The sequence below is a fragment of the Capricornis sumatraensis genome, chromosome 1 (genome assembly GCF_032405125.1).
Source record: "Capricornis sumatraensis isolate serow.1 chromosome 1, serow.2, whole genome shotgun sequence".
Classification (NCBI taxonomy): Eukaryota; Metazoa; Chordata; class Mammalia; order Artiodactyla; family Bovidae; genus Capricornis; species Capricornis sumatraensis.
The window spans coordinates 186,513,098-186,769,245 of NC_091069.1; the positions used below are offsets into that span (position 1 = coordinate 186,513,098).

The following is a 256,148-nucleotide window of genomic DNA, read 5'->3' on the forward strand; positions in this document are numbered from 1 at the left end:
TTTGCTTTTTGGTATTTGTTATCAACTTTGTACCTTTAAGAACTCAATCTTCAGTACCTATTTTTACTTGGGAGAGAGATCACTGGCCTGATTGCTCTCTCCCCTGTTTGACTCTCCTTTTTCTCCACCAGGTCGCCTCTATCTCCCCCCTCCCCCTTTTCTTCTCTACCCAACTCGGTGAATTTCTTTGTGTGTTCCGGGCTGTGGAGAACACTTAGGGAACTGATTACTGGATGAATCTGTCTCTCTTCTTTTGATTCCCCCTTTTATCCTCCTGGCCACCTCTGTCTCCTTCCTCCCTCTTCTAGTCTCTGTGTAACTCCATGAACATCTCTGAGGGATCCAGACTGTGGAGAGCACATAGGGAAGTGATTACTGGCTAGCTTGCTCTCTCTCCTTTTGATTCCCCTCTACTCCTGATCACCTCTATCTCCCTCCTCCCTCTTCTCTTTTCCATGTAATTCTGTGTACCTCTCTGGGTGTCCCTCACTGTGGAGAAACTTTTCCTCATTAACCTAGATGTTTTATCATTGATGCTGTATAGATGGAGAAGTCTTGAGGCTACTGCAAGAATAAGACTGAAAACCAGAGGCAGGAGGCTTAGGTCCAAATCCTGAGAACACCAAGGAACTCCTGAATCCAGGGAACATTAATTGATAGGAGCTTATCAAATGCCTCCATGCTTCTGCTGCTGCTGCTAAGTTGCTTCAGTCATGTCTGACTCTGTGCGACCCCATAGATGGCAGCCCACCAGGCTCCCCTGTCCCTGGGATTCCATTTCCTTCTCCAATGCATGAAAGTGAAGTCGCTCAGTTGTGTCTGACTCTTAGCGACCCCATGGACTGCAGCCTACCAGTCTCCTCCATCCATGGGATTTTCCAGGCAAGAGTACTGGAGTGGGGTGCCATTGCCTCCATACCTACACTGAAACCAAGCACCACCCAAGGGCCAACAAGCTCCAGAGCAAGACATACCACACAAATTCTCCAGAAACACAGGAACATAACCCTGAGCCTCAATATACAGGCTGACCAAAGTCACACCAAACCCACTGACACCTCAGAAGTTATTACTGGATGCTTCATTGCACTCCAGAAAGAAGAAATCCAGCTCCACCCACCAGAACACAGACACAAGCTTCCCTAACCAGAAAACTTTGACAAGCCACCCATCCAACCCCACCCACAGCAAGGAACCCCCACAATAAAGAGGAACCACCAACTGCCAGAATACAGAAAGGCCACCACAAACACAGCAATATAAACAAGATGAAAAGGCAGAGAAATACCCAGCAGGTAAAAGAACAGGATAAATGCCCACCAAACCAAATAAAAGAGGAAGAGATAGGGAATCTACCTGATACAGAATTCTGAATAATGATAGTGAAAATGATGCAAAATCTTGAAAACAAATTGGAGTTACAGATAAATAGCCTGGAGACAAGGATCGAGAAGATGCAAGAAAGGTTTAACAAGGACCAGAAGAAATAAAAAAGAGTCAATATATAATGAATAATGCAATAAATGAGATCAAAAACACTCTGGAGGGAACCAACAGTAGAATAACAGAGGCAGAAGATAGGATAAGTGAGGTAGAAGATAGAATGGTAGAAATAAATGAAATAGAGATGAAAAAGAATGAAAACAAATGAGGACAACCTCAGAGACCTCTGGGACAATGTTAAACACCCCAACATTCGAATCATAGGAGTCCCAGAAGAAGAAGACGAAAAGAAAGACCATGAGAAAATACTTGAGGAGATAATAGTTGAAAACATCCCTAAAATGGGGAAGGAAATAATCACCCAAGTCCAAGAAACCCAGAGAGTCCCAAATAGGATAAACCCAAGGCAAAATACCCCAAGACACATATTAATCAAATTCACAAAGATCAAACACAAAGAACAAATATTATTAGCAGCAAGGGAAAAACAACAAATAACACACAAGGGGATTCCCATAAGGATAACAGCTGACCTTTCAATAGAAATTCTTCAGGCCAGAAGGGAATGGCAGGACATACTTCAAGTGATGAAAGAAAACAACCTACAGCCCAGATTACTGTACCCAGCAAGGATCTCATTCAAATATGAAGGAGAAATCAAAAGCTTTACAGACAAACAAAAGCTGAGAGAACTCAGCACCACCAAACCAGCTCTCCAACAAATGCTAAAGGATCTTCTCTAGACAGGAAACACAGAAAGGGTGTGTAAACTTGAACCTAAAACAATAAAGTAAATGGCAATGGGATCTTACTTATCAGTAATTACCTTAAATGTAAATGAGTTGAATGCCCTAACCAAAAGACAAAAACTGGCTGAATGGATACAAAAACAAGACCCCTATATATGTTGTCTACAAGAGACCTACCTCGAAACAAGGGACACATACAGATTGAAAGTGAAGGGCTAGAAAAAATATTCCATGCAAATAGAGACCAAAAGAAAGCAGGAGTAGCAATACTCATATCAGATAAAATAGACTTTAAAACAAAGGCTGTAAAAAGAGACAAAGAGAGACACTATGTAATGATCAAAGGATCAATCTAAGAAGAAGATATAACAATCATAAATATATATGCACCCAACATGGAGCACCACAATATGTAAGACAAATGCTAACAAGTATGAAAGGGGAAATTAACAATAATACAATAGTAGTGGGAGACTTTAATACCCACTCACACCTATGGATAGAACAACTAAGCAGAAAATTAACAAGGAAACACAAACTTTAAATGGTACAATAGACCAGTTAGATCTAATTGATATCTATAGGACATTTCACCCCCAAAAAATGAATTTCACCTTTTTCTCAAGTGCAAATGAAACCTTCTCCAGGATAGATCACATCCTGGGCCATAAATCTAGCCTTGGTAAATTCAAAAAAATTGAAATCATTCCAAGCATCTTTTCTGACCACAATGCAGTAAGATTAGATCTCAATTATAGGAGAAAAACTATTAAAAATCCCAACATATGGAGGCTGAACAACACGCTGCTGAATACCCAACAAATCACAGAAGAAAACAAAAAAAGAAATCAAAATATGTATAGAAACAAATGAAAATGAAAACACAACAACCCAAAACCTGTGGGACACTGTAAAAGCCGTACTAAGGGGAAGGTTCATAGCAATACAGGCTTATGGCAAGAAACAAGAAAAAAGTCAAATAAATAACCTAACTCTACACCTAAACCAACTTGAAAAGGAAGAAATTATGAACCCCAGGTTTAGTTAGAAGGAAAGAAATCTTAAAAATTAGGGCAGAAATAAATGCAAAAGAAACAAAAGAGACCATAGCAAAAATCAACAAAGCCAAAAGCTGGTTCTTTGAGAAGATAAATAAAATTGACAAACCATTAGCCAGACTCATCAAGAAACAAAGGGAGAAAAATCAAAATTAGAAATGAAAATGGAGAGATCACAACAGACAACACAGAAATACAAAGGATCATAAGAGACTACTATCAGCAACTATATGCAAATAAAATGGACAACTTGGAAGGAATGGAAAAATTCTTAGAAAAGTACAACTTTTCAAAATTGAACCAGGAAGAAATAGAAAATCTTAACAGACTCATCACAAGCATGGAAATTGAAACTGTAGTCAGAAATCTTCCAACAAACAAAAGCCCAGGACCAGATGGCTTCACAGCTGAATTCTACCAAAAATTTAGAGAAGAACTAATACCTATCCTACTCAAACTCTTCCAGAAAATTGCAGAGGAAGGTAAACTTCCAAACTCATTCTATGAGGCCGCCATCACTCTAATACCAAAACCTGACAAAGATGCCACAAAAAAAGAAAACTACAGGCCAATATCACTGATGAACATGGATGCAAAAATCCCTAACAAAATTCTAGCAAACAGAATCCAACAACATGTTTAAAAGATCATACATCATGACCAAGTGGGCTTTATCCCAGGGATGCAAGGATTCTTCAATATCCACAAATAAATCAATGTAATACACCACATTAACAAATTGAAAAATAAAAGCCATATGATTATCTCAGTAGATGCAGAGAAAGCCTTTGACAAAATTCAACATCCATTTACGATAAAGACCCTCCAGAAAGCAGGAATAGAAGGAACATACATCAACATAATAAAAGCTATATATGACAAACCCTCAGCAAACATCCTCAGTGGTGAAAAATTGAAAGCATTTCCCCTAAAGTCAGGAACAAGACACGGGTGCCCACTCTCACCACTACTATTGAACATAGTTTTGGAAGTTTTGGCCACAGCAGTCAGAGCAGAAAAAGAAATAAAAGGAATCCAGATTGGAAAAGAAGAAGTAAAACTCTCACTGTTTGCAGATGACATGATCCTCTACATAGAAAACCCTAAAGACTCCACCAGAAAATTATTAGAGCTAATCAATTAACATAGTAAAGTTGCAGGATATAAAATTAACACACAGAAATCCCTCGCATTCCTATACACTAACAATGAGAAAACAGAGAAATTAAGGAAACAACTCTCCATTCACCATTGCAACAAAAAGAATAAAATACTTAGGAATATATCTACCTAAAGAAACAAAAGACCTATATATAGAAAACTATAAAACACTGGTGAAAGAAATCAGAGAGGACACTAATAGATGGAGAAACATACCATGTTAATGGATCAGAAGAATCAATATAGTGAAAATGAGTGTACTACCTAAAGCAATCTATAGATTCAATGCAATCCCTATCAAGTTACCAATGGTATTATTCAGAGAACTAGAACAAATAATTTCACAATTTATATGGAAATACAAAAAACCTCAAATAGCCAAAGCAATCTTGAGAAAGAAGAATGGAGCTGGAGGAATCAATCTGCCTGACTTCAATCTCTACTACAAAGCCACAGCAATTAAGACAGTATAGTACTGGCACAAAGGCAGAAATACAGATCAATGGAACAAAATAGAAAGCCTAGAGATAAATCCATGCACCTATGGACACCTTATCTTTGACAAAGGAGGCAAGAATATACAATGGAGAAAAGACAATATCTTTAACAAGTAGTGCTGGGAAAACTGGTCAACCACTTGTAAAAGAATGAAACTAGAACACTTTCTAACACCATACACAAAAATAAACTCAAAATGGATTAAAGATCTAAACGTAAGACCAGAAACTATAAAACTCCTAGAGGAAAACATAGGCAAAACACTCTCCAACATAAATCACAGCAGGATCCTCTATAACCCACCTCCCAGAATATTGAAAATAAAAGCAAAAATAAACAAATGGGACCTAATCAAAATTAAAAGCTTCTTCACAGCAAAGGAAACTATAAGCAAGGTGAAAAGACAGCCTTCAGAATGGGAGAAATAATAGCAAATGAAGCAACGGACAAAGAATTAATCTCAAAAATATACAAGCAACTCCTGCAGCTCAATTCCAGAAAAATGAACGACCCAATCAAAAAATGGGCCTAAGAACTAAATAGACATTTCTCCAAAGAAGACATACGGATGGCTAACAGACACATGAAAAGATACTCAACATCACTCATTATCAGAGAAATGCAAATCAAAACCACAATGAGATATGATTTCACACCAGTCAGAATGGCTGTGATCCAAAAGTCTACAAGCAATAAATGCTGGAGAGGGTGTGGAGAAATGGGAACCCTCTTACACTGTTGGTGGGAATGCAAACTAGTACAGCCACTATGGAGAACAGTGTGGAGATTCCTTAAAAAAACTGGAAATAGAACTGCCATGTGACCCAGCCATCCCACTGCTGGGCATACACACCGAGGAAACCAGAATCGAAGGAGACACATGTACTCCAATGTTCATCACAGCACTGTTTATAATAGCCAGGACATGGAAGAAACCTAGATGTCCATCAGCAGATGAATGGATAAGAAAGCTGTGGTACATATACACAATGGAATATTATCAGCCATTAAAAAGAATACATTTGAATCAGTTCTAATGAGGTGGATGAAGCTGGAGCCTATTTATACAGAGTGAAGTAAGCCAGAAAGGAAAATACCAATACAGTATACTAATGCATATATATGGAATTTAGAAAGAAGGTAACAATAACCCTGTATGTGAGACAGCAAAAGAGACACAGATGTATTGAACAGTCTTTTGGACTCTGTGGGAGAAGGCAAGGGCAGGATGATATGGGAGAATGGCATTGAAACATGTAAAATATCATATGTGACATGAATCGCCAGTCCAGGTTTGATGCATGATACAGGGTGCTCGGGGCTGGTGCACTGGGATGACCCAGAGGGATGGGATGGGGAGGGAGGTGGGAGGGGGTTTCAGGATGGGGAACACATGTACACTCATGGCAGATTCAAGTTAATGTATGGCAAAACCAATACAATATTGTAAAATAAATAAATTAAAAAAATAAAAAATTAAAATAGAAGAATTCCTCTTCCCATGAAAAACTTATTTCCAGTCAATCCTGACCTGAGAAGGACTGGATGGCGGCATAAATGCACCAGGTGATGGGATGTCATGGGTGCAGGTAAGGCCTTTTCTTCTCTCCTGAAACTGATGCCATTACGCCAGCCCATAGGGATGAATTTTCTGGGTTAGGGTGTTTCTGCCCCAGTTAGAGTGGTAAGTGTTCCTGGGGTCATAATGCACTCCCCATATGTCACAGAACATTCCTCAAAGGCTGCCCCAAGTGTCACATGGGAAGTAGAAACCAAAGCCACACAGAGAGTGAGGAGCTGGGAATAGGTGAGGCGGCAGTCCCAGAGTACCCCTTCTCTGCCTCTTGCTTCTAGCTGTGGAGCCATTGCTGGTATGAGTAAAGCATACTGCCAGTGTGTGAAGCAGTCTATAAGAACAGACAGCTTGGAGTTGGGCTTCAAGGGTGCTATTGGTGGGTTGGGCATGGAGGTTGTAGGTGAGTACCTCTCTCTCTTTATTGGTCTTTCTCTTTGTGATTTGTGTTTTTCTTCTGCTTAAATGGATGATAAGGTAAGAAAAAGCCAGGTTCTCATTCTTCCTCCTGCATCCCTAACATACACACCTTAAAATAAGCAGCAGATACCAGAGTAGGACCCAAGGGAAAAGGGAACCTGTGGAAGTGGCAGAAGCTCCCCACAAGGTCCAAACAGAGAAGCCTGGTGCCACCCTAAAACCCAGCTCACCAGTTGAAAGGACCTAAAAGAGACTTAAGGCTACTGTAAATTTGGCAAGCACAGATCTCAGTTTCCAAACTAATTGAAATCTCTTTTTGTGTCGCTCCTCTTTTGAACTCCCATTCTCCTGAGGTTTGGGCAGAAATTTCTGTATCTAAACAACTTGGCTATCCCCTTGGGACACTGTTCCTTTAAGGGTTTAGACTTTTGGAAACCAAGGTGAGAACTTCCTTTCATTCTGCTTTCTGTCCTCCTGCAGCCCTTCCTTGAAGTATTGGATGAAAAACAGCTTTGTCATTTGAATCCAAGCAAGCGCAAAAGGAAAAAAACTAACCAGTTGCTATCTCACAGGTGATATCCTGCTGCGTAAGTAGTTCTTTTCCTGTAGAAGTGACAAGAGGCTAAGGCAGAGGAGCTCATGGGGGAGGGTTTGGGGGTTCAGGATTCCTGTTGTGTCTTCTTTGGAAACAAGAATTGACAATGAGCAGTTGTCCCCTTAACAAGAAAGGAGGGATAAAATTTTTGAACAATCATTTATTTTAAAATTTTACATAATCTTTGGATAATTCAGAAATAGCTTAGGACATGATTCAGAAGTTTCTGAGTTTGATGTCTCAACTCCAGGCCAACATCAATAGCTTTTTGATTGAGATGGAAAGATTTGAAGACTTCATGATAGAGAATGAACAGATAGCTACTGAATAAAACAGAACAGCTTAGAGACAGTGGCTTTCCTACAAGACACAGTCATAATTTTTAAATTGCCTGTCACAAATATAAAACATTTAATCAGACTAACGAGAGTATCCACATCTTATTTGCATTCTACCCGTTTCCAGGTTGAGAAAGCACAATTAAATTAACTTGATCTGTTAATAATAACACATAAAAGCTAAGCATCTACCCAGTGTAGTCTCAGTGTCCATACCAACATCTCTCTCCTGGCGATGGAATGCCATCTCCCTCTGCACTCCATGCTCATGATTCAGTGACTCCCAGGAATTCTTGGGCCCAGAGACGTGGAAAAGCCTGGGGTCACAGCGGCCAGTGGCCCAAGTGCTCTGCCTATCCATCCCAGAGAGGATCAGGCCTGAGGAGGGACACGTTCTGCACCCTCCACTCCCTCGGATGGTTGCCAGGGTGTTCCAAGCAGGGTAGGTATTATTGTCTCCCAATAGGACATTACGTTCCCTGAGGACAAAGCCCACTCTCTGGCCTGCTTCACAGCAGGATGCTGCCAGGTGTGGGCACAGGGCAGGATCTTAGTAAAGGAAGGAAGGAATCCAGCGTGCACTGAGCACCTGCCTTCTCCCGGGTAACCCTCATAGCACCTGTGAGGCAGGCTCACCACCCATTTTATAAGTGTGGAAAAAGGCTCAGAGAGGAGAATTTGCCCATGGTGGCATGGCAAGTAATAGGGGAGCATCACTTTGAAAACCCAGGGCTTCTCACTCCAGAGCTCTTTCTACTGCCTGCACAAGCCAGCAGTTTGACCATGAATGAGTACTCCAGCTCCACAACAACTGGTCTGGACCTCAACATTCAAGACTCATGAGCACATGGGACTAGCTCAGGAGTCCAGAAGCCTGGTCCAGTCTAGTATGGCTCCCCATCAGGGGAGGGGACTTAGCACAATGGTCCAGAGTGTGTGTGTGGATAGACCACAGGAGACAGACCTCTCCAGAGGCTTTGATGTTGCTCCCTTGCAGGCGGGGGTGGGGGCACAGCACTCTGATACACCTGGTGAGAATTAGTCATGATCTCCAAGGTTCTGACCTCTGAGAGCGACTCTTAAGTCCTAGGAAACCATGTTCCCAATCCCTGAGAGGCCTTTCACAAAAGGCCCATGAAGGTAAAAAAAAAAAAAGTCAGGAAATTTTAAAATGGAAAATGCTTGAAAGTAATCTGGGAGTGGGACGATTAAAGGGAAAAACAGGATGGCAGGAGGAGGTTTGGGGGTGGGCATCAAAAAGGAAGACTTGGATAGACTGTGCACACCCAGCTGGTAGGCTAGGCTAGGTTCAGGCCAGGCGAGCCTGGGGAAATCAGGGTTTTGGCATCTGGCTTGCCTGGTATCTGTATGGGGCTTCAGTTGATGCCTCAGACATGAGGAGGTTTCCTCAAAAAGTACCTTGAGCCTGTAAACTCAGGCAGATCTTAAATACAGGTAATAAAGGCAGATAGGAAAACACATCTCAGATGACTTAGACAAAATCTGCTTGACATGTTTCTTCTCTTCTAAAATCCACTTCACAGCCCCCAGCTCCGTGAAGCCCTCTATGACCCACTGACATGGGAAGAGTGTGGTCCCTCCTGGGTGCAAACAGCCACACAGCAAGCCCACAGCCACACAGCAAGCCCACACCCACAAGTCCCTGTGAATCAAGCACACTGAATCCATCTGGTCCCTCGCACTGATCTATATGCAACTTGAGGATGGAGCTGCTGCTACTACTGCTGCTAAGTCGCTTCAGTCGTGTCCGACTCGGTGTGACTCCATAGACGGCAGCCCACCAGGCTCCCCCATTCCTGGGATTCTCCAGGCAAGAACATTGGAGTGGGTTGCCATTTCCTTCTCCAATGCATGAATGTGAAAAGTGAAAGTGAAGTCGCTCAGTCGTGTCTGACTCTTCACGACCCCATGGACTGCAGCCTACCAGGTTCCTCCACCCATGGGATTTTCCAGGCAGGAGTACTGGAGTGGGGTGCCATCGCCTTCTCCGTGAGGATAAAGACTACCTTTTTTCCTGTTTCCCTGGTTCGCAATAACAACATCATTCTGGTGGGGAAAGCAGACCAGTTTTGGCAGCCCTGGTGGGAAAGGTGGATCTTGCATTTACCTAGGTTGGGGGTGGGAGGACCCTCTCTGGAGGGAATGCTAAACAGGTATACATGAGTGAGACAGGAGGCTCTGGGTTCACACACCCCCATGACAACAGGGCAGGCTGGGCTGGGGGCCCTGCCCTTGAGTTTCTGAAGTCCCAGGGCTCTTGCTGCCTGAAGTGTGGGCTGTGATTGTTCAGGCACACAGTCTTCCTTCCCAGGCCTGGGGTGGCCAGAAGACCAGCTGATGGGGAAGGGTAAGGGGGCCTGGCTGGGGAGCTTATGCTCCGCAGCGAATTGTCCGGAAGCCAGGCAGTGTAGCTTTTCCAAGCAGGTAGATGTCCTCATCTGTGCCGAGGTTGAGGTGCTTCACCATGTTCTTCTCAAAGAGGAGTGGGTGGTAGGCGCCCATTGTGCAGGCACTGTCGAAATACCTCTGATAGTAGTAGCACACATCAGTCTTGCGCTTGGATGGGAGGAACTCGTAAATATCCACTTGGTCACACAGTGACATCATAATGGCAATGCCTGGAGAGGAGAGCAGAGATGAGTCCTGAGCAACAATCCACCCTGGCTCCCCGGAGTTCTGCCCAGGGAGCCCCACAGCCACACCCTGAAAGCTGGAGAGGTATGTCTGGAATGTCTGTTCATGAGTGTGAGTTGCTCCGGTAAGCCCATCCAACAGGCTGCTCCTCAGGGTGCAGGGCTCACGAACCTTCGTATGCTCAGCACCCAGGTCAGAGCCCGGTGCCCAGCAGGTCCTCCCTAAACATTAATGAATTGAAGGGCTCCACCATCAGCCAATGAACTGATCACTGTCAAGAAGCTCTATGAAGAGAGAGGGCAAGGTGACTGAGGAGACAGAACCATTCCATGCAGATATTACTTTCTCTCATGTCTGTATCTTGGATGAGCCTCATAGCTGGTTATTTGGGAGGTGTTTCTTACACTAGTACCTGGTGAAACACTGCGGGGAAGGAAGGCTTCATGCCTCAGGTGGGAGGGGGACAGCTGTTACAGGAGCATGCGCTGGTCTGTATCGATGGGCTCAGTCAGAAGAGAGGAGCTGAGAGAGTGTGGTGGGTGGTGCACTCAGGGAGGGGTTCAGAACACAGAGATGCAGACCCAACAAGAGATGGGGGATGCCTCCCATCCCCCATGCCTGTCCCCACCTGGCTCAGTCATCTCCTGCAGGACACATCCTTCTCAGGGCCTCAGGTTCTCCACCTGTCCCAGGGGGGTGATCTACCCACTCTCCCTACCACACAGGCTGCTGTTCAGATGCAATAAGATCATAGCTCTAAGACTGCTCTTGTCAACCATCAATATAGGGAACTTTTATGATGAATAGTTCTTACAGCAAAATTGTAAACTGCTAGCAGGTGGGTATCTGGCAGAAAGTGCCTGTGGTCCAGCTGAACTCAGAGTGAGAGGCAGTGAGGGGCAGACAGGCCATGAGGGCAGCGAGCTGTGGAGTAAGTCCAACAAGAAAGCCTGCAGCCAGCGCTCAGGGCCCTCAGCACTCTGGCCCCGCCCCCCCCCCCAACACCAGCACCCACAACTCCATTTGTGACCCCCAAACCAAGTGCAGCTTCACCACTCAGACTTCTCTCAGGGCCACAGATAGGGAGGCCACTAGGTGAAATTCTGAATATTACTGATTCTTCCTTTTTCTTCAGATTCTAATACGGCTCAGGACAATAATGGCATTATTACTGATCCTTTATCTAAAATTTTAATATTTTGTCTATCATGAAATTTTTCACTGTGATTTTTTAAAAGACATTATTAAGATATCATTTGCTTCTGAATTTTGTGGCAGCTCCTTAAATTGCACATCTGAAGTAGGTGCCTGGCTGGCCTCACCCAAGTCCCAGCCCTGCTCCTCCTGCCTCATCTTTTCTGTGCTTCCCTTTTTACTCCATCTCCACTTGCCAAATCTCCCCTTTCCCAGGCCTGGTCCTGTTCTCCACAAAGTTCTCAGGCTGTCTTCCTAGAAGGGGTCCTCTCTCCTATGGCACCAAGCTGGTTACACTTTCCTGGCACAAACTGAATGTTGCCTCAGACACCTGACCAAATGCTCCCACTGGACACCCTGAAGTTAAGAAGATTCTATCGTATTGATCTTAGTTGGAATTTGCCTCAGCACAAAAATATAGCAAAAAACTAGCAACTGTTTGGCAAAGGAACAAATGAATGAGACCCCAGAAGAAAGCTACTCTATTGTAGAGACAAGCACCAGAGGTCTTTCTCAGACATGGACTCACCGAGCATCCCCGAGGATGGGGGATTTGGCTGGATCAGCTCTGAGGAGATTTCTTGAATGATGTCCCACAGCTCCCAAGGCATCTGGGGCTTGAGGATGTAAAAGGGCTGATCAGGATGCAGCTTACGATAGCTCTTGAAGTTATTGAAGAAACTGTAGTCGGGATTTCTGTACCACTGAAAAAGAAGGAAGAGGTCTCCTCAAGGAGAGCAATGGGCTGCTCTGCTGCCACCCCGACGTTCATCATCCTCTGAGGACTAGGGGAGGTAGGGAGGGACCACTCCTGGCAGACTCCTGAGAGACATCCCTTCATCAAGATAGACTCCATGCTTCTCCTCCATATCACAGCTCTCACTTGATAGCAGGGCACCCAGCCCATAGCCTGTGCTCACAGGGACATTTGATCTTGGTGACCACAGAACAGCTTCAGACCTCAGGATCACAGACTGGGAAAGATATCAGAGCTGAGAGGGGCTCTTGGCCCTATCTAACCCCACCTCTCTTTTTTTAAAGGGGTGAAAACTGGGACCCAGATTGCCACAGCTGTGGACTCATGGTCCTTGACCTGACCCAGGCAAATTTCAGTTCTAAGTGAGATCAGTGCAAAACTGTAAACTGAGGTAGGCAGAGGAGGGTGCCAGGGACCACCAGAGCCTGTCAGCTACCGGTGTGTCCAGCATGAGAATTGAGTCTACCAAGGAGAGTGCTCTCTGTCCCTCCTCCTCAAAGCCTTTCTCCTGTGGCCAGTGCAACCCATGCCAGGGAGAGGCCAGCTGACTTGCGTGACAAACAGTGAGAGGCCAGAGAAGCTAGAGCCCAGCAGGACTGAGGCTCTGTCTCCTGCCCTGAAGAGCTGACGTTGCAGATCTGGGCCCTCTGCTTAGCAAATCGAGTCCCAGGCAGTAACCCTACCCCCACCACCACATTCTGTTTTCCTCATCTGCAAAATGGGAATAACCATGCTTCTGCCTACTTCTTTCTGTTGCTATGAGAGTGAAATGAAAAGTGGAAACTGAAGTGTGGGACAAGTAATATTGTGTATAGGAGAGATAGTAGCAACTGTCTATGCCTGCTACTGCTCATCAGAAATAATTATTACATGAACACAATCCACCCCAGATGGTGGGAAATCCAGCCACTATTACTCCTGATACAGACCACAGTTGAGAGACAAATACATGGCAATGCAGGGTGGGCATGGAGAGCACTGGTATAGGACAGGAATCCTCCTGAACAACTAATCCAAAAGTGAGGTGCCCTGAAATGGAACCAGTCAGCCCTCAGGGTGGCTAGGTCAACCACAACTTTAAAAACCCAGTACGTCAGGGAAATGTATAGAAAACAGGTGACTCAATCCCAATTTCCCATGGACATCCACTTACCTTTGGGATATCTGAATGGTAAACAGATGGGTCCCACACAATTAGGATTCCTTCATTGTACAAACTGTCTTTGAGGAAGCCCGCTTCTGTGGTGACCAACTGCAGGAAGAAACACAGGCTGTCACCTGGACATTTACACGTGAGTGTTGGCTTGTAGTAGTACCTGACACATCACAAGTGCCACCTAGAGCCCAGTGAAGTGTCTAAGTTTTGGAGCAGCACTTGTGAGAAGACAGAGATGACAGCTGGAACTGTGTGGACCTTAAAGGACATGTTGTCATACCCCATCAGCCACATAGCAGAAAGGGTTCCACTCAGACTTTTGAGATTATTGGAGAAAGGGTACAGTGAACATGGCTTGGGGTAGAGTCCCCTGTGGTCATGCCTCATATGGAGGTCAGGGGGCTGAGGTTTAAAGTCAGAATCACATAAAACCAAAATGATCTCTGAAAAGCCCTTCAATCACCTATCAAGCCTGGCATGTAGTAGTTACTACAGAGCATGCTGGAGACAGACATGGGACATCTGAGAGTCCAATACAGGCCCTGGTTTGTGCCACATTGGACTGGATGGCAGAATCTGTGCTTGAGCACCAAAGTAGTTGGCCCATGTGGAGGGGCCATCAGTTCAGTTCAGTTCAGTTCAGTCGCTCAGTCATGTCCGACTCTTTGTGACCCCATGAATCGCAGCACGCCAGGCCTCCCTGTCCATCACCAACTCCTGGAGTTCACTCAGACTTATGTCCATCGAGTCAGTGATGCCATCCAGCCATCTCATCCTCTGTCATCCCCTTCTCCTCCTGCCCCCAATCCCTTCCAGCATCAGAGTCTTTTCCAATGAGTCAACTCTTCGCATGAGGTGGCCAAAGTACTAGAGGGGCCATGGCAGAATCCCCCCAGGCTGGGGGGAGGCTCACGTGTGCGTTGCTGAGGAACCAGCCAGCCCCTTTCCTCCCCACACTCTCTGGCTCCCCAGCTCTTGGGCTAGCCTGGGCAAAATGTGACTGTGATAAGGCTCCATAGGACATCCTTGCTGGATCAATTTTGCAAAACACATTAACAGCCTTCTTAAAAAGTATATTTATACACCTTGACTCAGTAATTTCACATTTTGCCTTTTATCCTAGGAGACTTTAAATTTGGGAAGAAATTATGCACAGAAATGTTAAAGTACTTATTAAAATAGGAGAAGTGTGGCAGCAGAAGGTGAAAGCTACTACACTTATTACAGAAAGACCCGGCTCAGTTCTTGGCTTTGCCACATGTCTGATGACTGCGAGCAAGTCAGGAGGTCACTTAGGTCCTCATGTCTCATCTGTGAGTGCAGGTAACACTGCCCTCCTATTTCAGGAGCTGTCCTGAGGATCCAGTGGGGGCACTACAGTGAGTGAGAAAGACCAAGGAGGGGCCTGAAGGCTTAGCAATGAAAGAAGTTGTGTCCCTCTTAAGGGACAAAGCTGATACGCAAGACCAGCTCTCAGCCACCTTAAAAAGCATGTGGGAGATACTGCCCAGGTTTAAAATGAGAGAAACAAATGGCAGAAATCAAATCAAGAACTGACTGGAATTGAAAGCAAGAATCACAACAGTAACCCCTCTCCACATCGATCGCTCACCATCATGAAGGCTGAGACCTGAACAGTGTCCCACTGTGGGAAGAAGGGTTGTCTCTATAACCAAGAGTGGCAGTCTGCTGTGAGCCTTTAAGATCATTCAGCTACCCCATCACTATACTTTCCCCCAGATGTACGAAGGTCCTGGGAGCCTTAAGAACATAATCCCATTTCTTCCGTGTATCTTTGAAAGAAGAAATATTGGTGGTGGGCCCATCCTGGCCAGAGACTGTGCAGTTGTACTGGGTGCTGAGGAGCCCAGGCAGTCACAGGGTGCCAGAGTGAGCATGGGCATGAGGTAACAGTGCTAAGGGACAGGTAAGGCTAGGCCAAGCCAAGGGACTGAGAAGGGAGAGGGAAGAGGAGCTGGACAGAAGGAACAACGTGCACACCCCCCAGATGTGAGACTACATGGCAGACTCCTAGGTATCACCCCATACCCATCCTCTCCTTCCTTGGAAACAATGTTTACCTCAGCACATGGCTATCTAAAATAAAGACTAGCCAAAATAAAAATTTCCTAGCCTAACAGCTAGGTGTGGCTGTGTGACAAAATGTTGGCCAATGGTGTGTAAGCAAGTGTGATTCCCAGAAACTGTTCTTAGAGGCAGGGTTATGACCCTCCTTGTTCCTTCCTCCTTCCTGCTGCAAACGGTGGGTGTAATAGCTGTAGCTTGAGCAGCCACCTTGGACCATGAAGTGGAAGTCACATGGTAGAACGGCAGATGCACGAGGTAGTAAAAGTCTGGGTTCCTGACTCTCTGGAACACTACACCAGCTCTAGACTTCTTTTACATGAGAAATATACTTCTATCTTGTTAAGCTAGTATTGAGAGGTGGGCAGAGTATTCTTGTCACTTGCTGACAAACCTAATTCTAGTTAGTAAAGTGAAGAGCTTGTTTAGGAATTGAAAGTTGTCCAGTGCGGCTTAGACACAAGGGGAGAGAGACCCTGAAGGGGTCAGAGAAATGTAGGTAAGTGCCACACAGGGGAGCTCAGGGTTTCCTCAGTAGATGGCAGGACCAATGAAGGCTCGTGAGAAGGATCCAAACAGACCAGTGTTCTGGACTAGAATTTTTACAGAAAAGGAAGCTCAGATAAAAGATGCTACTGTAGCATAAGTAAAAATGATAGGGAAATGAAAAAGTTACAACCATCAGATGTATGAATAATTCATGTGCAAATATGAATAATCAATAGTATCTGCCTAATAGGGTTGCTGCAAGGGTTCAATGACAATTGAACCTTGGACAACTGAACCACGTCTGTAGACTTGCAGACTAACTGGATGTTGAAAGTGAAGGAAGAAGAGGTCAAGGTGAGTCCTGGACCTCAGGCCACTTTCCTAAAATGAGAACATGGAAAGAACAGCAGCCAGTATGTGAGGATAGAATAGAGTTTTGAAGTTCAAAGACGAGGCAACTGGCCTGGAGTCCCACAGGCGAGAGGCCACAGGAACCAGAAATGGGACCCACATCTTCCAACATCAAGCACTGTCCTCTTTCTGTGGGAAACATGGTAACTCACAGCACAGGAATTTAGTGCTATAGTCCAAAGGCAGAGTGGGCATCCTGGCAGACAGGGCTTTGCAAGATAGACATAAGGGATAGGCAGACGGACACCCTCCCACTATCTTATACATGACTTCCAAGACTGAACTCTACAACTTCACTCCCTGTCCCCATCCCACTCCACACGCCCCCCCCCCCCACCAGAAACTGCTGGTAGACTGAAAGTGTCCTTTCTTAAGCTATGCTGCTTTCTATGTAGAGGACTGACACCAGGTGATTTATCCTTAACTCATGAGGATTAGTGATAACTGGGATTTTTAAAAAATGTTTCTCTCAAGCTGTCTTTTTAGTACACAAAGCCAGAGGCCAGGAGCAGTACTTCCTGCACCTTGTTACTCTCCCAGGGTCTGTGGTGTTACTGTCCTTGCAAATCCAAGAGAGATGCAGATGATAACTATGATGATAGCAGATGCTGCTTAAATGATGTTTATTCCAAGCCAGATACTTTTATATGTTAATTCATTTTTACAACAATCTTAGGTAGCAATTCTTAATATACCCATTTTATAAATAAGGGAGTAGACTCAGAGATGCTAAGTATTAGTAGTTTACCCAAACCATATGGCTAGTAACTCGGGGAGTCTGAATGGGATCCCTTTTGTCTGGTTCCAGATTCTACACTTCTAATCTACCTACTTCACTGCTAAGAAGATAGGGTGGAACACCTGTGGCAGAAAACGTCAAAGAAAGCACTTGATGAGGGTAGGAAAGTGTCATGATGGAGTGCCCTGGTGGTCAGTGGTTAAGAATCCACCTTGCAATGCAGGGGACCTGGGTTCCATCCCTGGTCAGGGAACTAAGATTCCACATGCTATAGGGAACCTAAGCTTGCATACCACAACTAAGACCCGACTCAGCTAAATAAATATTTTTTAAAAAAGAAAATGTGTCACGAGAATTTTGCTTCCTAAGTTTTCATGTGTCATACAGGAAAATCCGCAAAAGACTGAATCCAAACCCATGATTTTCAGAAGGGTAAACTGAGGTCTGAGACTTCCAGCTGAGTATAAGGCAGAACCAGGACCAGATTTCAGAGCCTAGGTCTTGGCAGACTTGTTTCTGTTCCCACAGGGCTGTATTCATAAACCACAAGATATTCAAATACACCAGCACACACTGAGGATCAGACTGATCTCAGTTCTCACTGTACACAGTGGGGAAATGGTCATTTACTTGAGCCACTTGAGACAAGTGAGAAAGTAATCTAGAAAATGAAGAAGAGCCGAAGGCAAATTCTTGCTTTATCTGGAGAGAAGGAAAAGAAAGTGACCAGGGCTGGGATCTGGTGGAAGGAAAGAGGAGGAGCCAGCAAGCACCCCTCAGCCTTAGAAGAACATAGCTCTGGATTTACCATATTAATTTTGGCACCCCTTTATATGAGAGTCAAAGATTTCCTCAAAAAAAAAAAAAAAAGGCTTAAAAGTGCTTGGGGAATTGGGAGACTACTTTGTGTCTAACTCGCTTGTGGTCTTAGGAGGATCATTGCCCTATCTGGGTCCCAGGTGCCTTATTTATAAGACATGACCATCCTGTAAGGCCCTGCCTGGGTGACTAGACATGTCTGGACAACATCTCAGTCCTTTGTCCAACTGCAGCACAAGGGACTTAAAAATAAAGCTCTTCTCAAATGCTCCTGTACTCACCCTCATGTAGTCTGACCTGAGTTCGGGGATCCCCAGGGCCTCATGATGAGGAGAGTAAGTCATTTCCAGAGCAACGGACCCCCCAAGGAGAAAGTGCCAGGGAAAGACTACACTGGGGAGATGGGTTATTGCTATTTAGAAACCCGTTTAAAGCAAGCTTTCTAGTCATAAAGTTAGAAATAGTCACTGCAGAAAGTTAAAAGAGACTACAAGAATGCACACGTGTGCACACACACACACACATCCATCTATCTATATACATATAGAAGAAAGTAATCATATGTAATTGCATTCTTCAGATATTCCCACTGTGAGTACGTGGGTCTTTTTTCTTACCAAATCTTTCTTTCCCTCTGTTACAAACTGAATTGTGTCCCTCCCAAATTCATATGTTGAAGCCCTAACCCCCATGTAATTATATTGGAGATAAGGCTTTGGGGAGATAATTAAGATTAAATAAGGTCCTAAAGATGGGGCCCTAATTTAATAAAACAATAAGACAGGGAAGAGATAGCAGAGATCTCTCTCTACCTTCAACTCACATGCACACATAGTGGCATAGAAGGTGGCCATCCTCAAGCCAGGAAGAGCCCTTGTCAGAAACCAACCTTGACATCACCTTGATCTAGTACTTCTGCCCCCGAGAACTGTGAGAAAATAAATCACTGTTGTTTCAGCCACACTATCTGTGGTGTTTTGTCATGGTGGGCCTAGGAAATTAATACACCTTCTGTGTGGGTGTGGGTGTAGATACTGATACATCTTAACTATAGAGTCTAGACTTAACAGTTAAACTCACACAACAGTCCAGTTTGATGTCTTTTCATTTACTCCTCACATTATTTCCAAGCCCCAAACAGGGCTTGAAAAGGAAGCTCTAAGAGATTATGTACCTGGCCCACAATCACAGAGCTCGGAAGGGATGGAGCTACAGTACAAAGCAAGGTCTGCCCAACGTCTCATTATACTAAGCAATCTTCTTTCAAAAATATTAAGGGATGATAAAGTTTGTATTCTAGCTGTTAGATTTGCAAATCTGCCACGGTTGCAAAGCTAGTTAATGCTCTAGGAAGACAAAAGGATCTTCAGGGTCTTGAGGAGATCTGAAAAATGATATGGAGTCTGTGAGTCTTAAGGGAAGACCTGACTTTGCAAACTGGATCTAGACAGGGAAGCGCTAAACAGAAGGGCACCACCAATTGAAACCTACCACAAACCCCAAATCCAAGGGTCCTGTCATTCAACCTGTAATCACAGGAGAAGTCATTCAAAGAACCATAAAGTGGTAGGGGAAATAAATGTTGGAAAGTACTTAAATGTTTGAGCAAAGGAGATTGATAGAATAAGCTGTGAAATTTACCCACAAAGGAGTACTATGCAGATGCAACAAAGAATGAGGAAGATTTCTGTGAACTGATATGGAGTGACTTCCAGAAAGCACAGGGAAAAAGCAGAGTATAGCAGAGCATATACAGTCCACTGCATTTTTGTATGGAATACAGGAATTAAAAAAAAAAAACATATATACATCTATCTGTCTTTATAGATACAAGAAATCACAAAACAGTAGTCAGTTATATACACAGGGTGGTAGTGAAATAGGGTGCAAGGAATTCAGTAGGAAGTAATGCTTTTCTGAGTACGCCTTTTTGGATAGTTTTGAATTCTAGAAGCATGTTAACATTCTGCATATTTTTTTAGAAGAAAAAGAAAAACCTAGAACTGAAACAAAATGAGTACAATTGAATTTCAAATGAATTCATAATCAAAGTGAAGAGAAACAGAAGAGCTAATCAAGGTAACTTGCTGCTGCTGCTGCTAAGTCACTTCAGTCGTGTCCAACTCTGTGTGACCCCATAGACGGCAGCCCACCAGGCTCCCCCGTCCCCAGGATTCTCCAGGCAAGAACACTGGAGTGGGTTGCCATTTCCTTCTCCAATGCATGAAAGTGAAAAGTGAAAGGGAAATCAAGGTAACTTAGGTACACATTATTTGGCCATAAACCCTTAATTTTGGGCAGGGTATGAAAGAGAACTGCAAACAAATCCTGAACTTAAAATAGGTTTGCTTTATATAGAGATATACAAAACAATTTTCAAATTACTCTAGATGTATTATAGATATAACCAAATAAATCAATGTGCTGATGTTGTTAGAAGGAGGATTCTCACTGTGGAAGAAGGGATGCAAATACATAATGGAAAGGCAAGTACCTTTATCTGAATAGACTGAGGTATCAACTAGAGTCTGTCATTTCTAAAACAGGCATATGTGCATGTATATGCCTGTGTCTATACGGATGTGTACATATACCTACAGGTATGCATATATATGGAGAAGGAAATGGCAACCCACTCCAGTGTTCTTGCCTGGAGAGTCCTGTGGACAGAGAAGCCTGTCCATAGGGTCGCACAGAATGGGACATGACTGAAGCGACTTGGCATGCATGCATGCATTGGAGAAGGAAATGCAACTCACTCCAGTATTCTTGCCTGGAGAATCCCAGGGACAGAGGAGCCTGCTGGGTTGCCATCTTTGGGGTCACACAGTCAGACACGACTGAAGTGACTTAGCAGCAGCAACAGCAGCATGCATATATATGGGCTTCCCTGGTGGCTCAGACAGCAAAGAATCCTCCTGCAATGGGGGAGACTTGGGTTCGATCCCCGAGGTCAGAAGATCTGCTGGAGAAGAGAACAGCTACCCCCTCCAGTACTCTGGCCTGGAGAATTCCATGGAGTGTATAATCCATAGGGTCACAGAGTCAGACATGACTGAGTGACTTTCACATGCAAATATATAAATGAACAAATACACATGTATGTGTATTGTGTGTGTATCAGCATATATTTCCTTTACCTACTGAAAGGGCCAAGAAGCAAAGATTACTTCATTAGGCATGAACATACCTAGTACCTAGATCTTAGTTTCTAATGTCAGTTTTCACTTTAAGGAATCAGAGCTCCTTCGGAAGAAATGGCATATCCCAGAACTAGGGTAGAATAGCATGGGGAAGCAAGACTTACCATGATGTCTCAGCACTCTTGCAAAAAGCCCTAGACTCCTGAGACTTTATAAATCATGATAAAATCTATAGCTAACTTGTCTAGTTAACTGCTCTTCTCTGACTCCAAACATAATGAAACTTTGCTTATCTCCTCGAGAAGCTAAATGGTTATAACTCAAGATTAATACAGAGATATTCTAAGAGATATTATGGAGTAGGAAGAAAGAGGCCTAGGAACCCAGAGAGAGCTGTAGATATGTTTATTTATATTCCAAAGGGCTGGAGTAAGAAGGGGACTCTCTTTAGGAGGAAAAGAGGACAGCTACATCCTGCCTTTTATAAGCAAGGGAAAAAAATAACTACTTTTTTGTTCCTTTCTTATGGGGTACTGGCTACTCATGTAGGATAATTGGCCTGGCTCTTACTGCATTGCCCTAGGAATAAAAACTAAGGCAGAGAGAGATTAATGCATTTATTATTTAAGGTAAGGGATTTAAATAAAGGGCTTTCCAGGTGGCCCAAGTGGTAAAGAATCTGCCTGCCAATGCAGGAGATGTAAGAGACGTGGGTTCAATTCTTAGGTTGGGAAGATCCCCTAGAGCTGGAAATGGCAACCTGCTCCAGTATTCTCACCTGGAAAACCCCATAGACAGAGAAGCCAGGCAGGCTACAGTCCATAGGGTCTCAGAGAAGTCAGATGCAACTGAGCACACACATTTAAATAAGAAATCCATCACTGATCTAGAACACTTTGTGTGTATGTTCAGGATAAAATTAATAAATATGAGATATTAAAAACCCAACAGATAGGTACTAATGAACTAGAACATCTTGTTATGCCAGAAAGTATAGGAGTATTTTAAAGACATGATGAGGGCATGCATGTCACAGAACAAGAACCAGTTTAAAGGAACTCCCACTAGGAGTTCCTTTGTCAAACCTGGGAAAAATTGAATACCTAGGTAGTTCGGAACTATAAAATGAATTATAAACCATTGAAAACATAGCAATCTGTGAGTTTTTACCAATAACAAATACAGAAAGAAAAGAAAGAAGGAAGGGAGGGAGGAAGGAAATAAATGGAGAATGAGAAGGGAATTCTGAGTGCTAACTAGATGACATGGAGGAGGGGGAGCTGGAATTAAAAGACCATCATTTTGCAACCGTCATAGTAAAGACTGGTTCAGGCAAGTGATCACTACATGTTAAATGTAGCAGGAAATTCTGATGCAGAGCAGAGTACTGGCATAGTATTAAAGTGTTCACTCATAGATTTCAAGGGAAAATGTAATTACACAGTGGTCTCATCAGACAACACCACATTTAGGTGCTCAAAATAAAAATCAACTGAAGGGCAGATGGATATGGATGCCTCCTGATATGATGTTCTAAGAGGGACACAATGTCATTTGTGCGGTTTTCCAGCAAAGAGTACAGAAACTGAATTTACTCTTGAGAAAGCATCAGATAAACTCTGAAAAAAAAAAAAATTAAAGGACTTAATTTTTTTTTTAAATGTCAGTGTCTTAAAAGGCAAAGGCTATGGAACGATTCCAGGTTGAGACTGAAGAGGCATGACAACTAGATGCAACTGGATTCTGTACTAGAAGAAAAATCATAAAAGACATCACTGGAGAAATCAACAAAACTGCAATGCAGCCAGATTAAAGTATGGTATCCATGTAAATGTATGAAGTTGATACCTATGTTCTGCTTACCTGAGACAATATTCTTATTCTTACGAAATACACATTAAACTATTTTCTTAGTTCAGGCCACTACAACAAATATACCACAGACAGAATGCCTTAAACAACAGACATTTATTTCTCACAGCTCTGAAAGCTGGGAAGTCCAAGATCAAGAGTACCAGTAAATTCAGTTTCCATGTGAGGGCCCACTTCCTGGCTTGCAGATGGTTGCCTTCTTCCTGTGTCCTCCCATAGCAGAGAGAGAGCAAGTTCTGGTATCTCTGTTTATGACACCAATCCCATCATGGAAGCCTCACCCTCAAGAACTTCCAAAAGAACTTCTTTATATCTTGAGGGCTTCAAGATATGAATTTGGGGGAGAAGCATTCAGTCCATACCATTCTACCCTTGGATCTCCTAAAATCATGTCCTTCTCACATGCAAGTACATTTAATTCCACTTCAACATCTTCCAAAGTTTTAACTCATTCCAGCATCCATCCTAAAGGCTGAAGTCCAAAGTTTTATCTAAATATTATCTAAACCAGAAAAAAAACAAATGATTCAACCTGAAGTAAAACCTTCTCCTGCTGTGAACCTGTGAAACTGGAATAAATTATGTGCTTCCAAAAAACAGTGGTAGAACAGGCATAGGATAGAGTCTCATTCCAAAAGGGAGAAATTGGAATGAATAAAGAAATGACAGGTTCCAAGAAGGTCCAAGCCTAGCAAAGTAAATACCGTTATAGCTTTAGGCTGGAGAATAATCCTCTTTGGTTTGATGCTATGCGTTACGGACATGGTGGGGCATCAGTCCCACCTGCGTGGCTCTTCTGGGTAGGGGTCACTCTACCAAGGCCCTGGGCAGCTGCCATCTGACCTACTGAGGTCAAGACCATCCCCTCTCCCCTTTGGAACCAAGGAAAGCAGCCCTGATGGTCTTTGAATCACCACTGGGACCCCTTGCCTTGAAGAATGGTATCTGTTTGCAGGCAAAGAGTTCTATAGTTTGGTCCCATAGAATCTAAATCTGACAGCCCGCCTTCAGCTTGTCTTCTTTAGTCCAAACTAGCAGTGTTTCTGCGAGGGTGGCTGATTAGGTCTGTGATTCACTCCCAAACTGACCTTTTAAATCAAATGCTTGTTGGGCCATCCCCTTAGTGTTTTTGTCAAAACAAGCTTTCTCATTTTTCGCTATATACAGATAGGCTGGGAATTTTCCAAACCTTAAGTTCTGTTTCCTTTTTGCTAAATAATTCCTTTTTCAATTCATTTCTCTCCTCTCATATTTTAATAAAAGCAGTCATGAGGAATCAAGCCACTCCTCCAACACATTCCCTAAGACAATTTCTAAAACTTGCCTCAGTTAGATATCCAGTTTCTTCACTCACAAGTTCTACCTTCCACAAACATTAGTCAGTCCGTCAGTCAGTCCAGTCACTCAGTCGTGTTAGACTCTTTGCGACCCCATGAACTGCAGCACGCCAGGCCTCCCTGTCCATCACCAACTCCCTGAGTCCACTCAAACCCATGTCCATTGAGTCGGTGATGCCATCCAGCCATCTCATCCTCTGTCGTCCCCTTCTCCTCCTGCCCCCAATCCCTCCCAGCATCAGAGTCTTTTCCAATGAGTTATCTCTTCGCATCAGGTGGCCAAAGTACTGGAGTACAGCTTTAGCATCATTCCTTCCAAAGAACACCCAGGACTGATCTCCTTTAGGATGGACTGGTTGGATCTCCTTGCAGTCCAAGGGACTCTCAAGAGTCTTCTCCAACACCACAGTTCAAAAGCATCAATTCTTCGGCGCTCAGCTTTCTTCACAGTCCAACTCTCACATCCATACATGACCACAGGAAAAACCATAGCCTTGACTAGACGGACCTTTGTCCTCATGTAAAATAGTGTTTGGTGACCACACCTCATAGGGTTATCATGAAGATTAAATATAAGACAGATATGGCCCTTAGATAATGGAGGTATCTGTAAGTGGCACTACCTCATATCACAAGATAAGCGATCTGGAAATGCCCTGGGTGACGTCCAGTCAGCGTATGTCCCACTGTGCATGGTTCTCTTTCCCAACCTGTACAAGTGTCTCTAAGGAAGCCACTGGGCCCAGCAGGGGCTCCGCTCAGTCTCACAAAACCTTTACACTTAGAGTCACAATTGAATTTATTTAAAGACTCACATTTAGCTATCTATAGCTTTCCTGTTGAATCTCATAATACCTGGCATATACCTGCCCGAATAGATCTACTTAAACTTCACAGTGTGACACCATTCTCTTATAAAAAGCCATCTTCTCAGTAAGGAACCACCTCTTTGTTTTCCGTGGCCTTGTCACAGGCCAGATGCACCTCTCTGCAGGGGAGGAGGCTGGGTGCTGAGCAAACAAACCCGGGCCCAGCTGCCATCCAGAGGAGCTCTCCCTCCAGGAAGAGAATGAGCTGCTCAGAGGCATGATTTACCATACCCACAGCTCGCAGCTATGCCCCCAGGAACTGTGGGGTACCAGGTGCAGACTGTGTGTGATGTGGGGACTCAGTTTGCTCAGAAGCAGACACGAAACAGCTGAGATAACCAACCTGGGCAAAAGGCAAAGGAGACTGACTGCCAGCTTCCTAGAAAAGCAAGATGAGAAAGGACAGAAGGGCATCAGTCACACATCAGTATCAGAAGGAGCGAGGTCACGCAGCTACCCGTGACCAGTGCTAAAGGAACAGCCTGGATGTCTAGTGCCACTTACAGCAGGACAGGAAGTAGGGTCAGCGTGTTTGAGGAGGACGGGAAAGGCTTTTGTTAAGAGTGGATAGGGCACCCTGGGAAGTCACCACCCCTTTCTCAGCCCTGGCAGACGGAGTGCAGCGATCCAGAAGTGCAGGACAAACACTGTACCTTAGAGGAAACCTACGCATGGTCTGCAGCATGCCCTTTTTATCAGATTCTGACGACAGAGGAGCTGTCTTACAGCTCTTAGTTAGTTGTAGCAAACTACAGACATGCTTATTCAACCCTGCCCAGTAGAATTTCAGTTAGATTCCCTCCTCTTCCTGTCTACCTCATGGGAAAAAAAGAAAAAAAAAAAAAAAATGAGGGTTTTTTTTTTTTCCTTCCTTTATTCAAATTTTGGTACTGTTTTGACTTTTTCTCTGAAGTGGTTATAACATGCGCCTGGTCCCCTCTTCATATGAATATAATGGACACGATCTCTATGAGAGTCACGAGTTTACTTTTTCCTGAGAATTATCCTTTAACTTTCTCCCTTCTGCTAGGCACCTCTGAAGCAACCTCAGGCTGGCTGGCATCCCTACTAGGAGCCAAGAAACCCACTAGCCTAGGAAATGAGAGGACACGGAGACTGCCCAGCAGACATGGGCAGGGCTCCCTCTGCGTTAGTGACCACAGCCACCCTTTTTTGAGCCCTCACTGCAGCACGTGGGCCTCTGAGTGACCTGCTCCACACTAAGCAGTCTCACTGGATCCTGCAAAGACCCTGAATGGTAACTATTTCCCCGTTACAAATAAGGGAACTGAGGCTCAGAAAGATAAAGCAACTTGCTCAAGTCACTCATGCAGGATGTGCTGAGGGAGAAATCGGATCAAGGTCTATCAAGGTAATTCTCAGGCACACTTACCTTGGCTTTATTCATTTTCTTTTATTGAGGCATAGTTGATAAACAATATTATATACTGTGTCAATCGCACCATAGCAACTATGTTTAAAGTTACTATGAAATGGTGGCTATATTCCCTGCACTATACAATATCTCCTTGTAGCTTTTTATTTTGTACTTAGTAGTTTCTACCTCTTAATCCCCTGTCCCACGTCCTTTTCCCCACTGGTACCCACTAGCTCTCCATATTATGAGTCTGTTGTTGTTGTTATATTCACTTGTTTTGTTTTTTAGATTCCACATATAAGCGATATCATACAGCATTTGTCTTTCTCTGTGTGACTTATTTCACTTAGCATAATATCCTCCAAGTCCATCCCCGTTGTTGCAAATGGCAAACTTTCATTCTTTTTTTATGGCTGTGTAATATTCAATTGTATATATACCACATCCTCTTAATTCATTTATTTGTCAATGGACATCTAGGTTGCTTCCATGTCTTGGCAGTTGTAAACCGTGCTGCAGTGAACATTGGGGTGCATGGATCTTCTCACAGCATTGTTCTGGTTTTCTTTGCATATATACCCAGGAGAGCAATTGCTAGAAATTAAAATTTCAGAATCTTTGAGGATTGAGGTTTAATTCATCACTAAACACCTAGAGGACTTCCCTGGTGGCTCAGCTGGTAAAGAATCCACCTGCAATGCGGGAGACCTGGGTTTGATACCTGGGTTGGGAAGATTCCCTGGAGAAAGGAATGGCTACCCACTCCAGTATTCTGGCCTGGAGAATTCCATGGACTGTATAGTCCATGAGGTTACAAAGAGTGGGACACGACTGAGCGACTTTCCAACACCTAGAAGAGATGCCCAAGAACAGGGTAGCCTTCCAAATCCAAGACAATTTTCAGGCCTCCTCCATGCTTCCTCACATGTAGCTGCCTGCTAACCTGTGGGTCATACCACCTATGAGCAAACACAACTGAATTTCTCTCTGAACCCATGCTCCCAACCTCAAAGTGGTCAGCATGCCTAGAGATCCTGCTCCATTCCTCTGGTTTACTCCATCCTTATTGACAATTTCAAACCTTCTTGGCTCAAGCCTCCTCTAAAACCTCTCTTCCCCTCACCTCCCTATAAAATGCCTCCTTTTCTCTGTATCCTAACTTTGCAGAGAAAACAGAAGCCTCTTTAGTCTTCCACTACAGACTGCCTCCAGCTACTCCCCCTCCCCAGTCCTTCTTCCTTTCTGACCTGCTCCTGCTGGGGTTAATCCTCCGCTAGGTTTTGGACCAACCACTCCTACCATTGACTTCATTGTCACCTCTTTTTAGTATATTCAATTTCTGGATCAAATTTTTTTTTCATCATTGGCTTAAATTTGTGTGTGTGTGTGATAAAATATATGTAACATAAGAAGAAAAGCTGTGACCAACCTAGACAGCATATTAAAAAGAAGAGATATTACTTTGCCAAAAAGGTCCATATAGTTAAAGCTATGGTTTTTCTAGTAGTCATGTATGGATGTGAGAATTGGACCATAAAGAATGCTGAGTGCCAACGAATTGATGCTTTTGAACTTTATTGTTGGAGAAGACTCGAGAGAAACTTGGACTGCAAGATCAAACCAGTCAATCCTAAAGGAAATCAACCCTGAATATTCATTGGAAGAACTGATGCTAAAGCTGAGATTCCAATAGTTGGCTACCTGATGTGAAGAACTGATTCATTGGAAAAGACCCTGATGCTAGGAAAGATTGAAGACAGGAGGAGAAGGGGATGAAAAAGGATGAGATGATTGGATGGTATCACCACTTGATGGGCATGTGTTTGAGCAAGCTCTGGAAGCTGGTGATGGACAGGGAAGCCTGGCATGCTGCAGTCCATGGAGTCACAAAAAGTTGGACATGACTGAATAACTGAACTGACTCTGATATACTCTTCTGAGCATTTTTGAGTGTACAGCTCAGTGGCGTTAAGTACATTCACACTGTTGTACAACCTGGGCTGTACCACCATCCATCTCTAGAATTTTTTCAGCTTCCCAAACTGGAACTCTATATCCATTAAACAACAATTCCTCTTTCCTGCCAGGCCCTGGCAACCACCATTCTACTCCAGGGACCACATGTATGTGGAAACATTCAGTCCTTTTGTGATCGTCTTTCCACTGATTTTTAAACATGCTCAATTCTCTCTAATCTAAAACATGAAAAGAACAAAAATGAGCCCTGGAAGCCTCAACTCTCTCTACAACTATCGCTCTATTTCTCTCTGCCCTTCAGAACCAGAATTCTTGAAGGAACTCTCCATTTTTGCCATCCTCCACCTATCTCACTTCTCATACTCCATAAAGCTGGCTTCTGGCTTTATCACTCTCCCTTCATCACCTAGCTATTGCTGAAGCCAACAGTGGCCTCCATTTCGCTAAGGAGAGAATGGTGCTTTTCAATCTTCATCAAGCAGAATCTAATGGCGCTGACCTCTTTCTTACTGCTCTCATTGCCCAAAGCTCCTGCATGGACTTTTCTTCTCTTTACACTCTCTCCAATGCTCTCATTCGGTCCCACTGTTTGTTGCCACATAGAAAGAGATGATTTACAAACCCTCATCTGTGTCCAAACCTTCCCACTGACCTCCAACCTCATGGGCTTCCCTGGGTGCTCAGAGGTTAAAAAAAGCGTCTGCCCGCAATGCAGGAGACCCCGGTTCGATCCCTGGGTTGGGAAGATCCCCTGGAGAAGGAAATGGCCACTCACTTCAGTATTCTTGCCTGGAGAATCCCATGGAGGAAGGAGCCTGGTAGACTACAGTCCATGGGGTCGCAAAGAGTCGGACACGACTGAGCGACTTCATCTGTGTCTGTGTCTGACCTCTCTTCACAGATACATAAAAGGCAGCTCAGATCAAGCATATCCAGAATATATATATTTTTTTTATCTCTGCCCCCGTCTCTGACCAAGCCCTTCACAACCCAAAACATCTCCAATGCTCTTTCCAGTCTCAGTGACTCTATCTGGCCAGTTACACAAGCCAGAAGCCCAGGTGCATCTGTGGCCTCCTCCCTTCACCTCTCACACTCAGCCCCACAGAGAACCTGTCATCTGCACACATGGAATAGCTCTCAAATCCATCATTTCTCACAGTCACTTGCATGTCCACTCTGGTACAACTGCCAGCATTTCTAGTCCACACGATTGCAAGAGCCTCTTAAATGTGTTCCACCATCCACTGGACCCACTGCATCTACGACAGCGATCACTGGACGCCAGGGATGTTTACCAAATGCAAGTGTGGGCGTGCATCAAAGAAGACAAGCACTGTGGCCAAGCTCCTGCTTATCTTCAGCCTCGTCCCCCTCTACATGTCCCCCACCCCACCCCCCGAGGCTCTCACCTCTTCCTGGGTCCTGGTGCCCCCCTGTCCCCTTCCACACAGGACCTTCCCCAGGCCACTGCCTCTTCCCACGCTTCTCACCATGACCCCTTACTCCTCCTGCACAGCAAAGACACCTCCTTGCTATTCCAGACTTCCCTATCTAGGGACAACTCCCCTTTCTGGGTTCTGGTGGCACTTTGACCCTTTTTGTTGTAGTTATCTGTTGTAACTTTACATTTGTCTGTATGACTAGTGGACTGTATCTGTAAGTTACATGAGAGCAGGGCTGAGTCTGATTCACTCACCAATGTACCCTCCACAGCCACTCAGTTCTGCACACGTAAATATCAGAGTAGACAACATTGACACATAAGTGCCAGCCACTGTGTGCTTTGTGTGGATCTTCTCACTCCTTCGTCACAACCCTGTGGAGACACTATCATTCTCCCCTCTTCAGAGAGGCCGGAGTAACGTATGCACGACTCTTTAGCTCGTAAAAGGCAGAGCTGGTTTCAATGGTAGACAGGCTACTTGCAGAGTCTCTGTACTGATGGCTGCACCCTACTCACCACCACCCATGTTTGTGGAAGGATGTATTTCTGCACAGAAGAAGTTTTACCTGGGAGTTTACCAGACGAATGGTGGTTTTCGTGCCCACGTCTTGTTGGAATTTGGCTGTGGGTGCCCCATTAAACCTCAGGACTGCATCGTGATCATCTGGAAACCACAAGGAAACAGCACGTCAGCAGTGATGACGGCGTGAACAGCAGCGCTATGAGGAGAGAGGGCAGGTCTGGAGGGAGCGAGGGCAGAAGGAAGAGGAGGGCAAGGGAATTAATGCTTCCCAATCTTTATGTCCTCATGGGACACAGGGGACAGTGACCATATTTGTATGGCACAGTCAGGTCAGGTTCACAGACAGAGATCACCAGCTGTCTGCCCACCCACTGCGAAGGCTAAAGAGGTCCGTACGTTGGTGTTCCTGAAACCCATTCAATGATGCACAGAGGCAACGTGGGCAGGGCCAGTGCATTCCCCAGTGAATCACTGTTCCAGTTACCAAAGGAGCAAACCAGACATTCTTTTGGTATTACTTGTAGGTCATACTTCTATACTTATCAGAAAATCAAAGATCTTACCATAAGCTTGGCTTAACCCACAAGGGCAGAGTATCCCCATGGCACCCTGAAAAGCTGTCTGGGCATAGCACACGACAGCTCCCTAAGTGTTCCCTTTAGGAATCCAAGCCCCTGGAGGGGTCACAAACCTGGGTGCTGGACGAGATGGAACGAGAAGTCATAGAGCTAAACTAAACCCCATATTTTCCTTTTTTTTTTTTAAAGCTGTTTGTAAGGAATAAAATCTTCAATCCAGCCAAGATCAAATAGATCATCTTTTTAAAAATCTGCTCACTCCCCAGCTCTCATTCTCTGTCCTTGTAGCTGTTCAAGCAGTGTTTGGAAGACTAGGAGAAGATTCTCTATCTGCAATGACCAATCTGATGCGGGAAGGAACTGATGACTTCTAAGATCCATTTTAACCTGGAGCCTCTGACCCTATGAGAGCTCCTTTCAAGCTTACGTGATCAAACAAGCTTCAGTGCACCACTGAAATCTGCACAGGATTTAGAGGTCAGTCCAAATCTCTGTTCAATTTCTTTCCATGAGGGAGTGATTTTGGATGATTCATGCACAAAGGTGGCATCAGGAGAAGAAGGGTAGGAGTGGATTTTGGCTCAACATAAGAGGGTCTAAAGGAGAATACCCACAGAATTAAGGGATGAAAGCCTCCCTCTTTTTATATCCCTACACCCCAGCAATCTAGATATCTCATTCACAAAAACAACTTTATCCTCAATCATAGGGAAAAAAATTTTTTTCAAAATGGTTTAAAAGTTACATTGGCATAAATATATATATATATATATATATATACACACACACACACACACAACTATGTGTAAAATAGATAGCTAGCTGTATAACACAGGGAATTCAGCCCAGTGCTCTATAACAATCTAGATGGGTGGGATGGGGGTTGGGGATGGGATGGAAGCTCAAGAGGAAGGAGATATATGTATTTAAAAAGCTGATTCACGTTCTTTTACAGCAGAAACCAATACAGCATTGTAAAGTAATTATCCTCCAATTAAAACTAAATTTTTAAAAAGTTACATAAAATGTTCTTAGTCTAGACATTATCAGATAACAAGACAGGCACAGAGAACCACAAATGGAGCAGCAAGTTTATCTTTAGATAACTCAGACTGCAATCAGTTTTGCTGAAATTAACCACTGGTTTCAAAAGTGACCAGCCGTAGCCATGCTAGAAATGCTGATGCATTAGAAACTTCAGTCCACTTTCCCATTTCACAGGTGAATAAATGATTAATCTGAGAGTCCCGGTAGAAAAGAATGGCAAGCTCAAAGGCAGTCATTGAGAATCAAATAAAAGGACTATTTACAGGGTTGTGGGTGGAGTTTAATGAGGTAGAAATCAAACAAGGAATGGGACATGCCCTGGGGTTGGATCCGGCAGGGAACCCCACCGCTACACTGCTGGCAGCAGGAGGCCACCCGGCGGGAACCTCAGAGGGAATCATCGCACAGCCTCTCTTTCTTCCTCTCCTCTACCTCCAGGCCTGGAAGGAAAAGGAAGCAAGCAGGACTCAGAGAACCTGACAGGGACTGAAACTTTTAGTCAAGGAAGAGAAGCAGTCTGCACTCACCCTAAAAGGGGAGATGGGACGGGGAAGGGGTGGGGGAGGAGACAGATACTCCGCCTCACTGTCCTTCTTCTTAGTCTCAGATTTGTGCCAGTGCGTCCACTATCTGTATGCTCAGTCATTCAGTCGTGTCCAGGTCTCTGCAGCCTCTTGGACTATTATAGCCCATGAGGCTCCTCTGTCCATGGGATTTCCCAGTCAAGAATACTGGAGTGTGTTGTTGTGCTCTTCTCCAGGGGATCTTCCCAACCCAGGGACTGAACCCACATCTCTTGTATCTCCTGCATTGCAGGCAGATTCTTTACCACTAGCACTACCTGGGAAACCCGCTTCCACTGTCTAGTTCCAAGTGAAAGCCCAAAGGGCAAGAACGCCCAGGTGACACAGTCTACATTTCCACTTCCCAGGAAAGGGTGGAGGGTGGGCTTGGAGCGGCAGATAGAGAACGTCCAGGACAGGAGGCTTGGGATAGGTGCCTGGCTGACCGTGAGAAAGGAGAATGTTTTTGTTCCTTCAATAAATACTGATTAAGCACCTACTCTCTGCCTGGCACTGGAGACAATGGTTGTGAGCAAGAAATCAAGGTCCTTCCTTGCCCTTAGAGACCTTGAAATCCACTGTAAAGAGAAAGGCAATAAATAAGCACAACAACCTACATTCAAGATAACTACAGATTGTGGTCAGTACTGTGGCACAAAATAGTAACCTATAATGGAAAAGAATCTGAAAAAAATATACATATATATGGGAAGGGTCCAGGAAAGCAAATTCCAGCCAGAGGACACAGCAGTGTCAAGACCCTAAGGAGGGTAAGGACTTAACTGGGAACAAATGACTGAGGGAAACGAAAAAAGATGCAGTGCAAGAGGCTGGAAGAAAGCAAATCATGCAGGCTGTGGTATGAAGGTATGAAGTTTGAATTTTATTCTAAGATTTTAAAAAAATCAAAGAAGAAAACTTTAAAACAGACCACTAAATTTAAGCTCAAAAAAAAAAGGGGGGGATTAGATTCTTATTTGCCAAACTGTCCTTTGCTATTGCTATTGAAGACTAAAAAACTTTCAGTCTCAAATAGGTCTTCAGGAAATCACCAGGAGAAAGCCACAGCTACTGGGCTCCCAGCAAATAAGTCTTGAAGGAGGAAGGCTGGAGAAAACAAGGGGATCCACTTCTCTTTAACTTAGAATTAGAACACAGAAAAAGATGCAAATTAGAAAAGGAAGAAACACACCACAATATGCACGTGACATACTACATGCTTAGAAAATGCAACAGAATCAGTTTGTCAGTAAATTCATAAATACATCAAAATCTACTGTGTCCAGGTATAATAACTCCAAATAGCTAGAAATTATGGTGAAAGAAATTTGATCACTACTTGGACCAAATTTTTTTTTATATATTCCAATGAGCTGAATGAATCATATAACCATGTATGGGAGACCATATTCTGATTCTGACTAGGAAAACTAGATATGACACAGATTGGGGTTGGCAAACTATGGCCCACAGTGCAAATCTGACCTGTCTCATCTTTGTAAATCAAGTTTTATTGGAACATAACCAGATACATTCATTTATTATTGTCTGTGGTTGATTTTCAGATAGTAAATAATCTGCCTGCAATGTAGAAGATACGGGTTCAATCCCTGGGTCAGGAAGATTCCCTGGAGAAGGGAATGGCAACATACTCCCATAATCTTGCCTGGAGAATCCCATGGATAGAGGAGCCTGGCCATCTACAGTCCATGGGGTCACAAAGAATCAGACATGACTGAGCAAATGAGCATGCATGCACGCCCGTGGTTGATTTTGCACTAAAATAGCGGTCATTTTAAGAGACACTGTATGTCTTCAAAACCAAAAATATTTGCTATCTGGCCCTTTATAGGGAAAGTTTGCTGAACCCTGATATAAACAATCATGCTGTCTGAGCTACTCAATATCCAAGGGTGTCTTCCCAGTCATCACTTTGCCCAGGAACTCCATCTGCCCAAAAATATACCCAAACTCTAACCCACTTTTGCCTTCCATCATGTGGTACACCTGCTTCACTTCAGCCTTTCCTACTGGTCCTTCTGATTTTTTCTTTTTTTTTGTTTGTCCCTATTATTTCCTTGTCCTTCAAGTGTAAACTTTGCTTTGGTTTTCTCATCGGTCTTCTTTTCTGGATTATAGCTATCACCTTGAAATAAATGACTCTTAATCTCCCACCCTTACACTTCCTGGAAGCAAATACCCAACTGCATAGATACCCACAAACACTTCAGACTTAGAACATCCAAAATGGAACCTGTCTTCCTCCAGAAGAATGCTCCCTGGTGATATAATATAGCCTGCTCCCAGGCCAGAGACCCTGGCTTCTACCACTCACTCAAGGTCATGTCTAATTAGAACCAAGTTCTGTCTCTTCGACCTCACCACGCCTCTCAAGTCAAGCCTTTTCTTCCCACCACCACCACTGCTCAACAGGCCTGGCACTTCTCACTGGATGTGGCAATAGTCCCTAACAGCAGAGAGATTAGATTGCAATCCCCTGAGACAAGGAGACTCAGAGATATATGAAACCTCTCTGAAACACACATGATCCAAACACTTGCTTGCTCAAAACCTCTAGGTCTCTCCATGGCTTAAAGAACCAAATTCAAAGTCCTTATTATGACAGTCAACTTCCTCTAAGAACTGAACCCTGACTACCCTTCTGACCTCATTTCTCAGCCCTCTTCACCCTGTGAGACCCTACCTCCCAGCCAAACAGGGTTATTTGTGATGCTTAAACATGCTCTGCACTTTTTTTTTTTTCCATGCAGCCTTTGCTTCTTACTTTTGTCTCAGAATGTTTTTCTCTTCTCTTCTAGGAGAGAAAATCAGGAAGAATATGAAGTGATTATTTTAACCTGACAAGGGATTCATTCATTATTATAAAATTACAATCACCATGGAGCACAAAAGAAGAGTTTAGGCTAAGTGTGGGGGCCTTGGAGTCAAACACCCCAGTTTCAAGTCCCTACTATCAACCAGCTGTGTAAGCTTTCTGAGTGTTAATACTTGGCTCATCAGTAAAACGGGGACAATAACTGTACCTACCTCGTGGGATTACCAGGAGGATTAAAACAGCAAGGCTTGTTACTCACACAGCCGGTGCACCATACGTGTTACTATTAGTGATAATATTTGTTAAGTGTGCTACTGCTTGAAATGAATATTCAAACAAATCTAAGATACTTTACATGTGTATGTATCAAAAACAATTAAAAATTACTATGCCCACTGTTGGCTGGTTTGTGGGACTGCCAGAGACACAACACATTGTTAACAGTTCCTCTGATAAACAGTTTTGTAATACACCAGAAAAAGAGCCCTAAAACATATGTCACGTTGGTCTTCTAGCCCCACTCCTGAGGGTATTTCCCCTTTGGAGGACGGTAGTAGTCACTTACGGAGAAGGCAATGGCAACCCACTCCAGTACTCTTGCCTGGAAAATCCCGCAGTCCATGGGGTTGCTAGGAGTCGGACACAACTGAGTGACTTCACTTTCACTTTTCACTTTCATGCATTGGAGAAGGAAATGGCAACCCGCTCCAGTGTTCTTGCCTGGAGAATCCCAGGGACAGGGGAGCCTGGCGGGCTGCCGTCTATGGGGTCGCACAGAGTTGGACACGACTGAAGTGACTTAGCAGCAGCAGCAGCAATAGTCACTTAAGTTATCTTCACAAAAAAAACTCATTAGCAGTACTACTTTTAAGAGCAAACAATTTGAAACTATTTGATATATTCAACAGTTGGAAATAAGCTGGACAAATTCCAGATGTGATGGGAAGGTTGTGGGACCGGCAAGCTCAGAGGCCTTTAAAAGAAGGCCTTTCCTCTCACTTTCCTCTTTGTATTCTAAGTTCCTACTTGGCACTGTTGATGAATCCATGAGGCAATAAAAGAATACATGAATTAATTTCTTAACGTATTTGTTAGACTAAATGCCCAAGGGAAATACCCAATAAAAGGCAGAACATTTGAAGTCTAGCACATGATTTTTGTTAGATCTCAGGATCAAAGTCCTTCCATGAAATCACATATTTGAAATGGTAACTGCAGTCTATAGAAAAAGATTATTTTAAAGTTTAAACACCTCCAGTGTTTCATGAAGTACATAAAAATAAAGATTATAGTTCCAATTCATGGAAGTATTAGGTTCTACCTGAAACTTCAACACAATTCCAGCCAGGCAGGCAATGGTGACTTGAAGAAGAGGATCAGCTAACATCTGGAATATTCTAAACATTACCATTAAAGAGAAAAATTGGGGAAGGAAGAAAGAAATCTAGTTCCATTATAGATGAAATGAAAACCAGTTACATTTAGCTTCTAGAGAACGAAGTCCAAAAGAAACCAAAAAAAGCAAAAGCAAAAGTTGGGGTGGGGTTGGTTATCTTGGCAGCTTTTATTCCTAAGTGCTGCCCATTTGGGGAAGTATAAAATATGATCTCATCACTTCTTTCTGCTCTAGAGAATCTAATTTGGGTCTACTTTTCTTCTTTTGAGAGCCTGTGCTCGGTTTCAGACCATTTTTCCTGGCAGTCATATGAAGGAAATAAAAAAGGAGACATATGACCTCACCTGCTCCAGTACCTTCCAGGGCCTGACAGAAGAGCTAGGCTTCCTGTGCTTTGCTTTCTTTAGCCTAATTCATTTCACAATCATGGAAAACACATTCTCTCAGAACAATCAAACTAAGGAACGTTAAGCAAACCCATAGCACTGTGCTATATATATGTTTACAAATCTGGATAAACTTTCTACTTTTTTAAGTTTATTTCTATTGAAATATAGTTTGTGTTTTTTTTTTATTAGAGGATAATTGCTTTACAATGTTGTGTTGGTCTCTGCCGTGCAACAGCACACATCAGTCATAATTATATATATATATATATATATATATATATATATATATATATATATATATATATCTCCCCTCCCTCTTGAGCCTCTGAAGTATAGCTGATTTAAGATGTTGCATCAGCTTCAGTTGTATTGCACAGTGACTCATATACATATACACACACACCATATACATATATATGCATGCTACATCACTTCAGTCATGTCCAACTCTGTGTGGCCCTATGGACCATAGCCCACCAGGCTCCTCTGTCCAAGGGATTCTCTAGGCAAGAATACTGAAGTAGGTTGCCATTTCCTCCTCCAGGGGATCTTCCCAAACCAGGGATCAAACCCCAGTCTCTTATTGCTCCTGTACTGGCAGGCAGGTTCTTTCCCCTCCTGAGAAGCCCATGAAATATATATATATAATTTTTTTCAGATTCTTTTCCCTCATAGTAAGTTATTATAAAATATTGAGAATAGTTCCCTATGTTATACAGCAGGTTCTTGTTGGTTTATCTCTTTCATATAGTGTATATGTTAACCCTAATTTGTCTATCTTAATGAACTATGAAAAATTTTGGGAAAAGCAAATTTATATATTCTCATCAGTGATTTTTAACCATTTTGGGGGTCACAGACCCCTTTGAGATACAATGGAAAGCTATGGACTCTATCTTTGGAACAACGCAAGCTGAATTATACAAATACACACGGTAAACACACATAAACAGCACACAGTTTTCATATGATTTTAGGGATTTGTGAACCTCCTGAAGTTGGTTCAGAATCCCCAGTTAATTCCTTTCAAAGAGGAAAAGCTAAAAATTAGTTAGGTCATTGAGGCCAAAAGAGATAATTAGTTCCTAATTAATCAGTAAATAATAGAATTTCAGCACCTGAAGATAAAGTAGAGATCTATGCTTTAAATATTTTTAAATGTTTATGCAGTGTTTTGCTTCTTGGTAGCAAAGGAACTTTCTTTTCAAATAAAATTTTCTGTAGGACACCAGTATTTAAGATGGATCAAAATAGAGCTATTCAAATTAATAAAGCTGCTGGAAGACTGGATCCCCATTCTCTTCACTGCCCGCTTGCCACCTCTGACCCGTGAAGCACATCTGAGAAACACCCACTGGGCTGCTCCACCAGTCCACGAGCCATACTGGGACTGCTAGTCCCCACTCCTGTCCACGTGCCCAGATGGTCCAAATGAGCACTGGCCACTCAGATAACAGTCTCCACATGGCAGAACCCACCTATTTCTCGACCCAGCCGGGAGGACTTCAGAGATCCTGCTGAAGAGACCACAGCACACCTGCCCCACGGCCCGGCCTTGGTCCTAATGTCCTCCTGAGGCAGGTAGCCCTCCCAGTCAGAGGTGTTGAAGGGAAAATCTGTGGCCTCTATCATTGAAATGTTGACGTGGTCCCGCAGGTGGCAAAGCAGGGCCTCTGCACTGAACTTGACCCCAGGCCCCGGCCCCTTGTACGTCACTTTGTACTTGTTCATGTTCAGATAATTCTTCCGGATAGTTTGCAGCCTGGGGGCAAGGTTTTTGGAGGAGCTGTCCTTGTCCCAAACCTGGAAGGTAGCCCCCAACTTGGCCTTGGGACCACCGAGTGCCTGGACGTTCTTCTGGGGGTTGTGTGTGCTGCTGGAGGACACAGGTTGGGAACTAGAGCTCATGGCCAGTTTCTCCAGGCCCTGCAACATCTGGTATTCCTTGTTCTGCAGTTTAAGGAACTCATAGTAATTCCCTTTCTTCTTTTCCTTCCACACACAGATGATGGCAAACAGGAGAAAGATGAGCACACAGCAGCTGAAGAATTTTTTCTTCAAGCTGGTGCGAGTCATAATGAAAGGCGTGTTCAAGGAAACCATGCTGTTCTGAGCAGGAAAATATGCCTAAAAAAAAGTGAGACAAGGCAGAAAGAGATGTAAAGAACAGCCAAAAGTAATGACGAGCTGAGCAATGGCTTCAGAGCGACGAGAACTGAATTCCAGCCCATGCCTATCTCCCATTTTCAGCAAGTCTCAAAAAAAAAAAAAAAAAAAAAAAAATCACCCTCAGTTTGGGCTTGAAATGTAGAAAGTCATCCTCAGACACTCTCATCTTCCTCTCTGAGCCATGAGCACTCTATGGACTTGCCCACCACACCCTTGTACTCCCTGAATCTTAGTTTCCTGTTGTCTCAGTCTGGCTTCCTGATTGCTCTCTGAGCTTCCTGAGGTCGGGAACCACAATTTACACATTCAGTTCCTAGGGCCTCACACTCTTTGTTCAAGGAAGGCATACATGCTTGAAAAACTAAAAGAGAACAGCAGAGCAGGCTGACGTGTCTATGTCACAGGAAGCCAAACTCCATAAAAAGGCCTGGCCTCCTTTTAAAATTGCCAGGAAGAGACCTCTCACCATAAACAGTGTGGTAGGTGCACAGTGCATCTCTCTAAGGGCTCTGGTGCTAGATTCCTATGCGAGAAGAAAGCCAAGGGCTAGCTTCACAATAGAACACTCAGGTTTATGGAGTTCTGCATGTGGCAGGAAACTGACTCTCCTCACAGCAGAAGATGGGATCTCCTAATAAGATAGCAGATATGTGACCAGTTAAGGAAATGAAAACAAAAATGCATTAAGCACATAGGAGGTTATTTCATTTAATTTCATCAAAAACCAGGGGGCATCATGATACACAATATCAGTGAGCACCATGTTAATAATAACCTAACATGAAGGGCATCTCCAGAGCTGTGCAGAAAAGCCCTGACCATCACCAACCATGATGGTGCCATAATCTCCATTGTTATAGATTAACCACCTGAGGTGCTGAGAAATTAAGAGAAATGCCTAGGATCACAGAACTGCGTGAACAGTAGCACTGAGATCCAAATCCAAGTGTACTCGCTTTCCTAACCCGTGACCCTTTCACTGCATCATGTCCAGGATGCCGAAAGTTCTAGAAAATGGACTTCACAAATTAAACAGAGCCTGCATAGGCCCCTTTATATCTAAGTAAAGACCTACTTTGCTTTCCCGGAATTTATTGTCAAACTGAACGGAAAATGGAAGAACTCTGAATTTAAATAATGTCTGTAATCTTCTGGAAAACATTAACTTATTCCCTAAGTAACTACGTTTATTTACCATAATGAGTCAAAGCAACTACCCACAGGATTTTGCTAACTGATTAAGAATCTATACAGTAGTAATTAACACAACATTGTAATCAACCACACCATAATTTTTAAAAATTAAGAAAAAAAAAAATGAAACAGATCTATAGTCCACTTCCAGGAAGCCTGCTCCTAAGGATATCAGAGATAAGGTGGTAGGAGAACTGAAATGTGTATCACAGAACCTGGCTTCTTGTCCCCACTCTTGGTGGCCTTAGGCAAGTCTCTTAACCTCTCTGCACCTGTTTCTGTGGAGTAATCATCTCTGCCCTGTCTCATTCACTGGTCCTGAGAACACCAAAGGAGAACGGTATTCATGGACTTTGAACTAGGTAAATATAAAGGCACAGAAGGTTAGAGCAGCCCCCAGCCCCCACCGGCACAAGAGCCACATGGAGGCAATGTGGGGCAGCAAACAACTGGCCATGACTCATCAACCTGAACTTCAGGTCCTTCATCACGTATCACTGAAGTACAGTTCACTTATAATGTTAGTTACAGGTGTAAAACAGTGATTTGATATTTTTATAGATTATGTACCTTATAACATTTTTGACGAAAGTCTCTATGCGGTACATTACATCCCTGTGACTTATTTATAACTGATACTCTAGCCAGCCAGCCAAGACCACACCAGCACACTGAGGTATAACTGGTAGTTTATACCTCAAACCCCCTTTACCTCTTTCACACTTCCCCCTATCACCCTTCCCTCTGGCAACCATTAGTTTGTTCTCTGTATCTTTAAGTCTGTTTCTGTTTTTTGTTTTTGTAGATTCCACATGTAAGTGAAAACATACAGTATTTGTGGGTGTCTCTCTCTCTCTCTCTTATTTCACTTAGCATAATATTCTTTGGGTCCATCCATATCACAAAATGCAAGGTTTTATGGTATGGCTTTATTCTTTTTAATGGCTGAGTAATATTCCATTGTGTTTGTGTATATACATGTATATACCACATACTCTTTATTCAGTCATCTGTTGATGGACCCTTAGGATGCTTCCATATCTTGGCGATAATAAATTGTAGGTAATTCTGCAATGAACACTGGCATGCATAAATCTTTTGAATTAGCTTTTTGTTTCCAGGATAAATACCCAGGAGTGGAACTGCCTTGATTATACAGTAGTCCTATATTTAATTTTTTAAGCTAACTCCACACTGTTTTCCACAGTGGATACACAAATTCACACCCCTAACAACAGTGTATGAGGGTTCCTTTTCTCCACACCCTTGACAGTACTTATCTCCTCTATTCTTCTCCTGAGTTTGGTGAGCATACTTATAATCCAGAATTCCAGCCCAGACTTGTCTGACTAAAAGTCCATGGTTTTTGCACTAATGGACAGGCACTGTGAAAAAGTACAATGAAAAGTCAGTGTTGACTTAAGACTCAGAATTCAAGGTCTCTAATGAGACAACTGCTGGACAATCACAAAATAAACACCCTCACTATCTGTGCTGACACTGCTACTGTGCACTATTTTACCAATTCGGTGACCCAGCAATTGGATTTATCAGACCCAGTTCAACCCTGTGAGATAAGCAGAGCAAATTTTATTAGTTTCATTTATAACTAAAGAAACTATGATTTTGTAAACATAAATAAGTTTCAAAGTTGCGTGAGTGATTTGGTAATGATGGAGTTTGGACTTAACTTTTGTGTGTATAAGTGAAATAAGACAGGAGGTAGGGATGTGGAACCTGGCTCACTATCTCACTGGGCTGAGGCTCAGAAGGGCTTGTGTTCAGCTTCCTACCAAACCCTGCCCTCAAAGGTCGAGTTGCCCAGGAAAGAAGAGTTCTCCAGTCCTTCAACCACACAGTCTTATAACTTCAAGAGCACCTCAGCCTTTAAGGTCAGTGCTCTGTCATGAGTGCCACGGGCACTCATCTGAAACCTCATGTCAAGGCTCCCAGTTCTCTGAACACCATCCTCTGTTGAGGCTCCAAGTCCACCACTGGCTAGATCCTCTGGCCAGAGGGACACAGAGAGTCAGTCTCGTCTCTCAAGCTGCTACAGAGAGACACAGACTGAAGAAGCTTCATCTAAACAGCCCAGACTGAAGCAAAGGAATATAAATATTTTTCCCCAAGTTCTTTGGGAAAATAGTCCAAGTTTTAAATTTCTCAATCATTTCTCTGATTGCCTTCTTACCTCTCTACAACTTTGCACTGCTGGAATCTCTCCCCTTGTCCATTTGCCTGGCCACCAAACAGCCTTTCCATTTCTGGGCTCCTGTGGAGGCCACCTCCCCTTCCCTACTGTTCTTGCTCCCTGCTATTTGCCTCTAGTGTTTGGTAATGCTTGCTTTTGATTTTCTTTTTTAGGCTATGCCCTACAACATGTGGGATCTTAGTTCCCAGACCAGGAATCAAACCCCTGCCCCCTGCATTGGGAGCATGAAGTCTTAGCCACTGGACCACCAGAGAAGTCCCGGTAATGTTTGCTTTTCATGCTGACCCCCTGCTAGAGGGCGATTCCTCCTGGCTCATTTCTGAAATTCCAGTGCCCCCTCACACGTGGAACACAGTGGGTATTCAATAAAGGATTCTTGAATTGATTGGACTTATCAACAAACACTAACAACCCCCACCTGGCTTCTAGAGGAATAAGTAACAACTCACATTATCACCTACAGAGAATAAGCCAACAGTGAACCAACAGAAAGAAAATCCCAAAGGAGGGATCCCCATCTATATCACTCTATCACTACATACCGAGTATCACATGCAGGCTTGGCCAGAGTAGGTGCTTTAAAAAGGTAGATTGAATTATAGAATAACTTTAAATCTTATATTTATAGTTAACAGAAATAGGAAAATCACCTATCAACACTAAGGACTGAAAAAAAATAAAAATAAAAAACACGAAGAAAACAGCAAAGCTGTAGCCAGACGTTGAGCCCCTATGTCTTCTTGCCAGCGCACTCCACTGGGCCTCTCCTAAACAGAGTATGGACCCCTATGCTGCTGCACATCCCACTCCTCCAAGTGCTCCTTACCTGCTTCTAGCTAATCCTCCTGGGCTGCAAGCCCTCCAGGTCCTCAGGAACAAGCACTGCTCTCCATGGATGTCTATTTTACTGGGTCTGGAGGCCAAGGCTCATTGTTCTCAGGATGATCAAAAACCATCTACAAAGAGGACAGTAAAACAGAGTGAAGCACCAGTTTCCAAGAGGAGCAAGGTTAAAGATTAAAAAGATAGACAGGGACCTCTGCCAAACTCCAATGTGGGCCCTGGTATGGCTCAATCCAGGAAGCCCCAAGGGCTCAGAAAAAAAAAAAGAGACAAAAGTCAATTACAGGTGCAGTGTTCTGGGTTAATAAACATCACAGAAATCCTAGAAATAGTCCAATACTAATAAGAACATGACAGAAAGATGAAGCAAGCACCATACACCAACCTGGGAAGACAGAATTGTTTAGTCTCTGGTTTGGGCATACATAAATAGCAATTTTGAGAAGACAGGATTCAGTTCATCCAAAATGAACTCTAAACAGACCTTTTAAAAGTTATTTATTATCAAAGAATATTTAATGATATATGAAAGTTCTATCAGAATAATGTTAACTGAAATTCAGAAAAAAAATTTTAAATTCAAATGTGAGAAAGAGGAAAGACTATACCAATAGACACACACACATACATACCTGGAAGGTAGAATAAGGAGTAATGAGCATTTTCTTTTTTTTTATAAATTTTTGTATATCAAAAAATTTCTAAAGCATACATGCATTACTCTTAGAGTTATAAAAAATTATAAAAATATGTTTTAGAAGCTAAAAATAGAACTCTATACTTGTCAGTTTTCTTTCTTCTGATGGAATGTAGAAAAATAACAAAGGAAAACTTAATAGTTGCATGAAAATTCCAACTTCTATACAATAAGAATATTGTAATAAAAAGGAAAAATAAGACTCAAGGTGTGTGAAAGTTTCACAGTAAAAGCCTTTAGAAATGAACAGGCAATCAACAAGAGCAAACAAATCACAAAAGAGAAAATACCATTAATAAACATATGAAATTATGATTACTCTTGAAAGAAACCCAAAAGAGGTAACTGGAACATAGATACTAGTTTATAAAATTAACTTTAACCAGTAGTTTTCAAAATGATAATACTCATTGACAGGCAGATTATAATGAAATTGGTATATTTCAAGAGAGCAGTAGAAATTAACTTAACATTTTTAGAAAGTAATCATACCAAAGAATTAAGAGCTTATGACTATGAATCAAGTTATTGTACTTCCAGGAAATAAGATTGAATAAATAATTCCAAGGGGGAAAAGTTGTATATTTCTATTTCCTCACATATAAGATAATTCCCTACCTTACACAGCTTTGGTGAGAACTGGAAGAAGATTCATGAGACAAAGAATGAGTTTTATGAAGCAATTTGCATGTGCAAAAAGAAAAAACAGCTTTCAGTTTCAAAGAGATTTATAATGGTGAAAAAAATCTAAAATTAATAATTAAGCTTACAACAATAGCAAAATAATTAAACTATGGTACTTACAATCAGATAGAATATATATATATAATGGTACATGAATTTTAAGTAGCAACATGAAGTAAAATGCTTAAAATATTATAACAAAGAAAGTGAAACAAAATGTTACCTGTACATACATCACTGTGACTAAAAGTTCTACATATCCAAATATCTAGGCTGGGGGTATCTGAGCTTTTCATGACCAGGAGGCAGGCAGGCAGATGCTGGGCGTGATGGACAGGACAGAAGTGAGAGGTGCCATTCTGCTCTTTGTCAAAAAACAGTCAGGGCTCCCCTTATCCACTTAGAGAAGCACTGGCTCCCTAGCAGCCTTCTGGTACAGTCCAAAAATTGCCTCTGATAGCTAGCCTTCTTTTCATGTCATACAAGTTTCCTCTGAGGTGAGGGAGGGGGGTTTGTGATTATGCAAGCATTCATATTATTATTGGATTACCATTTCTCTCCTCCTACTAAAAATGTGAACCCTGTAAGTGCTGGTTCTTCACTAGTACCCTCGGTGCCCAGATGCATGTCTGGCATATGGGAGATACTCAATGAGACATGGTTTCGATCCCTGGGTCTGGAAGATCCCCTGGAGGAGGAAATGGCAACCCACTCCAATATTCTTGCCTGGGAAATCCCATTGTTAGGTAGTTAGAATAGGAAAAAGGAGTCCAGAATGGCAGCGGTTAAAAGACAAAGGAAAAGCCCACAAAAAATAAAACAAAGGAAGCCCCAGGACCGAGTGAGGACCTCAGGTAAAACAAACAGCATTCCTGGCTAGCCCAATATACACAGGGCAGGCCCAGGGGAGGAGAAAAAACGTACAAAAAGGGGAGCCAAAACTGGGCTGGGGGCTTCTCTTTGTGTCTTTCGGGTCGACCTGCCCTCACGCCTTGAGGATGTATTTTCCTTTGCTTTAGAAATAAAACTGAGCTGTAACACTGGTCCGTCCGAGGAAATTATAAGGGGCTGTAACACTGGGCCACCTGTTGCTTCAAATTTTTGTGGCGACAAGACAAAACCGAGGAAATTTCAAACTCCCCTGACACTATGAATAGAGGAACCTGGCAGGCTGTGGTCCATGGGATCACAGAGAGACAACAAACAAGGATTATTTGTTGAATGAATGAATGAGGGAGGGAGGGAAGTGTTGCTCGTGCTTTAGAGGTCTATGCTTACCTCAGGCACCACTGATGGACAGGGATCCCGCTCAGCGGCCTCACAGACCACACTCTGGGCAGTCACGGCACTTAGGATGCCACTCTCACCTGTATTTGTCACTTCACTGCCACCCTCTCAATGCTCAGGCATAAGACCTGTGTTTGGGTTCACTGCACAGACATCAGAGGAGTGTAGCAAACCCAGTTCTTCCTCCCTCATATCACACTTACTTGGAACAACTTGCCCTCTAAGGAGATTAAAAATCACTCTTGATTCTTGATTTCTAAAAATCAACCAATTGAATCAAGTGGTATAACCTTTGATCTAAATGTACTGTAGGTGGTGAAGGCCTTTCGAAAATAGTCACTGCTGGTCATGAGATACTAGCAGTGGTGACCTTCAACCAACTACAGAAGCAGTAATAGCATCTTCAACTGTCTGGAAGGGACACTTTAGCACTCATGACAATAACAGTTACCAACTGTGTATTACTAGCTACATGTAAAGCACTGACTATAGCTTAAGAGTTAAGAGTAAGGACTCTGGAATTAGACTGAGCTGGGAAAGAGTTCAAACTGCCTCTCACCAGTTTACATGACCTTGGACAAGCTGTTCAACCCCCTAGGAATCAGTTTTTTTAATCTGTAAAATGGTAATAATACTAACAGAGCCCATCTCATGGGATTATTTAAATAATCAAGTTAGATAAAACATCCAAAGGGACTGCAATAGGAACTGTGACAAAAATTATCCACATCACTTCATTTACTCCTCACCATCCCATGGTTGAGAGGATACCACTGCTATCCCCATTTTACAAACGGGGAGCCTGAGACAAGAAAGAAGAGTGATTTGCCCAGAGTAACTCAGTTTTAGCACTCCAAATGCCTCATGCTCTTCCACGTGTTTGCAGTCCTGCCCAGAGAGCTCCTTCTGCTTGAAATGTCCTTTCCTACCCTGTTCACATAGGACCACAACCCACCCCCACCCCCCACCCCCGGCCGCCGAACCTCCTCTACTAGCTCAAGTGCCCCTGGACTTTGAAGCCTTTCTTGACACCATGAAGATCATCACAGCTCTGCCGTGCCTGTGCTGGCACCAGACCACATGTTTGCAGGTCTGTCCCAGCCTGTAAGATCTATCTCTGGCCCCCTGCACCTAGCCAGGCTCTGCACCGTAACTGAGAAGTACTCAGTCATGTTTGAATGAAAGAAAGAATCTAGCTCTGACACCTCTCCTCCCCTCTCCCCATGCCCTTCAATTTTTAGAATCACCCCACCATCTCCCTACCCATCACCTTCAACTGCTGGAGTCCTCTTTACAGCGCTGTTACCGGCAGATGTTCATTCTGCCTGCTGAATGTACTGAGTGACAGGAAATTCACCACTTCCCCAGGTCAAATGTGGCTGTGTGAGCAGCTCTGCCTGTTAGAAAGGTCTTAAAATGAAGAGCAATCAACCTACTTGCAAAAATAAACTCAGTGTTTTAAGCTTTGATCTCTAGATTCATACAGACTCAAAATGAAAACCAGTAATGCTTGCTGAGCCTATGCTCAGTGCTGGGAACGTCACCACATGCACCCACTCATTGCATCCTCATGACAAGCTTGTGAAGGCCATGCTGCCTACTGCCCACCTTGCTGCCCACCTTCTCCTCCACCCAGGACACTCTCCCTCATTCCTTGAATATGCTAGCTCCTGGCTTACTATAGTTCTTTCCAACACTATTTCTATCGTAACTGTTCATAGCATTAATACCCATTTACATAATTATTCTAGTCCTCTGGTCTCTTTATTTTCTTGGGCTTCAAAATCACTGTGGAGAGTGACTACAGTCATGAAATTAAAAGATACTTGCTCCTTGGAAAAAAAGCAATGAAAACCTATGCAGTGTATTAAACAGCAGAGACATTACTTTGCCAACAAAGGTCCATACAAAGCTATGGGTCTTTCCAGGAGTCATGTACAGATGTGAGAGTTGGACCATAAAGAGGGCTGAGCCCCAAAGAATTGATGCTTTTGAACTGCAGTGCTGGAGAAGACTCTTGAGAGTCCCTTGGACAGCGAGGAGATTAAACCAGTCAATCCTAAAGGAAATCAACCCTGAATATTCATTGGAAGGACTGGTGCTGAAGCTGAAGCTCCAATACTTTGGCCACCTGATGCGAAGAGCCAACTTATTGAAAAAGACCCTGATGCTGAGAAGATTGAGGGCAGAAGAAGGGGACAACAAAAGATGAGATGGTTGGATGGTCTCATAAACTCAATGGACATGGGTTTGAGCAAACTCTGGGAAATAGTGAAGGAGAGGGAAGCCTGCCGTGCTGCAGTCCATCGGGTTGTAAAGAGCTGGACACAAGTGCGTGACTGAACAACAACAACTGGTCTCTCAGTTTTTTGATCTCCTCAGTTCCAAAGACTGTGACCTCAGCAACGCATTCCAAGTGTATATCTTTGATCCTGTCATTTCCAAAAAATATACTCCCTTCATAGTCTCGATTTCAGGTACCTCTCTCATCACCACTCTCATCTCTGCAGCTTAGTCCAACCGGTACCCAACTCTGACAGTCTTCTGTATTTGATCCTACCACCTTCTCACTGCCTCTCACTTCCTCCTTGCCCTCCCTTTCCTTTCTATCCACCTCAGATTCCCTGGTCAGTCATTCAACTGACCTCTCTCATCGTGCATGGCTGGATAAACCCCAAGTCTGGTTAAATTCAACTCTCCGTGCTACTGCAACCTGCACGTATGCAGCTGAACATGGTTAAAGAAAATCACACGATGCTTATCAATTTCACTTCAAGCTCATGACTACTAACTGCAAGTAGTTCCTTAATGCTTCATAGCAATGATATGCTACGTTTCCAATCAATTCATCTGCCACTCTCCTAGAGGACTGTAGGACTTCCTCCCCCTAGAAATTCGTCTTACCCTCACCTGATGAACTTGCTACTTATTCACAGAACAAAAAAAGGAAGCTAACAGAACAGAACTTTCACACACATGCCTTTGTACAACAGCTATTCACCTTACCTGCACTTATGCCCAAATGATCTCATTACTATGACTAAATTGGCTGCATTCAAACACTTGCAATATCCAATTTTTTCCATAGATTCCACACACTCTTGTCTACTTAAGGATGTTCTTAAAAATCCCTCTTTTTTACTTCTGCTTCAATAGATAGCCTTCTGCCAAAGATCATCAGCATAAAGGCATGCTATTATTTCTTCTATCTTTAAAAATAAACTCTCCTAATTGAAGCAACCACCGCCTGACCCAGATCAGTCTTGGCATCACTAACAATGGGACACCTCAATAGTTTGTGCTTTTTGAAGTGAGACAATGTGAAGCACACAGCACCACCTATGAAAAATTCTTATCTAAGATGTTTAATCTGTATACGCAATTCTAGTTTTTTAGGAAATACAAGAGAAAGAAGAACAAGTTAAAAGACACCCTAATTTATCAGATATATCCAGAAAGTGGGACACTCTATAGAACAACTGAACTAGTTTCATCAAGTCAATGGGCACACACACACACCAAAAAAAAAACCCAAATAGCTTAAGAAAAGACAACAATCACAGGCAGCCTGTAGATCTATGGTTTGAACAGAGCAACCGTGGTGACAAACTGGGTTATCTGAATATAGATTAGGTATCATATTAAGACATCACTGTTAATTTTGCTAGATATAATAATAGCATTATCATGATTATATATGTGATTATGTTAGAAAAAAACTATGTATTTGAAGTAGAAATGAAATTTACTTTAAAGTAATTCAGCCAAAAATAAAGCAAATGTGGAAAAAAATGCAATGATGTTTTGTTCAAATATATTCAAATTAAGCTATGTAAGTAATGAGGGTGATTTGCAGACTCTTCTTAGACAACATCATTTGAGATTAAGGAGAGTTTCAAAGAGCTTGAAACAAAAAAGTTATGGTCAATAGTGTTTCTGTTTTACTGGAGGAATTAACTGAAAAAAAGATACAGCACATTACAGAAGTTGCCTATTTAGCCACTTCGTCAGGTCTAAATAATCTCCTTTTCCCTGTCCCTCCAATGAAAGCTCGAGACCTTTTTCTTCCCTTTACAGTAAAACTGCTTGAAAGAACTCTCTGGAGTCATTGTTTCCAATTTCCCTCTTCCCCTTCTCACCTGAAGCTCCTCCATGAAGCCTCCCTCATCTCTGTAAGACTGCTCTTGCCACATCCCAAACACCTCCATGACTCCATGCTACCAATCAGATGCTCAGGGCTGTCTTTGTCTTATTCAGCCCATCAGCCGTACTTTACACAGTTGGTCACATCCCCTTTCTGGCTTCCAAAACCCACATTTTTTTTCTCCCCTTACTGTTCACTCCTCCTCAGTTGTCTCTGACACTGGTTCCCGCTCCTCTCCCCGACCTCTACACACAGAAGTGCCCAGCTTCTGGACTTTGTTCTAGTGATACTCCCTCTCTCCTGGATGTGGGCACCTTGTGACCTGTTCCCCGTCTAGTTTGCACCCAAAACACCTTTGCTGATGTGAAATGAAAATATTTCCTGCCATATTAATCAACAAGAAATGTCACAACCATCAGCGATTTCTGGCCTTCAAATGTGAATGAGGGCTCCCCAAACCTCCATCCAGCGGATGCTGCGACCCCTCATAGTGACTGCTGAGGAGCTGGGGGAGTGCAAGAAGCAAGATAAGCAAGGAGACAGGATTGGCAAGGAAAGCAGTCAGTGAGCCCAGAGGCTTGCATCTCCCTGTAGGCAGAAAGCTAAATTCCTTAACTTGATTCCTCACCTTTGATGTTCAGACTGCCTGCTCCCTTTGTTCCAAACTTATATAGCCTGACGTTCCCCCCTGCCTTCTTGGAGAAGTTTCCTCAAAGCTACTGAGATGCTGTCTCCCAGGCTCGGAGTCTTCAACATTCCCACTAAATAAAATAACTCTCTACTTTCAGGTTGTGACTACACTTTTATGTTGTCACTGACATGCACTAAAATGAGTTCAGAAACAGGCTCTGGTGGTGAGCTTCTGCAGAAAGGAAGCCTCTAATACTTAAAAACAAACTAAAAAGAAGAGTAGGGCTCAGGTTGGGAGACTAAAATAGACATTATGTTCACTACACTTGTTACTGTACCCTCTATAATCTGTAGAGAGGAGGCAGCACTGCAGAGAACAAGGATGATCAGATTTAGAGCACTTTATTGAAATTAGTTGTTAAAGTGTAGATTTCTGAATTCTACCCCCAGTCATTCCGATCCAAGTAGAGATGCAGCTAGGAAAACTGCATTTAGCAAGCACCCCAGGTGATCCTGATGCCAACAAAAGTGCTAGTCTGAGAAACCTTTATCAAGATACAGGATGGGAAAAGCATAGAAATTCAGTGTAATCAAATTTTACAGTAATTTGAAAGAGTAACTTTATGCCTGTTGAGTCTAATAGTAACTTTTAAAATATGGCTTGTTATTTTAAATGTCTTTTTCATTTCATTATTCTAGTAATTCCTTTTTATTGTATTTTAAGAACTATGGATGTGGGAGAGGTTAGGGCAGAAATCCTGTCCTTCACCACCACTAGTTTGAGAAGCCCCAACTTCGGAGAAAGAGCTCAGGCTCTGGCATCTCAAAAGCCCAGATTCAAATCCTGGCTTTTCTGTCAGATGTTACAGGATATTAGACCAGTTTTGCCATCATCTGTAAGCCTTGCGTCTTCATCTGTGAAGTATGGATAAGTACACTTTAAAATTTGCCTCCACAGGACTGTGTGGACATACTGATAGACTTCATATGTGCTAAATACTTCATCAATACAAAACGTAAAGTTCCTGTCATTGAGTGAAGGCCATTTAATCCCAGCAGCATCAATAGTGCTCGAGGTGTGTGCAGCTGGCTCACCTCCCAGGGTCCCCAGCAGAGCTGGTCCAGGCTGCTGTCAGACACAGTGTTTCAGGTCCCGACCACTGAGCTCCACTGTATGGGAGCCAGCAGAGGTCAGAACCTTAGTCGTTGTGTCAAAACACTTCTGACAAGTCCAGTTTTACTCAAAAGAGCAGGAAAAATCAGAAACGTGATAAGCAATGGAAACCAACCCGTAGCTGTTGACTCAGGAGGGAGTGAAAGGAAACCATGAGAGACTCGCCAAGTAACTGAGTGGCTGCACTGACAAGTGCAGGGGAGGGGGGAATCTTGCCAGATCAGAGCCCTAAAGGTAAACGGGCCTTCATTCCTGCCTGTTCCAGACCCACACTGCAAACAAACAAACAAACAAACAAAATGGCCTCTTAACAGAGATTAGATCTTTTCCCAGCCAGGCAGGCACTAATGGAGAAGATTGTGAAATGGCTGAGTACATTTCCCCCAGGTTTCCTAAACATGGAGAACAGAACTTTATCTGTGAGGGGTGTTGAATCCCCACCACAGAGAGGGCAGCTACTCCATGGTGCCAGCCTCTCAGAACAGGTGAGGGGAGCGCTGAACTCAGGACTAAGAGAGTGGACAAAGGGAAAAAAAAAAATCACAGGCCATTTGCTTGTGATTTGTCTTCAGTCTTGTGTCTTTAGTGGGCACATATTTGTAGAAATTTTTGCCTTCCAATTCAATAGGTGCCTGGTGGAAAGTAAGCGCGTCACAGCCCATCAGCTCTCCTTCTGTATGACGCCCACCTCCCAGTACCAGCGGTAGAAGCCCCAGCCCCAAAAGCCATCTCCCCACTCTTACCAGCTAAGACAAGTCTGCTCCCCTCCATCAGTCCGGGGTGAGCCGAGGAGGAAGGAACAAAAGGGCCTGCAAGGAGGGCTGAACAGACACAACGCTCCTCCCAAGCAAAAGACCCACCTCTCTTCCTTCACACCCCAATTCACGCCACACAGAGACACAGAGAGGAAAAAACAAAAAAATAGGCCTCTTTCCTCCTGAGAAAGAAGAACTGTTTCACCTCCTCCTCATCTTGAAAAACTAAGTTTGTAGTGACTATTACAGAAGCATTTACACATACAAAAATGGACAGAAAACACCATAAAGAACCTCCATGCTTTCATAACCCAGATCCAAAGATTATCAGTATTTTGCAAACCTTGTTTTATCCATCTCACATTCCAGTAATTTAAAGCAAATGCCAGGCTTCGTGTCAGTTCCCCATACCAGCTCTTCTTAACTGGGGTGCCATGAGAAAACTAAGTCTTAATAGCCTAAGACATCCATTTATGTAATGAATTAACTTACCTCCTTGGCATCTCTGGAGAAAGAAATGGCAACCCATTCCAGTATTTTTGCCTGGAGAATCCCTTGGACAGAGAAGCCTGGCAGGTTATAGTCCATAGAGCCTCAAAGAGCTGGACATGACTGAAGCAACTTAGCACAGCACACTTTGCCATCTAGAATAGTATTAGCTATTACCCTCCACGGGATAACTGAGAACACAGGCCCTCAAAATCTATTTCTGTGGAGCTGAATTCTGTATAATATTACCCACCCCACGCCCTACGTGTTAGGTTCTGTGTATGTACATACATGACCACGATGTCATTATCATCCAATAGCCATTTCACTTTCAAATTTTTGCCAATTCTCCAAAAAATGTCTTCTACACTAAATTCCTTGAATGAGGATCCCATCAAGGTGGGCACATTGTGTTTGGATGATACACCACTCTCAACTCTTTTCTAATCTAGAACAGTTCCCTACTGCTTTACTTTTTTTTTTTTTCTTTTCCATGATATACATTTGTTGAAAAAACTAAGTCATTTGTCCTGTGGAATATGCCACATACGGAATCTGGTTAAGACTTCCTTGTGGTATCAACTTACTCCCCTTGGCTCTGGGTTTCCTGTAAACTTAGTGTCAGATCCCAAGGCTTCTTGAGATGCAATGGTTTCAAGTTCAATGATCCTCCCATTGTTCTGATATTCTAAGGGGGGCTAAATCCTGATCATCTAAGGGAGTTTGGGGTGGGGAAATGAACAGGGAGGTCTCCATGTTGCAGTGGTCCAGAGCTTAAAGAACAACATGCTCCAATACTCATAATAGGTTCATTCATTCAGCAAGTATTCATTTCCTACTGTGAGCCAAAGTGGAGATATGACAGTGCAGAAACCAGCCAGAAATCTCACGCCCCAGAATATGCCTCCCAGTGAGAGGGTAAGAACATACAGTGTGCTTTGTAAGTAGATAGAAAATTAAAGCAGGGAAGATGGAGAGGGATAGTAGGGGCTAGGGGGCAGAGGATCCCTTGTAAATTAAATATTCAGAGATAGCCTCACTGAAAAGCATTTGAGCAAATATTGGAGGGGGTGAAGGAGGGCTCAGGCAGATTTTTGAGAGAAAAGGGTTCCAGAGGGAGGACCAACAAATCATTAGGCAGAGACACGCTTGACCTGCTTGAAGACCAGCATGGAGGCCTGGGGAGAGAGGGTGAGGAGGAGAACAGTGCAGAAGGGGCAGGGAAGTGGTGGGTACAGGTCACGGAGGGGTTTCCACTGGTATAAGAACTCTAGCTGAGAACTCGAACTCACTCTACGTAAGACTTGGCTGACTTAGGTTTAAAAGGGATCATTCTGGCTGCTACACTGAGAATCAACTGTGTGGGTGGCAGGTTGGGAAAAGTTAAAAAAAAAAAAGAAAGACCTTTTAAGAGGCTATTGCAACAAGCCAGGGGAGGAAAACCCAGGATCCTGTTAACTAGAGTTCTTCCCAGGCGCTCGCATTTTGCGTTACCAAATTTAACTCTTGCAACCACCTAGTGGGGCGGGTATCAACAATTCTCTTTTATGAGTGAAGAAACTGAGGCTCAAAGAGTTTAAGCCATTTGCTTAAGATATTGTAAATGGTCAAGCTTAAGATATTGTAAATGGGGTGTGAGCCAGACTGTTCCAACTTGTAAGCCTGGTTCTGCTATCCAATATATGTCCCTCTACTCAGGCTGTTTGTTTACTGGCGTGCCTCTGCTTTATCAGGTCAACTAGAATTGCCAGTAACCATTTTGGAAACTTCTGTTGACACTTCTTTACACTTTATGCTGATCTCCATCTCTTTAATTTGTCAGTGTGCAAACTTCACCCTGGTCTGTACTTCAGGACCCAAACTTTCTGTACCCAGACTAGAATCCTTGATATCATATTGCCTTCAGCTAACCACAATACCTTCAAGAAGTAGTCTCTATGTCCTAGACTCCAGAAACCTCCCTGTAATGGGCTTCCATTTCTTTCAGATCAGGAACTCCTTTTTTTTTTTTTTTTTTCCACTTTTTGGTTGTGCCACACAGCACCTGGGATCTAACTTCCCAGACCAGGGATGGAACCCACAGCCTCTGCATTGGAAGCATGAAGTCTTAACCACTGAACTGCCAGGGAAGTCTCCTCAAACTCTTAATCTGAGTCACTTGAGTTACCACTCAACTCTGCAATGACTCATTTTCTTGTTTCTTCACGTCAGTGATAGCTGCCACCCTACCAAAGACGTGCTTTTTCTGCCATATAGAGTTGCTGCTTAAAGTGGCGGCCCAACCAGGGATTATATTGATATTTTTCAGGAAATGTGTATGCGGCCACATACACACACATCCTGCATCTAGGTGGAACTGAGACTGTTTAACTAGTTATCAGCAATAAACTGTGACCAAAAATAACACGTGTCACTTCTGGGCAAGGTGAGTAAGAATTGAATCTATTTGTTCTATTTGTTTACTGTAACTAAATGAGCTACTAAGTAGAGTGTGTGTGCGTGCGTGCCTGCTTAGTTGTGTAGTAGTGTCCGACTCTTTGAGACCCCGTGGACTGTAACCCACCAGACTTTATACATTTATTTCTACTGGTGTAAGTAGAATTCTGAGAATTCATTAGAATTCTTACCTATAGATTTTTCATTGTCCACACAATTCTCTCTTCATCCCAGCATTTCATTAGCACAGTAAAATAACAGTTCTCCTTAATTTAGCCAAAGCCACCGTTTCTAAATTCTTTTACATCTAGTGCCTTTTTATTTGTTTACCCCTGCCATGACCCCCAAATTTTGAAAACTGTTGACAGCCAAATTTAACTAATAATTTGTGTTCTTGTTGGTTATCAAGTGGACAGGGCTTCCCTTATGGCTCAGTTGGTAAAGAATCTGCCTGTAATGCAGGAGACTTGGGTTCGATCCCTGGGTTGGAAAGATCCCCTGAAGAAGGGAAAGGCTACCCACTCCTGTATTCCGTCCTGGAGAATTCCATGGACAGTATAGTTCATGGGGTTGTAAAGAGTCAGACACAACCGAGCAACTCACTTTCATGAAACTTTCATCAAATGGACAAGGATGTTGCTGCCAATCAGAGGCTCTGTAACAACCTAGAGGGGTGGGAAAAGGTGGGAGGGAGATTCAAGAGGGAGAGGAATATGTGTATACCTATGGCTAATTCATATTGATGTATGGCAAAAGCCAAAGCAATATTGTAAACCAATTATCCTTCAATTAAAAATAAATAATTTTTTTAAAAAGAGGTTCTGACCAGCATAAGACTGTCATTGTTATCACAATCAGATGACACAAGCTGAGTTTGAAACAAAGAAACTTGATGATTTCCTTGGTCTCAGCAGGTTTTTGGGGACAAATGTGCTTCTCCCATTTGACTTTTTGAAACCCTGAAGTGTCTGATGGGTCTCAGGAAACCCTGGGCAAGGAATTCTGCTTTGTCCATGACCTGAAACTGACCCCAATAAAATCATAACTTTCTGATCTCAGTTGGCCTCCCAAAAAAACAGGTTCTGCCAGTTGACTATCTATGGAAGAGTGCTTTTTAAAAAACTACCCCCATCTGCACCTATCTGGGCAAAATTTAGGCACTCTAAGTTTATCTGGAAGAATCTGGCTCCTAAGTGCTTAAAAATAAGGAAAATAGCAATGTAAAACCAGAATTTTAGTGACTGCCAGATCAAACAGGGCTTCCCTGATAGCTCAGTTGGTAAAGAATCCGCCTGTAATACAGGAGACTGCAGTTCGATTCCTGGGTTAGGAAGATCTGCTGGAGAAGGGAAAGGCTACCCACCCCAGTACTCTGGCCTAGAGAATTCCATGGACTGTATAGTCCATGGGGTCACAAAGAGTCGGACACAGCTGAGTGACTTTCACTTTGTTCTTCCCTGGTGGCTCAGATGGTAAAGAGTCTGCCTGCAATGCGGGAGACCAGGGTTCAATCCCTGGGTGGGAAAGATCCCCTGGAGAAGGAAATGGCAACCCACTCCAGTATTCTTGCCTGGAAAATCCCATGGACGGAGGAGCTTGGCAGGGTACAGTCAAAGAGTCGGACACAACTGAGTGACCGCACTTACTTACAGATCAAACAGACACAAGCCTCCCTCCTCATCACCTCAGCTCTCAGCAGTTGACTGCACAGCAGCAGTTATATCAGAAAGATGCTCCCTGGGGACAGAACAGCAGCACTGTGATAGATAGGCAGGGTAATTAGCTGCCCAGAATTCTCACACACTAAAGAACAAAGGAGGACTAAATGGCAACAACACAGGAGGGAAAGAGTGCTACCGAAAAAACAAACTTTAAGAATTTTGTCTTAAATCTTGGAGACAAGGCATGATGACCGACATCACAAAGTTTAAGAATATTGTCTTAAATCTTGGTAACAAGGTGTGATGACCTACATCTCACTCTTCAAACCCCAGTTTAAGTGTATCTTTAGTGAGAACAATGATGTCTGCTAGTTGTCTTAAACATAATTTCCTCCAGAAACCCCACCGCTGGGGACTGTGTCAGGGGCCATTTCCAATTTCCCCCCATGTAGTTTTACCTGTTGGACAGGAGGAATTCAGGACTAGAGTTCTTTAACATTTCCTAAATACCAGAATCACTGACGTGATCGGCCTCTCTTTAACATCACCAAGGTGATGACTTTACCCCTCTCATCTTAGCAAATTGATCTCAAGGCCAAATGGGACACCATGCGAAGAGAATATAGAAGAGAAAGAGCTTGATCAAGTCTGTCCTCAGAAGTGCTCCTCACTTCTAAATCCCATAGTCATGAAGTTCAATGTGGCTGAAGGGAACTCCTTAGAAGACTGCTGCTCTTGCCTGAGCATTAACAGCACTTAGGAAGCATTTTAAAAATACAGATGCCTTACCCACGACATTTTTCGCAGAACTAGAACAAATAAAATTTATATGGGAACACCAAAGATCCAGAATTGCCAAAGCAATACTGAGGAAAAAGAACTGAAGTGGAGGCATAACTCTTCCAGACTTCAGACAATACTACAAAGCTACAGTAATCAAAATAGTATGGTACTGGCACAAAAACAGACATATGGATCAATGGAACAGAATAGAGAGCTCAGAAAAAAACTCACACACCTACGGTCAAGTAATCTTCAACAAAGAAGACAAAAATATATAATGGGGAAAAGACAATCTCTTCAGCAAGTAATATTGGGAAAGTTGGATGGCCTCATGTAAATCAATGAAGTTAGAACACACCTCTATGCCATACTTAAAACGGCTTAAAGACCTAAATATAAGACATGATACCATAAAACTTTTAGAAGAGAACATAGGCAAAATAGTCTCTGACATAAATCATAGCAATGTTTTCCTAGGTCAGTATCCCAAGACAAATATAAATAAAAGCAAAAATAAACAAATGGGGCCTAATCAAACTGACAAGCTTTTGCACAGCAAAGGAAACTATAAAAGAAAAGAAAAAAGACAACTTATAGGAGAGAATATTTGCAAACAATGCAACCAACAAGGGTTTAATTTCAAAAATATACAAATAACTTTTACAACTCAGTAATAAATGATCCAATCAAAAAAAAAAATGGGCAGAAGATAAGCATTTCTCCAAAGAAGACATATATATGGCCAAAAGGCACATGAAAATCTGCTCAACATAGCTAATTATTAGAGAAATGCAAGTTAAAACTGAGATGTCACCTCATACCAGTCAGAATGGCCATCGTCATGAAGCCTACATATAATAAATGTTGAAGAGGTTGTGGAAAGAAGGTAACACTGTTGGTAGGAATGTAACTTGATGCAGCCACTATTGAAAATGGCAAAAACTACAATAAAAATAGTTTTCATATGAACCAACAATCCCATTCTTGGGCATATATCCAAAGAAAACTCTAATTCAAAAAGATACATGCACTCTAATGTTCAGAGTGACACTATTTACAATAGCCAAGACATGGAAATAACCTAAGTATCCACCAACAGATGAATGGATAAAGATGTGGTGTATATATGTGTACACACACACACATACACACACACACACACACAAAGGAGTATTACTCAGCCATAAAAAAGAATAAAATATTACCATGTGTAGCAACATGCATCGCATGGACCTAGAGATTATCATGTTAAGTGAAGAAAGTCAGAGAAAGACAACTATATAATATCACTTATATGTGGAGCCTAAAAATAGTACAAGTGAACTTATTTACAAAACAGACTCACAGACATAGAAAACAAACTAATGGTTACCAAAGGGGAAGATGTGGAGAGAGATAAATTAGGGAGGATGTGATTAACTGATGTACACTACTGTTTCTAAAACAGATAAGCCATAAGAACTTACTACATAACATAGGAAACTATATTCAGTATCTTACAATAACCTATAATGGAAAAAATGTCTATACATATATAGATATACATGTCTAACCAAATTCCTCTACTGCATACCTGAAACTAACACAATATTGTAAATCAACTATACTTCAGTAGAAATACAGCTAGATGCTTAATATTCTCCTCGGTAGATTCTGATTTAACTGGCCTGAACAAACAAACATTGACTGAGGCCTTGAAGAATGTGACATTCACTGGGGTGGGTCCTTGGGTGGAACAGGATAAGGTCCAGGCCTTTTGGGGTGGGGCAGGGGTAATGCCAGTTACCAGGGAAGGTGGACATGGTTGATGGTCAACACAGGAGCTCAGACATTTTAAGTCCCTACTTAGCACAGGCTTTTCCATAGTCCAGGGAACTTGCTGCCTGTGATGGGCCAGAGTTACTAAGGAGGTGGGGTGACAGGGCCTCAGCTTCAATCCAAATCTCCAAGACTTTCAGGTCAAATGTCATTAACTCTGGGCTCCCTGACCAAAGTGAAGATGTGAATAACTCATATCTGTTACAAACCCTTACATCAAAGTGGACCTTTCAACTTTCTCCCCTCCCATCTGTGACCTTGAGTGTGATCGCCAGATGACACAGGCAGCAGTGGTGTGAAAAGTCATCTCCTGGACAAACAGTGGTCCCAGAGGAAGGCTCACACTCCACCCTGCTGTTGGCCCATGGTCAGTTCCTTCTAGAAGGCAAGAGCTGATTTTCTGGGGGTTTTCACATCTGCCTCCCTGCCCACCTCACGTACACACAGATCACTTGATATCTGTCCCTGTGTTGGCAGATGGAAGGTTTGGGTCTTCTACTTAGAGATCAGATATCAGCACTCACTGCTTAATCCCACCCCCAGATCTCCCTCCTGTCCCTGTACTCTGAGGCTGGCATTGCTATCATTTCCATTTCACAGATAAGGAAGCTGAATCTTAAAGAAGTGGCAGCACCAAGATGTAAATCCAGAATTGTCTGACCATGCTCCTAATTCCCGTACTCAGATGTTCATCTTGTTTGACTTACACTCTCAGCCACAGCAGAGCCCACTAACCCCGGAAGAAAATGATCTTAGTGAAAAAGGAAAGTAACTGTGCCATAGTTCAGAGCCCAGGGCACACTCCGGGGCTGGACACTTACCATCTCACTGAGTCCATCAGCAGCCCTGGATGGTTGTTGTCCTGACACTTGACCTTTGGCCTTTACAGAGTCAACATTTGGGATTTTGACTATTTGAGTCCCTTAGTCTGCAAGAGAGCTCACCCCCAGACCATGACTCAGGGCGCAGGGGGGTTCCAAACCCTTCAGGTCATGATAGAAAAAACTGCTTGCTTGTAGGGCTTCCCTGATAGCTTAGTTGGTAAAGAATCTGCCTGTGTTTCAGGAGACTCCAGTTCAATTCCTGGGTCGGGAAGATCTGCTGGAGAAGGGATAGGCTACCCACTCCAGTATTGTTGGGCTTCCCTTGTGGCTCAGCTGGTAAAGAATCCACCTGCAATGTGGGAGACCTGGGTTTGATCCCTGGGTTGGGAAGATCCCCTGGAGAAGGGAAAGGCTACCCACTCCAATATTCTGGCCTGGAGAATTCCATGGACTGTATAGTCCATGGGGGTCACAAAGAGTCGGACACAACTGAGCGACTTTCACTTTGTGAGCTACGGCCCCCAAAGAAACCAGACTGCTAGTCTGTGTCAAGGAAAGTTTATACCCAATGATGAATTTCTTTTAATAGACTTACAAATGCTTACAGCTCCATATTCATGTAATCAATAGAGCACACAGATCACTCAAGTTGCTCAGGACACAGATCGCTTAAGCCTGACTGCATAAATGGGGGCAACTCTGTGCTCTGGTAGCATGTGCCTGATGTCCTTACCCATCAAATGAAAGAACACCTCACCTTAGGACTACTATCAGTAAATGAGAACTTGGTAAGAACGATGAAGATGATGTGGAGCATTTCCAAAGATCTCCAGAGAACTCTCATACGAATGTTGAGTCTACTGTTTGAACATTTTATACAAGAGGAAACCAAGGCTGGAGGAGGTCATATGATTGGCCCAGGAATATCTGGCTCTAAGCCCAGCGTGCTTCCCTCCCTAGAAGCCAATAGCAAGTCATCAAAAAGGTGCCAAACCCTGCATGCTGACTCAGTCATAGAATGTGACTTAGGAAGATGGAGGGGTAGAAGAGAGGGCCACAGAAGGGAGAGGGGTGCTCTTGGGCTTCCCACTCTCCCTCTAACCACACCCTACCAGTGCTGGCCTGGGGGTGCCAGAACTGTGAGCTTACCTTTGATCACATCTGTTAGAACAATCAATTCAACCAAGACACTGGTAACTGTGAGCTCAGAACAGCGGCCCAGGGGTAACTCGTACTCACTCTTTTTGCCCTCAAGATGCTAATCATCCTAAATCCCATGAGAAGTCAAAGACAAAATATTTAACGCACTGTTTACTTTGATCCTCTCACTAGAGAGTGAGCACCTGAACCATCTAGTTACCTCTGTGTTGCCAGAGCCTGTGGCCCAGTTATCTCTGGGTCAGGGCCTGTGGGTCACCTTCCTTTACCAAATAAGTGAGTGTTTTCTTCTTGAAAAGAAGGTGTTCAAGGATCTTAGCCCAGGAGGAGGGATTCAAATCCAGCCTGGGATCAAAGAAGCCTTGGCGGATGGGAAAGAACCGTGGGATGGGAGGGAAATGGCCTGGAGGTGGGCAAGGGCAGGGTGCTGGGCACAGAGAGGCTCAAGTCTGCCCAGGCAGGGGGACAAAGCTGAGCATCGGGAGGTGAAGCTGAAAGGGAGCCTCAAGCCCCACAGTGAGGCACAGCATCAGGTGGGAGAGTCTGGCTTTCACCAGAGGCACAGTGGACAGCAGATCAAGAACTCCAGAGCAGGGAAGGGAGCTTCCGAGCCGACATGGTGCTGTGCCAGCTCAGCCATGTGGGGGAGTAGGTGGCGGGGGGGCAGACCTGCCCATCCCCAAAACCCTCTTCTCCACTCCCTGAGAGTACGTGACCAACAAACAAATAATAGTCACTGCTTCTTGGGCAACTATTACAGGCCAGGCCCTGGGCCAAGTACTTGATTAACGATCAAAACAATGCTACAATTGTCTAATTTATTTTACAAATGAGGCTGTGGGTTTCTCCACAGTCACTCTGCTAGTAAGACACAGAGCCAGAATCCCAGCTCAGGTTTGATTCAGGGTCCAGAGGTCAAGACAACCTAGGTGCACCTCCACTTCCTACCCACCCCCACACACTCATGAGATGAGGATCAGGACTAAGATGGTGAAGGCCCACACACAAGGCCCCATTTGGAAGAGTGGAGCTAAATTTCCTGCAAACCCAGCCTTGGAGTCAGACAAATCTGGATCCTAGCTTCATCGGCTATCAGTATGACCCTATGCAAATTATATGAACGTGCTGGGGGTCAGCTTCCTTATCTGTAAAATGTATACAAAACCACCTACCTCACAGAGTTGCTATAAGGTTAGAAGAAAGGATCCTACCATGCCTTGGAACATGGCAGGTGCTTAATAAATGGCACCTTGTGAACCTGAGCCTGCCAGGAGCAGAAGGCTTATCTACTGAGGATGGAGGAAGTCTTCATTTCTGAGAAGAGATGAATGTTCCAGGAGTACATGACTCAATATTTGCCTGGTTAAATATGGGACCTAGATGTCCATCTCAACAAAATCAATATTGGCCACTTATAGTGTTAACCATTTCAAACACTGATCCAAAGCAATGAGGACCAGAATCTGGAACTCTCAAAGGAGTTAGAGACAAGGAGCTGTTACCAGGAGGGCCAAACTCATGGAAAAGCCTGATATCATGGTATACATGTGAGGACCCCCAGTTCTCAGGTCAAATCGCTGTATATCCTTGGAAGTCACTCATCCTCTCTGACCCTCTGTTTCCTTATGATCAAAGGGGCTTAATAATCCTTACTTCACAGGGTTGTGGTGCAAACACTAGGGAAATAATAGAGAAGGAACCTTAAGGCTCCAAGACAATGGCATGAGTTCACCACCTCTATAAAGCAATAGGAATAAAGTTTGAGCTTCATCAAGCACTCTTCCATTTGAAAGAAGAAAAGAAATGCTTGCTATTTGACAAACGTTAACTCAAGACACCAGTAGTTTATTCTACTAAAGGATCGTTTAGCTATGAATTGGGGTGAATGTAGGGAGGTGGGAGGGGGGTTCACGTTTGGGATCGCATGGACACCTGTGGTGGATTCATGTCAATGTATGGCAAAACCAATACAGTATTGTAAAGTAAAATAAAGTAAAAATAAAAATTTAAAAATTTAAAAAAATAAATAAATAAAATTTTAAAAAAAGAATCATTTTTAAATGATCATCAAAATGCAAATACAAAATCATTCAGTTCTCTCAGCGCATGGCATACCTGAGAGTCTTCTGCAGGCAAACAACTAGAGAAGCTCTGCCCAAACAGCCCTGCAGGAGTTGGCTGGCTCACTGCCCAAGACAGGAGAAGTCGGTAGACCCCAATTCTCACAAGAAAGCCTGCTGACTTTGCCTCTGAATCTTCCTTCAACTTAGAAAATAAGCTAAACTCACTCCATCTCCCAGCTCCACTCTTTGGTCTTTTGCAAGTAGACTGTGTCCAGGGAAGAAAACGGGAAATCAGTGAGGTGATTCCAGAGCAAAACTGGGCTAGGCTGATAGCACCAGGGCCTGGGCACCCAGCTTTGATTTCAGGAGATTTCTCATTTGGGGGCTTTCCAGGTAGCACCAGTGGTAAAGAACCCACCTGTTAATGCAGGAGACATAACAGACACAGGTTCAAACCTTAGGTTGGGAAGATTCCCCTGAAGGAGAGCATGGCAATCCACTCCAGTATTCTTGCCTGGAGAATCCATGGACAGAGAAGCCTGGCAAGCTACAGTACATAAGGTCGCACAGAGTCAGACACAACTGAAGCAACTTAGCATGCATGCACACACATTCCTCATTTGGTATTCAAAAGACCCAAAGAGTAACCCCAACCCTCCGCCACTGTTCCAAAGCAGTAAATAGAAAAATATGTCAGGCTGTCTCTTGAGCTGTGAGACATGTTATTCAGAGTTCCAGGCCCCAACTGTGTCTCAGCCGCTCTTAACCTCTAGGTGTAGAGCAAGAATATGTCCAATTTAGACATTCTGGGCCTGGGCAGAGAGGGAGCAGTAGGAAGGTGAGCAGTCAGGGAGGGAGGGACAGTGAAATTAGTCTGCCCTGAAAAGAGCAGATTCCTACTCTGAATTCTGCTCCAAAGAAGAAGGGGAGACACTGCCAAAGAAACCTACCTGAAGTTCATCACGATCCGGAGCTGAGGTTTGAAAGGTGCACTCCCACAGAATCAGATAAATACACTAGGTGTTGGCATTCACTCCCCAGGATTAATTTCCTGGCTCGGGATAGCTGCCTCTGTCGCTGAGCAGTGACTGGAAGACTGCCGTGTGAGGAGGTTGTAAAGAATGAAAGGTAAAGAGGTGCTGACCCAAGCACCAAACACCAGCAGCAGTCCCCCAGGGCCGTCCCCAGGCAGGAGAGCTGGCTCTGGGTTCCTGCTGTCTCTGCACACCAGGTGGTGCTTTTATATCCTGAACTTAAGCCCTATAAAGACTTCTTGACCATCTTCAGACTGACCTCTGCACACCAGATTATTTCCCTATAAATCTCTATCACCTCACCCTTACAGAGGCCAGTGAGACTGCTCTATTTCTTCAGTAGAAAAATCTGAGGCTCCGAGAGCCAAAGGCTGTTCAAAGTCAGTAGCTAGAAGTTGCAGAAAGGATTTGAACCCAGGGCTCTGTGTCTGCATTTGCTTCTTATCCCCAAAAGGGAGGAATAAGTAGGGGCTGTAAATCTTCTTTGTTCTACTTGTCTCCCTTGCTTTCTCCCTACGAGGATGGGGACCAATCCAGTGGCAGGTTGAGGGTTCAGTGTTATTGAAAATTCAAAGAAATATACATTAAAATAACAAGATGCCACCTTCTTCCTATCAAATTAATAGCAGTTTAAAAATAATTATCCTGCAATAAAAATTAATTTTTTAAAAAAAGTAACCACAGAAACACAAAACATAACCCCCAAACCCAGTAAATATAAACAAATAAACCAAACATAATGATAAAATTTTAATACCATCAAATATCTAGCCAGAAGTTCAAATATGTGTGTTTGTTTATAAAGCTGATTTTTTTAAAGAGTTTGTTTGAATTAAGGTCCAAATAAAGTCCAGTCATTGTTAAAAAAAAAATTACGAGCAGTTAAAAATATATATATAATATAGAGCTGAAAAGAGCACTCCCATGTGTCTCTTGAACAAAAATAACATGGGACATCTCTTCTGAAGGGCAATTTGGCAAAATGTATCAAAGCATTAAAAAGCCCTTTCTCTTATAACTCAGTAATTACATCTCCAAAAAGGAAATAATCAGAAAAGCTGTCTGATTCAATCTCAGCCCACACATAACCTGCTGCTGCTAAGTCATATCAGTCGTGTCCGACTCTGTGCGACCCCGTAGACGGCAGCCCACCAGGCTCCTCTGTCCCTGCGATTCTCCATGCAAGAACACTGGAGTGGGGTGCCACTGCCTTCTCCAACACATAACCTGAAACAGCCTCAATTCACAACAATAATAGGAGAATCTAATTTTATGGAATGTCTGCAGGACAGGGTGTGATTAAACAATTAAAATCACACTTACGAAGACTTCTTAAAGCTTTCTAATTTACAAAACACATTTAGAAAACTATAGAAAGTAGTATGGGCTTCCCTGGTGGCTCAGATAGTAAAGAATCCAACAATGCAAAAGACCTGGGGTTCAACCCCTGGATTGGGAAGATCCCCTGGAGGAGGGAATGGCTACCCACTCCAGTATTCTTGCCTGGAAAACCCCATGGGCAGAGGAGGCTGGCAGTCTACAATTCATGGGGTCACAAAGAGTCAGACATGGCTAAAAAAGTAATATAATGAGCCACCATGTACTCCTTACCCAGCATCAACAATTACTGATTTAAGGCAAGTTTCATTTCTTTAACATAAGAACCCAATCCTCCATCTTGACTATTTTAAGAAAATCTCAGACATTGTATCATTGCATCCATTATGTCACTATGGATCTCTAAAAAGCACTCTTTTTATAAATATAACCAAATCACCATTATCTTTTTATAAATATAACCAAACCATTATCAAACAAAAAAATTTAGATAAGGTCTCTCAACAAAATAGTAATGGATTCAAAACATAATGCAAACTGATAAAGAATATTATAAAACTATAAAATCTTAGTTGAAAGAGAGAAAAAGCAGGAGAAAAAGAAAAGGGAAAAATTATTCACAAAGGAAAATGACTTGCAGGAAATAAATTCAAAATATTGCCAGTAATCTATAATTACCCTTGTGTATTTTTTGCTCAATTTTTTATTTCATATTTTTGAGTGTATTTTCACTGCTGGAGAATCTATGTTGGATATTTATTATTTCTCCTGCTCTTCTTTTATTGCTTACATTCAGAATTTCCCTCCAGAATGATTTAAAATGAGTTTCCTAGATCTCCTATATCTGAGAATATTTTGTCTTCAATCATGAAAGATTTTCTTCTACACATAAAATTCTGGGTTAACAGCTTTGTTTTTCTACTGCTTCAAAGATGTTGTTCCACTGTCTTTGATCTACATGGGTTTAGATGAGAAGTCTGCAGTACTTGAATAGGTTTCCCTTTCATATAGTGTATCATCTTTCTCTGGCTGCTCTCAATATATTTTTTTAAATTTTGTTTTCAGCAGTGTAATATGATGTGACTGAGTAGTTGTCATTGGGATTTACTCCATTTGGGATTCACTGTGATTCCGTGTGTGCTGTGTGCTCAGTTACATCCAACTCTTTGTGACCCCATGAACTGTAGCCTGCCAGGCTCCTCTGTCCATAGGATTTCCCAGGCAAGAATACTTGTGGTGTGTTGCCATTTCCTTCTCCAGGGGATCTTCCCCACCCAGGAATTAAACCTGTGTCTCTTGCATTGCAGGCAGAAAGTCCTTACGCTGAGCCACCAGGGAAGCCCCTACATTAACCGTACAGAGCTGTTTTGAAGAAGTGAAACATAACAAACCTAAAGCATTTAGCACAGTCCTTGGCCCATGGCAAATACTGAGAAAATGTCAGTCAGTGCATTATCTATGCGTATTGACTTTGATCTCATGTTACAGATACAGATGTTGAAGCATAGCATAGTTTAGTGACCTGACCAAAATTATACAACTGGATAAATGAAAAAGCTGGTATCAAAATTTACATCCATTCAACAATGGAAACAAAAGAGAGAACAATACAAAACCAGATGCAAGATAAATATATGTCCAGAATTAGAGCACAAAGAAAATGCTGGAAATATCACTAGGGAGAAAACTTAGATTAGTCTGGAGCAGGGTTTCTCAAAATTGGCACCATTGACATTTGTGGCTAGATAATTCCCTGGTGGCTCAGTGGTAAAGAATCCACTTGCCTATGCAGAAGACGCAGGTTCAATCCCTGGGTCAGGAGTATCTGCTGGAGGAGGAAATGGCAATCCACTCCAGTGTTCTTGCCTGGAGAATCCCATGGACAGAGGAACCTGATGAGCTACAGTCCATGGGATTGCAAAGAGTCAGACATGACTGAGCAACTGAGCACACACACACACAGGATCATGAGACTCTATCCATTTTTTTCCAATAAAAAATATATTTACAAGTATATTTTAAGTGTTGTATAATTTCTATTGCTCTATATTCAAGATCACTGACTTCTTTCTCTGTCATCTCTATTTTGTCACTGAGCCCATCTAGTGGATTCATTCCTTCAGATGTTGTCTCTTCAACAGTTCTAAAATTTCTATCTGGTTATTTTGTATAGTTTCCATTTTTCTGCTGAAAACCTCTCTCTTTACATGTCTTTCAAGAGTGGAGTATGGTTTTAACAGCTACTTTAAATCTTTGAGAATTCTACCATCTGAGATATCATAGGGTTAGCACCTGTTGAAAACCTTTCCCTTTGAGTTCAGCTTTTCCCGGTCCTTTTCATAGTGAGTAAATTTGGATTGTATCCTGGACTTTTGAATGTTAGGTCATGAGATTCTAAACTCTGTTAAATTCTTCTGAAAAAAAATGTTGATACTTCTGGTTTTTTTTAGCAGGCATTTAGCCCACTTTGGTTCAAATAGAAAATTCTCCTTCATCTTTTATGACCGTATCTCTAACGTCAATTCAATTTTCAAAGCCTTTCCTGTGCCAACTGGGTGTGCCAGTCACATAGGCAACTCAAGGGTTTATCTGGGACTCAGATAGTGGTTAATACCACAGATTAAGTTCTCAAACTTTTGCTATGCTTCATAGGATCCATCCCACATCTTGTAGAATGCCCAGGACTTGTGCCAAACCATACACAGAGTGGGTCCCCCTTTCAGCTCTTTCTTCTCAGGAATTTCCTTGGAGTCTCTGGCTTTCATTGGCTCATTTTCCTGGTTCCTCTGGCTGGAAATATGGGGTTATCTCAGAGTTCTAGCCTCCCAAACAACTACACAATTCCACATGGCAAGGGTCATTATTCAAGTTTTGACTACAGTATCCTATCTGCCTTTGCCAAGTTTTCATGTAGTTGGTTTTTGCATTCTACCCAATTTTTTGTTGTAAATAGTGGTGAGGAGAAGTTGTAGCTGGATTATTTCATCTTGGCTGGTACTCTGCCCTTTGTTCTCAGCATTTTTTACTTCTCAAAATTTCACCCATCTCTCAAAGCTCTGTTAAAATATCACTTCCGTGCAAGAAGCCATCCTTCTTCTCCTAGCTGGAAAAACACTCTCCTTCCTCTGAATTAGGGAAGATTCAGATTCAGCAATATTGAGAATCAAGCTGAAAGCCAAATCTTTTCACTGACTATCTTTGTTCAAACATCTGGATTCAATGAAATCAAACCTAACTAAGAAGCATCACAGTGGTTAAGAGATTGGACTTCACTTAAATTCAAGCTCTGCTAACTGCTAGATATGGGACCTTAGGCACATCACTTACTTTTATGTATATATATCAGCTTTCTCATCTGTGAAATGGAAAAAATAATTACCACATAGAATTGTTGTGAACATTAAGTGAGGTAATAGTTGTAAAGCACCTAAAGAAATACCATGTTGTAAGTGACTATTATCAATTTCTCAGTTACCATAACTTCACTCTGCAGATGAGAGAACCCTGCAGTGGGAAGAAGAAAGGACAGGGCTTACTCTATTCACAGCTCTTACTATGTCCTGAAATGACTATAATTTTTGCTTTAGTAAAAATTGTAGGAGCTCAATTTGTGTATCTATGTGGATCTTCAGAGAAGCATGTGGCAGGGTGGGAGACGAGATGCATGAGATGGGTTGGGAGATCTGGGTTCCAAGACCAGGTCTCCTCTGGGTCTGTGTTTTCCGTTGTAAACCATCGCTGCATAGAATAAGCTAGTCTACCTCCTTGTAGCTGATAGCAATCTTGAGAAAAAGCAAATGTTACAGGGTCATTTCTAGGTTTATCATCAAAATGCGTTCCTGAAACACAGAAAAAATTCCCAATTTCTTAAGTTGTCGTGTAGACCTTTTGTGATTTTTGCTGCTATCTATAATCTCATCTCTGAGATTCTAGCTGCACTGACCTAACTAAGGCTCACCTAGTCCACCTCACTGATGCCCAGTTGCACCAGGGCCCTCATCCTTGAGCTCAAATATCCCTCCTTGCCATCTCGTCAACATGTAAATGCTTCTTCTTCCATTCAAACTGCTCAAAGACATCTGCAAGGGAGTCCCAGACTCTCCAGGACTCTGTTTGCCCAGACCTTCTCTCTCCTTCGTGTCCCTCAGCTCACACTCTAGCAGCACTTTGGGCTGGCTGGTAATCACTTATTTTACAGGTCCTTCTCTCCCACACTATACCAGTGTTTTTCAAAATACATATTATTTTACATTAATGAGTCAAAAACAATTTAAAACATCACTTGGCTTATAAAAGAGAGCAAACTAGATTTGAAAGTATCAAAATTCACTGCATATAATAACCGTGCTTCATGAAACTTTTATCTGAAATAGATCAGAGCTGGCAAGGTAGCTATAGATGGATGACAAATAATGAACTCTCATGGACCCAGGACTCAGAGTCAATAGTTATTAATGATGTCCAATCTTATTTTGTTTATATTTCTACCTACTCCTGTACCCCCTAGCTAGTTTTTAGACAAATCCCAAATAGCATGACATTCATTTGTAAATATTCCAGTATGTATTTCAAAAAAATAAAAACTTTTTAAAAATGCAACTATAATACCATAAACTACATTCCTTATTGATTGGTGACAGTCCAAAAAGTTTGTAAGACTTTAAGTTCCCCAGGGGAGAAGCCCCCTCATTTATCTCTACATTTGCAGGACCTGGCACTCAGTACTCAGTAACAGAGGGAAGAGGAGGAGAAGAGAGAAAGGACGGAAACTGAAAAGGCTGGAAAAGGAAACTTAAAGGAAGAGAGTCTCTTAGATTTGAGTCAAGTCTTTTAGATTTGAATCAACTTCTACTGCAGTTCTCAAAAGAAAAAGAAACAAAACACTCAGTAAATTAGGTTCCTCGACTTTAAATGATTCTTGGGTATTTAAGGCTTCTGTGCTTGCTGTTTTCCCTCTGGGATGCGGCACACAATTGTGCAAGGCATGCACGGCGTACAGTGCTCACACTCTAGCTGCGGTGGGGCCCCGGGATCTTTCACAAAAGACAACGCGCTTAATGGGCTGATGGCGAGCCTATCCTCCTCTGCGCTCCGGTGACTTATAGTTACCTCGGTCCACCTTTCCCCCTCTGCTGCGTTCTTCCCTGCCTTCTATGCTGTCCACAGAGGCCAGAGGCCAAAGACTCACCATAAAGCCAGACGCCTTTGCTGTGTGTCCTCAATAAAAGTCCACGTTGATAAACATAGACTGCGATATCAGGAGCAGACCCTCTCTCTTAGGAGAGCCCTGAGTTCTGACAGCCGGGGACTGCCATAGTCACTTGCCAGTCACAGGACTCTCAGATAATATCCCTGAGGCCAAATTTCCTTATATGATATTAGGAATAATAATAGCTCCCCTGTCTCTGAGAGCCCTTGTCAGGTCCAAAGGAAGGAAATGCTTTAGCAATGGTAAAGTAGCACACGATGAAAAGGACGTTTTAGTGATGCCTTACCTCTAGAACAGTAGCTCCTAAACATCACTGCTGTCTGACAAATTGGGAATTACATTTCTTGCAAAACACTATGCATTCTTACTATTTGTGTATTCACTATGAATACACAAATAATTGGAAAATATATCTTATACACAATTTATAATAACAAAACATCAAATGCCAAGAAGCAAATTAAAGATAGCCAGGACTTCTCACTGAAAAACTATAAAATTGTTCTTACTGAGAGAAGTTAAGGAAGACTTAAAGAAACGGGAACATATATCATGTTTATGAATTGAAAGGTTCAGTTTTGTTTAAATGTTCATTTTCCCCCAAATAGACTGTGATGATAAATTTAATGTGTCATTTGGACCACAGGTGCCCAGATATTTGGTCAAACATTACTCCAGGTAAGTCTGTAAGAGTATTGATAAGGTAAACATGCACATGTTCTATTAGTTTTGTTTCTCTGAAGACTCTTGACTATTGCCTTGTCTCTAACTTCTGTGCATTCTCAATCAAAATCCCAACAGGCAATTTGTAGAAATTAACAAGATAACTAAAAATTTGTTTTAAAAAAATACAGAGGACTTAAAACACAGAATTTAAAAAAAAACATAAATTACTATATGTGGCTGAGTCCCTTCAGTGTTCACCTGAAACTATCGCAACACTGTTAATAGGCTTCACCCCAATACAAAATAAAAAGTTTAAAAAAAAGGTAAATTACCAGACTTGTTATAAAACCACAGTAATCAAGACAGTGATTAAGTAAGGACAGACAAATAGACCCATGAAAAAGAACAGAATCCAAAAGTAACAGTAACTTAGGTTTTTTTTCAACAGTAACATTTTTCTTTTTTTTTTACAGTGAAATTTACAGTGAAATTCAGTGGAAAAAGAAAGGTCTTCTTAATAAATTGCTCTGGAGAATCTGGACATCTATATAGGGAAAGAATGAATCTTGAATTGTTCTTCACACTCTATCTAAATAATTAATGTGAAGCAGATCCTAGACCTATATGTGAAAAATCAAGCTACAGACTTTCTAGGAGAAAACATATTAGAGTATCTTCACGATCTTGGGGTAGGAGAAGATTCTTAGACCAGACACAAAAGGCACTAATAATAAAAGAGAAAATAACAAGAACTTCCACACATTTAAAGGCCAAGTTATTTAAAAGCAGTCCTAATGATTAATTTCAGTTGTTAGTGTGAGAAACACTACATTCAGGCTTGGAAGCAACTGTCCCAGAATAAACACATACAGCCAAAATGTTTCAGGACCTAACACAGTGTTGCCTCATATCTCGCCAATGTGGTAGGCCCATGGTTAGGAAACATTCAAGAAAACAAGTTTTTTGTCACCAGGAGGTCAGAGTATCACCAGGAGATAGAGTCACTCAGTCTATCAGAATACATAGTCCCAACCTGCAATCCAAAAAGTCACTCAGGCAAAGAAGAGAGCAGGCTGGACCGTGTTCAACACAATGATGGCATGAAACAGAAGAAAATTTAAAAGCATCTGATCAAACTCTCCTCATCCCATTTTCATAGATGGAAAAACTGAGGTCCACTGCCACAGAGAGAGCTACATGATCACTTTATGACAGAGCCAAAGTGGAACTCAGATTACTTGGCTCCCTGACAAATTCTCCTTCTGTCACCAAGCTGTTGTTATGCTCCCGGCTTCAGGGCCTGCCAGGTTTCTCAGGACATGTCTCACAATCGTCCTACAGATGTAAGTACCTGAGCCAGCATTTATGAAGCTCTCAGTATATTGTCCAACATACAGGAGGTGCTCAGCAAAGAATTCTATTACTGAGTTAGATTCAACTTCCCAGCTGAGCAGTGATAATGCAGAAGGCCCCAGAGCCAACATTTGAATAGCAAAGACTCATTTCATGCCAAGATTATTCCTCTACCTGCCTCGCACCCCATGCCACCAGTGACTACCATCCAAGGAAAGCCAGAGAGACCTTGGCCCTTCTCAAACCTATAGGGCATGAGGATTAAAGAAGAAAACACTCCTCCTTTCTGCTGATATGCCCAGAGTCCAGGTTTTACCCCCAAAATCAGAAGGCTACAAATTGGACATGAACACACCACAGGATCATCATCACCCCAAACCCTCAGCAAGGGTGAATGGAACAGATGGGAGCTGGCAAGATGTTGATAGAGAAACATGGCTTAGGGGCAAGAAACATCTGGGATGAGGGAATACCGATGCCTCACAGGGCACAAGGCAGTATAGGCAAAGGAAAGTCTTTGCATTTTCCAAACATAAATATTATTGTTTTCCTTTTCCTCAGCCCACTTGCTTCACTTTGCAGATGCACCTGTCACTACTCTACACACACCTTCTAACTTCACATGCAGATGTTGGCAAGTTTCTCCATTCAGCCAATACATACTGATGGAGTGCTATGTTGCTCAGGACCAGAGCTAGGCAATGAGAACATGAGGGTGACTGTGGAGGACTCTGACTCCAGAGGGAGAGAAATAGGTAAGTAAGAATAACAGCCACAGAGTGTGTGCCATGTGGAGAAGTCAGCCACACAGTGTGTATGGTTTGCGGAGCCTGGGGATCAACTTCACATTTGAGTAACTCAAATATGAACTAAAGAGTTCCTGATGAAAGTGAAAGAGGAGAATGAAAAAGCTGGCTTAAAACTCAACGTTCAAAAAACGAAGGTCATGGCATCTGGTTTCATCACTTCATGGCAAATAGCTGGGAAAATAACGAAAACAGTGAGAGACTTTATTTTCTTGGGCTCCAAAATCACTGCAGATGGACTGCAAGGAGATCAAACCAGTCAATCATAAAGGAAATCAGTCCTGAATAGTCAGAGAGGACTGACACTGAAGCTCCAATACCTTGGCCACCTAATGTGAAGAGCCGACTCTGATGCTGGGAAAGATTGAAGGCAGGCAGAGAAGGGAACGACAGAGGATGAGATGATGGGCATGAGCTTGAGCAAGCTCCAGGAGCTGGTGACGGACAGAGAAGCCTGGTGTGTTGCAGTCTGTGGGGTCGCAAAGAGTCGGACATGACTGAGCGACTGAACTGAACTGAAAGATGAAGAGGAAGAGGAGTCAGAACAGATGAGAGGAGGGGGTGTGAGATGAGCTATGTTCAAGCACGTCATTGGCCACTTTTTGCATTCCCTAAGACAGGGTTTTTACCTTATCATTTAGACAGACTTGATTTGTGTTGCTGAGCATAAAGAAACACTGGATACCTTCCATAAACCTGACAGTTTCCTTTGACGCCAACCATCGGGTAAAGCCACAAAATTAATACGTATCTGAAGTATCATCCTTTCTCCGTGAAATTATGCTCTCTCTAACCTTAAAAACAAGATTTCATTAAAACCTGTTGAAAGCTTCAGGGACATGACAATGTCGACTTGCCTCCCATTTGCTTCAGGATGCAAATGTGGACAGTAAAAAAACACAGTGAGGACATATATGTCAAAATCTGAGCTAATTGCAACAGAACTGCTGCTTAGATCAGTACAGTGAGAGAAGGAAAGTGAAACTGCTCAGTCGTGTCCGACTCTTTGTGACCCCACGGACTGTAGCCCACCAGACTCCTCCATCCACGGAATTTTCTAGGCAAGCATACCTGAGTAGGTTGCCATTTCCTTCTCCAGGGGATCTTCCCAACCTAGGGATCAAACCTGGGTCTCCCGCACTGCAGTCAGACGCTTTATCATCTGAGCCACCAGGGAATCAGATCAATATAAGGGCAGAAAATAAAACGAAAAAGCAGTTTTTCTTTTCATTACACTTATGGAGAGCGTTCATGTGCAGGACTCAGCTAAATGTTCTCTATATGTTATCTCATTAAAATCCCTTCACGTCTTCGTGAGGCTGATGCTATGATCCCATCTTACAGATGAGAATGCACAAGACCAGAAAGGTTAAGTAATTTGCCTGAAGAAGGGATCTAGAACATATTGAAACTAAGACTCAAACCCATATTTACAACATTTTATTGAGTACTAATTATATTCTTGGTACTTGATCCTCCCAGAAAACTTATAGGGAATTACCGCTGTCATCCTCTTTAGATGAAAGAGGGATTAAATAACATTCCCAGCTGTACACATCTTGCTGCTCCAAAGCCTGTGACAGATCCAAGTGCAGCTAGGATGTGGAAGGAAACTGGAAGGTCATCCCTTTACTGCGGGCTCCGTACTCCATGCATCTGTGCTCCTGGGAGAGGCTGAGGCCGAGCTCTGGGGAAGTGTCGGACTTAAAGGTTGTGGGTGTTTCGGCTTAGCCCTCACCATCTGTCTGCAAACAAGCAAACAAAAAGCCTCCCCAGCAAGGCACCCTGGAAACACAGTGGTCACCTGTTCCTCTGGTCAGTTACATCAGTGGTGTTCTAAGAGGCATGTGGGGAAGGACACACTAACACTTGACACATTTTGACCTTTGTGAAATTTAGCAAAACTTTAGGTAAATTTTTGTATCCAGTCTTGGTTGTTTTGTGGCAAAACTGGCGAGCTCACATGTCACCCACTGCTGAGAAAACAAAGCTTATGATGTACATATCAAAACTTACCCAGTGCGATATGTCAATTACATTTCAATAAAATGGAGGTGGGGACAGAAGCAACACTTCAAGAAAACAGATGTGTTGTGCCAGAACAACCTCTGCCTTGGAATTCAAAGGCCGAGTAATTTCTTACAAATAGTTTTAAATTTATAATTAATTTATAAATAAGATATAATGACAACTATAAATTTATAATTTTATAATTAATTATAAAAGATATAAAAGAAAATAAGCATGAGGCTGTAGGCAGTAGCATCAAACACAATGTCAAGAAATTTTGAAATAACCCAAATATCTAACCAAAGGAACAAGCAAACTGTGATGTAGAATTGAGTGATATCCTTTGAAGCCATTAACATACCACATGGATTATAATGATAGGGAAAATGTTTATGATAACAGGAGAAATAAACTTTGTCAACCTTAAAATTATATTAAAACCTTATTTTTCCACCAAAGGACAATGATTGCAAGGGAATAGTGCAAAACGAGTAGTAATATGTCAGGATGCCAGGGCTTTCAAAGTGTATCTTCACTGCTGTTGTAATCTTTGTGAATAAAACAAGAAAAGCTTAGAACCAACTTGGTTGCCCATAGGAGAGGCACGTGACCCTCCCAATTCAGTTTCCCCCACATTGGGATATCACAGTCTTCCTGAAAAAAAGATAAAACTGGGATTTCACAGAAACACCTGCCTTAGCACAGAGCAGGGCAAATACATTCACTCAGCACCTGATGACCCAGCCCTGGCTAGCTGAGTTCTCTGTGTGTTATAACAGACTCTTGACGTAACTTCTGAAAGGTAAGTGTCCTTGTCCCGGGAAAGAGACACTCCACCTACTGAAAGGACTCCCTTAACTCCAGCAAATGTACGTGAAGACAATGGTTCCCTTCACTTCCCTGGGCTCTCTCAGCCACCTCCACAGAAGCTTATTTAACAACGGTTTGGAAATGGGCTACTTCTGCCTCTGCACCTGGGGCCCCTTCCCCCAACACTCAACACCATCCACACCAGCAGCAGCTCAGATACTTGGGGATAACATCACGACATGGAAAACACTGCTCACTTCCACCTATTCAATTCCACCATCCTTCTAGACCAGGAGTCAAGAACCCCGCCTTTCCTCCTTGCCTGAGTACTGGCAGGCCACCAGCCAGAGCTAAAAGCCAAGGGACAGACCTGGGTCAGCTTTATCACTCTCCAGCTTTGTTATTCCAGGAAAGCTCTCTAATCTCTCCTGTTTTCATTTCCTCAGTTCTTATGCAGGACTGCAATAATTCTTCATGTGATTCCTGAAATGCTTGAAATATGTAAAAAATACTGACCTGCCCAACACAGTAGTCACTAGACACATGAGTCTACTGAGCCCTGGAAGTATGGTTAATCCCAGTGGAGATGAGCGATAAATATAAAATACATAGCAGAGTCTGAAGACCTCACATGGGGAAAAAAAGAATGCAAGATGTTGGATTAATAATTTTTATATAGATTACATGATAAAGTACATATTTTGGGTATATACTGGGTTACATATAACACACTATTAAAATTAATTTCATCGGTATATTTTTTGTTGTGATTATTATAAAAGTTAAAATCACCTATGTGGCCCACATCTGTGACTCGATTTTCACTGAACACGGTAACAGCTCAATGTTCTTTCTCTACTACTCCCTCCCCATTCATTGATCACGTAGAGCACTTGGCATCTCACTGTCTAAAGTCTTGCATCACAACTGCAGTACCAGGTGAGTCCCTTCTCCTTTCTAGGCTCCAGGTTACCAGAGACCAGGAGTAGAAAGGAAACCTGATTTAGAATCAGAAGACTGGGCCCCAGTTCTGGTTCTTCCTTTACTAACTGGGTGGCCCACAGCACATCATCTCACTCCTCTGAGCCACAGTTTTGAAATCACAAAACAAAGGGCAAAAATCTTCTGCTCATGGCATGAGAAAATGCACACAAAGGTGCTGGATAAACTGTAAAGGACTGCACAGGCCAGGAATAAGTAGGATAATTCACACAGGAAGGAAGTTGGGCAGTCCTGTCTGGCCACTCTGATATTCTCTGCCTTCCATTCCGTACAATCATTTAACTTTTTTTGTCTCGTATCTCTGCAAACCAATTTTCCCAAGAACACAACTCCTCCTTCTCACACGCCCCCAACACAACCCAAGCAGAGTGCTACAGGCAGACAACCCCCTCCCAACTCAAAACCCCACGAAAGCTGAGCACATCCTGTGTACCGGGCAATAAGCCTAGGGCACTCAGAGCACAACAGTGCAGATGGCCTGGCAGAAAAAGAAACTGGCAACACAACATGGGACGTGCATGAAACGGAGGAATTGAATAAGTGTAAGTGCACCAGGTACGCAGAGTGGGGTGCACCTTACTTGAGAGAAGCAGAGAAGAGTGGGGGTGGGAAAGTTGTATGAAATGGCCAATAGGAAGGACTCTTGGATGCATTTCGCAAAAAAGAAGGGCATAAAGATATGAACGAGCATGGAATGCTACAGCATTTAATCCAAAGCAAAGGTCAGCATAGAGTGTACAATGGGCCCCCTAACCACATGAGGCTGAGAGGTCCTGCCTACAGGCGGAAACACGATTGCCCTCCTGACTCAGCTCCTTGAGATTCACCCAGCTCACCCAACAGGCCACTCAGGAAGGTGTGCCACGATCTTAGGAAATTAAGTTCCACCTGTGGCAACTGCATAAACCTCAGCTATTTGCACAAGAGCCCTATTTCAAAACATCTTGTCCTTATTTTTAACTCAGAAAATACCTCCTTACCATCTATACCTCCTTCCGAGGTCAACAAGTGTCAAAAGCACAAAGATACACCATCGTTTGGGAGGTCAGGCTGGCTTCTCTATGTCATAACATGCTTCTTCCCAATTCCAAGGTGAGATCCAGATTATTTCTAGTTAAGTTGCAAAATTTCATTTCATCAAAAACTCAGTGTTCTACCTGCATAGCCAGGAAAAGCAAATACACAAAGCTTTTTGGGTGAAGATCTGAAAGCTGTGATTTTGGCAGCTAAACTTGTCCTTTGAATCAGTATTCAAATATTTAGAGAAGATTCTCTTTTAAGTATGAATAAAAGATCAAGATCTTTTAAGTATGAATAAAAGATCAGGAAGTGGGTGTCTCTGAAAGGGACAGTTGAAGAGTGCAAGTAAATAGGCAGCTAAACAGAGATGTTGTCTGTGGGCCCTTGTCCCACAGACACGGAGCCACACCTCACTCAACAGTTAGTTGTAAAACCAGTGCTGGGGTCCGAAAATTCCTCTCTCCTGGGAAACTTTTGATTAAAAGCATTTTAGGAATTTTAAAAGTCATATTAGCCTATTGCAATGTCGTAAATTTATTTGGATCCTGAGTTGAATAAACACAGTTTTTAAAATTACATACATGTACATATACACACATACAAACATACTGATACATACATCTGTGTGAGTACACACACATCCACATACATACAACATTTGGAGAAATTTGAATATTGACTCCATATCTGATGATACAAAGGAATTTGTGCATTATTTAAATACGATAACAGCCTATTAAGTAGCTTTAACTTTTCAGAGTACATATTGAAATAGTTATAGATAAAATGAAAAAATAAATTTGAATTAATAAATCTGAAGAAGTCAATTAAAATAAATTCTTATTTCATAAGGATGTTCATGTACAGTAAAGAAAGACAAAAAAGTCCTACCTTAAATCACCCATAAAATACAGAATACATAGTCTGTTTATATAACCCTGGAACACTCAAATAAATAAGTTCACTTAGTGAATCCAACATGGATGGGCTATTCTTCAACCCACGAGGAGATTATGATTTCTTCTTCTGGGGACCTGAAGAAATAATTATCTTGAGGAGAAGGCAATGGCAAACCACTCCAGTACTCTTGCCTGGAAAATCCCATGGACGGAGGAGCCTGGTGAGCTGCAGTCCATGGGGTCGCTAAGAGTCAGACACGACTGAGCGACTTCACTTTCACTTTTCACTTTCCTGCATTGGAGAAGGAAATGGAAACCCACTCCAGTGTTCTTGCCTGGAGAATCCCAGGGACGGTGGAGCCTGGTAGGCTGCCATCTTTGGGGGTGCACAGAGTCGGACACGACTGCAGCGACTTAGCAGCAACAGCATGAAAAAAACAACTATTTCGACACTGGGATCATATCCGGCACAAGATGCTCAGCCTAGAGAGACTGGGGGACCCCTGGTTCATGTCCCCCATCTGTACTCGTGCAAGCCGTAAATTAAGCTGACTGCCTGTCAGAACTATGTGTACTATTTCCATTACTCTCTCGTTCTTTCCCAAGGCCTCTCTTTTTAAAAATGTGCCGAGTAGAACTAACATGCCACTGTGTGCTCATTTGCTGCCTCAGAAGAAGCTATACCAAGCTTCTAGTATTAGAGTTGATATTTAGGAGAAAAAGATAATCACATCTTAACACATAGGAATATATGGGTGATAAGGAGCCTGCAGAGTGGTTCAGGCCACAGAGACCATCTTTGATAAGGAAGCATCACTGTGTCTACCTATACGCATCACCATTATTATAAGGTTCACTTCCTGAGTCCCTGTTCTTAGGCGCTATTGTTAAGTCTTCTGAATAATTCAGTGGGTTATTTTACAGGTGAGAAAGCTAAGTTCAGAGTAACTGAACTTCATTTTCCAAAGGCCACCCAGCTAGAAAGGGACAAAACCAAGATTCAAATCTCACTCCCCAAGTCTAGCACACAGCTACCCCTGCCTACAAATGAAGTCTTTAAGGCACAGTTATTTAACAAGGCCCCTTGATTTTTTAAAAAACATTTTTTTAAATAATAAATCTAAAAAATGAAGAAAAAAAAAATGTTGAGTTGCCTAACTGAGAAGCAGACAAAACTCCCACTCTATGATTCCACAGGGTGACTTATCAAGTCTGCAGCCTGTTGAGCTTTACTTCCAGTGCCCCTGGCTTTTGCTATTTCAGCACCTCTTGGCTCCATCTGACATATTTGAAAGAACAGAACAGGAAAGGACCTTTTTTTGTGTTTGGAATGACAAAAGTCCTGGTGACCTCATAACACCCCTCAAAAAATAAAACAGGCCTGTAAGACATTTTTTTTCCTTTAAATCTCCAGTCTACTGGGTTATTTATGGCAACTTAATAACTGACTCAAATTGGTCATTCATGAACGAGAACAGACGAAGGATGTGTTCAGGCAAGAGCCAGCCAAGCAGTGACCACAGGGACCCCACAGGGAGCATGACCTTGAAAGAGATTCCTTTATGAACTTGATGCTTCCACTCTTCACTCAAGTGTTTATCAAGTGCCTGCAAAAGAAGCCCCCACTTTAGACTGGGTGCTGTCAGGACAAGGACACTCAAGTCAGAATCCCAGCCCATAGGTAGCTCCAGGTATCATGGGAGGGGTATGGGGGAAAAGAGCCACCTTCTGTCACACGAGCCCATCTCCTCAAATCCTACTATCCCCAGGAGGATCTGAGGACAAAGGTAGCGGTGGAGGGGTTATTAAACAGTTCTCCTTCTAAGTGCTGACCAGCAATGGGACCCATCTGATCTGGATAGGACACTGGGCTGTGAATGCCTTGAGGGCAAAGACCATATCTAATTTGTTTTTCTATTCCCAGAAGAGTAGGCCTGAGATATTTGTTATGGGTATTTTTGGTTGTGGTCATGTACTAAGTTTACACTTTTAAAAGATATTTATGGTTGAATACTGAAACCACTCTCAGGTGCCACAGAAGTATCTGAAAGGCTCAGTTTCAGGAACTGGATTCCTGTCCTCAGACCCCATTTGGCCAAATGGGAGGTCAGGTGGAGAGGAAGGAGATGGTACAATGGTACGGAGAAGCCTCTCAAATGGTGAGATCCATTGATAGCCCAAAAGATTTTAGGCAGATGACCCTCTGTCCTCAGAAGGGAGGAAGGTTGGCTAGGGAACAGAAGCCCATGCTGACTTCTCCTGTGGGAAGGTGAGCAAACGCCAAGCTCTGTAACTCAGTGGAACCCACCTCTGCCCACGTGCTTAAGGCCCTCCTTACCCTCAACAGTGGATTTATAAGAACAAAGAAAGCAAAGCGAATAAGGATGATCACAGAGGGCACCATGGCAGCTCATACCTCCTCCCACCCCCAGTTTGGCATGAGACCAGCAGGCAACTAACCCAGGTTTCCAATGAACTCAGGTCATAAGAGCACAGGCTTCACTAGGGAAGCCTGGGGAGGCTGGAGGAGAGAGTCCTCACTTGGGACAACTGTGAAAGGTCTACATGGGGCCATCCAGGGAGGGGCCACAGGCCTCCTTTGACTGAACATGTGGAGGGAACCAGTGCATCTGGTTGGGTCTTAACAGTGTGTTGACTATGAGGTAATTCAGTATCGGAGCCAACGTCTCTCTGCTCCCCCAGTCTGAGCTAGGAGCCCCTCAGCTGTGTTCCCACAGCACCCTCTCAGTGTCTATGTCTGCCTCTCTACGAGGGTGTGACCCTCCAGACTGCAGAAGGCATTCCAGTCTCTCTGAGGCCTGCTAGGTCTGTCTCAACTGGGTCCTCAGCAAAGACTTCTGCATGCCCTGAATGAAACAGTCGTGAATGAGATCCCTGTAGGAGAATCACACTCCACCCAAGAGAAAAGAAACGCCTGGCCTGACTGAAGAGTCAAGTCATCAAAAGTCCACAAGAAAGGCTAAGTCCTACCTGCCTCCTCCATAGTATAAACTAAAAGCTTCAGTGGAAAGGTCCTCCCCACAAAAGGAAAAACAAGAATCAGTCAGCTGAGTGAAGTAAGTCAGAGAAAGACAAACATCATATATTGTTATATGTGGAATCTAAAAAAGGGGTACAAATGAACTTATCCACAAAACAGAAATAGGATTACAGATCTAGAAAACAAGCTTATGCTTACCAGAATACAAGGGGAGGGGAGGGATAAACTGGAAGACTGGGACTGACACACACACACCACTGTGTACAAAATAGAAAACTAATAAGAACATATTATATAACGCAGGGAACTCTACTCAATACTCTGCAATGACCTATATGGGAAAATAATCTTAAAAAGAGTAGATATATGTATATGTATTACTTTGCTGTGTATCTGAAACTAATACCTTTAAGTCAACCACACTTCAATAAAAAATAAAAAAGAACCAGTTCATTAGTTACCGCTGGGCACACAGGGTAGGAATTGGCAAGACGATGCCTTTACTGGAAACTCTGCGTAGCTATTTGCAGGTGACCTGGAAATGGATGGAGGAGGGCGGAGGCAGGCAACCATGACAATCAGTGATGCAGGAACTGACTGAAACTAGCATCTGAGTTAACTGAATCTGGATAAAACCAGCATCTGATTTATATTATTTACGGACATTTTTTCAGAGGAAATCAAAACAGACCAAGCTGTGGAAAGGGACTGCAATGGTCTATGAGAGAGGGACTGGAGAGAGTGATACTGGAAAACCTCACCCCAGCGGCAGCAGTTTCCAGCCAGGGAACTCTTCTTGGCAGGTAACCATCCTTGGGGTAGGTTGAATACAGATGTCAAGAATAATGCCTATCAATTAGCATCATAAAGATGAATCCTATTGGCTGAACATGAAACACGGGCCAGGTGCTGTGCTAAGCATTTTATCTCTCTTCAATTATCTTAATAACATTGCAAGATAGATACAACTCACCTGCATTTTATACATAACGATGAGTATGCTTTACATGAAGAGTTAAGTCCCTTGTTCAAGGTCGCAGTTAGGACAATACCAGGATTCAAACCCAGTTCAACTAACTCTCCAAGGCCCATGTCTATCACACCCAGAGACAAGACCAGCCCTGCAGATAAGGGTGGGTAAGGGAGGCTTCCAGTGAAGAAATAGGATTTGACCTGGACTAGGTCCGTCTAGTCAAGGCTATGGTTTTTCCAGTGGTCATGTATGGATGTGAGAGTTGGACTATAAAGAAGGCTGAGCACCGAAGAATTGATGCTTTTGAACTGTGGTGTTGGAGAAGACTCTTGAGAGTCCCTTGGACTGCAAGGAGATCCAACCAGTCCACTCTGAAGGAGATCAGCCCTGGGATTTCTTTGGAGGGAATGATGCTGAAGCTGAAACTCCAGTACTTTGGCCACCTCATGCAAAGAGTTGACTCATTGGAAAAGACTCTGATGCTGGGAGGGATTGGGGGCAGGAGAAGGGGATGACAGAGGATGAGATGGTTGGATGGCATCACTGACTCAGTGGACGTGAGTCGGAGTAAACTCCGGGAGTTGGTGATGGACAGGGAGGCCTGGTGTGCTACGATTCATGGAGTTGCAAAGAGTAGGACAATGACTGAGCAACTGAACTGAACTGAGATCCTAGACCTAGGAGGCTGTGTAGGATGTGGACAGCTAAACAGGGCTGGAAGAACATGAGGAGGTCCTAAAGGTCCCTGAGGTCCTATGGAATCCTACGGGAGACTCAAAGCCCAGTGCTCTACTGTTATACCGCTGTTTTTTAATAACAAATACTACCTATGGGTGCTTTAGAATTCAAATTGTTCATTAATTGTAGAAAAAGTCAAACAGAGGAAGATTTCCATCCTTAGCTCTTTGTCCAAAGCCCAAGCCTTCCCCATTGGCCTCTTCATCAGGTATCTGGTTACTGGGTCCCCTTGTATGTGAAGTGGGGGGCTTGGGTGCTCTCTGAGGCCTAGCAGCCCCATCACAGTTAGAAATTACCTCAGGGGGCAGTCAGGTGGTCAACCTACCACCTGATGAATGAACTTCCCATTCAACAGCAACAAAAAAATGGCCATGCTGCCAGCATCTGCTTTCATACCTGTAATAATGATAACTCTCCTTCCAAGGCAGCCCATCTGCAGACAGCTAAATATTAGTTCTGAAAAGCCTTTAATTTATTGGGTAGGCCAAAAAGTTCATTCCGGTTTTTCTGCAAGATGTTATAGAAAAACCCAAATGAACTTTTAGGTCAACCCAAAACACTGGACTCATCTCCTCCCAAACCCTTTAGCTTGTACCTGCTGGTTCTAAGACCACCCTCTAGAGGAAAACAAACATCTGTTTTTTTTTTCCATGAAACAATCCTTTGAAACTATCATGGGCATGCTAAGTAGTTTCAGTCATGTCTTACTCTTTGCAACCCCATGGACTGTAGCCCACCAGGCTCCTCTGTCCATGGGATTCTCCAGGCAAGAATACTGGAGTGGGTTGCCATGCTCTCCTCCAGGGGATCTTTCCAACCCAGGAATCCAACCCATGTCTCTTATGTCGCCTGTGTTTGCAGGTGTGTTCTTTACCACTGGGAAGCACCACCTGGGAAGCCCAAAACTATTACACACGCAACCCACCTCAACCCTTCTTTTTTTCAAGCTGAACATTCTCATTGTTTGAGCCATTCCTTAAATAACATGTTTTCTGAACTCCACAGTGTCTAGGTGTGGCCTGACTAGTAGGGAACAGGAGACCAACTACACTCCTACCATGCAAATGTGGAGAGTTTCTGGTTAGTTTTTAGCAGCCTCATGCTAATGACCCTCAGTCAAGCATTAACTGAACTCAAGTTTACCAGCCTTTTTTTTTTTTTACTTTACAATACTGTATTGGTTTTGCCATACATTGACATGAATCCACCACAGGTGTACATGAGTTCCCAAACATGAACCCCCCTCCCACCTTCCACCCCATATCATCTCTCTGGATCATCCCCATGCACCAGCCCCAAGCATCCTGTATCCTGCATCGAACATAGACTAGCGATTTGTTTCTTACATGATAGTATACATGTTTCAATGCCATTCTCCCAAATCATCCCACCCTCTCCCTCTCCCTCAGAGTCCAAAAGTCCGCTCTACACATCTGTGTCTCTTTTGCTGTCTCGCATACAGGGTCATCATTACCATCTTTCTAAATTCCACATATATGTGTTAGTATTCTGTATTGGTGTTTTTCTTTCTGGCTTACTTCACTCTGTATAATCGGCTCCAGTTTCATCCATCTCATTAGAACTGATTCAAATGTATTCTTTTTAATGGCTGAGTAATACTCCATTGTGTATATGTACCACAGCCTTTCTCCCTAACTACACCTCCCAGCTGGGCTGTCTGAGTGTGCCATTGGTATTTGGACCTCACCTTTTATCCTCTGTTTATCCTGGTGCTACACTTTATCTTTCTATGCTCTGTTCCTCTTCTAGCCTGTGAAGCTTACAGAGAATTTTGACCCTGGCACACACAACATTCACTATCCTTCCTATCTTTAAATCATCCATAAATGGGATCAGCAAGCCCTGTCTATGTACTGCTCGAAATCATGGGTTAAATAAGTGCTATCTTCCCAACAGACACAAATTAGTATCCTTTAGAGATAGTTATAAAAGCACTGTGTTGAAGTAGTGAACCAACCACCATCCAGTCCACATTTTCCAACTTATTTGAAAGTGAAAGTGTTAAGCACTCAGTTGTGTCCGACTCTTTGTGATCCCACAGACTGTAGCCTGCCAGGCTCCTCTGTCCATGGACTTTTCCAGGCAAGAATACTGGAACGGGTTGCCATTCCCTTCTCCAGGGAATCTTCCTGACCCAGGGATTGAACCCAGGTCTCCCAAACAGCAGGCAGATTCTTTACCAACTGAGGCCTCAGTTATTAAGGATACAAATATGTTCATTGACTGATAGAAGCATTCTAAATTCACTATTATCATAATCAACATAAAGTGTCTCTATGCTTTGATATCACACAAGAATATCTGGCCATGGAGGGAATACTTGGGATGGTCTCTAAAATATAGGGTCTGAGACAACACACAAGTTTCCTTGTGCAGAAACCACAAAGAGTTGCTAAACTGAGGGGCAAGAGGCTAGGACTGCCAACAGGGAAAGATATATTATATAATAAGATATCAAGGATAGAGAAAAGCTATAGTGCTTTCCAATATGAACCCCAAAAGTGTCAGGTCACGGAACCCTATATTTTGTGTCCCAGAGTGAGGAGAAGCAATGGGGATGTATTGATTTAATAATTACCTCATGCATTATTACTTACTGAGAGCTACCATGTGCAGGCATTTCACATAAGTCATCTTAGTGATAACCTGATGCTGATGGTTTGTAATTACTCCTTTTGAAAATTTAAATGTGTTTCTCTCCGTGGGTTTCTCTCACTCTCTAGAAAGTGTTGAAGACCTCAGCACTTCAGCAAACCTATTTGCAAATTTTCCCAGGACTCTGGTAATTCATTCAATTAACACACTATCCCTTTGATACATATTTCTCAAGATTTTCCTGAGTAAAAGGCACTGTGCTAGGTGCTAGGGACTCTGGCTGACCTCAAGTAGCTACATTTCTTAGATGCATCCCTCCTTAGCCAAGGGGGTCAATCCCCTCTCCCCTTTGTTGGCTGTGTGCCCCTGGGCAGGTTACACTGAACACTGATAAACTGCCCTTTCCCTGGTGTGGGTGAGTGTCGTGTGCATTTGCATTATTTCAGGTGCAGAGGATATTTCATACATAGTAAGGGTTTTTTCCTTTCATTCTTTCCTATGCAGTCTGCCAATGTCTTCCCAGAGAAGGTGGGATTAAAATAGGAGTTAAATCTTCTGCCTTCTCCCTGGACATCTGTAAACTTTGTCATTTGCCACCATTAGGGAATTAAACCTGCATTCTTTGCGTGTCATTTTTTAAAGAAGGAAACAGATAGACTGTAGTTTTTCATTCATTTTGTAAATCATAGTTCCTTTTATTTCTTCCTATCCTGACACTATTCTATTTATAAAAGCCAAAGGAAACAAACTTAGATCATTTAAACCCAACTCCCAGAGGTGGTACCGCTTGGTGTGAAATGGAACTGGGTCAGTGCCAGGCTCTAACTGAGAGTCAAATAAATGGTCTTTCTGCCACCCTCGGTCAGCTCTTTCGTTTCCTTGGACTTACCACTTGCTATGGGCTGAATGTTTGTGTCCCCTCCAAATTCATGTATTGACATCCTAATCCCCAGACGTGAAGGTATGAGGTGGAACCTTTGGGACATGATCAGGTCATGAGGATGGAGTCCTCATGAATGGGATTAGCACTCATAAAAAAGAAAGCCCCATCAGTGCTTCCACTGTTGAGGACACAGCAAAAGGTGCCAGGTATGAACTAGGAAGTGGACCGTCACCAGAATGCCAGCACACTGGCTTCTTGATCTAAGACTTTCCAGCCTCCTAAACAGTGAGAAATACATGTCTGTTGTTTATAAGCAGCCCAGACTGACTAAGTCACCATTATACGCACACAGAACTCTTGGGTAACAAGTCATTCTAGTCACCCAAGTGAGTCACCTGCCAAATTTATCTTCTAAAAGCATAACCATGGTGCAGAAAAGAGGAAACCAAAATATAACCACATACAATTGCTCATAACACTCACAAATATGCTGCTAAAGGGAGATAAATGCCACTCGCCTACAGTCAGTGGTTTGAAAAGCAAACTCCCTGTCTCAGACATCTGTTACTGTATTGTAGTTGATAGTGACCTGTCACTCAATTCTATAGTATTTTACAGTGTACTCAATAAATACTGTGGACCCACTATGTGCCAGGCATTGAGCTATGGGCTTGAACTCAACAGCAATTCTTTGGCAAGGACCACACACAATTTGCTCAATGTCTCCTCTGGATGTTATGAGCTTGTCACCTCCCAACCCCCTCTTGTGTCACTTCCTCACTCCTCTTCACCCACCCATAACCAAAAGTTTGGGGTTTCTTTTTTAACAGATTAAAAAAAAAAAAAAAAACCCTCAGAGGGGACATATGTATACCTATGGCTGATTCTTGTTGATGTTTAACAGAAAACAAAATTCTATAAAGCAATTATTCTTCAATTTAAAAATAAATAAGTTTTTTAAATCCTCAAACTAAACACTTCCTCAAAGAGCAACCTAACCTCTCCTTCCTCACAGCAGAGCCTCTTGAGATGCTTACACTTCTCCACTTTCCACTTGATCCCCAAGTAACTGGAGTCAGCCCACATCATTCCATTGAAATTGCGTCTCTAATTGCAAAATCTCCTCTCAGCACCTTCCTCAGTGAGGCCTCTCTGGTTCCTTTTCTTCAAACTCCCTCCCTCTAACAGGCATTCTCTCAGCTCCCTACTTCCCTCCCCATGCCAACCTCCTCTGGTGACCAGGTTCCTGCTGGCCCTGAAGCGTCCACATACCCAGCAGTCCAGCCTCAACCTCACGGGCTCCCCTCACTCTGTACCCCCTTACACACACCCATAGACACCTCCCCTAGACTCCAGACCACATTTAAGAACAAAATTTAAACCAGACACCTATGCAGAAAATTGACACCTACATTTACTCATTTTAAAATGTATTAACCACTATGTGCTCAGCATAATTCTGAGGGCTTATGATCCTTAACCAGATGAAGATCACTGCCCTTGGAGCTTTACATTCTAGCAGAGTGAGACATAGAAAACCTTAAGTGTAATGAGTGAATAACTTAGTATCTGGGGATAGTGCTGCTTTCAACAGAAAAGAAGGTGATAGGGCAGAGAAGCTTGGAGAAGAGCACATCAGTTCAGCTCTTGGTATCCTGAGTTTGAGATCAGACTCTCAAGTGGAGTGCGACCAGGCAATCCGATAGAAGATTTCAGAGGGTGGCAGGAAGGTCTAACCCACAGGTGTAAATGTGGGGGTTACCAGCACTCCAGTATCCTTGCCTGGAGAATCTCCATGGACAGAGGAGCCTGGTGGGTTACAGTCTACGTGATTGCCAAAAGTCAGACACCACTGAGCAACTGGGCATAGCACACAGCATGTATCAGCACTGAGGGCCGTTTGGAGGTTCCTGATCAGCTGGTTGAGTTTTCCTCTACCCAATCACATGGGTGTTTACTTTGGAACAAGAGTTCCTGGGTTTAAACCTGACTTTACCACTTCTCAACTATGTGATCTTAACAGGCTACTTGACTACCCTCAAGATGCGTCCACATCTGTGAAAATGGAGGAAACAGTATCTACCTCATAAGATTATAATGAGGGGGAAAGGAGGCTATTCATGTTAATCACCTTGCACATAAGCATTCAATATGTGTTAGGAATTATAATCCTCTCCCTCAGTCTCTCCATCACTTAATATCTTGATAAGCATTTTTCCTTCTTTCTTATCCCATATTCAACTCTCCCTTCACTCAGGGGGCTCCTGGATTGCATATTCATCCTGGTACCTCACTGACCCTAACACAAGCCCATTAACGTATTGAATCAAATGCAACAGGAAACAAAGTTCTATTATTACTGCTCTCAAAACATTCTTATATCTGTCTCCATCTCTCTTGTCTCATCATTTCTCATCTGAGCGCCCAATAAATTTTACTCAAACCTCAATTATAGCTCAAATAAATTAACATTTTAATTTGCTTACATGTCTGTCTTCCCTTAAAATTAAGCATCTCAATCAAGTAACAATTAGCTCCGTAACCCTAGTGCCTTTGTGTCCAATGCCCAGACCAAGGAAAGCATCCAATAAACATCAGTTAAACAAATTTTAAAAACTTTTTACTGGCTACACTGAAATTAAAATACAGTCATCACCACCTCCACATAAACTACACTTCCTGCCCTCAAAGAGTTTTGAGAGACAAACTTGGCACCTAAGGCAGAAAACAAAATAGCTGAACAAATGTAATGAAATTAATGACACAGTAAAGTATATAATGTTGGCCATATCTACACAAAGAGTCCCAAGAAAAGATACTGTGGCTAGAGTTAGAAATGAAGAAAGGTGCTGCTACCCACTTTCCTTTCCTTTCCTTTCCTTTCCTTTCCCTGCTTCTCTCCTCTCCCCTGGAAAGGAGAAATGGTAGTGTGTAAGAGCACCCAGCTCAAATTGGAGCCCAAAGGAGCTTCTGGAAGAAAAGATGGCAGACAGGCAGTCAGAAAGGAGAGGATAGTGAGGACCCACCATCTTGAGTACTGAAATGATGTTAAACCAAAAACAAGATCTGTTCACAGTTACAGAAAATAAAGCTTGAGTTGGAGAAAGCCCTCAAATTTCTTTACCTCTCTTGGATGATTTTTGTTCTTCTAACAGAACAGATCTATGTATCAGAAGACAATCTCTTTGTGTTGGCCAACCACGATGGGGCCAGATGGTCTCCTTTTCAAAGTTAATACACACAGGTGCCCTTTTATCTCAAGGTTGATGAAATGATGCACATCTCACACTCCCTTCCTCTCACTGAATCTTCCCACCTGTTTTCATTCCTCATGAACAAATTCCTGGCCCTCAACATAGTTGCCTCAGAGCCCAACAGTCCCAACATAGTCAGCCACCACCTTAGCATTAATGGTACCTCACTGAGAGTCACTAGCAACAGAAATCTCTCTCTGCCAAAGTCATCAAAAGATGTCTTTGGGAAGGTCATGGTTATCCATATTAATAAAGGTTAGAGAGGAGTTCAAACATGAGTACAAGGATCTGCCATCCCTGTGATACACTCTTTACACAGCTTTGCTCTCATCAGGGTAACCAATCCCTAAGCTTCCTCATCAAAAGAAGCAAAACTTCCTATTACTCCAATAAGGCAAAACTATATATGCATAATTAGTTCTAACTTGTGATTCACAGAGAGATAGGTGTGAAGTCCAAGTCCATTGTTTACTAGCTCTGTTACCTAGGGCAACTTAGCTGAATTTTGGGGCCTCAGTTTATTCATTGGTACAACAGGGATAGTGCTACCTCTATCATCGGGTTATGGGGAGAATTAAATGATAAAAGAAACACCCAGCACACAATCAGTGTTCAAGGCGGCAGCTATTAATAATGTCATGGATCTTAGAATCTAGCGTAGGCAACCATTCAGCTGGTTTCCTTCTAGCAGGGTCTTAATGACTGCTCTTAGTCTGTAAGAAAGCTTATGCTGAGTTTTTTTTTTTTTTTAATTGCTTCCGCTTTATGTTTTGGTTTCTTAGCCACGAGGCATGTGGGATCTTAGCTCCCTGGATGCTAAGGGATCCTTAGCAAGATTGAACCTGCACCCCCTGCATTGGAAGGTGAAGTCTTAACCACTGGTCTACCAGAGGAATCCCTATGCTGAGTTTTATCATCAAGGTTGAGGTTGGAAACAAAAGGTCAATGGGCCAGGGTAGGGGGTTGAGCCTTCCTCCAGGCTCTGATGAGACAAGATTTCCAGACTATGATCTGTAATGTATGTGCTCACAGTATAGGCCTTGAGAACTTAAAAACAAAGATAGAAAGACCTGGGAATCCTGGGAAGAGATAGGCATGTGCCCACCAGCATTCCCTGTAAAACATCAAGTGCTCAGAGCCCTGATGGCAGGACTGGGGTTCTAGCGACTCAGAAGCTATGGAAGAGACAGTGCAGGTTGCCCAGGACACATTGCAGGAAGCAATGGCCCCAGAATATCTACTCACTTTGGTTTCTGCCACTCCTCCTTCCTGCTTTCCCTTCCAGGGTTGGAATCTGTTCTGACTTTGCATAGCTCCTCAACTTCAGCTCTGTTGGAACCTTCACACACCCAAATCCTCCCCAGCATGTGCTTGCAGAGGGCAGTCACTATCCTGGCCCTAGGTCCTTAAAGCACACCGGCTTTGTGGTATAGCCGATTTCTTCAACAGGAGGAACAGGATCTCTGAAGGCAGCTCATTTCACGTACAGATAGTTCTGAGTATACAGTTTTAGACTGCAGATTCACAATTCAGAATCTACTTCTCTTAACTTCTACTTCCAAGTTCTAGTTCTAAGACTAATGAATTTTTAAAAGATGAAAGTCTTTGCATGATAAAATACACTGTGTGCTAAGTTGCTTCAGTTGTCCCCAACTCTTTGAGACCCTATGGACAACAGCCCGTCAGACTCTTCTATCCATGGAATTCTCCAGGCTAGAATACTGGAGTGGGTTGCCATGCTCTCCTCGAGGGGATCTTCCCAACTAAGGGATCAAAACTGCATGTCCTGCATGGCAGAGAGATTCTTTACCACTGAGCCACCCGGGAAGCTCCTATGATAAAATATCCTCTCAGTTAATTTATGTCATAATCAGTTCACATCAGTTCAGTCGCTCAGTCGTGTCCGACTCTGCAACCCCGTGAATCTCAGCACGCCAGGCCTCCCTGTCCATCACCAACTCTCGGAGTTCACTCAGGCTCATGTCCATTGAGTCCGTGATGCCATCCAACCATCTCACCCTCTGTCCTCCCCTTCTCCTCCTGCCCTCAATCCCTCCCAGCATCAGAGTCTTTTCCAATGAGTCAGCTCTTCGCATGAGGTGGCCAAAGTACTGGAGTTTCAGCTTTAGCATCATTCCTTCCAAAGAACACCCAGGGCTGATCTCCTTCAGAATGGACTGGTTGGATCTCCTTGTAGTCCAAGGGACTCTCAAGACTCTTCTCCAACACCACAGTTCAAAAGCATCAATTCTTCGGTGCTCAGCCTTCTTTATAGTCCAACTCTCACATCCATACATGACCACTGGAAAAACCATAGCTTTGACTAGACAGACCTTAGTCAGCAAAGTAATGTCTCTGCTTTTGAATATGCTATCTAGGTTGGTCATAACTTTCCTTCCAAGGAGTAAGCGTCTTTTAATTTCATGGCTGCAATCACCATCTGTAGTGATTTTGGAGCCCCCCAAAATAAAGTCTGACACTGTTTCCACTGTTTCTCCATCTATTTCCCATGAAGTGATGGGACCAGATGCCATGATCTTCATTTTCTGAATGTTGAGCTCTAAGCCAACATTTTCACTCTCCTCTTTCACTTTCATCACGAGGCTTTTGAGTTCCTCTTCACTTTCTGCCATAAGGGTGGTGTCATCTGCATATCTGAGGTTATTGATATTTCTCCCGGCAATCTTGACTCCAGCTTGTGCTTCTTCCAGCCCAGTGTTTCTCATGATGTACTCTGCATAGAAGTTAAATAAGCAGGGTGACAATATACAGCCTTGACATACTCCTTTTCCTATTTGGAACCAGTCTGTTGTTCCATATCCAGTTCTAACTGCTGCTTCCTGACCTGCATACAGGTTTCTCAAGAGGCAGGTCAGGTGGTCTGTTATGCCCATCTCTTTCAGAATTTTCCACAGTTTCTTGTGATCCACACAGCCAAAGGCTTTGGCATAGTCAATAAAGCAGAAATAGATGGTTTTCTGGAACTCTCTTGCTTTTTCCATGATGCAGCAGATGTTGGCAATTTGATCTCTGGTTCCTCTGCCTTTTCTAAAACCAGCTTGAACATCTGGAAGTTCACAGTTCATATATTGCTGAAGCCTAGCTTGGAGAATGTTGAGCATTACTTTAATAGCCTGTGAGATGAGTGCAATTGTGCGACAGTTTGAGCATTCTGTGGCATTGCCTTTCTTTGGAATTGGAATGAAAACTGACCTTTTCCAGTCCTGTGGCCACTGCTGAGTTTTCCAAATTTGCTGGCATATTGAGTGCAGCACTTTCACAGCATCATCTTTCAGGATTTGAAATAGTCACAGCTAATAGTTATTGCAGGCCAGCCATGAGTCACACCTTACAGGCAGGAAAGTACCATACAGTATTTCCTGAACTTTCTAGACCTTAATACCATCTGGAGTACCTGCTATATACATCGCTCCCCAGACGCCAGGCCAACTAGACTGAATCAGTGAGCCCCAGGTGACTAAGATCACACAACCTGGAGGCAAGTGGCCTAATGGATCAAGTGTGCAAACCTGGGTCCACTACATGATTGTATCATTTACTCACTGTGTGACCTTAGGCAATGTATTAGCCTCTCTGAACCTTAGTCATGTATCTGTGACTTCAGAATGATGACAACACCTATCTTCAGGGTATGCCATAAACCACTTAGCAGAAAGCCTATAGATAGTGATCACTAATCCTGATATGGCTCACTGATCCATAACAACTCTCTTATTTTTGCTCAGTGCTACACAATTCAAAATTAAAATGCCCAAAACAAGGGAACATTTCATGCAAAAATGGGCTCGATAAAGGACAGAAATGGTAGGGACCTAACAGAAGCAGAAGATATTAAGAAGAGGTGGCAAGAATACACAGAAGAACTGTACAAAGAAGATCTTCATGACCCAGACAATCATGATAGTGTGATCACTCACCTAGAGCCAGACATTCTGGAATGTGAAGTCAAGTGGGCCTTAGGAAGCATCACTATGAACAAAGCTAGTGGAGGTGATGGAATTCCAGCTGAGCTATTTCAAATCCTGAAAGATGATGCTGTGAAAGTGCTGCACTCAATATGCCAGCAAATATGGAAAACTCAGCAGTGGCCACAGGACTGGAAAAGGTCAGTTTTCATTCCAATCCCAAAGAAAGACAATACCAAAGAATGCTCAAACTATCGCACAATTGCACTCATCACACACGCTAGCAAAGTAATGCTCAAAATTCTCCAAGCCAGGCTCCAACAATACATGAGCTGTGAAATTCCAGATGTTCAAGCTGGTTTTAAAAAAGGCAGAGGAACCAGAGATCAAATTGCCAACATCTGCTGCATCATGGAAAAAGCAACAGAGTTTCCAGAAAAACATCTACTTCTGCTTTATTGACTATGCCAAAGCCTTTGACTGTGTGGATCACAAGAAACTGTGGAAAATTCTGAAAGAGATGGGCATAACAGACCACCTGACCTGCCTCTTGAGAAACCTGTATGCAGGTCAGGAAGCAGCAGTTAGAACTGGACATGGAACAACAGACTGGTTCCAAATAGGAAAAGGAGTATGTCAAGGCTGTATATTGTCACCCTGCTTATTTAACTTCTATGCAGAGTACATCATGAGAAACACTGGGCTGGAAGAAGCACAAGCTGGAGTCAAGATTGCCGGGAGAAATATCAATAACCTCAGATATGCAGATGACACCACCCTTATGGCAGAAAGTGAAGAGGAACTCAAAAGCCTCGTGATGAAAGTGAAAGAGGAGAGTGAAAATGTTGGCTTAGAGCTCAACATTCAGAAAATGAAGATCATGGCATCTGGTCCCATCACTTCATGGGAAATAGATGGAGAAACAGTGGAAACAGTGTCAGACTTTATTTTGGGGGGCTCCAAAATCACTGCAGATGGTGATTGCAGCCATGAAATTAAAAGACGCTTACTCCTTGGAAGGAAAGTTATGACCAACCTAGATAGCATATTCAAAAGCAGAGACGTTACTTTGCCAACAAAGGTTCATCTAGTCAAAGATATGGTTCTTCCAGTGGTCATGTATGGGTGTGAGAGTTGGACTATAAAGAAAGCTGAGCACCGAAGAATTGATGCTTTTGAACTGTGGTGTTGGAGAATACTCCTGAGAGTCCCTTGGACTGCAAGGAGATCCAAGCAGTCCATCCTAAAAGAGACCAGTCCTGGGTGTTCATTGGAAAGACTGATGTTGAAGCTGAAACTCCAATACTTTGGCCACCTGATGCAAAGAGCTGACTCATTTGAAAAGACCCTGAAGAAAGACCCTGGGAAAAATTGAGCGCAGGAGGAGAAGGGGACAACAGAGGATGAGATGGTTGGATGGCATCATCTACTTGATGGACATGGGTTTGGGTGGACTCTCGGAGTTGGTGATGGACAGGGAGGCCTGGCGTGCTGCGGTTCATGGGGTCGCAGAGAGTCGGACACGACTGAGTGACTGAACTGAAGACAAGGATTTATTTAAACTCAGATCTGACCATGTCCAAAGTCTAAGTGCCTTCAAGCAGCAGTTGGAGAAGGCAGAATTAAATGGGCATGAGGCCCAGTGGCACAGAATGGCCTACATATCCAGGTCCTAGCTCCAAATTCACTCAGACTCAGCTCACATTGCATCCTCAGGCGCCACCATGGGGCAGAAGCCCTGGCCAGCAGGATGCCCCCAGCACCACAGTTAAGGAAAGAAAGGTTACCCCGAACTTTCTCCTGCCTCTGCTTCTGTTCCTCCCCTACATGCTGCCCACCTCCCCTTCCTTTTGGGAATATTCAGAATGCCCAATTTTTCTCCCTGTGTGCACCCAGCTTCCTGGGAGAAAGGCTGGGGAGAGTTTGAGACTGCAGGCTGGGTGCTTTGCTCCCCAACTGTGAGGCTTCACTTCATTCCTCTGGGACCCTCTCTTTCTGCAGTGGGGCCCATTTTTAGGAATGCTCCTAGCACACAATCTGGCTCACCTGTCAATGAATCAAGAGCCCCACAGCTTTAGCCTATCACTTCTCTTTCTCTAAAGTCCCTGGGATTTTCAGTTAGTGGGGCCACCTATAACTCACATTTAATAGTTTAATTGATAAGCACTCATTCATTTGTTCACACAAATATATCACCCAAGTACAGGTGATATAGAAATAAATAGGGTCCAGTCCCTATTCCTGAGGCCTTAGAGAAAGGGGAAGACCCATAAACTGAAAGGTGGAAAGATCATGTATGGTATCAAGAACTAAGGGCTGGGGGTGGTGCCAACTCAGAAGTCAGAAGTCAGAAAAGGTAATGTTCACTCTGGGTTTTGAAGGATGACTAGGAGTTTACCAGGCAGAAGAAGGTACGCCCAACAGCAGGGGGAAAAAACAGTGCAAAGGCTGAGTCATGAAAGTGGGCCTGTTTTACTTAAGAAATACTAAGCTGTTACGGGTAAAGGTATGACAGCTGCAGAATAAGAAACGGGGCTCAACAGGATTATCTGCTCAGACATTAAGGAGGTTTTCCAAGCAAGCAAGTGATGTTGCTAGATTATTTTCTCTAAACTCAGAGTTGAGCTCCTGGCATGGTAGAGCATGAAGAGGAGTCATTTCGGCTGACAGAGGGGAAGGAGCCAGAGCCATTTATCCTCAGCCCTAGACCGGCCTGCAGCCCCACCATCTACTCCACCAAACCTTGACCCAACTGACACTGAACTCTAGTCAAGTCCCCGCTTACAGAGTGATGACAAGCTGCAGAATGAGAGACACAGGGGCTGGGACCAACTGTAGGAACAAACCAAAGGAAAGAGGAGGAATTATGTCGTGTCTGGTGGCTCATGGTGTCCTCAAAGCCAGATGACTCTGGATTAGAATCCCATCTCCATTCTTTACTACTTACACGACCTTGTGTAATTCATTCTACCTCTCAGAGGCTGTTTTCTCATCCTTTACACAGAGCTAACAAGCTCTACCTCAAAGATTTGTTCTAAAGATTAAAACTACATCACTTATTTCAAGTGGCCAGCATAGCATCCACTGTAAAATGGTTCTCTAAATATTACTAAACTGATTTTAATATGTTCATTTTGTCTTAGAGCGGAGGAGGCCACCAGACTAAAGGACGTTCAAAGAAAGGCGGGTCCCCCTGAAGCGCCAGGATGGAGTCAGCCCCATGAGACACTCACTAGGCAGTTGTGAACTCCTAGGTGAGACCCTGATCCACCCCTTCCAAGTTTCTCTCCACCCTCTGTGGCTGTTTGCAGTTTCTGTAGGACAGGATCACATTTCCCACCTGAGCCCCTGGGCCTAGGAGCGCTGGGGGCCTTGCAGCCCCGGACTTTTCAGAGGGCTCATATGACAACCTGGCAAGGCGCAGCCATTCCCAACAAAGGCATTAATAATACATGCCTTTTTCCACAAACTCTGGCAAACAGTCTAAAGTGACAAGTGAAAACATTGAGTCCAAATTCTCACTGGGGCTGAGGAGGCCAAAATAACTTGCCTATCAGGGCTAAATCATGGGGCTGAGTCACAGTTCTGCTCAGGGGTGGTGGCCAAATGAAATGGCTGATGATAAAGCTAAGAACTGAAGCAAAACCATGTTCCTTGAGGAATAAACTGCCTGTATGGCCTCTGAATGATTCAAGTGGAAAGTTTCCTCAACCCAGAGGCACAGAGAAAGGAGGCCATGAGACATATTGGTTGAGGAATGAATTTAGCTGTGGACAGCATCTCAGCAACAGCCCAAAACACAGCAGCTACCACAGGCGGCCCAGAGACCCTGAGGCCGGAGACCTGAGGAAGCACAGGCTGATCCCCTGCAGGAGCAAGAGGACAAATAGAGTAGGTTTCAGTAGGATTTTTGCCTCCTTGTTTGTACCATTGTTTTGCTGTTGTTATAGTTCAGTCGTTAAGTTGCATCCGACTCTTTTGTGACCCCATGGACTGTAGCCCACCAGGCTCCTCTTGTCCATGGAAATTTACAGGCAAGAATACCAAAGCAGCATGTCATTTCCTTCTCCAGGAGATCTTTCTGACTCAGGGATCGAACCTTTGTCTCCCACATCACAGGCAGATTCTTTACCACGGAGCCACCAGGGAAGCCCTTGGTTGCACCATATCAGCACCAAACCAGTGCCTGGCTTCCAGGCACTCAGTTGTATGAATAAAGAAATACATAGTGGGTATCAGGCAGCATGAGTTAGTAACTATGCAAATCTAAGCCAGCCCCTTATCCTCCTGAACCTCAATCTTCTCATCAAGAAAATGGGACAATGACAACTACTTAGAAAGGTTCTTATAAGAATAATGAATGGAATAGCCCCTAAAAGAATGCTCAGTAGCAGGCACTTTAGAAATGAACTCAGAATTAGCCCTCCGTCTTCCAACAGTCCTTGAGTATCAGCTGTTGCCAATTCTCACTGGTAGAGGAGGGAGAAGGAGATCAGGAGGAACAGTGAAAAGTGAAGATAGAGCAACTAAAGGTCACACATCAAAGGGAGATAAAGACCCCTATGGTCAGCCCTCCATGTGTGGCCCTAGACAAGTCACATATTTCTCTGGGTCTCAGAATTCTCTGATAAGAAGTGGGGCTATATCTAAGCAGTGGTCTTCACGTTGTGCTCCAGGAAGCCTAGAGAATCTGTAAAGACCTTAAGGGGCTGTCCTGCAGTAAGGAGGAAGTAGACAGCCAGGCCCCCAGGCAGCTTCAGGAAGCTTCCTACCGAAGGAGATCTTCTGAAGAAACAGTTCCACCCTTGGTCCTTAACTTTCTGAAAGCTAATGCTTTCTCCTAAGTTGCTGGCATCCTTCCAACCACCAGTTTTCTGCAGGAACCTGGTCTAGGACCCTCGCTCTCAGGGTTATGCAACGCAAGGTTCGCAGGCAGGGCCTCCTTAAATTTTGTGCCCAAGCGACCTCACTCACCTTGAGTACCAGCCCTGAGTCCCCAGCCCTTCTTCAGTGTCTGCACTCACTCACCTCGTTGACTTCTGGCACTTCCCTCCATGGAAATCTCTCACTACTACCTTCAATGGCACTATCTTCCACCAGGATAAGTGTTCCACTTCTTTCTGGTTCCTCTCCTTCCGCCTGGGCAGGAGGAGTAGGACAAGGAGAGGCAAGGAGGGGAGAGAAAAGCACACCAGGCAAAGGGAAAGCATGACAGGGAGGAGGCTGTGGAGCCTGGCTTTGGAACAGGCTGAATCTGAGAGGCTGGTTGAAGTACAAAAGGCAGATGGGTAAGGCAGGTATGGACCCTAAGAGAAGTTGGGACAGAGAGGTTTTCTACCCTACCTGGCAGAATCTTCTCTCCCATCCACTTCTTCTTTCCTTGCCCCACTTCCCCTGTTCACACCAAGTCCACATCCCCTAACATTAGGATACTTACGAACCTCCTAACCCATGCCCACTTCTTATCCCTCAGATCACACGAGATTACTCTCCCAAGCCCGGCTCTGAATAGTCACGCCCCCTCCTTGGAGACTTGAAATAGCATCTTCCCTGTTTGCTCCAGCCAGTCCAAATTCCTCAGTCTAGTATCCACACCTCCCACCTTGCCCCCAATCTCCACCCCACTGTATGCAGATGCGCTCCTAGGCTGTTGGCCACCCGAACAACCAAGCATCCCTGACTTTCCTGGCACTCTTTTCCTCCTCTGGTACACCTCACCACTCACCCCAAGTCCACCTGTGGAATCTCCACACTGCAAACAGCACCCCCAATCTCCTCTCTTCCCAGATCCTGCAACCACTCTTGCCCAAGCTTACAACTGTGTGCAGATATTGCAGAGTATGCTTCCCTCCAGCTTAGTCAGTAATTTCAGTGCAATCAGCAGGTATTGCAAAAGCATGGCCCTTGCCTCATCAATTAGGAGCCACAAGATAGAAAACTATCACCTGCCCTGCAGCAGCCACAGGTAACCTATAACCTGCAGGCTATTATCTAGTCGCTAAGTCCTGTCCAACTCTGTGAGACTCCATGGACTGTAGCCCACCAGGCTCCCCTGGCTATAGGATTTCCCAGACAAGAATATACTGGAGTAGGTTGCCATTTCCTTCTCCGGGGGTCTTCCTGAACCAGGAATCAAACCTACATCTCCTGCATTGCCAGGAAGATTCTTTACTGTCTGAGTTGCCAAGGAAGCCCAACCTGCAGGTAGATCACATCTAACAATGTATCTTCAACGGAAGCTTGTCAGCCTCCGTCTCCGCTTGTTTCTCTCTCTATTGCCTTTTGCACCTAGCCCAGCTGTGGTCTCCAGCAGGCTCTCAGTAAGTACTAACTGAATTAATTAAGGAGATCCTTCTACAGGGAGCACAGAACTAATTCCACAAAAAATAATTAAGAATCTATTTCCATGAAAAATAATTTCTTGATTTTTCCATTTGAAGATGACCCAACCGATGACGGAAATGTTCTAAAAGTGGATTTTAGTGATGGTTGTGCAACCCAGTAAATTTACCACAAATCACTGAATTTATACTTAAAGCAAGTTAACTTCAGGGAATACAAATCCTATCTCAATAAAGATGGTTTTTAAAAACCCTGTGTGATGAATAACTCTACCATGGTAGCTCACTGTGTTTGGTTGAGTAATAAGTTGGCTGAGTCATGAGAACATTCAGAAACAAAGAAACAACAGAAAATGATGACCCACCCCTGTGAGGTGTGACCCTGAGCTTAGTCTCCATCCCCATGGGACCAGCAGCAGCTGTAATGGTTAGGGGTGAGTAACCTCACGAAACAGCCTGGGTTGTTGGGGTGGGAGTGCACTAGGATGACCATGCACTGGGTCAGTCTACAGTCAGGACACAGCAGAAAGTGAACTGACCCTGCAGAACGTTCCACAAGGTCCTTTGCAGTAGACCAAGGCTAAGGAAGAAGACTCCAAACAGAATCACTTCCCCAAGGAGGCATCCTCCGGCCTCAGACTGGTTAACTCACCCAGCACCACAGAATTTCCTTTAAAGAAATCCACAGTCCATGCGTATACACTTGGTTGTGTTATTAATCAACTCATATTTCTCTCTGTAGACCACATGCTGTATGAGGTCAAGGACTGTAGCTCTAGGGCCCACGGTGCCTAGTACAGAAGCAAGCACACCTTACATTCTTATTCTTAAAGTTGATTGAATGCTGATTGAGTGAATGGACACTCATCTTTGATTAAAGTGGGACAAGGTATACAGACACCTCTTTCAGTGCAGTACTGCCATGCAGCTGAGTATTCATAATTCTTAAGGGCCTCTGTAGAGGAGAGGGAACCAGCATTCTCTAGGGTAAGTCACTATACCACCCCTACTTATCCTTCCCAATCTACCCACTAGGTACGGTTACTGACCTGTTTACAGGTAAGGAATCTGAGGCTCTGCATCTGTCAGTTTGTCATGGGAATTAAATCAGAAAATATACACAAAGCACTTGTTATCCAGTATGACTGCTGTGTAATTCTTAGCTACCGTTATTATTTTTCCCAGCACACTGAAGCCGCCTCTCTACCCATAAGTAAAAAGAAGAGACGATCCCAAGCACAGAGAGGGCCTGAGGCCATGGCAGCCTCCCTTGGCACCTCAGACCTCCAAACACTGAGAAAAGTCATCCAGAGTCAGATCCAAAGGTTTCATCTCAGCTGCCAGGAAGTACATATTCTGGCATATGGGGACCAAGGAAGGAAGGGGTGGAGGAGAACTTACCCCAGAGCCTACTAAAAAATCAGCACAGGTTGTTTGCTCATCTGTGGAAAACAATAAAAAAGAAAAAAAAAACCTTCCTGAAAAAAACACCCAAGTCTATAAACTATCCCTTTCCTAGCGCCACCCAGGACAATGAAGAAAGATCCCACAGCCAGGTAACTGGATCAGAAAACAAGTGAAGCCAGACTTCCAAGGCAGCTCCAGAAATGGTGGGAGGGAGCAGTCAGCTTCCTTTTGCTTCTCACATTTAAAAAGTACAGGCTGGGGTAGAGATTATCATAGCCGACCCGAGAGCAGAAAGGGAAAGAGTTACACAACCAGCCACTAGAGAAACACAGATGAAGACCACAATGAGCTACCACTGCACACCTATTAGAACAACTGACATTAAAAAGAAGACACCCCCTAACTATTCTCCCATCCTTCCCTGCCACTCCCTCCCTTGGCAATCCTGCGAGAAGCCTGCGAGTTTCTTTCTGTTTTCTAAGTTCATTTGTATCATTTCTTTTTGGATTCCACATATAAGGGCTGTCATATGATACTGCTCTTTCTCTGTCTGATTTACTTCATTCAGTAGGGAGTTGGGGATGGACAAGTACACACTGCTATATTTAAAACAGATAATCAACAAGGACTTACTGTATAGTACACGGAACTCTGCTCAGTATCACATGGCAGCCTGGATGGGAGGGGACTTGGAGAGAAAATGCATACATGTATATGTATGACTGAGTCCCTTTACTGACCACCTGAAACTGTCACATTGCTAACTGGCTATACTCCAATGTAAAATAAAAAGCTTTTTTTTCTTAATTTTTGAAGAAATGTTTGTGTTCAAATTGATGAATTAGAGTGCTTTTTTTCCAATGAAAAATAAAATAAATAAAAAAGGATGCTGCAAATGCTGATGAGGAGGTGGAAAAGTAGATCTTTCCTACATTGCTGGTGGGGACAGAAAACCATACAGTCACTCTAGAAAATAGTTAGGCAGTTTCTGAAAAAATTAAAAACACACTTGCCATTCAACCCAGCAATTGCCCTCCTGAGCATTTATCCTGGAAAAATACACACACACACACAAATTAGGGGGTTTCTTTTTTTTGAAAAATAAAATTTGATGTTCATATAAAAACTTGTGTGAAATTGCTCACAGCAGTTGAATTTGTTATAGTCAAAAACTAGAAACAACCCAAATGTCCTTCAATGGGTCAATAGTGAAACTGATACATTCATACAATGGAATAACACCCATCATAAAAAAAAAAAAAAAAAAAGAGCTAACTATTGGTACTCTCAACAACCCGGAGGGAACTGAAGTACATTCTGATGAGTGAAAACAAGCCAGTCTCAGAAGGTTGCATATTATTATGACTCTATTTACAGAACACTACGAAAATGACAAAATTATAGGGATGAGAAAAGCGAGAAAGGGCCAATCCAGCATGACAATGAATGGGTGGCATGAGGGAGACCTCTGTGTGGAAGGATAGTTGATTGCACCTTGATTGCGGTGGTGGCTCCACTAATCTAAACATGTGAGAAAATGAGACATTGTTCCACGCACAGCTGTACCCAAACTCAGATTCCTGGTTTTGATACTGTACTATAATTGTGTAAGATGAAACCAGGGGAAGAAACCAAAGGATACACTAGACCTCTCTGTACTATCTTTGCAACTACAACTGAACCTATAATTGTTTCAAAATTAAAAGTTATAAATAAATAAAAGAGGTGCACAGCCAGTAGGAGGGCATCTGGGATTCCAGCCCACACCACATCCTTCCACTCGCCAAATCCCAGAGCTCCAATCAAATGACTTACAACTGGGCATGTACCATGATGTTGCATATTTCCATGCCTTTGCACATACAAATTCCTACCTATACTGCCCTTCCCCTGCCTAGCTAACGTATAATTTCCTTTATGTCCCAATTCACATACCTTTACCTACTAAAAGACTCCCTGACTTTGCATCCTAAGATTACTGATCTTCCTTTGTACTCTGAGCACAGCCCTGTTCAACTGAATTGTAATTGCTAATGTGTTACTGCTTCCCACCAAAAGCAAGTCACAGAATTAGAAAATATATTTGCAGAGTCTCCAATTTAAAAAACTGGTCTGTAGAATATATAAAGAACTTTTACAATCCAATCATAAGAAGACAGTCCAATTTCATTTAATGAACAAAAGATATGAATAGCTGCTGCTGCTGCCAAGTTGCTTCAGTCGTGTCCGACTCTGTGCGACCCTATAGCCGGCAGCCCACCAGGCTCCTCTGTCCCTGGGATTCTCCAGGCAAGAACACTGGAGTGGGTTGCCATTTCCTTCTCCAATGCATGAAAGTGAAAAGTGAAAGTGAAGTTGCTCAGTTTAGTCTGACTCTTCACAACCCCATAGACTGCAGCCTACCAGGCTCCTCCATCCATGGGATTTTCCAGGCAAGAGTACTGGAGTGGGTTGCCACTGCCTTCTTCGAGATCTGAATAGACATTTCACCAAAGTAAATATGCAGATGCTAAATAAGCACATGAAAAAATAGTCAACATCATTAATCTTCAAAGAAATCCACATAAAACCATGAGATATCACCACAAACCTCTTCAGTTCAATTTAGTTCAGTTCAGTCGCTCAGTCATGTCTGACTCTTTGCGACCCCATGAATCACAGCACGCCAGGCCTCCTTGTCCATCACTAACTCCCGGAGTTCACTCAGATTCACATCCATCGAGTCAGTGATGCCATCCAACCATCTCACCCTCTGTCATCCCCCTCTCCTCCTGCCCCCAATCCCTCCCAGCATCAGAGTCTTTTCCAATGAGTCAACTCTTCACATGAGGTGGCCAAAGTACTGGAGTTTCAGCTTTAGCATCATTCCCTCCAAAGAAATCCCAGGACTGATCTTCAGAATGGACTGGTTGGATCTCCTTGCAGTCCAAGGGACTCTCAAGAGTCTTCTCCAACACCACAGTTCAAAAGCATCAATTCTTCGGCGCTCAGTCCAACTCTCACATCCATACATGACCACAGGAAAAACCATAGCTTTGACTAGACGGACCTTAGTCAGCAAAGTAATGTCTCTGCTTTTGAATATGCTATCTAGGTTGGTCATAACTTTTCTTCCAAGGAGTAAGTGTCTTTTAATTTCATGGCTGCAGTCACCATCTGCAGTGATTTTGGAGCCCCCCAAAATAAAGTCTGACACTGTTTCCACTGTTTCCCCATCTATTTCCCATGAAGTGATAGGACCAGATGCTATGATCTTCGTTTTCTGAATGCTGAGCTTTAAGCCAACTTTTTCACTCTCCACTTTCACTTTCATCCGGAGGCTTTTGAGTTCCTCTTCACTTTCTGCCATAAGGGTGGTGTCATCTGCATATCTGAAGTAACTGATATTTCTCCCTGCAATCTTGACTCCAACTTATGCTTCTTCCAGCCCAGCATTTCTCATGATGTACTCTGCATATAAGTTAAATAAGCAGGGTGACAATATACAGCCTTGACATACTCCTTTTCCTATTTGGAACCAGTCTGTTGTTCCAGGCAACACTTAGTGCAGCCGAGAGGAGCTACCCCACGTCCGAGGTCAGGGGCAGCGACCGAGAGTGACTAAAATTAAAAAGACTGACCACATCGAGTGCTGACAAGGAAGTGGAGCACTTGGAACGTTCATACATTGCTCGTGGGCATACTAACTAGTGCAACTGCTTTAGAAAAGTTTGGCAGCTCCTAAGCTAAACATATACCTTCCATATGACCCAGACATATTACTCCTAGGTATTCATCCAAAAAGAATGCATGCTGCTGCTGCTGCTAAGTCGCTTCAGTCATGTCCGACTCTGCGACCCCATAGACGGCAGCCCACCAGGCTCCCCCGTCCCTGGGATTCTCCAGGCAAGAACACTGGAGTGGGTTGCCATTTCCTTCTCCAATGCATGAAAGTGAAAAGAGAAAGTGAAGGTGCTCAGTCATGTCTGACTCTTTGTGACCCTATGGACTGCAGCCTACTAGGCTCCTCTATCCATGGGATTTTCCAGGCAAGAGTACTGGAGTGGGTTGCCATTGCCTTCTCTGAAAGAGTGCATAACCCGCCACAAAAATTGTTTCACAAATGCTTCTAGTGGCTTTTTTCCCCAAAACAACTTGTTACTGAGATATAGTTGAGTTACAATGTTGTATTAGTTTCAGGTGTACAGCAAAGTGATTCAGTTATATACACATATCTTCTTTAGATTCTTTTCCATTATAGGTTATTACAATATACTGAATATAGGTCCTTATTGTTTATCTATTATATATATAGTAGTTTGTATCTGCTAATCTCAAACTCCTATTTAATAACTCCCTACACCCTTTTCCCCTTGGTAACCATAAATTTGTTTTCTGTGAGTCTACGTTGTAAATAAGTTCATTTGCATCATTTTTGGGGGGATATCATATGATATTTCTCTGCTTGACTTATTTCACTTAGTATGATAATCTCTAGATCCATCCATGTCACTGCAATTATACATATGGGCTTTAACAGCCAAAAATTGATAACAACCCCCAAACTCTGTCAACAGATGAATGGATAAACAAATCTTGGTATTTCCACACACTGGGATACTATTCAGCAATAAAGGAAAGAACTGCTGCTGCTGCTGCTGCTAAGTCACTTCAGTCATGTCCGACTCTGTGTGACCCCATAAACGGCAGCCCACCAAGCTCCCCCATCCCTGAGATTCTCCAGGCAAGAACACTGGAGTCAGTTGCCATTTCTTTCTCCAATGCATGAAAGTGAAAAGTGAAAGTGAAAGTGAAGTCGTGCCCACCAGGCTCCACTGTCCATGGGATTTTCCAGGCAAGAATGCTGGAGTGGGGTGCCACTGCCTTCTCCTAAGGAAAGAACTACTGATGCACAAGCACAGTGAATACTTCTGCTGAGTGTTAGATGAAAATATGCTGTATTATGCAATTTTTGTAAAGTTCTAAAAAATGCAAACCAATCTACAGCAATAAAGCAGATTAGTGGTTGTCTAGGGATGGGAGGCAGGACACAGAGGGGGCAGAAGGGAAGGATTAGGTGAAGGAAGAAACTTGGGAGGATAACGGTTATGTTCACGATCTTTGTGGAAAATTTCGTAAGTTTATGCATATGTCAAAACTCACTAAGTTTTGAGACTTGAATATATGCAGGTTTTTGTCTCTCAATTATATCTCAATAAAGTTGCATGGGAAAAAAGTGATGGTTATCATCTAATAAGCCTAACCCTAACCCTTTCACCTTGTAGGCAGAGCATTATGAAAATAATCATTAATCTGGGCTTCCCTGGTGGCTCAGTGGTAAAGAATCTGCTTGCAATGCAGGAGACCCAGGTTCAATCTCTGGGTTGGGAAGATCCCCTGGAAAAGGAAATGGCAACCCACGCCAGTCTTCTTGCCTGGGAAAACCCATGGACAGAGGAGCTTGGCGGGCTACAGTCCATGGGGTCTCAGAGGAATCGGACATGACATAGAGACTAAGCAAGCAAAAGGAAAATATATATATAATTATTAACCTTCACTCAAGGTAGGTATTATTCAGCCCAGTTTTCAAACGAGGAAACTGAGAAAGACAAGGTAATCATGCAGCTACTGTGAAGCCTGGCTCAAACCTAAAGCAAGTGTCTCAAGCAGAAGCAGGGCACCTGACGCCACCATGAGCTCAATCAACGCCTTTCTCTACCCTTCCAAGTATATATATATACCTTAAAAGGTCTTCAGATAACATCTCAACTTGTTTCACTAACCTAGAAAGCCAAGCTCCTGATGAAGGAAGAGGACTTAACTCCAAGCGTACCAGAAAGGCATGTCAGATACAGAGGAAGGGCTGGGGGTGAGGGGCGGGGGGGGGGGGGGGGGGGGACGGGCAGAGCTGGCACCTGGAGGACACCCACCTGTGCCCCTGTCAGGTGCAGACAGGCTCAGTGAGCACATGGCCTCGGGAGCAGTACCCTCTCACAACCGGTATCCCTCCCTCCCCTGGAGCACACACCTCCTCAGCAACTACAACTGCTAACCACAGCTGTGGGACCAGGCTTCTTAAAATGAAAGTGTGAGACCAGATGGCCTCTACAGTCCTTTCTAATTTTGTAATTTTCCAAACTACAGTTCTACACAGTACTCTGATGCCCTGCCTTCTCCCCATCCCCTCTTGCAGGCTACTTAAAGGAGGTGGCGAAAAGGAGCCAGAAGGTTCAGAAAGCGAGGGAGGGGGCAGAGGTTGGGGTTCCATTATGCTAATTTAATTAGTTCTAATCTGCTGACAGCAGGGCCTGGAAGAAAGAGCTTTTGTTTAAGTTTCACATTTGGCAGGAAGTGCCCCTGCTCCTCTCTAACCCCAACCCCGACTCCTCCCCGCATCAGAGCTTGTAAATCCAAAGCTCTGATTTCAACCCTGGCTCTCACGTCCAGCAGCGCCCGGGCTTCCTTTTCACACTTCTCTTGATTTCTTGCTTTTTCCAGGAAGGAAATTTGCCCCAGATGTTGGTCCATAAATGGAGAGCTTTCATCGGCCCGTATGAAAGGGTGTCAGTAATTCACAGATTTCCCCAGAAGCAAGAGCCAAAAGGAGAAGTTCCAGCCAGTTTGTCTCCATCAATAAACCAAAGACTTACCAATCAATTAAAGCCCCTCCCCTCTAGGGGCCGGAAAACTTACAGCATGCAAAACATTTCATTTTCACTCTTATGGGACTCACTTTATGGGATAATAAGAACAGAAACTCATTCATTTGTTCAATTAATGATTATGGAGCACTTAGAGTTCACAGGGGAGGAAGCGGAGGGATACGCAAGTGAAGTGACCTGCCCTGTGCCTCCCAGCGTGGGGGCAGGAGTAGGGGCGGGGAGGTCCATCAGAATTTCCAAAGCAAAACGTCTCTGGTTTGCAGCCTTGGCTGATTTCAGTGATGTCAGTTTTCCCACTATAGCCAATTTCAAGTCGCCAACAATTTTTAACAAACAATTTGCAAAATTCCTGAATATTTAAAATCAGCTAAGGATAGCCTCCAGGAGAGAGGTGAGTTCTCCTATCTCCTGAGTATTCCCCCTGCCTCCCCACTCCGCCTCCACGCAGGAAGAGCCCACGTGCCCTGGAGGCCTAAAGAGTAATTTGAATGGCAACTACCTGAAGCTCTGTTAACAGGGGTAAGATTTCAGGCGTGTTTTCTTTTCTTCCTCGTCATTATTTCTCCACTGTACTTTTATAATCAGAACATATCTAGGTAATTTAAGTCATTTTTTAGGAAGCTTAATGGACTATTTTGCAATAACCTCTCCAGGTAATTTCTGTCACTATATTCCTTGCGGGGGGGGGGAGGGGGGATTGTTTCCTAAAAACAACTTCCCCAGCAGAACAGAGCTGGTGCACCAATTTTAAGCATTCCCTGAGCTTGGTGCAGTCTTACCTAAAGGATAAATTCATTCCCTTGGGAGTTCAAATTTCACCCGCAATTGAGAAAACACAACTTTCTGTTAAGAGTCCAGAAGACCTGCCCTAAAAAATCAAAACCTCTTAAGCCACCAAATGACCTTGCCCTTGATTGGGCTGAAATAGAAGCTGATGGTTTGAACCAGAAAGAAGTGGCCTTAATCTCCTGATCTTGAGAAGATTAAGTGTCCAACATCCCATCCCAGGATCCCAGGAGGCATTTTACCTTCTTGGTCCCCAGGCTAGGATTTGAGAGCTCTTACCTCAGCAATGGGACACAGGCCTTGCCCCAGGGCTTGGGCAGGCTCACGTGGGCCAGTTCATTTCCGCTGCAGTCTACAACTTCACTGCTTCTCTCTGGGTTGCTCTCTGCAAATCTCAGCACAATTCACTCTACACTGCCTGCAGGAAGGAAAAAAAAACAAAGCCAAGTTATCGGCTGAGCATCAGAGGCACACATGATAATACACACAGGAGGAAAAACACCCTTGCTCCTCCTATCCCTGGTCACTCCGCCCACTTCAGAACCCCTTGCAGAACTCCAGCCTCCTTCCCAGTGTTCAGCCTGGCCATCTGTTCACCCAGACCTACCCCTTCTGGAGCTGACCAATTTCAGAGTGAGCTGCTGATTAAGCAAAGCAAACTCTTCTACAATCACTTAATCCTCATGCTACTTGCTATTATTGGTAAGAAAAGCAAGAGTAAGAAAGCATTAGTTCTGGCCCTGAGTCTAATGTTTAGCTAAGGTTTGTGGACAACCGATTTCCATCAACAAATACATCCAACTGGCTCACAGTCTCCCTTTGACCTATAGTAAATTCTTTATAATGTTACAAATGTGAATTCAATTCCTAAACTTATTGGGGAACATTTTTAACTGAATCTAAAGTTTCAACCTAGTGTTGTTATTGTGCCTTGGTGGATAGTGTTTGTTTTTAAAGTAATTGTTGTTTTTCTTAGTGCCAAAGAAATGTATGTTTAATCTTGAAATTTTAAAAAATATAGCTATCAAAAGAAGGTAAAAAAGTTACCCTTTCTTGTCTAGCCAAGATAACTACAGATAACACATCTTTCCTGGTTTTATTTTGTTATCTGGATTTTTTACAAAGATCCAATGAAGTCATGGTTTAGTAATCATAGTAAAAGTGTATGCCTCTGTACCCAAAAGCTGAACAATTAAGTCATCTTCAGCTCTTTTTTTTTTTTTTGCAAATTACAGATTTGTTGTTGTTCAGTCGCTCAGTCATGTCCAACTCCTTGTGACCCCATGGACTGCAGCACACCAGGCTTTCCTGTCCTTCACCAACTCCCAAAGTATGCTCAAACTCATATCCATTGAGTCAGTGATGCCATCCAGCCGTCTCATCCTCTATCATCCCCTTCTCCTCCTGCCTTCAATCTTTCCCAGCATCAGAGTCTTTTCCGATGAGTCAGCTCTTCACATTAGGTAGCCAAAGTATTGGAGCTCCAGCTTCAGCATCAGTCCTGCCAATGAATATTCAGGGCTGATTTCCCTTAGGATTAACTGGTTTGATCTCCTTGCAGTCCAAGGGACTCTCAAGAGTCTTCTTCAACACCACAGCTCAAAAGCATCAATTCTTCAGCGTTCATCCTTCTTTATGGTCCAGTTCTTACATCCATACATGACCACTGGAAAAACCATAGCTTTGACTATATGGACCTTTGTCAGCAAAGTAATGTCTCTGCTTTTTAATACGCTATCTAGTTTTGTCATAGCTTTTCTTCCAAGGAGCAAGCGTCTTTTAATTTCATGGCTGCAGTCACCATCTGCAGTGATTTTGAAGCCCAGGAAAATAAAGTCTGTCACTGGTTTCCATTGTTTCCCAACTATTTGCCATGAAGTGATGGGACCACATGCCATGATATTCATTTTTTGAATTTTTTCAGTTTTAAGCCAACTTTTTCCTTCATCAAGAGGCTCTTTAGTTCCTCTTCCCTTTCAGCCATAAGGGTGGTGTCATCTGCATATCTGAGGTTATTGATATTTCTCCTTACAATCTTGTTTCCAGCTTGTGCTTCATCCAGTCCAGCACTTCGCACGACGTACTCGGCATAGACGTGAAATAAGCAGGGTGAAAATAAACTACTTTGACATACTCCTTTCCCAATTTTGAACCAGTCTGTTGTTCCATGTCTGGTTCTAACTGTTGCTTCTTGATCTGCATATAGGTTTCTCAGGAGGCATATAGGTGGCCTGGTATTCCCATCTCCTTAAAACTATGGGGGAATTCCACAGTTATTTCCATAAGACACAGTCTTAGAAGTCAAATTGCAGTGTCAAAGAGCTTCCAAATTTCTCAGGCTTTTGAAGAGTCTTGGCGGGCTCTCTGCAGAACTATCATACCACACAAACTCTCAAGAGTGGAGAATTCTGCCCATTCCTCTAACACTCCTCTCCTACCCCAGCCCCTCCCTCACCCACATTCTTGCTCACCACATGTAACATTTCTAGTGGAAACAAGTGTAGAGTTTGGGGGCACCTAGGTTTTTCATATTTCATACTCACACTCAGCTCAGGCCAAGGCTAAAACAAGAAGGATGAGAAAATGAGTTCCCCTAATCACTCATTGGAAAAGACTCTGATGCTGGGAGGGATTGGGGGCAGGAGGAGAAGGGGATGGCAGAGGATGAGATGACTGGATGGCAATACTGACTCGATGGACGTGAGTCTGAGTGAACTCCGGGAGTTGGTGATGGACAGGGAGGCCTGGCGTGCTGCGATTCATGAGGTCGCAAAGAGTCAGACACAACTGAGCAACTGAACTGAACTGAATCAAGCTCTGGGGAGGAAGGATGCATGAGTAAGAATTGGTAAAAAGGGAAAAAGTGAAAAATCCAATGAAGAGAGGAAAGGTAGTACACAAGGATATTGTCCAGAAGAAAGAGACCCTGAGATGCTAAGAGAAATAAGAGGAAGCACAGATGGAAGCACAGATGCTGGGAACTGACATCAGATGAAACTGAAGTTGAAGTGAGCCATTTGAGGGGGTGCAAATGTCAAAATCTCACAAAGATTCATGGCAGAACAGAGCAAACAACAAAGGAATCGGTGAGATAGAAAAACAAAAATTCACTTATGGCATCTGTGCACTTTGCTGCTGTCTGTAATTAATACCAACAAAACAACCAAGAGCCAGAATCACTGTGGGGAAAGTGAACCAGGCCAGGAAGAATTACTGCCTGCAAACACAGCTGAGCTGGTGGCTATCTGGGAGCCTGCCAGTAAGGAACCTTCTCCAGAAAACAGGAGCAAAGTGTCCCCAGGGCCAGAGAACCATGAAACTGCTTACCCACCTGCCTCATTTACATGAAGGAGGCCCCTATTCTCCATCTCTCTCTGGCCAGCCTCTCATAACTTGTCTTTTGCTCTAGGCCAAACCTTCAATGATAAATGGTTAATACACCATGTAGTCTGTCTAAAGAGACTGAATGGATTTCTGTGTCCCCGTGACCCAGGCAAAGACCAGCCCTGCTGTCTTTCCACCCCATGCACCGTGCACTCTGGCCACAGCAGTCGGCAGACTAGTGAGGAAATGTGAGGTCCCTTTATTGTTTTCTAAATCCTTTGGAAGATGGCTTGCAGACCTCCCATATTACTCAGATAGGCAAGTCATTCTACCTGCCTACCCTACTGCTACCCACTTACAACACTTGGGCCTCTGCTTACGGACAAAGGGTAGAACTTTGACTTTAAAGCAACTCACTATACTGTGGAGCAAAGATAAGTCTCTTCAACAAGTGGCACTGGGAATGTTGGACAGCCACGTTGATACAAATCAATGAAGTTAGACACACCCTCACACCATACATAAAAATAAACTCAAAATGGCTTAAAGACTTAAACGCAAGACATGACACCATAAAACTCCTAGAAGAGAACACAGGCAAAACATTCTCTTATATACACAGTACCAGCATTTTCTGAGGTCAGTCTTCCAAAGCAATAGAAAAAAAAAAAAAGCAAAGATAAACATATAGGACCTAATCAAACTTATATACTTTTGTACAGCAAAGAAAACCATAAATGAAAGGAAAAAACAACCTTCAGACTGGGAGAAAATATTTGCTAGTGATGTAACCAACAAGGGCTTAATTTCCAAATATACAAACAGTCCATACAACTCAATAACAAAACAACCCAAAAAAAATAAAACCACACTCACACAACCCAATCGAAAAGGCAGAAGACCTAAATAAACATTTCTCTAAAGAAGACATACAGGTGGCCAATGGGCACATGAAAAGATGTTCAACATTGCTAATTATTAGACAAATGCAAATCAAAACTACAATGAGGTATCACCTCACACCAGTCAAAATGGCCATCATCAAAAAGTCCACAAATAATGAATGCTGGAGAGGCTGTGGAGAAAAGGGGGCCCTCCTACACTGTGGGTGGGTGGGAATTTTACTGAGTCCAAGCTCATGCTGCTCACCACAGGACAGGCCAATCAATCAAGAGATGAGTTGTTGTGGCAAAGAATAACAACTTCATTCAGAAAGCCAGCAGACAGAGAAGATGGTAGACTCATGTCCCAAAGAACCATCTTGCCTGAGTTAGAATTTAGGCTTCTTTTACACTAAAAGGGGGAGACAGTAAAGTCAATCATTTCCCGGTCACTTCTGGATCCCAGTCAGCCTCCAGAGGGAACGTGTTCATTTCTTCCTTCCTGAAGTCATTCACAGATGGGCCTCGTCGGAATATTTCCTATGAACTAGACAAAAGTATTTTAGCCTAAGACTCATTATCTGGGAGGCAAGCTTCTCTGAGATGAGCCATTATGCATAATTAAAGCAAACAGGCAACATCCCTTTAATAACTAACGTGTATAGAACACAAAAGTTCTTCCCTGTTACAGGAATGTAAACTGGTGGAGCCACTATGGAAAGCAGTATGAAGGTTCCTTGAAAACCTAAAAGTAGAGTTACCATATAATCCAGCAATCCCATTCTTAGTCATATATCTAATTTGAAAAAATATGTGCACCCCAGTGTTCAAAACAACACTATGTTACTCAGCCATCAAAAAGAATGAAATAATGCCATCTGTAGCAACATGGATAGACCCAGAGGTTATCATACCAAGTAAAGTAAGTCAGAGAAAGACAAATATCACATAATATCACTTATATGTGGAATTTAAAAACATGATACAAATGAACTTATTTACAAAATAGAAAAAGACTCACAGACACAAAGGCAAACTTATTGTTAACAGAGAAGAAAAAGGGGTGGGGGGGATAAATTAGGAGTTTGGGATTGGCAGACACAAATTACTATAAATAAAATGGATAGATAACAAGGTCCTACTGTGTAGCATAGAAGACTATATTCAGTATCCTCTAAGAAACCATAATGGAAAAGTAAGAAAAAGGAAAATATATATATATATGAATCACTTTGCAACACACCAGAAAATTGTAAATCACAAAATCGTAAATCAACTATACTCCAATATAAATTAATTAATTAATAAACAAACAAAAGCAAGTCTCCCATAAATAAGAGAGTTGGATCAGTCAGATGCTTTCAACATTGCAACTATGAAAAAAAGACCACAGTCAGTTGGTGGTAGACTCAGAGCTTAAAGGAAAAGTAGTGAGCACAAGATGAGAAGCAAACGCCATGCATGAGATCAGGTGACAGCCCTGTGGGGCTCTGCAGAGGGATAGGAAGCTGGTCAACAAAGAGAACAGGGCAGAGGCCCGCAGAGAGACAGACAGGAAACCCTGCATCCCCAGAGAAGGTAGATGCTTGGAAACTTTCTAGTGGCTGCAAGGCTCGTCTGTACTTTCTATTTCCTTCCTGTAATCCCTTCAGTGGACCCCTGAAGAGCTGGGTTTAGACCAGCCCTAGGGATCCCAGCTGCCTCTGACCCACTACAGCCCTACAGGGCTGTGAGACCGGAGGGCTTCAGTTGTGTGATAGGGCTGTAGCCATCCACTGTGGCTGCTCAGACGCCTTTTTTTTTTTTCACTTCCTTTTTTCACTTCCTTCCAAACACTGTGATTGGGCTTTTGACAGATGAGACAATGGGAAAGGACAGTTCTGGACTGCAAGTGTATTTTGCAGAAACATGAGAAATAAACAACAGAGCTTGTTATTTATAAACAACAATAGAGACTTCGGGTTTTTCTTTATAAGAATTTTCTATTAAGTGGCTTAAACCAACTCTTCCTATCACCCTATGGGTATCATACATTCAGCTGATCCCAGGGTCTCCTTGCAGCCCCCTTGTCCCTGAGCCCCCTGTATACTTATGTGCTTCCTTGTAGTTTCAGTACAGTGCCCATTTAAAGCAGGACACCACTGTGATCTGCATCTTCTGCTCCTGGAACCCCCTCCCACCCCACAAGGATCATTGGCTTGACATCAAAACAGTAGTTTCACTTCTCTCCCCCAGCCAACCCACCTCCTTCCTCTTCCTCAGGGTCTGTTCTCCACATGATCTCTTTCTGCCATCGTTCCTGCCCACCCAGGCCCCATACCTTATAGCCTCTGGCAATTAGTCCCCCTCCTCCTCTGTGTGAAGTCAGACACAGAAGCACTCAAACCAAACTCTAACAGAGCAAATGAGAGTCTGCCTAGACCTCATGAACTCCCACATGCTCCCAGGAAGTGTCAGGCAAATAAAACCCTCACTGTGTGAGGCCCTGACTCCAGACCAACTCCAGGATTTAAAGATCCCACCCAGAACTAAAGAAGTTCGTAAAATGAGCCAACAATACAGCCTAAGAAATGCACACCCCAGCATACCGGCAGGTGAGCCGCCTCCTGGCAAGACATTAGTAAAGAGCTCAGTTTTGAGTCAGAGAATGAGAGAGCTAAAGTTAGAGCCCTGATCCCAGGTCCCTGGCTTAAATGAGCAATCACCACAAGGCACACAGGAGCCTTGGGGTAAATGATAATCCTATTAACCCTGGATCCATTATTCCACATTATCTGGGATGGGAGCAATTGTTCTGTGTTTAGACTTGGAAGCTCAGCAAGCTAAGCACTTTATCGATCGTTAGGCCTAAAACATTCCAGGATCTGGGTCTCCACAAGTTGCTGAACCCTGCAGTCTAATCAATACACTACACTCAAAAAAATACAGTAAGAACTTTTGCTACAATCAGCAAACTTCATGGATTATTTGCACATCACTCCCCAAATCCCCCCCCCCTCCAGAGCTCTTGCCCCTACTGGATGGTTCATCTGTGGGGCCTGGCCCCTACATGATGAGGTGCCCACCCTAGACTAAGGGTTATCCAGTGTACCTCTTCTTTTGTTTAAATATATCAGCAATGACTATGTACCAGACACTTCATGTAGTAAATTATTCATTTATTCTTCACACCCTCCTATGAGACAAGGAATGTTTTCTCTGTTTTCAAATGAGGAGTCAGAGCTTGAGGATCTAGCCCGGGCAAAAGCTGGTGAGCGACTAAACCAGAATTCCATACCCTGGCCTGCCTTCCCCTTGAGCGTTTGGGGAGAGCTAGGCCAAGCTCTTTCAGTAAAAGAGGTGCAATTAAAATTGAGTTGAGCACAGAATATATAGGTTCCAACAAAGAGACAATGGAGAAAAAAGTGATTTCCCAAGAACCAGAAAAGGGAAGTTCTTTTGCCACTGCCATATGCACACTATCTGAAGGAAGGTGCTCCTGCTCAGAACTTCGACGGTGTTGTTACCATATTCTGTGCAGCGGTCACTCCACTTTTACCCTGCTTATTTCAGGTGCCAATCTGGCACATGACGAGACGCTAAGCCCTCCAAATACATGATTTCAGGCCTTGCCCCACTCCTCCACACCCCTAATTTCTGCTGCTCAAATGCAACGACTCTCAACCCTTTTACTTACTTCTGGTTACATCCATGTATCTAAATAGTTTGCTTATATGGCTGTATTTTTTTTTTCAGTGTTAGATATTCTCCACTAACTTCCTACTACAGAAAATGAGGATTTTGCTCTTTTTTTAACCACATCCTACAGACCTCTTCTCCTTCCCGCATTCTCCTAAAAGCTTTATGCCATTTTTTTTTTTAAATTAAGTCAGCACTAGAAGCTTCATCATTATGACCAGATAAATGATTGTTCACAGCTGAGCCATGGAGCCATGTAGTATGTTATGATTAATCCCTTTTGTGTACATTTCTTAGTTGTCATTTATGGAGGCCACTATCATCTCTTCTGTTAATTTGCTGAATTTTCTAGATCAGTTCAGTTCAGTTCAGTTCAGTCGCTCAGTCATGTCCGACTCTTTGTGACCCCATGAATCGCAGCACGCCAGGCCTCCCTGTCCATCACCAACTCCCGGAGTTCACTCAGATTCATGTCCATCGAGTCAGTGATGCCATCCAGTGCCGGGAGCCAGCACAGGAGATCCCACCCATGACTAGGTCATGTGGAAGAGAACTGTTAAGCAAGGCTTCAGGACTCGAGGTGTTCCCTAGACCAGCTCGAGCATCTACCCCAAAACCAGAATCTCTGTCTTACTATTTTGTGCCTTTCACCAACTCTCCTGACATTAACAGGGGGCTATCCCCGACCACCTTTCTCTGGAGAAAATCAACTTAGGGCTCTAGCTAATAAGTCTCCTGGACATGAGAGGAATATTTCAAATCAAACCCCCTCTGTTAGCATTCTAGCTTGCTTGGCAGGTTTATCCAGACTTTTACAACTACGCATGTGATTGTTTACAGCCCCCCAACTGTGAGAGGCATGGGAAGCCTAAAACATAGAACCTTTCAAAGAGTTAAAAGTTATTAGAGTAGTTATAGGTAGGTATAGGATTTCATTATTGGGCCAATGCTTGTTGCTAAGTTCCCATATCTCTTATCCACTGTGCACCTGGGAGTACCTTAGTTAACATAGTTGGAATGTAAGAAAAACAAGTGTAGCCTTGAAATTAACCACATCAGACTTTTGAGCTAATTGGTTCTTTCTTGTAACTCACTGCACCTTTGCTCCTTGAGAAATGTAACTTGTTTAATACTTTCTGAGGCTGACATAGATTAGAAATATAAAGAAAAAACATTTCAAGGGAAAATAAGTTTTCTGGTTAAGCAGCCTTTATCAAAAGAGGGTCATAAAATGTCCACAGGCCTCCAAGGCCAGAAGATAATGTACACAACATTGTCTATGGGAAAGGTTTGCAGAAAAAATCCTGGTTTTGATAAAGACAAAATAGATGTAATGTTTGGGCTGACTCTGTATGAATTTGCATCTTTCATTTCCCTCTATGTAGAAGTAAAGGTATAAAAGACCCTTTTGAAAATAAAAATAATGGGCCTCAATCGAAGAAGCTTGGTCACCTCATGTCTTTTTTTTTTTTTTTCTTTTTCTTTCTCTCTCTTGCTCTCTTTTTCAGGCTGATCCCTTGGAGCATAGAGGCTCCCTGCATTCATTTATCTGCCCGGGTTTCTAAGACCTGAACGGGAAGACGTTCTGCGTCTTCACACCCTCGGGAGACCGGGAGGGCACCTGTGGCCTCCGTGAACAGGGCAAACTCCTTGTCTCAGAGTTTTATTGGCTTTCTATGTAAACCAAGGAATATCAGCCTCTTTCTCTCCTCTATTTTCTTATCTACAATATTCTTTCCTTATCTCTCTCTAAATCATCCGCCGACACCATTTTTCCTTCAGGTTCCCCTGGATCCTGCAGGGGCTGGACCCCGGCAATCCAGCCATCTCATCCTCTGTCATCCCCTTCTCTGCCTGCCCCCAATCCCTCCCAGCATCAAAGTCTTTTCCAATGAGTCAACTCTTCGCATGAGGTGGCCAAAATAGATAGCTATCACTAATTTAGGCCTCGACTTTTCAACAATTCTTTTGTTGTTGTTTTTTAGTTTCTTGAAGCTCTCCCCTCTGCAAACTTCTGTTCTCCTACTTCAACCTGAGCTGGTTGCTCTTGGAGCTTAAGGAAGCACTCATTTATTTCTGTCTTAATTTACTCTCTAAATGTGAAGGAACATATCCATAATAGCTTCCTTCAGAAAGGGAAGTAAGATAATTGAGACTTCTTATACATAAAAATGCCATTGTCTCACCCTTACATTTGATTAATAATTTGTCTCGGTATAAATCCTCAGTTGGAAACAAATTCATCTCAGAATTTTAAAGGTGTGGCTTCATTCTCTTATGGCTTCTAGCATAGACTAAGATTCTTTTATATAATCAGTTTGAGGTTGGTTTTGTTTTTGTTTTCCTGCACCAACAGGCTTTTCTTCTTTCCCCTGCCCCACCACCCCAACAATGATATGCTTTGGTATCTGTCCTTTTTCATTCCTTGCTCTGGATACTCAAATGAGTTCTTTAATCGAGAAGCCATGTCCTCCAGTTCTGGGAATTTTTTTTTTTCTCATTGTTTCTTTGATGACTCTTCCCTTCTATTAGCTCTATTGTCTTTTTGTATAAGTCCTACTATTCAGATGTTGAAATTCTTAGAATGATCCTTTCTTATTTCTCACTTCACAGCCTGTTTTTGACTTCTTACAAGGTTTCTTCAACTTTATATTCCAAACCCTCTCTTAATTCATTTATTTCTGCTACCATACTTTTAATTTCCAAGAGTTCCTTATTATTCCCTGAATACTCCTTTTTTTTTTAGTCTTTATTGTTATTAATGGGATAATGAAAGGTTGTTCCTGAACCACACAAAGACACCAGGATTCTTGGCCTTCGGAGGAGAAGAATTCAATCCAGGGCCAGAGATGAGGCTTGATCGCTCAGAGCTTTTGTGTAGTAAAGTTTTATTAAAGTATACAGGAGATAGAGAAAGCTTCTGACATAGGCATCAGAAGGGGACAGAAAGAGTACCCACTTGCTAGTGTTAGCAATGGAGTTATATACTCTCCAGTGAATCCAAAGAATCTCTGGAGGTTATAAAGCCCTCACCAGACCTACTCCCATAATTGACATTTTAAGATAACAGAATTAGCCAGAAGGTTTAATCCAGAGACTGTCCTCAGGCAGGATATATTATTGTTATATAATCCTTGTAAAGACCAGACCTACTCCCATAATTTACATTTTAAGGTAACAGAATTAGCCAGAAGGTTTAATCCAGAGACTGTCCTCAGGCAGGATATATTATTGTTATATAATCTTAAGGAATGTAAAGGAAAAAAACAAGTTTGTCCTTTTTTCCTCATTGAGAATTCCAGACCCCTCTCTCCTTGGGGACCCCTAGACTTCTTATCAACCTGCCTAGAAAATGACTCTCTCAATAGCTTCACCTGCCTCTGTGATACTCATAATTATTTTTGTGAAGTTTTCTTCTACTCCCTACACTGTCTCTGTTTCTTATAAGTCTCTTTTTATGTTCTTGTTATTTTTATTTGTCTCTTTTGGTTTCTTTTATGTTTCAAACTTTCTCAAATATTTGGGTGATCTTTTAGCTTAAATTTAACAGTGAGACACTGGGAACTCCCTGGCAGTCCAGTGGTTAGGACTCCACACTCTCACTGGCAAGAGCACTGGGTTTGATCCCCAGTCAGGGAACTAAGATCCCACAAAACATGTGGCCAAAAGAGAAAGAAAAGTGAAACACTAAAAACTTGTCGAGAAGCTCTGTGTACATAGGCAAGGCTACTGAACTGGTGCGTCTTACCGAAGGGGGACTAAAATTAATCTGTCCATCTTATCTAAAGAAACATAAATATCAATATCAATACTTTCTCTGAAGCTGTTAAATTTAATCAGAGAAACTAATCTCATGACTAAACTGGAAATTGCCAGCACTGTTGGAAACAACAAGAAAACAGAAGGCTGGGGAAGAGATGGTCTCACTATTCAGTATGTAGACTTTTATTCGTACCCAGTTTTAGAATGGCATCTCATGCATGTCCCCACTCAGCTTGGCCTGCTGTGCTTGATCTTAATCAGATCGTAAAACTGAGTCTGTTCTTGGTAAAATCCTTAAAGAAACTGTGGTTATTAAGAAAAAAAGAAAAATTTTAAGACATAATTTCAAATTCCAGACATTTAGGAAACCATGAACACAGGTTCACAACCACATATCAGGAATTCAGGGGGCCTAATAAGCATCAGGCAATGCCTGAGAATGCTCAAACTACTGCACAATTGCACTCATCTCACATACTAGTAAAGTAATGCTCCCAAAATTCTGCAAGCCAGGCTTCAGCAATATGTGAACCGTGAACTTCCAGATGTTCAAGCTGGTTTTAGAAAAGGCAGAGGAACCAGAGATCAAATTGCCAACATCTGCTGGATCATCAAAAAAGCAAGAGAGTTCCAGAAAAACATCTATTTCTGCTTTATTGACTATGCCAAAGCCTTTGACTGTGTGGATCACAATGAACTGTAGAAAATTCTAAAAGGGATGGGAATACCAGACCACGTGACCTGCCTCTTGAGAAACCTGTATGCAGGTCAGGAAGCAACAGTTAGAACTGGACATGGAACAACAGACTGGTTCCAAATAGGAAAAGGAGTACGTCAAGGCTGTATATTGTCACCCCTATGCAGAGTACATCATGAGAAATGCTGGGCTAGAGGAAGCACAAGCTGGAATCAAGACTGCCAGGGGAAATATCAATAACCTCAGATATGCAGATGACACCACCCTTATGGCAGAAAGTGAAGAGGAACTCAAAAGCCTCGTGATGAAAGTGAAAGAGGAGAGTGAAAAAGTTGGCTTAGAGCTCAACATTCAGAAAACGAAGCTCATGGCATCCGGTCCCATCGCTTCATGGGAAATAGATGGGGAAACAGTGGAAACAGTGTCAGACTTTATTTTCTTGGGCTCCAAAATCACAGATGGTGATTGCAGCCATGAAATTAAAAGACACTCGTTGGAAGAAAAGCTATGACCAACCTAGATAGCATATTAAAAAGCAGAGACATTACTTTGCCAACAAAGGTCTGTCCACTCAAGGCTATGGTTTTTCCAGTAGTCATGTATGGATATGAAAGTTGGACTGTGAAGAAAGCTGAGCGCTGAAGAATTGATGCTTTTGAACTGTGGTGTTGGAGAAGAGTCTTGAGAGTCCCTTGGACTGCAAGGAGATCCAACCAGTCCATCCTAAAGAAGATCAGTCCTGGGTGTTCTTTGGAAGGAGTGATGCTAAAGCTGAAACTCCAGTACTTTGGCCACCTCATGCGAAGAGTTGACTCATTGGAAAAGACCCTGACACTGGGTAGGAGGATTGTGGGCAGGAGGAGAAGGGGAGGACAGAAGATGAGATGGCTGGATGGCATCACCAACTTGATGGACATGAGTTTGAGTGAACTCCGGGAGTTGGTGATGGACTCGGCAGGGAGGCCTGCCGTGCTGCAGTTCATGGGGTCGAAAACAGTCAGACACAACTGAGCGACTGAACTGAACTGAACTGAACTAAATGAGAAGAGACACAGAATAAATAAGTCAGATGACCATCTTTGCTATAGAAGAACCACAAAGCAAGATGAAAGGGAACAAGAGAACCAGGTATGTCTCCTCTCCCCCAGGTTACTATCTTATGTAAGGTGATCAGAATGACCTTTCTAGTGAGATGACATTTAAAGAGAACCTAAAGAAAGAGACGGAGAAAACAGTGGGGATAAATGGGGGGAGTGAAAGTGTTAGTAACTTAGTCGTGTCCGACTCTCTGCAACCCCATGACTGTAGCCCACCAGGCTCCTCTCTCCATGGGATTCCCCAGGCAAGAATACTGGAGCGGGTTGCCATTCCCTTCTCCAGAGGATCTTCCCAACCCAGGGATCGAACCCAGGTCTCCTGGACTGCAGGCGGATTCTTTGCCTTCTCAGCCACCAGGGAAGCCCTATATGAAGGAATGGTGTTGCAACTGGAGGGAACAGGCTCTGAGGTAAAAATGTGCTTTATGTTTAAGGAGCCAAGTCAGTGAACTGAAGTGGAATGAAGAGGTGGAAAAGAGCAGGAAATGAAGTCTGGGAGGACTTGAGTGCTGGCTCATGCAGAACCCTGGAGGCCCTTCTAGGAACAATGGGAAGCCTTTGCTGGTTTTAAACGGAAAATGACACTGCCTCTGCCAGCCCAGTTATGAAACCGTTCTAAAATTTAGAAGTAGAGATTGATCTGTTTTGAACCAACATGAATTTGGTGGATCAAATAAGCAGTTAGTTTCTTGACGTATTTTTCAAGTATGGTTATGTGGTTTACTGACAGCCTGGGTGTAGCATGAGAGTATCAGAGTCAAGGGTAACTCCAGAGTTTTAAGCAGGAACAACTGCAAAGATGACGCTGTCATTTACTGAAGTGGGGAAGAGAATGGCAGCAGCCGGGCTATGGACTTGTCGTCACTGACGTCAGAGGAAGGCCTTGTTGAGTAGACAGTTAAATGTGAGTGTGGAATTCCGGGTAAAAGTCTGGGATGAAGCTATACATTGAGAGTTGTCTGCATTTGGATGCTAAGAGATTCCCAGGGATTGAGGGGACAGAGAAGAGGCCAAGTTCAAGGGCTGCTCCCTGGAGCGCTCCAAAGTGAACAAGCAAAGATAAGCCAACACAAGGAACTGAGAAGGAGAAGCCAGTGACAGAAAAGGAGAACCAAAGAGAGTGGTGTTCCAGAACTAAGAGAAGACACTCCAGGGGGCAGAGTGATCACCTATACAAAATGCTACTGACAAATCAAGATAAGGGCTGAGACCTGACCACTGGATTCGGCAATTGACCGAAATGACATCTCCAGAGGTCACTGAAGAACCTGACAGGTGTTGTTTTTGTGGACTAATGGAGGCAAAACACTGGTTGGACTGGGTTTGAATGAAAATGAGAAAGGAGAAACTTCAGGGAGCGAGTACAGATGACTTTCAAGGAGCAGAGAAATGAAGCGGTAGCTAGAGGAGTAGATGTGGTCAGGAGAAGATGTAGATGCGCTTATGTGGTGGGGGGGGTGCGGGCGGTGGTTTTCAGTGGGAGAAACAGCCACAGACAGACAGATGGGGCAGGTGGGAGTGGTCTATAAAGAGAGGAACAATGGAGAGAGAAGGGAGAATTGCTGAAGTCCTGTCCAGTAGCTAAGGAAGGGAACAGGGTGCAATACACAAGTGGAGGGGTTGGTCTTAAAAAGGAACAGAAACACTTCATCATCCGTAGCAACAGGCAGAAAGTACAATATACAGGCATCAATCTGGTGGTAGAGAAGTGTGAAAGTGCTCCTTTGCCATTATTTTCTCAGGTAAGTGAGAAGTACATTTCTAGACTGAAAAAAGGGAATGGAGAGGAGGTGTTAAAGGTTTAAAGAGAGGGAGAAAAGAATGAAAGAGTCATGGAGATTGGAAAGAATGGCAGTGGGCTGCATCCAAGGCTGCCCACTGGAATAAATGCAGAGCTTTAAAACAGGATACTCATGCCCAGATCCACCCCATAAAAAATTAGATTTCATTAGTTTGGGGTGGAAGTCAGACAGCAGTACTCTTTATTACCTTTCCCAGGTAGTGCTAATGGTAGCCAGAGTTGAAAACCACTGGACAGAGTGAGATGACCTGACAACACCAAAGTCTACTTAAGGGTCATAGTTGTAAATTAGAGTAGGACCAGTCAGGATGGTGGTATTGAGTTCAGTAAATGAAAGCTGCTATGTTTATTTTATCACCAGCCAAGTGATATAAACCATCCTCATAGCAAATATAATTTAGCTTTTATCTCTTCCAAATGATTCACCCAATTGGTATACATCATAGGGTTTTGAAATCATTTGTAAATAACTAAAACCACAAATGTACACCGGTGAAGTTCAAGGAGGTGTCCTCTGGTTCTTTCTATGTGACACTGAGCACTGAACATCGAGCACTGGGGTGACTAGGCTTTCCAACAACTACAAAAATTCCAGGCCACCCCTCCTCCCCACCCTCCAATGTCCCACTGCTGGAGGGACAACAATTTCATGAAACCCCTCCAGTCCGCACCACCTGGAGCCTATATTTTAAAGGGTTCCACATTTGCAATTTTCTGTCTGGTAAACTGCTCTGCTCCCTCCAGGGAGGTCACCCTTGATCCTAGCTTTGAGCCTGGAGAGATCTCTGTGATGACAACTGTCACTCAACACTGTCTGCCCCAGTCCAACCTGGCTGGGTCCCTGTCCATGTTCACCTCACCACCAGAAAAAAAGACTTCAGACTCTATCCTGAGTCAAACTGCATGGTCTCGAATGCCAACAGAGGGCAGAAGCCCATCGTGCAATTCCCATTCATCTAATCCCTGATCCCATGTGCCCTGTCCTCCTACCTGGAGGCTCCTCCAGGGAGAGACTGGGTCTCATGTATCTCCATATCCACACGGCCTAACAGAGTGCCTGATCATTTACCTGCCTATTAAGAGATCAATAACTGAGACTAACTATTAACAAGTGCCACAATATTAAAAAGAGCTACTATGTATTCAGGGCTTTCCAGGTGGCACTGGTGGTAAAAAAAAAAAAACCTGCCTCCCAGTGCAGAAGATGCAAGAGATGCGGGTTCAATCCGAGTCAGGAAGATCCTCTGGAGTAGGAAATGGCATCCAACTCTAGTATTCTTGCCTGGAAAATTCCATGGGGAGAGGAGCCTGGTGGTCTATAGTCCACGGGGCTGCACAGTCAGTCATGACTGAACGGCTGAGCACACCACGTATTTCTCACTAATCACATGCTGCCCTAGGTTAAGCACTACACAGTACTCACATTGGTGCTGTAAGGAATGATGAACACAGATAACAGATGAGAAACTGAGGGTCGGAGAAGTTAAATTCCCAGGTTTACACAGCTGAGAAGTGGCACATCTGGAGTTAAACCCAAGTCTGTGTGGCTGCAGAGCCTAAGATTTTTTCCCAACATCAGGGTTTTCCGGGAAAGGTGACCCTACAGTGGACGGTGATGGAATGGCCTCCCAGCCCTCCCACTATGAGTCCCCTGGACTGGCTGGGAGACAAGGGTGGGACCCTCCGAGCCCAGGAGCATTTCCCTGGGAGGCAACTTTCATCTGTCTCTTTCCTATCAATTATTTCCCCTTTTCCAAATCTCCAGGCCAGAATAAGCTGTTCATTGTGTAGAGGGGAAAAAAAAAAAAAAAAAGGAACCACCACAAGCCCTCCAGCAGGAAGCATCTTCTGAGGATTTATTCCTGACACCATCATTAACCACCCCCAGCTCAGGCCCTGGGCCAGCATCCTCCCAGCAGCACGCAACTGACAAAGGCAATCCTGCTGGCCGCTCAGATATAAGACGATTCACCTCAGCGCCTTTGTCAGAGCTCCCAGGCCGCCTTCCTCCCTCTCTCCCCTGGGATACACTGCTATGACCCTGGTTCCCAACAGTATAAGAAAAAGAAGAGCAAGGTCCCACACCTGACTCCCCGCCGGGGCTCAGCTCCAAGGATCAGCCCAGAGAGCATTCGCCATTTTATCTTGTCGCTTGTCTCTCATTCCCATGACCAGGGGTGACAGGCAGAGAAAGAATTGTTCGGTGGGGCAGGAGGGCCCACCAGAGCCCCAGGATGCTCCCCAACCCAGGCTCCTGCAGCTGCTAGGTGCTCTTATACACTGGCCTTACCTAGAGAGCACCAGAGCATGCCCCCTGGGGGCAGACACATCCTGGCTTTGGCAACGGGGTGGGGGCAGGGCGCTTTTCGGAGGGCTAAGCTCAGTCCACCAGGCCTCCTGAGGGCAGGGTGCTATGCAGAGAATTCCCTCAGTGTCCCTGCCCTCTGGAAGACACTGACTAACATAACTAACTTCACATAACACAGTTAGTACAGTGTAGGTAATGAAAGGTCTTCTCTTCGCTTTGGGTGCCCTAAATTTGAAGGACTCACCCAGAGCTGAGGCTGAGCTAAAACACCTGTCTGGGCAGAGCAGAGACCAGCGGGGTGAGCAAGGAACCGATCTCTTCATCAGTAAGGAGCAGCTTGGCTATCTCTCTGAAACCACCATGATCACCGCCCCACACGTAACACACAACAGGACTTTTGGACCCCCAGGGGCATGCCAGGCCCCAGTGTAGACCCAGGAACACTCCCAATCCATCCTGGAGCAGGTGTAAGCTGCCTTGGGCCCCTCCACTCCCATGCCAAGGGCTGCTGCCCATCCACTCTGATGTGCTGCATCAAGGCCCAATTTCTTTGGGGCCAGGGCCCTGCTTCATCCTCATCAGTACTCCTACGACTCCTACAGACTACGCCAGCGTCTCTTGTCCAGACCACGAGCCTCTACCAGACAGACATGGCAGAGGCCTGCTTGCCTGGCAGCTCCGATATGCTTTCCTGCAGCCTGGCATGTCTGAAACACCCTCCTCTGCCCTGTATAAATCACCAAGCTGTCAACAGCCATCCTGACTCCACTCTCTGGCCCAGACTTTCTCAGCAAACAGGAAGGGAGGCCAAAGTCTTCCCCTGCCCTGCAGTGGGACAGCCAGACAAACTGTGTGCCTCCCTCCCTGACACCCCTCCCCCTCAACACCCCCACATCTCCCACCACAGCCCCCAGTTGGTTATCTGAGCCAGGAGAGCACAGCCTCTGACCGGTCGCTGCAAGCCTGAGGGGCTGTGTCCGTGATTGTGGGAGTTTTTACAGACACATGTAGGTGCTCTAACAGATGTCTGTAAGCTCTCAGAAGAGTAAGGGGTGTGTCAGCAATAACAAGCCCTTCTGTGTGGCTCTTTTATACTTTCTCATCTTTTCACATCTATGAGCTAATTGGAACACAAAAACAAATCTGCAGGCAGGCAGCATCAGAATCATCTCCTTTTATGGATAAGGAAATTAGAGTTCAAACTGAGTTGCACAGGGCCACATGGCCACTGGACAGCAGACTCTAAATGGTAATTCAGGCTTTTATACTTACCTAAAAATTTACATGCAAAATATATGGATATGTCATGAGTCTGTGTGTATATAAATATATAAAATACATTTACCTATAAAAATGTTTTGATATTTATTTGTACCTGTATATGTTATGTTTGACAACTGTGGCTAATTCAGGCCTTCTGAGCACTGCAGATCACAGCACAGGAGAGAGATGGTGAGCACTGAGGTACAGACAGCCCAGGGGATTCGACCAGTTCCACCACTAAACGACTCGGCAGACAAGTGTCTCTCAGCTTCAGTTTCTTCATCTGCACAGCTGTTATTTATTCGCTAAGGTGTGCCTGACTCTTTTGTGACCCCAGGGACTGTAGCCCACCGGGTTCCTCTGTCCATGGGCTTTCCCAGGCAAGAATACTGGAGTGGGGATTTCCCAGGCAAGAATACTGGAGTGTCTATACCTCAAAGCCCACTCTCTCTCCTGTGCTGTGATCTGCAGCACTCAGAAGGCCTGAAGTAGCCATGTTTGTGAAACATAACATACAGGTATAAATAAATATCAAAAAATTTGTACAGGTAAATATATTTTATATATTTATATACACATAGAGAAGGGGTGACTGAGGATGAGATGGCTGGATGGCATCACAGACTCGATGGACGTGAGTCTGAGTGAACTCCGGGAGATGGTGATGGACACGGAGGCCTGGCGTGCTGCGATTCATGGGGTCGGACATGACTGAGCGACTGAACTAAACTGAACTGAACTGAGACCCATGACATATTCATATATTTTGCATGTAAGTTTTTAGGTAAGTATAAAAGCCTAACTTTCCTTCTCCAGGGGATCTTCCCAACCCAGGGATCAAACTCATGTCTCTTGCATTGGCAGGCAGATTCTTTACCACTGAGCCACCAGGGAAGCCCCCATCTGCACAGTAGGGATAATTAAAGCCATTCTGTATGGGCTGTCGGGCAGCCTATAGAGATCTGTGTGTCACACCTGGAACGACGTGGGCACTTAATGAACAGCATTGTTCATTCATCCTTTGTTCTCTAGCCACAACAGATTACTCAGGATTATCCAGGCACACCTTGGACTCTCACTTCTCTACTGGTTCTCCTGCTGCCTCCAGGCTGGGAATGCCCTGCCTCCCATCATTCTCCACCCATCAGGACTCTGCTCATCCCTCAACATCCAGTTCAAATGCTGTCTCCTTCGTGAAACCTCCCCCATTGTCCTCGGACCTCAACACCCCAATAGTCCGCCTGATTTACAAAGGGTTTTGTTCTGCCTAGAGCCCAGTGTTCACATAACTGATTCACCGGCTTCTCCATGAAAAGACAAGGTCTTGTTCATCTCTTTGTATCTCCCATCCCACTCCCCACACCTTAAGTATTAGTATTTAATGATGCCTCTTAAATTAGCTTTAGTGGTTTGATTCAAATAAGACCAGCTCAGAGGGAGGGATAAATTAGAAATTTGGGATTGACAGATACACATTACTATACAGAAAATAGATGAACAAGGTCCTCCTGTATAACATAGGGAACTATATTCAGTACCTTATAATAACCTACAGTGGAAAAGAATCTGAAAAAGAATATATGTAAATATATATGTATATATCCATATAACTGAATCACTTTGCTGTATACCTGAAACACTGTAAATCAACTATACTTGTATTAAGAAAAGAAAAAAAGAAGTAAAAACAACTGAAAACAAAAACAAGTAATACCAGCTCATTATTCTTTAAATCAAAGTATAAATTTATAGAGCTAAAAGTCATCTAAGATCCCTCCACCCAAGGAAAAAAAAAAAGTTAATAAATTAACACCCTTCATCACATGTCTCTACATTTATATTTGGACAGAGTGTGGAGGATGGAAGAATACATGAAAGAAGAATAGATAGGATTGCTTAATAAAATAGTTATTTTTAACTTTTTAGATTTAATTTTAATTCTACATGAAAGTAAAACAGAAGAAAAGATGAAATTTTTTTTTTTTTTTTTTTTTTTTTTTTTTTTTTTTTTTGAATTTGGATTGTGTTTTATTTTTTTTTTTTTTTAAATCTTTAATTCTTACATGTGTTCCCAAACATGAAACCCCCTCCCACCTCCCTCCCCATAACATCTCTGTGGGTGATCCCCATGCACCAGCCCCAATCATGCTGTATCCTGCGTCAGACATAGACTGGCGATTCAATTCTTACATGATAGTATACATGATAGAATGCCATTCTCCCAAATCATCCCGCCCTCTCCCTCTCTCTCTGAGTCCAAAAGTCCGTTATACACAGCTGTGTCTTTTTTCCTGTCTTGCATACAGGGTCGTCATTGCCATCTTTCTAAATTCCATATATATGTGTTAGTATACTGTATTGGTGTTTTTCTTTCTGGCTTACTTCACTCTGTATAATCGGTTCCAGTTTCATCCATCTCATCAGAACTGATTCAAATGAATTCTTTTTAACGGCTGAGTAATACTCCATCGTGTATATGTACCAAAGCTTCCTTATCCATTCATCTGCTGATGGACATCTAGGTTGTTTCCATGTCCTGGCTATTATAAACAGTGCTGCGATGAACATTGGGGTACATGTGTCTCTTTCAATTCTGGTTTCCTCGGTGTGTATGCCCAGCAGTGGGATTGCTGGGTCATAAGGTAGTTCTATTTGCAATTTTTTAAGGAATCTCCACACTGTTCTCCATAGTGGCTGTACTAGTTTGCATTCCCACCAACAGTGTAGGAGGGTTCCCTTTTCTCCACACCCTCTCCAGCATTTGTTGCTTGCAGATTTTTGGATCGCAGCCATTCTGACTGGTGTGAAGTGGTACCTCATTGTGGTTTTGATTTGCATTTCTCTGATAATGAGTGATGTTGAGCATCTTTTCATGTGTTTGTTAGCCATCCGTATGTCTTCTTTGGAGAAATGTCTATTTAGTTCTTTGGCCCATTTTTTGATTGGGTCGTTTATTTTTCTGGAATTGAGCTGCATAAGTTGCTTGTATATTTTTGAGATTAGTTGTTTGTCAGTTGCTTCATTTGCTATTATTTTCTCCCATTCAGAAGGCTGTCTTTTCACCTTGCTTATAGTTTCCTTTGTTGTGCAGAAGCTTTTAATTTTAATTAGATCCCATTTGTTTATTTTTGCTTTTATTTCCAGAATTCTGGGAGGTGGATCATAGAGGATCCTGCTGTGATTTATGTCTGAGAGTGTTTTGCCTATATTCTCCTCTAGGAGTTTTATAGTTTCTGGTCTTACATTTAGATCTTTAATCCATTTTGAGTTTATTTTTGTGTGCGGTGTTAGAAAGTGATCTAGTTTCATTCTTTTACAAGTGGTTGACCAGTTTTCCCAGCACCACTTGTTAAAGAGATTGTCTTTACTCCATTGTATATTCTTGCCTCCTTTGTCAAAGATAAGGTGTCCATATGTGTGTGGATTTATCTCTGGGCTTTCTATTTTGTTCCATTGATCTATATGTCTGTCTTTGTGCCAGTACCATACTGTTTTGATGACTGTGGCTTTGTAGTAGAGCCTGAAGTCAGGCAAGTTGATTCCTCCAGTTCCATTCTTCTTTCTCAAGATTGCTTTGGCTATTCGAGGTTTTTTGTATTTCCATACAAATCTTGAAATTATTTGTTCTAGTTCTGTGAAAAATATGGCTGGTAGCTTGATAGGGATTGCGTTGAATTTGTAAATTGCTTTGGGTAGTATACTCATTTTCACTATATTGATTCTTCCAATCCATGAACATGGTATATTTCTCCATCTATTAGTGTCCTCTTTGATTTCTTTCATCAGTGTTTTATAGTTTTCTATATATAGGTCTTTAGTTTCTTTGGGTAGATATATTCCTAAGTATTTTATTCTTTTTGTTGCAATGGTGAATGGAATTGTTTCCTTAATTTCTTTTTCTACTTTCTCATTATTAGTGTATAGGAATGCAAGGGATTTCTGTGTGTTGATTTTATATCCTGCAACTTTACTATATTCATTGATGAGCTCTAGTAATTTTCTGGTGGAGTCTTTAGGGTTTTCCATGTAGAGGATCATGTCATCTGCAAACAGTGAGAGTTTTACTTCTTCTTTTCCAATTTGGATTCCTTTTATTTCTTTTTCTGCTCTGATTGCTGTGGCCAAAACTTCCAGAACTATGTTGAATAGTAGCGGTGAAAGTGGACACCCTTGTCTTGTTCCTGACTTTAGGGGAAATGCTTTCAATTTTTCACCATTAAGGATAATGTTTGCTGTGGGTTTGTCATATATAGCTTTTATTATGTTGAGGTATGTTCCTTCTATTCCTGCTTTCTGGAGAGTTTTTATCATAAATGGATGTTGAATTTTGTCAAAGGCCTTCTCTGCATCTATTGAGATAATCATATGGTTTTTATTTTTCAATTTGTTAATGTGGTGAATTACATTGATTGATTTGCGGATATTGAAGAATCCTTGCATCCCTGGGATAAAGCCCACTTGGTCATGGTGTATGATCTTTTTAATATGTTGTTGGATTCTGATTGCTAGAATTTTGTTGAGGATTTTTGCATCTATGTTCATCAGTGATATTGGCCTGTAGTTTTCTTTTTTTGTGACATCTTTGTCAGGTTTTGGTATTAGGGTGATGGTGGCCTCATAGAATGAGTTTGGAAGTTTACCTTCCTCTGCAATTTTCTGGAAGAGTTTGAGTAGGATAGGTGTTAGCTCTTCTCGAAATTTTTGGTAGAATTCAGCTGTGAAGCCGTCTGGACCTGGGCTTTTGTTTGCTGGAAGATTTCTGATTACAGTTTCAATTTCCGTGCTGGTGATGGGTCTGTTAAGATTTTCTATTTCTTCCTGGTTCAGTTTTGGAAAATTGTACTTTTCTAAGAATTTGTCCATTTCTTCCACATTGTCCATTTTATTGGCATACAACTGCTGATAGTAGTCTCTTATGATCTTTTGTATTTCTGTGTCGTCTGTTGTGATCTCTCCATTTTCATTTCTAATTTTATTGATTTGATTTTTCTCTCTTTGCTTCTTGATGAGTCTGGCTAGTGGTTTGTCAATTTTATTTATCCTTTCAAAGAACCAGCTTTTGGCCTTGTTGATTTTTGCTATGGTCTCTTTTGTTTCTTTAGCATTTATTTCTGCCCTAATTTTTAAGATTTCTTTCCTTCTACTAACTCTGGGGTTCTCCAATTCTTCCTTTTCTAGTTGCTTTAGTTGTAGAGTTAGGTTATTTATTTGACTTTTTTCTTGTTTCTTGAGGTATGCCTGTATTGCTATGAACTTTCCTCTTAGCACTGCTTTTATAGTGTCCCACAGGTTTTGGGTTGTTGTGTTTTCATTTTCATTAGTTTCTATGCATATTTTGATTTCTTTTTTGATTTCTTCTGTAATTTGTTGGTTATTCAGAAGTGTGTTGTTCAACCTCCATATGTTGGAATTTTTAGTAGTTTTTCTCCTGTAATTGAGATCTAATCTTAATGCATTATGGTCAGAAAAGATGCTTGGAATGATTTCGATTTTTTTGAATTTATCAAGTTTAGATTTATGGCCCAGGATGTGATCTATCCTGGAGAAGGTTCCATGAGCACTTGAAAAAAAGGTGAAATTCATTGTTTTGGGGTGAAATGTCCTATAGATATCAATTAGGTCTAATTGATCTAATGTATCATTTAAAGTTTGCGTTTCTTTGTTAATTTTCTGTTTAGTTGATCTGTCCATAGGTGTGAGTGGGGTATTAAAGTCTCCCACTATTATTGTGTTATTGTTGATTTCCCCTTTCATACTTGTTAGCATTTGTCTTACATATTGCGGTGCTCCTATATTGGGTGCATATATATTTATAATTGTTATATCTTCTTCTTGGATTGATCCTTTGATCATTATGTAGTGGCCTTCTTTGTCTCTTTTCACAGCCTTTGTTTTAAAGTCTATTTTATCAGATATGAGTATTGCCACTCCTGCTTTCTTTTGGTCTCTATTTGCGTGGTATATCTTATTCCAGCCCTTCACTTTCAGTCTATATGTGTCCCTTGTTTTGAGGTGGGTCTCTTGTAAGCAACATATAGAGGGGTCTTGTTTTTGTATCCATTCGGCCAGTCTTTGCCTTTTGGTTGGGGCGTTCAACCCATTTACGTTTAAGGTAATTATTGATAAGTATGATCCCGTTACCATTTACTTTATTGTTTTGGGTTCGGGTTTATACACCCTTTTCGGTTTCCTGTCTAGAGAATATCCTTTAGAATTTGTTGGAGAGCTGGTTTGGTGGTGCTGAATTCTCTCAGCTTTTGCTTGTCTGTAAAGCTTTTGATTTCTCCTTCGTATTTGAATGAGATCCTTGCTGGGTACAGTAATCTGGGCTGTAGGTTATTGTCTTTCATCACTTTAAGTATGTCTTGCCATTCCCTCCTGGCCTGAAGAGTTTCTATTGAAAGATCAGCTGTTATCCTTATGGGAATCCCCTTGTGTGTTATTTGTTGTTTTTCCCTTGCTGCTTTTAATATTTGTTCTTTGTGTTTGACCTTTGTTAATTTAATTAATATGTGTCTTGGGGTGTTTCGCCTTGGGTTTATCCTATTTGGAACTCTCTGTGTTTCTTGGACTTGGGTGATTATTTCCTTCCCCATTTTAGGGAAGTTTTCAACTATTATCTCCTCAAGGATTTTCTCATGATCTTTCTTTCTGTCTTCTTCTTCTGGGACTCCTATAATTCGAATGTTGGAGCGTTTCATATTGTCCTGGAGGTCTCTGAGATTGTCTTCGTTTCTTTTAATTCGTATTTCTTGTTTCCTCTCTGATTCATTTATTTCTACCATTCTATCTTCTATTTCACTAATCCTATCTTCTGCCTCCGTTATTCTACTATTTGTTGCCTCCAGAGTGTTTCTGATCTCATTTATTGCATTATTCATTATATTTTGACTCTTTTTTATTTCTTCTAGGCCCTTGTTAAACCTTTCTTGCATCTTCTCAATCCTTGTCTCTAGGCTATTTATCTGTGATTCCATTTTGATTTCAAGATTTTGGATCATTTTCACTATCAATATTCGGAATTCCTTCTCAGGTAGATTCCCTACTTCTTCCTCTTTTGTTTGGTTTGGTGGGCAACTCTCCTGTTCCTTTACCTGCTGAGTATTCCTCTGTCTCTTCATCTTGGTTATATTGCTGCGTTTGGGGTGGTCTTTTTATAATCTGGTGATTTGTGGAGTTCTCTTTATTATGGAGCTTCCTCACTGTGGGTGGGGTTCTATCAGTGGCTTGTCAAGGTTTCCTGGTTAGGGAGGCTTATCTTGGAGTTCCGGTGGGTGGAGCTGGGTTTCTTCTCTCTGGAGTGCAGTGGAGTGACCAGTGATGGGTTATGAGACATCAAAGGTTTTGGAATAATTTTGAGCTGCCTGTGTATTCAAGCTCAGGGGAGTGTTCCTGTGTTGCTGGAAAATTTGAGTGATATGTCTTGTTTTGGAACTTGTTGGCCCTTGGGTGGAGCTTGGTTTCAGTGTAAGTATGAAGGCATTTGATGAGCTCCTATTGCTTAATGTTCCCTGAATTCAAGAGTTCTCTAATGTTTTCAGGTTTTGTATTTAAGCCTCCTGCTTCTGGTCTTCAGTTTTTACAGTAGCCTCTAGACTTCTCCATCTATACAGCACCGATGATAAAACATCTAGGTTAAAGATGAAAAGTTTCTCCACATTGAGGGACACTCAGAGAGGTTCACTGAGTTACAAGGAGAAGAGAAGATGGAGGGGGTAGTTAGAGGTAACTGGAATGAGATGCGGTGAGATCAAAAGAGGAGAGAGCAAGCTAGGCAGTAGTCACTTCCTTATGTGCGCTCTATAGTCTGGCCCGCTCAGGTATTTACGGAGTTATACAGGGAAGAGGAGAGGGAGGAAGTAGACAGAGGTGACCAGGAGGATAAGAGAGAGGAATGAGAAGGAGAGAGACAAATCCTGCCAGTAACCAGTTCCTTAGGTGTTCTCCACTGTCTGGAACACACAGAGATTCACAGAGTTGGATAGAGAAGAGATGGGGGAGAAAAGAGACAGAGGCCACCTGGTGGAGAAAAAGGAGAGTCTATAGCAGAAGAGAGTGGTCAAGCCAGTAATCTCACTCTCAGGTAAACTTGGGTCGTGAAGTTTGGGTTTTTAAATGAACATAATTGACAACAAAAACCTAAGAGCAAAGGTTAAAAATCTAGAGTAGAGGTTGGATTTTCAAAAATACAATATTAAAGAAAAGAAGCAGAAGGAAAACGCAGGAAAGAAAGAAAGAAAAAAAAAAAAAAAACCAAGAATTATTAAAAAAAAAAACAAGCAAACAAAAAAAAACAAAACAAACAAACAAACAAAAACCCCACCAACAACCATCCAAAGGCTATATATGGTGTTTGCCTTAAAAAAAAAAAAAGTCTTTTTTTTTTAAAAAAAAATAGTAATAATAGGTTATAGTAATAAAAATTAGAGGAGAAATAGAAGATTTAACAATTAAAAAAAAAAGGTTAGGAAAAAAAAAAGAGAAAAAAAAAAAAAAAGAAAAAAAAAAAAAGGAATGATTTTTAAAATAGTAAAAATATATCTGGCTCTTCTCTGATGTTTTGGGCCGTGTGGGATCACTTCCAAGGTGGTTCCCTCTGTTTAACTTCTTCCGTTTGCTGGTTTTTCAGGCTCACTAGTTCAGTCGCGCTGTGGGGAGGGGGAATGCCGCAAACTAATAGCGCTGTCGTGTGCTCTCAGTGTCACAGCCCCGCTTGACCTGTCCCTTCTCGCGGCGCACAAACCGCTCTGGCTCTACGATGCACAGCCGGGAACCGTCTGGGGCCGGCCCTAGGCTGCGTGCACTTCCCGGTTCAAGCCGCTCATATTTGGCGCTCAGGCAGCCCTCAGAGGCACAGATTCGGCTGGGACTGCGCTTTGTGCCCTTCCCAGGTCCGAGTAGCTCAGGAGTTTGGCGAGCGTGAACGCCGCGGCTTGTCACCTTTTCTGTCGCTGCTGCTCAACTTTCTGGGTGGACCGCTGGCGTCCCCCGTGAGGCAGATGGTGACTGTCCAGCACCCCCAGAAGTCTTAGCAAAGAAGCCCGCTTGCAGTTAGGTAAGTAAAGTCTCTCCGGGTCTGCAATTGCCCCTTTCCAGTCCTTACGGCTCTGGCTGCCTGTCCCCGGCGGGGGATGGTCTGCAGCCGGCTTTTCCCGTTCCGTCCTTTGTTCTGTGCTCGGTCCTGGCGGCGTCTTATGTTCGAGCTTTTCGTGCTGTAGCTATCACACAGTCTGGTTTGCTAGCGCAAGTTAGATCGTTCTGGTTGCGCGTGGGGCGTTCCTGCCCGATTCTTACAAAGCACTGCAGCCCGCGCCTCCCGCGCGTCCCTGCCCTGCCCCCACTTCCCAATGGCGGATGCAGGCGTCTGTGCTGCTTTTCCGCTGGGGGAGTTACTGTTGGGCTTGTAATCTCTTGGTTTTAATTATTTCTTTATTTTTCCTTCCTGTTATGTTGCCCTCTGGGTTTCCAAGACTCGCCACAGACTCGGCAGGGAGAGTGTTTCCTGGTGTTTGGAAACCTCTCTTCTTAAAATTCCCTTCCCGGGACGGGCTTCCCTTCCCGGGACGGGCTTCCCTTCCCGGGACGGAGTTCCCTCCCCACCTCCTTTGTCTCCTTTTTCGTCGTTTATATTTTTCCCTACCTGTTTTTGAAGACAATGGTCTGCTTTTCTGGTTGCCTGCTGTCCTCTGCCAGCCTACAGAGGTTGTTTTGTGGAGTTTGCTCAGCGTTGAAATGTTCTTTTGAGGAATTAGTGAGGGAGAGAGTGGTCTTCCCGTCCTATTCCTCCGCCATCTTTCTTTTCAAGATGAAATTTTAACAAATGTTTCTACATCAAAATAGATATTATTTCCTTAAAAATCCCTCCAAGTTTAAGAGAAAAACATTAATTGACTTATAATGTTGTATTAATTTTGGGTATATAACAAAGTGATTCAGTTATAAGTGTACATATAGTCATTCTATTTTAGACTCTTTTCTCCAATAAAATTTAAAAAAATTTAAATAAAGGGTTAAAAAAATTAATTCAAAGGTTGGAGCCATGACACTAATACCCTCCAAAGACAGTGTAAGAGAGGGAAGGTTAGCGCTTACCGTCCTCCACCCTCTCCCCCAGCTCTCCATTTCCATTACATTCTTTCTTTTTACTTCCTCCCACTTCCTTCCTTATCCTTGCAGCCCACTCTTGCCAAGGTTTTCTCTGTTTGAGTAGATGAGGGGCTCACCAAATGGCCTTTCACCACTTCTTACAAAGGGTGCTTTTAACTAATCATTTTCATCATAAGCAGGTTTTCTCAAGAAGGGCTCATATTCCCTGAGTCCTTGCACACGGGAGATAATGCCTACCTGTCTTATCCTTGAGGAGTGATTTGAGGGTATGAGTCTTCAGTTTTATGACCTTTCCCTCAGAACTCTGTAAATATTTCCTCTCCATGTTCTCAAGTTTTCCTTCAGCTGCAAATCAAGTCTGAGACTAACATGACTTCTTCCCTGAGGCAGAGATGAATTGCTCCCAATATCCATTTTCCTCATCCCACTTTGGGTAATAAAAGGCCTTCCCCAAATCTGAGTTTGAAGAGGGTACATGGCCACCCAGATGGAGATGTTTTCCCAGGCTCCTTTGCAGCCAGGCATGTCCACGTGACTATGTTTTGGTCAATGCAGCATGAGAAGTGAGCTGTGACTCCAGATAGCCCAGTTACCCTTCTGAGAGATCATCTTTTTTACAAACGTTAGATCTCTGAATTTCTCTGATTTGTTTCTGTTTTCTAAGCACATACTGTGGTTTTCCTAACCCTTCCCTCTCTGTTAGTAATTTAGTTTTCAGTGGATTCTACTTTGTTCCTTTATTAACCTTCCCTCTAATGATCCTGTTTGTAGCCTCAGTTTTTTCCTTTGCTCTGTAATTGTGCTTTTTTATTTCATTCTGTAGTTTCATCATCTTGTCTTTGAACTCTTGATTGATTAGTTTTCAATAAACTTTATTTTGAATGAATAACTGCCTTTTCAGCCCAAGAGCCAACTCCAACCCAGAAACTATCTTGATGGATGGGAGGAATAGTCCATTTATCACTGAGTAAGACAGAATAATATAACTCACATGCCATACCTTCCACTTTCCTGATCCTACCCATCCTCAAGGGAGAGCTCAAAGCCCATCTGCTCCAGACTTTTCCAGCCCACACAGATTGCTCTCTCTCCAGATCCAGAGGGCTCCTCTGAATTAAAGGAAATACCTGGGCTACTTAATGAACTTGGACCTTTTGAGAAAAGGGATAAAGCTTCTCCTTCTCCCTTGTAACACCTGGTTGGGCAAATAGAGATTTTCTTTGAAGATTTCTGGGCTACTGATTCTCTGAATGAAAAGGAAGACAAAAATTATAACCAAGACTCAGAAGAGGCCTCAACATCAGATTCACTAGTCCCAACTTAATTACAAGTTGGGAACGTCATGAGGCACGTGGAGGAAGAGGATTCACCAAGGGTATGACCTTTGAAAGATTAATAGAGAGGAAATAAGCACCTTAGTTTTCAAGGCAGACCTTCTCAGCCTGCCCGTGCAGGCAATCCTATGAGGGCCGAGCAGGCCTTTATTCAAGTTCAAGCACTTCAGCTCACTCACTTCTGACTTTAAAGAAGCCACCAAACCTCCTTCAGCCTTTGTTTTCTCATCTATTAAGTAGAGATGATAATAGTATGTGTCACAATAAGGAAGTTATGAAAATTATGTTTGATAATGGGTGTAAATGTTCAAGCTTCATCTCCCTGCACTTCCTGCCTCAGAGGTTCCCTTTTGGGAATATCAACCTGCTAGTGGCTCCCCCACACCCAGCAACAAACCATTCTTCACCCCATACCTTTGCTCCTGCACTCCCTTTTCTTCTTCAAATGCTCTTTTCCTAGAGGCTCACAGCTACTTCCCTCTACAGTCCAGCATTGGTAAGTCACAGGTCCTCCAGAAAGCTTTCCCAAACTCACTATACTATTTTCCCAACCTCTATAAGATATACCCATTTGAATGGAGAGTTCCAGAAAACAGCAAGGAGAGATAAGAAAGCCTTCCTCAGTGATCAGTGAAAAGAAATAGAGGAAAACAATAGAATGGGAAAGACTAGAGATCTCTTCAAGAAAATTAGAGATACCAAGGGAACATTTCACGCAATGGTGGGCTCAATAAAGGACAGAAATGGTATGGACCTAACAGAAACAGAAGATATTAAGAAGAGGTGGCAAGAATACACAGAAGAACGGTACAAAAAAGATCTTCACAACCCAGATAATCACAATGGTGTGATCATTCACCTAGAGCCAGACACCCCGGAATGTGAAGTCAAGTGGGCCTTGGGAAGCATCACTATGAACAAAGCTAGCGGAGGTGATGGAACTCCAGTTGAGCTATTTCAAATCCTGAAAGATGATGCTGTGAAAGTGCTGCACTCAATATGCCAGAAAATTTGGAAAACTCGGCAGTGGCCACAGGACTGGAAAAGGTCAGTTTTCATTCCAGTCCCAAAGAAAGGCAATGCCAAAGAATGCTCAAACTACCACACAATTGCACTCATCTCACACACTAGTAAAGTAATGCTCAACATTCTCCAAGCCAGGTTTCAACAATAGGTGAACCATGAACTTCCAGATGTTCAAGCTGGTTATAGAAAAGACAGAGGAACCAGAGATCAAATTGCCAACATCTGCTGGATCATCAAAAAAGCAACAGAGTTCCAGAGAAACATCTCTTTCTGCTTTATTGACTATGCCAAAGCCTTTGACTGTGTGGATCACAAGAAACTGTGGAAAATTCTGAAAGAGATGGGAATACCAGACCACCTGACCTGCCTCTTGAGAAACCTGTATGCAGGTCAGGAAGCAACAGTTAGAACTGGACATGGAACAACAGACTGGTTCCAAATCAGGAAAGGAGTACATCAAGGCTGTATATTGTCGCCCTGCTTATTTAACTTATATGCAGAGTATATTATGAGAAATGGTGGGCTGGATGAAGCACAAGCTAAAATCAAGATTGCCAGGAGAAATATCAATCACCTCAGATATGCCGATGACACCACCCTTATGGCAGGCAGCGAAGAAAAACTAAAGAGCCTCTTGATGAAAGTGAAAGAGGAGAGTGAAAAAGTTGGTTTAAAGCTCAACATTCAGAAAACTAAGATCATGGCATCCAGTCCCATTACTTCATGGCAAATAGATGGGGAAACAGTGGCTGACTTTATTTTGGGGGGCTCCAAAATCACTGCAGATGGTGACTGCAGCCATGAAATTAAAAGACACTTACTCCTTGGAAGGAAAGTTATGGCCAACCTAGACAGCATATTAAAAAGCAGAGACATTACTTTGCCAACAAAAGTCCGTCTAGTTAAAGCTATGGTTTTTCCACTAGTCGTGTATGGATGTGAGAGTTGGACCTTAAAGAAAGCTGAGCACTGAAGAATTGATGCTTTTGAACTGTGGTGTTGGAGAAGACTCTTGAGAGTCCCTTGGACTGCAAGAAGATCTAACCAGTCCATCCTAAAGGAAATCAGTCCTGAGTATTCATTAGAAGGACTGATGTTGAAGCGGAAACTCCAATACTTCGGCCACCTGATGCGAAGAACTGACTCATTGGAAAAGACCCTGATGCTTGGAAAGATTGAAGGCAGGAGGAGAAGGGGACGACAGAGGATGAGATGGTTGGATGGCATCACCGACTCAACGGACATGACTTTGGGTAAACTCCAGGAGTTGGTGATGGACAGGGAGGCCTGGCATGCTGCAGTTCATGGGGTTGCAAAGAGTCGGACATGACTGAGTGACTGAACTGAACTGATCTGAACTGATATACTTAAAAATCATAATATTTATCACATGGTGTGTGCCCAGTCACTTCAGTCATGTCCGATTCTTTTGAAACCCTATGGACTATAGCCTGCAGGCTCCTCTGTCCATGGAATTCTCCAGGCAAGAATATTGGAATGGGCTGCTATGCTCTCCTCCAGGGGATCGTCTCAACCCAAGGATCTTCCCAACCCATCTGTTCCATCGCCTGCAATCCAGGCAGATTTTTTACCACTGAGCCACCAGGGAAGCCATATATCACATTATATTGTTATTAATATCTGCATGTTCACCTCCAACTAAGCTTTTAAAGGAAGAGAATTATGGGACCATTTGGGTCTCTGTTCTAAAAATGAGCATTGTGCATGGGCTACAGCAGGCACCTAATGAATGAATGGACAAAGCAAAGACTCTGAGAAAAGAGGAAGAGGGTGATACAGAAAGTTTGTCTGCCACCAACTTCTAAGGCCCCACTAGTTATACCAAATCTATGTATGCCTATCTACAATGCATGTTCTTTAGGTAGAAACTCCCAATGCCTCCCACAATGGCTACCACACAATAGGCACTCAAATATTTGGTGAACAAAATAATATTGAATAAACTTTACAAGAGAATAAATTATTCAAGAGCCTACAAGCACAGCCGCAAAACAAGCCCTTAACAACGCCAATAATGAGTTCTTTTTACCACCTAAAGATATCGAAGTTGGCCAAGCAATAGTACCCATTAATCTACAGCCATGCTCCACCATAAGTGTGTTTATTCCAGTTATAACCGGAAAATGAGGACAGGTAGTTTAAAAGGCAGGCAAGAAGAGGGGGAGGGCAAACCAGGCTTGATGAAAACAACTCTTACCAAAAAGGGGAAAAAGCAAATGCATGTTGAATCCAAATGTCAAGCTATTCACACATAACTGTCCCATGAGTTCTTCCATTCATCTCTTCTTAGGGGAATGGCAGAAAGCTTTCAACAGCCCCATAGGGATAAGTTCAGCCAAGCTCCCAGTGAAACACAAGGACAAAGCACTTCTCAGCCCCAAAGGACTGGGAATGATTAGCAGTGGAAAAACCTGTAACATGATGTAGGCAAACAACTACAACCAATGCCAGCATCGCTACTTAAGAGCAGTGAATCTTGGGGTGGTTCTCTAGCCCTCTCTGAAGGCCAGCTTTCTCACCTGCAAAATGGAGCTTGTGACACCAAGACACCAAGGCTATGGGGACTAGATAAGGGAATAAATAGTGCCTCATCAAGGTCAGGAGCAGAGCAAGAGCCCAGATGATGGTAAACTTGCCATGTTTCCCTCACTAAGAACTCAGCTAAGACTTAAGTTCAAGAGGTTCTTCCTCAACTGCAGGAAAGGAACAAGAATGAAACCTGGAGGGTGCTGTTAACTCCAGCTCAGAGGACCTTTGAGAGGTTGCAAAGGGTAGAATGTTCTAAAATTAAAGCTGAATGATGTCTCAGTCCTGTGCTAGGGAAATCAGGAGATGGATGCAAATTTAGAAAGACTGTCATAAAAAAATTTTTTTTTTTACAATCATCCTCCTGGGACATGTAGTTCTTTTCTGGCTGCCAGATTTCCTGGTCATCTAAAGTGTATGTGATATATTTATTCCTGTAGAAATAATTTATGAATATAAAGTCAAGCAGAGCTGGAGCCAAGGACAGAACAGGAGGAGCGTTGCCAAGATCCAGGGACCATCTAAGTCACATTTTGAAGGCTTCCATTTTACTCCATTTTTTGAGAGCAGGTGAAAACAGCTCCAGGCATGTTGTCTGTAACTTGTCCCATCCCCTGAGTCCTATTTTGCATCTTTCTGCTTCTTGCCCCACAATCACAGACTTTTAGAGTTGGAAGGGGCCTTACCAGGCATTTAAATCAACCTCTCTGGCAAGCGGAAATCCTTTGATGGCAAACACGTTCACTTGGGTCTTTTGCTTAGAGACTCCCATGGCAAGGAGTTCTTCACCATGTGACCCAGCAGCCTCTCTCCTGGTTGGGAAGTTCTGCTAAGTAAGTTCTTCCTTATCTCCCATTATGCAACTTTGTGTTGGTTTGCCTCTCCCTGGCATCCACACAGTATAATGCTAATCATTCTTCCACGTGAAGAAAGTGTTTTTTACTTTAGCTCCTACAGGTAAGAACACCTCAGTTTCCACATTTATTCTCCCTCCAAGACAGCGTCCTAAACCTCCATCTTCCAAATAAGTGCAACTCTGGGCTTGCTTCATTTTATCCTGATTTGTGCAGAACCCAGGGGAACACAGCATTCCGATGGGTCTGAACAACAAAGAAGAGTAGACAGAACTGGCACGTTCCCTCCTCCGGAGACTGATATCAATTCCTCCTCTTCTTCACTTCTTTCTCCTCCCTCCCATCACTCAAGTTGCAGTCCTCCCATCAGATGCCACTGACCCTGAAAACAAAAGTAAATTTGGAATAGCCAGTGATGGTGGAATGAGGAAGAGAAGGTGAGGACGCAGCTCAGTTTCTTGCGCTTGCAGCCTAGGGCACCCAACCAGGCAGGCCATCTCCCAAAATAACCTTCCATCCAAACAGTCAGCTCCTTGTAACTTCCAGGGAGCTCTTCATTCCAGCTTTCTAGGGCATGGTTCTCAGTGTCCCTGTGCCCATTCTCTAGCCACCCTTTCCAGAGCTCGATAGACTGACCTCACTTAACCGAGACATTTACAACCAACATTCCATATGTTGTGTTGTTGTTGTTTAGTTGCTAAGTCATGTCCAACTCTTTTTTGACCCCAAGAATTGTAAAGCCTGCCAGGCTCCTCTGCCCATTGGATTTCCCAGGCAAGGATACTGGAGTGGGTTGCCATTTCCTCCTTGAGGGGATCATCCCGACACTGAACCCAAAACTCTTGCACTGGCAGGTGGATTCTCTACCACTGTGACACTGGGGATTCCCCAAATACACTTAGAAATATATTTTAATGGAAATAAATATCCATCAACAGAAGACTGGTTAAATAAACACATCCATAATATAGGATGCGATGCAGCCATGAAAAAATAATCTGTATATGCTGATACGGAAAGACCGCTAAAAGGGCAAGCCTGTAAAGTTGTAGTTATAATGTAATCTATTTACTGAGCTTTTAAAATGTATCTACATATACCCATACAGATACATATATAGATCCAAAGGGAGCTTAAGGACCCAAAACAAACTGCAAACAGTAGTCACTTTGCAGAAAAGTGGAATTGGGGTAAGTGAGCAAAGGTAAGGGGCTTAATTGCTTACCCTATTTGAACATTTGAAAAGAAAATAGATTACATTTATTATTTGTGTGAAGAAGCCCCTAACTCTATGTGTAGTTTCCCCATTTTTATACCTGTTCCCCAATTGACGATCTCAGAGCTGGAAGGGGCCTAGAGAGCTGGGAGTTGAATCCTGTGGCAGCATGCCAAAGGTGGCATTTATTTCACCCAAGGCCACTCAGCAAGCTCGAGACAGCCAGAGACCACAGGTCACAAGGCAGGCCCAAACATAATGCGAGTCCCAGCGGATTAAAGACAGGACTTGAATGACGATATCAAATCAATTTTCTCCGTTTAGTTGAGTCAAAAATTCCTACTTGGGAGCAACAGTGACTTAGGAGAGATCAAGGCTCTCAACAGAATTGGAGGGGAAAAGGGAGCCAAGTGTCTTCCCATGGAGAAAAGGAGGCATCAGAGAAGACCTGTTTCTCAGGCACAGTGGCAGGGCCCTACCTCCCCTAGGCTTCCTGACCTCATTCACAAATCGGAGGGAAGGAGTTGAGTGCTAGACAGGAGATTCACAAGCATAGGGCACCAGGTGCTCATCTGCGTGACAACCACATCTTCAGAATGAGACAGGAAGCAACTCTACTTGAAGAAACCCCAGTACTCTCAGGCCTTCATTTCATATGAAAACTCTGCCCCTCGGGAACCGTAAGGCTGGGTTCAAGTGTCATGCAGGGTCAACTAATGTTGAGTTGCTAGAGCTGTACGTGGATTATCTCATTTGCTATCCATCAAAGTTTTATAAATATATTCAAAGAAACTCAGAAGTCACTTGACAAAATATACAACTGGTAAATGGTGGTGCCCTATTGCAAAATCAGGTCTCCTGACTAAATTCAGTGTTCCTTTTACCCTGTGTCTTTGTCCCCCTGGAGAAAAGAAGTCTCCCCACTCCAGTATTCTGACCTGGGGAATTCCATGGACTGTATATTCCATGGGGTCACAAAGGGTCAGACATTGAGCGGCTGAGCGACTTTCACTTTGAGACACAGGACATGGCAGGAAAATTCACTTGAGCACTAAAACTTTCTCTCTCTCTCTCTCTTTCTCACTCTCTCTCACACACACACAGACACACACACACAGGGTTCCATCTGTAACACCGACAGCAGACACAGGCTCCAAGAGCCTCAAATATGGCATTTCACTCAATGCCTCAAATATCCAACTAACTCAGTGAAATATTTATGGCTGAGCTGAAAAAAAAAATGTCTGGGACTTATTTCAAAGTCATGTAGGGTCAAATGTGAGGTTGAAGACTGTGAGTTTTGATAATTATTGAAGATAAGTGATTATAAATGGGGAAAGGGGGGTAATTACACCATTCTTTCTACATTTGTGTGTTTGAAACTTTCCATAAGAAGACTTGTAATGCATCACACAAGTGATCATTTCTCTCAATTTGTCACCTGGTAGCAGATGCCACCTTAATTAATTTCCTACCTGTTATCATGGTAAGAAAAAAATATTAGGACCACAGTCTCTGCAGCTTGTGAAAATTTCAATTATAACAATAATAGACATCACTTATGGAGTGCTTCCTGTAAACCTGGCACTATACTGGACCCTTTATCTAGGATTTATAATGGAGGCTCCGTAGTGGCTCAGAGGTAAAGAATCCACCTGCCAATGCAGGAGACACGGGTTTGATCCCTGATCTAGGAAGATCCCACATGCTTTGGGATAACTAAGGCTGTGCACCTCAACTACTGTGCTCTCCAGCCTGGGAGCCGCAACTACTGCAGCCCACACACCAAAAACCCCACTCAGCAAGAGGAAGCCACCACAGTGAGAAGCCTGTGCCCTGTAACTAGAGTAGCCCACACTCACCGCAACTAGAAAATAGTCCACGCAGCAACAAAGACTCAGCACAGCCAAAAATAAATAAATAAACATGTAAAAAATAAGCAAATAAAAATTAAAATATAAAAAATAAATAAAAGTCTTTCTAAAAATCCTTACAATGATCCAGTGTAGTAAGGGCAGTTATGTCCATTTTACAGAGAAGGAAATTGAAGCTTCATGAGCTTAAGTAGCTTGTAGAAGTCTATATTGGTGATAACTGGTAAACAAGAATTCAAATCCTGAATTACTTGCTCTCAATTTCTACCGTTTCCACAATACAAAATACTTAGGTACTTTAAAACTTCATAGGCAACTGGGACTGAATCTACAAAGTTTTTAAAAAGGATGATAGTCTTTAAAATACGACCCAGTAATTCCAAGTTTAGGATTGTATCCTATGGGAATTATCTGGAATGTGGAAAGAGATTTATCACAAGCATGTTAATCTCAGTGGTAATTCAATAAAGGTTCTGAAGTAGTTGCACAAGCCCTTGACAGCCCTTATCCAGGAAGCCTTCTGCACTGTTCCAGTCTGGGGTGGCTGCCCCTCCTCTGCATTCCCAGGGTACCTTGCACTGGTCTCTCGTTACTGCAGCTCCTCTGCTGGATCATGAGCTCTTCTTATCCAGCTTCGGTTTAGAATGGGCACTCGAAGATGCAAGGAGTGAGTTAACAAATGACCCTGGGGTTGCTTGGTTAAAAACCAAGCCGTTAAAGTAAGTTGTCACAAGGGCAGGACTAGAACTCAAGGCCATACACAGGGTCCTTCTCTCTCCACTAGACTTTAGCTGTCTTCTTACATGAAATATATAAATATATATATATTTTTTTAACGGCTGGTATCTGGATGCTTGAGGCACAGCTAGGAAAAGGATAAGAAGCTGGAGACTCTTTCCTCTGTAGGCCTTCACTGAAATGATCACTGGAGTGATTGGATCCCATGGGACCATGCGACCTTGGAGATGCTGATATGTTGATGAATGAAAAGGTACAGGTTTAATGTGAATATAAACTGTGACATGGGTATATGAAAAGACTGAGCAAAAAAGCCAAGAGTAACTGTACAAGCAGTAAGTTCTCTACCATTTAGAGAAAACAAATCCACTAAAAAAAAAAAAAAGACAAGAAGGAAAGTTGCAAACATCAACAGTGGTTGCCTTTGAATAATGGAATTTTTTTTCTATTTCTCTATCCATTTCTGTACTTTCCAAATTGCCCTCACTGGACATGCTGTATTTTTATAATCAGAATGATAAAATTTAATCACTAAACTGATTCTAAAGGCTAACTGATTCTTCTAGTCACGACTCAGATAATCACCCCAGTATTTCAATGTGATGACACCCTTGCTTACTATGATACTGTTTCATGTACAACTATGGAAAGTACATCTATTCAAGTCAGTATACAATGCAGAGAAGCAAGAAAAATGTATGTTTTTCCCCAATTTGGTTCTTACTGAATAAGTCACTGACACCAAATCTAAGCGAATTCTCAAGAGTCTGTGTTCCAGAAGCTTACTGCAAATTTCACTAATGAATTATGCCTGACACTCTGTAATGCAACCACGTCCCCATACTTGTGGAGATCCACCTTCTCTTGGAAGCCTTCCCTTTTCCACCCTCTCATTTACCACCTGCTCTTGGTTTGACTATGACGAATAGGGACAATCCTGCCCCTGTAGAGGTCAATTTTGAGATAAACTAGATCTATTTTCTGTGGGTTCCTGAGGGCAGTTTTCCAAATGCATTCCAAGCAAGGATGGTGAGGGGCCAACAAGTGGATCTGGTTCTTTGTAACTCCAGGCCCAGCATAGGAACCACCCCTGGCCCTACCTGCCTGCTTGTCGGTAAGTATAGAGTAAATGGATGGAAAGACTAGATTGTACTCACCTGGGCATGAAATTTCTGGATTTTTTTTTTTTTCCAGCTAGGTTTATTTACCTTAAAGTCACAGACACTTCACAACCACCCAAAGGCCCTTTTAACACTCTGGCAGACATTCCACCTTGTTTGTGACTAGGCTGGGCCTCTTCATTTGAGCACAGGGCTCACCCAGTGGGGTTATCTTCCCATCATCATTCTCTACCACTAAAAAGCTGATGAGCATTCAACCCTGCTGGGAGGTCTGAATAAGCATGCATCACATGATTTACTACCCACCACACCCCTAGGAGATGCATACGTGTTCTTCCCTTGACACTGTGTGGCTACAGTCCACAAGGAACACAGGACAGGAGGGTTGACCCAACCGGACCCTCTACCTCTAAAGGCTGAGCAACTTCCACTCCATCCAAACAGCCTGTGCAGAGACTGGGCAGGAAGGACTCTCACTGCACAAGGAACACTGGGACCTAAGAAGTTAAGTAGCATGAAGAGCTAAGGAGGGTCTTTCTTCTGATTTCCTGCTGCCTTTCATTCTGTGATCATCCTTTAAAGCACTTCCCTACTGGAGGAGCAGGAGGTAGAGGAATGTGGGGAAACCCAGGGCAAGAGTAAAGAGAACCACTTAGTAAACACTACAGAAAATCAATCCCCAATGAAAACTATTTATATAATACTCCTCACTGAATCTACCACTGGGATCCATGGTTTTGTTTAATAACCAAAACCTACGTAAGTCCTTAAGGAATTCACTCTCTGACTTAAAAGGTGTTGTTGTAACAACCATCATAACTTTGACTGTACACTGGGGTACGAACAAAAAACTCATTTGACACAAGTTTCGCTAAAGTGCAAAAAGGGCACTAACAACAGACACCTTGTTGTGTGTCCCTGGGCAAGTGATTTCTCACTGAGCTGCAGTTTTTTCATTTAGAAAAACAGGCCAGCTGATTTCTAAGTTCCTTATAGGGTGAGCGTTCTGATGAGAACTATATTCAAGTGCCAAGTGGAATCACCACAAAAATGAAACACCCTGGAAACCTTAAGAAGAGAAACCAGCGTAGTTAGGAGGTAAGAGGAACGGGGTGAAACAGCACCTTGGGGAAACCCAGACTCAAAGTGATGTCTTAGGTTTTCCAATGTTTCCCCTGCCAAATACAAAATTAAGTAGCTGCTTCCGTGAGACTCTCATCTTTAAAAACTTAATTAAATAAAATCAGTGAAAACAATGCTTTGTTCTCCCACAAGTGACTCAGGAGTAGCGCCCTAGGATACACTTTCTACTCGGTGTGCTTATGCCCAAACAAAGGCCTCCTGGACAAGGATGAGAGGCAAAACATCTAAGTCTCCACAGCTGGCTGGGCTCCAGCTTAAGGAGAAGGGGCAGCCAGAAGAGAAAACTAACCAGGCTTATGAAAGGCTAGAAGGAGAGAGAGGCATTACTAAATCCATCTTCTCTCAAATGGGTAGAACTCTTGAAAGGCATAATGGAAGGGTGCAGCTTTCAATGTGAATTACGTTCTTGTTTAACTCTGTTCTGCCTAAGGCCACTGCCTTTTCAGCCAACCACAGATTCTGGGTTCTGTCTTCAGTCCCTGCTCGGCAATGCGCCCTGGGGGAGTCGGGAGACTCAGGCTCTAGGTTGTCCTCTCTAGGTGGCCAACTTCACTTGGACTGAAACTTGGTACAAGGAACTGAACTCTCCCGGCCTGCGTTTCCCCTCCTGTAAAATAGGAGGGTTCGCCGGATGCTCTCTAGACTCCCCGAGACCGTGGCTTCAGGGCTGGAGGCGCGCCGGCCCCCGAGGGACAGGTTAATCTCCAGCGCTGATGGCCCAGGTGAAGCCGCTGCCCGACCGCTCAGCAAGCACAAGGTTGGCGCACACACCACCCACTCCACAACCTGTCCGGCTGCCTTCTGCACCCACACCATTACCTACGGGGCCAGTGCATCCCCTAAACCATCCCACTGCTGCCTGAACAGGACTATTGAACTAAAATCCGCAAAGCTGAGCTGAGCATTCATAGGCAAAGAAAAAGCAAAACAATCAAGAGGCCTCTCCTTCCGGACCTCGGAATTTCTCTCAAATAAACTCGGTAGAGCTGAAAATAAGGGCGTCCCCACCTAGAACAAGAGACCTCGGCTAGCCTTCCTTATAAAGAGACACGACAAGCCAAAAGGGGCCAATGACAATGGGGCTGGCTAGACGCAGGGACCTACACGGCAAAGCGCAAGCGAAAGCCAGCACAGTGCCGGGCGTAGTTTAAACCGGACTGAGGAGGCGCTCGCCGTCCCCTACAGACAGTGCAAGGACGATGGTGAGCTAGGCAGTCTTTTCTGGGGGGTGGAGGACTCGCAGACCCTTAATTCAACCCCTGTCTCTAAGAAACCACCGTGAGGTGAAAGTGAGGGGTGGCCCGGGTCATCTCAAGTCTGCACTACGGCCGGGAACACACTCTTGGCCTGGAGTAATTTTTTTGCTACTTTCTCCCTTCGTGTTTCCTATTTTTGAATCTGGTGGTTTGGTCTGATATCCAAGCGGTACCTTTTAAATGTGTCAGTCTTTCTCCTCCAGCAAGTGGCGCCCCCAGCGCCGTTCCCTCCCGATAGCTGAGACAAAGGCCGGGTTCCGCAGGGCGGCTCCGGAGGGCTAGCGGTGCACCCCGCACCCTGGGCAGGACGCACGTGCGTTTATTATGGTACCTGCGCCCCAACCCCTGCAGAGAGCCCGGGTTTCTCCTCCTGTACATCCTGCAGGCGAGATCCAAAGCAACCTGGACTTTATGTCTCCCTCCCATGTTGGTGCAGTGGAGAAAGCGGGGCTCCCTGGGGCCGCGTGCACGTGGGTTTGTTGTGGGTCCGCAGTCTCGCGGAGCCGGGGGGAAGCCAGGGATGCCCCCTCGGCCCTGATTAATCCACAGACACCCCAGCAAGAGGCGGCGGGTCCGCGCAGTGAAGAGTGCTGAGGCGTGCTGAACATCCATTCCCTGCGCCCTCGGCTCGCCACGGGCCCCGCCGCTCCGCTCCCCTCCTGCGCCCCTTCGCTCCACTCCTCCCTGGGGGCTTGGGTCCCGCCACCGCCCCGCAGCAGTCTTACTCACTCGCTGCGCTCTTAGCCGCGGAAGCTGCGGTTGCTCCGCCCGCTCTGCGCCCCAGCCGGTAGGCTGCTGGTTCCCTTTGTTAGCACCGGGTAGTGCCCCAGGCGTCTTCCGCAGCCCGGCCCTGCCTAGGACTCCCCTCCCTGGGATGCCTCTGGACGCCGCCCCCGACGGCGGCCTGACAGCCCGGGAGCTGGGAGTCCCTGAAGGAGGGTCTGTTGGGGAGGAGTAGAGGGGCCGGGAGATGAGGGGTGGCGGGTACGCGGGAAGGAGGGAAGAAGAGTGCGGCGAAGGGGCGGGGGAAATGAGCAGTCTCCGTTATGCAAATAGTCGGGAAGACGGGGTGGGACCCCTCGCCACACTGCGCCCCAAATCCGCCAAGCCCTTCAGAGGTCGCTAGCGAGCGGGCTGAGGGATTACGGGTGCTTGGTTAGGTGGTGCACCTAACCCCGGAGTGATGCTGGGATCCTGCTCCCCTCCCCCTCCTATGGCAAGGGCGGGCCGAGGGGGAGGGGCAACGCGGAGGGGCAAGGTCCCCAAATGTCTGATCCTGCACAGTTGAAGCCAGCACTGTCCTAGCAGGCAGAGACTATAAATCCCGCCTCTGCTACTGACGAGTTGTGTTACCCTGAGCAAGTCCCTCAACTGCTCTGAAGCCTTATGCAGAATATGAAACAACAAAATCTATTTCACAGGGTATGGCAAGAACCTCCCACTCACTGCAGATACAGAACAGGAGGGTCGGTGAGTCCCTGCCCATGGCCATATCCACCTCAAGCCGTCTGCAGGCTGGTGGGCAGGAGGACTCCAGTAGGGTGGAAAAGAGAGTCAGGGTCCTTCCTGCACTGGAGCTGAGCTAGGGTTGCTGGGAGAAGGCGAGAGGAGACCACTTGTTGAGCAAACGTCGTCGCCCCACACTGACCATCTCAGGGGCCCACTTGCCTAAAACAGAACTCCGCCCGGTAGGAGAGCAGAAGCGGCCTGCGGCCACCACTGCAGTCCCCATAGAAAAGATGTGACTACCAGAGGTCATAATCTTCTCCCCATCGAATACGTGGGTGTGTATGGATGCTGTCCCTTGCTGTCTGCCTGAAACTATCACAACATTGTTAATCGGCTATAGTGAAAGTATTAGTTGCTTAGTCCTGTGCAGACACTTACTCCAATTTAAAATAAATTTTTTTTAATATCTCCCCAGGGTCTATGGAGATCCCACTTGGCGCCAGACTCTGTATGGGGAGAGAAGAAGTGTGGAAAGTAGTCCCTGTCCTCTGAGGGAAAGAAGTCAGGTACACAGTAGAGTGCTAGAAGCCCAGGCCCAGAACTTTCTCTCCAAATCGGTGGTCCTCCCCCTACCACCATCCTGGGAAAGAGGGGGTGGTCATCTCATTCCAAACACTGCTTTCCCCAGCCCAGATACTGGACCCCTTCTGTTGTCACTGCCATCCCTTCCCATCTGCCAAGGATGCATTATTGCTCAGTACAAAGAGCTCTAGTTGAAGGGGGTGACAAGCAGAGTGAATTCAGATCTCTAGACCAACTAGCCAGCACTCTTGCATCAGCACCTCAGTCTGTTTTCATCTGGCATTGAGAAGATACTCATCATAGTATGAGTTAATGAGTAGAAACAGAGAAACTCTTAAACCTATATCTGGGAGGCTGCTACAATTGACTTTATTCTGAAAAAAATTGGAAACCTAAAATTTTTGTGCAGGAGGATGACATACATCTTTGTATTTTACACTTATTTCTCTCCCAGTGAACATCCTGGAAATGGATGGCAGGGTCAGTGATGAAAGTGTGGAGCATGGAGACCAGCTTGGGCGCTGGAGATATAATAGGTGCTGTGGCAATGACAGTTGTAGTTCAGTTGCTTGGTGATGTCCGACTCTTTGAGAGCACATGGACTGCAGCGTGCCAGGCTTCCCTGTCCTTCCACAATTCCCAGAACTTGCGCAAACTCACGTCCATTGAGTCAGTGATGCCCTTCTGTCATCTCATCCTTGGTTGTCCCCTTCTCCTCCTGCCTTCTATCTTTTCCAGCATCGGGGTCTTTTCCAATGAGTCGGCTCTTCAAATCAGGTGGCCAAAGTATTAGAGCTTCAGCATTACTCCTTTCAGTGAATATTTAGGACTAATTTCCTTTAGGATTGACTGGTTTGATCTCCCTGCAGTCCAAGGTTCTTCTTCAATACGTTCGAAAGCATCTGAGCATTCTTCGGCACTCAGCCTCCTTTATGGTCCAACTCACATCCATCCATCACTACTGGAAAAACCATAGCTTTGACTATATGGACCTTTGTCAGCAAGGTAGTGTCTCTGCTCTTTAATACACTGTCTAGGTATTTAATATGGTGTCTAGGTTTAATACGCTATCTAAGATTGAGGGCAAAAAAAAAAAAAGACTGAGGGCAGAAGGAGAAGAGGGAGTCAGGATGAGATGGCTGGATGGCATCACTGATACAATGGACATGAACTTGGGCAAACTTTGAGAGATGTTGAGGGACAGAGAGACCTAGCATGGTGCAATTCATGGGATTGCAAAGAGTTGGACACAACTGGGCAACTGAACAACAACAACTAGTTTTGTCACAGCTTTTCTTGCAAGGAGCAAGCGTCTGTTAATTTCATGGCTACAATCACCATCTGCAGTGATTTTGGAGCCCAAGAAAATAATGTCTCTCATTGTTTCCATTGTTTCCCCATCTATTTGCCGTGAAGTGACAGAACAAGATGCCATGATCATTTTTTGAATGCTGAGTTTTAAGCCAATTTTTTCACTCTCCTCTTTCATTTTCATCAAAGGGCTCTTTAGTTCCTCTTTGCTTTCTGCCATAAGGACAATGACAGAGGGAATGAGAAAAAGACATGCAAACAATAGCTACCATTTGGGGAGCAAAAACACTTTGCTTACTATATTATCTCTCCTCATCATAAGATATGTGGTGGTCTTAGCCCTATTTTATGGATGAGGAAATTGAAGTCACTTGGAAATGGCACAGCCGGAATTTGAACCCTCTTCCAAACTCATTGAAAGCCTTCACCATTTCTGTCCTCGGCATCACTTTTTTGTCAGTACTATTTAGAAACCAAGAACAGGAAACAGGTGAGAGGCTTTTCTAGAAGATTCTCTTCACCAGAAGAACTCTAGCCAAGTTATCAAAAAATCAAGGGACAGACTCACTCTGGTTTCTTGGCTTGCAGGACTGGGATGACCACAGATGACATACACCCAAAAAGATCCTGGGACTCTGAGCAGATGAGCAGACAAGAAGGAGTACCCTGACAAATTTCTAGACTAGGAGCAGTCGGTTATTCCCTTTAAAAACTGCCCTCTCAAGGTTGCTGTGTCTTCACTTGGGGCCTTCTCATCCAGAAGTGAAAGGCAAGAGGCTAGACCACTGGATGGGAGGTGATCCTATCCTCCCCAATCTATTTATGAGGCTTTCCTACTTATTGTCTCTGGGGCTCCTGCTTTAACAGCATGTTTTCCTTTGTTGTTGTTCAGTCACCCAGTTGTGTCCAGCTCTTTGCAACTCCAGGGACTGCAGCATGCCAGGCCTCCCTGTCCCTCACCATCTTCCAGCGTTTGCCCAAGTTCATGCTTATTGCATTGGTGATGCCATCCAGCCATCTCATCCTCTGACACCCTCTTCTCCTTCTGCCCTCAACCTTTCCCAGCATCAGGGATTTTTCCAGTGAGTCATCTGTGTGCATCAGATGACCAAAATACTGGAACTTCAGCTTCAGCATCAGTCCTTCCAGTGAATATTCAGGATTGATTTCTCTTAAGATTGATCTCCTTGCTGTCCAAGGGACTTTCAGGAGTCTTCTCCAGCACCACAGTTCAACGACATCAACTCTTTGGCATTCTGCCTTCTTTTTTCTTGAAAGTGTATTCCTTAGAAGTATAGATACCTACTTTCCATTTGGACACCATCTCAGCTTCCTGCCCCCTACTGATGTCAGCCTTTGCCCATGAATAATATTTTAGGTCATGCCTTTCTCAGTCATTAGTTTAGGCAACTTACTGGCTAATGCAAATAATGCGTCCCCTGCTTTTAACATTCATCTGCAATGATCCACTCACACAAAGTATTCTCATAGCATTCTTCAACTGGAGGTTGATGTTATTACAAAGACTCGTGAGGGGAGGAGACACAAGCACCTCAAAATGCCCTTCTAAACCCTTCTTCCTCACCCTGCTGTAGATGCTCATCAAGACACTTAAATAGCCCTCCCTCCTCAATGCTTTCTGCACCTATTGTCCATTATAAAGGTAGGCTCAAGGTCAAAGAACTGCTCTGTGGTCTGTCTGCACCCCTTACCTTGGGCCTCGGTGCTACCAGCTTCAAAGATGAAGATACCCAGACAGAGCTAAGTCTCTGAAACCCAATCAGAAATAGAGTAACAGCACTCTAATCTCCCAGGGACTTCCTACTGTCCCTACAGGAAAGGATTAGTGGAACATGGAGTGGGCCACAGGAAAAGAACACTAGAGAGCAAAGGCTGAACACCAGAGATAAGCCTCATGGGAAGACTGCAGCCACAAGACAAGGAAATGGCTGATAGAGCCAGCAGTGGCTCAGTGGCTGCATGACCTTAGGAGGCAGGGAAGGAAGGAAGGAAAAAAGAAAAATTCACATGACTATGGACCACTATATTTGCAAATGGCTCTTAATACATTCTCCCACTTGAGCCCTCTTCAGATTCACAGTAACCTGTGAGAGAGACTTGCCTCTTTATCATCCCCATTTAGAGATGAGAACACTGAGGCTCTGGGGTAAAGTGAGTTGCTTAAAGCCTGCTAGTGAGTATTGAGCTGTGCCTTGAAACTAAAGCCTCTGTTCTTCATATTGCTTCTGTCCCCAGAGCTGCAAAAGACCGAAGACCAGACAAACCCAGCAAACCACTATTGACATGTGACTGGCTGCAGCAGCCTAAACTGTTGCACTGCTGCCCTGGGGGCAAGAATCAAAAGCTATCCCCAGGAGACTAGATGCACCAGCAATGGCAGGAAATATAGAGTCAAAGGAGCAGTAAAGAATCACAGATGCTTGTAATAAATTCCCTCAAAAAGATCCAGGAAATTGGCTTTTCCCAAGAGACTTCTTCCAGACCCAAAGTGGAAGCTGCCTACTGTGTATTTATGACTCGAGGATGACTGTCAGAATAGCCTGCAGGAATGGGCAGGTTTTGAAGACGAGAGCTTGTTTGTGGGTTAATGAAACTTTTTGAAATTAACAAATGGTTTTGGCGAAAAAAAGAAAAACAAGTGTTTGATACCTATTGGTGATCCTCCCAAAGCTGCCTCTATATGGCCTTACGTTTTTAAACCCTGATTTTTAGTAGTATTTTCCCCCTCATTTTACAGATAAAGTTTTCCTTAGGAAATTTAGAAAAGTGAGACAAGTGTAAAGAAGCAAGCAGGAAGGGGGCTTCCCTGGCAGCTCAGTGGTAAAGAATCTGCCTGCCAATGCAGGAGACATGGGTCGATACCTGGATCAGGAAGATCCCTTATGCCGGGAGCAACTAAGTCCATGCACCACAACTATTGAGCCTGTGCTTGAGAGCCCAGGAGATGCAACTACTGAAGCCCCTGTACCCTAGAACTGATGTTCAGCAACAACAGAAGCCACCAAAATGAGAATCCCATGTACTGCAACTAGAGAGTAGTCACCACTCACTGCAGCTAGAGAAGGCCCATGCACAGCAATATCGACCCAACACAACCATAAAAAAATAAATAAAATTATATGTATATATATATACATACATATATGTGTGTGTGTGTGTATATATATATATATATATATATATATATATATATGAAGCAAGTGGGGGAAATCGTAATCCCATCAACCACAAGCAGAATGAATGAAACTTTAGGACTATTTTCTCCCACGTATTTCCTGTACAGTGTTCTTTCCACAGTTGAGATCATAATGCATATAAGGAATATGCTGCTTTGCTATCCCACGTAGAGTATATTTCCCATGTGTTTTGAACAATAAATGTATTCATTCATTTCAGCCCTTAGTAGATGAAAGGCAAATGTTCTTAGGCAAGTTATTAGTGGTTTATTACTCTGTTTGTTGTCTGTATAAAGGACAGTTTAGTTCAGTGGCTGAGAATACTGACTCTGAAGTCAGGCTGCCTGTGTTTGAATCCTCACTGCTACTTCCTAACTGTGTGACCTTGCACAAATTAATTAACCTCTCTAGCTCTATCTCCTTACCTCTAAAATGAGAATAATAATATCTACCTCACAAATTGGTTCTAAAGATTAAAAGAGTTAATTTTATGAAAAGCACTTAGAACAATACATGGCATCATAAGCACGGGTAACTGATGGCTATTACCAATATATGAGTGCATCATAAATTATTCAGCCATTTTACTGCAGCTGGACATTAGGTCATTTTCAGTTTTTCCACTATGATAAATAGTTCTGCAACGAACCATTTACAGCATGCATGACAGGAAGAAAAGTAGATTGAAAGTCCATTGTGAAGGCATGCCGAGATAAGGCATGAGAATTAAAGTCAGAATAAGTGACCCAGGAAAAGAATATTTCTTGGGAGGTAGCATCTGATTAACTTGAAGAGATGATATTTAATTCTACTTGACAAACATTTATTGAGCACTATCGCCAACAAAGGGTATAGACTAGGTCAGGGAACATTGAGATGAATAGAAGAGGGGCTTTCCCTGGTGGCTCAGTGGTGAAGAATCTACCTGTCAATGCAGGAGATGGGGGTTTAGTCCCTGGTCCCAGAGGATCCCAAATGCCCTGGAACAACCAAGCCCATGTACCACAACCACTGAGCCTGTGCTCTAGAGCCCAAGAGCCACAACCACTGAGCCTGTGCTCTAGAGCCCAAGAGCCACAACCACTGAGCCTGTGCTCTAGAGCCCAAGAGCCACAACCACTGAGCCTGTGCTCTAGAGCCCAAGAGCCACAACCACTGAGCCTGTGCTCTAGAGCCCGTGCTCCCTAACAAGAGAAGCCACCACAGTGAGCAGCCTGCAAACCCCAGCTAGAGAGTAGCCCCCACTCACTGCAGCTAGACAAAACTTGTGCAGCAACAAAGACTCCGCAGAGCCAAAAATAAATAGATTACTTTTTAAAGAAAAGATGAATAGAAGATACCAAAGTGAACAAAGGACAGGCTCCATCCTCAAGGAGCTTTAGTCAGAGTTACAAAAATTTCACAATTGTTTCCCCCAAGAGGATATTTTCACCATGACATATTTCTATGTATCACCTACATGGGCAGAGATTAAGAATGCCAGATTTCAAATGACCAATGCAGCTGAAGGTACAAGCTCAATCAGTCCCCCACAACACCATCTGCTCATCAGGAAGACTTGATGGAGAGCTTCCCAGGTGACTCGGATAATAAAGGAAGGCTTGATGGAGAATGCCAGTTTCACAGAAGGGTTGGACCTTGAGAACGGCAGCAGCCATCAAGCTCTTAGTCCAGTGTTGGCGCATAGTATATACTAAAAAATAAAGCTAACAGCTACTGAGCACTTCCCACGTGCCTGACGTCAAGCACTTTTCAGACATTCTGTCATTGAACCCTTGTGGCAATCCAATTAGGTAGATACTATTGACTTAATTATTCATATTTGTAGATGAGGAAACTAAGAGGTTAAGTGACTTAACCAAGTCGCTTAAGCGATAAGTGGTGAAGCTGTATTCTTAATCGAGGCATTTGATTCCTTACAGCAAGTTAATAGCCAATGTTAGGTTCTGGTGACTTCGACATTCAAAGGATTATGCCATGGTTTATCGCACTTCACCCGTACGTATTTTACATGTCTCTCCCCGCAAAACAGTTGATGTGCAATAACATTCAAATACACCTTTCAGTTGATCTCTGTTTTATAGATAAATTAACTGAGGTCACGAGACTCAAATGACTTATCAAAGAACACCTAGCTAATAAAAGGCAGAGGCTGGACTAGGGTTATATCTGACTCTTTGTAGAGTCAGATATAAGGGGCTAATAAGGGGCCACTGGGCAGCCCAGAAAATAGAGAGAGAATCAAAGACTTGAGAAAAGGCAGAAATCACGGTGGGCCAATGAGGCCCCTGAGAGGAATTGAAAACTTGCTCATTTTCTTCTGACTTTTCTTAGTGGTCAGAAATCATCAGGCTAGCTTTACAGCCTGTCTCTTCAAAGGGCTAAGAAAAACATAGAAAGTGATAAGCAGAGATTGTAGGAAATGACCAGAAGCCTGGTGGAATGCTGTTGTCGTTGCTGGGAAGAAGCAAATCCCTCAGCTAAGACAGCTTTGTGTGAAGCTGAACCTCTGACAATACATTTTCTTCATGCAGGATTTTGGCACAGAGTGGGAGAAGGCTTTACTGCTTCTTAGACCTCAGGGGACAGACAGAATCGTAATTCGTAGTTATTGATTACTGAGGTGACATAGAGCATGTTAAGATAAGGATCTGCATATTCCAGCATGATCTGAGAGATAATAACTTTCTCCAATTACTGAACCAGGAACAAAACTCTGTGGTGGTGAATCCTCACAAAGCCCCTGAGCATGGTGTGTCATTAACTGCATTTGGAAACAAGAAAACTGAGGCTTCAGGAGTTTAAGTAATTGGCCCCATCTTGTAATGGGCAGAGCTGGGGACTGAGCCAACATGCGTATGACTTCAAAGCCGCTCTTGAACCACTCTGCTCATCAGTTTTCCTTGGCGGCAAAGTGTTCTGAGGATGACCTGACACATCTCCCCATTATCTTTCCACTAGGACTTGCTTCTACTTCTCATTCCTCTGCCATGCCCCCCTTCATCCCACCCTGCCTACATGAATACAACCCGTCCTCTGAGGTCTAGTTCAACCTTACAGCTTCTCCCGGAAGCCTTGAATCCAAAAGGGAATATTCATTCTCCAAAGTCTCGTTAACACCTGCAGAATTTCCTGAGGCCATTTTTTTATTCATTAAATGTATAACTTAGTACTTTCAAATAAAATGCACTAGATATTTCACAGAAGCACTCTTTGTCTTATATGAGTAAATCCACAAATCGGGACAAACTTTCCTGTAACAGATTCAGAGAGGTGATTCAAATCAGTTCAGGACTTTGTCTCCTCACTCAGCCATTCCGCAAACTTGGCTCACAGGGGTAAAAGAAGTGGGAGTCCTCATGACTCCATCCGTGGCCAGGAAACAGACTTGCTCCTCTTAGCTGACAGTTTCCTCTCTGATGCCTTCCAAGGTCTTTAATAAAATTCCAAGAAGATCATACCCCTGCAGTGTGCCTCTCCATCATGTTGATAACACAGCTTGTTCACTAAATAACTAACGAGATGGGAGCTAACTCTATTTTAGCAGCTGACTGATAGGCTTTAAGATCCAGCAAAACAGAATTTGATTGCTGCCTCAATTTTTGCTAGGCAGGTGCCTTTGAGAAAGGCCATTAAACCCTCCGAGCCTATGAAACAGGGGTACCGTAGTCCTTGAAGGTCCACAGTAGGTATCAGCAATAATGCTATTATGTGCTGTACCAGGCATCTAACAGGTACTCAGAAGTGGAAGTTATTATAACTATCAGATGTGAACCCAATTTAAAAAAAAGGTGAAAAACTAACTGGCCAATTACACACACACACAAATGTAAATGCCCTTGTGTAAGAAGCCTTCTACTCCTTTTCATTTTATTTCTTTCTTCTTTTAATCCTGTTAAAAAGTAAACATTGTAATTATGGTCATCCACTATTGCAGACTGAATGCTTATGCCCCCCTAAAATTCTTATGTTGAGAAATAACCTAGGAAAGACCCTGGTGGCCTAGCGGTTAAGAGTCTACTCTTCCAGTGCAGGGGGCACAGTTTCGATCCCTAGGCTGAGGAACGAAGATGCTGCGTGTTGCACAGTGTGGCCAAAAAAAAAAAAAAAAAAGGAGAAAAAGAACTAACATGCAAGGCAATGGTATTAGCAAGTGGGGTCTTTGGGAGGTGATCAGGTCATGAAGGTAAAGCCCTCATGAAAGGGATTAGTGCCCTGATAAAAACTGCCTGAGAAAATCCCCTTACTCCTTTCCCCTACATGAGGACACAGAGAAGAGATGAGTAGGAAGCAGGCCCTCCACCAGACACTGAATCTGCCAGTGTTTTCATTGTGGACTTAGCCCCCAGAACTAGAAAAATAAGCTTTTGCTCTTAATAAGTCGCCCAATCTATGACATTTTGTTGAGGAACCCAAACAGACTAAGATGTCTACTTCATGAAATAGACAAATGTCCATGAGAAAATTAGCACCGCTTTTTGGCTTCCAAAGATTTCTATTCTCATATTGAGGCATGTTGAAAAAGAAGCAACATGGAGACAACTTCCTTATGTTTAACTCTGAAATTATAAGTTTCTGACTAAATCTGAGAGCTGGAGACCACAGGCAGCTCTTTTGCTAGTGGTTGCTCACCCCCATGTGAGAAAAACACAAGGCATTCCTGGAAGACTTTTCTACAATCATATGATGTCAAAGATTATCTCATGTCCCTCATGAGGGAGTAGACTCCAGGTAGGTAGAGAAATGCTGCCTGCACGATGATGGAGCCCAAAGCAAAACCTGGACTCCAGGTGCTTAGATCTCTGTCTGCTGCCTCCCATCCATTGGTCTAAAGACATTACGGAGGCAACCCCTGGGCACTAGCTGTGGGCTTCTTGCAGGTGGAAGGCAGGGAGAAATAGGGTGCCAGTCCTGTAAGAGCTCACAGGTTGCAGAAGCAAGAGTTACTCACAGACAGCCATGAAGGAGCAGCTCCAAATCTTCACAATCCAGAGCTCAGGGGGTCACCCAAGCTCTAAGCATGTCCACACTGCAGGGGGTATACTTGCTTTGTTCACTGATGGTCCCTAAAGCAGTCCAGCTGCAGCAGTACATGTAATTATTAATGCAGTTATGGACTCTGGTGCCAGAGTGACTGGAGTTGAATTCCACATCACCAGGGAATAGCTGAACAACCTTGGGCAAGTTACTCAGTCTCTCTGTGCCTCAACTTTCCCTCAGGTAAAGCATAGATAGTATTGTAAAGATGACATGAGATAATCCAATGGAAAGTGATTTTTTAAAATATCTGCACAAAAATTAAGTACTCAATGAACATTAGTGTGCCTGTGTGTTCAGTCGTATCCAACTCTTTGCTACCCCATGGACTGTAGCCCCCCCACCCCACCCCCCCACAGGCTCCTCTGTCCATGGGATTCTCCAGGCAAGAATACTGGACTGGGCAGCCATTCCCTCCTCCAGGGGATCTTCCTGACCCAGGGATCAAACCTGGGTTTCCTGCATTGCAGGTGGATTCTTCACTGTCTGAGCCACAAGGAAAACCCAATGGACATTAGCCATAATTATTATGTAACTAATCACATTGTTAGAGGAAAAATTAAGTATTTGATGAACATTTGTATGCCATCAAATGATATTTGATTAATTAATTAATTGATGCCGCTGGAGTCAGAGAAGGAAGGAAGTTTTGCAGGCTGAAGTGCTCAGAGAAAGTTTCCTTATAGAGGCCAGACCTGAGCTAGGCATTTAAGGAATTGTAGAATGTGACTAGGTGAAAGAGGGAGAAAAGAAAATTTTTTACACTTTCAAAGGATCTACTACAGACTTATGTTGAAAGATAATTGGAGTGTTTATTATTTTTTCTGCAAATACTGTTAATAGCCTAAGTAGAACTAAGACAATCAAATAGTTTGATGAATTTATACAATGAATTATTTTAAATCAATTAAAGTGATATTTTCAAGCAATACTTAATGACAAATACGCTCAGATTATAATAAATTACCCAAAAAATGGCACATTATAGACAATTTGTATGTAAAAAGAAGAAAAGGAAATTACCAAAATGTTAGAATGAAGGACTAGGGATCATTTTGTTTCTTTCAATCTTTCTTAATTTTTCAAATTATCTATAATGGGCATGTCTTATTTTAATAACTTCTGTTGTTTTTAACTGTGGTAATATATAACATAAAATCTGCCATTTTGACCATTTTTGGGTGTGCTCAGTTGATCAGTCATGTCCAGCTGTTTGGGATCCCGTGGACTGTAGCCTGCCAGCCTCCTCTGTCCACAGAATTTTTCAGGCTAGAATACTGGAGTGGGTTGCCATTTCTTCCTTCAGGGGATCTTCCTGACCCAGGGATCAATCCTTCATCTCCTTCGTCTCCTGCATTGGCAGATGGACTCTTTACCACTGAGCCACTTCAGAAGCCCTATTTTTTTTTTTTCAGGTATACAATTCAATTAATAATATTCTTTAAAGTCTTTTTGTGTTTTTCTCAGATAAAGGTTCTTAGACTCAGAACAGGGTTAACACTGCCATGTTTTCATGGTGGCCCAAGCTATTCTCTGAATGGAAGCATGGCCACTGCTAGTACCCAAATGCCCCTACCCCTCTGCCCGGCTGAACACCATTATGATTTTGGAGCATGTAACTGCCTGCTTAGAGTTGGCACTTCAGCCTTCCAGTGTGGGGGATAATTCCTCCCTAAAGTCAGGGTGTTAACAGGCTTGTCGTGTCTGGGCAATGCCGGGCCTCCCCCATCATTAAGCTTTTTCATTTTGTCTCTGATAGTGCTCCACACAAATGCGATTTTCAGGCATTGCCTCCAATGCTCACCAATCTGGGGGGACTCCCCCTCTGGCTCCAGAATTCCCTTGTACCTGCTGAAAGTGTAAAAAGCAAGAATGTGGAGACTCTTTACCTAGTCTTGATAGCTTGGCCTCGTGCTGCAGCTTGCATAATGAATCAGCACATAAGATCAAGAGAACACTTTGTGTAACAGAAGCCTGGCCAGAGGGAAGAGCCACCTAGCCACAGGCCTGTGTGTCTGCTACGTGCCCAGATCCAAGGGGAAAATACCAGCCTTGCAGTGCCTCCTCAGTTTTCCTGTGATTCCACCATTTCTTATATCCATTCTCTCCCTTCTCCATTTTTACATTATCATTCATTTATTCAACAATCATTATTTACCTCTTACTATACCCAGGCAGGCTTCCCGCATAGCTCAGTTGGTAAAGAATCTGCCTGCAATGCAGGAGATCTCGGTTCTATTCCTGGGTCAGGAAGATCCCCTGGAGAAGGGATAAGCTACCCACTCCAGTATTCTTGGGCTTCCCTTGTGGCTGGGCTGGTAAAGAATCCACCTGCAATGCCGAAGACCTGGGTTCGATCCTTGGGATGGGAAGATTCCCTGGAGAAGGGAAAGGCTACCCACTCCAGTATTCTGGCCTGGAAAATTCCGTGGACTATACAGCCCATGGGGTCGCAAAGAATCGGACACAACTGAGCGACTTTCACTTATACCCCAGGCAGTATGTTAGGAATGAGATATAGACACCAAAAATAATGGAAATAGTCTATTAACTGCCAGCACTATGCTAAAAATCTCTCTCTACACTATCTCACTTAACACAAAACTCTACAAAGAGGAACTATCTCTTCCATTTTATAGATTACAAAGCTGAGGTTCAAGAGAGATAAGACATTCTCAGAAGAGAGCTTCTGGGTAAAAATGGCAAAGCATCCCTAGATCAGAGAGTTTGTCTCACTCAACACCCAAGACTTTACACAATAAATGGCAAAACAAAAAACAACCAAACATTAAAAAAAAAAAAAAAAACAACTTACCATCAATTTCCACTCTTGGCATGGACATATGAACACCTACCAGATCCTGCTCTGCCTGCAGAATATAGCTATAAACTCTAGACAAAAACCAAAAACCAGCAACCTGCAGGTTTTCTGAGAGTGAATAGAAACAGACAGAATCTGGAGAACAGTCACATCTTGAAAGAAGGTAATGACAAAGGTCAGCACCATGTGTAGCAGCTAAAACTCTGGTAAAAGATTCATAGTCCTTCTAGTCTAAAGACCCAAAGAACAGAGTATGCTGAAAAGTAGGGGAAGAGGGAAGATATTGGAAAAGAATGATTTAAAGAAAAAGCCCAAAATAAAAACAGAGGGGGAAAAGAAAGAATGACTGGAAAATAAAAAGCAAAAGAAACAAAAATTTAAAAAGAAATAAGTAAATTCAAATAATAAAAGAGAAAGCCCACAAATTCTGCATATAAACTGACTGAACTTCTTTTGGATTCTGAACCACTAGGCAGACTCAAAACAGCAGAGCTGAAGATAGAGGAAATGACCAGAGAACTGAGCTGCTCCGCAAAGGGCACTGCTGAGTCTGAATCCAGCCCAAGTGCATTTACTTGCTAAAACCAAACACTGCCAAGGACTGTAACAGAATGGAGAATCTCCATAACATCAAATGCTTAAGGTCGAAAATGTAATTCATAACTACTCAACCTACAAAGAATCAGATGATATGAGCCAGGTTTAAGAGAAAAGACTATCAAGAGACCAAGCCCAAGATAATCCAGATGCTGGAATTAACCCAAGGGCTGCCAAGTGGCTATTACAATTATGTTCAAGGAAATCAAAGGAAAAAACACTTTAAATGAATGAAAGGCAGGAAATCTCAAATGAGAAGTATAAATTATTTTTTTTAAGAATATCTGGAAATTCTAGAATAGGAAAATAAACTGATATTTAAAATTCTCTGGATGCACTTGACAAAAAAATATGTCAAAGAACCTGAAGAGAGATTTTTCTACCTGAAAAACAGAATAAAAAAGAAACATTGAAAATATGAATAGAATCTCAGGGACCTGTGGGAAAATATTAAAATGCCTACATACATCTCATTTGAATCCTAACTGGGAAAAAACAAAATCAAGCCAAAAATTGTTTTCAAAGAAACGATGGCTTAATTTTTCTAAATTTATTGAAAGATATAAATGTATAGGGGCGTATCAGGTGGTGCTAGTAGTAAAGAACCCACCTGCCAATTTAGGATACATAAGAGACCTGGGTTCAATCCTGGGAACGGGAAGATCCCCTGAAGGAGGACACAATAACCCACTCCAGTATTCTTGCCTAAAGAATCCCATGGACAGAGGAGCCTAGAGGCCTACAATCCATAGGGTCACAAAGAGCTGGACACAACTGAAGCAACTTAGCACAGCGCAGCATAAATTTATAGATTCAAGAAGTTTAGTGAACCCCAAGCAGCATAAGTATAAAGACACACATTGGCATATCCCAGTCAAACTGTTCGAAACTAATGAAAATAATAAGGAAAGTTTTGAAAGCAGCCAGACATGGGGAAAACGATATATCACACAGTGGAAAAGCCATACTTCATAATCTTGAACTTACCTTTCTGAGAAGCAGTGTGGAAGAAAACAGGTGAACTGGAAAATGCTTGAAAATTTTCAGGAATTCCAACACTCCCTGTTCCAATTCCTGGTAGCTTAGAGGTTAAAGCATCTGCCTGCAATGCGGGAGATCTGGGTGTGATCCCTGGGTCAGGAAGAGTCCCCTGGACAAGGAAATGGCAACCCACTCCAGTATTCTTGCCTGGAGAATCAAATGGATGCAGGAGCCTAGTGGGCTAGAGTCCACGGGGTTGCAAAGAGTCAGACATGACTGAGCAACTTCACTTTCATTTTTACTGTTCCAAATGGGAAAGAGTATCACTGAGAGGGTGAAAGACAAGTTAGAAGAAGTTAAGTGAAAACCCCTGGAAGCAGCAGCACGGAACACTAAGGACCGTGGTGAAGGAGGGTTTGACAGTTTCTGGATCACTGTGGTGGGTGGGGCAAGCCCACAGGAGTGGTATACACACCCAGGTGGGTTGCAGGAGCCTGGAACTACACATTTTAATAGGATCTCAGAAATCTACAAGTTCCGGGTTCTATAATGAAGATTGCATGCAGCCCTAGCCTTTCCAATGCCTAAAACTACAGAAAGTGGACAGTAAGCAACTCATATTCTCAAGGTATAGTTCTGATGGGAAGACACTGAATTTTAGATAAGATAAGATGAGTTTCAAGAAGTCACCCAGATTCTATATCAAACCAAGGAATCCATGTTAATCATGAGTAAAAACTTCAAGTGCTCTGTATAGAGAAAAGAAAGGTCAATTCAGAAAATATAGCCCAGACCAGGAAAGAGAAGAATATTCATCATGAATACATCACTCTTCAGACATACATATTCAAATAAGAAATATGACTTCAATAAGATGAGACCCCAAAGACAAAATAATCAAATAGCACACAATAAAGAGGGAGATGAAAATGTCAAAGGGACAAAGTGTAGCAAAATCTTACTTTGGATCTGACAAATGACTTAGAAAAGTTAACAGGTAACAGAATAAATGCAGCTGAACATCAGATGACTTTCGTGGAGTTAAGACTTGACTTAATTGTAATGAATATTGGAGGAAAAGACACGAGATTTAAAACAATAAAGAATAGATGACAAAGACTATCTAACATGAGAATTTTTGGTGTTCTGGAAGTGAAGCGCTACAGTAATTAAGTTGAGAAGCTGTGTAGAAATGTAATAGAGGAAAATTTCTCTAAAATGTAAGAATTCAAACCTTTTCCAAAATATGTATTGTTTTCCAATAATATTAGTAGGAAAAAAGAGACCTTATATTAAGGGATTTTTTAAAAAGGATTTTTTTAGGTATTCAGGAAGAAAAGTCCAATCACCTGTAAAGAGGAAGAAAATCAGATGTTCTATTGCAATGTTCAGTGCAGAGGACAGTGGAGCAATGTCCACAAAGTTCCAAGAGTAAGAAAAGTGACCCCAAAATGCTACATCCTATCACAGTGTCATTCAAGTATGAATCAAAAGGCACACCTTCTCAAACATGCAAGAAATAGAGAATGCATGCATGAACCCTTCTTGAAAACATAAGCACTACCTGATCAAGAGTTCAATCACAATAAAACACCCAGAAATAGAAACGCTGGGGCAAAATACATAGTTCAGTTCAGTTCAGTTCAGTCACTCACTCATGTCCGACTCTTTGCAACCCTATGAATCGCAGCACGCCAGGCCTCCCTGTCCATCACAAAATCCCAGAATTCACTCAGACTCACGTCCATCGAGTGCGTGATGCCATCCAGCCCTCTCACCGTCTGTCATCCCCTTCTCCTCCTGCCCTCAATCCCTCCCAGCATCAGAGTCTTTTCCAATGAGTCAACTCTTCGCATGAGGTGGCCAAAGTACTGGAGTTTCAGCTTCAGCATCATTCCTTCCAAAGAAATCCCAGGGCTGATTTCCTTCAGAATGGACTGTTTGGAACTCCTGGTAGTCCAAGGGACTCTCAAGAGTCTTCTCCAACACCACAGTTCAAAAGCATAAATTCTTCAGTGCTCAGCCTTCTTCACAGTCCCACTCTCACATCCATACATGACCACTGGAAAAACCATAGCCTTGACTAGATGGACCTTAGTCAGCAAAGTAATGTCTCTGTTTTTGAATATGCTATCAAGGTTAGTCATAACTTTTCTTCCAAGGAGTAAGCGTCTTAATTTCATGGCTGCAGTCACCATCTGCAGTGATTTTGGAGCCCCAAAAAATAAAGTCTGACTCTGTTTCCACTGTTTCCCCATCTATTTCCCATGAAGTGATGGGACCAGATGCCATGATCTTTGTTTTCTAAATGTTGAGCTTTAAGCCAACGTTTTCACTCTCTGCTTTCATTGTCATCAAGAGGCTTTTTAGTTCCTCTTCACTTTCTGCCATAAGGGTGGTGTCTCCTGCATATCTGAGGTTATTGATATATCTCCTGGCAATCTTGATTCCAGCTTGTGTTTCTTCCAGTCCAGCGTTTCTCATGATGTACTCTGCATAGAAGTTAAATAAGCAGGGTGACAGTATACAGCCTTGACGTACTCCTTTTCCTATTTGGAACCAGTCTGTTGTTCCATGTCCAGTTCTAACTGTTGCTTCCTGAACTGCATACAGATTTCTCAAGAGGCAGATCAGGTGGTCTGGTATTCGCATCTCTCTCAGAATTTTCCACAGTTTATTGTGTGCTTTGGGATAGTCAATGAAGCAGAAATAGATGTTTTTCTGGAACTCTCTTGCTTTTTCCATGATCCAGAGGATGTTGGCAATTTGATCTCTGCTTCCTCTAGCTTTTCTAAAACCAGCTTGGACATCAGGAAGTTCACGGTTCATGTATTACTGAAGCCTGGCTTGGAGATTTTTGAGCATTACTTTACTAGCATATGAGTTGACTGCAATTGTGCAGTAGTTTGATCATTCTTTGGCATTACTTTTCTTTGGCACTGGAATGAAAACTGACCTTTTCCAGTCCTGTGGCCACTGCTGAGTTTTCCAAATTTGCTGGCATATTGAGTGCAGCACTTTCACAGCATCATCTTTCAGGATTTGAAATAGCTCAACTGGAATGCCATCACCTCCACTATCTTTGTTCGTAGTGATGCTTTCTAAGGTGCACTTGACTTCACATTCCAAGATGTCTGGCTCTAGATGAGTGATCACACCATCGTGATTCTCTGGGTCGTGAAGATCTTTTTTGTACAGTTCTTCTGTGTTCTTGCCACCTCTTCTTAATATCTTCTGTTTCTGTTAGGTCCCTACCATTTCTGTCCTTTATCGAGCCCATGTTTGCATGAAATGATCCCTTGATATCTCTAATTTGCTTGAAGAGATCACTAGTCTTTCCCATTCTGTTCTTTTCCTCTATTTCTTTGCATTGATCGCTGAAGAAGGCTTTCTTATCTCTTCTTGCTATTCTTTGGAACTCTGCATTCAGATGTTTATATCTTTCCTTTTTTCCTTTGCTTTTCACCTCTCTTCTTTTCACAGTTATTTGTAAGGCCTCCCCAGACAGCCATTTTGCTTTTTTGCATTTCTTTTCCATGGGGATGGTCTTGATCCCTGTCTTCTGTACTATGTCATGAACCTCATTCCATAGTTCATCAGGCACTCTATCTATCAGATCTAGGCCCTTAAATCTATTTCTCACTTCCACTGTATAATCATAAGGGATTTGATTTAGCTCATACCTGAATGGTCTAGCGGTTTTCCCTACTTTCTTCAATTTGAGTCTGAATTTGGTAATAATGAGTTCATGATCTGAGCCACAGTCAGCTCCTGGTCTTGTTTTTGTTGACTGTATAGAGCTTCTCCATCTTTGGCTGCAAAGAATATAATCAATCTGATTTCGATGTTGACCATCTGGTGATGTCCATGTGTAGAGTCTTCTCTTGTGTTGTTGGAAGAGGGTGTTTGCTATGACCAGTGCATTTTCTTGTCAAAACTCTATTAGTCTTTGCCCTGCTTCATTCCACATTCCAAGGCCAAGTTTGCCTGTTACTCCAGGTGTTTCTTGAGTTCCTACTTTTGCACTCCAGTGCCCTATAATGAAAAGGACATCTTTTTTGGGTGTTAGTTCTAAAAGGTCTTGTAGGTCTTCATAGAACCATTCAACTTCAGCTTCTTCAGCGTTACTGGCTGGGGCATAGACTTGGATTACCATGATATTGAATGGTTTACCTTGGAAACGAAAAGAGATCATTCTCTCGTTTTTGAGATTGCATCCAAGTACTGCATTTCAGACTCTTTTGTTGACCATGATGGCTATTCCATTTCTTCTGAGGGATTCCTGCCCGCAGTAGTAGGTATAATGGTCATCTGAGTTAAATTCACCCATTCCACTCCATTTTAGTTTGCTGATTCCTAGAATGTTGACATTCACCCTTGCCATCTCTTGTTTGACCACTTCCAATTTGCCTTGATTCATGGACCTGACATTCCAGGTTCCTATGCAATATTGCTCTTTACAGCATCGGACCTTGCTTCTATCACCAGTCACATCCACAGCTGGGTATTGTTTTTGCTTTGGCTCCATTCCTTCATTCTTTCTGGAGTTATTTCTCCACTGATCTCCAGTAGCATGTTGGGCACCTACTGACCTGGGGAGTTCCTCTTTCAGTATCCTATCATTTTGCCTTTTCATAGTGTTCATGGGGATCTCAAGGCAAGAATACTGAAGTGGTTTGCCATTCCCTTCTGCAGTGGACCACATTCTGTCAGACCTCTCCACCATGACCCGCCCATCGTGGGTTGCCCCACGGGCATGGCTTAGTTTCATTGAGTTAGACAAGGCTGTGGTCCTAGTGTGATCAGACTGACCAGTTTTCTGTGAGTATGGTTTCACTGTGTCTGCCCTCTGCTGCCCTCCTGCAACACCTACCATCTTACTAGGGTTTCTCTTACCTTGGGTATGGGGTATCACTTCACGGCTGCTCCAGCAAAGCTCAGCCGCTGCTTCTTACCTTGGACAAAGGGTATCTCCTCACCACCCCCCTTCCTGACCTTCAACGTGGGATAGCTCTTCTAGGCCCTCCTGCGCCCGCGCAGCCACCATGCCTTGGATGTGAGGTTGCTCCTCCCGGCCGCTGCCCCTGACCTGAGACGTTTGTGGCTCCTCCTGGCCACCCCTGACCTCAGACATGGGCAAAAAAACATAGTACTGAGCATCAAATCCATGTAAACATCAAAGTAAATTTGAGTAACAGGGAAGTCATGGGACAGAATGAATTAAAATTGTCACAACTTTTACACAGAAATAATACTGACCAGCGAAAAACAGCAGGAGGGGAGTAAGAAGTGGTAAGAAGTATAATAATGCTGGTCTCATATTTTCTGATAGGCCATCAGTTGGTGATATCCAAAATTAAAATACAGTGGTTTAGATCACTTGGTCCAGTGATTGACTCATATCTCCTAGACTTTAAGAACCATGCACTTAACCATTTTATCCTACCTCCTGCACTCCGGAGTTAAGGACCTTGAAGTCTTTCTTTTTTTGAAGTCTTTCTTTTTTTGAAGTCTTTCTTTTTTGAATCCTTTACATAATTTTTTTTTAAACTGGGAGCATAATTGCTTTGGGCTTCCCAGGTGATGCTAGTGGTAAAGAATCAGCCTGCCAATGCAAGATACATCAGAGTTGCAGGTTTGATCCCTCAGTTGGGAAGATCCCCTAGAGGAGGGCATGCCAACCCACTACAGTATTCTTGCCTAGAGAATCCCATGGACAGAGGAGCCTAGAGGCCTACAGTCCATAGGGTCACAAAGAGCTGGACACAACTGAAGCAACTTAGCACAGCACAGCATAAATTTATAGATTCAAGAAGTTTAGTGAACCCCAAGCAGCATAAGTATAAAGACACACATTGGCATATCCCAGTCAAACTGTTCGAAACTAATGAAAATAATAAGGAATAATAAGGAAAGTTATGAAAGCAGCCAGACATGGGGAAAACAAGATATCACACAGTGGAAAAGCCATACTTCATAATCTTGAACTTACCTTTCTGAGAAGCAGTGTGGAAGAAAACAGGTGAACTGGAAAATGCTTGAAAATTTTCAGGAATTCCAACACTCCCTGTTCCAGTTCCTGGTAGCTTAGAGGTTAAAGCATCTGCCCGAAATGCGGGAGATCTGGGTGTGATCCCTGGGTCAGGAAGATTCCCCTGGACAAGGAAATGGCAACCCACTCCAGTATTCTTGCCTCGAGAATCCCATGGATGCAGGAGCCTAGTGGGCTAGAGTCCACGGGGTTGCAAAGAGTCAGACATGACTGAGCAACTTCACTTTCATTTTTACTGTTCCAAATGGGAAAGAGTATCACTGAGAGGGTGAAAGACAAGTTAGAAGAAGTTAAGTGAAAACCCCTGGAAGCAGCAGCACGGAACACTAAGGACCGTGGTGAAGGAGGGTTTGACAGTTTCTGGATCACTGTGGTGGGTGGGGCAAGCCCACAGGAGTGGTATACACACCCAGCTGGGTTGCAGGAGCCTGGAACTACACATTTTAATAGGATCTCAGAAATCTACAAGTTCCGGGTTCTATAATGAAGATTGCATGCAGCCCTAGCTTTTCCGATGCCTAAAACTACAGAAAAGTGGACAGTAAGCAACTCATATTCTCAAGGTATAGTTCTGATGGGAAGACACTGAATTTTAGATAAGATAAGATGAGTTTCAAGAAGTCACCTAGATTCTTTATCAAACCAAGGAATCCATGTTAATCATGAGTAAAAACTTTAAGTGCTCTGTATAGAGAAAAAAAAAAAAATCAATTCAGAAATATAGCCCAAACCAGGAAAGAGGAGAATATTCATCATGAATACATCACTCTTCAGACATACATATTCAAATAAGAAATATGACTTCAGTAAGATGAGATCCCAAAGACAAGATAATCAAATAGCGCACAATAAAGAGGGAGATGAAAATGTCAAAGGGACAAAGTGTAGCAAAATCTTACTTTGGATTTGACAAATGACTTAGAAAAGTAAACAGGTAACAGAATAAATGCAGCTGAACATCAGATGATTTCATGGAGTTAAGACTTGACTTAATCGTGATGAATATTGGAGGAAAAGACATGAGATTTAAAACAATAAAGAATAGATGACAAAGACTATCTAACATAAGAATTTTTGGTGTTCTGAAAGTGAAGCGCTACAGTAATTAAGTTGAGAAGCTGTGTAGAAATGTAATAGAGGAAAATTTCTCTAAAATGTAAGAATTCAAATCTTTAATCCAAAGTATGTACTGTTTTCCAATAATATTAGTAGGAAAAAAGAGACCTTATATTAAGGGGTTTTAAAAAACGATTTCTCCTTAGGTATTCAGGAAGAAAAGTCCAATCACCTGTAAAGAGGAAGAAAACCAGATTTTCCATTGCAATGTTCAGTGCAGAGGACAGTGGAGCAATGTCCACAAAGTTCCAAGAGTAAGAAAAAGTGACTCCAAAATGTTACATCCTATCACAATGTCATTCAAGCATAAATCAAAAGGCACACCTTCTCAAATATGCAAGAAATAGAGCATGCATGCATGAACCCTTCTTGAAAACATAAGCTCTACCTGATCAAGAGTTCAAACACAATAAAACACACAGAAATAGAAATGCTGGGGCAAAAAACATAGTAGCAAGCATCAAATCCATGTAAATATCAAAGTAAATTTGAGTAACAGGGAAGTCATGGGACAGAATGAATTAAAATTGCCACAACTTTAACATAGAAATAATACTGACCAGCAAAAAACAGCAGGAGGGGAGTTTGAAGTGGTAAGAAGTATAATAGTGCTGGTCTCGTATTTTCTGATAGGCCATCAGTTGGTAATATCCAAAATTAAAATACCGTGGTTTAGGAGATCACTGGTGGTCCAGTGATTAACTCATATCTCCTAGACTTTAAGAACCATGCACTTAACCATTTTATCCTACCTTCTACACCCTGGAGTTAAGGAAATTGAAGTCTTTTTTTTTTAAATCTTTTACATAATTTTTTTTAAACTGGGAGTATAATTGCATGCTAGTGGTAAAGAATCAGCCTGCCAATACAGGATACATCAAGTTGCAGATTTGATCCCTCAGTTGTGAAGATCCCCTAGAAGAGGGCATGCCAACCCACTACAGTATTCTTGCCTAGAGAATCCCATGGACAGAGGAGCCTGGAGGCCTACAGTCCATAGGGTCACAAAGAGCTGGACACAACTGAAGCAACTTAGCACAGCACAGCATGAATTTATAGATTCAAGAAGTTTAGTGAACCCCAAGCAGCATAAGTATAAAGACACACATTGGCATATCACAGTCAAACTGTTGGAAACTATAATAAGGAAAAGTTATGAAAGCAGCCAGACATGGGGAAAATGATATATCACACGGTGGAAAATCCATACTTTGTAATCTCGTACTTACCTTTCTGAGAAGCAGTGTGGAAGAAAATAGGTGTAATGGAAAAGGCTTGATAATTTTCAGGACTTGCAACACTCCTTGTTCCAATTGTGAAAGAATATGACTGAGAAGGTGAAAAGGCAAGTTGGAAGAAGTTAAGAGAAAAACCCTGGAAGCAGCAGCACAGGGACCGTGGTGAAGGAGGGTTTGACAGTTTCTGGATCACTGTGGTGGGTGGGGCAAGCCCACAGGAGTGGTATACACACCCACCTGGGTGGCATGGGGCCTGGAACCATGCATTTTAATAGGATCTCAGAAAAGTACAGGTTCCGGGTCTTATTATGAAGACTCCATGCAGCCTTAGCCTTTCCCATGCCTTTTCCCATGTCTACAGAAAAGTGGACAGTAAGCAACTCATATTCTCAAGGTATAGTTCTGATGGAAAGACAACTGAGTTTTAGATAAGATAGGATGCATTTCAAGAAGTCACCCAGATTCTATATCAAACCAAGGAATCCATGTTAATCATGAGTAAAAACTTTAAGTGCTCTGTATAGAGAAAAAAAAAATCAATTCAGAAAATATAGCCCAAACCAGGAAAGAGGAGAATATTCATCATGAATACATCACTCTTCAGACATACATATTCAAATAAGAAATATGACTTCAATAAGATGAGACCCCAAAGACAAAATAATCAAATAGCACACAATAAAGAGGGAGATGAAAATGTCAAAGGGACAAAGTGTAGCAAAATCTTACTTTGGATTTGACAAATGACTTAGAAAAGTTAACAGGTAACAGAATAAATGCAGCTGAACATCAGATGACTTTCATGGAGTTAAGACTTGACTTAATCGTAATGAATATTGGAGGAAAAGACACGAGATTTAAAACAATAAAGAATAGATGACAAAGACTATCTAACATAAGAATTTTTGGTGTTCTGGAAGTGAAGCGTTACAGTAATTAAGTTGAGAAGCTGTGTAGAAATGTAATAGAGGAAAATTTCTCTAAAATGTAAGAATTCAAACTTTTAATCCAATGTATGTACTGTTTTCCAATAATATTAGTTGGAAGAAAAGAGACCTTACATTAAGGGGTTTTTTAAAAAAGATTTCTTTAGGTATTCAGGAAGAAAAGTCCAATCACCTGTAAAGAGGAAGAAAATCAGATTTTCTATTGCAATGTTCAGTGCAGAGGACAGTGGAGCAATGTCCACAAAGTTCTAAGAGTAAGAAAAAGTGACCCCAAAATGTTACATCCTATCACAGTGTCATTCAAGTATGAATCAAAAGGCACACCTTCTCAAATATGCAAGAAATAGAGCATGCATGCATGAACCCTTCTTGAAAACATAAGCTCTACCTGATCAAGAGTTCAAACACAATAAAACACCCGGAAATAGAAATGCTGGGGCAAAATCATAGTAGCGAGCATCAAATCCATGTAAATATCAAAGAAAATTTGAGTAACAGGGAAGTCATGGGACAGAATGAATTAACATTGTCACAACTTTTACACAGAAATAATACTGACCAGTGAAAAATAGCAGGAGGGGAGTAAGAAGTGGTAAGAAGTTAACAGTGCTGGTCTCATTTTTTCTAATAGGCCATCAGTTGGTGATATCCAAAATTAAAATACAGTGGTTTATTACTAGAGCTAATCAATGAATATAGTAAAGCTGCAGGATATAAATCAACACCCAGAAATCCCTTGCATTCCTATACACTAATAATGAGAAAGTAGAAAAAGGAATTAAGGAAACAAATCCATTCACCATTGCAACGAAAAGAATAAAATACTTAGGAATATATCTACCTAAAGAAACTAAAGACCTATATATAGAAAACTATAAAACACTGATGAAAGAAATCAAAGAGGACACTAATAGATGGAGAAATATACCATGTTCATGGATCGGAAGAATCAATATAGTGAAAATGAGGATACTACGCAAAGCAATCTACAGACTCAATGCAATCCCTATCAAGCTACCAGCAGTATTTTTCACAGAACTAGAACAAATAATTTCAAGATTTGTATGGAAATACAAAAAACCTCGAATAGCCAAAGCAATCTTGAGAAAGAAGAATGGAACTGGAGGAATCAACTTGCCTGACTTCAGGCTCACTACAAAGCCACAGTCATCAAGACAGTATGGTACTGGCACAAAGACAGAAATATAGATCAATGGAACAAAATAGAAAGCCCAGTGATAAATCCACACACCTATGGACACCTTATCTTTGACAAAGGAGGCAAGAATATACAATGGAGTAAAGACAATCTCTTTAACAAATGGTGCTGGGAAAACTGGTCAACCACTTGTAAAAGAATGAAACTAGATCACTTTCTAACACCACACACAAAAATAAACTCAAAATGGATTAAAGATCTAAATGTAAGACCAGAAACTATAAAACTCCTAGAGGAGAACGTAGGCAAAACACTCTCTGACATAATTCACAGCAGGATCCTCTAGGATACACCTCCCAGAATACTGGAAATAAAAGCAAAAATAAACAAATGGGATCTAATTAAAATTAAAAGCTTCTGCACAACAAAGGAAACTATAAGCAAGGTGAAAAGACAGCCTTCTGAATGGGAGAAAATAATAGCAAATGAAGCAACTGACAAACAACTAATCTCAAAAATATACAAGCAACTCCTGCAGCTTAATTCCAGAAAAATAAACGACCCAATCAAAAAATGGGCCAAAGAACTAAATAGACATCTCTCCAAAGAAGACATATGGATGGCTAACAAACACATGAAAAGATGCTCAACAACACTCATTATCAGAGAAATGCAAATCAAGACCACAATGAGGTACCATTTCACACCAGTCAGAATGGCTGCGATCCAAAAGTCTGCAAGCAATAAATGCTGGAGAGGGTGTGGAGAAAAGGGAACCCTCTTACACTGTTGGTGGGAATGCAAACTAGTACAGCCACTATGGAGAACAGTGTGGAGATTCCTTTAAAAATTGCAAATAGAACTGCCTTATGACCCAGCAAACCCACTGCTGGGCATACACACCAAGGAAACCAGAATTGAAAGAGATTCATGTACCCCAATGTTCATTGAAGCACTGTTTATAATAGCCAGGACATGGAAGCAACCTAGATGTCCATCAGCAGATGAATGGATAAGAAAGCTGTGGTACATATACACAATGGAGTATTACTCAGCCATTAAAAAGAATACATTTGAATCAGTTCTAATGAGGTGGATGAAACTGGAGCCTATTATACAGAGTGAAGTAAGCCAGAAAGAAAAACACCAATACAGTATACTAATACATATATATGAAATTTAGAAAGATGGTAATGATAACCCTGTATGTGAGACAGCAAAAGAGACACAGATGTATAGAATGGACTTTTGGACTCAGGGAGAGGGTGAGGGTGGGATGATTTGGGAGAATGGCATTGAAACATGTATACTATCATGTAAGAAACGAATCGCCAGTCTATGTTCAATACAGGATACAGGATGCTTGGGGCTGGTGCACGGGGATGACCCAGAGAGATGATATAGGGTGGGAGTTGGGAGGGGGTTCAGGATTGGGAACTCATGTACACCCGTGGCGGATTCATGTCAATGTATGGCAAAACCAATACAGTATTGTAAAGTAAAATAAAGTAAAAAATAAAATAAAATAAAAATACAGTGGTTAGGAGATCACAGATGGTCCAGTGATTGACTCATATCTCCTAGACTTTAAGAACCATGCACTTAACCATTTTATCCTACCTCCTGCACCCTGGAGTTAAGGAACTTGAAGTCTTTCGTTTTTGAATCCTTTACATAATTTTTTTAAATCTGGGAGTATAATTGCTTTGGGCTTCCCAGATGACGCTAGTGGTAAAGAATCAGCCTGCCAATGCAGATACATCAGAGTCGCAGACTTGATCCCTCAGTTGGAAAGATCCCATAGAGGAGGGCAGGCCAACCCATTCCAGTATTCTTGCCCGGAGAATCCCAAGGGCAGAGGAGCCTAGTGGGCTTCAATGCACAGGGTCACACAGAGTCGGACACAGCTCAAGTGACAGAGCACACACACGCTCGCCTAATTGCTTTATAATGTTGTGTTAGTTTCTGCTGTGGAACTTGAAGTCTTAATGCAAGTAACAGATATATATGCTAGAAATGATGGTACGTTTTTGAAGTGCTTGATAGCATGTCCAGCAAATAATAAGTAGTAATTAAATGTTCATGGTTATGATAATGTTAATTATAATATTATTATTCACTGATGCACATGCTAAGTCACTTCAGTCAAGTACATTATTAGAAATGCTGTAATCGAATGAGTATGTGATAGCATGTAAACAGAGGAGAAAAACCTGCTAATCCAAAAAGGTAGTCAAGGAATGCTTCCTGGAAAAGGTTACAGAAGGTGACTTTTTAAAAATTTGGCTGCACTGGGTCTTAGCTGTGGCACATGGGATCTTTAGTTGTGGTGCACAGCCTTCAGTAGTTGCAGCTCACAGGCTTAGTTGTTCTGAGGCATGTGGGATCTTAGTTTCTCAATCCAGGGGTCAAACCCATGTCCTCTGCATTACAAGGCAGATTCTTAATCACTGGGCTACCAGGGAAGTCCCCAGAAGATGACTTTTAAAGAGTAAGACTTAGCCAGGTAAGAAGTGAGGAGAATACGGCATTCCAGGCAGGGAAACAGCATGATAGCTTAAAATAACCATTGGGACTAGGTTGAACAGCACATGGAAATGCAGCTGGAGAAGATGTGAGAAAGGTAAGTCATTGTTAGACCAGAGATGACCTTCTAGGCCATGCTATGCTAAGGAATTTGAACTTAAAATACACGGAAACCCACTGAAAGGCTCGAAGGAGAAGAACATCCTAATGGCACACGCCTTTCTAAGAGTTTACTGGCTGCCATGTGGAGACAAGGGACAACACTAGAGATGGAAACTAGTTATGGTTATGGGCGGAGTCCCCGTAAGAACTAATGGGCCCTAAGGAAGAGGCAGAGTCAAAGAGGGCTACCCAGGACAGTGCTTCCTAAATGTGATCCACAGACCAGTAGGAGTCCCTGAAACCCTTTCAGATGGGGAGCTGTAAGGTCACAACTATTTTCACCATATTAAGGCAATATTTGCCTTTTTCTCTGTGTTTACGTTTGCACTGATATAACGATTATGGGTAAAACTGCTGGTGTCTTTGCACCATCAAGAAGGCACTAAAGTCCTTCTTGAGGACTGCATTCTTCACCATGCAGTCACAGAGAAAAACAAGTCAACTTCTCTTTTCAGTATCCTTGATGAAGCAAAGACTAACAAACTCAGGTTATTCAGACTTGAGAATTAGGGAGAGATTTTCTTTAAAATGAACAAAATGAACCTACCACTTCAGGGAAAACAACTTTTCCTTGTTTTGTTGTGGTTTTCAGTACTATGTGCACCTGTCACTGATGATGAAATTTGGGTTTTTGAACAAAAGTTAGAATTTTGGAAAACTTGCTTCCACATCTGTGAAAGTGACAGCTCCCGATTCGTAAAGATTTTTCTCTTTTTTTAAATAACATTTATTTATTTTTGACTGTGCTGAGTGTTCATTGTTGCATGTTTTGTTTTTTTTTTCTTTTAGTAGTGGCAAGCAGGGGCTACTCTCTAGTTGTGGAGTAGCTTCTCATCGTGTGGCTTCTCTTGTTGCCAAGCATGGGCTCTAGGGCATGGGGGCTTCCATAGTAGCAGCTTCCGAGCTCTAGAGCTCAGGCTCAGTAGTTGTGGCACACAGACTTAGTTGCTTCACAGCATGTGGAATCCTCCCAGATCAGGGATCAAACCCATGTCTCCTGCACTGGCAGACTGACTCTTTACCACTGAGACACCATAGAAGTCTTAAAGATTTTTCTGATGAGGTGGTTGCTCTGGGTTGAATTGTGTTTTCCCCAAAAAAATACACATTAAAGTTCTAACTCCTGGTAACTGTGAACATGACCTTATTTGGAAAGAGGGGCTTTGCACATGTCATCTAGTTAAGAAGTCATACTGGATTAAGATGAGCCCTAAATCCAATGATTGGCATCCTTAAGTTAATAGAGATTTGGGTAAATAGACAGATACACACGTGAAAATAGGACATGTTAAGATGGAAGTAGAGATTAAAATGATTCAATAACCAACCGAGAAATGTCTGTTATGCTGCCAATTTGCCGTACTTTGTTACAGTAGCCCTAGGAAACTAACACAATGGTGATAACATCACATGTGATTATTTGATATTGTGGAAGAAAAGTATCAATGTTTGAAAGATGTGCATAACTCAGTGAAGGAGTGTTTCCTAAAATCTGATGTATAGTGTCACAAGATCATGGATGGGCAGAAGGTCCACACAAAGTATAAAATAACCAATAGATTTTCATATAAAATAAAGCAAAAAGTTCATTATAAGGTTTCAGAATCCACATCGCAGCTAACCTTTAAGGAACTAATACTGGGACTTGGCTGGTGGTCCAGTAGTTGATTTTCAAGCTTCCAATGCAGGTACTGTGAGTTCAATCCCCGGTTGAGAAACTAAGATCCCACATGCCACGTGGTACAGTCAAATTAACAAATTTTTTAAAGCTTTTTAATTTTTAAAAAAGAAAATAATACTTATGCTTTGGCATAGTATCAAAGAAAATTATTTACAATTATCTGAAAAAAGCTGTTAAAACACCCCTTGTTTTTCCAACTACCTATCAGTGTGAAGCTAGATTTTTCCCCACATACTTCAGCCAAAATAACATATTGCAACAGATCAAAAATAGAAACAGATATGAGATTCCAGCTGCCTTCTGTTAAGCCAGACGTTAAAGAGTTTTGCAAGAATTTAAAACAATATAACTCTTCTCATTGTTTTATTGTTTGTTTCAGAAAATGGAGTTATTTTCATAAAAATATTTTACTCATGTTAAAATGTTATGGGTCTACTATTATTTAAAGAAATATTTTGAAATTTCTTAATTTTCATTTTTAACACAGTAAATATCTCTAAATACAGCTCATATAAATAGAAGCTTTGGGGCTTCTCAATGAATTTTAAGAGGGTAAAAGGATCTGGAGACCCCAAGTCTAGTTTAAAAGGTGAAGACAATAGGATTTGGGAACTGATTAATGGGGTTGAGAGAGAGGTGGGTTTTCTCTGATGGGGATTATGCCAAGAACAAGCTTCTAAGGACAGATAATGGGTTCAGACTTGGAAACACTAAATTTAGATTGCCTGAGGGATGCTGTGATGTAATAGACCATTAGACAAAGATCTATGGGCTTGAGAGCAGCTGTCTGAATACCGAGTCCATGTAGCTGCAGTAATTGAAGGCCCAGGAAAGAACAGTACTATGAAAGGAGAAAACTGCCCTAGAAGAGTGCTCAGGATGTGTAGGGTAAGGGAGTTAGAGAAGGTGAGGTTCTGAAAAAGAACGAGACCGACACTTTACGGGAACAGATCACCTTTAATGAAGCGAGAAGGGGCAGCAGTCAGATTAGTGAGCTGCTGCACTAACCCAAGAAAGGAGTAAGTGTATCTAGGCATATCTGTGGAAATCTACTGCCTTAAGGGGGCCTGTTCTTCTCCAAGGTTGTTTGGGTTAGTTATCTCTTAAAAGGCTGGGGCAAGGAATTCAGGAGATCCGCCAGAGTCTGGGACTCACTGGGAGCTGGGTGTAATCAACCTTAATGTCCATTTTTTTTTTCTTCTGGAGAGAGTTCTTTGTTTTGCATAGAATGGTGGGGAGGACCTGGAGGGGAGTTTCAACTCCAGGCTATTTTGAGCCAGGTAACTTTCCTTCAGGATGGAGTCTAGGTTTACACTGGAGAGTTAAGGTACATGGAGAAAGCTTGACTATAAACCAACCTGAGTCAGAAAAAGTATCAGGGGGAAGAGAAACCTCACATGGAGTGATGTCAGAGAAAGGAAACAAGGCAGAATTTTCAAGAAGAGAGGTATCAGTTCAGTTCTGTTCAGTCGCTCAGTCATGTCCACTCTTTGCAACCCCATGGACTGCAGCAAGCTAGGCTTCCCTGTCCATCACCAACTCCCGGAGCTTGCTCAAACACATGTCCATTGAGTTGGTGATACCATCTAACCATCTCATCTTTTGCCGTCCCCTTCTCCTCCTGCCTTCTATCTTTCCCAGCATTAGGGTCTTTTCCAATGAGTCAGTTCTCCACATCAAGTGGCCAAAGTATTGGAGCTTCAGCTTCAGCATCAGTCCTTCCAATAAACAGTCAGGACTGGTTTCCTTCAGGATGGACTGGTTGGATCTCCTTGGAATCCAAAGGACTCTCAAAAGTCTTCTTCAACATCACAGTTCAAAAGCATCAGTTCTTCAGTACTCAGCTTTCTTTATAGTCCAACTCTCACGTCCATACATGACTATTGGAAAAACCATAGCTTTGACTATATGGACCTTTGTCAGTAAAGTAATGTCTCTGCTTTTTAATATGCTGTTTATGTTCATCATAGCTTTTGTTCCAAGGAGCAAGCGTCTTTTAATTTCATGGCTGCAGTCACCATCTGCAGTGATTTTGGAGCCCAAAAAAATAACGTCTGACACTGTTTCCACTGTTTCCCTATCTATTTGCCATGAAGTGATGGGACCAGATGCCATGATCTTCGTTTTCTGAATGTTGAGCTTTAAGCCAACTTTTTCACTCTCCCCTTTCACTTTCATCAAGAGACTCTTTAGTTCCTCTTCACTTTCTGCCATAACGGTGGTGTCATCCACATATCTGAGGTTATTGATATTTCTCCCAGCAATCTTGATCCCAGCTTGTGCTTCTTCCAGCCCAGCGTTTCTCATGATGTACTCTGCATAAAAGTTAAATAAGCAGGGTGACAGTATACAGCCTTGACGTACTCCTTTCCCAATTTGGAACCAGTCTGTTGTTCCATGTCCAGCTCTAATTGTTGCTTCTTGACCTGAATATAGGTTTCTCAAGAGGCAGGTCAAGTGATCTGGTATTCCCATCTCCCACCCTCTCTCCTCCTCAGGTTTGGTCAGGGGAGGAGGTATTTGTGACGATGATGGTTCCTAGGGCAGCAGGGCTGGTATTCCACCTCTTAATAAGCTGTACCTGGAGTATCAGCTCTCTTTAGATGCGGGGGAGTACTGCTGCCTGTCATTTTCAGTTGTGGGTTCTGTGCCTGAAGCAACGGGAAAAGTGCCCCTCAGCTGGTGAGGTAGCTGGTAGGAAGCCAGGGAAGTATTGGCCGAGCTCAGAGCGGCAGATGAGCTTTAGACAGGCAAAGGAGCCAGATCTGAAGGTGCTCATCGCTTGACCTGTTATCACAGGCTGGGTTTTCTAGAAGTAGACACTGAAGTGGGATTTAGGAGTGCACTATGTTTGGTAGCAGAGGTAGTTTAGTTGTTAAGTTATGTCCGACTCTTGAGACCCCATGGACTGTAGCCCTCCAGGCTCCTCTGTCCATGAATTCTCCCTCCAGGCAAGAATACTGGAGTGGGTTGCCATTTCCTTCTCCAGGGGATCTTCCCCACCCAGGGATTGAACCTTCTCCAGGGTCTCCTGCATTGCAGGCAGATCCTTTACCAACTGAACTACAAGGGAAGCCTCTAGAAGTAGACACTGAAATGGAATTTGCCGATGCACTATGTTTATTAGGGACCAACACCTATATAAGGAAGAGGGGAGAAGCAGGATCAGGCCCAGGGAGCAGATGAACTGCGACTCAGGCCTAATGGGGAGCTCTGGACTCAGGACTGTCTGTTGGTGTCTCAGGTCACACACAGAGGTCCGGAGCTCTGTGCCGCCGCTTTACTCCATCACTGGACATGGGCTTCCCTGGGAAGGGTATGGCCATCCATGAGGCTGCTTTACGGCTGACACTGAGGCTGACAGCACTGAACACTGCAGCCTGTCTGCTGAGCAGTCCTGCAGCCAGGCAGCAAGGCTTCTCTTGGAGGGGGATCTAACCGATGCGTCTCCATGACTTCTGTTCTGCACTCCCCTCCAGCACCTTCCTCATTTCCACTCTGGGACTTTGTGACCAGGCCTGCTCCTGCCAGCCTGCCTCTTGCACTTCTGCAGAACTTTGCCAGCCCAGGAAGTTTGCCAGCAGGGCTTTGGAGAAGGAAGCAGGAAGAACTTTAGACTTTGGAAATGCTATTTATCTGTAATTGTAGCTCCAGGCAACCATAATTAGGAAGATGAATTTACTTCTCAAGAAATTGCATAACACCTTCCCCAGTAAGAGATATTTTGGAGATTTTCTGTCTGACTCCCATCCCTACCTGAAATAATCTAAAATCAAGAGCACTGATCATCAGGAGGATAGGCGGCTTCCTGAGCCCTGGACTCATCCAGACTTTGGACTGATCTTGACCAGGTTTGCCCTTGCCCAGGAAAACTTGAATTAAATTAGAGTTGGAGTTTGAGAAATAGTTTATAGGCTTATTTTCAAGTTTCTTTGAGGATCATCTTAAGATTCCAGAGACCACCATTTGCCAGCTACCTACCAGGTTTGCTTGTTAAATGAAAGTCCTTAAATGTTTGTTGAATGAAACTTCCAGTAAATCTAGAAAATCTAGTAAGATTTCTCTGAGATGAGCACACCATTCAGTTAAAACCTCACTCATTAAGTTTCTGTTAAAGGGGGAAGGCAGTTAATGAAAGAGAGAGGATGAGGGAAGGGTAGATGCACTTCCAGAAAAGGAGTTTCTGATCTCAATTTATGACAGAAAGTGTTGTATAAAAGGCCGGGGCTCTTGCTTAATTGTTAATAACCCTTAGTCAGAAATTCACCATTTATAAGCCTTTGTTTGTAAAATGACCATATTCCTAATACCTAAATTACAAGGTGTTGTATGGATTAATGAGATAACAGGTTAAGTGTCACCTAGCGGGAAGCCTGACACTTAAGGTGAGGTGACTGCACTTGTGGGGCTTCCCAGGTGGCGCAAGTGGTAAAGAGCCCGCCTGCCAATGCAGGAGCCGAGAGAGATGTGGGCTCGATCCCTGGGTCAAGATCTCCTGAAGCAAGAAATGGTCACCTATTCCAATATTCTTACCTGGAGAATCCCATGGACAGAGGAGCCTGGAGGGCTACAGTCCACGGGGTCACAAAGAGTTGGACACGACTGAAGCAAACCATTCTATTCTTTCTCCTCTCCTGCAGTTATTCATCATAATAAACAGAGGCTTGTGTTTTGCAACAGAGGGAAATGGCAGGAGAGAAGGGACGATGAAGACTGGGACACAACGGTCCTTTCCTCAGGCCCAGAGAGAAACACATGGTGCCCATCACTCGTGTGTTCAGTCATTCACTGAAAATATTTATTGAGTGCCAACTATATGCCAGGTAGGATTCTAGGTGCTTAGGATTCATCTGTGAACAAGACAGGAAAAGATTCTTGCTCTTATGGGGCTTACATTCTATTGAAGAAGATGGATGAGAAAAAATATTCAGTATGTGAGAAGATGCTTGCTACAGAAAAATAAAACAACACCAAAAATTAGGGGGATCATAACTGAGTGAGTCAAGTGAGGTCAAGGGAGGGAGGCAGTTCACAAGTGTAAGCCAAGGTAGGTAGATGTCCTTGAGAAAAAGAGATGAAGACCTCTGGAAAGCTAGGGGGGAGCAGCCCCATAGCTACAGCAGACCCTTCAGATGGGAGCCTTCTGGTGCAATCTCCCCAGTGTTGGCAGGAGGCCATGGTGACTGGACAAGTGAGTTAAGGGCAGAGAAACAGAGGAGTCACTTTGCATGACAAGGAGAGATCACACTGGATTTGTTCAAGACTTTGCTTTTGTTCCAAGTGAAACAGGGGCCTTTGCAGAATTTTGAACAGAGTGACAGGAGCTGACTCTAAAGAGATTATACTGGCTATAGTGGGAGATCCATAAGAGGAATTGGTGCCATCATTCAATATCATTGATGGAATCTGTTCCAAGATAGATTACATAGTTTTATGTGGGACAATCTCAGCAGGTTGTCGCTGGAGATCGCACACAACAAATGTTTCCCACGGTTAGATAACTTACAGGAATGCAGATTCAGACCTTTCTGGCTTATTTTAATGCATAAACTAGTCTTCTTCAGCAAAGAAAAGAAGGAATGTTTAAAAGCTGACAAAAAAAAAAATTGGAAGACAAGTTTGTCCCCCTTTTTTTTTTACTTAATTAAGTTTTTAAATAGGTATTACCTGCATTGGACACCTCAAAAGGTACAAAAGATGGAAAGTGTATCTTTCTCCTTACCTGTTTCCTGGTCCAACAGTTTTTCCCATAGAAGCAGACAGAGTCACCATTGCTTGTGTAGCCTCCTAGAAGCATATACAAGAGTACATTTGTACCTTATAGATGTGAACTGGCCTGTGTCATTCCCTACCCCCAAATTCACATGTTGAAGTTCTATTCGCAGAAGGGGTTGCATTTGAAGATAGCATCTTTAAGAGGTAATTAAGGTAAATGAAGTCATTAGGATGGGCTCTAATACAATATGGCTGGGATCATTTTAAGAAAAGGAGATGAGGACACGGACACAGAGGAAAGACTAGGTGAAGACATGGGGAGAAGATGGCCATCTACAACCCACCAAGACAGGCTTCAAAAAAACCCAACCAACATTCTGTGTATGTGGAGATATATATATATATATATATATATCTCCATATGTACTCCTATGCACTTTGCTTTTCTCTTTTAAAATTGCATCTTAGAGGTCATTCCAGGCCATCACACATGGAGCTGCTGGATTCTTTTTAAAGACTACACAGCAGTCTACACTGCACGGATGTTTAATAATTGATTTAACCCTTCTTTAAGTAATGCATGTTCAAATTGTTTCAAAACTTTTTTATTATAAATGTTACAATGAGTAACTTTGTATACATGTCATTTCATACATGTGCATGGATGTAAGAATAGATTCTTAAAAGCAGAACTGTTCAGCTGAAAATAAATGAATTTAAAATTTTGACAGCTATTGCTGAACTGTCTTTTCAAAGTACCAGCATACACACCAATCAGCAAAAGTTCCTCTTTCTCCATAGTATCACCAATATGTTATGTAATAGAGCTATTTGTTGCCAATGCGATGGGTAATCAATAGTATCTTGCATTTATTATAAACAATGTTGGGTGACTTTCCCATATTTAAATATTTTATTTAACTTCAGGATTAATATTTCTTCTCCTACCGTGAGCATTTTTCTTCTACCCTGCACAGTAGTCTGAGCAGCATTACCATTAATCTAAACCCATATGTTTGCTACCCTGCAGCATTTCATATCCTGTCTTCCCACCATCCAAAGCAGTTTCTATTCTTTATACCACAGGGGACTTTTTCTGACTCCTCCATGGTTAGGATCACAGAGGATGCTCATCATGGTTGTCATTGGCATCCACAACCTAGCTAGGTTAGCTGACATATAAACACATTTGCAATTTCATATCTATTTGGAGGAGCCCAGGATTTTTTCAAAGAAGTGATATTTGAAGTACTTACAGAATTTAGCCAGATAAGTAAACCATTCTAGACAGGCAAAAAGGCGCAAAATTTAAAACTGCAAATTTGAACATCAAGTAGTCTGTAGGACATCTTAGGGCTTCTCTGGTGGCTCAACTGGTAAAAAATCTGCCTGCCAATGCAGGAAACATGGGTTCAGTCCCTGGTTCAGGAAGATCCCCTGGAGAAGAAAATGGAAACTCGTTCCAGTATTCTTGCCTGGGAAATTCCATGGACAGAGGAGCCTGGTGGGCTACAGTCCATGGGGTCCCAAAGAATTGGACACGGCTAACCATGCATGCTGGATGTGAGAGCTGGACTGTGAAGAAAGCTGAGCGCCGAAGAATTGATGTTTTTGAACTGTGGTGTTGGAGAAGACTCTTGAAAGTCCCTTGGACTGCGAGGAGATCCAGCCAGTCCATTCTGAAGGAGATCAGCCCTGGGATTTCTTTGGAAGGAATGATGCTGAAGCTGAAACTCCAGTACTTTGGCCACCTCATGTGAAGAGTTGACTCACTGGAAAAGACTCTGATGCTGGGAGGAACATTGGGGGCAGGAGGAGAAGGGGACGACAGAGGATGAGATGGCTGGATGGCATCACGGACTCGATGGACGTGAGTCTGAGTGAACTCCGGGAGTTGGTGATGGACAGAGAGGCCTGGCGTGCTGCGATTCATGGGGTCACAAAGAGTCGGACACGACTGAGTGACTGAAGTGAAGTGAACTGAACTGAACCATGCATGCATGCAGGACATCTTGAGGAAAGTAGGGAAAAAAATGTGGTTGGCAAGTCTCAGCTTCCTTGTTCAGGCCTGTAAATGGGGATAATCATATCTGGGATAATCATATCTGGGATAATCACTTCTGGTTTATAAGCTAAGACTTCTCTCTGGCACCCACAGGTATGACACGCTCCCAATTCCTCTTCTGATTTTCCTCTCTCTGAGCAAGTTGCTCTCATAAAGATTGATAAAATAAACAAAAATGGCTTCTAAATACCTTTACTAATTTATCTGACTATAGTAGGAAATTATGGAGAAAATTCAAGGCATGCAGAACACCAGGAAAAAAATTTTAAAGAACAAAATATTAATACTAATCCTCAGAAGCAACCACTGCTAATATTTTGCTGGAAATCTTTACAGAAGTCTCCATAAACACACATATATAATGCTGATTTTACATATATATGTGTATATACAGAGAGAGAAACTATGCATACGCTCTATGTAATATATGTAATATCTATACATTTCATGTAACTTAAATAATTTTTTAACTAAAAATACAGAAATTTTTCATGACAATGTAAATAGAACCATATTATTCTGGTTATTGGGGCTTCCCAGGTGGTGCTAGTGGTAAAGAACCTGCCTGCCAAAGCAGGAGACATGAGACACGGGTTCAGTCCCTGGGTTGGGAAGATCCCCTGGAGGAGGGCATGGCAACCCACTCCAGTATTCTTGCTTGGAGAATCCCATGGACAGAGGAGCCTGGTGGGCTACAGTCCATAGGGTCGCAAAGAGTCAGACATGACTGAAGTGACAGCATGCACGCACGCATCCTGGTTATTGCCTACATGGTATTCAGTTCTGTTGGAGCTGCTAGAAATCATGGACTAATTCTCTATTAGGGGCATTTATGTTATTATGCAAACATTGCTACAGTGAATAACCTTGTATACATATGTCCATCAAGGTATAGCCCCTTTTGTCTACTCCACTGCAAATATATATTGAGGTTGCTATGTTGTACTGCAGGTTCTTGTCATTGAAGAAGGCAACATTGAATGTGTTATCTAGTCACTACAAGTGTCAAGTTCATTCAATGTCATCAGTAATTGATTGGCATTTTTCTGGATACCAAGATCTAGCCCTGTAGATTCTATTGTAAATCACTATTAATCACTTTTCTAATCTGAGCCTCAGTTTCCTCATTTGTACAATAAAAAGTTTGGACCAGAAGATTTCTGAAGTCCCTACTGCACTTAAGGCTGTAATGATGAATGGACTCAGCTAAAGTAATGAATGAGCATGTGACTTGAGGCAAACTTTGTATGGTTTGATTGGAATCCAAGCTGTCAATTGGTGAAGTGAAATGAAGTGGAAGTTGCTCGGTTGTGTCCAACTCTTTGCGACCCCATACAGTCCATGGAATTCTCTAGGCCAGAGTACTGGAGTGGGTAGCCTTTCCCTTCTCCAGGGGATCTACCCAACCCAAGGATCAAACCCAGCTCTCCCATATTGCAGGTGGATTCTTTACCAGCTGAGCCACAAGGGAAGCCCAAGAATATTGGAGTGGGTAGCCTATCTCTTCTCCAGCAGATATTCCTGACCCAGGAACTGAACGGGGTCTCCTGCATTGCAGACAGATACTTAACCAACTGAACTACCAGGGAAGCCCAAGAGTTCAACAATCTGTTACCTCAATAAACAGCCCAGGACGACAGTGAGAGGAGTGTCCCAAGGATATCTTCAGTGATTATGGCAGTAAGTTCAGTTGAAGGTCTGAGGAGGTAGGTATTGAAGAGGTCAGAGGAGGCAAGCGAAGGTAGGTCTAAACCTGCTTACAAAGATGAAATGTTGCCCTGAATCCTGTCTCTGGTTACATCTGCAAGGTTTCAGTTTCCCTTGACATTGCTGCAGCCCTCTGTGCCCAGATCACCCTGGTGGTATTTGAATTGTCAGTCTATTTCCAGTCTCTCCCCCTATTCCCCAGTGTGATGGGGCTAGAATTCACATTCACTACAGTGCAAGTGTGAATAGAGATGTGAACAGTTTCACAGAGGAACCTGGCAATGCCAAGGCCCAACTGGTAGAGATAAAGATCTGGTGGGGGTCTGTAGGCACTGGCGCAGTCCTGTGGGAGAGATAGCCTGATGGGGGATGTTTATATTGATGCTGCTGCTGCGACTAAGTCGCTTCAGTCACATCCGACTCTGTGCGATCCCATAGACAGCAGCCCACGAGGCTCCCCCATCCCTGGGATTCTCCAGGCAAGAACGCTGGAGTGGGTTACCATTTCCTTCTCCAATGCATGAAAGTGAAAAATGAATGTGAAGATGCTCAGTCGTATCTGACTCTTAGCAACCCCATGAACTGCAGCCTACCAGGCTCCTCCGTCCATGGGATTTTCCAGACAAGAGTACTGGAGTGGGATGCCTTTGCCTTCTCCGTATATTGATGCTCCCACACTTTATATTTTTTTCCAATTATAAATTTGTTTTTTATTGCCACCAGGGAACTCTCAACTATCAGTTCGATTCAGCCGCTCAGTCGTGTCTGACTTTGCGACCCCATGAACCGCAGCACGCCAGGCCTCCCTGTCCATCACCAACTCCCAGAGTCCACCCAAACCCATGTCCATCGAGTTGGTGATGCCATCCAACCATCTCATCCTCTGTCGTTCCCTTCTCCTCCTGCCCTCAATCTTTCCCAGGATCAGGGTCTTTTCAAATGAGTCAGATCTCCGCATCAGGTGGCCAAAGTATTGGGGTTTCAGCTTCAACATCAGTCCTTCCAATGAACACCCAGGACTGATCTTCTTTAATAAAAAGCATAAATAAAAGCTTCAGGAAAGAGAACTTAGGTTACAGAATTCTGATTGTCAAGCATTCTTATTCTCAAGATTTTATATACAACCCTTCTCAAAGTGTCAATCACCTCAACAAGACTAAAAGTCAGTTCTGACTTGCAAGGAACAAAAGGTTAACTCTGCTAGGGCTTGATTTACCTGTTCCTTCAGACTCTTCTATTTACTTTCACTACCCGCCTCTCTCATTGGACCTAGTCTCCACTAACATTGCATGTAGTCTCGCCCTGGAACAGAGGCTGTCATTTTTTGGCAGGTTGTATCATGTCCCTGATAAGCCTGATTGTTGTTCCAGTTAGCTAATGCTGCATAACCTATCACCCCCAAACTTAGGGATATAAAACATTTTTTAATTCGCAGATTCTGTGAGCTATGAGTTCAAAAGGAGGCACAGCCAGAAAGCTCTGCTCTGCTCTGTTCTGTGACGTCTGGGGCCTCAGCTGAGATGACTTGAATGTCTAAGAATGACTCAAATGGCTGAGGGCTGTGACAAGCTGGGCTGGAGAATTCACTTGCAGGATGATTTCTCATGTGTCTGGCCTCTTGGCTGAGATGGCTGGAAAGCTGGACTCAGCTGGCACTGTCTACCAGAGTGCCTACACCTGGCCTCTCCAGCATGGCAGTGCTGTGCTGAATAACAGTTATTCAGGGACTGAGTAACTGGAAAATGGTGCTATGAGGAAATAGACAAATTCAGAATATGAGACTCTCCACACTGGCTTGTTGCCTTAGCAAGTCAGTGTCATGGGGGTAGGGGCAGGAAGAGAACTATTTTTTATTAAATGAGACTTAAAGGATATAATACAACATACATCTCGATTAAATCCTAGTTGGAATAAAAGAATGTAAAAGAGAAATTTGGAAATGATTGAGAAATTTTAAACATTGGATAAATACCAATATTAATGAATTATTGTTAAGTATAATAAGTATTAATAAATTTAATCATCATAAGTGTAATTTCTAATTTAATAGTTTATTCTAGTGTGCTTATATAAACACAAAATGTTGCCGTTTGCTTCAAGAGTGGTTATATCTATTTAATGCATGGAGGACCTAGAGGGAGTAACTGCACTATTCTTTCCATTCTTGTGCTCCAACTCACTGCAGCCCCATAGACTGTAGCCTGCCAGGCTCTTGGGCTCTTTTGCTCATGGAATTTTCCAGGCAAAACTAGTGGAGTGATTTGTCATTCCCTACTCCTAGCAATCTTCCCAACCTATGGATTGAACCCACTTCTCTTGCATTTCCTGCATTGGCAGGCAGATTCTTTACCACTACCACCACCTGGGAAGCCCTTCCATTTTTACTGCGTGTTTAAAATTTCTAATTTTTTAAAAGGTACCTCCTTTCATGTTTTCATTGTGGTAAAATATGCATAGCATAAAGCTGATTACTTTAACCATATTTAGTTGTACAGTTAAGTGGCATTAAGGACACACACAGTGTTATGTGCCTCACTGTGTTTTTAACCCAGTTTATATCAAGGTAAAATTTACATATGAAAAATTTATGCATTTTAAATGTATGATGGAATGAGTTTTAAAAAATGTATACTCCTATGTAGCTACCTTGCATCAAAATATAAATTTTGTTCATGTCCCTTTGCAGTCAGTCACCCCCACCATCACCTTTTGTAGCAATCACTAATCTTTTTTCTATCATCATAAAATAGATCTATACCTTAATGTAAATTAAATTGTATAGCATGAATCTAGCCTATTTTTCACTCAACGTAATTTTAGATTGAACTATGTTATTGCAAGTATCAGCAATTTGTTCCTTTTAATTACTGAGACACTTATTCCTTGGAAGAAAAGTTATGACCAACCTAGATAGCATATTCAAAAGCAAAGACATTACTTTGCCAACAAAGGTGTGTCTAGTCAAGGCTATGGTTTTTCCAGTGGTCATGTATGGATGTGAGAGTTGGACTGTGAAGAAAGCTGAGCGCCGAAGAATTGATGCTTTTGAACTGTGGTGTTGGAGAAGACTCTTGAGAGTCCCTTGGACTGCAAGGAGATCCAACCAGTCCATTCTGAAGGAGATCAACCCTGGGATTTCTTTGGAAGGAATGATGCTGAAGCTGAAACTCCAGTACTTTGGCAACCTCATGTGAAGAGTTGACTCATTGGAAAAGACTCTGATGCTGGGAGGAACATTGAGGGCAGGAGGAGAAGGGGACGACAGAGGATGAGATGGCTAGATGGCATCACGGACTCGATGGACATGAGTCTCAGTGAACTCCAGGAGTTGGTGATGGACAGGGAGGCCTGGCATGCTGTGATTCATGGGGTCGCAGAGAGTCGGACACGACTGAGTGACTGAACTGCTCTGGACTGAGTCATTGCGTGAATTTATACAGCAGTTTGCTTGTGCATTTACCTATAGATGAAGCTTGGGTAATTTTCAGTTTGTGGCAGTCATGAATTATGAATAAAATAGCTATGAATACTCGTATAATCTTTTGTAGACATGTCTTCATTTCTCTGGGTTTTGTGGCAAATGCATGTTTAATTTTTTAAGAAATTACTAAACTACTTTTCATAGTGGTTGTGCCATTGTACATCTCTAACCACAAAGTCAGGTGCTCCAATTACTCCACATTCTCAACAGTACTTGATATTATAAAACTTTTTGATTTTAGCCATTCTGATGCTTACAAAGTGGTATTCTTCATGATTTCATTTATATTTCCCTAATTATTAGTTATGTTGAGTATATTTTCATGATTTTATTGAACATTCATATACCTTTGTTTCTATCTGTTGCTATTTCTCCCTTTAAAAAAATAGGGCTATTTGTTTTCTCAATCTTGAGTTGTTAGGGTACTAACATGGGGACCTAATTCTGAATTTTCTACTCTGATCTATTGATCTATGTGACTCTCCTCCTACCAATACCACACTGTTTTGATTTCTAGAGCCAAATAATGTGCTGAAATCAGGTAATGTAAGTCTGCAACCTTGTTCTTTTTTGCCAAAATTGCTTTGCCTATTCAAGGTCTTTTACATTTCCAAACAAATTTTAGCAACAGCTTGTCAAATTCTACAAAAAGGCCTGGTGGAATTTTGACCGGGATTGAATTAGATCTAAAGATAAATTTGGAGAGAATTTCCATCTTAATAATATTAAACCTTCCTGTCCATAAATATGCTATATCATTCCATGAACTCAGATTTTATTTTCCTGTTTTAATAATTTTGTTGATATTTGAATTGCTTTCAGTGGGACATTTGCTTTAAACTATAAGATATCACCATCTGAATTATCAGAGTACAAAATCCTTTCTCTCCTCCCCACCCCCAACCAAAACAAAAAAAAACCCAAATCCACAATTTGGCTTCAAATAAGCTTTGAAGAAAAGGACTCTAAATATTTTCATACAGATCAAGAAGTAAATCACAAACTATTTACAAAAATACCCAAGCTAATATGCATTAACAATTTTTACCAGTTCACAAAAATTTTAAAGTATAAAAAAAATCATGTAAGTTAAAATTAAAAACTCAGAAGTATGGCAGAAACCAACACAATATTGTAAAGCCATTATCCTTCAATTAAAAATAAATGTTAAAAAACCCTTAGAAGTATGATCTAAGACTTCCCAGGTTGCTTCTCTCATGTCAGTTATGGTTGAAAAATCAGTTTTTCCTATCTTGGAATCTAAACTGCAAAACAACCATTTTTATTCTTTCAACACTAGCAGCACTATTCAAAAAAAGAGAAAAGACCCTCTGTGGACACTGACATTATCTTGCACATAGTTAAAATATACCATACCTGCCTGGTTAGCTCAGCTGGTAGAGCATCAGACTTTTAATCTGGGGATCTAGGGTTTGAGTCCCTGTCCAGTTGCCAAAAATAAATAAATAAACATAATAAAATTTTTAAAAATAAACTATACCATTCCTGACATTTCTGTAACACACAGTACTAAAAATCACATGCCTCTAACCATTTGGAAGTATCTTTCTGACACACTTTTACTTTCATGATGACTCCTTACACATACAGATCAGATGGTACTTTGCCAACATGCTGAATGGGTGACTGACAGGGCTGAGAACAAGTATATGGACTTTGCAGGCTCCTTTTTAACTTATCAACTTGTTTTGTAGTTTTCAATGTGGAGATTTCATATCACTTGATGTTATCATACTTTTTTTTTTTTTAATGTCATCTCACTGTGGTTTTAGTTTCCCAGATTATTCAGTTCGGTTCAGTTCAGTCACTCAGTCATGTCCAACTCTTTGCGACCCCATGAATCGCAGCACGCCAGGCCTCCCTGTCCATCACCAACTCCCGGAGTTCACTCAGACTCACGTCCATTGAGTCCGTGATGCCATCCAGCCATCTCATCCTCTGTCATCCCCTTCTCCTCCTGCCCCCAATCCCTCCCAGCATCAGAGTCTTTTCCAATGAGTCAACTCTTCGCATGAGGTGGCCAAAGTACCGGAGTTTCAGCTTTCGCATCATTCCTTCCAAAGAGCACCCAGGGTTGATCTCCTTCAGAATGGACTGGTTGGATCTCCTTGCAGTCCAAGGGACTCTCAAGAGTCTTCTCCAACACCACAGTTCAAAAGCATCAATTCTTTGGCCCTCAGCCTTCTTCACAGTCCAACTCTCACATTCATACATGACCACTGGAAAAACCATAGCCTTGACTAGATGGACCTTAGTCAGCAAAGTAATGTCTCTGCTTTTCAACATGCTATCTAGGTTGGTCATAACTTTTCTTCCAAGGAGTAAGCGTCTTTTAATTTCATGGCTGCAGTCACCATCTGCAGTGATTTTGGAGCCCCAAAAAATAAAGTCTGACACTGTTTCTACTGTGTCCCCATCTATTTCCCGTGAAGTGATGGGACCAGGTGCCGTGATCTTCATTTTCTGAATGTTGAGCTTTAAGCCAACTTTTTCACTCTCCTCTTTCACTTTCATCAAGAGGGTTTTTAGCTCCTCTTCGCTTTCTGCCATAAGGGTGGTGTTATCTGCATATCTAAGGTTATTGATATTTCTCCTGGCAATCTTGATTCCAGCTTGTGCTTCTTCCAGTCCAGCATTTCTCATGATGTACTCTGCATAGAAGTTAAATAAGCAGGGTGACAATATACAGCCTTGATGTACTCCTTTTCCTATTTGGAACCAGTCTGTTGTTCCATGTCCAGTTCTAACTGTTGCTTCCTGACCTGCATATAACTGCCTCTTCATATGTTATTGACCAATTGTGTATTTTTTCATACTTTGTCTCAATTTATTTTTATTTTTTGGCCATGCATTTGGGATCTTAGTTCCCTGAACAAGGATCCAACCTGAGTACCTGCTGTTGAAAGCACAGAGTCTTAACCACTAGAGTGCCAGGGAAATCCCTTTTAATCCTGCACATTTTTTATAGAACTATGCTAAATTTTTGTATAACTATTTTTTTAGTTCTCTATATTTTCCGAATACTAATTTGCTATCATGAGAGGTCTGTGGTGCAAAAAACTTCATCCAACTTGTTATTTGTTCCTTTCACTTTCTTTGGATATATTATGTGATTAACAAAAGTTCTTAAAATCACTATAATAAGATATAAATATCTTTTCCTTTATTGTTTATGCCTTTTGAGTCTTGTTTATAAAGTTATTCTTCTTCTTGCATTTTCTCCTAAAATTTTTTTTCAGTTTTCTCTTTCATATTTAAGTCTTCAGCTTTCTTGGAATTACCTCATGTATTTGGTGGAAAGAAGGGATTCAATTTCACGTATTTTAAAATCTGTATAAACAATTTTCTAGCATCATTTATTGAGTTATCTATTATGGTCCTATTGGTCTGTGAAGTAGTCTTCACTGTGAATAAAATTTTCCTACATTCATGGACTCATATCCAATTGTATGTATTTCTTTGTCTGTTCCTGAACTAAACTACATTGTCTTATGTAGTTTAATCACTATGTGTGTATATGTGTGTTTAGTCACTAAGTTGTGCCTGACTCTTTGTGACTTATCCCATGGACTGTAGCCCCCCAGGCTCCTCTGTCCATGGGATTTTCCAAGCACGAATACTGGAGTGGGTTGCTATCCTTCTCCAGGATAACTTGGCTACCCAAGGATCAAACCCACATCTCTTGTATCTCCTGCATTGGCCAGCAGGTTCTTTACCGCTTAGCCATCTGGGAATTAATTGTGATTAATCACAATGGCTTTATAGTAAGTCTCATTATCTGGAAGTACAAATTCTCCAACCACATTTTTCTTTCAAAGAATCTTGGCTTTTCTCAGCCCTTTGCTCTTCCCTGTAAATGTGAGAATCAGCCTGTCCAGTTTCAGAAAAATGTATTGGGATTTGATTGGAATACCATTAACTTTATAGATCAATTTGGGAATAACTGACCTCCGTGTAATAGTGAGTTTTTCTGTCCATCCATCATGGCTTATTTCCAATCTCATCTTTTGATCTCCATCAAGCAACACAAGGTCAGGCCCTGAGGAGAAACTCAACATATTCTTTTGAATGGCTTGATTAATTAACGAGTGAGGTAAATTTACCTATTGAGGTGGTCAAATAATTCATTTGGATTTTTCCATAAGATGTTACAGGAAAAACCCAAATAAATTTTTTGGCCAACCCAATAGAATCATCACCACTGAACTGCTACCAGTAGTCTTTTTCATTTGCAGTGAAACATCTCCAAGATTTCCTAACAAGGGTATGGTGACTCAGAGAGCAGACACCGGGTGGGAAGAAAGGCAAGAGTAAGGGTTTCCAGAAGATGCCCACTGAAATTTATTGCAGCACAGCATTTATGTTGGCTTTCTCAAACTGGGCTTTGGGCATTTCCCGTGTAGCACAACCTGTCTCAGCAGGCATAACAGGTTCAGTCACTGTGTGTTTAATATTAATAGAGGAAAGGATGATTTTGGAGGGGAGGGAGACTATCAAACCCACTTTTAAAACAGCAAAGATTTTCCATTGTGTTTAATATTCAGGGAAACTGCCAAAATCACTTTTATTTCTACTGCTATAAGAGGGTAAGCAAGTAGTTTTTACCTTAACCTCATGACAGATTGAGCTTTTACAGATTTTAAAACAGTGGAGCTTTAAGAAAGGATTAGTAAACTTACATTTAATATTTTACATCAACAAATAGTTTGAATCCATTATCAGTTTTCCTACTAGACACTAGTTTATGACATAATAATATGAAATGTGTGACAAAAGCATTCAGAACAACAAATAAATGTTTATTCTGCATATCAGAAAAAGAAGCTATCAAATTTATATTCACTTAAGAGAAAGTTCTTCCCCTAACAAACTGCTAGTGGCACAGGAAAAATTATGACAGCATAAAGGAGGCAACAGAAATGCATTTACTTTGGAATATTTTTAACATTCATTCTTAGAGATGATCACTGTACTAACTAGGAAGTCCCTGACATTCTGAAATGAGAAATGTTTATTTCTGACCTTAATCTTCCTCTGTTTAAGAAGAGAGACTTACATGCTGTTTTTCCACAAGGTTGTGTACAAAAACTTTCCTGGAGAACTTTTTATCACTCTATGTCTCATATCAGTGGAGACAGACATGTGATGAGGGACTGGATAGCAGGTGGAGGGCCCTGGACATTCTACCTTCTTCCAATTCTTGAACTTCCCATCAGCCAGACATATTCTAGGACTTCAGAATCCCTCACCATGGAAGGGCTAATTCCTCCTACTTGATTTCATGTTTGATCTCAGGGAGATTTTGCTCAGAAACAAGAAATCATTCAGTTCAGTTCAGTTCAGTTGCTCAGTCATGTCCGACTCTTTGCGACCCCATGAATCACAGCACGCCAGGCCTCCCTGTCTATCACCAACTCCCGGAGTTCATTCAGATTCATGTCCATCGAGTCAGTGATGCCATCCAGCCATCTCATCCTCAGTCGTCCCCTTCTCCTCCTGCCCCCAATCCCTCCCAGCATCAGAGTCTTTTCCAATGAGTCAACTCTTCGCATGAGGTGGCCAAAGTACTGGAGTTTCAGCTTTAGCATCATTCCTTCCAAAGAAATCCCAGGGTTGATCTCCTTCAGAATGGACTGGTTGGATCTCCTTGCAGTCCAAGGGACTCTCAAGAGTCTTCTCCAACACCGCAGTTCAAAAGCATCAATTCTTTGGTGCTCAGCCTTCTTCACAGTCCAACTCTCACATCCATACATGACCACTGGAAAAACCATAGCCTTGACTAGACAGACCTTAGTCGGCAAAGTAATGTCTTTGCTTTTGAATATGCTATCTAGGTTGGTCATAACTTTTCTTCCAAGGAGTAAGCGTCTTTTAATTTCATGGCTGCAGTCACCATCTGCAGTGATTTTGGACCCCTCAAAAATAAAGTCTGACACTGTTTCCACTGTGTCCCCATCTATTTCCCATGAAGTGATGGGACCAGGTGCCATGATCTTCATTTTCTGAATGTTGAGCTTTAAGCCAACTTTTTCACTCTCCACTTTCACTTTCATCAAGAGGGTTTTTAGCTCCTCTTCGCTTTCTGCCATAAGGGTGGTGTCATCTGCATATCTAAGGTTATTGATATTTCTCCTGGCAATCTTGATTCCAGCTTGTGCTTCTTCCAGTCCAGCGTTTCTCATGATGTACTCTGCATAGAAGTTAAATAAGCAGGGTGACAATATACAACCTTGACGTACTCCTTTTCCTATTTGGAGTCAGTCTGTTGTTCCATGTCCAGTTCTAACTGTTGCTTCCTGTCCTGCATACAGATTTCTCAAAAGGCAGGTCAGGTGGTCTGGTATTCCCATCTCTCTCAGAATTTTCCACAGTTTATTGTGATCAACACAGTCAAAGGCTTTGGGATAGTCAATGAAGCAGAAATAGATGTTTTTCTGGAATTCTCTTGCTTTTTCTATAATCCAGAGGATGTTGGCAATTTGATCTCTGGTTCCTCTGCCTTTTCTAAAACCGGCTTGAACATCAGGAAGTTCACAGTTCATGTATTGCTGAAGCATTAGGAAAGTGAGAAAGGAAGTTTACCTGGTAGGGAGGAAACGAGGCTCAGTGCTAAACTTAATCTGGTCAGCTGATTACACTGTAAACTCTTCCTGCTCTTATCTGAGAAACCATAATTACCTTGAAATTTTACTTACGTAGACTGAAAAGTGAATCAGAAATCTCACCACAATTGGAGAGCAAGATTCTTATCGGTGGTCATCTATTCCCAAAAGCTCTTCACCAACCACAGCCAGCAGCCTTAGAAGAAGTTTTTATAAGGTCATTGCCTACGTAAATTCCAAATACCTCATCCACCACTACTCATAGCGTCATGTCTCAACATATGCAGATATGCCCTGTGTTAAAATAACTCACAGTACAGTATGAAAATCTTAGATGACAAAATAAATGCATTTTAAAGGGGATAATTCTCAGCACAGAGGTAACATTCAAAAAGTCCCTTTAATGAAAGACTTCCTAGGACAAAGTGGCCTTTTTGTAACTTCAGATGTTCAAATGTCAGGGAGGACACAGAGAATTTCCCTAAGTAAACTGATGCACCTGCCTCTTTCTCAAGAGAACAGCCTGGGTGTGATAGGATAGATAAGTAAACCAAAACCTATGCTTGTTTATTCTCTGTGAATAGGGATTGAGACCTCCACCGAAAACTAATGCACATTTTTACTTCTCCTTTCACTTCGCTCCTTCCAACACTCCAGCTGATTGAGCAGAAAACCTTAGTCTAAATTACATATACTCTAGAGATATAATTTTAATATAGAAATATCTCTAAAATTGACTCTTTCCTCTTCAGTTCACTTACTGTTGTTTTCATCTTTCCCTGCTGGGACCCATAACCTCCAATCTGGTCTTTCAACATCAATAATACCAGCAAGTGACCTTCATACCATGCCAGTCTGATGCTATGATTCTCCTACTTAAAAGATTTTTGTTAGCTTCCCATCATCAAAAGGTGAAGTCCAAACCCTTTACTGTACCCATCCCTGCTTTGCCTGCTCTTGCCATGTTCAGCTCACTTCTGCTCTTTACTCGTATTTCTCTCCAGTCACATTGAACATCTCACCTTGTTTTTATCAGCCCATTTATGCTTTTTTGACCTTGTATCTGCCGTTCACTTTTATTAGAATATAGCAAATTCCTTTTCATTTTTAAGACTAAGTTCAAATGTTATTGCCAATACACAGATTTCCTGACCTCTCTGGCAGCCTAATGCCATTTTATTAATTTTTATGGAAACAGTGACTACATTAAAGGAAAATGATGAGTATTGTGTCTTTTTTCTAGATGAATGCTGTCCAGTGAAACTTTCTGGATGATGTTAATGTTCCTCTTGTGTTGTCCAAGAAGATAGTTGCTAGTTATATGTAGCTATTAAACACTTGAAATGTGGTAGGTGTTACTAAAGAACTGAATTTTTAATTGAATTGATTTATTTAGAGTAACTTAAATTTTAAAAACAGGCCACGTGTGGTTAGTGACTTCTAAATTGGACAGCACAGTTCCTGCATAATAATTAATTGATGGTCAGCATACTTTTATTGAATGGATAAGTGGATCAACAGAAATAATATTACTATTTTACATTTCAAGGCGATTTAGTTATTATATGCCCTCTAGCCTGGTATCTAAGAGATACATGAAGGTCATAGCACTAATATCAGAACACAATGAAATTGACACATTTAACTTAATTATAGAAATCAAGAATCAGCCAGTATTATACTAGTATATTCCCCAAATAATACATAAGGTATTTTAAAGATCACTATTTAGCAGGATAAATCCTTTTATCAAATTTATGAGAAGGTTGGAGCTGATAGTTTGAACAAAAAAAACCTTGATATCCGGTCTTCAACAATTACATGTTTATTTCCAGGACTATATTTAGGAGCTGGCTGTGCTTCATCTTGAGGAAACATGAAGGGAGTATTGAGCTTACCTAGGTGTGACAGTGGAGTTGAGAAGTTGGCATCTAAAGGAAAAAGAAACGCTAGCAGCAGTAATGTTGTTGTTTAGTCGCTCAGTCATGTCCAACTCTTTGCAACCCCATGGACTGCAGCACGCCAGGCTTCCCTGCCCTTCACCATCTCCCAGAGTTTGCTCAGATTCATATGCATTGAGTGGGTGATGTTATCTAAATCACCCTTAAAATTTTATAACAAATGAATCTTAGTAAAGCTTTATTTCTTACTCATGTCATAGTCTGAAAAAGGTGGGGCACTCTCTACAGAAGCTCTCTCTTCTCCAAAAGGTGGTGCTGGGATACAGAATCCTCCATCCCATGACTCCACCATCATCCATCCATCATTAGCCTTTGGCATCTACTCTCACAATGGAGAACACAGTGGGTGGTAAGGCACATGAGACACTTATTTCAGGCTGGAAATGGCACTCATTGCTTACATTCCATTGGCCAGACCTGCTCATGGGTCCAAGGTAACCACAGGGAGGCTGAGCGATACAGAGGAGCAAGCAGACATCAGTAAGTTCCAGTGGCCTCTGTCACAGTGTTTAAGGCAATAGCCAGATTCACTAAAATTAGCCTTGACAATCCCTTTTTTCAAGAATTTTGAGTATATCCAAAACAGTTGGCTTGCATCACTGAGTATACTGAAGGAAAAATATCCATCTTCAGAGAGTGGATGATACTCGGCCAGAGGAAAAGCTCACGGCAAAGAGAGATAACTGAAGACCAGTGAAGGAAACAGATTAACATCTCAGTTCTCATGTTCACTGTGAGGGGTCCCTACACATTTTAGAAAAAAATCTCTCTCAATGGTGTACATTTCTTATGACACTGCACTATAGCAGGAAAAAAATGGGATGCACTGGGAGCTTATTTGCTGCATCTGGGAAATCAAGGATATTTTTATCTAATACTCGATCAGGTTCCTACTTCAAAATATCTTAAATCTTTGTTACACCTGAGTCCCAGTCAGTGCCCTTCCCTTTATTACAGAAGACAGGGAGCATACTATTGCCTGGCCTGTGTCACAATTTTCATTTTCCAGAGAAAACACTCACTCGTTGAAAGCAGTTTGGCATGCAGACATTCACAGCATTGTAGCATTCCTCATTGAATCATCCATCATGAAATTATTCTCTGAGGGAAAGTTTTCCAGGGTGGGAAAGCCACTCAATAGAACTTATTCTTCATTTGAATACCAGAATTCATACTTCCTTTTATGTGACTGTAATTTTGTCACGAGTAAGGAAAACAGAAGGTCTTTGTCTTTAGGATTCAGACTTAATGTATTCCTATTTACTAAAACAAACGTGTCTGCCAAGTAAGCAAGACTATGAACCAGATAATATCTTGCTGCCAATAAGTCAGAAGGAATGTGTGAATCTGAGAAAGAACTGCTACTTCAACTCTTTGCTAAAAACTGACTCTCTTTGCCAGACCTCAGCCAGTCAGCAGCTGTGTGTGCGCAGCACTGGAATAGTAAGGAAGTTTTCTATAAGCTCCAATTATAGAAAACAGTTACACTTTCATAAGCCTGGATTTTATAAAGTTTACTTGGTTAATAACATCATTCAAACACATGTTTGAGTCTGTGAGTCACTCTTCTCATCTCCATTTTCTGGCTGTAATTAATACTGAGACAACCAGTCCAGAGTTGAGGTTTCCAAGTTATTTGAGCTCTGACACCATTCTCTAAAATAGGCAGGCATTTTGCCCCATTGATAGACATATCTGCCAACATGTTTCATTTCTAGGTATAAACATTATCCTCATAGATTGCTGTGACACTCTGCTATGGATTACATGTTTCTATCCTCTCAAAATTCATGTGCTGAAGCCTAAATCCCCAATGTGATGGTATTTAGATAAGGGACCTTTGGGCAATTAATCAGGTCATAAGGGTAGCATCCTCATGAATGGGGTTAGTGCCCTTCTAAGAAGTGATCCAAGAGAGATGATCTCCCTCACTCTATCATGTGAGGTTCCTGCAAGAAGACAGCCACCTGCAAACTGGGAAGGAGACCCTCCCGAGACCTGATAAGCATGCTCGCACTCTGATCTCAGACTTTCTTGCTTCCAGAGCTATGAAAGGCACATTTCTATTGTCTTAGCCACTTGGTCTATGCCATTCTGTTAGAGCAACTCAGACCACTATGTTTGCTCCTTGCTTGGCTTGGTGATGGACAAGCAGGCCTGGCGTGCTACAGTCCGTGGGGTCTCAAAGAGTTGGATATGAGTGAGCGACTGAACTGAATTGAGCTGGCTTGCAATAAACGCTGTGCTACATTCGCTACAACCTGGTGTCAGGAGACTTTACTGCATGCAAGCAAGTGGACCCAAGTATGGTTCAGTAAAAAAACAAATTTAGCAATACACAAAGAATTATATAACATGATCAGCTGAGGTGTATTCCCGGGTCAGGGCGGGGGGAGAGGGAGGGCAGTAAGCTGGTTAAACATCTGGAAATTAGTCAGTACAATTTACCATATTTTCAGAGACAGGAAGGAAAAGAATGTAAGCATCTTAAAAGATCCCGTGCCCCCTAAAAAAATCTGTAGGAATATCACACTCATTCGTGCTTTAAAGATAGTAGCTCTCAGCAAATTATAAATAGAGGGAAACTTCCTCAATCTGATAAAGGGTGCATGTGAAAAAAAAAAAAAAACCTGCAGCTAATATCTTCAGTGGTGAAAGAATGAATGCTTTCCAGCTGAGATCAAGAACAAGAGGATATCCACCCTCCTCATTCCTAGTCAACATTGTACTAATTGAATACAGGAAGAAAAGGAAAAATAAATAAAAGGCATATATTAGAAAGGAAAAAATATAATTAATCATAATCCTGTACATAGAAGATCCCTGATAGTCCACAATAAAGGCAATTAGAACTAATAAGGGACTCTAACAAAGTCATAGAAAACAAGACCAATATATAAAAGTCAATTACACTTTCACATACTAGCAACAAACAACTGGATATTGAAACTTATAGAAACAATGCCAAATGTGCATACATGCCTACATGCTCAGTCATGTCCGACTCTTTGCGACCCCATGGACTGTAGCCCGCCAGGCTCCTCTGGCCATGAAATTTTCCAGGCAAGAATACCATAATGAATTGTCATTTCCTCCTCCAGGTGATCTTCCCGACCCAGGAATCGAACCTGAGTCTCTGGTATCTGTTGCATTGTCAGGCAGATTCTTTACCACTGCACTATCTGGGAAATCCAAAATATGAAATTAGTTCAGTTCAGTTCATTTCAGTCGCTCAGTCGTGTCCGATTCTTTGCGACCCCATGAACTGCAGCACACCAGGTCTCCCTGTCCATCACCAACTCCTGGAGTTCACTCAGACTCACATTCATCAAGTCCGTGATGCCATCCAGCCATCTCATCCTCTATCGTCCCCTTCTCCTCCTGCCCCCAATCCTTCCCAGCATCAGAGTCTTTTCCAATGAGTCAACTCTTCTCATTAGGTGGCCAAAGTACTGGAGTTTCAGCTTCAGCATCATTCCTTCCAAAGAAATCCCAGGGTTGATCTCCTTCAGAATGGACTGGTTGGATCTCCTTGCAGTCCAAGGGAAATACTTAAGACTAAATATAATAAAACCTGCCTAAGACGTGCTGAAAATACAATACCATTCGATCCAGAAATTCTACTTCTAGATATATACCCAAGAGAAATGAAAACATACCCACAGCAAAACCTGTACATCAACTTTCATATATAGCAGCACTATTCATAACAGCCAAAAAGTGGGAGCAACCCAAATATTCATCTATTGATGAATGGGTGAATAAAATAGGTTTATATCCATACAATATAATATTACTCCACAATAAAAAAGAATAAAGCACTGATATATGCTATGGTATTGATGAATCTTGAAAACATTATGCTAAGTGAAATAAGCCAGTCACAAAAGACCACAGGTTATGAGTACATTTATACGAAATGCTCAGGATGTGCCGACCTATAGAGACAGAAAGTAGATTGTTTGCCTAGACTAGGAGGTATGAGAGATAAATTGAGAATAGGGAAGAACTACTGATGGTTACAAGGTATCTTTTAGGAGAAATGAAAATATTCTAAAATTAGATTGTGGTGATGGTTGTCCAGCCCTAAATGTACTAAAATATCATTGAATTCTACTGTACATCAGTGAATTATATGGTATATAAATGATACCTCAATAAAACTATTTTTAAAAACACAGGAAAAAGTTTTCCCACATTGAGATAGATGAAAATTCTTAAAAGGATTTAGAACACATAAAGAAACTATGAAACTATAAACTATAAAGGGAAAAAAAATAAATTGGACTCCATCAAAAGTTTTACTGTTGTGTCTTCAAAAGACACAACTAGGAAAATAAAACAGTAAACCAGCAGTTAGGAGAAAATATTTATGATGCATATATCTGATAGATGACTTGTATTTATAATAAAGAACTCTTACAACTCAATAATAAGATAAACAATCCAATTTTAGAATGAGAAAACCCACAGATGTTTATAGCATAGTGGCTTTATTCATAATTTCCAAAGCTTAGAAGCAACTAAGATATTCTTCAGTAGGTAAATGACTGTGTTACATCCAGATAATGGAACAGTCTTGAGTGTTCAAAAGAAATGAGCTATCAAGTTCTGAAAACTTATGGAGGAATAATAATTGCATATCATTATGAGAAAGAACCCACGCTGAAAAGACTACCGACTGTACGATTCCGACTATACAGCATTCTGGGAAGGGTAAAACAGCAGCGACAGTAAAAAGACCAGTGATTGCCAAGGGGCTGGGGGTGGGGGATTAACAGACGGAGCAAAGAGGATTGTTAAGGCAATGAAAACATTCAGTATGGTGCTAGAATGAAGCACACGTGTATTGTACATTTGCCCAAACCTGTAGAATATACAACACCAAAAGCAAACTTTCTGGCAAACTGTAGACGTTGGTTGATTTTGATGTGTCATTGTACTTTTATTAATCATAACAAATGCACTGCTCTGGTGAGGGATGTTGATAATGGAAGAGGCTACGCATGTGTGGAAGCAGAGGGTATATAAGAAACCTCTGTATCTTCCTCCTTACTTTTGCTATGAACCTAAAGCTGCTCTTAAAAAAAACTAAGCCTATTCTTTTTTTAATTAATTTATATATTTAGCTGCATTGCATGGTGGCTCAGACGGTAAAGCGTCTGCCTACAATGCGGGAGACCCAGGTTCAATCCCTGGCTTGGGAAGATCTCCTGGAGAAGGAAATGGCAACCCACTCCAGTATTCTTGCTTAGAAAATCCCATGAACGGAGGAGTCTGGTAGGCTACAGTCCATGAGGTTGCAAAGAGTTGGATACAACAGAGCGACTTCACACTCACACTCACTCACTCACTCACACTCACTCATTGTGTCTTAGTTGTGGCATGTGAACGCTTAGCTGAGGCATGTGGGATCTAATTCCCCAACCAGGCGTCAAACCTTCATCCCCTGCATTGGGAGCATGGAGTCTTAGCCACAGGACCAACAGAGAAGTCCCAAAGCCTATTATTTTTTAATGAGCAGAAGATTTGAACTGGTGCTTCACTAAAGAGTCTTTACAAATAGCCAGTATGCACATTTTAAAAGTTCAAACTCATTAGTTATCAGGAAAATGTAAATCAAGACCAAGATGTAATCTCACTTCACACACACTAAAATAGCTAAAACTAAAAAGACTAAGTGTTGGTACCTGGAACTCTCCACTTTCTGCCTGTAGAAATATAAAATAGTACAACCAGTTTGGGAAAGAGTTTGACAGGTTTTTTTTTTTTAAGTTAAATTTTCCTTTACCATTTGGCCCATAAATTCTAGGTATTTACTCAAGAAAAACAGCAATATACATCCACCAAAAAAAAAAAAATGTATACAATTTCATAACAGATTTATTCATAATACTGGAAAAGTCTCAAAGAGCCATCAACAAATGCCTGGATAAACAAATTGTGCTATATCCATGCAATGGAATATTATTAAGCAATGAAAGAACTACTGATACAATAAGTAACATGAATGATTTCATGAGATAAGACTGTCCTGAGTCTTGGCTTCCAGCACTGCTCACTTACCTTAGAAGTCTGCAGCTACTGTGCCCACGAGAATAGCAGTTCCTTTGACAGGAAAATGTTAACAGGATGCCTAGTGAGTTAATGGTCACCAAATCTCCATCAGAACACTTAACATTGTGCTGCTGGACAGAAGCCCACTCTCACAATTTTGTTTGGCTTTACTTTAGTTTGACAAGCTTGTTTGTTTTTGAGGATGGGTAGCATTTTAGCTCAAAACTTGACTTTTCTATGTCATAACTCAAGACAATATTTTTCTCCCGTCACATGACCTTTACCTTTAAATAGCTTTTCATTTTATTGCTAAGTTTGATACTTCCAATCTTTATAACTGCACATTCCTTTGATCGATAAGAATTATTGCTTTTTTGTTAGCTATTTAATACATTGGTTTTCTTGAGTTTGATGCAAGAAATGACACGTTCTTACCAGTCAAATCTGAATAATGCTGTATTTTTTACCTTTGTTGAGTAGAGTGGAGGTGGAAATGGGTGGGCGGTGATAGTTTTCTCTTAAAAATCAGTTGTTGTCTTTTTTCAATTTATATGGTACTTGTTTATTATATAAAACATGCTAGATTTTCCCCCTGACTATCCCTGCTTTCTCACATATTGAAAGCACTCTTTCCTGTGGATCTCTCACTGAAAGTGATTTGGGTGGGACTAATTCATGCACACATTTCCCCTGACTCCTCCACTATTAACAGCAGAGGTATGTGTATGCCCTTCAGATCAAAGTAGGCGTGTGACCTAACCAAGATAATCACTAAGTACACAGGGGTTTGATATAAATCCATCAGAAAAACAAATGTTTCTTTAGCTTTGGGATAGAGAGGTATAAGAATGACACAAGTAGAAATGTTTTTCAGACATCTTCTCTGGCCTCACACAGGAAGCCAGGATGTACAGCAAGGAAAAACTTCTTCAAGATACCGAAAGCAGCAGAGATAAGATAAAATGAGAGGACAGTTAAACTCATGACCATATCAATGGAGCCCGTGGATTTAAACTCAAGATGTGGGTTCAATCCCTGGGTCAGGAAGATCCCCTGTAGAGGGAAATGGCAACCCACTTCAGTATTCTTGCCTAAAAATCCTCTGGACAGTGGAGCCAGGAGGGCTACAGTCCATAGGGTCACAAAAGAATCAGACATGATTTAGTGACTAAACAACATGCTCTATTCCTGTAATTTTTGGTTACTTGACCAATAAATTCCTATTTTTGGTCACACTGGTTGGAATTGGGTTGTTACTGAGAGTTTTGGCAATAATACAACAAAAGGAAGAAAAAACAAGTACTGTTAACCAGTGTTAATTACACAACTGAGAGATAACTTTTTTTTAGTATTTTTGTGGGTTTTGCTTTCAGTGTTTGTCTATGCATATTTATAATCATATACCACAATCTATATATTTTTTGACATGTCATTGGTCATGGGTGTAAAATATCTCATTATGCAGCCAAACTATAATGTTAACCATTCTTCCATTATTGAACATTTAGCTTGTTTCCAATATTTCTCCTTAATGAATAATACTACAATAAATATCTTTGCACCTAGAGATTTATTTTTTTTTTTGCATGTAGGATTGTTCCCTTCACACATAATCTCAGAAATTTAATTAATGGACAAAATGTATGAACATTTTAAATGTCCATGATAAAATGTGATAAAGTTGTTTCCAAAGAGCTGTATAATTAATAAGCTCAGCAAAATTATATAAAGATGCCAAATTCATGTCTCTGTGTGTGTATGTGTTAGTCACTCAGTCATTTTGGACTCTTTGTAACCCCATGGACTGTAGCCCACCAGGCTCCTCTCTCCATGGAATTCTCTAGGCAAGAATACTGGAATGGGTAGCCATTCCCTTCTCCAGAGGATCTTTCTGACCCAGGGATCGAACCTGGGCTTCCTGCATTATAGGCAGATTCTTCACTATCTCAGCCATCAGGGAAGCCCTCATGTCTCCATATCCACATTAAATATTACCACCTAAACAAGTTTTTTTGTTACCTGGCTCATGGGATCCTAGTTCCCAATCATGAATTGAACCCAAGCTCCCTGCAGTAGAAACACAGAATCCTAACCGCTGTACCACCAGGGAATTCCTTAAAACAATCTTTGATTACTTGTGTAGTTGAAAGTGATATGGTATAACTTTGTTGTTTCCATTTGCATCTATTAGAGAGAAAACGCATGTGCATAAATCTACAATTCATGTATTTTTTCCTTCTTGTGGCTTGTTGCTTCATGTTCTTATCAGTGTGCTCATTGGAGGTATTAAGTTTCTCTTAATAAATTGTTTGATCTCTTCATATAGTAAAAGTATTAACATATCTCATTTATTACAATAGCATCAAGTCTGTTGATTGCATTGTAATTTTGTTGAAAAAAATTGCCTTCTATTTTTTTTTTTTAAAAGCATAAGTTTAAAGCTTTATGTATCACATCTATTTATCTTTTCTCTATTGTATCTTCTCTCATCTCAGAATGTCTCCTCCCCGTTTAGAGACTTGAGAGTCACTTTTATGTACATTTAGAGCGGGTCTTTTTTTAATAGCTTTGTCTTCTACTTTCAGTTAATTTAATTATCTGATCTTTTGCAATACTTTTCAAGCATATATTTGGTAAGAGCCAAGTTTGTTTAGTCTTTTGCTCTAAATAAACAAAATGCATAAAACTTATTTTATCACACATTCAACTTTTTAATCTGTCTATACTTACGCCAGGAATACTCTAATTGCTATATTTTGTAACATGTTTTATCATCTGGTAAAGCTAGCTTCCAATTCCATCAATAACCTATTATTTTTTAAAATGTGTTCTTATATTGTCTCACCTGTATGTTCTTTCAGATGACCATCACACACACACACAAAACTAACAACTCTGAAAATTCACCAGTAGCAACAGAATAAGAAAAGGGGTATAGCTACAAGCTATAAACTTCAAAGTGCGGCCATTGAGGAAAGAGACAAAGCATTCTGACAGATCAAAGTACAGCTTCTAAGCCCACTGCAGCCTCCACCAGGACTGAACCCAGAAAGAAGCGGATTAGACAAATTCCTGAGATCTCTCACTAATACTCCCCAACCTGCGGTTAAACAGACTCAGGAGGTAAGGAAGCGGCTCAGAAACACTCCTCAGAGTATAGATCTCAACTTCAAGAGCTCAACAGAAACAGGAAGGGCCCCAGAAAACTATCAGGAATCCAGTGGTATCCTGAGAACAGGATGTATGGCTAACAAGGTGGATCAATTTCTGGTACAAGACATGCAACATCATTTCAGAAGAGAGAGTAACACCCAGGTTACAAAGACCTCACACAGCCCCAGCAGAAGTCTACTCTTACTCTTTCTGCCCTCGGTCTCCAAAGAGTGAATAGAAAACAACTTTTAGCTCCACCCTGTAGCTTGGAGGCTAGACAAGCAAGCGTCAGGGATAAAAGAATCATGGAAGATTCATCCTCCCTGCCTCTGAGAGGTCTGAAGATCTTGAAAGACCTGCCCACATTCAACACAAGCAAGCACCAATCAGTCAGGTACACTGCAGAAAAGCAGAAAGAGAAACCCAATGTGCCAAAGAGGAACCGAGAACCCAGTCTGGGAGAAAAAAGTATATACCAAGAAAAAAATTTTTTTTACTTCCTGTGGGTGTTTGTTCTATGGAAGATTGTGATAAGAACATGAATGACGTCAGACAGATCTCAAAGATAAGAGGTAAAGCAACAGAGCGTACAGGACACTGTTAAGTGAGAAGACTGAGAATAGCAGTCATCCTTGTTTTGTACCCAATTTTGATGGAGATGCATTTTGTGTTCCACTATTTTATTATAATGCTGGACATTGTTTTGAATGTGTTATTCTTTATTATGTTAAGGAAATAGCATTGTATTTCTAATTCATAAAATGTTTTTAATAGCAAATGGTTGAACATTGACTCAACCTATTTTAGCTGGCAGAAAGAAGCTCTTTTGCAAGACCCTTTTTTTTTGCATCACACTTACAAAGAACCTCAGTGCAGTCCTCCAAACTTGTCCACATAAATGATGAGTGAGACATTTCATCATATTTCCTTTTAACAGCCAGACTCTCTGTCATATAGCAAATTCAGTGACTCATTTTTCAAACGCAAGTTTTTCCACTACTGTTATTTACATGACTGCTGCCATTAGGGCTACAGGATATATAAATACCCTATCCCCCAAATGTTTTGAAACTAGGAAGAAGAAAGGAGTGGGATTTGGATTCACTCTTTCTCAGGCATGAGCTTTAGAATCAGGCAGCTCTGAGCATGAATCCTTGCTCTACAGATTACTAGTTGTGGCTTTTGATCACACTTCCCCAGCTTTCTTATCTGATAATTAAGTCTGTGCTATCTAATGTACAGGGTGTCATAAGGATTAAATAAAAGAATGTGTTTCAAGCAAGTACATAAAAATGATGACTTGTATTATTATTGTTATTATTTTTAAAAAGTTATTATGTGCTTGGCACATAGTGTACACTTAATAAGTGCTTACTGAATGAATGATCTCAAGAAAAAATTCAAAAATGAAATAGAAAGTCTCTGCCCATAATAAATTTCCAAGCTAGGAAATTAATTGCCAATAAAATAAATATAAATGAAACTTGAGTTCTAGGTTTGATTTCATGGGCCCTAATGTCTTAATTTTGTTACTCCATTACCAAGTGGGCTTTCCTGGTGGCTCAGTGGTAAAGAATCCAGCTGCAATGCAGGAGACGCAGGATATGTGGGTTTGATCTCTGGGTTGGGAAGATCCCCTGGAGGAGGGCATGGCAACCCACTCCAGTACGCTTGCCTGGAGAATCTCATGGACAGAGGAACCTAGCCGGCTACAGTCCATGGGGTCACAAAGAGTCAGAAGACTGAGCATGCATGCTTGACCAAGTATGCTTCCTAACTAGACCTCAGCCTGGAACCTGGGCACAGGCATAGGCTAATTCCTGACCTCTTATATTCTTCAGATAGAGACAGCAGAAATAGCAGAAATCAACTCAAGCCAGCTTAAGTTAAAAGAGAAAATTACACAAAAATCCAGGAATTGATGCCTCAAGTGACCGACCCATGAGCAAGTACACAACTGAATATCAAAAAGGACTGGAACCAATAGGACTTCCCTGGAGCTCCAGTGGTTAAGAATCGGCCTGCCACATGACCAGCAGCCCAGAAAACCCCCTCTATGCTCCCTCCTACTCGCTCTCCTTCCCTCCTCCTCAAAGGTAACTCTATCCCAACTTCTAAAAGGATAGATTTGTTTTGCTTGCTTTCCAACTTTAAATAAATGGAAGCATGTGCTCTGCTGTTCTCAGTCACCCAGTCATGTCCAACTCTTTGCAACCCCATGGACTGTAGTCCCCCAGACTGGGACTCTCCAGGCAAGAATATTGGAGTGGGCTGCCATGCCCTCCTCTAGGGGATCTTCCCAAACCCAGGGATCAGACTCAGGTCTCCTGCATTGCAGCCGGATTCTCTACCAGCTGAGCTACCAGGGAACCCCAATGGACACAAACCATTTAAAAAAAAAGAATCAGTCTGCCAATGAAGGGGGCATGGGTCCAATCCCTGGTCAGGGAGAATTCCACCCACCCTGGGGCAACTAAACTTGAGCGCCACAACTACTGAAACCCATGGGCCTAGGGCCAGTGCTCTTGTGGTGGCAATGAGAGAAGCCACCATAGTGAGAAGTTCACATACTGCAACTAGAGAGTAGCCCCCACTAGCCATAACTAAAGGTAGCCTGCACACAGGCAATGAAGACTCAGAGCAGCCCCAGCTAAAAATAAATAAATAAATATATATATATATTTTAAGTGGAAAAGCTTCTGGGAAACAGAATGCTCTCGCTCTCTCTCTCTCTCTCTCTCTCTCTCTCTCTCTCTCTCTCTCTCTCTGACTTTCAGTTTTGCTTCTCTCTCAGCCTGTTTTTTCTCTACAGCTGGGCTGCTTCTATCTGTAGACCAGGGGGCAGAAGTTGGCCACCTCTGAGTTTCAAATCTACATATTTCACATCCATCCTAGTTCATTGCTGGAGGAACTCTGGATGGCCCAGCTTAGATGAAGCATCAGGTTTGGTCCATTTTATGACCTCTAGGAGAAAGGAATTAGGATAGGCCCACAGGGTTGCCTGAAGGGCAGGGCATGGGAGTGGCCCCAACATGTAGGGAGAAATGGAAGAACACCCAGCAGGTGTCCACTACACTCAGTCAAAGCTGAAGTCTTGACATGTTCACAGCTTAACTGACACAAACTGAATTGCACTTTAAACATTGAGCCTGGCCCCAGAATTCCACTTACACTGATCTTGTAAGGCACACATAATGAATAAAGGAAAGTGGTCTCTGCATTTTCATTTCTTCCCTTTTGGGAAAATGTGGTTTTTACATAGTGAATTTCATTCAAGATCATGTTTACTTGCTGTAAAATACCTGAGTGAGAACTGAAAAGATAAAGGAAAAAATCAAGTTCTTTCTAAATTTTACTAAAAACCTAGGTGTTTCCAAACATTCCTAAGGAAAGCACTAAATAAACTGCTGAATTGGAGGTAAATATTTCTCCTTTGATCCCTGTGGTGGAGTCAGGCTGACTGCTTTTGCTTCTGCACAGCATGTGATGTAGTCTCATCAGTCACTCCACACACAGCAAGAATCGAAGGCTGGGTTTAAAATTCAAGACCTCAACTGACCCCAGCCTCCCTTGGCCAAGGGGCGTTCAGTACCCTCCACATTCTTTCTTCAACAATGGACTAACTCAAGTCTCAAGGTTGGACTTATTTTCTTTGACTTCCATCAATGTCAGGGTAATTTATGTGCCTTCTTGGGGCTCCTGCCATCACTCAATTCCTGCCCTTTATCTTTCTTCAGGACTATAATGGGACATGGGGTGTCTGGTACCAGCCAGGATGTATGTGTGTGTGTTACTTGCTCAGTTGTGTCTGACCTTTTGTGACCCCACGGACTGTAGCCTGCCAAGTGCCCCTATCCAGGGAATTCTCCAGGCAAAAACACTGGAGTGGGTAGCCATTCTCTTCTTCTGGGGATCTTCCCAACTCAGGGATCAAACCTGAGTCTTCTGCAGGCAGATTCTACCTTTCCCAGTGATTACAACCCAAAACTCTAAACACAATGCAGAAAAACAAATCCAAAGAGTCTAAAAAGTAAATAGTGGCAGACAGATTGAGGGCTGAAGTCCAAACTTGAATAACAACTCAGAGCCTGGCTGAGTTTTATGGGGTTTTTTCCTTCTTTGTCTCATGGATTTGACCTGAAGGCAGGCCAAGTCCTGGAATTGTGTTTTAGGCACCGTTGGGAGAAATTTCCAGGAGAAATCACCTCTTGCTGAGACCAGAAAAAGCAATTCTTGCACGACAGAGAGTGTAAGAGAAATCCCACTTTTTAAAATATGCTTTCTTTTCTCTTTTTTCTTCCAGCTCTGCCAGGATCAGCCCCAAGCACTGGCTGCATTGCCACAGCAACAGCAGCAACACAAGCATCTAAAATTCACTCCCTCCTCCAAAAATATCTCTCTCTCTCTGACCAGAGAAACCAGTGAAATGGACCATGCTATTCAAATAGTGTGGGTAATCCTTGTTTTCTGTAGCCCACCTTTCTTTCTTTTCTCTTGCTGCTTTATCCCCCTCAAGATAGCCGAAGTCACACAAGACTGCACAGTAGTGTGAGAATATAAAATTCAGAGAGAACCCTAGTTTCTTGGCAATAAGAATCAGGGAAAGGAGGGTCCCTGGGGGCTGGAGAATATAGGGACATGCCAGAGAGGAAAGAGCTGGAACTGGACCTCTGCTCGTTATGTTGGGACCCTCCCTAAGTCCCAGACTCAACCCCCAGTGTACACATGCAGAACAGACCAAAAGAAGCATAGCAGAGGCTTCAAGAATTAAATTACAGGGACTTCTGTGGTGGTCCACTGGCCAAAACTCCTCGATCCCAATGCAAGGGACTTGGATGCCACCCCTGGTCAGGGATCTAGATCCCACGTGCTGAAACTAAAAGATCCCACAGGCCACCATGAAGATCGGGATCCAGCATGCCACAACCAAGACCCGGCACAGGCAAATAAATATATTTTTTTTAAAGAATTAAACTACTAAAATCCCAGACCAAACTCTGAGTAGTACATGTGACAGATAGCAAAGGCTTGAATCTACCACTCTGATAACTGTCCAGATTTTGCTTTAAGGAAAATACTCCTTCTCCAGCCTGAGCCATAATCAATTAGGTCAATAAATATGTTACATCCTCCTGACTCCAGTGACTGGTCAGAGATGAGCACACAACCCAGCCAAAGCCAATGAAATGCAAGGACATCTTATCTGTCATTCACAAAATAGAGTTCTGATTAACACAAGGTTTACCCCCTCTTCATCCCTCTCTAAACCCCATGTCTTCTCCAAAAATGAAAACAAAAGATCCGTGAAATAAGTGTTCTACTTTTAATGCTGGATAGTATCTTTACTTGTAGAAAATAATGATATACAAGCATTTAAAAAAACTAAGCCTTATATGTAAATATCATAATTGCCTAATGAATAGTCAAAAGGAAATCATTCAGAATTTAAAACTACAAGCAAATAGCTAAGTTTTCCATTTCTATATTTATACAGAATGCTATTAGCTCTGCTTTTGCTAAAATCTTTGAAGAGCATCACTCATCTTCATCCTGAGAGGATGTTTACCACCATCAACTATCTGTAATTCCTTTTTTTTTTTGAGGGATATTTAACAATTCAAAGTACATGTATTTAAGGTATACAATTTGATGATTTGATATAGACATACATTGTGAAGCAATCACCACAATCAAGCTAATTAAAATAGTCATCTCAGGTATCATTTTCTTTTTTTCATTTTATTTCTTTTTTTAATACTTCTTAAAGAGCAAGAGTAGATACAGGAGGCCCAAGTCTCCCCTGACCATGTTGGTGCTCAAAGAAAGAATAGTTTCCAACTTCTTTCATGGGCTTTGCATTGCAGGCTCAAGCTACTTCCCTAAGAGAAAATTCTTTAAGTGTTCTGGAAAGCACAGTCATCCCTAACCTCAGTGGAAAAGATTCAAGCCATCCAGTGGAACAAAGATTAGGAGTTTAAAATCAAGAAGTTCCTAAAATAAAACTGTTTTTGTAGATAGGGATTGGTTATATGGAGAGACAGAAATGGAGTTAACTCTGGGTAGATAGGAGTTTCCAGAGTTTGATCTTCATGAGGCATCAGTCAAGGACCTGGAAGGGGACTCAGTGTGCAGGAAGCACGATCCTCTGTGGGTAATTATCCCTGGCCTGCAGGAGGATGTCTTGCAAACCCAGGACTCTCATCCATGGTGACATGCGGAAGGGCAAAGGGGCCCAGGAGTGAGGAAGACTTGCAGGAAAGAAGAGATATCACATCAAGCAAGCTTCCCAACCTGGTGGTCTTGAGGGATAGGGAAGATGTGAACATGTGGAGATGGAGTCAACTTTCTGGGTCAGAGAGAAGGGTCTGAGGAAAGACATAGAGAAGAGGAGGTATGGAGTAGTCCAGCTGGAATGGGACCTAGTCATGGAACCACCTTCTCTGAGGGAGTGCTTCAAAGGAAAGGCTTAATGTGTGGTGAAGGCCAGTTCAAAGGTTCTCAGATGAGTTGGTGGGAGACCCCTACTAATACTCTACCAAAAGGCTATATAGTCCTTAAAACAGACACAATATACTGGAAAAGGTCCACAGCCCTGGGTTGGATTTCTAACTCTGCCGCTTAATGCCTGTGTGACTTAGGCACACAGCTCTCTCATCCTCAGGACTGCAAGTGTAAAAAAGAGAAGACTATTTTCCTGTGTACTTCATAGGATTGACATGAACATAAGGAAAAATAGCAGGCACAGAATATCATTGTCAAATACTTTCTTGTAGTTAGTTATCTTGTCATGTATATGAAACTCCCCAGTAAATGTTATCACCCTTCCATTACCACTGCATAACAGATCCTTGAGGCCAGGGGACATGTCTTCTTCAAGACTGTCCTGGGAACATAGTGTATCTTTTCTTAAAAAAGGTACTTGATCAATGAATGAATGAATGATGTTCGGAATCCCCCAACTAGGTAATAAAGTTGGTCTCCTAACTACACTGTAGACCTGCGGACTGTTCTTTCACTTTGCACTGCTTGGCCCAGTGGAGACTCTGAGTTAATGGTGCTCATTCAATGTTATGGTAGAGAAGGAAGCCTGTGAAGGTGGAGTCATGGACGTTATCCGCATAGACCCCATTGTGATTTTCACCCTCGTACACCTGGAGCCAGACTTGGTCACCCTTCTCCAGATAGAGGAGCACAGAGCCAGAGGCCTGGTCCACGTTCTGGTCCTGGAACTGGTCGTGGGTGAAGAGCAGGGCCTTGTCGTTCTTGTAGAGGCTGACCTTCACATCCTTCAAGTAGACAGTAATGTGGTAGGAGAAGTAGTACAGCCCGGGAATATTGCAGAGGAATTTGCCAGTGGTGCCATCATAGTGGTTCTGCTGATTGTAGAAGATCTTGGTAAAGCGAATGGGAACATTGGGGACAGTGACCCGGCTCTCCAGTCCCACACTGAATGCTGAGCGGTATACATAGGCACTTTCTCCAGGTTCTCCCTTTCTGCCTGGGACTCCTGGAAAGCCTCGGGGACCTTCAATCCCAGTGATTCCAGTTTCACCGGTGTCACCCTTAGGACCAACAAGACCTAGAGAACAAGAAGACCTCAGTGACCCAAGGAACAGAACTCCTGTTTAGCTTGGTTTCAGTCTAAAACACTGTCCCTGTGGCCCCTACCTACAATCTGCTTGACTTACAGAGCAAGGAATCAACGAGAGCTCCCAAAAGGGACAGCCATAACCTTCTCCTCCACATCCCCCTACAACATGGGCTCCCATAAATTCCTCTCCAACCTTATCTCCAAAAGTCTCCATCACAGACCCTCCACCCTGCCAGTACTTTATGTGTAGGCTCAACCAATCGTACATAGGGGACTTTTCTGTCCCCTCTGTCTAGGTTGCCCAATACCCATCCTCCAAGGTCTCACTCAAGCCCCACCTCCTCCTGAAAGCCTTCATTGTCCATCCAGGTCTGCATCAATGGCATTTTCTCTCTATTCCACTCTTTGGGCATTTGTCCGTATTCACTCTGGCATATTTGGAGTAGACCCTCTGGTAGTAGCGTCTAACAGTCCTGTGTACTAGGGCAAGAGTTCTCCAAGAAAAGGACTGTGACCTGCAGGAGGTCCCAGGAAGTGTGGTTGAATGCCACTGGATAGAATGGGAACTAAGGGGACATTAAGGAAAATAGGAATGTAAGCAGACTGAGAATAGGGATGGGTGAGGCTGAGATGGGAAATAGGATGGGGAAGAGCAGAGATGGTGTGGGTAGAGCAGAGCCAAGGGTACTTGGTTTTAAAGGGACCATGTGTGTTCACCCCTAGAAGGCCAATCCACAATTCACTTTAGGCTGCTTATGGGTCACATCGAAAAGCTTTGTTTCTTCCCTGCACAAGGACCGTAGTCAGTAACTACTGCCCTCTCGTAGTTTTAGAAGCCTTCCTCTACCCGGGAGGAGTCTGTGATGGGAGGGTGCCAAAGCCCTTATTCTTACCTGGATCTCCTTTCTCACCCTTCTCACCAGGGGTGCCATCTCTGCCATCCCGGCCTGGGGTCCCGTTGTGGCCAGGATGCCCTGGAATGCCTGCCATCCAACCTGTGCAGGCCCCCTTGGGCAGCGGGGGCCCTTGCATGGTGTCCTGGCCATGACTAGGCAGGGCTAGCAGCAGTAGAAGAGCTCCCAGCAGCAGCATCCTGAGCCCTGGAACCCAGATCCACGCTGTCAGCCACGAAAGAGCAACCCCCACACGGCTCCCCCGTCAGGACCTGAGCAGGACTCTGGCCAGCTCTGCAGAGTTTGCCTCAGACCCGCTCCCTCAACACTCACCTCTTCTGGAAAGATTCTTCTGATTCTTCCAGCCCACCTTGTGCTCTCTCTGCCCTGAAATGTTCAGTGTCTAGCCTTATTTTCTAGGTGTGATCTCCTTTCTTCCACCATCAGTGACAGTGAGATAGCACTCCTCCAATTCCTCAGATCTGAGCACAGTATGAGGAAGGGGGAAAGCTCCAAGAGTCCATTTGTCAGGACTCTGTCCCTTGGGTTTTCCAAGAATGATGACTCAGATCATCCCATTCAACTCCCACTTCCCTCTCTTGGCTCCCTCCTTTTTCTTCCCTTTTCCTTTTCTCTATGTCTGTTCCTCCTCCTTTCTCTCCCATTCTCTTTCTTCCTTTCCCCACCTCCTGGGCTACATGTTAGACATTTGGCTTATTACATACTTGCATGCACACATGCTCACACACCCACAATTACACATGTACACACAACTACACATGTACACACATGCACGCACACACACACACACACACAGAGCCTTGGTCAGACAACCAGAGATACACTGTCCCATGAGACTAACCACTGACCTCTGCCTGTGCAGCCCCTTAGCTGTACCCCCTCACTGCCTGATCCCTCATGGACTTCAGGTCACATGGGCTGTCCTCTCTTTTGGGAAGTCCTCCCTGTCCTCCTCCCCCACCGGGACTGCTGTTCCCCCTCGGTCCTCCCCGAGAGCCCTTGCTTATCTTTCACAGCACTGCTTGCACTCTACTGTCATTTCATTTGTTCACCCATTAAGCACACCCAGAGGGCCGGGAGGCTGTTAGTTGCACAGTCATGTCAGACTCTTTGCAACCCCATGGACTGTAGCCCACCAGGCTCCTCTGTCCATGGAATTCCCCAGGCAAGAGTACTGGCGTGACTAGCCATTTCCTTCTCCAGAGGATCTGCCTGATTCAGGGATTGAGCCTGCATCTCCTGCTTGGCAGGCAGATTCTTTACCATCAGAGCCACCAAGAAAGTCCCACCAGTATAAAACAAGGACTAAAGAAATCCTTTGGTAGGAAAAAAAAAAAAAAAGGAAATACAGAGAGAGGAGGGAAGGAGGAAGGAAAAGAGACAGGAAGAGGGAAAGAGAATGGAGTACACTTACAGTATGCATTCTGGAAGCCCCGAGAAAAAGCTCTATGAGCACAGGTGGCCAAGGGACTCCCTGTCTCAGAACCAGCCCTCCATACCCCCTCCTGCAAGACAGTCCTTGCGTGCACAGGGCCTCTGGTTCCCCTCAGTCCCTGCCTCTGTTATTAGGTTACTGAAAGCACCAGACAGAGAAACTGGTCCCAGGTCCTGGATCACAGGCATCGCTGATACCCTCTGTGGAGTCTGAAATGTAGCGAATCCCAAGAAACTGACTCTAAACAAGACATGGTCCGTGCGTATGTTTTTACCCTAAAGACTCACTTTTTTCATCAGTTTGCTTGTCTCATAGATTTCACAAAGCTTCCAGAATTGAATTTGGCTTCAGGAGGAAGTTCTTCTGTGAGGGATGCAGAAAAATCCCTGATAAGTAATCTTACCCCCCAAATTGTGCATTGTGTCTGGAATTTCACCTCAATGGCCCATCAGCAGGGGCTCTATCATCTTTCAGTCTGTGATGCCATCCAGCCATCTCATCCTCTGTCCTTCCCTTCTCCTCCTGCCTTCAGTCTTTCCCAGCAGAAGGGTCTTTTCAAATGAGTCAGTTCTTTACATCAAGTGGCCAAAGTATTGGAGTTTCAGCTTTAGCATCATTCCTTCCAGTGAATATTCCATACTGATTTCCTTTAGGATTCACTGGTTGGAACTCCTTGCAGTCCAAGAGACTCTCGAGAGTCTTCTCCAACACCACAGTTCAAAAGCATCAATTCTTCTGTGCTCAGCTTTCTTTACAGTCCAACTCTCACATCCATACATGACCACTGGAAAAACCATAGCTTTGACTAGATGGACTTTTGTCAGCAAAGTAATGTCTCTGCTTTTTAATATGCTGTCTAGGTTGGTCATAGCTTTTGTTCCAAGGAGCAACCATCTTTTAATTTCATGGCTGCGGTCACCATGTGCAGTGATTTTGGAGCCCCAAAAAATAGTCTCTCACTGTTTCCATCATTTCCCCATCTATTTGCCATGAAATGATGGGACCAGATGCCATGATCTTAGTTTTCTGAATGTTGAGTTTTAAGCCACCTTTTTCACTCTCCTCTTTCACTTTCATCAAGAGGCTCTTTAGTTCCTCCTTGCTTTCTGCCAGGGTGGCATCTTCTGCATATCTGAGGTTATTGACATTTCTCCTGGTAATCTTGATTCCAGCCAGCCTAGCATTTCACATGATGTACTCTGAATATAAGTTAAATAAGCAGGGTGACAATATACAGCCTTGATGTACTTCTTTCCCAATTTGGAACCAGTCTGTTGTTCCATGTCCAGTTCTGTTACTTCTTGACTTACATACAGATTTCTCAGGGGGCAGGTCAGGTGGTCTGATATTCCCATTTCTTTAAGAATTTTCTACAGTTTGTTGTGATCCACACAGTCAAAGGCTTTGGTGTAGTCAATAAAGCAGAAGTAGATGTTTTTCTGGAACTCTCTTGCTTTTTCAATGAGCCAATGGATGTTGGCAATTTGATCTCTGGTTCCTCTGCCTTTTCTAGATCTAGCTTGTACATATGGAAGTTCACGGTTCATGTACTGTTGAAGCCTGGCTTGGAGAATTTTGAGCATTACTCTGCTGGCTTGTAAAATGAGTGCAATTGTGTGGCAGTTTGAACATTCTTTGGCATTGCCTTTCTTTAGATTGAAATAAAAACTGACCTCTTCCAGTCCTGTGGCCACTGCTGAGTTTTCCAAATTTGCTGCCATATTGAGTGCACTTTAACGGCATCATCTTTTAGGACTTGAAATATCTCAGGTGGAATTCCATCACCTCCACTAGCTTTGTTCATAGTGATGCTTCCTGAAGCCCACTTGTCTTCGAACTTTAGCATGTCTGGCTCAAGGTGAGTGATCACACTATCATGGTTATCTGGATCATGAGATCTTTTTTGTATAGTTCTTCTGTGGATTCTTGCCACCTCTTAATATCTTCTGCTTCTATTAGGTCCATACCATTTCTGTCCTTTATTGTGCCCATCTTTGCATGAAATGTTCCCTTGGTATCTCTAATTTTCTTGAAGAGATCTCTAGTCTTTTCCATTCTATTGTTAAGTTTATTCATATATGTAGTTATACATAACCTTACATATATTTACTTATATATGTGTATGCTCAAGTTTCAAACACACAAACATGTGTGTTCATTAAAAATAGTAAGATAAATAATTTGAAAACTACAGAAAATAAACTAATCCCCATTCCCAAGAATCAATCTGCTTATTTTTAAACATAATGGAAATAATATTTTCCTAGAAATTTTATTCTCTAATTTTTGCTTTGCAATTTTCTAACTTTTGTAATCATCATTTTAAATGTGTGTGCTCGTCCATCAAGTGGATATAACCAGGGTATACGTCAACATTTCCATTTTATTGAAGCATGAACATACTTTCATTTTGAAACATTTCATACTTTCATTTTGAAACATTTTTAAATCTAACAAACATCTTTGGCACATAGCTTATCCCCAAACTAATATTATGCTATGACATAATCCCAGAAGTAAAAATTTTGGACCAAAAGATATGAACATTTTTAAGGCTCCTGATACATACTCCCAAAGTGTAATTTGTCATGCTGTTCCACAGCAGTGTATCAGTGTGTATACAAAAAGCCTGTCTTAGCTGCACTCCCCAACTTTGAATATAATCATTGCAAACAGTTTTGTTGATCTTAGTTTAGGGAGCAAAAGAAATGGAACCTCACTGCTTTGATAATTAGTGAGTTGTACATTTTATTAAAGGCTTATCTCCTAATTTCTTCATTTTTGATATCTCTGTTAGTGTTTCTTATCAGTTAATTCATTAGGGATACAATGTGCTTTTTGAATTAGTTTTTGTGAGCTCTTTATACCAGCTCTTTGTCATGTGTCCTGTGATTTATCTATAGTGTAAAGATTATTTTGTTTTGCTTATCCTGTTTCTTATGTTACAGAAGTTTTAGTTTTGGGGGGCTTTTTTAAGTTTTAGTTTTTATATAAACAACTCAGTTGATTTCTTTTTTTCTTTTTTTTTGGCTTCTAAGAGTTAAACAGTCTTTATCCATGCTAGGATTTGGTAAGTACTTTATTTTCTTCTCTTTTATTGTCTGGTGTATTTTAAATTTCACTCTTTAGTCCATTTCTGATATCTTGTGTTGGGTAAGCTGTGACCTAAGATAATCAAGTGATTTCTTCCTATTTGATGAATAGCTGTTTAAAAGGCATTTATTTAATACTTTTCTTCTCTATTGATCTGCTGCATCATTCCTCAGATACCGAGTTCTAATATCATCTTATAAGTAAAGCGAGACTTGAGAATGAGCCCTGCAGGCTGAGAGGAGAGGCGAGCAGCACGGCCACCAGGCGCGATAGAGACAGATGCTGCCGCCTGGTGGCATGAGTCCCTAGTCAAGGCTCTCTTATCCTCAACCTGTACCTCTGTCCCCCTCTACTGGATTTGGAGGATTCAAAGTTATTGTTCTCAATAACTGCCGGAAATAAATGAAAATGAGATAGCTTAGGCTTGTGCTATGCTTTGTCGCTTCAGTCATGACTGACTTTGAAACCCCATAAACCCCTCCAGGCTCCTCTGTCCATGAATAATGGAGTAGGTTGTCATGCCCTCCTCCAGGAGATCTTCCGTGACCCAGGGATCAAACTGTGAGATTCTTCACCCACTGAACCACCAGAGAAACCCAATTTAGGCCAAGATGAGAAGAAAGAAAGGAGTTAGCTGCAAAGCCAAGAAGAGATCAGTCAAGTCCCTCTTGTGTTTACAGAAAATACTTGTTCTAAGAATTTAAAGATTTTATATGTTGTCCAGCCTTCCCACAACTTGTCACCTCCATCCCTTTCCTCTACGGAGTTAGCAGTAAAACTCCTAAGACGACTACCAAGAGGCTCTGTGCTTGCTTTCTCCAGAAATGAGGAAGGCTGAGTTCTTTTCCACAGAGAAACAGAAGGAGAGAATCCAGAACACGAGAACTGGTGAAGGCAGCTACAGAGGGCCCCAAAGATGCAGGGTCACTGGGGACTTCCTCCAAATCATTGAAAGGACTAAAAAATCAGGTCTCTTGGATTCTCTGGTTCCTCCTCTTCTTTTAAAAATCAAGATTCTATTTTCCCAGCCCGAGGGAAGTGTTAAGGTACGATCTCTCCTTTCATAGGGGCAATGAGTCTGGGTTCCAAGACAGTGACAGGTGATGGAGGTAATAGAAGGAGGGAGTGAGGGCAGATGGGCACAGAGTCCTAGGACGTTTCTGCTGCGAAGAACAGATTCTGACTAAAGAAGAAGGTTATCGTCTAAAGTTCTGGATGGAAAAATCATCAGTTGATAGCAATTGAAAGTCAGTGCAGAGATGCTGAACTTTCAAACAATGTATTTTAAAACTATGTGTGCTCCCTATTTAAATATAGCAATTATTACATTTTGACTTTGAAAGACCTCTCTTTCTAAAGGGGAAAACATAACTAAATAAAACTGTAATCTAAGACTAAGTTCTAAGACTCAATTGCACCTATAAAGAAATCATTTACATGAGTCATGAAGCTAATCTTAATACCACTTATAATTCTTTGTCTTTGTAGAATGCCACTTCTAAAGTCCTCACCTCACTTAATATCTCACTTAATTTTCACAACCATTTTGAGAGACAGGATGAGGTCAAATAGAGAGCACATGTTCTCTGACCTCAGTGCTTGGGTGAAAATAATTTGTTCTTCCTTGTAACATGTTTCAGGCATATGTTTGTTGGAGGATTAAAAAGCACAATCTGGGACTTCCCTGGTGGTCCAGTGGCTAAGACTCCATGCTCCCAATGCAAGGGGTCTGGGTTTGATCCCTGGTCAGGGAACTAGATCCCACATACCTCAACTAAGACCTGGCACAGCAAAATGAAGAAAAAAATTTTAACCTAAGAAAAGAATAAAATAAAAGGTACAATCCACATAAAGTATATAGAACAGTGCCTGGCACATGTCTGTGCTCAATAAATGTTATCAATGACTATTCCCATTCTAGAGATGATAAAAGTGGGTTTCCAAGAAGTTAAGTGACTTGTTCAAGATCCCAGAGATGTTGAACAGCAGAGCTGGAAATCAAACTGTGATCTTCTGAAGCATAATGCTGGACACTTAGGCATAGTCCAAAGAAGGAAAACAGCATCAAGGTCACACATTTGCCTGCTAATATTCCACTCCATTGGATGGGGGATAGAAGAGAGAATAGTGTGAAGAAACCCCAGGTCATGATCCAGTGACCTGACTTCTAATCTGAGCTCCATCATTAACTCATCGGGTGACTTACCTTCTCAACCCACCTCCCAGATTTCATGTTCTTTGCAAGCAAAGCTGGTTTATTAATGAGTTTATCCTTACCTATTAATAGACTATTTCACAATACTGTTGTGAGAACAGATTCACTTAAAGTATGAATAACTATTTTATAAAATTATAAAGTGTTCCACACAAATAAGTAGTCGTGTCCAACCCTTTGCCACCTATGGACTGTAGCCCGCAATGCTCCTCTGTCCATGGGATTCTCTAGACAAGAATACTGGAGTGGGTTACCATACCCTCCTCCAGGGATATAAGTAAAGAGATGCAAGCAAATATTTATGGAGCACTTGCTGTGGACCACCCTTTGTACATCCACTCCCCTTTAATCTCATTTCACCCTCACGACTACTCCAGGGGGTCAGGACTCAGTTCCAAGAGAAAGCTGAGGACCAGAGAAGTTTAGCAACTTCCGCTCAAGGATAAGAAGTATTGGCCAAAAATTTCATTTGAGTTTTTCCATAAATCTAAATGAACTTTTTGCCAACCCAATGGAAGGGTGGAGAGGTGCACGTTGAAATCCAAAGCCTGGGTTATTTCTACTGCACTAGCTTTCATGGCACACTGTATACAGGTATGGATAAGCTTGCTTTCAAAATTATACAAGGGGATGGGCCATGACGCTCTCTGAATCCTAAAGGTCCATATTACAGTCCCTCATTTTCATTTAAGAGTAAGAGAAATTCCACTTTGACCTGCTGGAATTTCAGCAACAGCAGCAGAATCTTGTGAAATGCAAGGAGTCTCCTCTGGGACTGGCAGGAGACAGAGTAAGATGGGGGAGAGAGGTCACCAAAGCCAATGCCAACTCCAACAGGAAAGGGCATTAAAGCACAGATCGCAGAATCCAACAAAACTGAAAGGGACCCCAGAAACCATCTCACCCCTGCCCTGCTTGTACAAATGGGAGGCTAAGGGGGAGGAAGATCCCCCTTAGATTGTTAGATCCTCAAAGGATTTCCCTGGTGGCTCAGACAGTAAAGTGTCTGCCTACAATGTGGGAGACCCAGGTTCAATCCCTGGGTCAGGAAGATCCTCTGGAGAAGGAAATGGCAACCCACTCCAGTACTCTTGCCTGGAAAATCCCATGGACGGAGGAGCGTGATAGGCTACAGCCCATGGGGTTGCAGAGAGTTGGACATGACTGAGCGACTTCACTTTCTTTCACTCTCATAGAAACCAGCGCCCACAGTAACACCTCCCAGCACTATGCCATTTGTTATTTGTTTCAATCTTAACTCCATGAAGCAAAGAAAGTATCCCCAGCTTCAGAGATGGGGAAACCGAGAGATTAAGGAGAAGATCCCTGAGAGATGCCATCACATTACGACTGCCTCAAAAAAGGCTTCTCAGACTCAGTTTCTCAATCTGCTAAATGAGTTCATGTAAGATGAGGAACATGAGAACACTTTGAAGTTGGCAAGAGTACTTTGCAGTATAAATTGCATAAGCCAGTTTTAAACTATATTTCATTTAATCTTCCTCATTAGCACTGTTTTTGACTCCACTATACAGAGGAATCAGAGGTTGAAGAGACCAAGATGCTGGCTTAAGAGCATGCAACTCTTGGGCTGAATGAAATGAGATTGCTGTCTTTAAAGGTCAAAAAATGGTAGAATATTGGCAATTTTAGCTGGCACAATCTAATGATAAATGGCAGAGCCAGAAATCAGCTAGGCTCTGCCTGGCACCCAGGAGGATGACCTGAAAGCTGTCACTCAGCATCCTCATGCCCGCCCACGCCTCAACACACACACACTCATACACACATACACGCTCATCTCGCTCTCTCTTTCACACACACACACGTTTGGGACCAGTCTCTCTCCATATGAAGGAACGCCTAATTAAACATTCTAGTCTCCAAAGCTTTTACCTCCCAACCTCAGCCAAGGGTCTGCAGTCCCTGGCCCTCCAGGTCGACAGGGAGTAAGAAGGAAGTCTGTCCCCACAGCCACCTTGGAAAGCACAAGAAGCCAGTCCTCCGGCCCTCCTTACAAATCCTCAAGAATGAAGGGAGGGAGGCAACAGGAACAGCCAATTACGCTTCAGGCTCCCTTCCCACCGCTCACCTTCAACAACAAAGCTGACACCCTCATGCTCCTTAGCAGAATATGCTAGCATCAAGTCCCCCCTGTCCCAGCCTTGTCAGGAGGAGCTGACCTTACCCCCTAAGAACAGGAATCCCCAGCAGTGAGATGGTTGCACCCCTCCTGAGGCTTGATCTGAACACCAGAGTCTCCCCAGACCAGGGACCTGCATCCTCAGACACACAAGGCCAGCCTGACCTCTAAAATCCCTTCCACTCCAGCCTCTGCATCTATGGCCAGAAACAGCCAGGATGCCTCAAGTGCAGCACTCCCCAGGGCAGGCGGGATTGGGCTTGGCAAAGGCCGGACAGATCGTGGCTTCTGTCAGGAGGTGTCTGCTACAAAAAAGATTTTTCATAAGTTCCCAGTAGATGCCAGGCTGCTTGCTCACCTTACCTCTTTTGAACTTGTCCATCATCCTGTGAGATATCCCCACAATGGTGTAGATGGCCATGTGTTTACAGACATCCCCCAAAATCTACAGATAATGATCGTGTCTCATCCATCTTTGTATCTCACAAACCGCACCCAGGGTCTGGCCTGTAAAATCTGCTCAATAAATACTGCTGAGCAGACTCCAGTGGCAGAGTTGGGCTCCAAACTCAGTCTGAGGTCAGAGCTCAGGCATTCCCCAAGCTGCTTCTTCATGTGCTTTTTTCTCTGCTCTACTTGGTCAGCCGAGAACTGATGTTATCATCTTCTCCTCTCATATAATTGAACTTTATTGCTGGACCATCCCCCCCACTTCACTGACCCCAACCTTTTCTTTGGTTAAGCTTCTTTACCACAGAGTGAACTGGATAAAATTCAGGATGGTGCCAGACATTTTGACCAGAAGCAACAGTCCCTTTTCTCTTGGAGCTCTAGGAAAATCGAGGCAGAAGCCCAAGGCTTGTCGGCCTCCACCAGTGCTGGCCTGACCAGGGTTTTGTCTGTATCTCTCCCCACCCTGCTAACAGGGTAGCCTGGGCACAGCCCAGCCAAAGGCTCCATGGTAAGGAGCCTTCACCTCCAGCCTAGAAATTGAATCAGTCATCCTTACCTTCAGGTGTGGAATCAGAGCCACAGACTTCGGTCAGTGTGGAAGTACGAGGCGATGGCCCAGCCTCAGCAGCCCGGTACTCATGGGGGTAAGCAGACCCCGCCTCACCACTGTCCCTTCCCATTGGCCAGCACAGTGAGAACCAGAGACCAATGGGTAGACACAGCCCCTGGCAGCTCCCTTGGGTTGCCACCCGAGGGAACCTGGTGCAACCCAATTCGGGCTTAGGATGCCAAGTAGAGCTGCAGTCATCACACTTATGTCTCCAGGCTTTGGCCTTTATTTTTGCCTCTTACAACAGCAACAGAAGATGGGACCAAGGGTCAAGATCAGAAGCAGGAAAACAAAGTATTTCTTTATGTAAAATGAATTGCCTGGTGATCTGGGGCACAAGTTACCACCATCAGCTCCCACTCACTCTACATGACAGGGAACCGCAGTATAGCAAGAAATACAACACATCCTTTCCTCTCTGGACTGAACCCCAGACTGGGGAAAGATTTTGCATGTTAACTTTGAGGACTGAGGTGAGGGAACATTTCTGGGGTGGTGTGAGGCAGAGCCAGATTAAGATTATTAAAGGCCCTGGATTCCAAATGATTTTGAAGCTCCCACCTGTATGTGATTCAAATTCAATATATTAGAAAATATATACTAACTAGGAGAGATTGGGCTTCTCAGGTGGTGCAAGTGGTAAAGAACCACTTTATGCCAATACAGAAGACACAAGAGACGTGGGCTCAGTCCCTGGGTCAGGAAGATCTCCCGGAGGAGGGCATGGCAATTCACCCCATTATTCTTGCCAGTAGAATCCCACAGACAGAAGAGCCTTGTGGGCTACAGTTCATAGGGTCGCGAAGAGTACGACACGACTGAAGCAGTTTAGCACATACACGGGAGATTAGCATCTTTCATGGATTTTCTAGCTCCAAAATTCTGGGTAAGCTTTTGAAAACTAACTTTTCACATGTGTGTGAGTCCCCATTTTACCAGCGCCTAAGCCTGTACCCCACCTACTGGGGAACCCTCCCCTGGGTTGGGAGCAGCCTGGAGTGGTGCTAAGGCACACAGGTATTCCTAGAGGGCTCAAAGTGTCAGTGTTCATCACCTCAAACTCTGTCTTGGCAAAGCCACATTCTGTTTTTGAAGGACAGGATCAGCGCCACTTCCTGCAAGCTACAAATTCTGATACATTAAATTATGACCCCAGCAAGGGCTCAGGATCCCAGCAATAATTTCTGCAGACATTCAGTCCTCAGGCAGAGGGTGGGCAAGTATTTGCCTGCCCCTAAATACCACCTCTGCTGACCACATAGAGCCTAAAAGCCCCCAGCAAAGTAAAGTGAAAGCCTGATCTTAGTCTTGTGCTGTGCTATGCTCAGGCACTTCAGTCACGTCCAATTCTTTGAAACTCCATGGACTATAGCCCACCAGGCTCCTCTGTCCATGGAATTCTCCAGGCAAGAATACTGGAGTGGGTTGCCATGTCCTCCTCCAGGGGATCTTCCTGACCCAAGGATCGAACCCATGTCTCCTGCATTCGCAGGCAGATTCTTTACCTGCTGAACCACCAAGGAAGCCCTGATCTAAAGCCTAGCCTCCTGCTAATATGCAAATATTTCGAGAGGAGTCACATCAGGCCTTTGAGATCAGAGTCATGAGTGTCTCTCCCCAAAGGCGTACTGGCTTAGGTAAGAGGCTTATGAAAATGAGGTTCTAGTTTACTAGAGAAGCAGGACTGAGGAGAAAACATAGGAAAACTGCAGCAACACTCAATTACTCCAGCATTTTCTTTTTATTGTGGCATCTCTGATTTATTTTGGGTTTGTATTACTGTCTGTCTCTCCATACTAGACTGTAGACTTCATGAAAGCAGCTGCCTTGCCTGTTCAATGTTTTACCCTCAAACCCCGAGAATAAGACCTGGTATAATGTGGGCAATGATAAATGCTGAATGGAAAATCAGGGAGTGATTCTATTTAATCTTCACCTTGGAGATAACTCTGTCTCCTAGTTTACAAATCAAGTGTCTGCAGTTCAGTGAGTTTAAGCAGTTTGTCCAGATTTGTACAATCTTGGACAGATCCAAGACTGGAACCTAGTCTACCAAAACCCATATGCTTTCCAGGACCTGCTCTCACTCCTCCTGATGGACTATAAGATACTAAGATTCATGCGCTTACTTCAGGGTAGCTTTGGGTTTGGCATAAAAAATACTGTCTTCCAATCTCATGGGAATACAGCTGTTTACAGCAAGGTTAACTGATTGCACAACATGGAATGACCTTAGCCCTCAAGTCGCATGGCTACTGTGCTTACCTGGCTGTCAGACAGGAATGTTGTGCAAGCCTAGCATTCTGAGGCCTCAGGGAAATCTGCCATTCACTACACAAGGGCCAACATGTGGAAAGACACAAGTCTGCGGCATACTGGCTTAGAGACTGAGACTGAAAAGCATTCAGTCAGAGGTGCCTTGAGGCTAGTCTTTTTCCCAGGATTGAACTGTTACTATCTAAAGCGAAATAATCAAACACATGTGAGCCTTTCCTCCAGGGTGTGTCATGGCTACCATTCAATCCCCTGTTAGCATGGTAACTAGGGTACTGAAAAGAGCAGGTCATGTGATCTCTCCCTCCCATAAGTATGTTTAAGTATTGCATATATTTTTGCTTAATCTTGATTTTTAAAAAAATAATCTTAATTAAAATAAGTCAGTATAATCAAGACACAGAAGAAACACACCCTGTGGCCTTCCTCCCACTCCATCCCCCAATTCCTAGAAATGACCAAAAAAAGTTTTCATTCCTTTATCTCTTCCAAAGACTTGACTACAATTGCACTTTATCCAAGGGAAACTCAGATACAAATTTAAGACTCTTGTTTTGTCATTCATTCTTTGGACTAACAGCAACCCACTTTCACCAGCAAGGAGGCCAGTTCAAATAGGCAACCCTCAGTTCATATGTTTGAGAGCCTGTATCCTTAGAACACTCCTCACACCAAAATTCTCTATTAGTTGAAAGGAGGATGAAGTCCTAAGACAGTCTTTGGTGAGAGTTCTTTTAGGGTGAGATTTTCTAGTTCTGGCAGGGTGAGATTTTCAAGAGTGGGGGAAACTTTCTGAATGACTTTCAAGTACATCTGGCAGTCTCTAATTGGCCCATTATTTATGTGTACATAAGTGGGGGCTTTCCAGGCTGAGCAAGGTCATATGGTCATATCTTGCTTCATCTGAAAGAAAAACTGATGCTCAGCTTTAGAGTACTGCATTAGCAACTCATGTTTTAAAAAATAAGGTAAAATCTAGCTTTTTTTTTGCATTCTTAGTGTACCCAGCACCCATTTTATTTTTTTTTTTTATTTTTTTAATTAAATTTTAAAATCTTTAATTCTGACATGTGTTCCCAAACATGAAACCCCCTCCCACCTCCCTCCCCATAACATCTCTGTGGGTGATCCCCATGCACCAGCCCCAAGCATGCTGTATCCTGCGTCAGACATAGACTGGCGATTCAATTCTTACATGATAGTATACATGATAGAATGCCATTCTCCCAAATCATCCCACCCTCTCCCTCTCTCTCTGAGTCCAAAAGTCCGTTATACACAGCTGTGTCTTTTTTCCTGTCTTGCATACAGGGTCGTCATTGCCATCTTTCTAAATTCCATATATATGTGTTAGTATACTGTATTGGTGTTTTTCTTTCTGGCTTACTTCACTCTGTATAATCGGCTCCAGTTTCATCCATCTCATCAGAACTGATTCAAATGAATTCTTTTTAACGGCTGAGTAATACTCCATTGTGTACATGTACCAAAGCTTTCTTATCCATTCATCTGCTGATGGACATCTAGGTTGTTTCCATGTCCTGGCTATTATAAACAGCCCAGCACCCATTTTAATACAAATTTGTCTTTTACATTCTAATATTAAATGTTTTTTTTTTCATATAGTCAGTTTTCAAACGCATGGAGGGGATATTTCAGGATTCTCTATACTGATCATTGTGAGTGTTTATTCTTCATCAGGAGAAAGTATCCTCTTGGTCAATGAAAATAGCATGATGCAAAGCTCTAATATATAAGTAGTAAAGTCATATCTGAAAGTTTATCCACTTATAAAGCTTGATATTTGAATAAACATGTAATTGGGAGACTGTATTTAAAAAAACTTTCCAACCACATATTCTGACACGGAACTCGGCATACAAGAGGACTCCATATATGTTGGCTAAGTCCAGAATTGCTACTGTGGCAATGAGGACTCTGGACCTGGAGTTGGGAAACCTGAATTCCAGTCTCTGCTTCACTACAGGCTGGTTGGATGACCATGCTATGTATTAATGGCCTAGTAGCTGGGAAATGGCCTCCATTATCAGGGACTATAATTCCTACCACCCCTTAAAGCTAGGAGTTAGGATATGACAAAATTTTTACCCATAGAATATTAGAGACTCAGCTACTCCTGGCTGAATCTTAAAATATTATACCTGTGATTCTTCAATTTCTTCCTTAACAGTGAACAGGAGTGAAGATATGCCTGTGATCCAGTTTTTTGAGGGTTTTTTTTTTTTTCGAATCGCATATCACTTTTCCCCCAAGTTTATTGAGGAATTATTGAAAAATATGATCATATATATTTAAAGTGTACAATCTGATGATTTGATATATGTACGTACTGTGAAATGGTTATCAAGATAATTAACACCTCCTTCACCAGAGTTAACTATTTTTGTGTGTGCCTGGTGAAAATGTTTAAGACCTACTCTCAGCAACTTCCAAGTATACAACACGTATTATTAACTAGAGGCCCATGACCCAGTTTTGATCATGCAGGCAAAGATGATGTTCTAGGGGGTGGTGGAAAAACCAGAGGAAAGAAATCTGGGAGTCCCAAATGACTGTGTGGAACAGAACAGTCTTCCTACCTGCCCTGGACTGTTAGCTGAGATAGAAATAAACCTATCAAGTCATTATATTGTTGGGTTGTTGTTGCAGCAGCTTACTACTCTACTTGGCCTGTGATATCCCTCAAAGAAAACTGTTTGCAAAGAGTCTGGGAAATAAAGGGTATACTGAAAGTATGCAGGTTTCCCTTCTACAGGACTTCTCTGCACCTGGATAAATGTTTCCTCTTCTCCTGTATATTGCAACTTGAGGGAAAAAACTGCTGATCTCTTGTATCCTCTTACTGTTTCTGAAAAACACATCTGGAAAATGCTGACTTAGATGATTTCTATTTCCTCTAAATATTGCATAACGCATGGCTAGTGTTAGTAGGAATTCCGAACAGTATCAAATTTTCCAGAATCAAGGATGCCTTTAGTCTAACTAGTTTTGTCAGAGCATGTAATCTCTAGGATAACAGAGGCAACATTATCTCTAGGGACAACAGGCAACATTATAAAATCATAAAGAATATGAATAATTTTTCAAAAGCTTTAGGGGAAAAAAAGGTTTAGGAGATTTTGATCTCATTGTTCTGTAATCTTTCTTACCTAATCAAATGGAAAGATGACAGAAGTTTTACCCACAGAGGAGTATCTTTGTTGTTGTTTTTTTTTGGTTTTACTTTCAAAGGGCTTGAAAAAGGTTTTGCAACCAATTCATTGAGTAGCCTGGGTGACCTGGGAGGCTACTGTGTATAAGGGCCTGGAGAAGAGTACTCAGGGCCCATGGGGATCAGTGGGAGGACAGAATGGCTCTGTCCCAGAGCACCTGAGGCCAGCACCTGGGGGACGTCAGCAGTGGTGACTGGGAGTGAAATGGCTCCTCTGGCAGCCGGTCTGTGACAGGTTTGTGGAGAGGGCCTTCCTGAAACCTCCCTTCCTGACTGGGAGATTTGAGCACTTCACGTTCTTCCAGTGCCATCAAGTGTGGCCATTTTTGTAGATTTATAAAATGGCTGAGGTCCAAAAGAATGAGAGAGTTTCAGGCTGTTTCCGTAGTGTGCAACTAGCCACCAGATGGTCTGAAGTATTTAAGGGAATCCAAGCGATGCGTTTGGGCTTCCCAGGTGGCTCAGTGGCAAAGAATCCGCCTGCCAGTGCAAGAGACACAGGAGACGCGGGTCTGATGCCTGGGTCGGGAAGATCCCCTGGAGGACAAAACGGCAACCAACTCCAGTATTCATGCCTGGGAAATCCCATGGACAAGAGAAACTTGGCGGGCTACAGTCCATTGTGTCAGAAAGAGTCAGACACAACTGAGAGACCGAGCATGCATGCATGCAAGCAACGTGTTTTCTGAGGCTAGTAGTCAGAATCCTGAGGATTCCTCTGTCCAAATGGAGCTCTTACATATTCTTATTGAGAAATGTATTAGTGTGATTGACAAGATAATTGGAGAGACGAAAGCAGAGAAGTCCGCTGGGAAATCTATGTGTTCAAAACTGACTATGTGAACATATGTTATAAAAAATGTGAAAATATGCCATTGTAGATTATGCTAGAGTACACTGTCTTTTGACCTGGTAGATTGACTTGGTAACTTAAACATGTCCAATGTTGTTAATGCAGCAGTGGGTTCCGAGTGCTTAGAAAAATCCCCAATCTGTTGACCCACAAGCTTGAATTGGATCTAAAACAGGTTTTTCCCCCTCCCTTTAGGGAAGGAATCTGCGCAACCTTTCAAGGGTTTCTGAATGCAGGTGGAGGATGTTAGGAGTGGTTTGCCAAGACCCCACTCCCATCCTCTTGGTCTGTAGAACTCCCCTGAGGAATCCTGCTGCAGAGCTCCTTTGCTCTGCTCCGCTTCCTCTCCAACTACACTTCACAGCTGGCTGGCCTACCTGTCCTTCTTCCCTGCAGTTTACAAAGCAGCAATCAGAAGGTGGAGAGGGAAGGACTCACCTCCAAGGGTTAAGTAGAAGGAATGAAAGGATCAGGTACACAGCCAGGAAGGGGCTGGAGAATTCCAGACATGGCAAGTCAGATGGTCTTCTAAACCGTGGTTGGAACAGTCAGCTCAGGAAGAGCCCTGACTGCTGGTGTTGCTTCCTAGCTTCATGCACACTGGCTGTTAGGACTAAAGGAGGCCATGTCTGTCAAGCACCAGGGCCAGACTTTAATGGCAGTGCCTTTCTGAACCCTATGGCCCAATGGTCTTGGCCAATACATCCTCCCTGGTGTGTATACATTGCTCCTCTGTGCACAGATGTCCCTCTCTTTCCTCTCCACTTGGAGAAAATACTTGCTCCAGAAGACCCAGCTCGCCCCTTCCCTGACTGCATCAGGAAGAGGAAGTGGCAAGGTTCTGTGCCCCCACAGTGTTTGTCACACCATGTCACAATGATCCATTTCCACATCCATCTCCCCCAACCAGACTGAGAGTTTCCCACTCATCTTCATCCCTCCCTGGTCTCTCCTGGTTGCCAGCTCCTTTCTTAGGATGGGGGTAGCCAGGAAATAGGCATTGAATTAAATGAGTGAATACATACATAAATAAGTAAATATTCTTACGGTCAAAATGGAACAATGTGGGTTGGAAAATAATGCAAATAGAAGGAAATAAAATTTCCCAAATTGGGGAAGAACTTTGTTTTAGTGTGCAAATAATAAATATTGTATCCAACCAATTTGAAACACTCTACTGAGACAGATACTTCGTTGTTAGGAAAGGGAGCATGAGAGGGTGAATTCACAATCATAGCTTAACGTTCTGAAAAATTTCAAACACTCTGCTGAACAACTGTGCCTAGGAGCCCCTCTCTGACAGTCTGTCCCTTAGTTTCTGCTCTTTTTTGGCCACAGATAAAGGGCTTCTTTGTGAACACACTATTTCTATTTTCTTGAATTCTACAGTGATGTTCCTGAGTCTCATGGGAGACAGCCCCCAGCTGCCTCCTGACCCAGTCCATTCCAGGAACAAATCAGGCAACCGAAGATTCAGCCAGATCCCTCATCCAGTAAACAGAGAAAATCAAAACACCCTAACAATTCCCAAACTATTGATTACTAAATCCAAAACTACCTCTAAAACTAAACAACTCCAGAGCTCAGGATGCTGGTTAGTAGCCATGATCACTCAGCTCTCCACCTACCCTCTGCTCTCTGCTTTGTGGTTGGGGCCATTCACCGCCTTTGCCAGCTGCTCCCAAGTCAGCCTCTGGCAACAGTGCTGAGGAGCGGAGGCTGGCAGAGGGGAAAGGGCTGTGTTCCTCCTTGGGTGCCTGGGTTCCCTTCAGTATTGCCCTAGCAACTGGCCTCCACCCGGAGAGCCCTAGACAGTTCCAGGACCTAAGGTTTACCATTTCCCCAACACTTCACTAACCAGCCTCATCATACCCCATCCTCCAGCACCAGCTGGCAGTGCCCCTACCCCAGAGCTCTGAATCCAGTTCCCAGGCCTGTCTCCGAGTCCCTAGGGCACCTGTTCCACTGGGCAGTGCTGCCCCCTCAGAGGGCTACCCCCAGCCGTGTGGGGCCACCAACCTCTTCCCTGTTTTCCCTGAGACTTTGGGCTGCACTATACTTCATTATTTTTTTGTTTTGCCTTTTTCATTTTCCAATAGCTGAGTAAAAATTCTGTATTTAAATGTATTAAATGTTTTCTGTTATACCCAGTATGGAGTCTCTATCAGGCTGGACTCTGACAGTAACTCTAAAGCTAAATAATTTTAAAAATAAATAAATTTTAAAATCAATTAAGTAAAAATAAAGAACAGAAAAAATTTTAATTTAAAAAGTTAAGAAATTGACAATTAATAGCTCTGAAGATAAACTAAATAGGTGAAAACGTATGACAAAATTTTGAGAAAATTTTAAAAAACTGAAATTAAGTCTAATAAAATTAAATTTACTTGAAAATAAATAATTCAAAAATAAATAACTAAAAACTAAATCATTCAAACATAAAACAAAATTACATATGTCAAAAGTAAATAAAAATAGATTTAAAAAACTAAAAACTCAAAATTACAATAAATGAGAAACTGAAAAATAACTCAGACACTGTCTAAAAATTAATAATTTTAAGTATTAACAAATAATTATCAAAGCTAATTCAAAAATAACTGAAGGTAAGTAACTGATAATGACCTTTGAAAAAAAGTAAGTTTGAAAATAAGATGAAAACTACAAAATCAAATAACTAGAAATCTAAAGAACTAAATGGGCTTCCTAGGTGACTCAGTGGTAAAGAACCGGCCTGTCAATGCAGGAGACACTGGGTTTGATCCCTGCTGGAGAGAGGCATGGCAACCCACTCCAGTATTCTTGCCTGGAGAATCCCATGGACAGAGGAGCCTGGCAGACCACAGTCCTGCTGCTGCTGCTGCTAAGTCGCTTCAGTCGTGTCCGACTCTCTGCGACCCCGTAGACGGCAGCCCACCAGGCTCCCCCGTCCCTGGGATTCTCCAGGCAAAAACTCTGCAGTGGGTTGCCATTTCCTTCTCCAATGCGTGAAAGTGAAAAGTGAAAGTGAAGTCACTCAGTCGTGTCCAACCCTCAGCGACCCCATGGACTGCAGCCCACCAGGCTCCTCCGTCCATGGGATTTCCCAGGCAAGAGTGCTGGAGTGGGGTGCCATGGCCTCCTCCGGGGCCACAGTCTATGGAGTCGCAAAAGAGTCGGACACAGAGCCACTAAACAACAACTACAACAAAGCACTAAATAGAAATGAAAAAAAGAAAAAGAAAACTCTCCCTCGGGCTGGTCTGCTGTCCCCCGGGTGCCAGTTCGCGTTTCTCCCAGGCTGGGTGAGCCTCCCAGGAGTGCGCCCCGCGTGGAACTGGACCGCTTGCTCCTCAGGCTCGGGGAAGACGGTCCGGTCGCCCCTGCGCAGGACTGCGGGTCTGCGGGCTCCCAGGCCCCTGTGCCGCTTCTGCTCCAGTGCGGGCCGGCCTCCGCACCCAAAGCAGCGGCTCCCCGGAATGCAGGCGGGCCGGGGCGCCTCGGGGTCTGGAGTGAGTGTCAGTTCTCAGCCTCAGGTCCCCTTCCTGCGCCCGCACACCCTATGCTGGAAACCAGACAGCTTCACCTTGGCTGATGGGGGTCTGTGATCCCCATTTTCCCTTTTCCAACTCAGAATTCTTTCACAAAGAAGAAGTGTCCACGTGGTGCTCATATCCCTACCTCCCGGTCCTCAGGAAAAACCGGTCTTTCTGCGCTTGAAGATCTTCCTGCTGTCTCTCCTTCCCGCCCTCCTTCCCTCCATCTCTTCCCTGATGACTGCCCATTTCCCATCTCCTTGGCAGCCTCTGCCAAAAATCACTGCTCTCCCCTCCGTGGGGAAATCAGAGGGAGGAATACACCTTGCCTCTCTTGTCAAAGAACTGGCTAATTAACCAATTAGCCACACACTGTGCACCTGTCCTGTGCCAGGGCTGCTGTCCTTCAAGACACTGCAGAGACAGCCACCCCCACCAAATACGAGCCTACTGTGTGCCTACTAGGATGTCAGCTATTTGTCAAAAGTGAAGTCTCACACAGCTCTAACGACCTTAGCCCCATTTTACAGCTGAGAAGCTGAGATGAGAGAGGGATTATCACCTGGTCTAGTTCCATTGGCCTGTAATCACTGCAGCTGGAATCTACCCCGTATTAATACATGGTGCAGGCTCCCAGATCAGGTAAGGAAGGTGAGCATCTGCAGAGAGAGCCCCAGGCTGAGCATCAGCTGAGTTCCAGATCCCTCAGGAATCTGAGCGCAGGAGAGAGTTTTTAGTTCAGGTGAGAATTCAGGGGGAAGGCACTGGGGCAAGGCCCTCTTCTGGGCAGAGGAGGGGGAGTGGAAGGAGCCTGCAGTTGGGACGGGGTGGGGTGGGGCACAGTACCTCTGGGAGCAGGCAGCCAGCAGTCCGGAGGCGCCCCAAACTGTTCTGGGGCCCGGGGTCCTTCCCAGAGCAGGCATTGGGGCTGTGCTAGCAACACGGGGAGCAGCGGGGCAGCCTCCAGAAACCCAGACCAATGCAAGCGCACAGCCTGGTTTAATTCTGGCTCCTGGGAGGTGGTGGGGAGAGCAGAGGAGAGAACCTGGCTCTGCGAGGTGCCTCCCACTGCCCTCCTCCTGTCGTGACTTTGGGGCATCCACAGGAACCCCCAGAGACACTTCTTTAGGGCAATCATCCAGCCTGGGTGCCTTAGACCAGGGGCAGACAGTGAGGACAGAAGGATGGTGGTCTTGCTGGAAGGTTATTAGGGAGAAGCGGAGCAACTGTGCCCTTGACCACCCCTGTGTGACCCGAAGAGCTGTGTCTCCAGGGGCCGAGGTCTGAGTGACCCAGACAATGCTAGACGCCAGGGGCCCTAGAGGTACCTGCTGGGGATGGGGCTGGGCCTCAATGCAAGGGCACAGCCTGGTTTAATTCCAGCTCCGGGGAGGCTGGCTGCCCATGTTCCAGTGATAGAACATGGGGGGAAATATGGGAACTGAAAGTCCTGAGGACAAGTTCCAGCCATTCTTCAGGGTAAGCAGCTCCTGGCGTTTACATGATGACCTGCTCCTTACCCTTACTCTGCTGCCAGCCCTACAGGATGGGTGAGGGGTGAGGGTTTCACCTAAGCCCAAGGGCCCTCACACACTTGGCCCTGTACTGACTACATTATTATAGGGTCATCTGGGCCATCCTTGCCTCCAAGTAAGGATTTGCCCGAGCTGATGACCAGTCCTCCGAGCAATGTCAAGACCCAGATGCCACCTCCCTGCTGGGGACACGGGCTCCTCGACTCCTGGAACCACAGGTGAGGGTAGGAGCTCCCATTCTAGTCCAGAGCAGGGTTTTCCTAATGTCATAAAATATGTAAAGTCTGCATCTTGACACAGTGTACACACACATGCAGACAGACACACTGACATGTTTCACAGGACATTACCTTCACTGTGAGTGACACCCTTTAATAGTTTGTATTTAATAGTTTGGGTTAATTCATTTTTAATGCAGGTCCAGACCCACTGAGTTGATTTTGTGACCTACTAATGGGTTAAAACCCACCGTTAGAAAAACAGCTTTCTAGGGCAAGGCAGAGGGAGAAAGAAAGGAAACTGGAGTTAGAAAGACGTGGTAAGGACACATGGAAGAAAGAACAGAGGAGACAAGGACAGGGTAGAGAAAGGGGTTCGGTGGGAGGTGGCGCAAGGCCACACAGATGCCTGGCGTGACGTCCTTTCCAAACCATCTGCTCCTACACTACATCCTACTCTGTGCGTGGCCTCCGCTTTCCCGCGCTTCATGGGGCCCTGGGCTACTTGGTGGCAGGGACAAAAATCTTTTCACTTCTGAAACCCCCACAGCTCCTTGCAGAGGAATTCTTAGAATCAGGCAAAATCTTAGAGAAGATCTCTTAGTCAAAGCTTCTCATTTTCCAGGGGAAGTAAACTGGCTTGAAAGGGCCAACCAGCCAATCAGTGATTATTCACTGTAGTGAAGCCCTGGGCACAGTCAGGATTTGCTCATGGGGGCGAGGGGTGGGGGGTGGTCACAAGCATCAGTTTTCATCCAAAGTGAAGACAGCAATATCTACTTTAGAGGTTTAGTGGAGAGATTAGCATTATGTATATCCATCAAGAATGGTCCCTGACTCATCAAAGAAGCTCAACAAATAGCACCTGCTCATTTTAGTAACCAGAGTGGAAAAGAGTCTCAGAACATCACTGGTTACTTCAGGTAAGCTGCTGTCACTAACTTTGGGGGGCTGCCAGCGTCTTCATCCCATCAAAATGGAAATCCTCATAAAGACCTAAGGAAATAACTTTAGAAATGAAAACAGAAAATGTGTGCATTCATACACCAGCAAAAAGACTAGTTCAAACACACAGGTCTTGGCAAACATCCATCTTGGTCACACCAACATTTTATGTTGCGGGACTGTTTTTACATGAATGGAATTATTGCTCCACTGATTTCACCCAGTACTGGGGGGAAGACATAACGCTCAGAGGCCCTGGGCTACTCCCAGTCTGTGTGACAGAATAAACGCAGAGGGCTTTGCTGAAATGGATCATATAAATGGGAGAGGAGGGCCAGAAAAATTCACAGTAAGAACTTGAGTGCATTCTCTTCTTCCGCAGACAATCTTCAGAACTCATAGCGTGTAAATATAAACATTTTGAAGAATTTAGTTGTAGTGCTTAAAGTTTAGAACATTGGATTGTTATTGTGCATTTTAAAAGTTAAATGAACTTATTGAAAGTGAGTTCAGAGGAGAGTTTAAGTTATACTATTCAGATAACACATTTTTTATTCTTCTACTTCTTAGCTGTATAATTTGGGGCAAGTTCCTTTACCTCTCTATTCCTCTCTTACCTAATTTATAAAATGGGAACTAAATATGGAACTTATTTCATGAGGTAAATGTAATGATAAGCCAAATACCTACAAAATTTCAACATGCCTCTGGCAGGCTATAAACCTGTAATAATGTTTTATAGTTAAAAAAAAAAAGAACTCTTTCAGTAAATTTCAGATATTGATAAACTTTAACAGCAATTATTTTGTTCTAAATGTCTCTTTTCCCTCTGTCCACTAGATGGCAGAATGGAACCACTCTGGATCCTGCTGGTTGGGCGGCAGCTCTTCCTGCACAGATTTTAAATGGTTAAACTGTATTTTTGTATTTTGTTTTGGTTCCAAATTTTTCTTTTGTCTAATGAAAAAGAGAGGTAAGCATTGTATATACAAAATTTAGGACAATTTCTAGTGTATCAACAGAGTCATTGTAGAAGGAAATGGCAACCCAGTATTCTTGCCTGGAGAATTCCACGGACAGAGGAGCCCGGCAGGCTACAGTCCATAGGATCGCAGAGTCAGACACGACTGGGCAACTGAACAACAACGAGTTATTTTTGATGGGCAAGAGGCGGGGGGACGGTGGCTAGAGCTGCATTAAAGAAGCCCCAGAACTTTCTCCCCTGCCTTTGAAGTACTGGATAGTACCCTTGCGCTAACGTGAATGTTAAGCCCCTGAGCCAGGTGCTGTGCTAGGAGCTCCACCTCACTGAACCCCCGCAGGGAGACTACAAGGTGTAAACTTCATTTGTGAAATTGGGAACGCAAACTGGGCTCTGTAACAACCTAGATGGGAGGGAAGATCAAGAGGAAGGGACATATGTACACCTCTGGCTGATTCATGTTGGTGTTTGGCAGAAAACAACACAATTCTGTAAGTAATTATCCCTCAATTAAAAAATTAATTAAAAAAATTTTTTAAAGATTAAGAATTTAAGACACATTGAGATTAGGTAACTTGTTCAAAGGAGCAGAGCTGGGCTTAGATTTCAGGAAAGGAGGGTTCTCGGGACTAGCATAGGTTACTAGGCTGGATCAGGACCTTTTGCAGAGTTTTGCTGTGTGTACCAGAGTTTACACCTATACATTTAGACCAGTAAATCTCTGAAGTGTGTATTTCCTTTTCAAACCAGTCTAGAACCAAGAGAAATCAGAGTTACTAATAATCACTGAGAGGGGATTGGTACTGTTCTCATAAAAATCAAAAGTACCTTCCAGTGAGCTAAGATAATCAATCATCAACATGAACTTTCAAAATATACTTCTTTTAAAGATAAAAATAAAATTCACTCAAGCCAGAAATTTCTTTTTGCATGTTTCATGTAGAAACTGATTTCAGACTAAAAGAAAAAAAATCAGCACTCAGATTGAAGCCTGTTTTATTTTACACACACACACTTGGGTAAGCAAATATTAAAGGAATAAGGCCACCATGCCATAAAACATTATACTCGTGTACTTAAATGTATATGAAAGTATATATTTCAGCTTTTCTTGCCCTCATACATTCTGAAGACATTTTGCAGTCCTGGCTCACTTGGTCCTGGCACCCTCTCCCCCCTCTCAGCCCACCTGCTGTGTTCCCTGCAGGCCTTGATTCTAGGCCCATCTAAGTTGTGACGGCTCTGTTAATACTGAACTAAACAATACCAGTGGGTTCACCATTCTCTATTCTTCCCTATGTGCACCAAAAGAGAATATAGATGATCTCAAACTGTGTATGTTGGTGGGGCAGACTTACACACCCCTGGGTCGGTGATCACACTCCATGTTCAGGTGTGGCTCCCGCCGTGTTGTCCCAGTGCCCCCCCCCTGCCCTGCCCCCCACCCACTGTCGGCACCTATGTTAAACCCAAACTCCTCAGCCTGCTACTAGAGGCTTACCTCCCTCTCCCTAAACCTCATTTCCTTCCACTCTACCCAAGAACCTCTCAAGCCTGGCTCCAGGTCATCAATGAATGTGCTCCCTTGGAGGCAGCTCAGTAATTTTCAAAGGTTCCTGGGTCCACCTTCGTTACCCATGTGATGGGCAGAAGTTGTCCAGGTGTTACAATGGGCCTGCGGCTTGGATTTCCTGCCTTAGGCTCAGGTCCCTGCCAGGACAGGGAGAGACCTTATACCAGGCACCATGCTGCCCATGCAAAGCCGCCTGCAGCCAGAGCCCCTCCCCAGTGAGCCTGGTGGGGGTGTCCCAGGCCTCCCCGTCACAGGGGGTCAGGCCACACGGGAAGTATGTGTAGAAGTTGTCCTAAACCGCGGTGCCTGCTGCCCTCCTTGAGCTGTGCTGCTGTGTCCCACGCAAGGGTCACGCTCTTCTCTTTCCAGCCCACGGCCTCTCTGACTGTAACTCCCTCTGGGTGCAGGCCCCTCCTGCCTGGCTCTCTCCAGAGGCCCTGCCTCCCATTCCTCAGTGGCTCCCAGTGCCCTTCCTGTTGCCTTGTCGCCAGGGTCCAGGATGCCTCACCCAGAGCATGGAGCTATCACGCCCAGCAGGTCCCTGTGGTTAACTGGAGGGGGCAGGGTAGTGGAGGAATGAACTGGGGTGATAACACCACAGATGCAGTGCCGTGTAAAGCGCTGGACAGGGCTGAGGTCCTGATGTTCCTGACTTGACCACCTTTGGAATCCCCCGCCCCTGATGCCTGATGCCCTGGAATCTGTGTTCTGCCTGGAATCTCATCTCCTCTCAGGGACCAGCCCAAGGCCCTGCCCCTGTTCACTCAGCCACAGGGCATGGAGGCCTCTCTGAATTCCTAGAACCCTTGCTGTTGACATCCCTTGCAGTAACATTTCATCAGAACTTCTTGGTGAGCCAGGCTCAGGGGACCTGGTTCTGCTGCTGGAAACTTGTGTGAAACTGACCCTCTGTTTGCCTGTCTGAAGAGGGAAGAGGCCAGGACCACTCCTCTGGGGCTGCCTTCCAATTCTGAGGTTTTATGTGTGTAGACTTCTTCCTTCTTATCTGAACTTTATGTTCTTCATTCCCATCACAACCTGGAGGACAGTTCCAGGCTCACAGGGACCCTGTGTTTCTGAATTGGCAACTGAAAAATGGGTTTGTCCTAAGATGGTGAAGTGATTTTTCAATTTGACACTCCTAGGCTTATATTTTCTTTCCCCATCTCTTAACAACTGTTTTCTGGGAAAATTTTAATTAGGATACTGAATTGCATTAAGGCCACTGACTAAGCCCTCCACATTCCACAAATACAGATTCCCAGACACCAAATCTAGAGATTCAGTAGGTTGGCTGGTTGGGAAATCTTCACTAGTGACAAGCCCAAGTGATTCTGAAGGTCCTGAGAAACATTACTCTGGGGATAAAAGATATTCCGGACAATTTAGAGAGTAGGAATTTGTTTCTGTGATATTTTCTGTCTTTATGAGGAAAAGGGTGGTAGGTCTCCTTGAGAGATGGTGCCTGAGGGGAGAGGAGTGCTCAGTGGTTTCTGTAAACAGCAGGTTGGACTTTGAACAATGCAGAAAGTAGAATGGCCCATGCTATTGGACTCACGCGCAGCCTCCATCTCTGGCACCACAGCCTCTGTTCATTGGACTCACGCGTAGCCTCCATCTCTGGCACCAGAGCCTCTCTTCATTGGACTCACGCGCAGCCTCCATCTCTGGCACCACAGCCTCTGTTCATGAAATCACTGTCCAGCACCAGGATGGCCAAGGGCAGGGGCTGGCTGAGCACACCTGGAAGAGTCATTCTGTTTGGTTGACAGTACCTTTCCCAGGGGCTGCAAGAAGGTCAAACCAGTCAGTCCTAAAGGAAATCCGTCCTGGGTGTTCTTTGGAAGGACTGATGCTCAAGCTGAAACTCCAATACCTTGGCCACTTGATGTGAAGAAATGACTCATTTGAAAAGACCCTGATGCTGGGAAAGACTGAAGGTGGGAGAAGGGGATGACAGAGGATGAGATGGTTGGATGGTATCACTGACTGGATGGGTGTGAGTTTGAGCAACCTCTGGGAGTTGGTGATGGACAGTGAAGCCTGGCATGCTGCAGTCCATGGAGTCGCAAAGAGTTGGATACAACTGAGCGACTGAACTGAACTGAACCTCTCGCAGGGGAGATGCTCGCTACTGGGTGTTGACAGATGTTACAGAGATGTTCACACTCCATGCCCACGGCTTTGGTCCACGTGCCACACACCCCTGCCCCAGACACCTTCATCCCCCATTCCCCCATCCTTCTCCTTTCAAGTCTCTGGCAACCAGCCAAGTGTGACCACTACCCATGAGTCTCTGGGCATGCCCAGGCCTCTTCCCTTTCTTCACGAAGTGGATGACCATATACACTGCCTGTTGCTGTCATCAGAGGGGGATACTCCTTCCCACAGTCTCTAGGGGCCACCCCGAGTGAGGCTGCAGAGCAGCTGTGGTCCATTTTTGTCTGTACTCACACACCAGGAGACCTGTCCATGAGCCAAGCTTAGCCTTTCTCCTCCTCTGTCAGCTTGTCATTGGAATCCCCCATGCAGTCTGAGGCAGGCAGGCTGTAGAGTGGCCCCCATGACCCCTGCATCGTGGTGTTCACTCTCTCAGGTAATCTCCTCTTCAGTGTGGGAAAGTTCTGCAACTTGCTTCTCATCAGTGGAATAAAGCAAAGGCAATGGGATGTACATGAGAATCCGTACAGAATACATGACATAAGATGGTAAGGCCCCCGGGCTTCCCGGGTGGCTCACTGGTCATAAATCTGCCTGCCAATGCAGGGGACACAGGTTTGGTCCTTGATCTGGGGAGATCCCACATGCCAAGCGACAAGAGAGTCGGTGCACCACAGCTACTGAAGCCCACATGCCTAGCGCCTGTGTTCCACACAAAAGAAACCACTGCAATGAGAAGCCCATGCCCGCCAGGAGGGCAGCCCCTGCCCACTGCAGTGAGAGAAATCCCCCACACAGCAACAAAGACCCAGTGGGGCCATCAATAAATAAATCTTAAAAAAAAAAAAAAAGATGGTAAGGCCCATCTTGCAAGGCATTCCTCGTGACTCATTTGCTTTGAAGGAGCAAGTGACTATGTTATGAGCTGCCACATGGAAGGAACAGGTGACAAGGACCTAAAGCGGGGGGGGGGGGGGGGTGGGGTCTCTCCAACGGCCAATCAGAAACCAAGCCCCTCAGTGTGGCAGTGGGCAAGGAACTGGATTCTGACAAATAAGTACATGCAGCTGGGACTGAATCACCCCGTAGTTGATCCTCAGATAATACAACAGCCCGTCCATGTCTCAATCACAGTTTTGTGAGAACCTGAAGAAGAGGGCCCAGCTAAGTCATGCTCAAGCTGTGACCCACAGAAACTATGAAATAATTAGTATCTACTAATGTAGGCTGCAGGAGGAGAAGGGGACGACAGAGAATGAGACAGCTGGATGGCATCACTGACTCGATGGACGTGAATCTGAGTGAACTCCGGGAGTTGGTGGACAGGGAGGCCTGGTGTGCTGCGATTCATGGGGTCGCAAAGACTTGGACACGACTGAGCGACTGAACTGAACTGAATGTAGGCTGCTAAGTTTATAATGTAGTTAGGCAACAATAGAAAGCTAATCCACGTCCATATGAGCTGAGACAGAGGCGCTGGTACAAAGTATAGTTGACAGAGGAACATGGGGCCAGCTGCTCATGCAGCTTGCTTATATTCCTGATTCATGGCTGTTCCCAGACCTACCACCTCCACCTGATGATGGAGTGCTGCTGACCCCTCCCAGCCTTAAGGCTTGGTGAACGTGACAGAACCCAGCTCCTGGGGGCAAATCTGGATACTCAGTCACTTTACGTCCCAGGTTAGGTGTGTAATCTCTGCCAGGAGGGTCTTTTTTCTGAATGCTTCTCTGATGCAGATGGCATAGATTTCCACCTATGGCCAAGCCCCAGGGGCCTGTGCTGCAATCCTGCTCTCCTCCACTGGCATCTTTTCTCACCAGACAACTCTAGTCCCATAGTGTCTATGTGGAGCCCACTGGCTGCACTGCCCACAAGCAGCGGATGCCTGTACCTCAGCCTCGATCTGCTACACAACCCGTGCCTGCTGTAAGTGTTCCTTGTCATTAAGGAAATAAATGAGAGCAGTATTTCTAAATATGGAATGTGCTGCCTCCAGAATCCAAAAGGCCTGCCACGCATCGTGCTTTCTTCCTAGTTGTGGGAGATGTCAGATAATAATTTGTCCTAATGCAGTGGAGATGGGAGGGCACGCCCCAAGCCACTGGATTTCTAAAAACCTCACTGATGTGGTGACCCCCTGAATTTTCATCTAGCCTTTATTCTGCCCTCTGGAATGCATGTGTCTTAGTCTTCCATGTATTTGCCACTTCTTACTCATTTGATCATTTAATATAATAGGTGATGTGATCTTCTGCAGAATGTCCAAATGGCCCATGTTCTTAAAACTATATTACGGGGGCTTAACTGGCAGCTCAGTGGTAAAGAATGCACCCGTCAGTGCAAGACTCACAGGTTCCATCCCTGGTCCAGGAAGATCCCACATGCTGAGGAGTAACTGAGCGCATGCGCCACGACTCCTGAGCCTGCGCTTTAGAGCCCAGGAACCACAGCTACTAAAGCCCAAGCGCCCCGGAGCCCATGCTCCAGACAAGAGAAGTCACTTCAGTGAGAAGGCTGCAACGGCACCTAGAGTAGCCTCCACTCTCCACAACTAGCGAAAGCCCATGCAGCAACACAGACCTAGCAGAGCCAAAAATAAATAAATGAAAGACTATATTATGGCAAAGGGCCATGGGGCTGCAGAAAGCAGGGCACAACAATGGCAAAGGGCAGATTTAGCATAGCTTCAGGGTAACACTGTGAGTGTATACTGTGTCCTGTCCTATGTGGATGTGAGCTGCTTTGGTCCTCTGATAAGGATGGAAACAAATCCATCCATACGCTTATCAGATTGATGGCTGTAAACTGTCTATCTAACGCCATTTTAATCTGATCTAGCAAAGATAGCTCACATCTGTAATTGGGAGGCTACTGCTTGGTTGAGCCTATGGTAACCCACTGCTATACTCCAAGATAAGTCTAGTTTTAATAGGGACCATACTGATGGATGGAAAAGGCATGTGATAGAGACCACTATTCCTGCTTATTTCAGCTTGGGGGAGCACCATTATTTGCCATATACTTCATACAGTATTGTTTCTGACTTACCATCCTGGCTGGGAAGTGTAAGGTGGTTTCAGTCTAGTTGGCTTTCTCTACTAGCCCTTCCCACACAGGACAAGGAACCATCGTGGTTATTGCCAGTACCTAAGTGTGGCTGCTCCAGTTAGTCCTTTCAGAACCAGGGAAATGACCAGCAGGTGAGTTTGTGGAGCCAGTGACCTACCAGGAGCCAGAGCTGGGTCCAAACTCCATTTATTACCTGACACCTATCCATCCATTTCAACAAAGGAGTTCTATGAGGATGCTTTGGGTCCCTAGATTGAGTACCTCAACTCACACCTTGTAGCCAATAGTCCTTGAAAGGTTTTCATGTCCTTTCCCTTATAGTTGCATGAATAAATGACTTTGGGCAAGGACTGAGGAAATCACTACTCATGTTGCCAAAATTCAGCGTCCGTGCACTAGTGCAGAAAGGCAAAGGGGGCCACAGTGGACTAATCAGGACCATGTGTCCTGCCATGAAGGGGGTTAGCGAGGAGTCTTCCAGTGTTCAAGGAGTAGGGCATGATCAGCTTGTGGACATTCTTCTGACTGGTTGGTGGTGAGGTATTTGGGAGTCAACATCAGATCTTTATCCATTTTATTTAGGTATAATTTACATAAAATAAAAATGTACAAACATTAAGTGTACATTTTGATGGTTTTGACAATGTAAACCAGTGACCAGATAGGTAACCTGTTTGCTTTTTATACTGTCCAGAAGCACAAGCTGGAAACAAGATTGCCAGGATAAATATCAATAACCTCAGATATGCAGATGACACCACCCTGATGGCAGAAAGTGAAGAGGAACTAAAAAGCCTCTTGATGAAAGTGAAAATGGAGAGTGAAAGTTGGCTTAAAGCTCAACACTCAGAAAACGAAGATCATGGCATCTAGTCCCACCACTTCATGGCAAATAGATGGGGAAACAGTGGAAACAGTGTCAGACTTTATTTATTTGGGCTCCAAAATCACTGCAAATGATGACTGCAGCCATGAAATTAAAAGATGCTTACTTCGTGGAAGAAAAGTTATGACCAACCTAGACAGCATATTAAAAAGCAGAGATATTACTTTGCCAACAAAAGTCCGTCTAGTCAAGGCTATGGTTTTTCCAGTGGTCATTGTATGGACGTGACAGTTGGACTGTGAAGAAAGCTGAGAGCTGAAGAAATGATGCTTTTGAACTGTGGTGTTGGAGAAGACTCTTGAGAGTCCCTTGGACTGCAAGGAGATCCAACCAGTCCATTCTAAAGGAGATCAGTCCTGGGTGTTCATTGGAAGGACTGATGCTGAGGCTGAAACTCCAATACTTTGGCCACCTCGTGTGAAGAGTTGACTCATTGGAAAAGACTCTGATGCTGGGAGGGATTGAGGGCAGGAGAAGGGGACGACAGAGGATGAGATGGCTGGATGGCATCACCGATTCGATGGACATGAGTTTGGGTGAACTCTAGGAGTTGGTGATGGACAGGGAGGCCTGGCGTGCTGCAATTCATGGGGTCGCAAAGAGTCGGACACGACTCAGCGACTGAACTGAGAGATTATATCAGGCCCTGCCTGTGAGTAAGTGTCTTTTAATTTCATGGCTGCAATCACCATCTGCAGTGACTGAACTGAAATGAACTGAACTGCCTGTGAGAGTTACAAAGTAGCACAAAGCACCCTTAATCTGGTTAACCCCTTGATTAGGCTAGGCCTGGGATGTATGTACTCATAGCCCCCTACTTCCTCTGCATAACACAATGCACTAACCCTGTCCTAGGCTACCTGTAAAGCTACCTGAGGGCAAGATCCAGCTTGTTTTTTGCCCCATCCCCAGCACCCCGCAGCCTAAGGACACGCCATAAGCATTTGTTGAAAGACAAATGAATAAACATGTAAAGTTAAAAACGCGTGATGAGTTTAAGCCAAAGAAAATATTCATCTGGAGAAGACCCAGATCAATCCTGCCCGTTAGAGTAATTAGAAAAAGGCCTGAAACTAAAGTAGTATTTCAAACGGGTTAAATTTCAGTAACATTTAGAAAACACTCAAAGCTAAAACAAGCAATGGGCAAAGATAAAAAGGGTGGCCTCAAACACTTGCCTAGAGGACACATTGCCTGTACTCTGGTGGCGCACCACCAGATTTCTGGGCAGGACTCCAGGATTAGCTGACCATAGCTGCACGGCAATGTCCTCCCGCTCACCAACGGACAGACACTAGTAGAGATAATAAGCCATATGCACCCAAAATGGCAAGGAAAAGCATCTTCTTCAGTTCCCGCTCACAGTGAGCCTCGCGACGACCAAGCCGAAGGGAGAGGACAGGGATCTCCAGGGCGCCCTCTTCTGGCGAAGGAGAGACTCCATCCTCCCCTTTCCTCGTCCTTCTTTAGGGTAAAACAGGTTGCAGGCCGAATTGTGTCGCCGCAGAAATGTCAGTGGCACGCCCCATGACTGCCAAAGAATTAACAGTGCGGTACAGGTTCCGCAGGCTCGTC

At 43.0% G+C, this 256,148-nt stretch overlaps 2 protein-coding genes across 3 annotated transcripts; both read right to left on the bottom strand.

Annotated features, from left to right (window-relative positions):
* Nucleotides 1-7,665: 7,665 nt before the first annotated feature.
* Nucleotides 7,666-154,085, bottom strand: ST6GAL1 (ST6 beta-galactoside alpha-2,6-sialyltransferase 1). 2 transcript variants are annotated; one of them, XM_068977759.1, is made up of 8 exons: nt 153,986-154,085; nt 111,509-111,647; nt 43,897-44,026; nt 38,974-39,622; nt 30,730-30,827; nt 13,595-13,693; nt 12,214-12,388; nt 7,666-10,474 (listed from the first exon to the last, which is right to left on the bottom strand). In XM_068977759.1, the coding sequence occupies exons 4-8, from the start codon at nt 39,596-39,598 to the stop codon at nt 10,227-10,229; spliced, it is 1,245 nt and encodes a 414-aa protein (XP_068833860.1). In that variant the 5' UTR covers nt 39,599-39,622; nt 43,897-44,026; nt 111,509-111,647; nt 153,986-154,085; the 3' UTR covers nt 7,666-10,226. The 2 variants fall into 2 exon arrangements, with proteins under 2 accessions (XP_068833860.1, XP_068833947.1); XM_068977846.1 differs by lacking the exons at nt 111,509-111,647; nt 153,986-154,085 and adding an exon at nt 72,077-72,174.
* A 67,847-nt stretch (nt 154,086-221,932) lies between these two features.
* On the bottom strand, nt 221,933-223,557 carry ADIPOQ (adiponectin, C1Q and collagen domain containing). The gene is made up of 2 exons (XM_068986151.1): nt 223,359-223,557; nt 221,933-222,453 (listed from the first exon to the last, which is right to left on the bottom strand). Exons 1-2 carry the CDS (start codon nt 223,555-223,557, stop codon nt 221,933-221,935), a joined length of 720 nt encoding a protein of 239 aa, XP_068842252.1.
* Nucleotides 223,558-256,148: the final 32,591 nt, after the last annotated feature.

Bases quoted from the DNA above. Each gene is read 5' to 3' on its own strand.
- ST6GAL1 (XM_068977759.1), bottom strand. From the start codon at position 39,598: ATGGTTTCCTTGAACACGCCTTTCATTATGACTCGCACCAGCTTGAAG. The intron at 30,828-38,973 runs GTGGGTTCTGCC...TGTGGTTTCCAG, and splicing joins CCGGCTGGGTCGAGAAATAG to ATGATCACGATGCAGTCCTG. The intron at 12,389-13,594 runs GTAAGTGGATGT...CTTCTTTTTCAG, and splicing joins ACCATTCAGATATCCCAAAG to TGGTACAGAAATCCCGACTA.
- ADIPOQ (XM_068986151.1), bottom strand. From the start codon at position 223,557: ATGCTGCTGCTGGGAGCTCTTCTACTGCTGCTAGCCCTGCCTAGTCAT. The intron at 222,454-223,358 runs GTAAGAATAAGG...CTTGTTCTCTAG, and splicing joins GGGTGAGAAAGGAGATCCAG to GTCTTGTTGGTCCTAAGGGT.